The sequence below is a fragment of the Malaclemys terrapin genome, chromosome 22 (genome assembly GCF_027887155.1).
Source record: "Malaclemys terrapin pileata isolate rMalTer1 chromosome 22, rMalTer1.hap1, whole genome shotgun sequence".
Classification (NCBI taxonomy): Eukaryota; Metazoa; Chordata; order Testudines; family Emydidae; genus Malaclemys; species Malaclemys terrapin.
Genome location: NC_071526.1, coordinates 9,052,225 through 9,295,305, shown reverse-complemented (window position 1 = coordinate 9,295,305; position 243,081 = coordinate 9,052,225). Strand labels below are relative to the sequence as shown.

Sequence of the window (243,081 nt, the reverse complement as noted above, 5' to 3'; positions counted from 1 at the left end):
CACAGGGGCCGCTCTCTGCCGCAGGCTTGACTCCTGCCAGAAGGGAGGTCGCTGGGTCTTGGCCTCCGTTGGCCCAGCAGGCATAAATCGGTGTTCACTGCGCAGAGGGCAATGGCCCAGGCAAGCAGGGCCTAGGTTTAACCAGCGTGGCATTAACGAACAGTAAATGGGGGGTCTTTTTATTTCCTCGCTGGTGTTTGAGCGTTCCAGGGGAGAGAGTTAAAGATTTTTGCCAAAGTCTGGAGGGCTAGAAACTTATTTAAACAAATAATAATAATAAAGCAAGCGGCTGAGTGTCTCGCCTCTTCCCCTGACGGCAGGAGCTGGCAACGCCACTGGTGCAAGATCGATTTCCCCCCAAATTTCCCCCTGCGGCAAACGCAAAGCCCTCGGCTCAGAGGGGCAGCGGGGCAGGCAGAGGGTTCTGGCTGGGAGCACGGGAGCCCTGGTAGAGCGGCTAACCAGCCCCGCCAACCTGCCTGACAGTGCATGCATCATTGTGCACGCGTGTGGCTCCCGCCGTGTTAGGCAACTGCATGGAACATGCTCTACCACATTTGGGCCTGCTAGGAGCCATGGGGTCCAGCTGTTTGCAGTGCACGGGGCCGGCTTTTCCCTTCGCCAGCCCCCACCGCTCTCAGCTGGGGTGCTAGCCATTTGTATTCGAGCCTGAGAACCAGCCCCCTCTCGCCCCAGCAGCAAAGCCCAGCTGTCTGGGGCGCGAGGGGCTGGTGTTAGCCGCGGCTCCCTCGGAAGCGGCTCTGCACCAAATGGCCTCTCCACAGATGGTTTTTAGGGAGGATTTTAACACCCTGGCAGCTGGGGGAGGCGAGAGAAGTTTTAGGGCCTGCTCCTCTGAGTCACCAGCTGCCAGGCAGCAACCGCAGCCGGTGCCAGAGCGCAGCGGAGGAGATGGTGGCGGGAGCCGCCGCTAGGAGGGGAAAAGGCCGGGGGCTGGGACCACGTCGCTCCCAGCTTCCCTCTTACCGGTGCAGTGAATTGTGCCGTTCTGGGCGCAGAACCTCCTGCAAGCTGCTCCCTTACCCGAGGGGAACGGGCTGGCTGCTCCGGGCTTTGGGCGAGGGGACGGGGAGGCCGGGGCAGAGGGGGAGTTCAGACCCCCATTGCCACATCCCCAGCCTCTGCACTTCCAGCTGGGTCTGCACCTGCTTGGCTCTTCTGTCAATGTCCATGGGGCCTGCCAGCCAGCAGCCCTGGGCATCCCTCCCCAGCTCAGCCACTACCTCTCAACCAGGCCCCCCTGGCTCTCCTCACTCTTCCAGCCTGGAGCCTCCCTGGGGCGGGGGGGGGCTGGTTTAGGCCAGAATCCCTTTCCTGCAACACAACCTATTTTAATCTCTGACTTAACCGTGAGCCCCTAGAGCCGACAGCCCGGTCCTTTAACCCCTGCGGGCTCGGAGCTCCCCGCTCCAATCCCCAGCAGCGCCGTACACCCCCAGGGACCCCAGGGACCCACGCCATGCCCCACTTGTTAGAAAGGTTTATTTCTCTTTATTTACAGGATCAATTTTAAAAAAACATCGCAGCGGGGGCAGGGAGCCTCGAACGCTCTGTGCTGGAGCTGGGCGGCCGGAGAGCTGGGCCAAAGGCTGGCTCGGGGCCCCGTGGCCATCTCCCGCTCAAGGGCCAGAGCCGCCCCCGGCAGGGAGCGAGCCCCCCTCGGCTGGATGTCGTCAAAGGAGAATTAAAGTGAATGGTTATAAATTACGCCCTGGAATAAAGAGGGCTCCGGTACCACGGCGCCTGGCTCAGAGGGGCTCCACACCCTCTGGCCTCTCTGAGACTCAGGCCGAGCGGGTGGCACTTTCCCCCGCGCCAATCGCGTTCACATTCTGCTCCTGTCCCCCCAGCCCTCCATCGAGGCTGGTCCAGAGTGGAGCCTTAGCATGAGATGCAGGGGCTGGGGGGGAAATGACCTCCCTGCCCTGGAGTGCCTTCTGCTGGGAACAGGGCCTGGGATTCCCGGGGGGGGAGGGGGAAGAATACACACCTGCCCCCCACAGGGCTAAATCGGGGACACCCCAGCCCAGCCTTGGGGTTGTTCCCCCCAGTTTAAGAAGCATTTGGCACTGCCTGCTCCCCTCCCCTGGGCAGCAGTTTATGGCTTTAACAATTTGGCTCTGGCTAAGGAAAAGAAAAGAATTACAAGCGGGGACAGAGAGGAAAAACATAGAATATCCCCCCCCCCCCCCCCCGGGAGGAGGGCAAAGGGATTTGTTAGTCTTATAAATAAACAAACAGCTTGGGGGAAAGTTACATACAAAAGGGTGCAAGGCCCCGGGGGCACGCGGGCGGGAGAGGAGCGTCCCCTGCTGGTGCACTTGCTAGGGCAGAGCCACAGCGCAGGCCCCAGGGCCGCTCTGCTCAACTGGGGGCCACGCGTGGGGAATGGAGATGGGAGCATCTAGCTTCCCCCACCCCACCACCGTGCTAGGGCAGAGAAGACATGGGGCTTGGCTTCCATCTGTCAGCAGGGGACAGCCAGGGGGGCTGGGGAACATGCGAAGGGCCAAGCGTCTCGGCAAAGAAATCGGCAACTCGGTCACCCCTCCGCCCCGTCCTTCACCTGTGCTAGCCATCTGCCCCACAGGCCCCCTGGGCAGACGCACAGGACGGAGGCCACGCCCAGGTAGCCCTACATCCAGCCGCCCCAAAAGCCCAGAGTACGCCCCTGGCCTCCGGTACGCCAATGGCGGGGGGCGGGGTGGCACGTGCTAGTCCCTGCCCCAGGAGATGATTAGACGAGCCGGCGGGGGGTGCTGCCTCCACCCGGGAGACACTTCCTGACCCCCCGGCTTTGTAATGCTACTGAGGAGGCTTGAGGACTGGCTGGGGGAGTGGTCGGCAATGGGCTTCTGCCCCCACAGCATGTTAGGACTAGCAGCGAGGGGCACACAGTGGTGGCCCAGGCTGGGCAACAGCCGCCCCACGTGAGACATGGGCTCCTAGAGATGGAAAGCCCCCACCCCCCCCAAACCTGTCCCCCCCCTCCTGGGGGTCAGGGCACATGGCTGGGCTGCGAGAGGGAGGGGGGACTAGTTACCTTCCACCCATCCCCTCTCCCAGCCTCCATCCAGGCCTTGCATGGCCAGTGGAGAGCATCCCGTGGCCTGGGCACCCTACAGCCCCCCCATACTGAGTCAAAGACTCTCTCCTCCGCCCCAGGCACTTGGGGCAGATGACGGCACCAACTCCAGGAGGGGGGCACCAGCAGCCGGGTGGGGGGAGCGGGACGATGCTCAAGAGCAGGGGGGCCGGAGACGGGGCGCAACTGTCAGCCCCAGGAGACAACGGCCTGACGGACACGCTCCAAAGCTGCTGCAATCCAGTTGGGGGATGATGGGCCTGGCCCCGTCCAAGGCCACTGAGGTGCAGCGGGCCTGGTCACTGCCACCTCTGAAGCCCAGGGCACCCACATTGGCCCCCTGAGGTTGGAGAGACGCTCCTAGACGCTCCCTGCAGGCTGGGCTGGCCCCTGCAGGCAGCATGGCCTCATTGCTCCCCAGGGAAGAAAAAAAAAAAAAAAAAAACCACACCTCTCTCTCAGGTTAAGAGCTAGGTGTTGAAGGCAGTTGGAAAGGGGCAGGGAGGGGATTTCTCTATGTGGGACCAACAGGGGGGCTGCAGGGCAGCCTCACTCAGCACACTCCCCCCCTCCCCGAGAATGGCCCTGGGATAGGATCCTCATTAGAATAGGAGGCATTTGTGCAAAGCACCCCCCTCCAGGGCAGAGTGAGGGGAGCGCAGATGGCAGGAAAGTAACAAAACCCCCAAAAGGGGACTGTAAAAAAGGGATCTGGCCCAGATTGAACAAAGAGGGAAGTCCTGGCCCGGGGCCGGCTGGCATGGCAAGTCCTGGCCCAGTACCGCCTGGGAAGTCCTGGCCTGGTGCAGCCGCTGCAGGGAAGGGGCCCTGGGCACGGCCGGCCGGCTCAGAGAGCGGGGCTCACTGGTTGTCCCCCGGCTGGTACTGAGGCTCTGTGGCAGTGAAATAGTCTTCCAGGAAGGACTGGAGATATTCGAAAGTGGGGCGCTCCTCGGGTTCCTTCTTCCAGCACTGCACCATCAACTCGTGCAGGGATGAGGGACAGCTGCTGGGGCACTGCATACGGTACCCCCGCTCCACCTGCTCCAGCACCTCCCGGTTATTCATGCCTGCGCAACAAGGACAGCGGCTGAGTCGGGGCTGCGGCTAGGAGGTGCTTTGCGGGCATTAATGATGGGTATTTCCATGGGGAGGGAGGGACTTGCTATGGCCCCACCCTGCTGAGGCACGAGGGAAGTGGTCACATCAGTAGTGTCAGTGATGGGAAGAGAACCCAGGAGTCCTGACCGGCAGGCCCCACTGCTCTAACCGCTACTAATGCTGCCTAGTTCCTCTATAGAGCTTCTCATCAGTAGCTCTCCGGGCACTTCCCAACAGAGTCAGCAGCATTATCCCCGTTTTACAGATGGGGAAACTGAGGCACAGAGTGGGGCTGTGAGTTGCCCAAGGTCACCCCACAGGCCAGTGGCAGAGCCAGTCATAGACCCCAGTGCGCTACCTGCTAAACACCACTCCCCTCCCAGAGCTGGGAATAGACCCAACGCCTAGACTGCTGCTCTAACCCCTAGACCCTGCTCCCTCCCCTGGACCAGCACAAGCCCCAGCAGCCCCCACTAACGAACACAACCCCAACAGGAGGGGGGCAGAGCCAGCGGCTGCCTCTTGGTGCCAGACAGCTGTACCTGGGTAGGGCACGCGGCCCTTGGTGACGAGCTCCGTCAGGAGGATGCCGAAGGACCACACGTCTGACTTGATAGTAAACTTCCCATAGAGAGCAGCCTCCGGGGCCGTCCACTTGATGGGGAACTTGGCACCTGCGGGGAGACGAGGTAGATGAGATGGGGCAGGGGATGAGACCACCGCAGGGGGCAAGTTCCCCTGGGGCAGCATGCCCACCGCCAGCTAGGGCACAGGGCTCCTCAGGTCTGATGTCAGCGGGGGATCAGTGGCCCCTTTGCCTCCCCCAGTGTTGACACGTGGGTGCTGCGGGAGGATGGGGTTGGGGTTGGGGAGGTCACTCTGCCCCATGGTCCATCTGGGGCAAAGGAGAGCTCAGCAACTCCCAGCCCTGGGCACAGCCCGAGAGCCCAGGCCCACCTTGGCGTGCCGTGTACTCGTTGTCCTCGATGAGGCGGGCCAGGCCGAAGTCCGCGATCTTACACACCAGGTTGTCACCCACCAGGATGTTGGCGGCACGCAAGTCCCGGTGGATATAGTTCATCCGCTCGATGTAGGCCATGCCGGCCGAGATCTGTGGGCGGGGAGTGCGTGGTGAGAACGCCGGTGCCCTGGGCAAGCCCCCATCCCCTCTCCACCCCCTCCCCATGGCTGGCTGGGGTGCAGACCCTCCCTCACCTCCTGGGGGTTAGTTCCAGCCCCTCCCCACCCAGGACATGGCTGTGCTGGGCAGGTTGCAAGGAGCCCCCTCCCCCGGCCAGTTGTTGGCTCTCCGGCCCTGGCGATTCCTGCTTCCCGCCCCCTCCGGGACCCATCAGCCGGTACCTGGGCCGCCATGTCCACCAGCTGGGGCAGCTTCAAGAACCGGCCATCCCCGTCCTTCAGGAAATCCAGCAAGCTTCCTGGGGAGGGGAGAGGGAGCATCAGGACGTGAGCCTCCAGCCCTGCCCCCCACCCCCGGCTAGAAGTCGCTGTGTTCTCCAAGTCCCTTGTCCTGGTGCAGACACAGCTGGGTCAGGAAGCCAATCAGCCAACGACCCCCCCCCCCCCCGCCCCGGGGCTGCGCCCGGTTCTCACCTTGGCTCATGAACTCGGTGACGATGTAGATGGGCTCCTCCGACACCACGGCGTAGAGCTGCACCAGCTTGTCGTGCCGGAGCCGCTTCATGATCTGGGCCTCCTCCAGGAAGGCCTCCGGGGACATGGTGCCCGGCTTCAGCGTCTTCACCGCCACCTTGGTGGTGCCGTTCCACGTGCCTGGAGCCAGCGGGAAGGGGGACAGTGTCACGGCGCGCCCGCCCCGACCGGCAATGGCGATGCAGGTGGGGGGCAGTCAGTGCCAGCTCCAGGGAGGGCGGGGGGGGGAGGGGGAAATGCCTCCAGGATGAAGAGCCCAGTAGAGAAGCCCTTGTCACTCCCAGGGCAGGTAGCAGACCCTGAGTCACTCGCACCCCTTCCCTGCAGAGATCCCCAGGTCAGCCCCCGCTCCCCCATGGGATGGGCAAGGGATGCCTGTGTCTCACGCCCCCGCCCCCCACAGGACAAGCAATGGGTGCCCATGTCTCACCCCATTTCAGGGACAGGGATCTGAAAGTCCCCCCCCCCCGAGCTTCCCCCCAGTGTAGGAGCCCCACTTGGAATGGGGCGAATTCCCTTCCCACACTCCCATATGGGCTGGAAAACTTCAGAGAGGCTTCCCTGAGACCCCCTCCCCACATCTGACAGGCAGAGACCCTCAGTCCTGCCCCTATGTAAATAATCAGAACCTGTGGGTCTGGTGGGGACCAGATGGATCCACCCTCCCTCCCACCCCCCAGCCTCTCCCAGCCCTGCAATAATCAACCTCTGGCCCCGGCCCCATCCTCCCGCTGCACGGTGCCCGCCTTACCCATCCACACGTCTCCGAAACAGCCCATGCCAAGCTTCTTGTCCAAGCTTACGGACTCCCGCGTTATTTCCCAGGCGTCTTTAGACAGGCTCATAGTCTGGGGCTTCATATTGGGGCATACCCGGGTTAGTAGATGGCACAGACCGTCATTGAACTCTGCAGGGGATGGGATGATGGGGAGGAGGTGGAAGAGAGGGAGGGGGGAGTGGAGAATGGGATGAATTCGGCATGCACATGCACAAGGGCTGAGAGGCGGAGGAGGGGAGCCCAGGCTTGGATTGATCGCCTGCCTTGGCGCCAGCTGACTTGTCCACCAGCTGGCGCTGTTCACCTGCGTTCCCGGGATGCAACGGGTAGGATCATAGCAGAGGTGGGTTTGTCCTGCCAGGGCAGGGTTTCCCCGTGGGTACACGGGTCCGGCCTGGATCTGCCCTGCAGCCCCCACCTCCCCGACAAGAGGACGGGTCAGTTATGGCTGCCCAGACCCGCCCTCCAGACAGGTGCGCAGAGAGGAGTTACTGGCTGCCAGGTCTGGCTGCTTAGTGGGGCAGAACCAGGCGCAAATGGCAGTGCCATGCAGCCAGCTTGGAGGCCAGGCTGAGTCTGGATTAATTGATTGATTTGTTCCCTCCCTCCACAGATTCGCTGGCCCGGGCCCTAGAGCCAGCAGAGAGTGGTTAGACTCCGACAGAGCAACCCAGAGCAGGCGATCAGGAGCTCCCCACCACCAGGGGAGGGGTGGCACTAGGCTGGATCCAATGGCAACTCCCCTGCTGTGTAGAAGGAACAGGCCTGATGGCTTTCAGCAGCACGTTTCCTTGAGCCAATTCCCATGTGCGCGAGCGAGACGCTCGTGCTAGAGAGAGTCTGGGGAGGGAAGCCCCCCTCCTCCCCACGCATCCACAGCAAGGAAGTGGCCCCCCCGCACCCCCAGCCTGGCCAGCCCGAGGGGTAAGAAGTGACTTCAGTCCCCAGGGCTCAGTCAGTCCTGCTGAGATTGCTAACCAGGAGACCCTGCGGATGGCTCATGAAGTCTCCCGCCAATAACAAGCCCGGTCTCTTCCCGCCGCGTCCCTGGGATGCCCTGGATGGATCCAGTCGGTGGTGTGCCTCCCCTCGCCCTGGCTGGTCGCAGGGCCTGGGGTTCTCCCCTCCCCTCCTGGCTCAGCCCCCCCGCTCGCCTGAAGAGTCCTACCCATCCACACTTCCCCAAACTGCCCATTGCCCAGTTTCTTGATCAGCTGCAGCGACTCTCGCGGGATCTCCCACACGTCTTTGGTTTTGACAGACAGGTCTGCCAGCTTGGGCATCCCCTTGTGGCACGGCACGGCCAGGCGGCAGCACAGGCCCGCAGCTCGCTCTTGCGGACAGAGCCGAGGGAAGGAAGGAGCGAGAAGAAAAAGACAGATGAGAGCACAGACGGAGAGACGAGGCACTCGAGGGCAGGGAGAGAGAAAACACATCCCTGCCAGCCCCAGGGGGCAGCACAGCCACGCCTCTCACCTGCCCCACACAGGGGGCCACGTTGGGGCCCTGCTCACGGGGCAGCAGGCCTGTCCTGCAGGAGAAGCAGCGGCAGGTGGCAACGCTAGCCAAAGCGGAGGGCAGGAGCTGGGGGGCTCGTTGCAGGGGATCCCCTAAGGAGTCACGCCTGGTCTTTGCAATCGGGAGGATCGCGCGGGGGTTCAGCAGAGCTCTTTGGGTGCGAGTCGTGGGGAGGAGCCCGCCGGAGCTCTGTACCCGATGGGCCCCTTCTACCCGCCAGTGGGGCCTGCTAAGCTCGCGCTGCCCCAGTCTGAGCCCAGCCTGACTCCCTGGGCAGTCCAGCCCCAAGCAGCGGGTTTCCCAGCTGTCCTGGCCCTGGCCCGTTGGTCAGCACTGAACGGCGACTGTGGAGCTCGGCCGTCTCCCAGCCAGCGCGCGGTTGCTGGGGGGCCCTCACTGGTCTGACCCCCTTGGTCTGTGCATTGCTCCCACGGGCTGGCGTCTGATCGGTGCTGGGGTGGGGGGTGGGGTGGGCAGTGACCAAAGGAGCCACCCCACCCCCCGCTGCTTTGGCTGGTATAGGATGCCAGGAGGTGGGGGGTGCTGCTAGACGAGGAGGGAGGGACGGTGGGAGGAGAGGGGCTGCGGTGAGCCTGAGCTCCAGCCGGGGAGAGTTTCATTGCAGCACAAGGAATTCGCAGAGGCCCATCAACCCGGGCACAGGTTCCCCAAGGGCTCCTCCCGCGCAGGAAGGAGACGTCTCCCAGAGCCCCCGCTCTGGGGCATCCCCGCTCCGCTCCGAGCCAAAGCCCCTGCTTCTCTGGCTGCCACAGGCTGGGATCCCCCCAGCTCAGATTTGGGGGCTTCTCTCAAGGGCTGGGGATGGGCCGAAGGCGTCTCGGGAAGGCCAGGCTGGTGGATTTCATTGCAGCTTCTGGGCAGGGTGCAGAAAGGCCAACGGCATCTCCAAGACACGCAGCAGGCCCCCTCCAGCTCACCCACGTCCCTACTTCGGTCTGCACAGGCCAGCGCCACAACTGCCCCCCTCAACCTCCCTAGGGCCTGGGGGCTCCAAGACCCAATGGAGCCCTCTGGCTGAACCCATCTCCGCACGCCACGCTCCCTCCGGTGCCATCCCTGCCCAGCCCTGGCTCGCCCTCCCCTTACCTATGTAATGGTGGACCAGTTCCTGGATGGTCTCGAACTGGGCCCGCGTGGTGATGTAATAGCCACCGTTATCCAGCTTCCGGATCTTATAGTGCTTCACGTGGTCGCCCTTCATCTCGTCCCAGTCCCGGATGGACAGGGAGTAGGCACCTGGGGAGGGACAGCAAAGGGGTCGGGCCGGAGACAGACACAGGCAGGGAGTGGTGGGAGCAGCTAGTGGACACCAGCAGGGGGCACGGTGCTGCTGCATGGGAGAGCCACGGGGGATTCAGATGGGGGCTATTCCCCAGGCACGCGGGGCTGGGGGCAAAAGAAATCTCTGCTACTGCGTGCTGGGAAGCGCATCCCCTCAGCTGGCTGCCGGTGTGGAGAAGCATCCTGGCCCCTGCTGCCTCTCCCAGAGCACCCCCGCTCCATACACACACACCCCGGGTTGCTGAAGGGCGCGGCCGCTACCTTTGGTGGTCTCGCTCTCACGGATGAGGAAGGTCCCTCGGGGGTTGCCCTGACACAGCAGCTGCCTCTCAGCGTCCTTTCGCCCCATCTTCCCAAAGTACCACCTGGCGCGGAGGGCAAGGAGAGGGAGGGTTAGTAACGTGCCCGGGGGCACCTGGCAGCCACGGCTCACCTACGCCCCACCTGCGGGGATCCAGAACTCTCAAACGAAGACAGAGGGCCAGGGGAAGGATGTTACGGCCCAGCCGTGAGAGACTCAGAGAGCTGCGTCGGCTCCTGGCTTCCTGAGAGCACTTGGGAAGATCACCGACTCTCCCGGAGCCTCAGTCTCCCATCTGTAAAATGGGGAGAATGCAGCGTCTGTTCTCCCAGCCTGTGTCTCTCTGCAGCTTCTCTGGGGCGGGACGCTCTCTTACTTCAGTACATACAGCACCCTGCATAGTGGGGCCTTAATCTCGGCTGGGGCCTCTAGGTGCAATTGAAATAGACAGAATATGGTAGCTGGGCAGCTGATGTACACACATGCACAGGGAGGTACTGGGTGGGGCAGTATGTTTGAGACTTAGAACAAAAATCAGGGAGTCAGGACTCCTGGGTTCTATTCCTGGCTCCGCCCCTCAGAGTGACCTTAGGCAAGTTGCTGAGGCCAGATTTTTCAACCTTAGTCCCTGCCATTAAATAGGAGTTCAGGTGCCCGATCACAGGATGGAAGCCTTTTATCCTCTCTCTGCCTCAATTTTCCCTTCTACAAACTGGGGATAATAAACCTTACTTACCTTACCTACCTCCCAGCAGGGCTGTAGGGATGAATTTACTAATGGGTGCAATGTGCTTGGGGATCTGGGAGCAGAAGGTACTACAGCAATATTTATCTAGGTTAAGATAGGGGTAATCCACTATCATGCTTCAGGGCATCAGATGACATTACAGAGGTCAGGAAGGAAATTCCTCCCACTTGCCAGCAAGGTGCATCACGGGAGATTTCACCACCTGAAGCATCAGGCACTGCTGGAAGCAGGTTACCACCGTGTGACCCCGCTGGTTTGATATGGAGAGGCAACTCCTAGAGCTGGGGTGCCTTGGTACAGAGTGTGTGTGTGTGTGTGTGTCGGGGAGGGATTGGCTAGGTGTCTGCAATGCCCCAAGGGTGCTGGGGGGGAGGGGATGGAGCATCTCTTGGACGTCCCTGGGTCACTGGCTCCCTCCTCTGCCCCCAGCCAGTACACCGGGCTCTGGGGAACGGAACCCATTTGACCGCCAGTCAGCCCAGGGCTGTCCTACTCACTCTTCCGCCTGGATGGAGTCCACCGGGGCCACGTAGTTGCTGGGGACGTAGCCCGTGGCCCCTGTGTTCAGGGACCTCGCCTCCCACCAGTCGCCCTCGCTGTGGAACCAAAGAGACGGGGTGAGAGTCTGCGAGGAAGCCCCGCCCCTCAAAGGCAGGCATTCAGCCCATCTTGGAGACCCCGCTGAGCCCCTCTGTCCCGCTCCCACGTCATGTGGCATCCAGCATTCATGCCAGAGGACGAGCCACTCCTCAGCTGCTCCCAGCCTGCCCCACCAGGGCCAGCCAACTTAGACCTGGGAGCAAGGTCTTCCGCAGAAAGCAACAGGCTCAGGCCTGGGTTTGTCACCTCTGCCCCCTGCCCGGTCCCCAATGGGTTTAACTCGGCCTAGCTGGTTAGCTGGGCTTGTGGTGCAAACGCCAATGGGCTGTGAAATCCCCCAGCCAAGCTGCTGTCGGAGCAGGGCCGCGTGAGGCGGGGAGCCCCAGCCAACATCAGACCCGGGTGCGTTTGCACTTCGTTGTGGGCGAAGGGGGGACAGGGTTCCTGGAGGAGAGGGGCCCAGCCCCGAATGGGACACTCACGTATTGTTGATAATGTGGAATTTCTCCCCCTTCAGGAACGTCAGGTCATCCTCCGTCCGGGCTTCGTAATCGTACAAGGCAATGAAGAGGGTCACGCCCCCGCCTGCGAGACACAGGGACAGGGCAGTGAGGAATCTGCCATGGGCAGGAGAGCTTGGGCAGGCTGCTGTGAGCTGCCACCGTCACTCTGTGTATTACAGTCGTGGCTTGAGGTCACGTCGCACCAGGCACTGCCCCTGCCCCGAAGAGCTCACAGTCTGATAGATGCAGGGTGAGAGGGGAAACTGAGGCACGGGGCAGGGAAGTGATTGGGCCAGGTCACCCAGCAGGCCAGGGAATAGAAACCCAGCCCGGTGCTGCATCCACTTGAGCCCCACGGCAGGGGCACCACGGAGACTGACCTGTGATCCCCCCTCCACACAAGGTGCTGTTGGGATAGAGGCCGGGGCCCATGAAGGCGGGGGCGCCGGCGGGCGTGCTGTGGAAGTTGTTAAAGTCGGGGATGCGGGTGAAGCTGCTGGAGGGATTCTGCTGCGTCGGGTCGGGGCCGTAGCAGGATTTCGATGCCGAGCCGGTCGTGCCATCGATGTTCTCTGTCTGGCCTTTATTCGACTCCTTCTCCTTGCAATACACACAGCCCATTCTGGGCAAAGCCTGCAGGGGGAGGAGAGAGCGCGGGGTCAGCCACCGGGCAAAGAGACCATGCCCTTCCTCCAGGAACTCTGCTAGCACACGCCACAGACCGTGCACCGCTGCCCATCAGCGACTCTGGTGCGCTGCTGGACTAGAACGGACCCATCACCCGGAGCGGAACCACGATCCTCCCAGATGGAACTGGACTGCTCCCTCCCCCTGCACTGGCCAGCAGCCCGGTGAGTCCATCCCCCCAGCAGCCCACCCCACTGCTCCTCGCCAAAGCAAACCAATGCCCCCTTCCTGCCCCCCCCAGATGCACCCAGCCAGAGAGCCCCACCTTCCTGCTGCGCTGCTGCAGAGCAACGGTCCATGCAGCCGGTCCCCACCCGCCTCTTCCTTGCACATGGCTGCCCGTGCGGGCAACTTGGTGCCTCTCCCGCCTGGGAGTGCGTGTCTGGCTGCGTGTGACGGCACATGTGTGACCACACAGCTCCATGGGTGTGTGTGTGGGGGGGGGGGAGGGATATGGGGCGCTCACTGACTTCGCCCTCCTCCCCAGCTGTCAAACTCCGCTTCCTTCTCTCGCCATCTGCCACATGCTGGTTGCCTGGCAATAAGGTCAGTGGGTCAAGTTGTAGGAGGAGGGGGACAGAGGTGTGCCCAGCTGCCAGGGGTTAGGGAGGGCACAGGAGTCCGGCCAGCAGGGGCAGGGAGCTGGGCTGTGGGAGGCCAGGCTGGATGCCTTTAATCCATGAAGCTGGAGCTAAACACACAGAATGGCTGGTGCCCAGGTACTCTAGTGACGGGTCTGGCAGAGCGGGTAGAAATTCACTCCCCCCGCCCCCAGGCCAGCCCTGATGGAGCTGTGGCAAAGCAAGGCCGGGGATCCTGGTGGATTCCCAGGAAGGCTGGTGAGATCCCTGCTGCATCCAGGGTCCCTGATTGTCGCCGGTCCCTATTATTCACTCTCCCTTCTGCAGGGACTGCAGCCCGTGCCAGCTGCAGCGTTTCTCCCACATAGCGCGGGACTTTGCCCTGGAGCAGGCAAAGGGCAGAGATGGGCTGGTGTAGATCAGCACTGACGGCAGTTTGCACCAGCTGCGGATCCGGCCCAGGTCCCCAGCGGAGGCGTTCGAGAGGCTCAGCTCCCTCCCGCATAGGGCAGGAGCAGCAGGTCAGGCGTGGGCGGACTCATGCCTGGGGGAAGGAGAGGCGGTGGGTGCATTAGGAGAACTGTGCCAGGCCAGGACTGAGACCCGTGGGCAGAGGCAGGCATGGGGAGCCTGGGACGGGCAGAGAAGGGCGTCAAGGGGATGCTGGCCAGGAGCGAGGTGCATTGCTAGAACAACGCAGATACTGACTTGGTTTCTACAGCGTCTGCAGGCTCAGCTGAGCGCCCTCCCCTGCAGCCACGGAAACAGGAAGAACCCTGCGCAGCCGTGGTCAGGCTGCGGCTCCCAGCCTGCGTCTAGTCGGGGGCGTCTCTGCTGCTGGGTGGCTGCCCAGGGCCTGCTCGGTTGTAACCACACGTGCTGGGCTGAGCTCAGCACCGAGGCCTCGTCTACATGGGGGAGGTTTCTGGAAAGTCTCCCCAGAGTGGCTACCGCAGGCCCGGCTCCTAGCACAGACGGGCCCAGGTCTGGACTCTGCAGTGGGATTCTCTGCTGGCCAGATCAGCCGGAGAGCGGCTTCAGAGGCAGAGAGCTCCCTGCGCTAGTCGACACCCTGTGCCACGCAGGTAGCAATGCATGCCTCGGGCCGGGGCATGACACAGGGTCAGATCTAGAGACGCTGCCTGCCTGGGGACGCTCTGCCTTGCGGAACTCAGGAAGGGCTGGGCCATTCAACTTCAAAGAAAGCAGGACCCCGCCCTTCTCCTGCGTCCCGGCTGAGGTCTCCGGCTGTGGTGGCGCTGAAGGGGAAGCAGATGCTCATGCTGGCTGTACCCGATAGTGTGCAGCAGGCATCCTGGCCCCCGCTGTAGCCGGCACGGCCCATTCCCTCCCCAGCCTCTCCACATCCCCGTGCAAGAGCGTCACATCACATCCAGCCCATGTGCGGCCCAGCAACGAGATCGGCTGAAGTAGCATCGTCCTCCGAGCCCAGCGCCTTAGACCCACAGGCCCAGGAGGGACCCTGCTCAGTCCGTGTTTCATTCAACGTGCGACTCAGCTGCACTCGAGTGGGCTCCCGGGGAAGGAGACACCTCCCAGCCGCCGGGCCCCACTGCGGCCTGCCCTAGCTCGAGCCCCGGGCACGCTGGAGAAAGGCCCAGTGCTCCTGCCCAAGTGGCCAGTCTTAGGGCCTTGATGGCATGGCTGACGGGGACCTGGCAGGAGGGATCTCTTGGCAGGGGGGTAGGGGGTGCTGGCTGGAGGGTGGGCTCTGGGCATGCTTGTTATTTTCCCTGCTTTCGGGGGGAGGGGAGGAAAGTAAGAGGGAACATGGCTGCGTCTCCCCCCGCCCGCCCGTCAGTCCGAGAGCACAACTGCACTGTGTGCACGCGGGGAGCTCCGGAGGCAGAGCTGAGCAGCGGAGGCTGGTGCCCGGAGCGGTGGCGGCGGCAGGAGATTGGTGGATGCGGGGGGCGCGCAGGCTGGCGTCTCTTAATGCGGAGCGACAGAGCCATCCCAGACACCTGCCACTGGCAGCCCTGGGTTAGATGGACGGCAGAGAGAGTGGGGGAGGAGGAGGAGGAGGAGGAAATACCAAACCCCATTGAAGCCAGCGAGAGAGAAGAGACCCTCTGTGAAATCCTGCCCACGCACAGACTCAGGGCCGCAGCAGCAGCCCTTGCTGGCCATCTTCTGCCCTCTCAGCCATTGACCCACTGGCCGGGACATGCTGCAGCAGGCAGCCAGCGAGGGGGGTGAGAACTACCTCCTGCAGGGGCCGGAGGAGGCCGTGGGGTGGCTGGTGCGCTGTGCTGTAGGGGAGCGGGGGGGCTGTACCTTCAGAGCCTGTCTGGACTTTGGTGGTTCCATGCAGACGCAGAACATCGCAGGGAGCAACACACTGCGCTCTCCCTCTCGAAGGGGCTCTGCATTTGCTCTGCCCCTTAGTCACATAGGTTCTGCATGAGGGGCAAACAACTCCCAAGGTGCAAAACCTTTCCATTGACTCACCAATGTGACTGCCTGTCCCTCCCCCCCACCACACAGATTGACACTCACTGGGACGGCTCCTCAGGTCAGTTCAGCTGCTCCATGTTACCTGCCCGAGGAGAACCAACACCTGGAGGACACAAGAGAGATAGAGAGAGGTGGTGAGATCCCTTAGGACAACCCCCCCCTCCTCGCAGCCACCTGCGCGATCCAGCGGACGACAGGCCATCCCAGCAGGCCACCTCAGAGCAAGGCCTAACTCCGTGCCCTTCCCCAGCCCAGCCTTGCTCACGTGGGTCGTTCCCTTGCCATGTCCATAAAGCACACGCCGCTCCTCAGCGGAGTGGTGCTGCAGACAGCCGAGCCAGCCCTGCACTCTGACGGACACCCAACCCTCTCGCAAGCCAGTCCTGGGCAGGAGTGCCTCCCCGGGACACCCTATCAAAGGCTGGTCCTGCTGTCATGGGCTAGGCGCTGGGTAGAGACCGAGGGCGGAATTTTCAAAAGTCACCTAACGGGTGTGATGCACCCAACTCCCCTAGGCTGTGAGAGTTGGGAGCCTCAGCCCTATTGAAATGCTCACCTTAGAGCGGTGTTTGGGGAGGGTATGGAGGTGGGGGTGTCTCTTGGTGGCACTGGGGTAATTTGTGTTTAATAAAAGGTACAAAGTGGAATAAAGCGTATCCAACGGGTTAAAACCTTCGCAGGAAGTGGGGAAAGGCCAACAGAAATACATGCATGTACGTGCACACAGGGACACACACACACACACACACACTTTGTGGTGATCTGCTGGGGTTCCCAGAATTGTGACTGTCACTCCCTCAGTAGAGTTTTGCTACTGCTAAGCTGTGTGACAACCCCCTTCCCTGCGCTGGCTCGTCTGCCTTGCCAGCAAACTCACCAGGACCCAGCCAATCCAAACCTGGCCTTGCTGGTAACAAACGGCGAGCCCCAACTCCCGAGTTCCCCAGAGACACCCAGCCCCGCCTCCTGAACACTCCCAGAAGTGATTACCTATGTTGCTCCTTTAAAAAGAGACAATACCCTGTGGCCTGTTAACTGGGGTTCACATGCCCTGCCTTTCCATCACGGCACTGAATAGTAAAAGTAAAACAGATTTATTTAACAGCAGGACACAGGAACAAGTGATACCAAGTATAAGGAATAAAGACAGAAAGGGCTACAAGCAACCAACAGTAGAAAGTACACTTCTAAAGACTAAAATTTAACCAGCTCTAGTTCTTGTTCCAGATGGTTTCCTCACTTACAGCAGCTTCTCCAGTGTGACTGGTTCTTCCAGCCAGAAGCCACCCTTGCAGCATCCAAAGGCTGGTTTCTTTGATCACCCAAGAGATGGATGGCTTTTCCCTCTCACCTTCTCTTCCCTAAGGCCACTGACCCTCCATCAAAAGGCAGGAAGACTTCCTGGGGGTGCAGCATCCACCCCCCCACCCCCCCCAAGATTGTTATGTGGTCCCTTTTCGTCCACTTGCTCTCCTGAGGACTTTGTTTACCTTGCATGTAAATGTAACTTCATGATCTCTGCCTGACGGCCAGGCTGGCTGGACAAGCAAATACACATTCCTCAGTCTAGGGCAGGCTGGGTTATGCATTGCTTGTCAAAACACAAACAATTTTCTAGATCATATTTATAACTCTTCATACACACCCATACACACACAGTGCTTTCAGGACCAGCGTGTTATCACTTTGTATACAATACCTTACAGGAGACCTTGTGATCCAAGCCCATTGCCCCCCATCCCAGCAGCAGGGACATGACTACTGTCCTGTCCCCCCCAGACTCAGCAGCCGGGACAGAACACTCCTCCCAAGCCAGCATGTTAGTAGCCATCTGCCTCGGTGTCCTGACTGAATTCCAGCCAAACGGCCGTCTCCCCACATCCTCATCTCCTGCCGACTGGGCTGTGAAATGAGGGCGGCTGAGCACAATAGGAGCGAGAGACAATGGCCTCGGACATGCCCCAGCTCAAGGATGTGCCATGCCTTTCACGGCAACTCCAAGAGGGATGGGAAGCCTTTATTTGGGTCAGGACCAGCCAAGCCCCCCCGGCCCCCAGGGCTCTTTAACCCTTTACAAACTGGCCTTGCCCAGGCTGCCAGCCAACCAGATTCTTTAGCAGGTGGCCTGTGTCTCTGCAGCAACCAGCAGGTGGCACAGGGACACCTCAAGAGCCACAACACTGGGGACTGGGTGGATCAAAAGAGCCGCAAGAGAGAAGCGAAGCGGAGAGAGGTGGAGTTTCCCCAGGTGCAGTCTATGGGAGCAGGGTCCCTTTAGGGGCTGAAATACACAGGATCCACACCCTGTCTCCTGCTCCACAAAGACTCCAACACACACACACACACACACAGTGTGCAAATTCAGAGGGCGCAAAACAGAGTCTTCCCCCACCGAGCTACCCCTCAGTCAGAGACATTATTTGTCTACAGTCATAGTAACAACTGGAATCGGACATCCAAGCCAAGCCGCACTGGATTGGTTTTGATGCAATGAGGCAGCCCGTGTTTCTAAGGCACAAAGGGGGTCCTGGCGATGGTGCATTGGCCGCGGGTGATGCTGATCGTACCGCACGGGAGCCAAGCGTGAGGACGACGGGGTGTTAAGCACAGGGTACAGGCTTTGTGTACGCCAAGCAGTGGGGTTTCGTGGCCTGGGCGTGGGAGTGGGGGGTCAGGCGACCTGGTCCTCTTCCTGGCTCTGCCCTTGGCACATCACTTCCTCTCTCCGTGCCTCTGTTTCTCCTGCCCCCATCTTGTCCATGGAGAGCCTCTCTCGCCCTGTCTGTCTGTCCAGCGCCTAGCACAACGTGGCCGGGATTTGCTTGGGGCCGCCAGGTACTTGTGGGCTACGAACATTAAATACGCTTGAAATGGGCATCGTGCCTTAACACCGCAGGTCCTGAGTTCACTCCCCAGGACGACGGCCAGCGGAGTAGTCACCAGCAACACGAGCAGGTCAAGCTTCTCCCCCGGCCGCCCTGCCAACGTGCTCCAGCCTTGGCCAGGTCTCACCCGAGAGCAGCGGCCCAAACAACCCTCGGCCCAGCGCTGGAGCTGCCCACAAGGGAGAGCATCAGGTGGCGACAGGAAGAACCACGCTGGGTTCCACCAAACTCCCTGGACCCCGGCCACCAAACAGCCTTGGCTTTGGTGATCTAACTAGCCCAGCTGGGCGATGCCAGGGCTGAGGGTCCCCCATAGCCCATTCCAAGCCACCGAGCCACCCTCTTCACTGAAATCGGCGTCTCTGAATCCCTCACTGGCAGCAACAGCCAACTAAGAAGGGCAGAGGCATCCCCAGGCTGAGATCTCGGACTCTTGGGCATTAACCAGCCATCTCCTCACCTGGGTCCATGCATTAGCCGTCTGGTGAGGATCCGTTCCGAGGGGCCGGATGGATCCCTAGTGTCACTGCACCAAGGCTGGTGAAACAACACAGGAAGGGGCAGTGACCACGGGGGTGGCTCTCCCCTACTCACATGGAAAGTACACTTCTCCATTCCCCAGCCCTCCCCGCACGCTTTGCGTGTTCCCAAACTCTACAGAGAAGTCACCACCAATCAGCCTTACAGGAAGGAACCAGGAGCAACCCAGACTGTGCCCTGGGGAAAATCAGGGATTGCAACATGAAAGGAGAGTCACCACTCTGGTCCCACTTGCTGCCTACGTTGTGTAATGATCCCACGGCCCCTTTCACAAGACAGGGGCAGCCCTGGCGGAACCCCCGCAGAGCCGTTCCACGCTGCCGGGTCTGACCCTCACTTTCGTTTCCGGGCCTGAGTTGTTGCACAGCATTGCTGCATGTTAAACAACTGCCATGCTCCACCCTAGAGCTGGCTGCATTTCCACAATGGGTGAAGCAATCTCTTCCTGCTGCCCCATCCCCAATTCCAGCCCCTTGCACTCCACCCAAGCCAGCAACATATTCCAGGATGATCCCGCCCCGATACCCGGGCACGCCCTCCCACGCCACCCACTCCTCTGCAGCCAGAAAGCCTCTCCAACCTCTGCTTCCCCACTCTGCCAGGAACCCTCCCCAGTCCTTCCTCACACTACTGCTCTCCCAGCCCTTAGCATGGTCCACTCACAAGTGCCACCCCTGGGAAACAGGAACACCGGAAGCTCCCTAGAAGTGGGGTAGGAGGGGGCCACTGGCGCCCAGACCAAGGCCCCACCCCTGTTCTGCCTAAGGCCCCGCCCTCTTCCCCCGAGACCCCACCCACCACTCACTCCTCTCCACACCCCAGGCACTTGCCCTAAGGCAGGAAAAAAGGGGTGGGCAGAGCTTTCAAAAGCAATGGGACCATGGCCTCCCCCGCTGAGAACCCGTCCGGTGCTTACAGAAGCCGGCAGCTGAGGGTGAAGCAGGAGCAGCTGACACTACCCAGACTCTTATTCAAGCTTCTCCACTGTCCCTGAACACAAGGCATCTCCCTCTAAGCCTGACCCCTCCCCGGCTCACGCCAACACGCTGGCTCTGCACGGATCGTCCCTAGGGACGGCCGGCAATTAGGGTGACCAGACAGCAAATGTGAAAAATCGGGACAGGGGTTGGGGGGATAATAGGAGCCTATATAAGAAAAAGACCCCAAAATCGGGACTGTCCCTATAAAATCGGGACATCTGGTCACCCTACCGGCAACAGAAATACCCGCTCAGCCTACACGGACACCGTGTTGCCCTAGCGGCATCAACACCGACTACGCCGCTGGCGGAGGTGGAGTTAAGACAGCGGAGAGGGGCAGTTACGTCCGCGGAAGCGAAATTTAAGTGTAGACACCTGCAGAGTTAGGTCAGCGTCAGCCCACTCTGCAGCGCAGACCAGCCCTTGGGCTCGCTTGGTGGGGACTCTCCGGGCTCTGAGCTTTGGGCTGACGGGTGCCATAACATGCTCCCCCCGCCATAATACCCCACTACAAATCCAGGCTGCCTGGGTTACCAGCCAGCCTGCAGATCGCACTCTGTGGGTGGGGGGCACAGGGCAGGCTCCAGGACAGTTTCAGAGCGGTCCTCTCGCCAGTGATGGGGGATCAGCCCGAGGTTACCACGGCCCTGAGCTGGCCGGGTCTTCTGCTCTCAAAGGCAGCATGGGGTGGGTGCATGTGGAGTCAGGCCTCCAGGGGAGCGGCGTGGAGCCCTTTCTTCCTGCTGGGAGGAAGGCATCCTGCCAGGGGAGCCCCGGGGGTGCCAAAGGGAGCAGCTTCCCAGCAGCACCATGCCAACCACCCTCATCCTGGGACTCACCGCTGACCCCCGCCAGCGATCCCCCAAGGCCCAGCAGATCTTGGGCTGGTTCCTGCCGACCCTCTCATGGACCATCTCGCTTCTGAAGACCACAGCCCAACCATCTCCTGGGGAAAGGGAGGCAGATAACAGCAAGGGGCTTTCTGAACCCACCCGCTCTTCCCTGGCACTGCCCTCAGCTTACCTATGGCCCAGACGCATCCTAACCCAACTAGAAAGCAGGGAAGCCACCCCCTCAATAATCTGCCTCTGGCCCTACAGTGGAGAGTGAGGGGGACCAGGCCAGAACTGGGGAGCAGGAGGGAGAGGAAAGAGAAGCACAAGCATCAGATGATTTAGTTGGGGATTGGTCCTGCTTTGAGCAGGGGGTTGGACTAGATACCTCCTGAGGTCCCTTCCAACCCTGATATTCTAGGATCAGGGAGCACAAGAGACCCCATGAGAGGAAGGGAAGGGTCAGCGAGGGAGGGGGGAGGGCAGATCTGGCCATGGGGAGGGATTGCCAAGGGAGAGCATGCCCAGGGCATGAGCTCTGGCGAAGGGAAGGAGACTGGACACGTATGGGAAGAGGAGCAGGAGAGGGTGGCAGGGGGCAGGCTGGGGTGTCCTAGGCATGCGTTTTGGAGATAGTGGGGCAGGGGGTAGGCCCAAGGCACGGTCTCTGGGGCAGGGAGGAGCAGCCAGGTGTGAGCAGAGGGCTGAGAAAGGGGACGCAGGCCTTGGACATGGCCTCTGAGGGACCGGCCCATGTCGACATGCTGCACTGGGGGTGGGTATTTATTTCCCAGCTATGGCCCTGTAGTCATCGCTGTCTTCTTCCTCCCCAGGCTATTTTCTCGCCCCCCTCCTATGCCAGACAACAGAGAGGACCATGCAGGGCCAGCTGCAAAGCAGGGACACTTCAGAGCCGGGAGGCAAGGAAAACATTGCGGGGAAGAGGGGGAGCAGGGGTGCCAGCCATCAAAGCCCCTGCAGGATGCTTGTCTGGCTCCCCGCTTGGTTACTCATCCCCACCCTCGAAGCTGCTCCCTGCCTATCCAGCCTCCCCACCGCGGCGACCAGCAGCCGGGGAGGCTGTGGGACAAGCACTGGAATCTGTCACCAGTGCCGGCCAGGAGGGGGAAGCCTCGACCAAGCGGAAAGGCCTTGCCCTCAAGAGCAGAGGTGGGGGCACAGCTCAGCCCCCGCCCCCAGACTCTAGGCCACAAACTCTAAAGGCTGGGAACAGAGGAGAGGTACCTAGGCCAGGCCCTGCCACGCCCCTCTGGGCGCCTCTATCCTCAGGACACCCCTGTGAGGGAGGGGTTGTACTGATGGCACAGAGACTGAGTGACTTGTACAAGATCATGGTGGATCAGGGATTTGAACCTAGATCCTCCCAAACCCCAGGCTGCACCTCTAACCACTAGGCCATCTTCCCGCCCACAGTCTGGGAAGCAGACTTCTCCCTAACTGCAGCCGACTTCGGAATCTCAAGCTCCTGCTCCCAACAGAGAGCCTGCCCCCAACCCAGCGCAGCCAGGCCTCAGCTGACGTGACATGGCAAGGCAAGAGGAGGGTGGCCTTCCGCCTCTGCCGTCACTCATTCCCGCATTCAGGGGACGTAAAGCACCATCCCCCACGTAGGGGCCCAGCCAGAGCCAGCTCCACATGTGGACATACCACCCATTCCCCACGCCTAGAACATTTCAACAGCAGCCCCCGTCGTATGAGACAACGGCCACCTCTTAACGGAGTCCAGTCCGGCCCTCCTCGGCTAGGACAGGCAGCGTTGAGGGGGAACATGGTACGGCTGGACTCTGGCCTGAATCAAATGACCAGGATCCAAGAAACAAGCCATTGGAGCGGGTTCAGAGGAGAGCCCTGGGGAACCATTACAGCGATAGCCTTAAGGAGTTCAAGCTACGTCACTTAAAGAGACTGTTAAGGAGTAGGGAAAAAGTTTTGATAAGGGGCTCTCCTGTGTGCAGCCAAACCTCTGACAAGATAGAGCGGCTGGAAGTTGAAGCGAGCCGGATTCAGATGGGAAAGAAGGCGTACATGTTTTAACAGTGTGGGTATCTATCCGCTGGCTTGGCTTTCCAAGGGTGGATTCGCCATCGCTAGCCATTTTTAAACCAGGATGGGACCTCTGTCTAAAAGATCGGCTCTCATTCGAGCCGGAGTCCATTCAGGGCAGTCCTCCGGCTCGTGTTACGGAGGTGGTCAGAGTCCATGAGCCCAGGGCTCCGTTCCGGCCTTTGAGATCTGGGGGAATCCGGACACCCTGCACTGGTGAAAATGAAGGGGCCCATCCCCCCAAGCACAGAGCACATCCCTTGTGGTGGAGGAAGCAGCTAAACACACACAGCTGACCCGACAGGACTCACCTTGTGGCTGGGCTCGGGGCTAGCACCTCTCTGCACCTCAGCTCACTCATCTGAGGCAGGAGCTTTCCATGTCCCCATAGTGCAGCGGCGTCGGGAAGCCCCCAGAACTAACCGCCGGTTTATTCCGGCTCCCACTTCTGCACGCCCGGTGCGGCAGGCTGCCCAGCGGCTGTTCTCAGAATGGAAGAGGAAGGGGAGGCGCGGCTAATCGGCCTGATGCTGCGAGATACTGAACCTGCAGCAGGGGTTATGGGGAACCTGCTCCTCGCCCAGGGATGTTCCCAGGCAGGTGAAGCAGGAAGGGAGGTGCTGAAATTTCTTTCCCCTTTCTTCCCCATCAGAACACTCGCTGCATTGCTGCCTACAGAGGGGCTGGGGCTGCTTCTTGGGAGAAAGGGCCCTCTCGCAGGTTGGGTTGAACTTTTCTGGCCCGGTCTACATGAGACTTCCCTCCCCCACCGATAGCCCTACAGCACTCTGCAGTGTGGACACTCCCCCTCTCCATTATCATCGTGATCAAAGGCCTCCCTTCCACCACGTCTCATCCGGTGCAAAACCACCTGGGCTGGTTACTGGCTGGGAGGAGCCGCTACCTCACCAAGGGTGCTGGAAGCGAGCCCAGAGGCAAAGCGAGAAGGTGGCGAACAGCAACACGTGGGGCACGACTCTCCAATATCCTGGCACCTTGCCCTCCAGAGCATTACTATTAGCTGTATTACAGGAGTGCCTAGAGATGCCAACTGAGATCAGGGCCCCACCGCGCTAGGGCTGCACTGCATACATATTAAGAGACGGTCGCTGCCCTCAAGAGCTTATGGTCTAGACAGACAAGAGGTGAGGGGGGAAAACGGAGGCACACAGCAGGGTTGTGACTTGGCCAAGGTGACGCAGCAGGGCCATGGCAGAGCCGGGAAGAGAACCCAAGCCTCCTGGGTCCCAGTCCGATGCCTGATCCACGACGCTGTGAATAGTAGTTGTGAGACACGACATGTCTCTATTGCCCCAGGAACCCAGAACGGCTTTGCGGAGAATACACTGACAGGCCCACTGAAATGCAGCCCCTTCTGTGGTGGGGGATGGCAGCCACCTGCCCACAGTCCAGCACTGCCAGGAGGGAGAGGTCAGGTCAAGGGCACCATGCAAAGCCCCTACTGAGAAGGGCCAGGGGTCTTTAGCAGAGGGGGCCTGGGTTCCCAAGGGCTCATGCCAAGCACTGTTCACCCCCCCTGCAAGGAGGAAGGCCGAGTTACCTCTGAACCTGCCACCCAAGTAATCCCAGGCTCGATGCTACCCTGCCCCTCGCTGCTGCACCCCATGCAGAGAGGGTGTCTTGGTTCAGGGGACGCGAGCCTCAGCATCTTTGCCCCTTTAGCCTCATGCTCTCCAGCCGGCTCCCCAATAAGATGGGGGGAGACTCAGTCCCTCCTCTGTATATTACCCAACTTCTCCACAGCAGCAGCTTGGAGGGGGGGTTACTTTTTTGTGGGGGAGGCAAAAAAGACCAGGCAGCTCCCCAGCAAGCTATTCTCAGATGCAGCAATTACAGAGGCAGAAAGCGGGGGGGAGGGAGGGGGGGGGGGGGGAGACAGGAGAGGGAAGAAAGAGCTCCCCCCCCCCCCCCCCCCATCAGCCCACACCTCGGTCCCTAGCGTCTTGTCTAAGATGCAGGGAATTGTTATAGTAAAGGCCCATCCTGCGCTGGGGGAAAAGGCCTGTGCCCCCTGCCCACCCTGTGCCCCACCCCTGCCCTGTGCCCCCTGCCCACCCTGCCGCCTTGGGCCCCCTTCCCACAGGTAGTGAAAGTCCCCGCTGCCAAGGTGGCGCCCCCGCCCAGCCCGCCATGAATATGTAAGAGGGAGCTGGTCCCAGGAGCCGCACAAGGGCCGCTATTGAGCTGTGAAGATGCCGTCTGCCCTCATGTGCCCTCCCCCAGCTGTGCCAGTGCAGGGCTGGCCCGGTGCCAGACCCACTGCATAGGAGCACCCATTGTTGGGGAGGGCCCCTCTGGGGCAAGCCGGCTGGATCCCCCCCCTCAGCGTTCAGTTCCGGCAGCTGAGCCGGGGAGGGGAAGCTGGTCTCCCCACCTGCCAGGGGCACAGCGAGAGAACGGCTGAGAAGAGGAACAAGAAACCGGCTGTGGTTGGGCTGGGGAAACACGGGGGTAAGAGATCCTTGCATGGAGCATCCCTCCGAGCTACCTGAGCTAGGACAGGGCATTGCAAGCAGCAGCTCCAGTGCCCCAGGCCTTCCCCTCGCCCGCCCCCCCCCCAGCCCTCCCCCACCACACGAGCGCATCCAGAGCTAGACCTTCCCACTGCACCCCTCCCCTCCCCCCATCAGCATCCTCTCCTCAGGGGCTTCAGGCAGCCGGCTCCAGTCACTGGGCAGGAATGAGACCGGCGCCTGTGGTTCTGTGCCCGCTGCCGACGGCTGCCTGTCATGCCAGCCCTGGACCCGTCTGCTCCCCCACACCTAGCCAGCGGGGATCGCCTGAATGCCGTGGGCCTTTTATTGCAGTGCAGACATCGAACTCCTCCGTCTCCTTCTTGCTACAGCGGTGTCCACACGGGAGCCAGAGGCAGCCGTGCCAGCTCCACCAGACATACCCACGCTAGCTCTGAACGAGCCAGTGCGCTAAAAATAGCGGCGTAGCCACAGCAGGCTAGTACAGCCCCGTCTGAAACCCTGGGGACCTACTTGGGCTGCTAGCCCGGCCCGTCCCTCGTGTTGCCGTGGGCTAGTAGGGGTTCATGAGCTGGAAATTCCACCTCCACTGCAGACGTACCCAGCGTCTGTCCAGCGCGTAGCACGGCGGGCCCTGATCTCAGCTGGGGCGTGAGGGGTTACTGTCAGACAGATCACACCTCCCCCCAGCCTGCACCATCTTCAGCACTGTAGAGCCCACAGTCCCTACTCTGGTGTTTCTAAGGTGCCCACTCCCATAGGATCCAAATGACAGCCTTATTCCAGGGCAGAATTATGGGATGAAACATATACAACAGGGACTGGCCGTTTATACAGCCGGATGGATCCAAGCCTGCTTTGCAGGCAGTGGGGCAGACTCTGCTCTGTGTCCCCGGTAGGCCCCGGTTCCTACAGGGCTTTGCTCCCCCGCAGGTGAGCTACAGCCCTTCCTAGGTGAGCCACCTCCACCATCCTGTTCTAGTGACCTCACCCAATGGCGGGAAAGGGTAGAATTATTCCTCCACTTGGGCACTCAAGTAGTTACCGCCGCCCAGACGGGGCCAGGACTAGTGCCCATCTGTGGGGAAGGGGCCAGGAGCTTTTTCAACATATAGGACCTTTGTTTAGATCGGATCGGTATGACCCTGACTTGTAAGAGCAGAAGAGCATCCTACTCGGGCACTGGTCCAGGAAAGACCCGGGGGAGGAGAGGGGCGTGCTGTGGGCTGGGTCACCAACGCTTCCGAGATGACCTTGGGTTCCACTCCGAGACCTCCCAGCCCAGGGAGAACCAGCCCAACCCCAATTTAGCTCACGAGCTGCCAAAAGCGACCGCAACAAGCGGGTTAGTTGCAGTTCATCTGAGCCCCGATGCAGATGGCGCCCCCTTTGAAACCACCTCCGCACCTTTGGCGGCTTTCTCTGCGGCCGATCCCGCTTGCTCACATCTTTCCCTTTAAACCACGACTGCCCCCTTACCAGCTGTGCTCGCGCACCCTATCCCAATGCTCAGGGCCTCGGGTCAATCACCCCACCCACACAGCTCCTTACATGGAGAGTGGTACCCCCCCATGCCACATGCATTGCGAGGATCACGCCATTAGCCTCACGGTGCCAGGACTGGGAACTGACCGGGGAGTTTCCTGGACATTGGCCTGGAGCAAGCTCTGCCCAGTCGCTCTCACCTTTCTGGGCCAGAAGCATCTTGCTTGCCAGAGGATGTGGAGCAGGGGGGGACGCTGATGAAAGCATCTCAGTATGGCTGGTAAATAGCCCATCAAGGTTTCTTTTCCTGCCTGGGTTCAGGGGGATTTCAGGTTCTGATACCTGCCAAATCGCCAGGCTCAGAAACTCCTGCTGAGCCCTATAGGCCAGGCTGGGCCCGGTTCTTGCTAAGCAGCCCCCTGGCTCATGGTCCGGCCATCTCTGCTCTAGGGCACAAAGCTTTCGGACATAGTCGTGGGCGGGGCAGGGAAAACCCACCTCCCGGTTTGAAGGAGACACGCCGGCTGGCAAGTAAATGAGATCCTCTTCCCCCAGCCCCTGCTGCGAAAAGAGGAGAAGGGAGGGCCCTGCCGGCCTGTGGCATCGTGCTGACGGACGGGGATTGCTATGCACAGAGGATGCCGCGCTCCAGTCCTGCCGTGCCAGAGGAGAGAACACCCCGCAGAGGCACATCTTGCAGGGAGGCAGAAATCGTTCCTCGGACTCCGGCTCTGCCGAGCGCCGTGGCTGACAGCACATCCTGCCGTCATGGCCCCTCCACACGCTGCTAATCCCCCTGCCAGGGGCTGGGCTTGCCCAGTAATTAAGGTAACAGTAATTGGAATCCTATCGAAAGCACCAGAAGGCTTAAACTAGCCTATGGTTTGCACTGCAGCCATGATGGGAAGAGGGCCTGACTTCCATGTTCCCCTTCCCCCGCCTATCGCGCGCCCCTTTGAGAGATCCCACCAGGCCTGCTGTGCCCGGCGCGGGCTGCATAGCCACGGTATGTCATGGGCACTGCCTTGCACAATGGCTGGGGAAGGACTGCTCAGCCTAGGGGGTGAACTGGGTGCAGTAGCCACTAAGAGGCAGCCCGGGGCTGTGGCTAATCCTCATGCACCCAGCTCCCCCCCCCCCCCAGGGGCTTCCAGGCCAATGAGGACAAGGCTGGCGCTTTGCCTTCCTCCGCGTCCCAAGGGCGATGGCTCAAGGGACGGGAGGCAGAGCCTTTCAGCTCAGGGCCGCTGATTGAAATCCAATTCAGCGGTCGCTATAAGCGGGCGCCACTGGGTACCTGCTCAGTGGCATGAGAGAGAGGAGTCTCACTCCAGTGGAAGCCAGAGCCCCACGGGCAGGTGTGCCATCCTATCGAGCCACTGAGCAGAAGGCAGCTAAATCAGCACAAGCCATTGCCAACGTGACCTAGAGGGACAGCCCGTAGGGGTGAGCGCAGAGCATTCACCCTCCAGCCCATCCCGCTCTTGGCCTCGGGGCCACGCCTGCCACCTGCACCGTTTGTAGCACGCACATTGGCCATTTGTCCAGGGACTTGTGCGGAGACGCACCTGCCACAGCACCACCGCTGGCCTTGAACCAGTCAGGCGGCCATGAAAAGCCCTACGGAGTCCTTCGCCAGCCCAGGCCCACTGGTCTCTTGGCTTGGATTGTCTTATTCATTGGGAGAAGCGGTCCTGAGCCCCGCAGCGAAAAGGCAGAGCGCAGGGGAACTAAGCAGCTACAGTTCAATCAGAGAGGAGCGTTGATCTCTGGGGAAGAGACCCCGCTCCCACACACACTTTATGTACTACGCAGTGCGCTGCCCACAACACACCCGGCGATGTTCTGTCCTCGAGCCACTTCTTGGAATACAGCTTCAAACTAAACTCGACCCTTCCGCCTTATGTGGTCGATAACTTGAGTTCCCCGCATTGTATGGGGCTGTCTTTTGAATGAGATCTTTAAAAATTTATATATAGGTCTTGTCTGCCCTGCGTGGATTTTAAAATTCTGGTGTCCTGAATTGGATTTCTCCTCCACTTAGTACCACGCAACATTTAGCGGCTGTCCTCCACCCCAGAGATGGCTGCATGGTATGGATGCTGAATAGTTTGCGTAGTTCACGGCATGTTCAGAGATGAACAGCACTATCTTTATACATTTCAGCATAGCCACACGGTGTGGAGGGGAAAGAAGGACATTTTCTCTCTGTAATTTAAAAAAAGGGGGCACTGGTAGGCTAACAGTGTAATATAGCTTTTAAAAACCTCACATTTCAGCGGCTACATTACCAGTAATGACACCTCCCACAGTGAAAGTAGCCTAGTCACTTTCAGTTTTCTTTATAGTCAATTTCTGGTCAGTTTCCTTTTCCGGTTCTCATGCATTGGACTTGGGTTTGCATTACTACAAGATAAGGCTAAAGTATCCATTTAACTCCAAGGCCGATGCCCAACAAACACTTGGCAAAAAGAACAGCTTTGTTAAAGAATCATCCCCTCCCCTTCCTTCAATTAAGGTAGGAGAACTCGCCTCTGAAACCTCCAGGGTGTCCCGCCATTAAAGCAGGCCTGGTCACAGGTAACATTCCTAACGTATCAAAGGTAACATACAAGCAACAAACAACAAAAGCCTTAAAAGATGCGTGAACCTAAACTGCCTGACACAGTGTCTCTCTAACAGAGGATCAAGCCGTGATTTTTAGACCTTGACATGGTGCTGACTCCAAAAAAAAAAAAAAAAAAAAAAAAAAATTACAACCAGAAGTTGGGAACCCGCAATCAAGGCACCCGCAGATACTGTCAGAACAACTTGGCATAAGTGACTTCCTCAAATCAGTTGCAGAATTAGGACAAGAACTCAGGAGTCCGGATTCCCAGCCCCCCTGTCAAATTCCTGGAAGCACTAGAACAAATACTTGTCTCATCTGTGATGTTGGTCTAGGCACAGCGTGACGTCACCAAAAGTCAGTGGAGTGGCTTCAAATTGACACCAGTGGACTGGGTATTTCTGGGTTCTAATCCCAGCTCGGACGTGGACTTGCTAGGTGACACTGGACAGGTTACTGCAAATCCTTGCCTCAGTTTCCCCATCTGCCAGGTTAATGATGCTCTGGAGTGCTGTGAGCAGGAGTTAATGCTTGAGAGTACTAAGTGTTCTGGGGTCATGATTTGCAGAAGGTCAGAGGCCGTGTGCAACCGTGCAAGCAAATCTGGCATTTGCACATGCAAATTGTTATTTATCCACGCTTACAGTAATGCCTAGGATCCCAGGCATGGACCAGGGTCCCGTTGTGCTAGGTGCTGTACAAACACAGAGCAAAGAGATGGTCCCTGCTCCAAAGCGCTTACTCCAATGCGGAAGCTGACTGCGTGTTTGCAGGCAGACCCCTGGGCATTTTTGTGCAGAGCCCCAGGCACGTGACCTTTTTAAAATGGGACTTCTCCTCCTCAGACAGGAAGCTGCGGGCTCCCTGCAAGGCTTGCCTTCCAGCACTCGAATGCTGACCAGTGACACTTACCCACCCGCCGCCGCGGTGAGCGAAGCAGTCCGTTTCCTGCTGGGGGACGAAGGGGGCTGGCTGGCAGCTCCGATTCCAGGGCAGGGGGAAGGAGCTGGCTGAGCTCTCAGACAGGTGCGCGGCCAGCCAGCGAGGCAGCTCTCGGGAACCGCTCCAGCATCCTGAGCGGAGACGGCAGCTCGGGCTGCAATCTGTGCACGCAGGCGGCCTGCTCTGCAGAGAGCTGGCCGGGCGGGGAGCTGTCACAACTCCAGCAGGTCTCACCTCCCACAGTTGCACCCTGGCTCTGTGAGCCGAGTGTGAAGTCGAGAGCGTAGCGCTGTGAGAAAGGGAGGGTGCTGGCTGGGGGAGGAGGGTGCGGAGCCTTCCCAGAAGCTGCCGACTGAGTTTCGTCTCCTCCGTGCAAGAGGCTCACCAAGCTCCATTCTCTTTGGGGGAAGCGTCCGGACAATAATTCAAGGAGATGCTTCCCGCAGTGCCCCGTGACTTCAGGGCAGGGACCATTCCGGGGCTACTCAGGGTGCAGGAAGAGTACAAGTACAGGGTTAGAACAGGGGGCACTGAAAAGCACCAGGCTTCCCCCTCCATCCAGAATGCACCATTCTTGCCCCTTATGGGGCAGCCCATCGGCCCCTCAGCCACAGCGCACTGCCCCAGCACGTCATGCCGCGGCCACGACCCCAGAACGCACTGTGCTGCCCGAGGCCGCAGCAGGGCAGTGCTAGCCCTCAGTGACTCGCTGGTGATCCTGCTGGCTTACCCAGAAAGGGGTGAGGTTGGGGGGCAGAGGGACGCAGTGGAGAGTGGGGGAGCCCAGTGAGTCTGTGCGAACAGCGCTCCTTGCTTCGCAAGAGGAGAGCCACCCGGGAGCCGGAGCAGACGTGGGGGTGGGAAGGTTTTGGCCCATGAGCTGTGCCTCTGGGTACAGAGACAGCCCCCCTCTCTGGGACAGGGGCGCCCAGAGACACTAGGGCATTCCCCTCCACTCAGCCATGAGGACGGGTGACCCAGGGCGACCGGAAACGGCGCAAGGGCCCGTGTAGACAGGACCGAGCCGATTCCACGGCTGGCTCGAGAGGAGATGCTTGCGGGGGGGGGGGGGGGGGGTTTGTAGGCGAGGGGCCAGTTACCTCCCAGTGCAAAGAGGCACACGAAGTGAAAATGGGGGGGGGGGGGGGGCGCAAGTGCTATCGCTGCAGCACCATGGGACAGAGGAAGCCACACCATTCCGGTCCATGCTCAGCTCAGGGAGGAAGTTGGGTGGGAACCAGTAAGGGGGTGGGGGAGGGAAGGCTTCAGAGCCGCCCGCAGAGAGGAATCCCAGGGCTGCCTTGAGAGCCAAGCTCTGAAGGGGGGTGGGGAGAAGAGAGGTGCTTTAGGGGAGATCACAGCTTGGGTTGCGGCTGGAGAGCTGGACGTGGGGCCTCCTGGGCCAGAAAGCCCTTCCTCATAGCCTTTGGGGGAGCGACTCTCGGGGCGCCAAGAGGGCTCTGGGGTACACTTCTCCCCACTTGGCTGGTTCGTCTGTTTTCCAGGCACAAAAGCCGACACGCTCAGCGCCCATCTGCGCTGGGAACAGAGCCCCCCGCTACCTCTCCGCCAGCCACAGGGAGGCAGGAGCCGCCAATGGAGATGGGGCCAACAGCAGGGGAGCCCCACCCTGCACCCCTAGCAGTTCAGCTGGCCGAGTAGCTATGGGGCTTCCTGCCCAAAGGGGAGCGGGGGTAGGGAAGGGGATACATGGGGGGGGGGGCCACGAAGGGAAACCACACACAGAGAACTCACCGCCCCCAAAGCGCATCAGTTTGGCAGCCCAGGGGCTGGAGTCAGGGCCGGCTCCAGGCACCAGCCCAGCAAGCAGGTGCTTGGGGCGGCCAAGGGGAAGGGGCGGCACATCGGGCTCTTCTGCGGGTCCCTCTCGGAGGGAAGGACCTACCGCCGAATTGCCGCTGAATTAGAAAGCAGCACGGTGGAGCTGCCGCCGATCGCGGCTTTTCTCCCCCTCCCCCCTTTCTCTTTTCGCCGCTTGGGGCAGCAAAAACCCGGCCCTGGCTGGAGTCTGGCTATCATCAGCCCAGGTCTCGCGCTACCAGGGCAGATAGGGCCAAACACTGCTCTCAGTTACACCAGCGCAACCCCACCAAAAGTCAACACAAGAGCAGAAGGGATTGTGCCAAGCTTGGGGGATGGGGGGCATGCTGGCAGGACTGTCCCTCCCCCACAGCCCACTCCCCACACAGCCCGCACCGTTTGGATCTGGATGGGCGGCTGGTGCCCCCAGGTATGCCAGCACTACCGCAGGGCAGAGCGGGGAAGAGCTCATGCAATAAAACCCACAGGCTGAAATCAACATGCCGCACACATCTTACCCAATGTCCAGAGCACCCACACACACAACAAACAGCCCCATGATAGCGTTATCACCCCACACACACCCCACGCCTGCCTCGCCTCACGCAGTCACATCCGGGCCCAGAGGAACCGAGAACGCCGATGCATACGGGAGCCGTGTCACTGCTCAACTCAGAGTCCACCTGGCTCCCTACTGCCCCCCCGGCCGTGGAACAGAACCCATCACCCGGTTACCCTCCCCTTTCCAGGGCAGCTAGGAAAAATTATGGGGCTTTATGAATAGCTGTTAGGGTTTCCTTCCTGGCATCAAGGACCTGTTTCTCCAGGCTTCACAGCCCCCAGTGCCACGTTCAGGATACATTAGACAGCTGTCTGGGTGGGTGGACACAGCCACATGGAGAGTGAGTGTTATCTGAAATAGTTAGCGAGAGAAATGGACGGGCAGCGCCCTGTGCGCTCAGTACATGGGAGCCTGGTGCCCTAGACGATTCCAGCATATAGATCTGGCCAGTGGCTCAGGTCGCAAGGGCAGATACGTCCATCCCGTAACCAAGGGAGTTAGAGAACGGAGCAGCAGGCTGGAGGCCAGACCAGGTCCTTTCCTGCAGGGCCTGCACACCTCAACGGCAGGGGTGGGGGTGTCTCCTGCTGCCAAGTGTCCCAGTCTGAACCCAGCCTATAGCGATCAGACAGCCACGGTGGTCACGGGGTCTCCAGCTGGTCCCTCGTGGGCATGGGCCCCTATTGGATCCTTCAGCCTCTTGCTGAAAATCCCCAGCAGAAAGACCCAAGGGCTGGCTAGCCACAAAAGCTGCACTGCCCTCCCATTTCCCCGGCCTGCTGTGGAGGAGACATCTAGGGACAAACCATGGTTTTACCAGGGATTCCTTCTCATGGGCTGCTCTTCGTTCCCCAGGAGATGGAAATGCAACCTCCAGCCCCTGGAGGAGGTGATCACCTCTCTTCGTGTGCTGGGAACAGGGAGAAGAAAAGCTGGACCCACTCCCTGCCTCCCGCTTCCCCCTTGCTCCTAAACGGCCTGGCGAGGTCTATGAACGTGGCCCACCAGGGACGGCTGCAGGTTACGGTCACTGCGCTGCTGCGTTGCGTCAGGCCCTGCCGTTAAGCGCGGGCGTTAATGTAGCCGAGTGCGGTACAGATCCACAGACATGGCACAGGGGCCTGCTACCGCACCCAGCTATTGGCGTGGGCCCTTTAGCTCAAATACGAGAGGCCCGTGCTTTGGGGCCAGACGTCCCAGGTTCAGTCCCAGCCAGCAATGGAACCATAGGGTCGCTGCATAGAAACGAATGCCCCTTCAGAGCCTGCCTTGCTCTGCGTCTTGCCGAGCCCTGGCTGGCTGTTTGGGAAATGCCTAGGTGCGCACTGGGGGAGGCCATTCCCTGCTGGTGCGGGCAGGGACAATTGGTCACGGCCTCATTCCTAAAGACCCCGCTCAGCACGAGTCTCCGGGCTGGGAGTGGGCTGCTGGCCCGAGCTCTGAGTTCAGATCGACAGGTGGGTGGGACTCAGCATTTACCGATGAGGAAAAGGGGGAAATTGTCCCCAAAACATCAAGGAGGAAGCGGGGGGGGGGGGAAACCAGAGCTTGAGAAATAATGGTGTGTTTCTCTGAGTTTAAGACACTCAGGGAGTTTTACACAGGCCAGCCCTGGCTTTCTTATCCCTCTGTCCCAGCTAAACTGCATGGTAGATGCCTAGGACCCAGCACTGCACTCAGCGAGTTGTGTGCACACAGCTACTTCCGCTCCCCCCCTCCCCCATATAAATACAGTGCACTCGTGCGACAGACCGCAGCTCAGCAGAGCCCACAAATGCTTTTTCTGCTGCAGAACTCCCCAGCCCGCCCCCCGACTGACCCAACGCTCTCGCACCATCCCGGCTTGGGAACGGATTCTTAGTTTTAGCAGATCTGAGACAGCAGAGTTTGAATCCAGACCACCCCAAAGTCTGGGGTGTCCGTGTTGGGGACTCATCTAAGGAAGCCGATGGTTTCCCCGAAATGGGGAGGAAGCCATGGTCTTGCTAAAGCCCACTGCTCCTTTAAGGCAGGAGAACTGCTGGGCTTCCCATCACCTCACTGCCCTCAGGGTCTCATGCCACACCTGGGCCTGAGCACCCAGTCCAGGCTAAACTCCCCCCGAAGTCCAGAGGGACTGTGGCTGAGTACGAGGTGCGGGACAGAGGCCTTTACGTAGAAGGCAGCAATCCCTTCCTTAAGAAGGAGGAAGGCCTAGTGGTTAGGGCAGGAGACAGGGAGTCAGGACCCCTGGGTTGTGCTCCGACCTCTAACAGCAGCTCACTGGGTGACTTTAAGCAAATTACTCAGCTTCAGAGACTTGTTCCCCACCCCCCATGAAATGGATTCAATAATCCCTGCACACCCCGCTCCCAGAGGGGCCTGCATGGCTCCATCACCGAATGTCCATAAAGCACTTGAAGCTCCCTGCTCTCAGCAGGTGCTTTCCCACTCTGGTCCAAGTCAATGTGTGATTCTGTTCTATCTAGATCCTCGCACCATGCTCAGAATATCAGAATATCACAATTACCCCTTCCCTGGGGATCGAGCCGTGTGACCACCATGATTCATGCACCCGCCTTTGTTGTTAGCTTGTCCTTCCACCCTCTATTTAGTCACCTGTTGCATATTCACTAAACCCTAGATTGTGAGCTCTCTGGGGTGGGGACTGTCTTTTTTCTTATTTGTTTGCAACTGCTTAGCACACCAGGACCCTGATCCCTGACAGGGTCCTAAGCCCTTACTGCAAAAGCAACAACAAAAGAAATTATCAGCAAGGTAACAAAGTTCCACTTAAACCTTCGCCCTCCACTTGGTTGCTCCTGGAGTTCCTCCCTCTAGAGTGCTCAGCCCGCACCCTGGATCATCTCTGTAGCGAACCCCTTGGACAGGAAGTAGGACTTTGTGGTTAAGGCACTGGATTGGGACGCAGGAGATTTGGGGCCAGTTCCCTGCTCCACCAAGAACTTCATGCGTGACCCTGACCAAGTGAGGGAATCACTCTGGCCCTCAGCACCTGATCTGTAAAATGGGAAATGTTACCTTTCTTCCACTCTTGGCCCGTTTAGATGGTGGGCGCTTTGGAGTCTGTCTCTGTGCATCTGACACAAAGGGGGCTCAGTCTCCGATGGAGCCCCCCACGTGCTACCATCCCCCTTAGATCTGAATGCACGAATGAGGAATCTGCCCCAGTGAGTCTCCACTACCCACTTTGCCCTTCATCAGCCAGAAGGGCACCTGCTACCGGCGTGGGAGGTTTCAAGCAGACTCTGCCAGCCTGTTCCAGTCAGCAGGGAAGTACTAGCCACCCATCTATTAGTCCACAGACGCTCTGTTGTGGGCGTGGGGAAGGGGAAGATACCAGGCGGAACAGGGATAAGGATTTTTGAGCGAGGCAGGAGTTCATTCAAAACAGCAGCAAATCGAATGAGCAAGGGGGTCCAGTGAAAGGCGTGGGTGAAACCCGGGAAAGGAGGAGTTGGCCCAAAGAGGAGTGGAAAGAAGTTAGAGCTTTACTAATGGGCAGAGGGGCTCCCCACGGCCAGTAGTTCCCCTCCCAGCCCTGGCCTCGGGCTGTACCCCTCCGACCCAGCCGGCCGTCACCACCTGACAGCTGTTCCATGACCTCTGTAAGAAAGAAGGTGGCAGGTTCCACCCTTGGCCTGGCATCACCTGCAGCTCTTGTTCGCAGCCTGAGCAGAGCAAACGGGTCATAGGGACGTCCCCCTTGGCATCCTACTCAGGTCAGGGAGCCAGAAGCCCACCCTGTCCCTAAACAGTCAGGGAGCGGCTGCAGTGTAAACAGAGCAACTCCAGCGGAGTCAACGGGGCTACCCTAGCGTATCCAAGGGGCCGGAGGTCTCCTTCCATCCTGGACGCTGCCAGCAACTGTTCCCGGCATCGCAGCCCCGAGTCGCCACAAGCCCACTGGCTCCAAGGAGCGCCCTTTCTGCGGGAGAAGGGGACAAGTGCAGGATGGCGTCATCCCCAGGACCATGGCCCTCCCCCGGGGGACCGATCGGACGCACGCCAGCCTATGAGCGGAGCAGCCGCAAAAGAGACCAGCCTCAGCCGCCCAAGGTCAGCACCGGAGCCCCTGCCAACTTCGGCCCTTTGCTCTGAGCATCTGATCCGGGGCCATTAAAGGCAGCCCTATGACACAGAATAATCCACAGGCGCACACCCTTCCCACAAGAAAGAGGAAGTGCACTATTAGTAACGGCCTAAAGGAAAAGCACATTACAGGGGTAGCCATGGTAACCTCTTGCCACCACCGCCTCCCATCCCTAGCTCTCGCCTGCTGGCTGGGAAAAGCAGGATTTCCGCTGGAAGACGAGCAATTCCCGGATCTGAGGGGCTGCGAAGGAGGAGGAAATCAGGCTAGGGGAGCAGGGGACACACAAATACAACCCAGAACCGGGCCCAGAGCAGGGAGGGGAAGCGAGCCCCCTTCCCCACAGGCGGGGGGGGGGGGGACTTAGACAGGAAGCTGCAAGTTCCTGCTCCCAGCTGAGCCACGCCAGGAGTTAGCGCAGAGAAATCAACTCAGAACAAATGGGTCCAGGACTGGGCTGAAGGCCCCTTTCCCAGACACTGTCAGCATCCCTGCTGGGGGCCCTTGGGACAAGGCTCCCAGAGCTAATGCCCACCCCACACTCAGCCAGGGGACAGTGGTGCGTAGGGTTGGCTCCAAGGACCAGTCATCTCAGTGGCTGGGGATGGGTCACCATGCAAGCATTTTCCGGGGGGGCGGGGGGGGCTGGGTTGGAGATACAGCCCCCCCCCCCCGGAAAGGGCAAAATCATCTGAATTGCGAGGACTACAGGGGTGTCCCCTGCCCGCCCCCCCCCCCCCCGGACATAGCCAGAAATAACAGAACTGCCACCCGAATAATGTCTGGAAGGAAAGTGACACCTTCTTCTGCCACCCCCCAGGTCCAGACCAGGCAGGAAAACAAGCCGCTTGCTTGTGCAACATCCTTTTGTTGCTGCTGCCGATTAATGCCCAGCAAAGCGGAGCGGGGGCTTCGCTCCCCTCTGGGCCAACCGCGCCGGGGGGGGGGGGGTTACGCCGGATTGACACGGGGGGAGACGGGAATGGAGCGAGCCTCGTTTGTTTCACCCGGGGAGAGCCCCGGGTCGCCTTCCTTCCCCGCAGCCACGAGCGAGAGGGGCGCCTCGGTCAGAGGGGCGGCAGCCCCCCGGAGAAGGCGGAGACACCAGCCCCCCCACACCGCGATCCTCATCCCTCCATCCGCCCCGCGTCGCGCCGCAGCTCCCGGAGCGGGATGCCCAGAGGCAGAGGGGGATTCAGACAGATCATCCACGCCTTGTGCGGGGAACCAGAGCGACCCCATTCCCCAGCCGGCTGCATTCAAACACACGCAGCCCCCGCCGCCTCGGCCCTGCATCCCCTCCCCAGCGCCCCCGACCCCCGCCGCCAGGCGCGCACCTGCCCGCCCAGGACTTGCCTTACCTTGCGCGTCTTGCGCCCGGCTCCAGCCTGCGGGCACGGGGCTGAGCTGGCCTCTGGAGGGGAGGCGGGCGGGGCACAGCGCGCCGGTGGGTGCCTGCGTGTTTCCCTGTCTCTTCAGTTCTTCTTACTGGTGTACAGCCCTCAGCCGGCCCCCTTCTGCTCTTCCCCCCCCTTAGCAAGGTTTCATTGTGCGAGTGGGAGCCGGAGAGAGCTGGGCTGGGAGCTTACGCATCCCAGCAAATCCCCATCAGCTGGTGGAGACCCCGCCGCTAGGTTCCACCCAGTCATTGATTGCGGCCGCCTGGGGTCCTGTCAATCAGGAGCTCCTCCGGGAGGGGGGATTTGAAAGCCCTTCCTGGGCACACCCCACCCCAATCACACAATCAATCCCACAACATCGGGCTGCCCAGGCCAGGGGTAGATTGCAGAGCTACCAACCCCTTCCTCCCCCACATCTCCCCTGACCTGCAGCGGGTCACTAGGGTCCTGCAGACCTGGCCTGGTCGGTATCTTCTGAGGGAGAAGGGAATCCAGGCGACCTAGCTCTGGGCATTGGCCACAGCTAGTGGGGGCGGGGGGAGGGCCTGCCAATCAAACCATTCCAGGGTGTGGCTATATCAAAAATGAATCGGTCGGAGGGGGGCTGAGGAAATCCCTAGTACCACCTGTTAATGCGACCTCTGGGCACCCAGCTCCTCAAAGGGATCCAGACCCCTAACTCCCATTGATTTCAAACGCATTCAAAAATCTCACTGATTTCAATGGGTGTTAGGTGGGATCAGACTCTGAATAAATAAATCATAGAATCTCAGGGTTGGAAGGGACCTCAGATCATCTAGTCTAACCCCCTGCTCAAAGCAGGGCTAATCCCCAGACAGATCTTTGCCCCAGATCCCTAAACGGTCCCCTCAAGGATTGAACTCGCAACCTGAGGTTTAGTAGGCTAATGCTCAAACCACTGAGCTATTCCTCTCCCCCTCTTGCCTGTTGCTACTAGGAGCTCCAAGAAACCCCCAAATGAGCAACTGTGAAATAACCCACTCACAGGGTCCTTCCTAATGCCAGCTAGTTAGTGGCTGAGAGGTGACGTGACTCCCCTAAGATTGCAAGCAGGTCAGTGATCCCCATGATTCCCGATTCCATGCCCAACCCACCTGGCTTGACCCCTTGTGAGAGTACGGGCTGAAAGAGCTAAGGGGGCTGCCCCCTCCACTTCTTGCTAGAGGACACACCGCTGGCGCAGTTTTGAGGCACAAGAGCGGGGGCAGCACCTGGCGGGAGCTTGCCCAGGTGTGGTGCCCGTCCTGTAGAGAGCTGGGTAAATAACAGATCTCTCAGTTCACTTGCCATTCAAAAGATTATTTTTTTTTAAAGTTTCAGGTTGAATCAAAATCAAAAGTGTTGGAGATTTTCGGCAAATGGAGGAGTAGAAAAAAAATGTCAACTCAGGTCAAACCAAATGTTTTGTTGGACCCGAAATGAAACGTTTTGTTTGGATTTTGAGCATTTTCAACGATCAACCATAAAATGGAAGGACATTTCAAAGCACAAAGTCACCTTGACTCAAAATGTTTCGATATTTCCTGAATTTGGTTTTTGAATTATTTTTTTTCCCCCACCCAAAACAATTTGGCAAAACCGACCCAAATTCACGAAATGTTTTGGAGTCACCGAATCTGCATTTTTTGCCCCCTTAAAAAAGTTTCCCTAGAAACAGTTTGCTCAGCTCTAATTCTGCAGGTAACGAACTGTACTTCTGGAGCGGATTTCAGTCCAGCGTCTGTCATGAGCACTAAGGCCCAGATTTCAGGGGAAGCTAGGAGCCTAAATACCTTGGAGCATCTGGAGCTGAACTCATTAAAGCCAACCTGTCATAAATATAGGGGGAAGGGTAGCAACCTTTATGTATGCAGTACCATCAAATCCCTCCTCGGCAGCTGTACTGGTTCGGGGGGGGGGGGCGGGGAACCCCGATATGGTGTCAGCAGTGGGATTTTATGCTACTGCATATATAAAGATTGCTACCCTTCCCCCTATAGTTATGACACAACCCAAAGTCCATAACAACCAGTACGGACCACTCCCAAGCACTAATGCAATTCTTCCCCTCCCCCTCTGGAAATGGGGTATCTTCCCCCCAAAGAAATATGGGAGGTGGGGGGGGGAAGCAAACTGATTCAAAACTGAATGGAGGATGAAATTCTCTCCTCCCCTCCCCCCCGGAGAGAGGCTGTGCAACGCTTACTCACTGCTTAAGGGGACTTACAGGATGCAGATCCTTGGGCGGGTTCTTGGCACAGTGGGGGTGGGGCATGGAAAACGACCTTCGTTGCACAATACAACCATCACCAGTCAGTATCGCATCTTGCCTCCAGATAGGGTGACCAGACAGCAAATATGAAAAATTGGGACGGGGGTGGGGGGTAATAGGAGCCTATATAAGAAAAAGAACCAAAAATCGGGACTGTCCCTATAAAATTGGGACATCTGGTCACCCTACCTCCAGAAGAATCTCAAACCGCTTTGTCGGCGGCCTCCAAAGGAAGCCGTCGCCCATCTCTGCGCTGCAGCCACCTCTGGGGTGGAATGCAGCTGTTCTGTGTTAGCAGCCAGGCAATGGTTCTCTCTGGAGGGGAAGTCCAAAGAATTTCCTTAGCCAGGTCAGCAGTGGGAAGGCAGGTGGTTACCCAAACTCAGCTATAACCAGCTTCACACCTCTGCAGGAAGTGCCTCTGGGGTTTTGATGAGTGCAAGTGCCCCAGGAGCCTTTTTGCAAAGCTCTCTCCAAAAACCTCCAGCAGCACAGTTGCCCCTGGACAGTTCAGTACCTGCCCGGAGGGAAGGGCACCACCTGCTGAATTACCACCAGCGCTCCCCGCAGCACCAAGGTTCAACCTGGCACTTTCCCGGTCAGGCATTAACCAGGCCCAGCTCTGCTTAGCACCTGGGAGCTGGGACAGTCACACCCCACAGGGCTGACACCTGGATGCTGGAGAAAACCAGTGAAAACACTAAGGCTGGAGCCCAGAGCTTCACTGCAGCAAACAGCTCCCTTCCAGAAAGCCCCAAAACATGCCGACACCCTGACATAGACACGCCCCAACGACCCCAACGTTAGCAATGCCAGCCTCCAAAATAAGGAATGCAGATCTCCAGTGGCTCCCTCAACAGCCCCCCGTCTATCAAAAGGGTCTTAAAGCCCAATGCCAGACTCAGAGGAGAGACCCTGCTGGCTTTAGGGGAGCCACTCTTGAGTTGCAAGGAGAATCAGGCCATTAGAAAACCATCAGAGGCAGGTGTGACCCCCAATGCACTGGGTGTCAGGACACCCGGGTCCTATTCCCTGCTCTGCCATTGACTAGCTGTGTGACCTTGGGCAAGTCATGTTCCTCTTCTGTGCCTCGGTTTCCCTTCTTGCTCTTTCTCTATCTTGTCTATGAGATTGTCAGCTGTTTGGGGCAGGGACTCTTACTTTGGGAACGTTATCGCTGTAATGCTTAGGAGCGCCAGTCATGGACCAGGCCCCCATTGTGCCAGGTGCTGTACATTTTTGTTGCTCTTAGATGTATTATGGTAGCTCCCAGGCGTTCCCGTCATGAACCAAGACCCCATTTCACCAGGTGCTGCACAAAACACAGCTCAGAAAGAAGGGCCCTACCCCCAGGGTCTTACGCTCTAAGCAGTAAGAAACAAGGGCCCAGGGATGTGCATGGCGGGGCTCTCTGTACATAGCTCCCGTCTGCCTTTTGCTCCACTTCCCCCCCCTCCCTGTTTTTGCTCCGTGGCAGGGGGCCGTGGGTGGAGCCGGTGAGGTCCCCCCTCCACAACATTGCCCCATGACCTGGACCCGTGTAAAATTCCAGGCAGGTGGTCACACCGCTTGGAGCCGTGTTAACTCGAAGGCAGCCCGGCTCCGTTGTGAACTGCAGACCCAGGGAAGGGGCAGCTGTCCCACCCCAGACCCAAGGTTGCTCCAAACTCACAGTGCCTTGCGGGACAGTCCAGGGAAAAGTCTGGAAGGGGCTCTTTTAGGGGGAGGGGGCTAAGGGAAAGGGGGGCTTTCCCCTCGCAGCCCTGCAGCACGGTGAGATTCGAAATGCTTGTCTGGGATGGGTAACTGAAAGAGGTGGCTGGTATATGACCCCACAGCCGGACTCACCAGGCTCCCTCTTGGAAATAACTCTGGACTCTGCTGACAGCTGGGGGGGGCTTTGATCTCACAGATGAACACTGCCCACCTGGGGGAAAGGTGAACTCTGAGCAGGTGCCCTCACCTGCCTGCACCAGGAGCTCCTGGAAGGCCAGGTGCAGTTGCGGAGGGTGCCTGAGCCCTGGCGCTTCTCCCCTGTCCCAGCTGGGGGCTGTGTGTTTCATTCACTAATAGAATCAATGGGGGAGATAGAGTGGAGACACCTGTCTGACCCCTGCTGGCTTTAAGGGAGCCACCCCTGAGTTACAAGAGAATCAGAGGCAGTGTGACCCCACTGCACTGGGTGTCAGGACACCTGAGTCCTATTCCCTGCTACTGACTAACCTTGGACAAGTTACTTCTCTCTGTGCCTCGGTTTCCCCTCCTGCACTCTTTGTCTGTCTGGCCTATTTAGATTGTCAGCAGTTTGGAGCAGGGGTGATTACTATAGGCACATACAGTGCCTAGCACCCTGATCTATATTAAGTCCTTATCTGCTCCCTAATACTGCAGTAATGGGGGTACCTCAGCCACTTAAATATATTCAGCTTCACTACACCCTTGTGTGCTATTATCCTCAGGTCACAACTAGGGAAACTGAGGCATGGAGCAACTAAGTGACTTGCCCAAGGTCAGTGGCAAAGCTGGGAACTGAACCCAGGTCCCCAGCAATATCACTAACCACTGGGCCATCCTTTCTCCTGAATTCCGCTGGAGCCTCTTGATGGCTACAAATAATGACCGATGACACTAGCTCCTAACTCAACGTTCACAACAAAAAGCAACAGAGGGTCCTGTGGCACCTTTGAGACTAACAGAAGTGTATTTGTGCAAGTTTCTTCATGAGGTTGATAGATTTCCATTCCATACGGCTAAATGCAGTGCCTTGCATGGTGTCAAGTATCAGAGGGGTAGCCGTGCCCTTTGCAACCCAGGCACTCAGGAATCACCCCACATCACCCTGCGACACAGCACCTCACCCCTGAGAGATTTTTTAAACTCCCACTGTAGCAGAGGCAAAACGATGTCCAACCCCCTGTAGACCGTAAGGGGAGGGGATGACTGGCACAGCCCAGGAACATTATGGGGTGACGGGTGAGTTAGACTCCCTGAGGCCTCCTCTTACCCACATGCGGATGGGTAACGGACCTGACCGGCTGTGGACGCACTGGGAGAATAATCCGAATGCTCGTTCTGCCAGCACTGAGGTAATGGGGTCAGTGAGGTGCATTGCTTGGCCAGCAGCACGCTCCCGATGTCAGCCCATGTTCCGGTTCGGTCCATGGGGAAACACCCCCAAAGCTGGAGAATAACAGGGCTCAGCCCGAGAGCGTCAGTGCGTGTCTCGGGCCAGAGCAGAGGGGCAGCAGGGGGCTCAGGGCACGGCCCAGCGCTCTGCTACCCAGCAGAGCACGGTCCGGCGTGCGGCCGGAGCTGGGCTTCGAAAAGGAGCCTGCGCGTGGACCGGGAGCACGGAGACTTCGGAGGAGGAGATGTGCAAAGCTGCCCTCGGAAAAGGGCACTTTAGAAAGTGCCGAGTTGGAAGAGGCAGGGTAGGCTCGGGGCTAAGGCAGGGACTAGGCCTCCGGAGCAAGTCAGAGATCTCAGAACAGTTCTACTAGACAAGCTTCACGTGCTCAAATCAGCCTCCCAGAGCCAAGAGGCCAGGACTGAACGGGGCCCAGAGACCAAACTCTCTGTTTATCCCTAGAGGCGGCACCACCAGGGCCGGGCGGAGACCCACTGGCAGGACAACATGGGCAAAGCTGCGTGCCCTGCTCGGTCCAGCTGGTCCCTTCCAGATGTGCTAAACTCCCTGGGAACCATGGCGTCGGCATGGAAACCCAGGAAGATTGGCAGCTGGGCCAGGCTGTGAGCCTTTAGCTGTGCAGGAGAGGGCTTAGGCCTTGTGACTTGAAGGGGACAACAAGCAGGGGCCGCACACCCCAGTCCGGTCCTCCCTGCCCAGCACCCCAAGGCCGCTGGGAGGGAATGGGAGCGCGTGGAGGGAAATCATTGCAAAACAGATGTTTCCTGCAGTGTGAACAAACCAAGTCCCTGATTCTGTTTTTGGACGAGTTGGGGAGAGGAACCTGCTGCCGTTCAGCCCGAGGATGCTGCTAGCACTTACCACATTTCCAGCTTCAAAATAACTCCAGCCACCAGCGCTAGCTACGTCCCCTCCCCCAGCCCGATTCTGGCTGCTGTCTCCCTGCCTGCAGAGACATCCAGCCTCCGGGACCGGAGCACAAGGGGCCGAGGTATTTTCGGCACTAATCAGGTGCTATTTTTTGCACGCCGGGTGGTTATTTTTAGGGGTGCGTTTTAAAGACCTGTATGGCAAAGAGGCTGAGTGTAGCTGATGCCTCATGAGCTCACAGTGCGGGATTCTGAGACCGTCCCGTAGCCCTCCTGCCTATAGGGGCAGCTTAAGGTTCAGGCTGAGTCCCCACTTATGGACCATCAGCTTCTGCATTCGCCTCCCTGTTCTACTTCCTGTGTATCCGGCCCACTACCTCTGTGTCCTGCCCCTTGTTGTGCATGGCTGCCACTCTCCACCCCCGAGGTGGCTGCATTGCACATCTGTGTATACCAAGGGGCTGGGATTTGCAAAGGGCCCTGAGGCCAAGAATTTCAGAAGTGACTAGCGATTTTGGGGGGGGGGGTGCCTGAATTTTTGGGTCCCACCCTGAGTCACGGTAAAGGGACCTGGATTTCCAGAAAGCGCCGTCTGAAAAATCAGCCCCCTGGAAAGGGGCTCCAGTTGGGAGCCCAGAACCTGAGGCCCCTGAAGTTAGTCAAGGTTGAAAATCTTGGAGGTGCCTGATTCCCCTAGGCGCTTTAGCAAACCCCAAAATGCCGCATGCCCTGAAGCTCCAGTTGACTGCGGTAGGAGCTGCAGGGTGCTCAACACCTTTGCAAATCAGACCACTTACCCAGGGGCCTCAACAGGGATCAAGGAGCCTGGCTTTAGGCCTCTGGGGTTAAAAACCTTGGCCCGGATTGAGAAAGCACGTTGGGATTGGAAGGCCTGAGAATAAACGTAAGATGGACACGAGCGTGGCTAGAAGATCATATGGTCCGAGCTCTTGGATAGCAGCACGGGCCAGTTCATTCCACCCGCACACCCCTATTGGAGGAGACCAAGGTGCCACCGATGCCCGGCGGTGCATTGCATCTCTTTGCTCAGCAGCGGACCCGGGAGCCTCGGTGGAATGGATGGCAAGGCAGGACCGGCCTCAACGTAGCCCCCATGTTCAGCGGCTGGCGATGTTTGAGCAGGCCTGGTGCTCCGTAGTGGGTCGCAGGAGAGATCCCTTCTACCACATGTCACACAACAGGAAGGGGCTGGACCTTCATTCACACAGGAAGGCGCTTGTGTTGCAACTGAGTTAACAGCTGGGCTGCATTGCAACATCCACTTGCAGGCAGCCTGCGATCTGCTGTGGCAGGGAAGCCATGGGGAGGTGGAGGAGGGGGGCGGTCATTCAGGTGGGGAACAAGTCTTGCAGAAGGTTAGGCCTCGAGCCTGCAGCTGTGCAGTGGCTTGGCTCCTCACACAGCTGCTCCAGGCCTCGTACAAGTGGGTTGCAACACAGGGAGCCAGGATTTCACTCTGCTCTGGGTCAGACTGCTGCTGTCCACCGCACCCAGCGTGGATGAGACGCCACCGGCCTTGCAGGTGCACCGAGTCAGCCAGTTCTCCTAACTCCATCCCACACGCCGTGGCTGCCTCCCAAACCTCCCGGCGGCAGCCCAGGGCACTATGGGAGCGGCTCTGCTGCAGGAGCTGGGAGATCTCGCCAGACTGGGAACCTCATAGTGTGCACCATGGAAAGCATCTGGGTGCACGCCAGCTGGCGCTGGAATGCCCAGGGCCCTGAATCTTCACCGCCCTGCCCTTTGTGCCGGCATTTCCCACCTAGGCCAAGTAAATGCCAAAGGCTCCCAAGGCAGAGCTCACCACGCGCTCTCCCCCGGGGTGGTGCTTTACTCCCCCTGTGCACGGGCACTGGAGGCTCCACAACGGGCAGCGGTGAATCAGGCCCCACACTTATGGGTGGCAGGGAGCAATGCTGGCTGCAGGAAGGGGGTCCTGTGTTGGTGGAGGCGGTGGGATCGGAGAGTCCAGCTGATCCCAGCCCTTTGTCCGAGATGAATCCCTATGCTAATTTAGTCCCCAGTGGCATCACCCCCTCCCCAGTGCAGTTCTGAGGCCCTGTGTTTTCGATCAGCCCAGGCCCGGATTAGCTTTAACCCAAGCCAGGGGACGCGGCTGTGAGATGTCCCCCTTTGTGGCTGCAGCATGTCCCGGGAAGAGCCATGTGCCTTCACTCCAGTACCGCACCTGCAGCTGTCGCGTCGCTGGAGCTGAGACAGGCTGGGCTTGCATGGCAGTACCCCAAGGACGACCCACCCGGTGTTTGTGATTCAGCAGGTGCTACTCTCCTGTCCCCGTCAGCGCTGACCAGCGCCCCCAGCAGGCACTGAGCCGATTTGTGAAGGGCGTGGGAAGCGTCTGAGATGAAGAGGTGCAACTGTAGTCAGCAGATCCCTTCCCGCTGGCCTCTCCAGGCTCTGGCTGAGCTCCGGAGAGATTCCGGCTCTTCGGCGTTGGGAATAGCCCCTGGCTGGCTGCCCGTCCGGGAGCCGCACCACTCAGTGAGCCATGGAGGACCGCCTGGAAGACTGCCTGGCTGGGGTGGGGGGTGGGGAAGCATGCATTGAGCCGGAACCCAACTAACCACTTGCAACTTCTTATCAGTGACCCCGTCACCACGGGCTGCTCTGCACAAGATTGTGGAGAGGAGGCTGCAGTTCCACCTCAGACACTTGCATGAGACCCAGCGCCGAGGCTGGCCCGGCTTCCTCATTCGGCATCAGCTGCGGCGACAATCACCCTGCACCGGAGTGCTGACGGGCTGCAGTCTGGGTCAGGGTTAGCGTGTCAGCGAGGAGACAAAAGGCAAGAGCCCGTTGCACTAAGCGCCTCCCGGCGGAGTTCTGGCACCAGAGCCGTGGGGTCTGAAAGGTCTTTGGGAGTTCAACAGGGAGTCATGGGACCTATTGGGCGTGACACGTGGTGGCTTCGCGGGGTCACTCACAGCCAGCCTGGCACGCCCAGCGAGGGCTCACTCGGCCGTTCCATAGGGCAGCGGGGGATATGGCTCTCCCAGGTGGATCTGGGGATGTGGGTGCTGCAGGGGTCCCGACTCAGACCCAGACAGAAGGCTGGCACGTTCACCCAGGGGCATGGCGACCTTCAATGGCCACGAGCTGCTGGGGAGATGGTACCCAGTCGGCACTGCCAAAGGGGGGCGGCCCTCACTCCCACGCCTAGAGGCAGACAGCAGCGATTGGCTGCCATTCTGACATCACTGGAGGAATTGCCGTGTCCACCTGTAGCAAGGCGGAGCACTCGCTGCCGCGGCACCTCCTGCTGGTTGGTCTGGGAATGAGCTCTTCCAGCTTCGGAGCGCCTCCTCCTGGCCTGCTTCTCCCTTTTCTAGTACCACCCTTTAGTTCAGACCCCACATCCCTCCTGGCACCTCTGTGCCCCTTCAGTCGGGCACTGCCCCCTGGCAATACCCCACACTCAGGGGTCCTCCTCTCCCTGGGGACCCCAATTCCCTAAAGCCCATCTTGCCTCAGTGACCGACTGCCAGTCTTCATCTAGCCCCTTCCCTCAGGGGCAAACTGCCACTCAGCATTGCCCACGGGTTTGGACCTGCTGCCTTTTCCCGGCCTGGCAGCACCGCTGCAGCCTCATTACCCCCACAGGCCCTTTTAGCCCGGCCTCAGCCTGGGGACTCGCCTGGCCAGAGCTCCCTAGCTCTGCCTGTCCTTCCCCAGCACTGCTCTATTTGAGATACCCATCCCCAGCCAGATCCTTCCCCCTCCACCACTGCAGTGAGACTCCCCCTGCCTAGCTCCCAGCCCTTTTATCAGGACCAGCTGGACCCTAATTGGGTGTGGCCACCCCTGCAGCTGCCAACCAATCAGCTTCCCTCAGCTGCTTTCAGCCCTGCTACCCCACCCAATCAGAAGAGAGCAACTGGCCATTTGTCCCTACTGTGCCTCAGTTTCCCCTCCGGCTGGGCACAGGAATGTGAGCCCCGGGCCAGTGCATGTTGTGCGTGCCCCAGCCATAGAGGAGGCAGGCCTGGCTCTTTACTTCCAGCTGCAGTGACTCCTGCCGACCCTCCTTCAGTCCTGGCCCCCAGCCTTGGGGAGGGAGAAGCTCATTTGTGAAGCCAGGCCCCTTGCCCAGTTGACAACCGTCACGCAGCCCCCACACAGCTGCCATTCCAATGCCAGGCGCCCTCCTGGTTTATTAACACAAAGCAGCGTTAGGTCTTTTTCGTCCTTTCTGGCCCTTTCATGGACACACCCATCACCCTGATCTCGGGGCTGCAATGCCTCTCCCCACCCTGGCCCCCTGTGGGGCTGGGTCCTGCCCAGCTCTGCACAGGCCACCAGGCTCCCCTGGGCCTCTGCTCTTTCCCCTCTGCCAGGCTCTGGAGTGTCCATCCCTGGCCTCTCCTGCACAGAGCCAGACTCGATAGTCCTGCCTGATTCCTCAGTCATGGGTTCTCCCTGGTGCCTAAGATTCCCACCGGCTGCGTTCCCACAGCAGGCAGCCTAGACCCTGCACGCACGGGGAGGACAAGGGCCTTGTTGCAGGGTCATAAGGGGGAGCTGCCATTTCTGCTGAGAGCTCTATTCCCTCCTGGTCTTCCTTGGCACGCGGTGCAGCCCCCGGGACCCTTCCCTAGCCTGCCTGGTCTTGCCTTGGCCCACCAGCTGCGTGGGGTCCTTGTTCTGGGCCAGTCCCGTTGCCTTTAGTGGCCACATCAATCATCTAGGATCTCAACTAGGATCAACTAGTTTTACTTTGCAGTAAAGTCACCCCCCCGCATGAGTCGCGTCACCTTCCCCCAGACCCCAGAGTGGGGCTTGAACACCTGACGTGGCAGGTGAAATTCTGACCAGGGGGGTAGGGGGAGAAGACCTTCGTGACAGGTCCAAGCTGGCTGGAAAAGCAGCTTGAAGTGCCCAGGTGTGAGTCAGTCTGACCCAGGCTCTAGGGGCTGGGCCGGCTGGCTCTGAAGCCGATCGGCCCACGTGCCAAAAAGCCCGCTGTAAGAGACGCCTGGCTCAGCTCGGAGGCAGGAAAGGCTGCACGGGGCTGCAGGAGATGCCTGGAATTTTGGTCTTGAGTCACAGCCTCCTTGGCTTCCTCCCACCCCTCGCTCCTGCTCCGCAGCCCCCTGCTATTCCAGTCCTGGGCCCACACAGCTCTGCCAACGCCCCTCAGGCCTGACCTGCAGCCCCGCTCCACATGGGCACAACAGGGCTGCTAAGCCGAGTCAGCAAGTTCAATCTTGCAAACGCGTTGCCAGGCCTGTCTGTAGCAGGGCTGCCCCACCACCGAGGCCCCGACTAGCCCCCTCACCCCTGCTCTGACTCACCCTCCCACCCTTGCACCCACTGCCCCTTGCAGCACTGAGCACTCATGTCCTCTGCTCCCCTCCATGCCTCCGCTCTTCTTCCTGCCGGAGCTAGGATCCGCTCTCGCCCTTTCATTTCACCTCCCCACTCCTCCCTCTTTCGCCCGATCCACCCTTCCCAGCACTGGAGGCACCAGCAAATGAGCTGTTTGCAGACAGGCTCCTTCCCCTCCTCTGGGCAGGGCCTGGCCGTGGCCATTGGCTCCCTGAGTTCCTGGTCTTGCCAGCACCGTTTAAAGGGGGTGCTTGGAGCTGCTGCTCAGACGGCTGCAGCCCAGGGCAGGTTGAGCAGGGAGCTGCGAGGATGGGGGCGCTCCAGTGGGCTCTGCTCGTCGCACTGTGGAGCTCGGTCGCAGGTGAGTCTGTCTCTGCAACCAGCTAAGCTGGAGCTGGGGAGAGTGGAGCTGCCGCAGCCCCGAGGGATGATGTTACAGGGAGAACGTTTGCTCCCTGCCAATTGGGAGCAGGTGGAAGGCGACAGGTGATGGGAGCAGGGGAACCGGTAGGGCTACCTGAGTGCCTCTCCTCCGCCTGCTTGGGAGGAAGAATGTGGGGGTGCTGAGGGCATAGGGCTGAGACTGAGGCTTCCCCCGTGACCCTTGGGAAGTCACTTCCCCTTTCTGGACCTCAGTTTCCCCAGGAGAGAACCATACTGATCTTCCACGCCAGTGTGTGAGGCTACGCTCTGTGAAGCGCTTGGAGATCCTCACCTGGATGGTGCAGAGTATCTGGGACGCTTGGCTGTGCCCAGTGAAACTGGCAAAAGTGGCACAGAGCCACCTGCTTCTCCCCCCCCCCCCCCGGCCGCCCAGCATCACCGCCAGGGAGGGGCGTCAGGGGAAAGGCAGCTTCCTTCTTCGGGCTTTGCACACTCTAGCAGAGCCTGGATCCTGCGTGATGTGCTAGCCCCTAGGCACTGCTCTTACCCAGAGAAGCGGAGGGTAGGGTGACCAGATGTCCCAATTTTATAGGGACAGTCCCGATTTTGGGGTCTTTTTCTTATATAGGTTCCTATTACCCCCCACTCCCGTCCCGATTTTTCACATTTGCGGTCTGGTCACCCTAGCGGAGGGCCATGGGCCACCTTCTCTCTGTGCCACGTGCCAGCTGCCTTTCCTCTCGGCCCCCCAGCCTCATTTGGGGGACCAAAGGGTGGAGGGAGCAGAGGGCACCATGGGGTGCTCTGCAAATGGGGGGCGTTGCTTCCAGACAGGCTGCGGTTACCCCTCCAATTTAAGGACCTGTCCTCCTCCAAGGAAGATGCTGACATGAGGGAAAAGACGAGCTCCTTAAAACACAGGGTGTGTTGGCTTTTTAGCCTGCAGCTGATGAGTAAACCCCAGCCAAATTGTTGGGGAGCAGAGCTCCTGCCTGCACGCCCACGTCCCCTGGGGTAAAGGAGGGGAAGCATGTGATGTGTCTTAAACTGTGAGGATCAAATCCTGACCTATGCAACGCACAGGGCAACGGCGTAGGCCATGGGACCACACCTTCCCGGCCCCCCTAATGCAACCCGGTGCCGCCCAGCGTAGAGTGACCAGGTGTCCCGATTTTATAGGGACAGTCCCGATTTTTGGAGCTTTTTTCTTATATAGGCTCCTATTACCGCCCACCCCCTGTCCCAATTTTTCACACTTGCTGTCTGGTCACCCTAGCCCAGCGTGGCCAGTGGGAACTGGTGGGCACTCGTCACTTTTGAGACCCAAACCCTTTTACAGAGGTGCCTAAGTATGCATGTAGGAGCGTGGCATCAGGCACTCCCCTGTGGAAATCTTGGCCAAATCTTTTTTGGTCGGCCATGCAGTACGGAGAGAAGCTGGCGAGGATCCGGGGGCAAGCGAGGAAGCTGATGGAAGGGATGGAATAAGGCAGCGGATCAAAGGCTGAAGGAACGGGGCATGTTTAGTTTGGAAAAGAGGAGAGTAAAGGGGGGACATGAGAGCGGTCTTCAAATATTTGAAAGGCTGCCATGAAAATAGATGGAGGAAAGTTGTTCTCTCTTGCCACGGAGGGCAGGACAAGAGCCGACGGGTTCAAACTACAGCACAGCAGATTTAGATTAAAATCTCAGGCAAGACTTCCGAACGGTAAGGACAGCGGAACCGACGCCTCGGGCGGTTGTGGAAGTGCCTTCGCTGGAGGTTTTCCAAAGGCGGCTGGGTAGCCGTCTGCCTTGGGTGGTTTAGACACCACAAACCCAGCCTCTTGGCGTGGGGTTAGACTAGCTAACCCTGGCGGTCCCGTCTCACCTTGTGTGACTGACGGGGCCTCCCGCAAGGACATGCCATCTGCACACCGCCGGCGGACGCTAGCGTTGCCCAGCTGCAGTGAGTCGGCTGCAGACCCGGCAGCAGTCACCTGTTCCTAGGAGAGGGCAAGCGTGCGCAGACACAACACCGCTGCGGGGGGCAAGCGCCAGGTGTAGGGTTCTGGGGACATCCCCCCCCAGGTACCCAGCCTGCGTCCCAGTGTACTCTGGGACCAGACTTTGGGGGACTGCGTACTGATACCCATGCAGCGCAGACAGCTCACTTATGTACCTCACCTTTGCATCTCAGTGCCTTGATTTTAGGTTGCTCCCACCAGTACAGGACAGGGCCCAGGGCCTGCTGGCTTGTCACCACTATCTTACCCAGCCTCGCTGGAGTGAGTGCTCCATGCAAACCCCGACAGCGATTTCGAGAGCTGCAACTCCACTGAAGTCCATGGCACTGCACCCACCAGCCCCAGGTCTGAAACTGGCCCTCGGGTGTAACTGGAGCCCTCCAACAGGGGGAACACGGTGGCTATGTTAGCAGGCCAGGGCCAGCTCCATACCTCTGTCTTTCTTTTCTTTCAGGAGAACGCTGCAAAGTGTTAAGCAAAATCCCTGAATTTGGAGATATCTACCATGTCAAAGGTAACAGTCTCGCTGTACAACTCAGGGCCGGATGGGCACCAACCGTGCGTGCGTGTGTGTGTGACCAGACTGAAGTGTACCCCTCCCTGTAGCCAGAAGCCGGAGATAGGCCTCCTCCCAACCCGACAGAGTCACAGGTGTGCCCGGTGCAGTTATGCAAAGCTGTGTAGGGCTAATTGTTGCTGAGGTTAATTGACGCCTTAGATCTGATCTGCCCTTCCCAGGCAAAAAAAAACAGACGAACACAGGAGAGCTCGACCCAGGAACTCCATCAAGTCCCAGTTCTCCTAGCAAACAGAGCTTGGCACCCAGCCACGCTCCGGAGCACCGGGGCACACATCCTCAGAGGCATTTACGCTCCTAACTTCCAATGGACAGCAGGAACCTAAATACGTCTGAGGATCCGGGCCCGCGTTCCTCTCCTGCAGGGTTCCAGTTTGGCTGGTTTCCTCAGACTGGAAGGTCCTGGGGCAGGGATTGTGTTTTCCTGGCTGTGTGGGGCCTGCGCCCAGTACACTATGGGTGTGTTACCAACAAACAAAAGAATGAGAATGATTGTTCTAGACTCAAGGCAGAAGAATGTCTTGAGACCGGGCCTCTGCGGAGAGGCTGCGGCTTTCTCAATGGCGTGGCTTTTGGCAAGCCGGCTGCTTGGGCCGCACGTTGCCTGCACAAACCCTCTTCAACAACAAAGCTGCACTTTAATGTCTAGCTTCCTATGATTATCCCTCCAACAGCAGAGCTTGGCCTTTCGACACACACCGATCGCCCCCAGCGAGAGCCTCACACCGAGTGCTTGCTCTGGATAAATTCGCATGGCAATTACAAGCCCAAGAAACCAAGGGTGTGAGCTGGCAGCACTGGGGGGGGGCCTCTCTAATGTTCACTTAGCCTGGGTTCAAGGCATAATCCATGCCCAGGATTCTGTGTTGTGCTGGGCATGGAGGAACTTGAGTGACCTACAGAGCCCCCAGGAACCATCCATCGCTGGCGGGAATGAGCTCGACTCCATAGACAGCTTAGCCCAGGGGTGACCGTGACTCTGAACCCCAGGGAGTGAGAGCCGGCTCCAGAGCCGTCAGGAAATGCTCAGCCCCATAGCGTGGCATCTAGTCTCACTCCCAGGTTCCCAGAAATAAATAGGGTGACCAGATGTCCCGCTTTTATAGGGACAGTCCCAATTTTTGGGTCTTTTTCTTATATAGGCTCCTATTACCCCCCCACCCCCATCCCGATTTTTCACACTTGCTGTCTGGTCGCCCTAGAAATAAACCCGACTGAAGCGGGCACCTCCCCAGAGCTGCACACTCGGGGTAGCTAGCCCCTGCTGCGGCTGGGCTCTGGTTTCAGCGCACGAGGTCAGAGCTCGCCTGAGGATTTCTCCTCCAGTTCAAAGCGCAGCCATATTCCTGACGTGTTTGGAGCGTCGGAGCTTCCTCCGGGTGATCTGGCAAATCCACCCACCATAGCTTAGGGCAACGGTGCCCAAACTTTTCCTGTCGTGCCCTCCCTTACCAGTAATGGAATCTGTCCGCGCCCCCCGTCCCCTCATTACTGCATAGCCAAGGCTTCCTCAGCAGAGCAGTGGGGGCTGAAGGTGGAGTTGGGGGCAGAACTGGGGGTGGGAGGGGAGCTGGGGCTAGAGGTGGAGAGGGAATGAGGGAAGAGCTGGGCTGGAGGCGGAACAGAGTTGTGGCTGGTGTTGGAACTGGTCTGAGGCTCCCTCCCTGCCCCCCAGAGGGGCTGGCCTGGGCCCCGCCACATGCCCCCTGAACATTCCTCTGCGCACCCCCAGGCGGGTGCACCCGACACTTTGGGGCCCACTGGCTTAGGGCAGTGGGGACAGCTGGTCGGAGGCTTGCACTGATTTATGACAATTCTCAAGCACGTGCTCTGCACCTTGCAGAGCCCAGCACGTTCCGCTAAGCTCCCCCAGGCACCTCGTCCAGAGAGCAGCAAAGCGAGGTGCGCACGCACGCCTGTGCTTTCGAGCTGTACATCGGCGCGACAGGCTCACCCTTGTCACCCGTGTCGGCTAAAGGGGCCGGGTAGAAGTCTGCGTTCTCCCGGGGAATCTCCGCTAGCTACAGATGTGCCCTTGTCCCCCGACTCCAAGGAAAAGACACTGACTCATCTGTTCCTCGTGTGATGCAGGAGTCATCAGCCTGCCTTACGCCGAAATCGAGGAGCCCTTCGAAGCCTGGTACAACCTGAGCGGAGGAAAGAGCCGGATTCAGTACTACCACGGTAAGCTGCCGGGGTCCTTGCGGGAGGAGGACCAGAGAGAGTCTCCTGGGGGTCTGTAGAGCGGGATGTGCCGATGGGTGGTTCAGCCAAAGGGCAGAACTTGTCACGTGCCAAGTCTGGGGTGACACCATCTCCTGCTCATGCAAGGGGCTGGCTGGGTTAGCTCAGGAGTTGCGGCCGTGGGCGAAGAAGTCGAGGCTGAGAACCGTTGCAGATGGGCTGCTCAGTCCCGCTATCGGTCAGGCACGGGTTGCCTCTGCTTGGACGACTGGGTGGATTTGGACAGCAACGTGGACGTCACGTACCGAGGATGAAACAGTGGAAGTGCAGGGTCCTCGAGTGACATTTCCTATTGTCACCTGCATGCGGTGCCTGGCTCTCCCAGACCCAACGACCACGCCCGTGACTCAGGGCAGCGTGGCATCTCCTATCCTGGGGGGGAAGCAGGATCCCACCCCCTCAGTCGGTGCTCTGTGGGAGGAGGGTGGAGAACTCTTAAGAGCAGCCCTACGTAGAAACTGCCTGCCTCTATTTTCCCTTCCTGCCTTGCAGGGCAGGTGATAACTTACCAGTTGGGATCGGTGAAGCCGTACGGTACCAGCTACAAGATTACGCCGGAAACTACTGAGACGGAGGTGAACGTCTTGAAGTGCTTCCAGCTCAATGGCACGAAAGAGAAGCTGGTCAAGCCGCAGAGCGTCTTTCCCCACACACATGGCTTCAAGGTGAGCCCCTTCCGCCGGGGATCTGGGCGGGACGGGGGAGGAGCGCAGGACACCAGGCACTGGGCCAGACCCTCAGCCAGCGTGACTCAGACCCAGACTGACAGCAGCTTGGCCGGGTCACAGCCGCGATTGGGTTCACTGTAACTGAGAGAACCGTTAGCCCCATTCCGATCTCCAGCCCATGTGGCATTGTAGACAGCGCCTGACAGTTGGCCTGCCCACGCCTTGCATGCCTCCTCCTTACAGGTATGTGGGAAGCCGCAGACAGTTGTTCAATAGCTTATCGGTAAATGCCAAGTCTCTGTCTCCTTGCTTGAGTCCCTGTGTCTTTCAGTGTTCTTCCTGGCCTCTCCTGGCTGGTGAAGGTTCATGCATACACTTCACGTAGCTTCCCAGATCCCCGCTGTGGGGTGCAGCCGGGAAGGTGGCCTGTTACAGCTCCCCAATTCTCTCTCCCAATACTTGGAGCAGTTTAGAGCAGCCTCAGGGCTGCTCTAACCCTAGCTGAATATCCCTGGGGACATTCCAGGTAGAGATTGGTGGCATGTTTTACACTCGGCCCACTCCTCTCCATCCCCTGCTGAAAGCCAGGAAGCATAAGAGCTGGCAGAACCAGTTCCATGCCCTCTGGGGAAGCCCCGTGTCTAAGCAGCACAAAAACAGCACAGTAAGCCAAGGAGCCCAGTGTGGTTGTTAGCGGTGTCAGAAATGGATGGCCTCAATCAGAGCAGGGGGGTTGCCTGGCCAGCCAGACCCTGCAGAAGGAGGTGAGCCTGGGAAGTGCTGGCCGAGAATCTCTTCTCCCTTCCCAACCCTGGGAGATTTGTTGCAACTAGTCCTTACTGCAACGAGGTGGCAGCTTGGGCGAGCCCGGGTGGTGACTCAGCTGCCTGCTACCGAGAGCTTCCCGTTGTGGGCGTTGGGCAAAGTTGCTTTCACATGTCCCGGACTCTGAATGAAAACTGAAATCTGCTTCGCCCGGATGATCATTTGGCAATGGCTGTTTAAAAGGCCTGGGCGTATGGGGAAAATTCACGGATATACGGCTACTTGCTTAACGCAGCTCCCTGAGGAACGGGGCTGTGGAAAGATTCAAACTCGTACTCACAGACTCATAGACTTTAAGGTCAGAAGGGACCATTATGATCATCTAGTCTGACCTGCACAACGCAGGCCACAGAATCTCACCCACCCACTCCTGTAACAAACTCCTAACCTATGTCTGAGTTATTGAAGTCCTCAAATTGTGGTTTAAAGACCTCAAGGTGCAGAGAATCCTCCAGCAAGTGACCCGTGCCCCATGCTGCAGAGGAAGGCGAAAAACCTCCAGGGTCTCTGCCAATCTGCCCTGGAGGAAAATTCCTTCCCGACCCCAGATATGGCGATCAGCTAAACCCTGAGCATGTGGGCAAGACTCACCAGCCAGCACCCAGGAAAGAATTCTCTGTGGTAACTCAGATCCCACCTCATCTAACATCCCATCGGGCATATTTACCTGCTAATAATCAAAGTGAATTAATTGCCAAAATTAGGCTGTCCCATCATACCATCCTCTCCATAAACTTATCAAGCTTAGTCTTGAAGCCAGATCTGTCTTTTGCCCCCACTGCTCCCCTTGGAAGGCTGTTCCAGAACTTCACTCCTCTGATGGTTAGAAACCTTCATCTAATTTCAAGTCTAAACTTCCTGATGGCCAGTTTATGTCCATTTGTTCTTGTGTCCACATTGGTACTGAGCTTAAATAATTCCTCTCCCTCCCTGGTATTTATCCCTCTGATATATTTATAGAGAGCAATCATATCTCCCCTCAGCCTTCTTCTGGTTAGGCTAAACAAGCCAAGCTCTTTGAGTCTCCTTTCATAAGACATGATCCATTCCTCGGATCATCCTAGTCGCCCTTCTCTGCACCTGTCCTCAGACTGGGAGTTCTTTGGAGCGAGGCCCGTCTCCTTGTGATGCGTGTGGTGCAATGCCTACCACAGTGGGGCCTGAGGCTTGCCTGGAGCCACTGGGTGCTTCAGGAATACCAGGGCCAATAACACAGCTGCTCACTGTATCTAGTCAGAGGCCACGTTGAATGACCCAAAGCCACGTTCACGGCCCGCGAGCTCTGCAGAGCCAGCCCAGCTCTAGGAGAAGGAGCCGGATTCTGTTCTGTCTCGTGCATTGACAGCATTACTAACTAAATTCCAGGTTCCGCCTGTGCAATCCCCAGGGGGTCACCCAGATATTACTGGGGGCAGGAGCCTTATAATTGGGCTGATGCTGCAGAAGGAAAGGACTCAGCTTGACTCTCAGATCCCAGGGTTGGCAGTAAGAAATCGTCTGGTTTGCAAATGGTCTGAATTTGACAGGGGGGCACTGAGAGCCAGGGGACAGGGGACCCCCCCAATGCTAGCCTTTGCATCACTCAAGACTAGCGCTTCACTTGGAGGCAGGCCCATCAACACGCAGTCTGAAGAAGAACTTCATGCAGCTGGCCCTGCTAGCAGAGAGGACATGGGAGATGGCCGCCGAGACCATGGGAATGGAGGAGGCAGCTTGCGGAGGGCATAGCCAGAGGTAGACAAGGGAGGACTGGGTTGGAAGGGAGGATGGGGGAGGGGTCGCCCTGGGGATCTGGGAAGCCAGAAGGACTTTTCTGATGGTGGCTGAGGAGGTTTTAGCTCCATGAATGAAGGATGCGGGTGCAGGAAGCACGCTGGAAATTATTTATTATGTAGGATGGTAGCAGCTGACCTAGGAGCTCCAGTCACGGACCAGGCCCCAGCTGCGCTAGGCACTGGACAGACACCAAACAAGAGACAATCCCTGCCCCCAAGAGCCCAACTAAACATCCCTCTCCGGGGACAGGGCAAGGAGATGAGACAAGCCTGGGTCTGCAGCTAGTGCCTAGCCCTATGACCTCCGTGCACCGGGCGGCATCTCCTAAGGCAAGGCTCGGGGCTGGATTCGCACCAGCTGCCTCGTGGCGGGAAAGAGGTGCTGTGGGCAGTGTGGGTCAGTCCCACCAGCAGAGCGCTGGAAAGAGCCACCGGGCCTAACTCCGGCTCCCCTCCATTGCTTCCCCAGTTCCTGCGGGAGGAGTACTTCAAAGGGCAGTACTGCAGCGTGTGGCAGGATGTGACCGACTGGGGCAAGAAGAAGAACATCTACACCTTGTGGGTGACCAACACCAGCTGCGGCTCGTCCCCCGTCCACTATGAGATGCGGGGTTACAACAGCGTGCTGGGCTCCCACTACGACAAATACGAGATCGACTACAGCGACTTCACCAACAGCTACCCGGCCTCTGTCTTCGACCTCCCCATCAACAGTAAGGCGGGCCTGGCGGGTTCTCTCCATCCCTGGGCCAGCATTTATCCCTGCCCGAGACAAGCCTCTTCTCTGTACTGCAATAGCATTCAACTGGGAGCAGGTCCCTTCGCACTAGGGGCTGCACCAAGACGTGTGCAGACACCCGCCCGGCCCTGACGGGGACGTAGACAGAAGGGGAGGAAGGGATCCGAGCGGAGGATTAGGAACCGAGGCACAGCGAGAGAATGTGGCCTGCCCCAAATGTGGCAGAGTCAGGAATTGACCTCAAGAAGCCCAGGGCAGAGAGGAAGTGGTGGGCGGTGCCCTACGTCCTGTTGCCCTGGGAGAGCCTGATGTCAGATTCAGGAGGTGCCCAGAAGCAGCAGTGAAACTATTTCGACAGAGGCGCTCAGGGGCGGGGCAGGGAAACTAGCCCCCTCGCCCATCTCCGGCTCCAGACAGACATTGGGCAAGGGCAGTTCAGCCACGTGTCGGAGACAAACGGGCTGGGGGGCCGCTGCCCGCTCTCAGATGTTTCCACTGGTGGCTGGCTGGGGACCCAGCAGCTAAGCCAGTGCGGGTGATAAGGTTCGCAGCTGATCTGGGTCTCTCTGCGAGGTAGCCCGGTTCTGTGGGAGCCCTGCTGGCATAGCATGGCCCGTGGCATCTGGAAGGGCCAAGATCCGGTGCCGAGTGTCTTCTCTTTGCATCCAACCCTGAGGCCAGCCAGGGGAGAATGGGAGGTCGGGCAGGTCCATGAGAGGCCGAACCAGCATGTGGCTGTGACAGGCGTCTGCAGGCAGAAGATGGAGGCTGCCTGCTAGGAAAGTCGGGGTAGAGAGAGGAGGGGATCTCCCAGCTCCTCGGGGCGAGGCGGGGAGGGGATCTAATGATCACTGTAGAGCTCTGGCAGCAGGACGTTGCCCGCTCCCCACTGGGCCCTGAGCAGTGAACATGGCACTAGCATTGGTGAGAGGTGGGGGCCTGCAGCCTCGTCTGAGCCAGCCCTCGAAGGGAGTGAGGAGCAGTCCATGGGGAAAGCGTCCTGCAGAGAGGCAAAGCCCCGTGCAGCTTGGGCAGTTGGGAGAGCTTCGGTCCACCCGCCCCTGCAGGCATCAGAGCAATCACTGAAGCCTCTTGTACAGGTTGCGTCTAACGGGGCAGGGGGAGTCTTGGGGTGACGGCTGCCTGTGCTCGTGCCCTAGGAACGAAGTCCTGTGGGGAGCTCCCCGGGCTGGGAGCAGAGCGCTGGATCCTGGCCAACCCCATGCAGGACTTTGTGGGGCGGCAGGAGGACCGGTCCCACGAGGTGTTCCACCACTACCGGAAGTCATTCGAGAAGAGCTACGACAGCGAGCAGGAGATGGAGCACAGGCAGCACACCTTCACCCACAACATGAGGTACGGGGCTGCCCGGGGGCAGCGCGGGCCCCGGGGTCACGGAGGAGGAGAGAGCTGGTGCATCGTGCGCTGAAGGAAACGGCATCTCTGCTGGGTCAGGGAGGCCGGAGGGTCCCCCAGGGAGTTGGCTCTGCCTTGGTTGCTTGCAGAACGGACCATCCTGAGCTGGCCTTGAACGTGATGGAGAACGGCCTGTCCACATGGGCCTCAGTTGGCAGCACCTGGGCTAGCAGTGGAGTCTAGATGGTGGCTGGAGAATGGAGTCCAGGCTTCTCCCCCACAGGGCCTGGGGGCACGTCTCCACTGCTGGCAGCTCATGGGGACACCCCCAAGCTAAGCTCTCCTCCGGCTAGCTCAAAGCTAGCTCCAGCAGCGTCCAGCAGGGTGGTGAGACGCGCTGGCCGCTCAAGTGCGTGCCCAGTGTCCTCGCGGCCGGGGCTGCAGCCTGGAGGCCAGCGTGGGTCACCGCCCGTGCGCTGCGACTGTTCCTGGAGCTAGCTTTGATCTAGCTCCAGCAGCGCTCCCTTGGGTCTGCCTCCAGGAGCTGCAATCTCAACTCCTCGGGGTATGTCTACGTTGCAAGCGGGAGCTGGTCTGTTGGCTTCCTTTCAGGCTGGCATCACTTGGTTCCCCCTGTCCCCAACACACAGAGCCCTCCCGGGTTACAGCCTGCGTGCACTGGGCATCCCCCGAAGCCGCCTGGCTGCCCTTCGAGCCAGCACCAGAGCGCTAAGGGTTAATCTGCTTGTTGCGCAGGGGAGCACGCTGTGGGTGTGCCCAGTGGGTAGGGATTCCTTCGCCAGGGCTGTAGAGCGGCGGCAGGAGCTCTCTATGCCCGGTGGGCAGAGCAGTGCCCAGAAGCCAGAGCTGCCCAGCTCCCCCTCTCTTCACGGCATCCATCCCCTCCCAGGTTCGTCCACTCCAAGAATCGGGCCAACTTGTCCTACAAGCTGGCGCTGAACCACCTGGCTGACCGCACCCCGGAGGAGATGGCCGTGCTGCGGGGGCGACTAAAGAACGGGACTCCCAACAACGGGCAGCCGTTCCCATCGGAGTTGTACACTGGCCTCATCCTGCCCGAGATCCTGGACTGGAGGCTGTACGGTGAGTGGGTTGTTACGGGGCTGCTTCTGGGCACAAAGCTCCGTCCGGATGGAGCATCTCCTCCCGCCTCCCTTTCCCCACCCCATTGGCACAGGGACCCCACTGCTGCTCATAGGGCTCGAACCCTCGAGGGGCTGTGGACACTACCAAACTTTTGAGCAATTGGTTGCGTCCGTGTTTGGGTGCCCAATGTGGGACCTCGAAGGTCGATATGTCCGGGTGCGGAGCACCCCCGCGCCCCTCCCGCTGCTGGGGAAGTCAACGGGAGCTGGACTCGCACAGCACTGTCTGGAACTTGGCCTGATGGGTCGCGAGTTGAGACTCCAAAAATCAGAAAGAAAAAAACCAAACAGGGCGCTTCTGAGGGCGTCGGCCTTACGGGCTGGATTGGTTGGCGTCCCACTGTTACCCAGACATCCGTGCAGCGCTGTGCGGGCAAACCCCGTGAGAGACAAGCAGGCTGGCCCAGGGCGGGCACCAGACTGAATGCCTCAGGGAGGGATTAATGGGGAACGAATGATGCCAAAGCTGGTCTTACTGCAGTAGTGCTGCCATCCAGAAGCTGTAGCCCCATTAGCTGAACAGACGGGGGGTCATTTTTCAGCCTGGTGAGTGACCCTGTGATCCAGTCATAGAATCACAGACTATCAGGGTTGGAAGGGACCTCAGGAGGTATCTAGTCCAACCCCCTGCTCAAAGCAGGACCAATCCCCAACTCAATCATCCCACCCAGGGCTTTGTCAAGCCTGACCTTAAAAACCTCTAAGGAAGGAGATTCCACCACCTCCCTAGGTAACCCATTCCAGTGCTTCACCACCCTCCTAGTGAAAAAGTTTTTCCTAATATCCAACCTAGACCTCCCCCACTGCAACTTGAGACCATTACTCCTTGTTCTGTCATCTGCCACCACTGAGAACAGTCTAGATCCATCCTCTTTGGAAGCAGCTATCAAATCCCCCCTCATTCTTCTCTTCTGCAGACTAAACAATCCCAGTTCCCTCAGCCTCTCCTCGTAAGTCATGTGCTCCAGCCCCCTAATCATTTTTGTTGCCCTCAGCTGGACTCTTTCCAATTTTTCCACATCCTCCTTGTAGCGCGGAGCCCAAAACTGGACACAGTACTCCAGATGAGGCCTCACCAATGCCAAATAGAGGGGAATGATCACGTCCCTCAATCTGCTGGCAATGCTCCTACTTATACAGCCCAAAATGCTGTTAGTCTTCTTGGCAACAAGGGCACACTGTTGACTCATATTTAAGTCTCTCATAAATGAGCGGGAGCTTGGGGGCTTGTGGTTCACATAGGCAGCAAGTGACAAGGCTTCTGCTCCCATCACAGACTCCCCATGTGACGGTGGCAAGTCACCGAGGCTCTGCCTCAGTTTCCCTATCTGTAAAGTGGAGCTGGTGATACTTCCCTGCCACACAGGGCCATGCGAGACCTAATTCATGGCTGCTAGTTAGTGCGTGGAGATCCCTGGCAGGAGAGGAGGGCCTGTCAGCACCCAGGCCAGGGAAGCACCAGACCCAAGAAGCTAAAACTCCCGTCTCCAGCACTCTACGCCCTGCATTACAGGGGAACATTGGTAGCTCTTGGGCAGCGAAGGAGGGAGCCAGGCAGAGAGGGAACCAGGTGGATTAGAGCTCCCCAGATGGAGATTCCTGGAGGCACCTGGCCAATATGTCTCAGTCCCTGACCCCTCGCTCGCTCGCTCCCTCCCCAGGCGCGGTGACCCCAGTGAAGGACCAGGCCGTGTGCGGCTCCTGCTGGAGCTTTGCAGCCACCGGGGCGATGGAGGGCGCCCTGTTCCTCAAGGTGAGAGCCCGCCCGCCTCCCGGTGAGGAGATTGCCTGCTCTGCTGAGGGCACGAGCTGCGTGCCTACGTGTCACGGGCAGCCCCGCCGGCTCCCCAGCGGGACGGCGCGGCCACACCAGAGAATGCTGGGCAGCCCCGGAACAAGGGTGGGGAGGGGATTGGGGACGCTCCAGCAGCTGGAGGGGTGGGAACGGTCTTTGTGCTGAATTAGGAAGATCCAGGGATATTGTGGTGACCCCCCTGCATAGGCCCAGCCGTAGCTCCAGCCTGGCTGGAGGTGGGGATGGCGGAGCTGGGAACACCCCGCCTGGCCGTGGCTTTGCAGCTCAGGACCTGGGTTGCCTCCCTCCCCAGACCGGAGTGGTGACCCCGCTGTCCCAGCAAGTCCTGATCGACTGCTCCTGGGGCTTCGGGAACTACGGCTGCGACGGCGGCGAGGAGTGGAGTGCATACGAGTGGATCAAGAAGCACGGAGGCATCGCCAGCACCGATTCCTATGGCCCGTACAAAGGCCAGGTGAGCGCGGCGCCCTCCGGCTTGGCTGCCAGAGGTGCCCGTGGAGCAGCTCCATTGGCACGGGAGCTCTGGTCCCACTCAACCTCCCCGTGTGTTCCAGGTCTGGGAGCCAAAAACAGGTTGCCACGAAGGGGGAGATTCTGCCTCCAGCAGGGCCGAGACCTCTAGGGGCTTTGGGGCTCTATCCCATGGGGCCGCTCCAGCGACCCCGCTTAGAGTCAGTGACCAGGGTGCAGCATCCACATGGAAAGCAGCCATTGGGACTGCCAACAACATGCCCTTGCTGGCCCCAATTACAGTTGCATGGCCCTGGTAAAGCACTAGCCTGGGACTTGGAAGACCTGACAAGTCACTTTCCTTGTTCCGTGCCTCAGTTTCCCTGGCTGTGCAATGTGGGTGAGACTCCCTTGCCTGTTGGGGGAAGGCACTTGGGCACAGTGCTGATTGGGGTCACAGAAAGGAAATAGGGGCATTAATGCGTAGACTGGACACGCCAGCAGCCAGAGACGCTGATGGCTTCCTCCGAGCCCAGGGGCGTCCACACGTTGGTCTGACCAGCCAAGGCGCCCCCACCCCCCTGCTCCTGGGGCCGGCCTGGCTCGTGTGTGCAGGGGTGGAGAAGAGTGGCTGTCATCTCCTTCCATCTGTGTCGCAGAACGGCTTGTGCCACTACAACAAGTCCGAGCTGGTGGGCAAAATGAAAGGCTACGTCAACGTCACCTCGGGTAACATCACGGCCCTGAAAGCCGCCATCTACAAGAACGGCCCCGTGGCCGTCAGCATCGATGCCTCCAAGCGGTCCTTCTCCTTCTACTCCAACGGCGTCTACTATGAACCCAAGTGTGGTGAGTGTGGCTGTTCCCGGCCCGTCGGCTCCTGGGATGGCTTTGGCTGGCCCTGGGCAGTTGGCTTCTGGTGGCCAAGTCCAGCAGTCCTGGGACGCTACCACACAATGACTCCACCGGCAGTCTGGAGCCCCTGTGGCTTGACGAGGGCATTGCAGGGGATCTGACACTAGGGGGCAGCCACGTCTCCTTTCCCAGCTGCATACGTTCAGACCAGACAAACAAGCCAGTTCAGCAAGATGTGGAGGGTTCCCTTGGGGCGGGGGAGGCTTTGATGAAAGGAAACGAAACCAGAGGAACCCCCGGTTTCTAGTCCCAGCTCTGCTGTTCATTTGCTAGGTGATTTTGGGCTAGTTACGTAAACCCGGTGCCTCGGTTGACCTGGGGGGATAACAACACTTATCCACTGCTGCAAAGTGCTTTGAGACGTGCAGATGAGAAGCGAGGCCCTGGTTCTGTCACTAATGAGCTGGCTAGCGGGGCAGTGCCGTCAGCTCATATCTATTTTGGCCCCTCTAGGTAACCAGAGAGGTGACTTGGACCATGCGGTCTTGGCTGTCGGCTACGGTGTGCTCCAAGGGGAGCTGTACTGGCTGGTGAAGAACTCCTGGTCCACCTACTGGGGTAACGACGGCTACATCCTCATGTCCATGAAAGACAACAATTGCGGGGTAGCCACGGACGCCACCTACCCCATCCTGGAGTGACCCCCGGCGCCAAACCAGGCTGGGCTCACCTACACCATCCTCGTCCCACCCACAAGGGTCACCGGGCCTGGGCTGTTGCTTTGCAGGCCGGTGTGGATTTCATCCTAGCAGAGACACCCACTGGAGAAGCGAATGTATATGGTCCCCGTGCCTCGGCCCTCGTCAGGAGCAAATCGGTTCCTCGGAACCTCACGGCACTAAGCCCCTGAGTGAAAGGGAAAGCAGCCACTCAGGGGGAGGATGGTGGGAACATACCATAGCAATCAAGGTGGGGTGGTAATTTGGGGAGGGGGAGAGGTGTGAAAAAAGGGGCTGCCTGTACTGTCCCCCTAGGATGGCTGCCTGGCTACCAAGCAGCCCAAAGAAGCCCACAGGGACGCAGAGGAAGTTGCTCGCGTCGCTGCTGGCAATAAAGTCCCTGGGAAAGTGCTGTCTCTCTTTTAAACCAGCTGGGCGAATTAAAGTGCACTTGCTTCACAAGGCGGTTTGGCTTCACGCTGCTCTGTGCGCGCTCCTGACCACTGCCATCGGGGCAGGACACCCCGTGCACGCTGCCCCGGTGCCTCCCCCCAAAGCCATCAGGTCATATTCCTCTTCACCCCCAAAGCAAACCTCCTTCTCCCTCAGTACCTGGCAGCGGTGGCTCCCCTGCACTGCAGCTGCTCTCCTGGTGCTGGCATAGCCCCCGGGGGCACGCAGGGGTCCTCACTGCTGTAGGGGCGGCTTCCTGCCAGTGCTGGGAACCCCACTTGCTCTAAGAACGGCCAGGCCAGGGGCAGCTGCCTCCAGTTAGCAGCTGATCTTCATTTCCTCCCTGGGGCCAGCCAGCCAGTGAGCTCAGACCTTCTGCCCAGCCAGCCGGCGCTAAGGCCCCTCCCTGCCAGGCTCAGGTGGCGCTCACGGCTGGGCAGCATGGGTGCCCCTCCCTGCTGCCAAGCCACGGTGGGAAGTCTTCAAGTGCCACCCGTTCATACGGGGCCCAGCCCCACCAGCCTCCTCTAGGCTGGCAGCCGGGGTTTGAACGGAGCCTTTCCCCCGCGGAGAGAGGAGGGAGCGGGAGGCTCAAGTTGCCCTAGTGCATGTGGGGAGCAGCTGCCCCTTTCCCCAGAGCTGAGCTCCCATCCCAGGGCAGCTCCAACGAGGCCTCCCCAGCCTGGGGGGAGCAGACCCAGCTGTGGCCTTCGGCCTGGCAAACCGGCTTCATCCCTCCAAGGCTTAGAGGGAGGGTGTCCTAGGAGAACTGGGGACCGCTGCCTGCGGAGGGCAGATGTGGGACCATGTGACAGCCCCAACGCTGCCAGCGGAAGGGGAACCAAACCTCACGTTTCAGGGCTGGAGCCGGCTTCTAGGTGATCGAGGTCAGGGAGGGACCTACTGCGGGGAGCAGGTTCTCCCACAGCTGCTGCTCCGCGGTTCTTACACCTTCCTCTGAGGGGCTGGCCCCTGCCTGTGACCGAATCCTGGCCTGGGAGGGCCTAGAGGCTGATCCAGCAGGGTGGGTCCGCCAGGCCTCGCTAGGCCTGCAAACAGCCCCCGAGGCGCTGACCAGACTCTCAGGGCTCGTCTTCGCTGCCGTGTACGTGGGTGTCACCCCAACTCGAGTCCTGTCCACGCACGAGAGCCCACCCTCCGGGGGCATGGCTACAGCTCATGTTAGCACGACGCCCCAGCGGCTCGCACACGCGCGGCATGGCCGCGCTCTCTGGCTTAGGCTGACCCAGGAGGAGTCCACGTGAGCGTGGATTGCCTGAGTTCGCTCTGCGGTGGAGAGCTAGCCGCTAGCTTGCTGCTCGGGCACGCTAAGAGCTAGCGTTGCCCCGTGTCTGCAGGGGAACCTGGCCAGGGGCGTTTGCATAAGGACCAGGACGCAGTCAGGAGGAGGCGGCTGCACCCAGCCCATTGTACGGGCCCCAGCAGGCAGGGGACACGCCTTCAGCAAGCCTCAGGCCACAGCAAGGAGTGAGGTTCTGCTCCTGCATCAGTGCGGGAACCAAGGCTCCGGCACCGTGGGAGGCTCGGAACCGTAGGACTGGGGCTTCTTCTTCCATATGGAAAAACAGGCTCTCGATGGGTGTGGCGGGGCTGCAGCAGCGGGCGATTGCGTGAGCTCCACCCAGCCGTGTGCTGGCGTTGGCCTGGTGCGTTGCTCGCCTACCAACCGGGACTCTGCAGCCCAGTTCTGCGTTGCTGTGGGAGGTGTGTGGGGGGTCACACCAGGCAGCCGCAGCAGTCCCATTGCCGGAGCTGCGACAGTGGCTTGCAGGGATCGCATGAGACCATCAGAGCAAGAAGCCCAGGTGAGACCGGCCCAGGCCTGCGTGCTGCCTCCAGCGCTGAGCGGTGGCTCAATGCGGCTAGTGTAATAAAGCCCCGAGCCCAGCAGCTCCGGTACTACCATGGTGACAGAGGGTCGCTAAGTAACAGACACAGCAGGCACCGGGTCTTTGCCATTGCCGTGCTGGAGACTAGCGCGACACGCCCGGCGTGCTGACCCCGCGAGCGCTGGGTCAGAGCCAGCCAGCTGGAGCGGTGGCCGGACGTGGGATGTGAGCAGGAAGGCAGGACTTCTGGAAGTGGCTTCCCCCTGGCCAGAGTCACCTCCGTGGGGAAACGCGTGAGCTGGACAATGCTCGTGGGTTGCACCCTGGGGTTTGCAGTCCGTGCTGTGTAGGGTGCCAGGCTGAGAGCTTTGCACTCCTGCGAGTCACCCCAAGGACTGTGAGCGAGGTGGACTCCTCCAAACATCATCCCCTAGCCCCCTGCATCCCACTAGCCGAGGGAGCTGTGTCCAGCGAGGGATTCCTAGCAGAACCAGAACTGACCTCGCCTAGGACGTGATGCTGCTGCCGGACGGGGGATCCCAAAGCGTGGAAGGACCGTTCCCTAGGCTGGGCTCACAGCTGTGACTGCTCACTGGAAGGCTGCCAGGGGGAAACCGAGCAGAGAGAGACCACGGAGTTCGCTGGCCTGCACCAGGCAGCTAGCCAGGACCCACGGGGGAAAGGGGGTGGCTGCAGGGCGCCCAGCTCAGAAGAAAACAAGAGGCTGAATAGCTGAGGATGTGGAAAGCAGCCGAACTCCCAGGACCCACAGAAAGGACGGAGGTGCGCCGGGCTGGCAAACCCGTGTGCTGTGCCCCATCGCATCCCGCATTCTCAGCAGCAACTGGCTGAGTCAGTGCTTGGCTGGGAGACCGTCAAGGCCCACTCAGCCCACTGCAGGGGTGGGTGCTGGTCACTCCCTTCTCTGAGTCACGGTGGCATGTCACAGTTCAGGGCCACTGCACCTGGATTCCCAGTCCCTGGTCCCCTCATCCAGCCCCTGCACTGCTGGAAGAAGGAGGTTTCCTATCTCTGGAGGCTACACTGTCTCCCCTGGCAGCGACGTGTGCACCCTGACAGGACGCAGCGGCTAGCAGCCCCATGTCAGTGCTGACCCTCCCCTCAGACACAAAGAGCATGACCCCTCTGGGCAGCCTCCCTAGCTCATCACGGAGGAAGCCGGAGGTTTTGGCAACTGGGTCCGGAGCAGTTGGAGATTTCTGGCCCCCGGGGAGACGTAGGGGGACAGCTTGGGATCAAGGGGTAAGGCACATTAGCTGGACTCTTCGGCTCGGATGATCAGCAGGGAGATAAATAACAATGCTGATGTTTAAAGGAACATCACTAGGGTTCAGAGTTAACAACTAACTGAGAAGAACAGGGCAGTTCTCACACAACAGAACTCTCATTTCAGGCTCCCTGCAGACTCAGGAAGACGACGACGCAGCAGTTAGACTCTGTTTGCATCTACGATTTTCTTCACAACCACCGGGGCTGGCATGATCCTTCTCTCTTTTACGCAAGAGCGGAGGCTTGGGAGCAGAATCCCACAGCACAGAGGGGATCTGCAGCTGCGGGAATCCAGGTGGCCTGGCTTACAAGAGGGGTCATTTATGCTTTCCCTTGTGACCACACCGGCCTAGCTGGGTTCCCCACCCCACTCCATTGTTGGGGGAGCCCAGCAAACAGATAACCCTCCAAAGACCAGAATACTTTGTGCCTTTACCAGCGAGTTTATTGACAGGACCAGAATCAGTCGCATCAGCTGTTTCTCTTTGCCAGCTGCAGGCCTGGGAGTTGCCCTAGTTACTGTAACTCACCAGATTGCTAGCCAACTACAGGGAGAGAGGGGAAGAGGGGCCGGAGCACCATCCAGAGAACCCCTCCTTTCAGTTCCCAGCCGGAACGAGGGCTCCCCCCGACCCACAGCAGCTGGTCTGACTTCTCTGGTTCCATACCTAAAGCACTGCAAAGCTCCGCAAAGGGCTCTTCGCATGTGGGTGCTGCACTCAGGAGGCCACACCTGTAGGCAGAACCCAGTTAGCTTTGATTTAGCTAGATCAAAGCCAGCTTGAGTAACAGCAGCCGCGTGGGCGGCGGCACAGGCTAGCTGCTGGAGTCAGTACCCAGGAAGGGGACTCGGGAGGCTGCCGTGGTGACACTGGCTGTGCTACTCGAGCCAGCTTTGATCTCGCTAGATCAAGGCTCGCCGAGACTGCATCTAGCTAGATCCAGATTCGCTCGGGTCTGCCGACCTGGGCTTGCAGTCACACCTCGTATTGCAGCACACCCTGGGCTGGGCTGAAATCCGCCCCAGCGAGAGGAGACCCTAGTTGCCCTCAGCTCCCATTTGGCTTCCCTGGGATTTCAGGGCACTCAGCATGAACCGGCAAGTGCCTAGGCCATGCAGCATCAGGCATGGCCTAGCTTGGTCCCGTCCGGAGCACAAGCAAGCACAGATAACGCGCAGACGGCTAAGGACCAGCATCCCGAGGCCAGCGCGCTTCCCTCTGACCCAGGAGCGGCTGGAGATCACGCCAGGACGGGGTACGTTGCCGCGCTCGTCACCCCGCAGTTGTTGTCCTGCATGGACAGGAGGATGTAGCCGTCGTTACCCCAGAAGGTGGACCAGGAGTTTTTGATGAGCCAATAGCTCTCCTCTTGCAGGACCCCGTAGCCCACGGCCAGCACCGCGTGGTTCAAGCTCCTGCTGGTATTCCCTACGGCCGAGAGGAAAGGAGATTAGCAAAGGGGCTTCTCGTGCTGCTCTTAACCCCGCTGCGGTTACCCTCCCCCCCAGCATCTGGGCTCTTGCATTCCCAGGAGGCCAAAAGACAAGTCTCACGCAGAGAAACAGCGTCAGCCAGCCAGCCACAGCAACCCTGGAGTGATCCGCGGGGGCAGATCCATGGATACTAAGGCCCATAGAGACCATCACGCCCAACTAGTCTGACCTCCCGCCTAACCCAGCCCAGCGTGCCCCACTGAATCGTTTCTGCATCGGATGCCGCGGGTTGGGACTCTCCCGAGACGTAGCTTCCTCCCCGGTGTGAATCGAATGCCCTCCTGCAGGCAGCTTGGAGAGTTGTACAGTCAGGTCTATTTTGCATGGGGCTGTGCCAAGAGGGAAGGGCGGTATCAGCCGCCCGGCTAGCCTCGTTCTGCCAGGGAAGTTATTTGGGGCACCTAGGATGGACTGTGATTGCCCCCTGGTGGCGGAGCCTGGGCAAAGCTCTTGCAAAGCTCTTAGCACAGGGGGGTGGCGCATTGCATTGGAAGACCCCCGAGCATTGCTCCAGTTATCCGGGATTCGTCAAGCTGGAGAAGGCAACACCTTTCTAAGAGCTATCGTTGGGGGCTGGGGAGGTGCGTGATCGGAGGCAGAAGGGAGGCAGGAATGCTGGGGTGCCACCGTGACCGAAAGCACCGCTGTATTCCCCACCCGCCCCGACACACTGTTGTGATCGTCTTTATACCGGATATGCCTTGTGAGGTCTCATTTGAAAACTAACAACTTGCTGGTCAATAACACTCTGGTGAAAGATACGCAGCAACATTCTATGTAAAGTTATGAATTCCCCCTGCACGATGTTAGCGTACGGTCAAACCCCCACAGCCTCCCTAGGCAAGAGTTGTTAAGCAGGTCTGGCCTGAACAAAGCAACATGGGTTCACCTCCATTTACATGTAAGTAGTAAACAGGGCCCTGGGGCTGGAGACACAGCAAGTCTGCATTTCAGCATGCACCGGGGAGAAGGAGCCACCTTCACCAGCAGATCCCATGTCACCTTCTTTACTGTGTGAATAAATGTGGCTTTGAGGGGGAAATCTCAGAAGAATCTACTCCAAATGGTGAGTGGATTGCAAAAGTGAAGGGCAAAACTACCCAAGGGATCTCTCCCTCTCTCACACACATCTGAGATGACAAAGGAACCAGCCGGGGGAGATCCTGACCTGAGAATTTGGGCAGCATTGTTGCTGGGAACCTGTCGTGAGGATTTTACCTTGACCCAAGCCTCGCTGGTGAAGTTTTAGCTGCCAGAAAGTGTTTTAGCTTTATTTCTCTCTCAACCATGTCTGACTTCCATACCTTAGCCTTGCGCTCACTCAAAACCTCCCTCTTTGTAGTTAAATAAACGTGTTTTATTTTTAAACTAAACTAATCCAGGGCTGTGTTTAAACCAAACTGTTTGGTAACTCCGGTTAAAGTAGCCAATTGTTGAATATTGACCCCTTGGGGACTGGTAATAGCTGAACCGTCCAGGAAAGGGCTGGGCAGCGCAGAACACAGGTTTGGGGGAAAACCTCGGCCTGGGAGTGTGTTGGGGTCACCCCGTGAGCAGTAACCCAGGCTGGTGGAAGCCGGAGCATGGCTGGACCAGCGCTGCAGCCGTACACAGACACTCAGTCTGTTTGTCAGCAGCCCCGGTTGGGAGCTGCCACCCCAACGTTGCGGGGCAGGTGGTGACACAACCCCTCACGGGGCTGGATTGCACCCCTGAACGGGACGCCCAGCCCTTGGATTTCTAGGGTCTCTGCTGCCTCCCTTCAATACACCTTTGGAGTCCGTGGAAGTGATCAGGGGCCAGCCCGGCTCTGTGCTGCTTGGGTGCTCTTCAACCTGGGGAATGTCCTGCCATGCACAGAGGTGGCTCCGTACAGTTGCACTAGAAACCAGCACCCCCAGGCTGGCAGCCACGTGCGGCCCCCTGATGATTTTCCCGGTGGCACTGGGAGAGGAAGGGGGTGCCCGAGTACAGAGAGCAGCGTGATGCACTAGAGCCCACCCGGCCCGTGGTGCTGGAGCCAGCAGAGAAACCCTCAATGGAACAGAACAGCCTGGGACTCTCCTGGCCCATGGGGGTGCACGGCCACCCTGTCTCCTGAGCAATCCGGGATCCAGCAGCCCCTGGCAAAAGATCACCATGACACAGCCTCCCCTACTAGCCATGCAGTCTCGTCCCACCGGGAGCGCCACGCGGCTGGCAGGGCTGGACTCACCACACTGGGGATCGTAGTAGATGCCGTTGGAGTAAAAGATGAACGACTTGAGGGAGGCGTCGACGCTGACGGCCACGGGGCCGTTCTTGAAGATGGCGGCTCTCAGGGCAGTGACGTCGCCGGCCGGGACGTTGACATAGCCCGTGATGTTGGCGAGGAGCTCAGTAGAGTTGTAGTGGCAGTATCCGTTCTAGGAGGCAGGCGGGACACTGGAGTTTAACTGCGGTAGGGTTTGAGTGTCCCCGTCCAGCCAGAATGCTCACAGAGCAACCCCCATCCACCCCCTCACTGCAGCCAAGCCTGGATAAGAGCCAGAGGATGCCAGCTGATCCTTGACACGCCACCAGCTCAGACCCAGCCAGCCAGTAAACTCAGCCCTCTCCTGCCTGATCAGCCCAGGGAGAACCAGCAGCGGTTCTGGCCGCTGGGCCGGCCCATTAGTGGGACACTCCACGAGGCCAGGAGAAGGGTTCGGTGCATCTGTTAAGCTCTGGCAGAGCTGGGACATGGGTGGTCTGGCCTAGCAGGTAGGACCAGGAGGAAGGCTTGGTGGGAGTCAGGGCTCAAGCCCGGGGTCAGAGCCAGTCAGGAGTGTAGGCAGGGATTGCAGGCGGAGTTAAGGATCAGGAGCCAAGCCAGGCATCAGAGCCAAGGTCCAAATCAGGGACCAGAGCAGGGCTTGTGGTGGCAATACGCTGCACGGACAGCTTCCTGGAACGCCCTCCATGCTTAAATAGAGCCCGTGGACCAGTCAGAACTGCTGCAATCAGGTCTGCGCGGGCAGCACTTCCTGTGGTGCTTATTCTCCCAGGGTTTATTCATTGCAACGCTGCTGAGAGTCGCACCAATCCCCCGGCACTCTGCACACCTGGGTTCTAGCCTTCCGGAGCCTTACAAGTCCCCTCTCATCATTTAACAAAAACACCTCGGGGGCCAGGCGCTGCAGAGGGGCTGTACCGAGGGTTACGGCACTAAATGGGAACCGTGGAGAAGAAACACTCGTGGGACTCAGAGCCGAGTGGAGCAGGTAGGTTTGCTTGGATCTGAGATTTCTGTAACAGGGAAGAGAACTCTGAAGCGAGGGGAGATTTCAGGATCTTCAGATGCAATTGCCTGTCTATCCGTTCCTCCAAGAGTTTTATACCACTGCCCGTCGCTGTGGTATCAGAGCACCTGCCATGTAAAATCAAAGCCCCGGCGCATTGTCTAAAACTGGTTATAATGTCAAGGATCGGAGGTAGGAGAACATAGTAAGTTGCATCACGACGGAGTGGGGTCCCTGGAACGTTAGCCAGACTGGCCCTGCAGCCCCCCTCTCCTCCTGCAGCCCCAGCGCTGGGTGGCCCATCCACTCCACAGATACCTTCAGAATTCAGACCGCTAGTTCTGGACTACATCCTGCCTTCACTGAAATCAACGATAAATCTCCCGTTGGCTTCAGTGGTGCAGGATCCACAAGGAGCACCAGGAAATTCAGCCACCAGGAGTCCGTTCAAGCTAGATGTTGACTGGCCTCATCGCCTGCTATCCCAGTGCCCAGCCTGGGCTCTGGGCGCTGGTATCCGCTCAGAGGTATGAACCTCTGCCTGACCCCGCTAATATCTAGGGTATGCTGGAGACTCATCTCATGCCAGGGCCCTGCACAGTGCGTGGAGGGATGGATTTCGCCTCTTCTGGCCGCGTCAGAGCACTAGAGGCTGGCGAACGGAGGCTCACAATATCCATTGTCTGGGTCAGGGGAGGAGCCAGGACCATACCTGAGACTCACCAGCTACACAATAGACATGCTGTGGGGCGGGGGGGAGGGGGAATCAGCTGCTCCCAGGATCCCATCCCAGGCCACTTCCATCTTTGCTGGGCCCTGCACCAAGTTCTCCCGTCAGCAGCCCCAGCCCTTTGCCAAGGGAGCCCACAGGGTTCCCTGGGGCTCTCGGCGTCACATCCCCCCTCGGTCCAAGGTCACGCTGCACGAGCAGGTCAAACAAGTTCTCTCTGCGGCTCCCCAAGCAGGTGCCTAGAAGAGCAGCCCAACTCACCTGGCCCCTGTATGGCCCGTAGGCCTCAGCGCTTGGTATGCCACCATGCTTCTTGACCCATTTAAAGGCCCGCCAAGGGAGGCCGCCGTCGCAGCCGTGGTTCCCGAAGCCCCAGGAGCAGTCGATCAGGGCTTGCTGAGACAAGGGGGTCAGGCCTCCGGTCTGGGGAGGAGAGGAGGGCAGGGAAGGGCACAGAGAATTCAAACTTTAACTTCACCGTCCCCTTTACGTCAAGGCTGACACATCACACACAGGCTCACCAAGACCACGTCCAGGGAGATACTACACCCCCCTTCCATGCTCTGGGGACCGCTCTCCCTCCATCCCCGGGCTGGGACACATGGACCGCGGGAGCTGTGTCTCGGGTGAGCATCATCTGGTCAGCGATGCCGGTGTGGCCAGCCAGAACTGCTCGAACTGGGGAGCACCTGGGGCAGGACTCCAGGCAGAGTCACACCCGTGGGGCTGAGAGCAGGGACTCTCCAGTCAGTAGCTGAGACTAATCTGCTCTGGAGGCCGCGTCTTGTGGTTAAGGCACTGGCCGGGACCACAGGGGGTCTGGGTTTGATGTCTGGCTCATTGTGTGGCCCAGGAAGTCACTTCATCTCTCTGTATCCACTTCCCCATCTGTTCCATGAGGATAGCGGTACACACCTTCTCCTACCCTCTGCCTTGTCTCTGCAGAGCGTAAGCTGTTCCGGGCAGGGGCTGTCTCTGACTGTGTGTGCGTACAGCTCCCAGCACAAAGGGACCGTGATCTCAGCCACGGCATCTCGGGGCTACCACAATACATATGAGAGTTGAAAGACCCACAGTGGGGGGTGTCTTGGCTGCTCCACCCTGTGGTGTTATCCCTGCTCGTACAAGCTGTGGGTGTGACGAGGAGGCAGCCGGGTTGTTACCTTGAGGAACAGGGCACCTTCTAACCCTCCGGTAGCAGCAAAGCTCCAACAGGAGCCGCACAGAGCCTGGTCCTTCACCGGGGTCACCGCGCCTGGGGGAGAGAATAAGAAATGAGCCCCGTGCAGTAGAGAACTCAGATCTTCCACATTTCAGCTCTCTGATCTCCCTGGCCCCTGAACGCCTGGAGTCACCAGCCACGTGGCCTCTTTACCATGAGATGGCCGTTCTTCACCCCTCTTCCCCCTGGCAATTGCCACTCGCCCTGCTCCCCCGGCCCAGGTGCCTCGACACCCTGAAGAAATGCAACATGAAGAGCAAGCGGAAAACTTTTGGGTCATCTCGCCGGAGAGCAGAGGCCCAAGCACGTGAGCATGAAGGAGGAGTCCAGTTTCCATCACACTCCCGGTACCAAGCTATCACTCGCCCTGCAGGAGTCGGGATTATTCGAGTGGGAGGCCAAAGTCAGAGAGGAGTCTAAGCTGGTGTCGATTACACCTTCCGGCCCCCTCAGTGTGGGAGTGACGACTCGGGATACATCGACCCTGGAGCTGGAGGGGTCATTTCCACCTCCAGGAGACACACCCACGCTAGCTTGGATCCAGCTAACCTGCCATCTCTCCCCAGCCCAGCCAACGCTGGTTAGTCTGACGCCGTCATGGGAATGGACTGAAAGGGCCCCCAGCCTGTCTCTTCTCCCCACCGCGCTGACCTGGGAATTCGCCCTACTATTCCTCAGTGCTGGGAGCTGGGAGTGATGCTCGACACTGCCCCTGTCTGTCGAGTTACGGTAAAACAACTCGTGCCAGGAGGAGCCCTACACCAGGGTCACCATCTCCAGAGCAAAGGGCTCTCTGCATTAACTGACTCCCGGAGCCGAGCGCTGAGCACTGGCTCCCCATTTTGTGGGCTCTGATTTACTACCCTCGGGAGCCCCACAAGCCCCACCCTTCTTCTCCCCAGTCCTCCTCTCTGGGGCGGTGCTACAGCCTACAGCAGCTTCTCCTAGCTGGGCCCCTCTTTGCTTAGCCCAGGAGTTCTCAAACTGGGGGTCGTGACCCCTCAGGGGGTCGTGAGGTTATTTCGTGGAGGGTCACGAGCTGTCAGCCTCCCCCCCCCCCCCCGAACCCGGCTTTGCAGCCAGCATTTATAATAGTGTTAAATATATAAAAAGTGTTTTTAATTTATAAGGGGGGGGTCACACTCAGGGGCTTGCTGTGTGAAAGGGGGCACCAGTACAAAAGTGTGAGACCCACTGGCTTAGCCCTCTTCCTGCCTGGGCGGGGAGAGGTCAGCAGGCAGGCAGCCCTGCTTCCCCAAGCCGGTGTCTCTCTCTCCCGCTGGGAGACAGAGGAGGCAGCAGATATCCTGCCTTCCTTCCCAGGGCTCATCCGGGCTGGCTGCAAGAGGGGAACCCTGCCCATGTCCCTGCTTCCCTCCAAGGCTCTCTGGGTCCTGGGCCCTTAAAGAGACAGACTATTCCCCTGGGACCATCTTCCTCTCCTCCAGCACCTGCCTCGGCCTTTCCCTAGGGCTTCATCCACCCAAGGAGTCCCACGAACCCTAGAGGGACACGCCATGGAACAGGGCCCGATTGACCCCTAGCCCTTTGAAGGGGACAGTCCCCCTCTCCCAAGCTCCATCCAGGCCCCAGCTAACAGGATGGCAGCTGAAGTCTGAAGCAGGGAGCCGCCCAAGGCTCTGGCAGGCCTAAGAGCTGCATTTCAGCCTCGCCTGGAGGCCGAGGGTGTCCCCCACTTGTCAGGGGACTGCAGGAGAACAAGGACTTGGGGAGGGAAGGAGCCCCAGGGATGTGTGGACAATGCGGACGCAGGTGGCCTTCCTCACCGTACAGCCTCCAGTCCAGGCTCTCCGGCAGGATGAGGCCAGCGTACGGCGCCCGTGGGAACGGCTGCCCGTCGTCGGGACTTTGGTCCTGCAGCCGCCCCCGCAGCATGGCCATCTCCTCCGGGGTGCGGTCGGCCAGGTGGTTCAGCGCCAGCCTATAGGGCAGGTTGGCCCGATTCTTGGAGTGGATGTACCTGGGAGGGGATGGATGATGTGAAGAGAGGGGGAGCCGGTGGTGGGTAGCCCTAGGTGGACCCGGGCACATCCCTGCAGCAGCCCCTCACACACACGCACTCAAATAACCGCAGTTTGGAGATATCCCATCTCCTAGACCTGGAAGGGACCTTGAAAGGTCATCGAGTCCAGCCCCCTGCCTCCACTAGCAGGACCAAGTACTGGTTTTGCTCCAGATCCCTAAGTGGCCCTCTCAAGGATTGAACTCACAACCCTGGGTTGAGCAGGCCAATGCTCAAACCACTGAGCTATCCCTCCTAGGTCACATGACAGCCAGAGCACAGAGTAGTCATCTCCCAGGACATGCATCTCCTCCCCTCTCGCTAAGAAGCCTACAGCTGATTGATGGCTAGAGACTCAGGGCCTGATTCGCACTTACCCCCCATCTGCACTGCCAGAAGGGTGAATGGGGGGAGCCTTCATTCTAGTTAGGAGTGGGGAGCACGGGGCGGGGTGGAGGGCCCAGCTGTCTCTGGCCTTCTCAGTTCTCTGTGAGTTCTCAGAAGAAGCGACTCAGGGCAGAGGGGTGGAGTCCCGGAGAGCCGTCTTCTAACCCACCGAGGGCCGGGAGCAAGACGAGGTTTCCTGCGCTGGCATCGGCCCGACACTGACATTATGGGAAGGGGCCAGGATCAAATTCATCCCGTGTCGCTCGGGGCTGGGCCTGACTCTTCGGCACAGCCAGGCCGGGTCAGGGGAACAAGGCTAATCTGGCGTCGCCACCCCCCACCATTCCCCGCCCCCTCCCTGAAAACCAGCCCAGGAGCCCAGCCGCCTCGCCCCGACATCCGAGCTCCCGCACCTCATGTTGTGAATGAAGGTTTGTGCCCTGCGCTCGAGCTCCTTCTCACTGCCGTACTCCTTCCTGTACCCCCGCCAGGAGTGATGGAACATCTGATGGCCTCGATCCGCCTGCCTGCCCACGAAATCCCACATGGGGTTGGCGAGGATCCGATGCTCCACTCCGTCTCCCGGAGGAAACTTGCACTCCATGTCTAGGACAGAGCCGGAGGTTACGGCACATGCCGGAAAGCCATTGCTCACAGACACCCGCCGGCAATCCCCCTGTCTCTGTACCGCCCCCTGCAGATCCCACAACCCAGCTGCATCTTCACCAGGCCCCGTAGCTTCACCAGGCCCCATAGTCCACACCCCAGGATCCAGCCCCAAGGAACACCGCACCCCCAACGCCATGCACTGGTGTCTGATGAAAACGAGGACCCTACCCTGCTAGCACAGAGCCCTGCCCTGTTTCCCGCTGTAGTTTTTGCTAGCCAGGCTGTATCCCCTAGGCCAGGCACAGCACTGGCCTGCCCACCAGAGCCTTCCTGGCAGGGCTAGGACATTGGCAGCTGGGTGAAGTACGTGCCTCTCAGAGCTGGGAATGAGAGTAGCTGCATATTCGAGCCAGTGGCTGCTTTCCGTGTCCTAGACAGGTGCAGCCCCGGGCCAAGAATGCACGGAGCGCCACACGTCAGCCTGAAACAAACCCTTCGTTCCTGGCCCAGAGCGAGATCCACCAGAGAAGCACAGCATGCCAGCTTTAGCCTATGGGTCCGTGAGGACCGGTTCAGCCAACGCGTCTGCAGGGGGTCAACAAGTCACCGGGCCCCCTCTGTCCCAGGGCCCCGGGACATGCCAGTGTGAAGATCACTGCTCATCGGTGTGAATCCGGAACTCCCTGCCTGGGCCACATTTCAGGGTCTGTTTAACGGGAAACCTCCATCCGCTCTTGCCCCAACACACAGGGCCAAACCGGCACAAATCCAGAGTGACACCATCGTTCTAGTGGGACTCATCTGATCTCTGGGGTAAATGGACACAGCCCTGGACCAGGGGCCCGCCCTGCTCCCACCCAGGGCATCGCTGCATGGGGAAGGTGGGTGCTGGACTGAATGGCTCCTCAGGGGGCCTGGATCTGCTTGTACCAGCCTTAGCTGGGGCACAGGCCGTGAAAGGATTAACCAGCCGTATGTTTCCACGTCTCTGATCAGTGCAAACACCCGGCGATTTAGCAGCGTGGAGACTTGGCCACTCCTGATTGACTCACTACACTGCGATGGTTTCCCTCGGCCTGCAGGAGTGACGCGAGTGGGCTCATGTTCCCACCTCAGCTCCTGCCCATGTTTTGTGGCTTCTTCTGGCAGCGTCCTGGCTCGGAGATCCCGGCACTGGGTCCCCACCGGACTCAGGTCACGTCCCTCCCTGCCCAGGCCCAGGAGCTCCAGCTCCCTCCCTTAACCTGAGGGACAGTTAAGCATTTCCCCAGCATGGAGGGAGGAGGGGGAACGGCCACTCACCGCGTGGGAGGTCCAAGACCTCGGCTGGGTAGCTGCGGGCGAAGCCGCTGTAGTCGAGCTCGTACTTGTCGTAGTGGGAGCCCAGCAGGCTGTTGAAGCCCCGCATCTCGTAGTGGACGGGCACGGGGCCGTCGGCGGAGCTGGCCACCCATAAGGTGTAGACGTTCTTCTTCTGGCCCCAGTAGGACACGTTCTGCCACACGGTGCAGAGCTGCCCTCTGTAGGTCTCCTCCCGCACGGGCTGGGGAGGTGACATTACAGTTGCGTTTCTCAAACTGGGGGTCCTGACCCAAAAGGGGGTCACAAGGCTATTGTAGGGGGGTCGCGAGATCACAAAAAATACTGCGCTCGCCTTTAGATCCTTTGCTGGGGTTCCCACATTTCAAGTTCCCAACTAGAGGACACTGCTGGGGAGAGAGGGAGCTGGTGGGGGAGGGTGGATACCACAGCTGCAGCTCTCCAGCTGCCCAGCGCCGAAGGCAGCGCAGAAGTAAGGGTGGCAAAACCAAAGCACGCATTTGTTCATATTTCAAAAATGAAAACTGAATGTGCAGGACGATTTCAGGGCCTGCCTCAGTTTCCTGGAGCCACAAATGAAAAAAACGCTGTGCTTCCAAACAGCAGCACCTCTGGCAGTAAGTGTCCAGATACGTGTTTGTATATACCTGTGGATAAAGCCACAATCCTTGGACAATGTTATGATAATTGCCCCCAATCACTGGAAAAGGCTCCCAGCTCCCCAAGCTGTAGCCTGTTGTCTATTTTCTTTCAGAAAACGTGTTTTTTAAATGTCCCCGTATTTAGTCCCGAAAACTCTGGCTTGACGCTTTTTGAAAGTGCTGGGCCTTCAGTGCTGGGCACCTGACGAACAGAACTCTGGCTGCAACCGGGCATGGTGCACGGCTCTGCCAATGCACCTCCCGCCCGACCTGCAGCAGTTCTGGCCCTGGCTCCAACAGAGGCGCTCCCAGCCCCGCCCAGTTGTGGGATGGACATTGCAAAGGCACTGCCAGCTGTGCCCTCGGCTTCCAGGCCAGGCAGAACCGACCCTCCGGAGAGTGGCTAGCGTGGGTGGAATTTTATTTCACCAGCAGCTGCGGCGCTTGGGGGAAGGCGGTTCAGTCTCTCCCCCCCTGCCCCTGATTCGGGGCCATGCATTCCCTAAAGGAGCGGCAGCAGCAACGGAGAAACTGCTTTCCACCCAGGTGCGCTAGGGGAATGCCAGGCGTCAGCCCCTCCGCGCCTCTCCCTCCAGGCGGGACCGTGGCAAAGGACACTGGGAGCGCTGGCGTGACTAGACCCAGGCTTGTCCCCTGCATTCAGCTTCTTCTGAGCCCCCAGGGAATGGACACAGGAGAGGAGCGCGTATGGGGGGTGGCTGGGCTCCTTGTTCGGACTTATCCGGGTCTAGCAGGCTTGGGGAGACTCCACTTCCTACAAGCTGCCTTGGCGGGGTGGGGGGTGCCCAGCTGAACCAGCAAGACCCAGGCCAAAGGACTCCGTTCGCTGTGAGCCAAAGGACTCCGTTCGCTGTGAACCAAAGATCTGACCTGCCTTTTGCCAGGCCTCACCTTGAAGCCGTCCATCCTGGGGAAGACGCTCTGCGGATAGACGCGCTTCCAAGGTCTGCCGCTGATCCGGAAGCACTTCCGGACGTTCAGCTCCAGCTCCGTGGTCTCTGGGGTGATCTTGTACAGGGCACCAAACAGCTTCTCTGCCCCGTATTGGAAGGTGACCACTTGCCCTGGGAGGCAGGGAAGAGACGCGGGAAGGTCAAGACATTTCATGGGCCCAGCCTCAGGTGAGGGAAGGCGAGAAACCGCCGGGGTCTCCACCTCTCCCTGGGCAGGCTGAGAAGGGGGAACGGTACCGAGGCTCTAACTCTCAAGCTGAGGAGTGTCACTGTCCGTAGCTTTTCAGACCCACCTGGGGCAGATCCCGGGGAGGCGGGAGAGCAGCCCTCGGAGCTGGTGTGACACTGAGCTCCCTGCAGCCAGGCCATAGCCACGGCTGGCTTGGCTGCCCACCGGCACCCAGCCATGCCTGGCTAAAGAGCCGAGGGAAAGCGAGCACCAGGCCATGGAGAGCTGGGTGTTCCCCTGCCAGGGAGCGGCACCTAGCGCCTCCCCCCGGCTATCCCTGCTGTGCAGCAAGAGGGGAGAGTTAGGAGGGGAGACGACTGACAGGGAGCAGCAGAAGTGCTCTAAAAGTGTGGGGGAGGGCATAGGCGCCTGAACCATGGTCCTGCCCTTGCCCCCCCCCCCACAAGGCCCCACCCTCGCACCACCCATTCCCCTTCCAAGGCCCCGTTCCTGCGCCATCTCTTCCCCCCCCCCCGCTTGTTCCTTTTTGCCCCCTCCCCCTTATGGCCAGTAAAAAGGGGGAGGGGCATGGCCCTGTGCTCCCCTCCCCCGGGTCTGGCGCCCCTGCGACTGACCCACCTGGAGCAACTTACAGCCCTGTACCACCTAGGGTGCCTTGCACCCCCTCCAGCTGACGCCCATTTGCAGAGGTGGAGCATGCGCCCCCCCTTGCACTTGGCCCTCTGCCTGGGGGGGACTCCCGCTCACACCCCGAGGGGGCCAGGAGAAAGGGGAACCAAGGGAACACCAAGCGCAGTGAAGTAAATGGACGGGCTCCTGCTGGGCTCCGGATCAGGCCCCAAGTCGAATCAGGCTCCCCTCGTGCGTGGCTTGGGAGGCGGGGGCATGTCAGGCTGGGGGGCGGGGTTTTCCTGGGGCTCATTTGCAGCATTCAATACGTCACCTCTGAGTGTGGCCCCAACGGTGGGCCCTGGCCTGCCGCCCGGTGAGGAGCAGAGAGAGGCCAGGTGCCCAGCACACCTACCGTGGTAGTACTGGATCTGGCTCTTTCCTCCCGTCTGGTTGTACCAGGCTTCAAAGGGCTCCCGGATTTCAGCGAACGGCAGGTCGATAACCCCTGCAGGCCACCGGAACAGGAGCCAGGTTAGCCCGAGTCCGTGCCACAGAGACAGAGGGACGAGGCCCAGAGTCATCGTACAGACGCGCCCGATTCAAGCCACATGCGGTGCCGGGCGCTGGGCACACCAGGGTACTGGGGCCAGCTGCCCGTAATGGAAGTTAACCCAGGTCAGAATTCCCATTCTGCCCCATTTCACACCCAGAGGAGTCCGGCCTCCGTCAGCGAGAGCTCCCAGAGACGCAGATTTGTGCGCCCAGCTGCTCCCTGTGTCCTGAGCTACGGCTGGAGACCCAGACAGCTCCATGCGTCCCCCTCAGAAAATGCTGCATTGTAACACCGCAGCGAAAGCAGCCACCGAGCAGCCTGGCCTACCGGCGAGGAAATTAGGCCAAGCCACTTCACTCTCCGCGGCACTGCCGCTCCCTCCCATCTCAGAGCCCCTGGCCAGGAAGCTGCTCGCTGGAGATTTCCTCCTTGCGCTCTCCAGAGGCCGGGTTGTGTCCGGGACCCTGTTCGGACTCTGGCCAATTGGTGCCCGCATCAGAGAGAAGGGACAAGGGGGAAGTTTTACTCATGCCAGCGAGCCAGAGCCAGAGTGGTGCACAGTGACCCGAAAGCTGCCCCCCCCCCAAGGAGCAGCTGAGGATTCCCTGGGTGAGGGGGAACCCTGGACTGGCAGCCTCTTCTGGCTCCGCCACCCCCCATTCGGGCACAGGGCTGGTTGGGAGGAGGAAGAGAATGGGTGTAGAGCATGACATTCTCGCTGATTTCTGGTTGATGGGAGACAGTTCTAGCGGATGAAAGTCGCAGCAGCCACAGGGCTGCTCTAACTTGCACTGGGGGCCAATTCATCCCCCAGCTGGCTTAGAGGACGTGTACACACGCCAGCTTCGATCAGGCTCGTGTACTGAAAACAGCAGGGTCACCGCGGCAGCACGGGCTAGCTGCCCATGTGCCATCCTGGCCAGGATCCTAGGTACGTGAGGCAGCTCGCCCAAGCCACCATCCACGTCGCTATGGCTACCCGGCTTTTTTCGGGTGCTACCTCGACCACAGCTAGCGGGCGTGTTCCTAGAGACGCCCTGGCCAGCTCCCCCGGCCCCTCAGCCGTGCTTAGCGGGAGCTGCGCTCCGTCCCAGGGGAGAGGCCGGGACAGTGAAAGGGGAATGAAGGCAGGAGGGGAGGCTTCTGGGAAAGGCCGTTGCCGTGGCCATGTTAGTCTAGCCGGTTTGCTAAGGTCGAGATAAAGCCCCTTTTCTGGCTGGCCGTGACCGGGGCTGTTTTGGAACAAGGAGCCAGCAAACAGGTCCCAGCTGTCCCTCGGATTGTGTAAGCAACAGAACCAGCCTCTGGTCTCCTGACCTAGACCGCTCCAGTGGCGTACGGGGCTGCTTTTCTGAATCTCTCCCCCCTGTTCCTTCCCATTCTCTGCACTGATTGTATTTTTCCTCTTAACAAAAGACACCGGGCGCGTGGCAATACCCCCTGGAGCTCCAGTCTCACCCAGGAGCCTAGACCGGGCATACTGAACAGCGCCGGGTATGTGCCCGTTCCTGGGCAGTGTTTTAAATGAACAAAAGGACTTCCCAGTAATTGTAATATACAGTCATTGCCTCTCTCTAACAGGGAGGCAGCATTGCCTAATGGCTAAAGCACAAGCGTAGGACTCAGGAAACCTGGCTTCTATTCCCGGCTGTGCCACTGATGGGTGACTTTGGGCAAATCATGCCCCCTCTGTGCCTCAGTTTCCTGTCAGATGGGGACAATGATCCTGATTCTCCTTTGTAAAGCACTTTGAGATCGGATGATGAGAGCTAGGTATTAATTAACTATTAACTGCCTGGCACTGCTGCAGAATGGACACCAGTGGGTCTGAGGAGCTAGCTAGACAGGCCAGTCCTGCCATCGCCTGTAGCTATCGCTTAGGCTGATGGTGGCATGGGGGTGACAGCTTGACAGACAGACTCATTAAGACAGTCCCTGCCCTGCGGAGGAGTTGGGGACTCAGTCGGGGGCCAGACCCTTGCGTCCGAGGGGCTCTGTGTGGACACACGGGTCCGGCGGCACAGATCCAGCTGTAGGCCTGAAGCCCCAGAGCTCAGTGTTGCAAACACAGCGAGCAGTGCCCATGGGGGACTCAGGCGTGACAGGCACTGGGAGACAGCAGGCAGAGGGTTGGTTTGTTAACTTGCTTACTAGGGGATGAGGCTTTCCTGCGTCCTTTCCCTTCCCATACGCTGGCTGGCTGGCTGGCTTTGTCTGAGAATGGTGGGAAAGGATCTGATCCTATCTAGATATTGACATGGCCCCTGCCCCATAGAATCTCAACTAAAAACAGCAATGGATTCAGCCTCACAACCCCCCTGGAAAGTACCATCATCCCCGTTTCACAGATGGGGAAACCGAGGCACAGAGCGACGCAGCGACTTGGCCAAGATCACATGGGGAGAGCCACAATTGAACCCATGACTCTTGAGTCCCGGCTCAGGGCATTAAGCACAAGACCCGTCCTCCCACTATGGCGGAAGAAGAGTTTCAGTGCTAAGAGGTGACCGGCTGGTCTCTGTTAAGTACAACCGTGATGGTCCAAAACATTCCCCTTGGGCCAGAGCAGTGCTGCTGGATCTGGGGGGAGGGGAGATTGCTGGAGGACACTAGCTGTGTTTATAAGGAAGTGGGCTGTAGTCCACGAAAGCTTATGCTCTAATAAATTTGTTAGTCTCTAAGGTGCCACAAGTACTCCTGTTCTTCTTTTTGTGTTTATAAGGGGTGTTTTCAATCTCTCTGGGTAACATTAAGGCCTGTTGGGCCCCAAGAAGGCTCCAAGCCGTGGGGCCCGCACATTTGTGGCACTGCACAAACCATCACTTCTGGGGCTCAATTTCCCCATCTGCTAAGTGGGGACAAGCCTGGCTCCCTACTTACCAGAGCAGCTGAGCAGTTTAATTCAGCAAGTGCAGCACGGATCAGAGGTGCCAGATCAGGGGTCAGGATTACCCTGAGTGGTTCCTACCAGAGGGCAGGGCAGCGCTGTTTCCGTGGTCGAGGCATCACCATGAGATGCACACACCACAGCCATCTGCCGGAGGGAGAGCAGGCTGCGATCCCCAGACCCCGACCACAGAGTACCTGGCCCACTCACCTGAGACGTGGTAGACGTTGCCAAAATCAGGGACCGTCCATCCAGATGTACCCCCGGCTCCTGTAAAACAACGATCAGCATCGGACATTTCCCTCCCCAAACCCAGCCGGAGGGGCTAGGAGTCAGGGAACCTTTCCAGACTAGAGTGCATTGCAATCAGCTACCCACCTCCCTAGAGTTCAGCAAGGCACTTAAGGAAGAGCTGGTCTTTAATTACACGATCGCACGGAGGGTATTCGGGTGCTTAATGTCAGGCATGTGCTTAAACGCCTTGCTGAATCGGGGTCCTACCAGGGATGGGGAAGAGGAGTTGTGCCAACCCAAGATGGGTTTGGTTACACTCAGAGCCCTTTGTTATTAGCATTTGCTGATTTCCCCCCTAAAACTCCCATGGTTTTGAAAAAGCCACAATTCGGGTTCTACTGATTTTCATCCACATTTTGGCTTTTTGGGGACCAGGGAATTTTTCGCTGGGGAAGTGGCTGGGGCCACGCCGAAGGGCCAACAGAGTCAGGCAGGGCCGGCTCTAGGCACCAGCGCTCCAAGCATGTGCTTGGGGCGGCACTTTCCAAGGGGCGGCACTCCGGCTCCTTTTTTATTTTTTTTTATTTTTATTTTTTGCCTGGGGCTCAAAAAGCCAGGAGCTGGCCCTGAGTGGAGGTGAGCTGCAGCGGTGGGTGGTGTGGGAAGGGCCACAGGAAGTAACCCGGAGGGGAGGGCGGCAGAGGAACCGCCCCCCCCCAGCTCACCTCCGCTCCACTGCCGTCTGCTCCCCCGAGCGCGCCGCCACTCCGCTTCTCCCTCCCTCCCTCCCAGACTTGCCTGGGAGGGAGGGGTAGGAAGGGAAATGCGGCGTGCCCGGGGGAGGAGGTGGGGCCGGGGATTTGAGGAAGGGGTTGGGAAGGGGCGGAGTTGGGGCGGGGCCAGGGAGGCACAGGAAAATATTTTTGCTTGGGGCGGCAAAAAACTTGGAGCTGGCCCTGGAGTCAGGAGAGGCCGCATCCCCTGCTGGCACCTTCAGCGCAGCCCCACGGCACAGAGCCCTGTCTGCTTCCCCTGTCCGGACCCTTCAACGCAGCCCCGTCCCCTTCCCCTGCACACTGGGAGAGCGAGATGGGCTGGCAGCTGTCCAACTGCTACATCATGAGTAACTCCCCCCCGCAGCTCCCACCCCCGTCAGTACCAAGCACCCCTGCCCCCGCTCCCCACCTCCTGCCCTTCCTTTTCAATTTTTCACCAATTTTCACCCGTTATTTACATTTAGGAAGAAACACTCCCAGGCGATTTCAAACCAAATAAACCCCGAAAATGAGGGGCTTAGGGATACCCCCCATAAACCCATCCCAGCTCCTGGGCTAGCATCACACCATTGTGGATGCAGCAACACCGATCTGGCAGGGGTAGCGCTTTGCAGTGCGGATGCTCCGCGCAGGCGAGGCTAGTCCAGGATAACTCTGCAATAACAAGAGGGGTGATCTTAACTGGGGCTAAAAGCGCAGTGCGGACACAGCCACTCGGGTTTTAACTCGAGTTCAAGTCCAGGTTGACCTAGCGGCTTTCACTGGAGCTGCTAACCTGAGCGGCTACTATTTTAACCCAACTTAGCGCAGTCCCGTTAAGAACATGCCTTTTGTTTTGCGGCGAAGACCGGCTCTGAGATGCTCTGGACAAAAGCTCCTGGGGATGGCAGGTGTGTGTGTGTGCGTACATTATACTCACCGCTCAATAGGCAAAGGGCAGGCAACAGAAGAGAGGCCATTTTCTTCCAGAAGAGAGTTTCCATCAGGTCTAGAAGTGGGGAAAAGGGACAGGAATTAATCACATGAATCATCTCTCTGGGGAAGCGCATCTGGCCACCGGATCTGCTGCATCTTCTCTAGCCGGCATCACGACCAGGTATTCTACTCCTAGGGCCCTTTATAAAGCATTTTCTAAGCCAGGAAGGGAACACAGCTCAGCGGACTTGCCTGACAGAGCAAGGAGCGGTTGCATTTCCATCCCAGCATGCTTTGCAGGCCGCTTGTGCGTGGTTATGCCCTCACAGGTGAAATGCAGCCACCTCTGGGCGGGGCATGCCGGCTGCTTGACAGCTTGTAGCAACATGGATGGCAGTTTCAGGGCAGAACCAGAGGAAGGAACCTGTGTGGAGCTGACATTGCCAGGGGATTTAGGGAGGCGGAAGGGAATTAACCACATTGGGTGTGACTGGGACTCTAGGGACATCCTGACTGCTTGGGAAAGAGCCACCGGGGTATGACAGCCACAAGGGGGCAGTGTTCTCATTCAGTGTCTCAGCTAGAAACAGCAAAGTACCACACATAAGGGGAGAGCACCCGCTACTGAGCCCCCTGCCCTGCTCGCTTCAGCACAGCGCCCCCTAGTGCCATGCTGGGGCATTGGGACCACTCTGCCTACAAGGGGAAGACCCCATACTGAGTTCCTGTCCCCACTCCCCACCCCCTAGTGCCACATTGGGACAAACAGACTGTGAGTGGAAAGCGCCCCCTACTGAGCCCCCAGCCCACTCTTTGCAGCACAGTACCCCCTAAGGCCCTTTCTACACTAGGACCACTTTGACAGAGTAGCTATACTACAGGGGCAAAGTGCTCCTAGTGGATGGAGCTTATACTGGCAAAACTGCACGTTGTACTTGTATACCTTATTCCAGCCTCCCTAAGTGAAACAAGTGTGGTGCATTGAAACTGGGTAAAAACAACAAGCTATCACTTTAACAGGAAGGGGTTTCCTGGTCCTGCTTGCAAGCTAGGGGTCTCTGTAGGGAAGTGTGCGATCTAGGGCTTCAGCATTCAGTCTGCAAAGGGTCAGCCTAGAGCAAAGTGGGGTAAGTTGTGTTTCTCTGCTTCAGGACTGCTTTCAGGCTAACTGGCCTGGAGTCACTCAGGTCATACAGCTTGCATTTTTTGAATATTGGCACAACATTAATACTCCTACAGTCTTCCGAAATTTCTGGGGAACAAAGGTCTCCTTAGCCAACTCTTTTAGGATTCCTGGTCCAAGTTATTAGGGCCTGCTGATGAGCTGGAAGAAGGTAGTTCGTCAATCCTCATGGTATGAATACATCATCCTGCTTCTTCCCAAATACAAAAGAGAAATATTTACTGAACCCTTCCTGCATTATTATTAACAATTCTACTATCTCCATCTAGTAATATGCCTATACTCTATACCATTGCTGGGATTTTTTAGTTCCGAATATTCTTTTAAAACTCCTTATTTTCCTTATTCCTACCAGATATGGATTTTCCATGATGTTTTTAGCTTCCCTTATCAATTTTCTACACATCATAACTTCTAATTTACATTGATTGCTATGTCGCCTTTCTTCCGTATATCATATGTTGTTGTTTTTTTTAATTTCTAAACGCTGCCTCTACTTCAGCACTGAACCAGAATGGACTTTTGACCAAAGTTGTCCTCTTTCTTGATTTGGTAGCATGGCTTTTTTGTCCATCTAATAAAATCTTCTTAAAGAAGTCCCAATTTTCATTCACATTTTTCTTTCTAATTTTTTCTCCCAATCAATTTCACTCAAAATGCTGCTCATCTTTGAGAGATCAGCCCTTTTGAAGCACCAAATGTATATATTACTGGTTGGGCCTGCCCTCTGTGTGTCCATAGTGAAATAATCAGCTCACGATCACTGGTCCCTAGACAACCACCACCATCCAGTTCTGCAACTCATTAATCTTGATCTGTCATAATGAGGACCAACATAGTTACCTCATGTTGGGTGCAATACTTCCTGCAAGCAATACAAATCTATCATTTTAAATACCTGGAATGATGTTTTATCACCAGCTGCATGAGACCTCCAGCGTATGTCTCCCAAATTGAACTGCCCCATTATAGCACCATTTCTGCCAACATATTAAACACCCATCTGTAAGGAGTAACTCATCCTGTTCTCTGGTTTGATTCGCTGACCTGTAATATCAAATATATAATTTTTTCCTCATCAATGAGAATTTTTAATTCCTCCTACTTGTTACCCAAACTCCTAGCATTGGTATGGAAGCAATTGAAAATCTCTTCACGTTTTTGCCACATCAGTTCAAGATGGTCGGGACATCTTGAGTTTGAGTTTTGTACTGCATTTGCCTTCTTAGCACCCTCCCCGTTGCACTGGTGGTTTATGCCCTCAGAGCAGCTCCAGCTAGTCTCCAACAGAGAAGATTAGTCCCCCTAGTTGTGAGATGCAGACCATCCTGTTTGTACAGCCCTCTTTCCCACTGGAATGTGGCCCAGTGTTCCACAAAACCAAAACCTTCAGCCTCACACTGGTCATACAGCCAACAGTTCACCTCCAGCATTTTCTGCCTTCCCTCAGAGAAGATCATTTGGCTTTTTCTTTTCTTCTGCTCCCTTCCAAGTGCTTGAGGTCTTCTATAATCTGTGTAGTTCTATGTGATGCCATATCATCATCAGTGGAGACAACTTCATAACCCCATCCAATGCTGGGGTTACCGCTCGTATCTTCACTGCGTGAAGATAGCACACCGCCCTACCATCCTTGTGTCCATCACTGAATTCTCCTTCTTCTCTTCTTAATACGGCGTCACCAATTGTTTACATTCTTAGGAAGGTAGAAGAACCTGGCTTGGTTGCTGCTTATTTCAAACCGCAATAATACCCTTCAGGTATGTCTCCTGTAGCTTTCCTCCAGAGACACATTCTTCCGTAGTTGACTTGTTGAGTATCTGAAGATGTTCTGATACTTCTACTCAGGTTGAATGCCTCCTGGCTTTCTTTCCCCTCTTGGTCACAAACAGCCTGTCCACCTCTTTGGTTCCTTCTATATCCAATTCCTTTATCACTGATCCTTCCCCTTGTGGCATCTGTGAAAATGATTTCCAGCTCTGGTTGTCCAAGAAGTCTTTGTTTTTTTGCAATTTATGCTTCCAGACCATGTGTCTTCTCCTCCAGTACAGCCACTAGCTTGCACTTCATATCCCAGGTATCTATTCTGTCTTCTGGCAGAAAGGAAAACATAGCACTTCCAAGGTAGGTCCCAGCATTTGTTCTCTCCTCATCTATATCTGCTGCCTGGTGGAGAGCCATACTTAAAACAGTAATCACACTCCCTCTGAAATTCGCACTGTTTGCTCCTCCGATTCACGTCAACTGACTTATACACTAAACATCAGGGCTCAGCACCCTCCCTCGCCAACAGGAGCGAATAACTACTCAGACTCCCAACACGGCTCAAAGCCAGAGATCCCAGGGACAAGGCCCTCACTGAAACACAAACAGACCTTTGCACCAGGCTAGTTCAGGGGCTTGGAGCCCATCCACAGAACCTCCACGGAGAACAACCAGCCAACACATGGGACGAACACAACACTCGCCAAGTCCCTCCCGCTGCAGACATAGGCTCCTTCACCCCCTGAAATATCCAGATTTGCTGCTCCTGTGACCCCGCTAAAGGGAAGGGCTGGTGGCATGGGCCACAATTTTTCACAAATAAAAGGTTCCAAGCCAGGGAGGTCCATGTTTCAGCTACATGAGAAGAGCTTAACAGTCATGGGGACACATCACCAAGCCTTGTTTTGTCACGTACCAGCCAGTCAAAACCCTGTTCCTTTTTCAAACTCCCAACACAAAATGGAAGAGAGAGAGAGAGAGAGTGTGTGTGTGTGTATGTGACATTTTGCAGCATATTACTCAAGAACAAAGCTTCAGGGCAGCGAGTGGCAATTCCCAGCTCCTTCGGAAGAGCTTGATGGCCACAGGGATGTCTCCTTTGGGGTGACTTGCGCTTTATTTTGTCACGGACAAGCCACAAAAACCCAGCGTTTTACTTGAGTACGTCATTCATAAATAATTAAGTAATTAGTCATCTAAATGTTTATCTCATTCAACCATATGGTTTGATGAAATGTCTAGAAATGTTATCTTACGCGGTTGTATTTGTAAATCGTTTGGGCCTGTGACTAAGGAACTGGGAACCATGAGTAAGGAGCTGGTACCACAAAAAAAGAGCTGGTGCCACGAATAAGGAACCATCTTCAGCCTTCTTGCAGACGTCTGTAACATAGACCAGGCCTAAGGCTTCCTCTGCTCCTTTTGCACCCATAACCAGATTGTTTATCTGGGTCTCTATTTCCGTCCACACCCTGATTACAGCCAGTGAGCCAATATCTGATGTAATCACACCATTCTGAGCACATTATTTCAGGGCAATGGGGAACTAGCCAGCAAGGCTTTTATGGTCAGGGTATGTCTGAAAATAAATTTGCCCTCCCAAATCCATGAATAGAACCCAGGAGTCCTGATTCCCTGCTCCTACAGACAAGGCTAGATCCCAAGAGTCCTGACTCCTAACCCCTACCACTCTAACCAACTAGACCCCCACCCCTCTCCTAGAACAAGGAATAGAACCCAGGGGTCCTGACTCCCAGATCCCTCTGCTCTAATTAAAACACCATGCTCCCTCTCTACACAGTCATTTAATCAAACATGTTCTGAATCTATCCTATAGGACCTCATATCACTTGACAACCTCCTATTGGTTGATCATTTCAATCAGTAGAGAACTGCAGCCATCTCAGGGGTGGGGCACGCCAGCTGTTTAACTGCTCAGCAAGATGTTCCCCTGCAGTTTGCAGTCCCCATACCCATAATTTACACGGGGATTCTTTTGGGCAGAGGCTGTCTCACGCTGTGTTTGGGAAGCCCGCAGTGTATGATCACTGCTAGCACAAGTTATTATGAGACAGTGTGGTCCCGTGGCTAAACCACTGCACTGCACTGGGACTCCTGGATCTGTCCTAGACTGGCTGTAAGAGAGTGGGCACATTGTGTTCCCTCTCTGTGCCTCAGTTTCCCCTTCCACCTTATGTCTACTTCAATTTTAAGCTCTTTAGGGTAGGGACCGTCTCTCACGGTGTGTCTGGGCAGAGCCTGGCAAAACAGGGCCCTGGTCTCAGATGGGGCAGGGACTGGCCCAATGGGGCCCTGATCTCAATCTCGGAGCTGCACGCCCAATAACTTAGCACCATTTCACCTACTTTTGGTGATTTAGGGAATCGAAGAATCATTGTCCCCAGACATGGTTTTTGCCCCCAAATAAAGATGAGTGGCTCTTACCTGGGCCCTGGGTCTGCGTTAGCAGTTGGCAATGTGGTCTGATCCCACCGCTGACACTAACCAGCGGGACAGTGCAGTTAAGGCGGATAACAAGTAATTATATTAATCTCTATCTGTGGCAATAGCCTCAGCACTGTGAGTGGCTGGTGGCTCAGGAGAGGAAAGGGAACCATGATAGAAACTTCCGGACTCTTAACGGCAACATACTTGCTGTTTAGATGGCAATAAGGTTCAACAGTTAGAATGACTGGGAGTCAGGACTCCTGGGTTCTATCCGCAGCTCAGAGAGGGGAGTGGGGTAGAGCGGGGGGGAGGGGGGAAGCTGGGAGTTACGACTCCCCCATTCTCTTTTGTTCTGCCACTTTTCTCCATCCCTGCCGGGGGACAGGAACCCGCCTCTCCCCCGGGGGGGTTTAGAAGCTCAGATGCATTGAGATCCCAGGTGGATGGTGCTAAAACAGGACAAAGCCTCATCCCTTCCCCAGGGTCTCTCAGAGCCACCAGCTGTAATAGTCCTCTTAGCTCCCGACCAGGGGGCCCATTTGGCCCGTGGCAAAGGGGTTGCTGGGAATGAAAGGGTTAATGGGAACAGGCACCCCACCCCTCAACCCCCACGTCATTATAATCAGCCCGAGGGCCCGGCCTTCTCAGCTTCCAGGGAAAGTGGAAGGTTTTTGGCTGAGGCCAGAGAACAAAGCAAAACAACCCCCCAAGGAGAACTGTGGGCAAAGCCAGGAAGAGAACATGAGAGCCCTGCATCCCACTGCTCGAACCCATTCGCCTCCCAGAGCCATGGATAGAACCCAGGCGTCCTGACTCTCAGCGCGAGGAGCAATTCACCTGCCAGCGACTGAGGTTTGGGGGCTCTCTGCTCAGATCCCACAGGCCAGGCTGTAATGTAATGGCCAGAGACTGACTGATGGTACCCTCTAGTGGCCACTCCATAGGGGGAATTTGGGACCTGTTAAGAGCAGCCTCCCACATCTCCTGTAGCTTAGAGGGCTGGAGAATTTGGACTGGAGAACCACTGCTCTTACTCCAGCTCCGCCTGCATGTGGGGTGTTCCCAGTGCCTGTTCCTTACAGCGCCTGAATTTCATTGCAACGGGTCCCTGGCAACGTGGGTCTCTCGGCTCCCTCCTGTGAGGTTGAGGAATCCTGCAAGGACCAGGGCTGAACTGGGCTGGCTAAGGCCTGCATGAGCCCCAGAGGGCCTGGAAGACCCTGGATTCCTGGTGCTCTACCACACAACCCCCTGCCCGTAGCCCCTGCTTTGCTACACACGCCCCTGGTGTTTTTAACAGACCTTTGTTACTGAGTAAACGATAAGGAAATTCTCAGACAAAAAACTTTGTTCAGCCAGAGTTTGGGATAGGAAATGATCAGTCACTTCAAGACAAAGAAACGGCGCTTTAGAAACCCAAACACCAGATAGGCTAGAACATCACAGCTAAGGTGAAATGCAAACAAGCCCAAGCATCTGAAAGTCTAACACTTGACAATATAAGTCGCGCAGCCAGAATCTCCCATATACTGGGCAAAATCCTCAACTGGCGTAAATCGATGCAGCCGCATTTATTTAATCCACCTAATCTAATGTATACCAATCGGGGATCGGGTCCCATTGATTCCAGTGGAGCTGCGGCCGATTCACACCAGCTGGGATCTGGCCCCATTCACTCCAATGGAGCTACGGCCGATTCACACCAGCTGGGCATCTGGCCCCATTCACTCCAGTGGAACTACAGCCGATTCACACCAGCTGGGATCTGGCCCCATTCACTCCAATGGAGCTACAGCCGATTCACACTAGCTGGGATCTGGCCCCATTCACTCCAATGGAGCTACAGCCGATTCACACCAGCTGGGCATCTGGCCCCATTCACTCCAGTGGAGCTGCGGCCGATTCACACCAGCTGGGGATCTGGCCCCATTCACTCCAGTGGAGCTGCGGCCGATTCACACCAGCTGGGCATCTGGCCCCATTCACTCCAGTGGAGCTGCGGCCGATTCACACCAGCTGGGATCTGGCCCCATTCACTCCAATGGAGCTGCGGCCGATTCACACCAGCTGGGATCTGGCCCCATTCACTCCAATGGAGCTACAGCCGATTCACACCAGCTGGGATCTGGCCCCATTCACTCCAATGGAGCTACAGCCGATTCACACCAGCTGGGATCTGGCCCCATTCACTCCAGTGGAGCTACGGCCGATTCACACCAGCTGGGATCTGGCCCCATTCACTCCAATGGAACTACAGCCGATTCACACCAGCTGGGCATCTGGCCCCATTCATCCAATGGAGCTACGGCCGATTCACACCAGCTGGGATCTGGCCCCATTCACTCCAATGGAACTACAGCCGATTCACACCAGCTGGGCATCTGGCCCCATTCATCCAATGGAGCTACGGCCGATTCACACCAGCTGGGATCTGGCCCCATTCACTCCAATGGAGCTGCGGCCGATTCACACCAGCTGGGATCTGGCCCCATTCACTCCAATGGAGCTACAGCCGATTCACACCAGCTGGGATCTGGCCCCATTCACTCCAGTGGAGCTACGGCCGATTCACACCAGCTGGGATCTGGCCCCATTCACTCCAATGGAACTACAGCCGATTCACACCAGCTGGGCATCTGGCCCCATTCATCCAATGGAGCTACGGCCGATTCACACCAGCTGGGATCTGGCCCCATTCACTCCAATGGAGCTACAGCCGATTCACACCAGCTGGGCATCTGGCCCCATTCACTCCAATGGAGCTACAGCCGATTCACACCAGCTGGGATCTGGCCCCATTCACTCCAGTGGAGCTGCGGCCGATTCACACCAGCTGGGATCTGGCCCCATTCACTCCAATGGAGCTACGGCCGATTCACACCAGCTGGGCATCTGGCCCCATTCACTCCAGTGGAGCTACGGCCGATTCACACCAGCTGGGATCTGGCCCCATTCACTCCAGTGGAGCTGCGGCCGATTCACACCAGCTGGGATCTGGCCCCATTCACTCCAGTGGAGCTACAGCCGATTCACACCAGCTGGGATCTGGCCCCATTCACTCCAATGGAGCTACAGCCGATTCACACCAGCTGGGCATCTGGCCCCATTCATCCAATGGAGCTACGGCCAATTCACACCAGCTGGGATCTGGCCCCATTCACTCCAATGGAGCTACAGCCGATTCACACCAGCTGGGATCTGGCCCCATTCACTCCAATGGAGCTACAGCCGATTCACACCAGCTGGGCATCTGGCCCCATTCACTCCAATGGAGCTACAGCCGATTCACACCAGCTGGGCATCTGGCCCCATTCACTCCAGTGGAACTACAGCCGATTCACACCAGCTGGGATCTGGCCCCATTCACTCCAATGGAGCTACAGCCGATTCACACCAGCTGGGATCTGGCCCCATTCACTCCAATGGAGCTACAGCCGATTCACACCAGCTGGGCATCTGGCCCCATTCACTCCAGTGGAGCTGCGGCCGATTCACACCAGCTGGGGATCTGGCCCCATTCACTCCAGTGGAGCTGCGGCCGATTCACACCAGCTGGGCATCTGGCCCCATTCACTCCAGTGGAGCTGCGGCCGATTCACACCAGCTGGGCATCTGGCCCCATTCACTCCAGTGGAGCTGCGGCCGATTCACACCAGCTGGGGATCTGGCCCCATTCACTCCAGTGGAGCTGCGGCCGATTCACACCAGCTGGGCATCTGGCCCCATTCACTCCAGTGGAGCTGCGGCCGATTCACACCAGCTGGGATCTGGCCCCATTCACTCCAATGGAGCTACAGCCGATTCACACCAGCTGGGATCTGGCCCCATTCACTCCAATGGAGCTACAGCCGATTCACACCAGCTGGGATCTGGCCCCATTCACTCCAATGGAGCTACAGCCGATTCACACCAGCTGGGATCTGGCCCCATTCACTCCAGTGGAGCTACGGCCGATTCACACCAGCTGGGATCTGGCCCCATTCACTCCAATGGAACTACAGCCGATTCACACCAGCTGGGCATCTGGCCCCATTCATCCAATGGAGCTACGGCCGATTCACACCAGCTGGGATCTGGCCCCATTCACTCCAATGGAACTACAGCCGATTCACACCAGCTGGGCATCTGGCCCCATTCATCCAATGGAGCTACGGCCGATTCACACCAGCTGGGATCTGGCCCCATTCACTCCAATGGAGCTGCGGCCGATTCACACCAGCTGGGATCTGGCCCCATTCACTCCAATGGAGCTACAGCCGATTCACACCAGCTGGGCATCTGGCCCCATTCACTCCAATGGAGCTACAGCCGATTCACACCAGCTGGGATCTGGCCCCATTCACTCCAGTGGAGCTACGGCCGATTCACACCAGCTGGGATCTGGCCCCATTCACTCCAATGGAACTACAGCCGATTCACACCAGCTGGGCATCTGGCCCCATTCATCCAATGGAGCTACGGCCGATTCACACCAGCTGGGATCTGGCCCCATTCACTCCAATGGAGCTGCGGCCGTTTCACACCAGCTGGGATCTGGCCCCATTCACTCCAATGGAGCTACAGCCGATTCACACCAGCTGGGCATCTGGCCCCATTCACTCCAATGGAGCTACAGCCGATTCACACCAGCTGGGATCTGGCCCCATTCACTCCAGTGGAGCTGCGGCCGATTCACACCAGCTGGGATCTGGCCCCATTCACTCCAATGGAGCTACGGCCGATTCACACCAGCTGGGCATCTGGCCCCATTCACTCCAGTGGAGCTACAGCCGATTCACACCAGCTGGGATCTGGCCCCATTCACTCCAGTGGAGCTGCGGCCGATTCACACCAGCTGGGATCTGGCCCCATTCACTCCAGTGGAGCTACAGCCGATTCACACCAGCTGGGATCTGGCCCCATTCACTCCAATGGAGCTACAGCCGATTCACACCAGCTGGGCATCTGGCCCCATTCATCCAATGGAGCTATGGCCAATTCACACCAGCTGGGATCTGGCCCCATTCACTCCAATGGAGCTACAGCCGATTCACACCAGCTGGGATCTGGCCCCATTCACTCCAATGGAGCTACAGCCGATTCACACCAGCTGGGCATCTGGCCCCATTCACTCCAATGGAGCTACAGCCGATTCACACCAGCTGGGCATCTGGCCCCATTCACTCCAGTGGAACTACAGCCGATTCACACCAGCTGGGATCTGGCCCCATTCACTCCAATGGAGCTACAGCCGATTCACACTAGCTGGGATCTGGCCCCATTCACTCCAATGGAGCTACAGCCGATTCACACCAGCTGGGCATCTGGCCCCATTCACTCCAGTGGAGCTGCGGCCGATTCACACCAGCTGGGGATCTGGCCCCATTCACTCCAGTGGAGCTGCGGCCGATTCACACCAGCTGGGCATCTGGCCCCATTCACTCCAGTGGAGCTGCGGCCGATTCACACCAGCTGGGATCTGGCCCCATTCACTCCAGTGGAGCTGCGGCCGATTCACACCAGCTGGGCATCTGGCCCCATTCATCCAATGGAGCTACGGCCGATTCACACCAGCTCGGATCTGGCCCCATTCACTCCAATGGAGCTGCGGCCGATTCACACCAGCTGGGATCTGGCCCCATTCACTCCAATGGAGCTGCGGCCGTTTCACACCAGCTGGGATCTGGCCCCATTCACTCCAATGGAGCTACAGCCGATTCACACCAGCTGGGCATCTGGCCCCATTCACTCCAATGGAGCTACAGCCGATTCACACCAGCTGGGATCTGGCCCCATTCACTCCAGTGGAGCTGCGGCCGATTCACACCAGCTGGGATCTGGCCCCATTCACTCCAATGGAGCTACGGCCGATTCACACCAGCTGGGCATCTGGCCCCATTCACTCCAGTGGAGCTACAGCCGATTCACACCAGCTGGGATCTGGCCCCATTCACTCCAGTGGAGCTGCGGCCGATTCACACCAGCTGGGATCTGGCCCCATTCACTCCAGTGGAGCTACAGCCGATTCACACCAGCTGGGATCTGGCCCCATTCACTCCAATGGAGCTACAGCCGATTCACACCAGCTGGGCATCTGGCCCCATTCATCCAATGGAGCTATGGCCAATTCACACCAGCTGGGATCTGGCCCCATTCACTCCAATGGAGCTACAGCCGATTCACACCAGCTGGGATCTGGCCCCATTCACTCCAATGGAGCTACAGCCGATTCACACCAGCTGGGCATCTGGCCCCATTCACTCCAATGGAGCTACAGCCGATTCACACCAGCTGGGCATCTGGCCCCATTCACTCCAGTGGAACTACAGCCGATTCACACCAGCTGGGATCTGGCCCCATTCACTCCAATGGAGCTACAGCCGATTCACACTAGCTGGGATCTGGCCCCATTCACTCCAATGGAGCTACAGCCGATTCACACCAGCTGGGCATCTGGCCCCATTCACTCCAGTGGAGCTGCGGCCGATTCACACCAGCTGGGGATCTGGCCCCATTCACTCCAGTGGAGCTGCGGCCGATTCACACCAGCTGGGCATCTGGCCCCATTCACTCCAGTGGAGCTGCGGCCGATTCACACCAGCTGGGGATCTGGCCCCATTCACTCCAGTGGAGCTGCGGCCGATTCACACCAGCTGGGGATCTGGCAGACTGAGCGATGGGTCCTCTTTCTGTTTAGGGTAGCAGCAGCACAGTGGGGACCCCAGATGGTTGGGATCTCAGGAGAGCTCAGTGGGAACTGGCTCAGTGATTCTCCACGTGGCTGTAGAGTTCCTGTAGGCCCAAACAGAGGGTCTGTGTGATTCCTGCCCAAATGGGAAGGGGCGTGGGGGGGGTATCATGAGGGGTAGATGGGGGCTGGCATCACCAGTGTCGTGCCAGTGGCCCCCAGCACAGTGTGTGGGACTCAGCCTGGCCTCCATGGGGCCTGACGGGATCAGCACCTGTGGCCTGAGAGTTTGGGGGTGTCCAGCCACCCGCTCTGGGACTCCAAGGCCCCTCACCCTGGGCACTTACCCAGGACAGAGATGGTGATGGAGGAGAGGCAGGCTGTCCCAGCCGTGCCCTGAACCTTGCCGTGATATTCCCCAGAATGCTTTGCTGCGATGCTCTCAAACACCAGCTCCCGCCGGAACGGCCCCAAACTAGTGTTATCTTTGTACCAGACACAGGTGGCATTAGGAAGGATGCTGTGGGTTGAATGGCACATCAAGTTCACAGATTCGCCTTTACACATGTTAGTCCCTGGCATGGTCACGATGCTAACTCCTTTAGGGGCATCTGGAAACAGAGAAACGATCCATAAAAAGGAAGAGAAAAATTGGGTTTGTACCGTATTCTATTCCGTGGTTGTGTATGGGAGTGGGGTAGCGTCACTTTAAATAGTCAGTGAGCCCTCTGGGGTGCTCACCACATTCTGTGGTTCAGAAAGCAACCAGAGCAGCTCGGCCTGTCACGTAGCGCTTAGTTAGTAAACATGGTTATTTGCACCCCACCAGCCTGTGTGGTCTCTTCATCTGATGACTGTTATTTAAAAGGCAAAAGACACAGCATTAGAACCAGTGTGTGTGTGTGTGTGTGTGTGTGTGTGTGTGTGTGTGTGTGTGTGTGTGTGTGTGTGTGTGTGTGTGTGTGTGTGTGTGTGTGTGTGTGTGTAAATTTGACTTTTCGGCAAAACATTGAAAACCAAAATATTTCAATTCACCGCCTGTAGAGCCCATTATCAAATATTGGTTCCCCATGTAGTTCCTTCTAGACTGGGATCAAGTCTTAACCTTCTCTTTGTTCAGATAAACAGATTGAGCTCCTTGAATCTAGCCCTGTAAGGCCTGTTTTCCAATTCTTTAATCATTCCCATGGCTCTTCTATGACCCCTCTCCAACTGATCGACATCCTCCTTGAACTGTGGGCACCAGAACCAGACACAGGATTCCAGCAGCGATCGCACCAATGCCAAATACAGAAGTAAAATAACCTCTCACCTGTATATCCATCCCAGGATCCCAATAGCGCTTTTGGCCACAACATCGCACTGGGAGCTCATGGTCAGCTGATTATCCACCCCGACCCCCAAGATGACTCTTCCCAGGCTGTTCGTATGGTACAAAGACACAGCCGCAACCCGGTTCCCCTCCATGGCAAGTCTCCCTGACCAGGTCCCCAGCACTTACGCCAGCCGGAGATGTACCTGGCCTCGCAGCACAGAGTACTGGGATTGCCTTCACGTATAGCTCTCTTCCCAGCCTTGATGCTTGGCACTTTCGGGGTAACAGACAGTGAGAGCTGGGGTAGCATTCATCAAGAGAGCCCCGTCCCGGGACAGAACAAAAGGGTAGATCCCTCCCTGCCCATCCTCTGGGATAATAATATTTCCTAGAGCCAACTGACAATTTTTCAAGCAAAAAGAACCCAGGAGTCCTGACTCCCAGACCCCCCTGCTCTAACCTTTACACCCTATGTCCATCCCAGAGCCAGAAAAAAAACCCACAAATACTAGCCGCTGTCCCGATTTTATAGGGACAGTCCCCATTTTGGGGTCTTTTTCTTATATAGGCTCCTATTACCCCCCACCCCCGACCCGATTATTCACATTTGCTGTCTGGTCACCCTAGCTGCAGCCCCCCTGTTCCAACTATCAGACGAGCTGTGTCTAGACACAGAGCTCGCCAAGCTCACCTCACTGAGGGCTGGGATTGGCCAGAGCCGCACCCATCCCTGTATCTATCCAGCCGGCATCTCAGCGCCGCGCCATGGTCCTGCCAGGACGGGGATATTCACAGTTTGGTGTTCACAGCCTGGTTCGAGGTTTGCTCTGGGTTCCATGTGCCATTTCAGTCATACTAGGAGGCAGGATGTGGGCACCTGGGCCCTACGGAGCAGGTGAAGAGAGGTCCTGGTTCCTGTCCAATGAGGGGATTCCCACGTGGATGGGCTGTGAAGACAGGAGGAATCTGGAGTCCTTTAACCCTGCCGGGGCCCAGGGGAGCAGCAATCTCAGGAACCCGAAGCCTGGCTGCCAAGGCTGGAGCAGGCCCCAGGATGCTGAGTGCCTCCCAGCCTGTGGGTTTGCCTGGCCTGGGGAATGAGGTCTCATGGGAAACTAAGGGGAGCAGCTAATGTTACTTAGAGACCCTGGGGAAGAGCTGGGAATGCCCAGAGGGACTCAGACGCCACGTGTGGGGCTGGGGGAAACATTGGAGCAGGGCTTTAAAGTCCCATCAATCTGATTACCCTCTTGCCTGCCTCTCTACAATATGCCTCGGAAGGGTCAGATGCTTTGCTCCCGGCACTTCCTCAGCAGAGGCAAAGGGTTCAAGAGACTGCCAGTAGCCAGGAACCTGACAAAACCACCTAGAAGTTCTGACCCACGAGTGCTCCCCTGCTCTAATCACCGGACCCCCTTTCTCTCTTAGCGAACAGGGCAAAAATGGGGGCGCACTGCCCCCTTCTGGAGAGGATGAACCCTGCAGAGAGAGAGAGAGAGAGCGTGTGTGTATGTGTAGCCTTCTCTAAGGTGATTCAAGTGTCCTGCATTGAACCGACCGTGCTGGAAAGGAGCTGGTCCATCCAGAAAAGGGGCCTGCTGGGAATGTCTCTTCCCAGTCCTGACAGTAGACACCTGTAAGGGAAACAAATCATTCTGGATCATATGCCACCCGGCCCTGTCTGGTGGAATCGTCCCACGGGCTGGGCCGCTGAGCAAATTGCTGCCCGGAGCCACCACGGAGGGGTGGATCCAGTGCCCAGAGAATTGCACCCAGGGGAATTAGGAGCCAGAGTGTCATGTTCCAGTGTGACTTAGGAGCCTACCTCTGCTTGACCCTCAGTGGGACTCCGGGCTCCTGGGTGACTTTTGAAAACTAGACTTAGGCTCGAGAGTTAGCCCGGACTCTGCTCCCGGGGTTGCCCCATCCTCCATTCCATCCGCACCGAAGAGCCTCTCACCCAGGCTGGAGGGGCTTTCAGCCCAGGCCGGCAGGGACAGCTGAGGGCGGAGCTCTGGTAACCCACCTGCTTCACTAGTGCTAACCTCCAGGGATCAAAAATCCTGACGTTGGCCCAAACGAGCATGGGATTTTTAAAGATGATATTGTGGGGGGTTTGGTGGTTCCAATTTTCCCTGAGGACAATTAGTGTCACTAAACTTACCGGGGAAGGGAATTTCAGCCTCCGTTGCAGGAGCTCTCAGCCCCACATCTGTCCACCCCCTGCCCAACAATTAATCCTGTCCTCAACCTCCACCTCAATCTATCCCCCAGTCCCCCATCTGTTCAGCCCATTCCCCTCCCCCAGACCGGGCCAGCCCCTCCCTCAGCCCAGCCATCCCCTCATTTCAGCCCCCATTGCCCCCTCCCCCAAGTTCAACTACCCCCTCCCTCCCTCACTTCAGCTCCTCTCACTCCCCCCTCAGTCCGAAATGGATACCTCTGCTCTGGGGAAATCTTTGGGCAGCAAAACTTTTCAAACTAGACTGAATAATGTGCTAGAAAATAAACTTTAAGGAAGAGGCCTGGGCCAGAGGGTTGCCTGGGGACCTAAAAGGTCTTTTCTTTCTCTGTCTTCTAGGAGCTGGAGCTGTGAGTGGACAAAAACGATCCGGAATGAATTTTGCTGAGGCTCATTAACGCACCATGTGGAAGAAGACTCCAACCTCTGGCCTATATTCCCGTTGAGCATCCGACACTGGACTCTGGCAATTGTGTTGTGACTACAGAATCCCCGGCTGGCCGCTGCAGTAGTGACAACCCGTGCCAGTTGCACAGATAGGGGCTGCCTTTCAGCGAGGCCGGCGTCACCTTCGGCCCCGTTCTCCCCTGCATCCATCTCTTGCCTTGCGAGCTCCACGCACACACCACTGCCGGGGGCAGCTCCTTCTCTTCCTCTGCCCTTGACTTTGCACAGCCCTGCAGAACGGCTCCTGGTGAGACACCACTAGCGTAGGACTTTGCCGGAAATGCTCTGAGGGTTTATTGCTATGAGGCTGAGCAGATATTTCAGCCCTTCCAATTAATGAACGGAAGAGCCTGATTCTGCCTCCTCCATCGGCGCCCGTCCTCTTGAGCAGCCCTGACAAACCCCTTCTTGGGAAATGGCCTGCGTGTGCAGTGTGCTAATGCAATGAGTCCCTGCAGCTTCCTGGCTGCCAGAGACAAGGTGACCTGGACTCAGATCCCGTGTCTAGCCGGTGGCTGGTGTGAGAGGCTTCATGGCATCAAATCAGTTACTGGAGAATCTGGGGGTCTATTCCCCCTCTCGGCTCGTTGTCTCCTGCCTTAAACTTAGATCCTAAGCTCTTTGGGAAATGAACTCTCTTTATGGGTGTGTACAGCTCCTAGCACAACGGGGCCAGGTTGATGCCCAGATGCTCCCACAATACAAATATATCAGTGTTAATTCCTGCGGATGCTCTTAAAATCAACAGCTCAAATTTCTGCTTGCTATAAAGCCCGAGTAACTCCATGGACCTCAGCGAAATCACACCAGCTTTACACCTGGGAAACAGAGCAGAACTTGGCCTGAATGACTTATGAGCATAAGCATGAGCCGGGGGGATCTGGTAGAAAGAGCAGAGTTCTTATCTTCTTTGTTTGGGGTTCCGAGGGACATACTGACTCAGCTGGCAGAGGACGTGTTTGCCGGTGGCCTTGGGATGGAAACCAACTGTAGCAAGTGGAGGGAGTGAAGGCTACCTGAGAATTAGTTACTAAGCATTTTCCTTTTTCTGCATTCTTTATTAGAATTAGACCAGCTGTTGCCACGGACTGAAAGCTCAGGGATGAGTCAGACACAAAGCGTTCAGCATCTCTCCAAGATCGGGGTTCATGGGGCGTGGGGATCAACCTGGATGCTTCTACAGAGATTCTTAGCATCCTACGTTGGACCCCACATACAGCACCGAGCCAAATTGCCAAAGGGAGCCACCAATTTTGGGTGCCCCCACGTTGACTTCAGATGCCCAGCATCTCAGAAAACCTATGGGGTCTCAAGTTGGCCCCCTCACCCCAACTGATATCCCCAAAAATGTCTGCTCTTAATGCTTAGAGAAATGGTAAGGCCAGGCTGCAGAAAGACAAATCGCGTTCTCCTCGACTGCTGGTTCCAACAGCAGATGGAAACAAATTGTGTGGAAGAGAGAAATGAGGTGGGGGTCTTGAAGGAGCAATAGCCTGGGGTGACACCACAATCTATTTGTCTCTGACGCTGTGACGAAGTGGGAATATTCTTAATGTTTTCTCTGAATACTGTGTGGGTGCCTCAGTTTCCCCTATGCAGTTCTTAAGAATCTAGGTGGTGGGATAAGGGGATGTGATTGTCGCAGAGTCCTAGAGGGCCAGTGTAATGCTGTCTGCACAGAGAATGGCCGACGCCCTGTCTCCTGGCAACTGGTGGCCTGGGCCCCTCCCCTGCAAAGGTGCCAACTGAAGGTGTTGGAGACCAAAGAGATCAGGTGACCTCCTGGCCCGGGAAAGAGACAAAGGCAGAGGAAGGACTGGAGAGTTTCAGTTTGGAGCTGGCTGGGGAAATGGAGGGGGGGGGGGACAGACAGGACTCTGGCCTCCCTGGCCCCAAGATGGACCTGACTAAGGGGTCCTGTTCTCTGTATCTACAAGCTCTGTTTTGGACCGTGTTCCTGTCGTCTAGTAAACCTCCTGTTTCACTGGCTGGCTGAGAGTCACGTCTGAGTGCGGAATTGGGGTGCCGGGCCCACTGGCTTCCCCAGGACCCCGCCTGTGCAGACTCGCTGGGGGAAGCGCACGGTGTGAGAAGGGGATGCTGACTGCTCCGAGGTCAGACCCAGGAAGGTCGAAGCTGTGTAAGCTTCTTGTCCTGGAGACAGTCTGCTCCGAGAGAGGAGGCTCCCCTAGAGTCCTGACTGGCTTCGTAGGGAGTAGTTCCAGAGCATCGCCCCGTGACTCTGTGACAGACGCCCATCACTGTGGTACCGAAACACCGGGCAAGTGAGATCTGCACGGTGAGATCCAGAACTGGCGTCGCAGCGTGCAGAGACTCAAGCACGGCCAACTTCTAGAGCCTGTTCATCCCCGCGAATGGACGTTTCCAAGGCCTTCGAGTCGCCAATCCCCACACACACCACTCCCCAGCCCAGGGACGGCTTCTTTCGGCCTTGATCTGTCCTACAATGATTGTCTTTCCATGGGCACGTGCTGAGCGGCTGCTTCAAACCCTGGACCTGCAGCAGCCAATAGGCTGGGTGCAAAGAAATGACCAGGCCCTGCCCCTTCTCTATTCTTGAATTCAGTAGCATTTCTTTAACCCACGCACGGGGCAGGGCCGACGTTCCCCATTGGTTGACAGAGGGCCGGTGATTTACATCCAGCCTCTTTTTTAGGGGGCTTCTGGGAGGTTTGGCTTGCAAAGCGGGAGCGCCTGGCTGCATGTGCTGCACCCATGGCGAGCTTCAGGTGGATGCCGATTCTTCTGTTGTGGAGCTGTTGCTCGGGTGAGTTTATTTCCCTGCTAATCCTGCCCCCCCCCCCAACCCCTGCTTATATTGGAGGCTACTGAAAATGCACCTTTGCTGCCCTGCGGTGAGTGCGGTACTGGGCTATCTAGCCTGACCCCAGGGTGCTTGGTCCAAGAAACCGGGGAGGTGGTGAATGTTGCATGGTTCACGGTGCTTGCTGTCCTTTCCGTGACTCCAGAGGCCAGGCCCCGACTGAGGGAGGCAGCGTGGCGGCTGCATCCGACTGTCAGTCTGGCAGGTAGTGGCTGAGAGTCCCACGGGGGCTGTCTGCCTCCAGCAGCCTCCATGCCCACCAAGTTCTGTCTCTTCTCTGCCCCGAGGGCCAGGGCCTGCCCTGGAGCCAGTGGCACTTGGGGTGTGGTGGGAGTTTTCCCCAGCCGAAAGTGGGGGGGGAGCGCAGGAGGGAGCAGGGGGTAGGAACTGGAACTCCAGGGAGTCTCTGGGGCCTCCCTCGTTCTGGCCTGGGCAGGGATATTACCGTCCACGGTAGGTACATTGCTTGCTGGGACAGTGAGTGCTGGCATGAAGCAGCCTCTACCCACCAAGGGTAGCCAAGGACTGAGCCCACACCCCAGACACTCACTGGACTCTCTGGGAGTTGCGGGCGCGTGAGATCAGCGGGACCGGTCCCATTGGGCCCTCAGACTTGGTCTGGGGGAGTGGGACCAGGAGGCATGTGAATTAGGCATGGTGTGTAAAGTAGTTACGGTAATTCTGGGGTATAGCCCCGGCGCTGCTTTGGGGGGAGGGAGTTGGGGGGAGGGAGTGCCCCTACAGCACTCTAGCACCCTGGCCAGGCCATGCTCATCTTCTCTTCCCTTGTCTGCGTGCATAGGTGCTGGAACTGGCTTGAAGTAGTCATAACAACCCAAATCCCTGGCTTCTGCCTTCAGCACTCCCACTATAAAACTTGTTCCGGCCTGCGTGTGAGCCCCAGGCATCTGGGCATCGTTTCAGGGGGTCACATCCCCAGCTTGGGATTCTCAGGGGGTCAAGAGCTTGTTAACGGGTCACCCCAGGTGATGAGCCGGCGGAGTTTCCTTCCCACTCAGCTGTCCAACTCCCTGCCAGCTGGACTGCTCTTTGCACCAGGCTGGGATAGACACTGCACGGCCCCCGCAAAGCTGTGAAGGCTTCGCGTCCTTTCAGCTTCCCTGGGCTGGTCTTGGTGGGGAATGAAGTGGCTGCCAGTGCGGGGAATAAGAGGACCCTTCTCTTCCAGGAGCCAAGGGCAACCTGCAGCCAGTCCCCAAGTTCGGAGATGTCTATCACGTTACAGGTAATGCTCCAGGAATGGGCTTAATCCCGTGTGTATTGGGGGCTGTCCCAGGGAGGTGGTGTCTTAAAGATGGGAGTTCTGAGGCTTAATAAGCATTTGCAAAGTGCTTGGAGATCCTGGCTGGAAGGTGCTGTAGAATCTCACAGGGACAGATTTGCACAGGTATTTAATGCAAGTAGGGGCCTAGTGGGATTTCCAAAAACGCTGCCGTAGATTGGGTACTGGAAATCAAGGGGAGCTGGTTAGGTGCTTATCTGCAGCTGTAGGCACCTAAATACCTTTGAAAATGTGGCCCAAAGTACTTTGGCAGGGCAGGAGTGGTGCTCGGCTCCAAGTCAAGTTTAAGCTGGCGTCTGGGTACAAGGGTTGGGTGGGGAGGGGGTCAGCTCTTCTCTTGAGATGTCAGACACATCTGGCTTGAGAAATCAGTCTCCTCCAGGTCTGGGAGGTGTTCCAGCCACCAAAGCTGCATAGCTGGGTCTCGGCTTCAAATCAGACCGCCCCCTCCCCCAGCCACGCAATGCAAAGGAGTGCAGATATAGGGCCCTGATCCCCCCCTGTTAGAATACTGTTGTCCAGGTTTGTTCCCTCTGTATATTTTGAAAGATGCTTGCACCTCCTCTATTGACAGGGGCCCGGCCGCGGTCTGCGTTTGAATGCCACACTCCCGTGTAAGAGTCCAAAGAGTAGGGAGGAAAGTAATTCTGTAGAAGCCGTGATATCACCCTGCACAATCAGAGCTGCAGGCTCCAGTGGACTGCTAACATTATGCACTGCAGCACAGTTCTTTGGTGGCGGGGGGGGGGAGGGGGGGAGGAACCTGCCGCTCCCATTTCTCAGTGCACAAGGAAGGAGGTGCACATAGTCTTGTTCAAGCACATCTTGAAACAACCTTAGATCCCCCCGTCCCCACCTCTAGCTCCTTTTGGACCCTGGCAAACGAGCTTTGCCGCCTCGGAAGTGGTTTGGATCGGACCCCTATTGAGACGAACTTACAATCTCCTCCTAGCTGGGCAAGTGCCCTGGGCCCCCTGCCGACGAGCTCTCACTAGAAGGGATGTCTCTGGCGACTGAAATTTACCTCTGTGCTGCCCCATCCCCCCCAACCCCCCTCTGTCGTGAATTCGCAGCCCTTAACAAGGATTTGCGGTGCAATTGCTGAACCATGAAACCAGGTTAGAGAACACTGGGGCTTTTCTACCCTCCCACTGGCTTCAGGGAGAGTTCGCTTGGGTACAGGGTGAGCCGGGGATCAGGATTAGGCTCCTGCGTTTAAAATCGGCTGGTAGGTTGCTCTTAGCTGCCCCTGCATGGGCCCTGCAGCTGGGGAGTGTGGTCTGACTGCATGGGCGGGGCACACCGTCCCTAAAGCAATTAACTGTATCTATGACCTGGTCCCTCGGTCTCTATGGGACAGGCTAACCTGGCTCCTGTCACCTCGTGTCTTGCAGGGGTTATCAGCCTGCCCTATGCTGAAATCAAGGAGCCCTTCGAAGCCTGGTACAACCTGACCGGAGGCCAGAGCCGTATCCAGTACTACCACGGTAGGGCACCTGGATACTGTTGGGATTGCGGTCCACGGAGGCAGCGTCCCTTCCCCCTAATGCACTTTGAATGGATTGCCCGCGTCTGGCTGCCCGGCCAGACCCTCTCCTCTGAGTGCATCTAGTGCTGCGGGTGGGTCTCTGTCATAGCACGCCTGGAGAAGCAGGCTAAGAATAGATCAGTTTAAGTTCTGTGGTGCAGATAAACTGAGCTTCTAGCGCTTGCTCTGGGGTGCAGCTAGGAGCTTAGGATCTGGCCCCAGGATGGTACCAGAGCTGCGGGTCTGACGCAGGCAGCCCCCCAGTGGAAGCCGGGGGTGTCAGAGAGGGAAATCCAAGCCAGGACACTCGGGATTAGACCCACAGCTCTAGTTTATTCCGTGATTCTTTGCTAGAACACGGTTAATGGCTTCAGGTCACAGCTGCTGCAACTAAACTGGCCACCCTCCCCGTCCAGCAAGCCTGCTTCTCTCCGCTCCTGCCAGCGGCACGCCAGGGCAGCTCCACTGGCGAACGAGTGCCGAGCAGGAGGGGAGCACCAGTGAACACCCCATTTACTCCTACTTAGCAGCTCGGGGGAGTCCCACATCCCACTGCAGTGAGTGCCGGGGCTACCTCTAGCCCTCGGTATGGCCCGTGTCTCCCAACCCCCCGTCGCTCAGCACAGAGTGACGGTCGCCTCTGTTACGTTTCCCCTTGCCCTCGGGGAGGGCGTGAGCGCCCGCAGCACTGTTGTAGCCCTCTGTGATAACTGCTTGCCCTGGGTGCGTCCCTGCAGGCCAAGTGATCACGTATCAGCTTGGCTCTCTGGAGCCATTCGGCGCCAGTTTCAAGGTGACCCCAGAAACCACAGAAACCGAGTTGAACGTTCGGAAGTGCTTCCAGGTGAATGGCACGGCCGGGGATCTCATCAGCCCGCAGAGCGTCTTCCCCCACCTGGACGGCTTCAAGGTGAGCCTGTGTCTCACGGGACCTGCCAAAGACGGGCCCCGGATGCCAGGCATCCTGCTTGGCGAATGGGTTCTCCGTCCCCTTAGCTACCTCGCCCTGCTCCATACCACAGGGCCAATGGCCTGACAAAGCACACGCGCCATGGGGCTCTGCGGCAGACTAGTGCATGATGGGTAATTGCGCCAGCACACCCCTTCCCCTAACAGCGACGTGACAAGCACAGGGCCAGATCCAGCCCTGCCCTTAGAAAGGTGCATTGCCACTCAAGTCAGATGAGCTTGTGCCAGGGCTGGCTGGGGAGTCAAACCGTCCCTCCCAGGGGTGCACAAGTGGAAAGGGGTCCGGGGAAGCCTGCCCCATCCCCCTTGTACACCCTGAGCACGGGCCAGGGGTAATCAGCTGAAGGGGGATGGGGACTCCCCCTTTGTGCACCCCGGGGGAGAATGTCCCCCAAGAGGGGAGGACTGGCCCGCGTCTAGACTTCCAGCCCCGAGGCGCGAGCTTAGCCCAACTGCTGCACAGCGAGCCTTCGTCCTGTGGCTCAGAGCGCGCACAGCTGCTGGCCAGGACGCTGCGGGCAGCGCTTCGTGTTTGCACCGCGTAGGATCTCTCTTGCTCCGGCAGTTAGCTGTCCCACCTCATTCGGAAACACTGCCCCTAACGCCCGCTGCCTCCCCAGCCCGTGCGGGAGGAGTTCTACAAAGGGCAGCTCTGCACCGTGCTGCAGAACGTGTCCTACTGGGGCCGGAAGAAGAACGTCTACACCCTGTGGGTGGCCAGCTCCGCCGACGGCCCCGTGCCCGTCCACTATGAGATGCGGGGCTTCAACAGCCTGCTGGGCTCCCACTACGACAAGTATGAGATCGACTACAGCGGCTTCGCCCGCAGCTACCCAGCCGAGGTCTTCAGCCTCCCACACGGTAAGCGCCCTGCTGCCCTGGTGTGACAATGCGGTTCTGGCGGAACCCAACTGAGAGTGCCAACTCAGGACAAATTGCTCAAACAGGGCAGTTACAGCTCAAGGCTGGGGTTCTTCCATCTCTAAGGCAAACCAAACCAGCCAGACTAAGAGAACTTCGGTCTCATCCCCCTGGCTAACCGCAAGTCTCACAAGCAATCTCCTTAGATACTCCAGTTTCCCAGTATCACCACCAGTGCCACTCGTTATGGGGACAAATGGTTATGAAAACCAATACCCCAGTAAAAGAAAAAGGTTCTCCTGATCCCAAAGGACCAAGTCCCAGACCCAGGTCAATATACAAGTCAGATCTTGCCCACAAATCACGCTGTTGCCAATCCTTTAGAATCTAAGATCTAAAGGTTTATTCATAAAAGGAAAAAGATAGAGATGAGAGATAGAATTGGTTAAATGGAATCAATTACATACAGTAATGGCAAAGTTCTTGGTTCAGGCTTGCAGCAGCGATGGAATAAACTGCAGGTTCAAGTCAAGTCTCTGGAATACATCCCCCGCTGGGATGGGTCCTCAGTCCTTTGTTCAGAGCTTCAGTGTAGCAAAGTTCCTCCAGAGGTAAGAAGCAGGATTGAAGACAAGATGGAGATGAGGCATCAGCCTTATATAGTCTTTTCCAGGTGTAAGAACACCTCTTTGTTCTTACTGTGGAAAATGACAGCAAAATGGAGTCTGGAGTCACATGGGCAAGTTCCTGCATACTTTGCTGAGTCTGAAGGCATATTTGCCTTCTCTCAATGGGTCCATTGTATAGCTGATGGTCCTTAATGGGCCATCAAGCAGGCTAGGCAGAGCTAATCTCAGCTTGTCTGGGATGTCACCCAGAAGCATAGCATAAGTTTGCCATACAGACAGTATAGAGCCAATATTCATAACTTCAACTACAAAATTGATACACACATATAGACAGCATAATCATAACCAGTAAACCATAACCTTGTCTTAGACACCCCATTTGACCCCCTTTATACAAGATTTGGGTGCCACTACAGGACCTTGGTTGCAACAATGATCTATATGGTCCCAGTTTATGTCAATAACGTCACACCTGGTCTATAGGGCTTCTGCCACCACACCCAACACGGCAGCAAGGGACCGTAGATCCAGGTGAGACACCACCCATCCCCTCCATACCCTGCAAGCGCTTCTGGCTACAGCAATACCTGGCCACGCCGCAGGCAAACGGGTTGGTGAATCAAGGGACTTGAAACCAGATCAGTGCCTGTGTAGATGGCGCTGGTGTCCTCACGGAGCACAGTCTGTTGGTGAAGCTGTACAGACTGAACGGAGAGCCCGTGCTATGCAGATCCTGGTTGGCAAACGCTAGATGTGAACATACTGGCGCTGGCAAACCTTGCACTGGGCAGAGACGTGTCCGCTTTCCATACGGCCCCTCAGCTGGTGTGAAGCAGCGTAGTTCTGCTGAAGTCTGTTTACAACAGTGACAGCCATGTGGTCCTCCAGAGCCAGGCTGGCTAACCCACTAACTGATGCCAGGCTCCATGTGCCTCTACTTTTCTGACGCCCTTCTGCTGAACTGAACTGGAGAGGTCACACTGGCCTGGTGTCAGGCCATGGTGTGGGGTAGGTGCCGTTAGCACAGGCAGTGCCGCTGGCTTGCATGGGGGAGGGTTTTGAGAATAAACCAAGCCCTGAGAATTTCTGAGATGATAAAGATGCTCCCTCTAACCAAACCTCCCCCTGCTCGACTGTAGGGTTTGAAAACGTAACTGGACCAAGGTCCTAGAAAAGAGCTCTCCATCCCTTACTGAACCTAGCCTGGGACATGGGGAGGGCCCTCTGCAAGTGCCTAATGCAGTGAACAACCGGTGCAGGGCCAGATTCTGCTCTGACCCTGGATTTACACTGATGTAACCCTCCCCTCCCCCAACTCAAAGGGAATTACTCCAGATTAACAGCCATGTACCAGCACAATCTGGCCTACTCCCTACCTATAGGCCAACCACAACTTTCTACTGCAGCAAGAAGTGAACTGGTGAAGATGCAGCTTGATTTATGATTGATTGATAGAGAGAGAGAGTCCAGCGGAGGGCAACAGAAATGATTAGGGGGCTGGAGCACATGATTTATGAGGAGAGGCTCAGGGAACTGGGGTTATTTAGTCTGCAGAAGAGAAGAATGAGGGGGGATTTGATAGCTGCTTTCAACTACCTGAAGGGGGGTTCCAAAGAGGATGGAGTTCGGCTGTTTTCAGTGGTGGCAGATGACAGAACAAGGAATAATGGTCTCAAGTTGCAGTGGGGGAGATCTAGGTTGGATATCAGGAAACACTATTTCACTAAGAGGGTGGTGAAGCACTGGAATGGGTTACCTAGGGAGGTGGTGGAATCTCCTTCCTTAGAAGTTTTTAAGGCCCGGCTTGACAAAGCCCTGGTTGGGATGATTTAGTTGGTGTAGAAAGGAACAGAGGGTCCTGTGGCACCTTTAAGACTAACAGAAGTATTGGGAGCATAAGCTTTCGTGGGTAAGAACCTCACTTCTTCAGATGCAAGAAGTGAGGTTCTTACCCACGAAAGCTTATGCTCCCAATACTTCTGTTAGTCTTAAAGGTGCCACAGGACCCTCTGTTGCTTTTTACAGATTCAGACTAACACGGCTACCCCTCTGATACTTAGTTGGTGTAGATCCTGCTTTGAGCAGGAGGTTGGACTTAGATACCTCCTGAGGTCTCTTCCAACCCTAATCTTCTATGATTCTATGATCAGATAGTCAGTCCTGCTCTTGATAACCTTTGCCCTGCCAGTCTGCTCCAGGAATAATCTGTGCCTGCCACAAACTTGTCCATGACCGTTGCTTCTGCCTCTATCCTTTCTAGGTCTAAAATGCGAGCACTGGCCTGGCGCAGGGCCGGAGCACCAGATCCTGGCCAATCCAATGCAGGAATTCGTCGGGAGAATTAGAGAAACAGACAGAGTCCATCACCGGCTGTTCCACCACTACAAGGAGAAGTTCAGGAAGACATACAGCACCGAGAAGGAGATGGAACACAGGAAACGCACCTTCATCCACAACATGAGGTACGGGGCTATCTGGGAACGGAAAGGAGGAACGAGAGGGTTTGTTTAAGTATCTCAAGGAATGATCCAAGGGACCAGCAAAAAAATGGTTGCTTGATAGAGGCGTCTTCTAATAACGATGGAAGAGACTCCTGCCCAGCCTGTGTGGGGCTGTGCTGGGGTAATCTCTTGAGAAGAGAGGATGCCTGGTCAACATGCCCTCACGTCGTATGCCTGGAACGAACCCAGGACACAGCGTGAGTGTGATTTTTGGTTGCTGTTCTTTGGGTGTGCAGCTCGAGCGTTCAGGACTCTCGGTCCAGACTGAAAATCCGGCCCCAAGCATCTCCAGCTGGGCACCCAAAAAATCCAGGGGTTGGGGCTGGGAAGTTTGGGTGCAAACCCCTGGCCTCTCCCACCACACGTGGGGCAGCCCCAAGCTGAGGGAACTCCCCAGACCGCTAGAAGTGATGCAGGCTGAGTCTCTTGCATGACATTCCCTCCCCAAAGAGCAGCTTAGAGGGTAAGTGCTAAGGGACGACTGCTCTGCGTCACGGCCCATGGAACCTGACCCAGATACTGTCCCAGGCCCTTCCCTCTCATTACAGGGCTGAGCTTCTGCGGCCTCCAGCCTAGGTGGGAGGAGGAGGTGGTTTCTTCTGGGATTGCTTCTCCCATGTGCCCTGGCATGGCTAGGCTCCTCCCATGCCGGTTATGATTGTTTGTTTTTTTGGGGTTACTGGCTGCAGGGAGGGTGGCCACAAGCCAGTGCTGCCTGCTGCCTGGCTCCCCCGTCTTCACATCATCCATCCCCTCCCAGGTACGTCCACTCCAAGAATCGGGCCAACCTGCCCTACAAGCTGGTGCTGAACCACCTGGCCGACCGCACCCCGGAGGAGATGGCCGTGCTGCGGGGGCGGCTAAAGAGCGGTGCCCCCAACAACGGGCAGCCGTTCCCGTCCGAGGGGTACAAGAGCCTCGTCCTACCGGAGAGCCTGGACTGGAGGCTGTACGGTGAGTGAGACATGCCGGGCTCTGCCTCCCATTCTAACCTGCCAATGGTGCAGCGGGGAGTCTAAGCCCTGCCCAGGGGGCTCTCTTCTGGAGCCGCTACATATGACAGCCTGAGAAGGGAAACAGATCCCAGAGAAAACTAGCTCCGATGCACTGCACACTCCAGGCACTGAGAGTGCCCTACCTCCTCCTGACCAGAGATAGAGTAACCCAGACTAAGGGGCCGGGCCTATGTCCCTCTCTAGAGACCGGGCCGTAGGGTTCCCTACCTCCTCCTGACCAGAGCTAGCGTAACCCAGACTAAGGGACTGGGCCTATGTCCCTCTCTAGCGACCGGGCCATAGGGTTCCCCACCTCCTCCTGACCAGAGCTAGCGTAACCCAGACTAAGGGACTGGGCCTATGTCCCTCTCTAGCGACCGGGCCATAGGGTTCCCCACCTCCTCCTGACCAGAGCTAGCGTAACCCAGACTAAGGGACCGGGCCATAGGGTTCCCTATCTTCTCCTGACCAGAGCTAGCGTAACCCAGACTAAGGGACTGGGCCTATGTCCCTCTCTAGTGGCCGGGCCATAGAAGGGGTTTGAGTCTCACACGGCCTCCACCTAATGGAGCATGTCTTTTAGCTCAGGAAGCAGCAGTGGCTGTTTTAAGCTCTGAGGGTCCCAGGTTCAAGCCCCACAAAGGGCTGAAGTGGGGTCCGTTACTCTCTGCGAAAAGGAACTTTTCTGCAAAGTGGCCACTTTCCCATGGAAGAATGTGGGAGATGTTAAACCCCCCAAATTATCTCACTGCAAACCCTCCTGTCCTGTAACCCCTCCCTCCCCAGGCGCGGTGACCCCAGTGAAGGACCAGGCCGTGTGCGGCTCCTGCTGGAGCTTTGCTACCACCGGGGCGATGGAGGGCGCCCTGTTCCTCAAGGTGAGAGCCCTGCTGCCTTGCGTGTCTAGGGAGGGAGCAGTGCAGAGTTTCCGAGGCAGGCTGGGGCATCTGGAGCCCACACCCACTTGTCAGGCTCCTGCCACTAGCTGCACGGCCGAGCTGCCCGGGACTGGGAGTTAAGGTCGGAGCCCTGAAGGAGAACATGGCCTTGCTCCACGCCACGGGGGACCTCTGGCTGGTGATCAAGAGTAGCTATGAGATGTGGAGCATGGTGTGTCTGGTCCTGCTAGACACAACATGCCTGGGAGGCGGAGGCCACCCCTTACTGGGGAGAGGAAGCAATTGTGGGGGGGAGGGGGGGGGAGATCATCCTTGAATGGGACAGTGGGCAGTCGGGCACACTCCAGTGACCCCCCTGTGCGCAGGCCCAGGGTGGAGGCAGTGCCCAGAGGGAACCTTTGGTGCTTTCGGCTGGAGGAGGGAGACACCTGACCCCCCCTGAGCCGGGGGGAAGCCCCAACCCCCCTCTCCTCTGGGCTTAGTGCATTACCCGGGACTCTGGAGCTCTCGGCTGGGACCCTGACTTTCTCCCGGCTGCCCCCCAGACCGGAGTGCTGACCCCGCTGTCCCAGCAAGTCCTGATCGACTGCTCCTGGGGCTTCGGGAACCACGCCTGCGACGGCGGCGAGGAGTGGCAGGCGTACGAGTGGATCAAGAAGCACGGCGGCATCGCCAGCACCGAGTCCTATGGGCCGTACATGGGCCAGGTGAGCGCTGGGCCAGCGGCCGAGGAGAGCACGGAGCCATTCGGGGGGAGATTCTGGGAGGGCCTTCGGGGTGCTGGGCACCCTCGTGTCTGCTGTCTCCATGGGGGTTGAGGGTGCTTCGTACCCTATCTGGGGCATGCACAGGCCACTTCAGATACTGCCAGGCCTGTCAGAGGCAAGACGGCCTTGTGGTTACAGCAGTGGATGGCGACCTGGGTTCAATCAGGTTCCCTCTGTGAGCACAGGCAGCTCGCCCCCAGGCGGACTGAGCAGGGCCGGATTCCAATGAGGCACAGTAGGCCCGTGCCTAGGGACGCCCTGCTGCTCTAAAACCGTGGGCAACACAAAGGGCCGCAGTAGGCAGGGGGAGGGGGACTGAAGATGCTGTGCCTAGGGGTGCGTAAGGTGTAAATCCAGCCCTGGTGCTGAACAGCTGCAGCGCCCACTGCCATCCAGTGCAGATGGGGGTGCTGAGCACCCCCGGAAAGCAGAACCGCCGCCCTCCTTCCCTGCCTCAGCTCTGCGGCCGTAAAACGGACTCAGCCCTGCCCTGCGTCCCAGGCTGGCTGAGATGGGACAGCGTCGGGACCCAGACAGGAGAGCGGCGAGGCTGGCGCTCCCACCCCACAGCCCCTCGTGCGGGAGCGGGACTTCTCACACGTGAGCCGCTCCATTGAAATCAAGGAGATGATGGCTGTGCACGAGGGCCTGCACGACCGCTGTCACTAACTCATCCTAACCCTGGCGGTGGCTGGAGGGGGCCTGCGTAGAGCCAAACCCTGACGCAGGATCGGGGAGATTTGGGTTGAGGGTTTCTCCAACAGGACCAGTGACACTTCCTCCTTAGCCAGGGGGAGCATTAACAGACTGGTCAGCCCAGCGTTGACTGGCTGCACTGGGCCAGCGCCTGCCTTGTCTGCTCTGCCGTGGTATCCAGATGGTGCCATGCAAGAATCTGGCTGAGGGGCAGGGCTCTGGATTTGCCACCCAGTTCTTGCACCGGTCTCTCCCCTCCAGAACGGGTACTGCCACTACAACCAGTCTGAGCTCATAGCCAAGGTCGCTGGCTACATCAACGTAGACCCCGGGAACGTCACCGCCCTGAAAGCGGCGCTCTACAAGCACGGCCCGGTGGCTGTGAACATTGACGCCTCCCCCAAGACCTTTGCCTTCTATGCCAACGGCGTCTACTACGAACCTGCCTGCGGTGAGTCTGGGGCTGGGGGAGGACTTTGCTTGTCTCGAATTGGACAAAGCCAGGTTCCCTGCGGGCAGAAGCAGCCGCATTGACTCCTGCCACAGCTCGATCAGACCCATGGTGCATCTCGTCTAGGATCGTGTTAATTAATCATAACATCACACAGCCTTGTTCTCGTGATTGTGTTATTTCCCTTGGCCTCCGTGTGTTCCTATGAGCTCCAGATCTAACAGACGTTACTCTGCTGAACTTGAGACTGGAGCCGCCAGAGCCTCGAGGGTGCAATATAACATCACTAAAACTAACTTTAAATAAAAATAAAGGCTACAGTCCCAGCCCCCCAACTGCTTCAGAGGAAGGTGCAAGAAACTCCTAATAGAACAACCTACCCATGGGGGGAGATTTTACCCTAGCCCCATACAGAGCGTGACTGCCTAATGCCCTAAAGCAGGAGGATTCATAACTCTTATCTTTTATCCTACCTAACTTAACTGTGGATCTCCAGTCCGCTAACTCTTACTAAACTCGAGGCCTCCGTGATATCCTGTGGCAATGAGTTCCGCAGGCTAATTAGGCATTGCTTTAAAAAGTAGGTTTTAAAATGTTGCCTTTTTTAATTCATTGGGCATCCCCTTGTTCTTGGGTGGCATTGACCTTCCCTGCCACTCATTATCTTGCACCCCTTTTTATAGCCCCCTCTTATTTATTCCCCTCTACACTAACTCCCATAAGGCAGTGACACGATGAATATAGGAAGACATCTAGGGTGGTTCCTCTGCACAGGGCATGGCCTGCTGGCCTCCTGCGTGCGGAAACCCACAGCCCAGTCTCTCACCTCCCAGTAGAGGGAGACTAAATCTCCTCTCCTTTCTCCTAGGAAACAAGAGCACAGAGCTGGACCACGCGGTGCTGGCCGTGGGCTACGGGGTCCTGCAAGAGGAGAGCTATTGGCTCATCAAAAACTCCTGGTCCACCTACTGGGGTAATGACGGCTACATCCTCATGTCCATGCGGGACAACAACTGCGGGGTGACGACGGCGGCAACGTACCCCGTCCTGGCCTGAGCGCGGACGCTGTGTGCAGGGCCTGTTCCCCCAGCCTTGCCCGAGAGACCAGCTAGCCCTGGGGAGAGAGACCCACTTAGCTGCCTCTGGCTGAGTTCCCAGTAGACTCCAGTTACGTGAACCGGTTGGAAGCCTGACAGCAACTCTCTGACTGGGGCAGGTCACTCCTGAAGTGTTGCTTTAATACCCACCACAACGGGGCTGGTTCCCGCAAGGCCCTGTGAGATGCTGGGTGGTCTCCAAGCTGGGGGCCCCCTGCACCTCGCACCAGCTCGGAACAGAAGCGCCGCAAGGCGGGGGCCATGCTGATGTGTCTCTACGCATCACGCACACCTGCCACTGTCACTGTGCTTATAGCGTGTCAAGCAGTGAGTGGGGGGGTGGCGAGCCACAGCCGGGGGGGCAGAGGGAGAGCTAGGCCCTGCCGCTGCTGAGTGATGGGTGTAGAAGCCTGCACAGCGAGGGTCTCTGCTACACTGCACAGCAGAAGGCTGCTGATTGTATGGAGAGCGCCAGGACAATAAACTTTAGGGGAGAAGTTTTCCGTGTCTGTGTGTTTGGGGGTGGGGGGGAGCAGGGTTTGGCTGGGCCTTGCCCTCGCTGCTGCCTGACACTGCCCCAGGGAATGGAGCAGGGCACCCCTCCTGCGGGGGGCAGTCCCAAGGCAGGACACGTAGCGCCTCTCAAACTCAGCATTCCTACAACCCTGCGGGAGCCTGGCCATGGGAGGGGCAAGGGGAAAGGTCTGGCAGCGCTGGGCTCCTCAAACCAATGCTACCCTCGTCCCAGGCTCATCCAGCCCGGCTCCTGCTACCAGCCAGACTCACTCCACGGGGAGGGGTCGCTCTAGTTCAGTGGAGAGTCCGAACAGCTGCACGCTCCAGGCTGGCATGAGGCAGGAGAGCTCCAGTGCCAGCAGCGGAACTGTCAGGGTTCCCTCCCCACTCTGAACTCTGGGGTACAGATGTGGGGACCTGCATGAAAGACCCCCTAAGCTTATAGTTCACCAGCTTAGGTTAAAAACTTCCCCAAGGCACAAATTCCTTGCCCTGGAATGGAATCGCTGCCACCACCAAATAAGTTAGACAAAGATTCAGGAAAAGGACCACTTGGAGTTCCTGTTTCCCCAAAATGTCCCCCTAAGCCCCTTCACCCCCTTTCCTGGGGAGGCTGGAGAATAAACCAACTAAATAGGTAACCAAGGTGAGCACAGACCAGACCCTTGGGTTTTTAGGACACTAAAAACCCAATCAGATTCTTGAAAACAGAACTTTATAATAAAGAAAAAAGTAAAAGAAGCACCTCTGTAAAATCAGGATGGAAGGTAATTTTACAGTGTAATAAGATTTAAAACACAGAGGATTTCCCTCTAGGCAAAACTTTAACGTTACAAAAAAATAGGAATAAACCTCCCTCTTAGCACAGGGAAAATTCACAAGCTAAAACAAAAGATAATCTAACATTTCCTTGCTATTACTTGCTATTTCTGTAATGTTAGATGTATCATTTCAGTGGGAGCCGGATTACTTGCTTGATCTCTCTCTCTGTCTCAGAGAGAACAACAATACAGAGCCCAAAGCAAAAACCTTCCCCCACAGATTTGAAAGTATCTTCTTCCCTTATTGGTCCTTTCGTTTGGGTGCCAACCAGGTTATTTGAGCTTCTTAACCCTTTACAGGTAAAGGAGGGATTTTAGGCTACCCTTAGCTGTATGTTCATGACAGGAGCTATGCCAGTTTATACCCACTGAGGTTCGGTCCCTGTGCCACAGGGTTCACTCACCCGTGGGGCGCCTCTTTGTGGCTGCGTCTGGGGATTAGCTCCACTCCAGTCTGATGCCCCCTTCTTCGCACCGTGCCCCCCACCCCAGAAGCCAGGGTGCTCCCTCTTCGTGGTTCAGCCCTCTGGCCGGGTCACTATCATCCTCCCCTTCCACGATACCAAAGTCCCCCTGATCAGCTGTCCTCACGCCACTCCAGATAGTCTGGTGGGGGAATCTGGGCCAGCCCATTGCTCCGGGTCCAGGCCCTATGTCTGCTTGCTCCCAGACCCTGTTGCCACCTATCAGGTTAATTGTGCTAACAACTGTTCTGCCTTGGGTGGGGTGGGCCTGCCATCACCCCCTGGGTATAGGCACTGCCTCACTCGGGGTTCTCCTTCCCTCCAGGGAACCCCTTGGACACAGTCTGGAGGGACACCTGCATCCAGGGGTGGAATGGCCAGTGGGGGGCTGAACAGACACGGTCTGTGATTTTGGGTTTAAGGAAACTTTCCAGATTTAAGAGGACTTCCTGTGCTGGGGCTGAAGGAGAGAGCTGGGTGGATCAGGTGTCCTCAACAATAGTGCAAGCAAAGAGCAACGCTCCCAGGAACGCACCGGCAGAGCAGGTACAGCCCGGGTTCACCTTAAGGAAAGCCCACCAGTTATCAATCCAAGGCGCGACAGAATAAACGTCACAAGAACATTCCGGTTCTACCAACACTACTCCTGCCCCGGCTCTACCTGCCCCAGGGTCTGGTGTGTGGCGCCACTGGTGTGATGAACATCACCCAAACCTCAGCCCACCAGTGGCTGGCTTATACCTGATCTGGGACTGACCAGAACTTTGCATCCAGCTCCCATAACAAGCACTGCAGCCAACCTCCCCCAAAAGGGAAGAAAAACAATTCCCCTTCCAGTCTCCACTGGCCTGCCCTGGCTCAGGACACGTAGATTTCTGTTTGCTCCCAGCAACTGAACTTTGCCCCAGTCCTACTTTGCCTGGCAGCATTGCTGACATATTTCCAGTAACAAAGGAACAGCGTGAGCACAGGCTGTAGCGGTCTGTGACGGGAGCGAGAAAACCAGCGAGCTGCAGCGAGGAGTCCACCCCAGAGCCCCTCCCACCCCCCCGTCCCCAAAATGCCCTGACTGATGTTAAGGCTGGTGCATAGACAGGTGAGCAAAACAAAAGGCAGCCAGGCTGTGGGCCAATTGCTGCTGCTCTTGGAAAAACAGAGAAATTCAATGTTTGTTCAGTGGGAACTGACAGTCAGGAATCCTCCCCCAGCCCAGCGGTACAGGGGTGTTGCAATCAGTGGAGTAAAATGAGAACAAAACAGCAAGAAGCACCTAGAAGGAGGAAGTGGGGATTGCATGGGGTTTTCTCAGTGCATCAGTGGGCAGTTCACAGCTTAGCACCAGTGACAGCTGTTGTACATTGGTAACGGGACAGGCGCTTGTGCCTCAGGACTCCTGGGTTCTACTTCCGCCTCTGCCACTGACTCATGCCAGGACTCAGCGTAAACCACATCAGCACCCCAGGCCTCAGTTTACCCATCTGTAAATTGGAGCTTACCGCTGATGAGATTTCTCAGGCTTGGTTAATGTTCCCCGTGGGGCTCTCTGGCTGGAGGAGTAGATATTGTGCTGGCTTGGAGGAGAAGTAGCTGCAGTGGGAGCCAGCTGCGTTTAATTTCAGACCCTCCAGCAGGGCGTGAAGGGGCAGCAGGGGGAGTTTGATCCCTGTGGGGGGCGGTGATGCTTTTCCCAGGCCAGAAGCCGCTTTGAGACGCACTTCCATTTTCTTCGGAGAGGCTGCTTGTGAGCAGGCGCCCTCGAGTCACTGTCGCTTTCCCTGGACCGAAAGCGAACAGGCCCAGCAGACCGTTCGCCTCTGCTGCAGGTGAGCCCTGGGGAGAAGGGCAGTTCTACCCATGGCGACTAGACAAGCTTCTCCTACCTTCTCTGACACCTCGAGGAAGGGGACGGCACCGTAACCTTGGAAGGAGGCTGCCCCTGTGGGCCTGATTCTGATCCCCCTTGCATGGGCTTAGCACCGGAGTCATTCCAGGGACTTTAATGGAGCGGCTCATGATTTACGCTGCTGGGACCAAGAGCAAGATCAAAGCCTGCTCCCCTGCGGCCCCAGAAGGGGCTGCTGCCTCGGTTGTGCCAGAGGGCAGCTGAAGACCCCTCCGCACTGTGAGCGAAGGCACCCCCACACCCGATTCCCCACCAACTGGCTGGTACCAGTTGCTCCCCGGCAGCTCCTCCTCTCCCCTCCCTCTGTTCTGGAAGCTCAGTCCTGGTCCAGCATCAATAACGCCCCGACCCCCGCAGCGCAGCACAACTCCGCAGGGAGGGGAGTGATCCCTGAAGCTGAAGGGCTCCTTACCCTCCCGCCGCTATCACTGGAGAGCTGTGAACCCGAAGCCACGTCCCTTCAGGCTGGGAGCTCGGCTGAGTGTTTGTACAGCTCCTAGCGCATCCCTGGTGGGTCCGTAGGCGCCTCAATAAACACATAACCTCGCCAAAGCCAAGCAGGGGCAGGCTGTGTCAGCGCTTGACCAGACTTCGAGGAAACCCAGGTGCTGCAAGCAGGGTGGGGTTAGCGGTGTCGTGGTTGCTGCTCTTCCCTTTGCCTCGGTGCTGAGCCAGTCCCCTGGGGTCCTGGATCTGCGTGGTCGTTCCGGGTCCCATGGCACTTTCTGCAGGGATAGGGGTGTTAACCCTGGTGTTCTGACCCATTTCCAGTTTGCTCCCCTAAACTATTCCTTGGCCATGAGATTTCCTTCACTTCCTGTCCTAAACTGCCCTGTTGATTGTTCTGCGCTGTTAAACAGCCACCACGTTCCACCCCAGAGGTGGCTGCATGAAGGGACGCCTGTCTATGTGGTTTGCCAAGGCCAAGGCTGTAGTGAAGGTTCTTTACAAGTTCCAGATGTTAGATAGACAGATGCTGTCCTTGGGAATGAAAGGCACCATAGAAATGTAATACTAACACCCCCCCCCGGCGAACCGTCCTTTTCACAGCAGCTTGGGGGGGGGGGGGGGGGGAGGAAAGCATGTGTTACCCATTTCGCAAATGGGGAAAGAGACACGCCCAAGGCCTCTGAGTGGGTCAATAGCAGAGCCAAGATTAGCATTCAGGTGTTCTGGGGCACTCAGTCCTGACCTCATTCCCCCGAGCCAGGCTGCCTTTCAAACAGGAATGAACTTACCAGCCACCAGAATGAAGCCAATTCTGGGGTGGAGCGCAGCAGCTGTTTAACAGCGTGATCAATGCCACATCATAGCTCAGGACAGGAAGTTCAGAAGAAGCAGCAGAGGGGATTTAGTTGGGCCGAAAGTGCAAACAGAGGATGACTGACAGCGAGATATCGCATTCCGCCATATCCGTAGCTAGCGGAACCTCTGAGCCCAACTCTTGCGCCACACGCTCATTGAGAAAGGCTGGCCTCCCAGCAGAACAGGCATTACACAATACGGGTGTTTGGCTGCCGGGAAAGTCAGCAGGGTATAAGAGACAGAGCAGTCAGGCAGCCCGAGGGGTAACGGCGTGGGGGCAGCAGGGCAAGATGAAGTCTTCCACGGGCCTTCTCCTCGCCCTGGCATTCCTGATGGCTGCTACTGGCCCTAGAGCAGGCCTTGCCCAGGAGACAGAGTCCAGCTGCTGTGCACGTGAGTAGCTGAATCCAGGGCAGAGCTGAGAGCTCCCATTGAAGTCAGCAGGTGTTGGGGGTACTCAGCACCCTTGGGGATCCCTTTGTGGCGTTTTGTTCTACAAACTGGGGGCCAAACGCAGTCCAACACTCATGGGCTCCAGCAGGGAGCAGGCTCTGAAGAGGAGCCGCAACGGGACATTGCTGGGGCAGCCGCATCTCTGAGGAGCTCCCCGCCGGACAGGCAGGATGCTCCCTGTCACAGAGTGTGGGGGAGTCAGGGCCTTGCACCCCCAATTCCCGCGATTCACCGGGACTCTCAGCCAGCCAGTAAAGCGGAAGGTTTATTAGACGACAGGAACACAGTCCCAAACAGAGCTTGTAGAACAACCAGGACCCTTCAATCAAGTCCCAGGGGGGTGGGGAGCTTATCCCTCAGCTTTGGGGTTCCCTCCATTTCCCCAGCCAGCTCCAAACTAAAACCCCTCCAGCAGTCTCCTCCAGCCACCTCCCCCAGCCAGGGCCGCCGAGAGCGGGTTCGGGCCCTGGTGAAAAAAATTTTTTGGGCCCTCCAGCCAGGGTGGACCAACTAAACAGGGCCGACGAGGGGGGGGGGAAGCCAGGCCCAGAATTTTTTCAGGCCCCCCAGCAAGGGCGGGCCGAAGGGGGAAGCCGGGCCCCCTTCCGGACTGCCAGGCCTCAGTAATTTGTACCGGCTTCCCCCCACCTCTCGTCAGCCCTGCCCGCAGCCCTCGTCCAGCTTCCCGGGCCAAAGGTGTCACCTGGCCCCAACCCCCATCCTGGGCTCAGGTTACATGCTCAGATAGCCTCACCCTGGTATCCCAGCCCCACTGCAGACAGTCTCAATACAACTCCCACACAATATTCCCAGGTCAGTCCGCCCCACTCCCCGCCCCTGAAAGGCAAGGCAAAGCCCCTTGGAGTCCATGGAAAGGACCTGACCGGAGAGGGGTTTGGATCAGAATAATGGTAAGGAGGTGGGGAGACACCCACAGCCCCATGGGTGGGGGAAGGTGGGGAGAGACACCCACACCCCCAGGGATTTGTTTAAGCAATCCCACCTGTAGCTGGAGCAGAGGTTCATGCATGGCTGGGTTTAGCCGTGCTCACCTCCGCGTCAGGCTGTCAGCCTCCCCCAGCCGGCAACTAACACCGTGGGCTGGGCTCCCTGTTGCTGGTGCCGAGAAGCTAGGAGACCCTGAGGGATGGGCTCTGTCTGGGGAGACACTGCCCAGGAAGTCACTCCTTGGAGCCATGCGTGGGGGACGTTTTGCACTTGAGAGCAAGGAACTGAGGAGTGAATCCAGAGGTTGTGTCCCGTCTAGAGAGGATCAGCTGTGGTCTAACAGGCAGAGGATGAAGCAGGGCATCAGGACCATTCCAGCTCTAGCCTCTGACTGTGTGGCCCTGGACAAGTCACTGAATCATTCTGTGCCTCAGTTTCCCCATCTGCCAAACGTGGCTAATGTTACTTCTCTCCCTGAAGTCAGACACCAGTCTCATCCTTTCTCCCTCCTCCTCAACACTTGCCCATCCCCACCACCACACAGATCCAAGGAGCACAGGTATATTGATCGTGTAACCAGGTGACAGCACTCCAGCCATGTTTGTCCTGCCTCTCCCTCCCTCCCCCACCCACCCCCCTTAGTCTGGTTAGGCCCCTCACCTGTTCTATACTCTTAAATCTTGCTTGGGAACCTGCTGGGGCAGGGAAAGTCTCATTACTCGGTTGGAGAGGTGCCTAGAACGTCTTTGGGGGCTCAGAAAATAGCCAGCGACGTTGTGATGAGCCCATCCCCACCTTCCAGCGAGCTCCAGCTCTCTCCCCTCCCCCAATACAGGTTTTAATTATTACTTTAAACTTCCCAACATTTAAAATGGGCAAATTGTCTCCCGAGTTGGGAGATCGGTCGACGCTCACAGGCAGGGATTGATCCCCAGCTGAAATCTGACACAGGGCCCCACCCCTCCCCTGCTTCTCAACACTACTGTCCATATCGGGTGAGCAGGGTGATATCTAGGGGTGAAAGCACAGGCTGGGAGTCAGGAGAACTAGGATCGATTCCTGGCTCCACCGCCCGTTTGCTGTGTCATCTGGTGCCAGGCACTTAGCCTCCGTGTGCCTCAGTTTCCCCAATCTGCACCCTGGGGATTCAGGTTTAATTTATCCACATTTGCCAAGTGCTTTGTGAGCCTCCAGTGGAGTGATGTTTAATTCTAGTCTTACTGGGGTGGGGAGGGAGAGGGAATCTCACCCTTGGCCTCCTGATCAAGTTGCTTCCTTCCAGTCACCATGGCCAACTACGCCCCTAAGCCAACGAGGGCAGAGGTCTGGGCAGACTTCCCAGCCCTGACTGTTCAGGTTGGCCCTTCACGCTTCCTGCCAAATCCCAGTGTCACATACTCCTTGTACATGGGAGGCCGCAGGGCTGCTGCTAGCAGGTCAGGCTGCTATGATATGGACAGGCAGCGGGCTACAGAGAGACAAGAGATGTGTTCCCTGTAAGATACTTGACTACGCGCCCAGGTCTGCCTGGTACCAGCCCAGGTGACACCTAGTGACTAAACGTGATCCTGCAGTTTCAGCATCTCCCCAGGTACATGAGCCTTTCCCCTGGTCACTTCCTGGCCCCGTGCGGTGCGGCTACCGCTACCTTCAGGACACCACCGCACTGCGCGCCTGCTCTCCTCACTCCAGCCTGCTTCTCCGCCTCTTTCAGAGCTGAAGGAATTATCCCAGTGCGGAGCAGACAAGAAGAGCTTTTTCCAGGGCCAGCCAGGGATCCCAGGAATGCCGGGCATGCCGGGGACAAACGGCCTCCCCGGGGCTAAAGGAGATCCAGGTCCTCAAGGGCCCCCAGGTGAGAGGATGCTGTCAGGACTCAGCAATCACAGTCTCGATATAAAGCAGGCCAGACAGACATCCGTACCCAGGCAAGACAAAGGGACGGGCAGACTCCATGTGAATGCTCGGCACTAATGCACCCGACAGGCATGGCACGCGCTCACAGAGTCTTTGGAGCAGGTTGCCAAGGAGGAGAATGGAGAGCAGGAGATCAGCTCATGGGAGGCAGCAGGACACTGCTTTGAGGAAGCTCACAGCCCTAGCCCTCTGCACCAGAACACAGAGCTCCTCAGGGACACACACTGGGGAGTGGGAGTGGGAGCGGCTGGACTGAGGAGCCTATCAGGCCTGGCCAGGGAAAGCAGCTTTTAGATTCGGGTTATAGTTCGGCGTGGGCAGGGAACGCTTCAGACAGGTTGGCAGAATCCAGGTTTGAGTTCTGCAGGGCCGTCTGCACTCTCAGGCTTGCGTTACTATTAACACTGATCATGTGGATTACAATAGGTCAGAGCCAGGAGGGGGCTGGGTGCTGTCCAGACAGCCCCTGCCCCGAAGGGCTTACACTGTGAATGGACCAGAGAGGCAGTGGGGACAGGATAAGGCGCAGCAGAAATGTCAAAGGGCTGGCGAGGAGTCTGTGCCCAGCAGATCTTGGCTAGTCGTCTCTGCCACTAAAACACTGGCACAACATCCCTTCCGTGAGCGAGTGAACCACGTACACAGAGACTAGCCGGCACCTTGGCCTGCCCAATCCTTGACCTCTGCTATTTTTTCTAGCACGGACACCCCTGTCCACCAGGAATTGGACTGAGCCGCTCATTCATTTCACCCGAGCCAATAAATTGTACCCACCGGGGCTGGATTTGAACCCATGACCTAGAAGCAAAAGGCTCTGTGTCCCCTTAGAAATCCCCATCCAGTCTGCTCCCCACCCCCAGCTCCCCGGCCGCATCGCCTGGCTCTTATAGGCTGTTGTCAGGTAGCGCTAAAGGCACAATAAAGGGAACCCGGTCCATGCCTCTGCTCTCTTTCTTCAGGCGAGAAGGGTTCCCCTGGAGCAATGGGGAAGGCTGGACCCAAAGGAGACAAAGGTAACTTCGATGGGACTCTTTGGGGGAGGACGGGATGCAGGACTGGGCCTCTCGGGAAGTCTCACCGCTCTATCCCCCGGCTGCACCCTGGGAACTCTCTTGCCATGTCTGGACTCTTGCCTGCAAACTGGTCTGAGGGCTGCATTCCCAGAGCTAATCGCCTGCCCCGCCTCTGCTCTGGAGAAGAGACATTGTCACTACCCTGCACGGGGAGAAGGACTTAGCGGCTGGGGGTGAAAGCCTGGCCTCACAGAGGTCCACACTGCTGCCAGCACCCCCTGCAAGGCCCTTTCACCACCCTGAGGTGACATTTGAGAGCCACCCTTCTCCAGAGCATGCGGCAACCTTGCCCTCCCCTCACTGCCCAGCTGTTGCATGCCCCGTCTTACCAATGGCTGTCTCTCTCTTCCCTCAGGAGAAGCCAGCAGTTCTGCCAGCTCTCAGCAGCAAGGTACACGCCTTCCTCAGCCTCAAACCCTACCCTCGTGCACCAACACAGCTGCGAACCCACAGATGCCACAGGCCGTCCATGGGGATCGAACCTGGGACCTCCCACACCAAAAGCACAGGCTGCTACCACCCCAGCTAAGGGAGTAACTCCATTAGCTGCAATTTAATAGCATGAAGTAAAGCCACCGAGTGAGAGTCCGGCCTCCCCCAAACAATGTCCCAAGGCCCCACCAAACACAACTGCCCCATCTAAGCCCATTTTCTTTCCTTTTCTCTAGCATCAGTTTACTCCTCCAGAGACCCAGAACACCATCAAACCCCAGTTAAGGCCCCTCAAATGCATCTACCATCAGCTCCAGCATGAAACAGCCGGGTAGCCGCTAGTTCATTCCTCACCACCTGCAGTTCTGATTTCACCCTCAGGTGTTTATTCAGTCCAGCTGGAGAGACCCCTCCCAGCTACTGTATATCCCAGCCCCGCACAGCCAGGGACCAGCTCCGAGTTACAGCTGGGCGACCGCCTTTTCTGTGAAAAACGCAGCTTCCGGGACACCAATGTTTCCAGAATTGTTGCTTTTGCCAAATTGTTTCAGTCAAAAACACAACCCCCCCCCCCCACACACACACACACCACATGTCATCTTGACCCTTTCTAAATGAACGCTTGGATCTTTCGGTTCACGCCGCCGTTTTTGTTTCCAGATTTCCTTTCATTTTAGTCAGAACAGCCAAACGTTTCCAAATGGTGAAACTCTAAACACGGGACCACCACGGCCTCAGCAACGCGGCAGCAAATCCAAACAAACCGAACATTTCTTTGCCTTTTTGATTTGCCAAAAAGTTTCTGACATTTTTCATTGTCAGCCAGTGTACAGAAAAATTAGTTGCCCCGTACTGAGAGTCCCTGACCGGGGTGTGTTTATCAGTGAGCCAGCAGATGGCTGTGAAAGCCAATGTCATTCATTCTTCCCGCTGCCCAGGGGTAGGCAGAAGGCACTACATAAGATCCTTCAGTGGAGAGAGACAGCCGTTTGCTGTTCACTGAGATCTGAAGGAGGGACATTGGACTCACTAGAAATCCCCCCACAGCTCCAGCGGCAGGATTGGGTCCTGCCCAGCTCCCCGGGTCATCCAAGACAGAGTGGTTTGTGCTCTGGGACCCCCATCCCCATCCCAACCCCTGTGTTGGATTGAACATTGCTAACTGCCCTGGCCATAATGAACTCACCCAGCTGGTGTTTCCCCCGAGGAGCAGGTGCCAGGAACTGCAAGGAGCTACTGGAGCAGGGAGAGGGGCTGAGCGGCTGGTACACCATCCACCCCGAACCGGGGAGAACGCTGACCGTCTTCTGTGACATGGAAACGGATGGCGGGGGCTGGCTGGTGAGTCCTTCTAGCCCTCAAGCAGGCCAGGGAGCAGGGGATACAGGAGGAAATACACCTCCCCACACATGCCTCCACCTACTTGGTGTTACCCCCCCATTGCACAGAGTGGGTCTGTGGCCCCTCTCGTGGCCAGTCCACATACCAGTTTCTGCTGCCGGTCCCGGTTAGGGGCAATGTTCAGAAGAGCTGGTCTCTCATGCAGGCACCAGGTAGCCGGTCTTGCCAAAGAGCTCAGCACCTTGGCTGAGACTTCCCAGAATCCCCACCAGAGCCCAGGCCACATTCTTTATAACATCCTCCCGCTGTTTGTAGCGCAGGAGGGGCTCTCCAGACAGAACAAGGGAGGGCCTTTTCTCTCTCTTTCCCTTGCCAGGGAGGGGAATCCGAGAGCCTGTCTCTTCAGCAGTCTTTCTGCAGCCAGCCCTTTGGGGCTTGGCTTATCAGCTGTCTTTAGTTAGGGTCTCATTCCAGCCTGGGGCACTGGTCCATGCAAATGCAGGGGCAGTGAGGCCAGAGGCTGTCTCCCGCTTGGCTGATCTGTCTGCGTGGTCAGCGCTCTCGGGGGCATAGCAGTCCTCGCCCTGTTCACTGCCCCTTCCAGGGCCTGTTTTCCCTGTCTAAGCTCCCACCCGCCCCCTCCAGGCAGAGCAAACCTTACAGATGTGCCTCGTTAAGAGCTGAACCAGCCCAGGAGAGCTCATTAATCTCCTCTCCTCCAGAGCAAGGCTGTGCTCCCTGGCCCCCGTCCCAGCTACTCAGTGCTTTGAAACTCTGGCTGCCAGCGATGATATAGGAGCCGCTGGGTGCTAGTCCTTTGCCTCCAGCCACGGAGCCCTGTGCCTGTAGTGAGGGAGGTCTAGGGGCCAAACCCTGCTGGTGCCCCTTGGCGGTAGGCGCCACATAAGATCCTGCAGTGTGGAGACAGCTGTTTACTGAGATCTGAAGGATGGACATTGGGCTCACTGGGAGATTCCCCCCCACCGTTTCAGCAGCAGGATTGGGTACTGCCCAGCTCCCCGGCGCTCGCTGAGTTTGGGCGTGACCTGCCCCTTGCCTTCCAGGTGTTCCAGCGGCGGCAGGATGGGTCGGTGGATTTCTATCGGGGCTGGGAGGCCTACAAAAGAGGGTTTGGAAACCAAGCATCGGAGTTCTGGCTGGGCAACGACAACATCCACCTTCTCACCAGCACCGGTAAGGAGACTTCTCGCCACCCAGCTGAGAAGGGAGCAGTCACAGGGAGAGAGCAGGGGAAGGCTGGACTGAGGCGTAAAATCACTGACGTTAAGAGAGCTACCCCAGATCTACCCAAGCATAGCAGGGATCAGGATCTGGGCGTGCCCCTCCTCCTGGGACCAGGCCGCTACCAAATCTCCCTCTGGAAAGAAGAGAAGGCCAGGCTGGAGCAGCTTGTCTGCCCCAGAGTTTAAAGGGCCAGCTAGCCGCAATGCATGCTGGGGAGGGTTCCTAGAAAGGTTTAACCCCCAACAGAGCTTGGTGGTAGCTAGTGAGCTCCAAAAGGAGACGGCTCAGAGCTGGTGTGATCAGGAAAATCCAGACCCCTTTCAGACATCAGGTGCTTCCTCGGCTTAGTTCCCCACCATGGCATCACAGCCCCTAGCCCCTCCTGTACAGGCACCGGCCCAGGGGAGACTCCCACCTCCATTTCCTCCGGGGTTTCCCATCCTTGTGTCCCCAGGCTGCCCCAACCCGCAGGGGGACTGCATCTTCCCACAGTGAATGTAGCTCCTGCTCCCGCGGCGTGGGAGGAAAAGGCGTTGGTCTCGGGCCACGGCCGCTCTCTCCAGCAATGCTGGGACTTTGATGCCTTGCTGTCCTTTCGGCCTCAGGGACCTACCAGCTGCGGATTGATGCCAGGGACTTCAATGAGTCCAGCACGTTTGCCAAGTACAGCAGCTTCAAGATGCTGAGCGAAAGGGAAAACTACACGCTTGCCTTGGGCTCCTACTTGGCTGGCAGCATGGGTGAGTTACCGAGCGACTTCCACTCAGGCCTGCTGCTGCAGGGTGAGCGGGGGCCAGTTAGCGGCACCCCCTCCTTGCTATTACACGCCTCGGCCCCTCCTGAGCAGAACCTGGCATCTGTGCCGCAGTGTTTCAGCTCGCTCTGGTGGCTTTGCCCTCTAATGCAGGGTGCCAGTGGCCTCTCTGGTGGCGGAGCCCAGATCTTCAGACGGGGAAGGCTTAGTTGCATGAGGCTAGCTCGTCACCAGGGGGCAGCCTTTCCCTGGCGTAAAAGACTGGAGTGAGGGCTGCTGAGGATCTGTCCCCGAGCCTGCAGTCTCCCCATGACACTCTGTCAGAGCATTAAGGACAAGGGTAACCGAGCATGTCACAGACAAATCAATAGCGGCCACCCCACCAGACCGTGGGAGAGGAGCAGTAACAGCTGTCAGGCAGAAGGGACTGCTACAGGACTGAGGTGCATTTGCGGGGCTGGAGGGGGGGGTATGTGCAGGTCAGGATCCCATTAGCAAAGCTGGGTGGGGGAACCACTGTCTCTGGTTCCTGTCCGTGCCCTCCCTGCCCCTCGCCTCCGTGACCGTTAGCGAAACTCGACGAGGTGGAGGAAGCAGCGTTGGTTTCTCACGGTTACGGAGGGAACGCCTACACTGCGGGTGCGAATCCCCGCTCGGGAGGCTGTACGGGCGCTAGCGCCGCTCAAGTTAGCGCACTGGAAACTGCCGTGTGGCCGCAGCTGCTGGGGCTGGCCTCCCAATATGACCCCGCTGGGGGTCCTGGGGACGTACTCGGTGTGTGCCCTGAGCGACTGGCTGGGCTGCCGTGAGCCACCCGGCTACTTCTAGCGTGCGCCCTCGAGCAAAGCTAGCGTGCACCTGCCTGCGCCGGGAATCCCAGTGCCCAGCTGCCGTGCAGACGTCCCCTAAGAGTTTGCAAGCTACCGACTGGATTTCTCGATCACGAGGATAATGGGCGGGGCCCAGCACCTTCCCCACCTAGCTGGGGGAGACGCCTTGAGTGGGGATTGGCTGCTGGAGTTGTCACATAGGAAAGCCACCACTGGTGGTTCCCAAGGATGAAATACCAGCTGGGCGAGGCGGGGAGGCCGGGCTAGGATCCCTCAGCCCTCCATTGTGACTGTCTTAGCACTGGTGAAGAGCCCCAGCCTGCCCCCACCACGCACCAGGTCCAGCCGGGGCGGTGTCTGTAGGAGCACCCCCCCCTGCATGTCCACAGGGCCTCAGCCCAGCCCTGGAGGGACCAGCTCTAGGAGTGGGAAGGCAGCCCAGTGTCTGCAGGCCGCTCAGGCCTTGGCTTCTCTGCCGAGAGTTTCCAGCTAGAACTGGTGGAGGAAGGGGAATTTCTAGGCGACTTTATCTGGATAACGTAGCAAAATTCATCTAGTAAATGTTATGGGGCCAGTGCTAGCTCCAGCCAGGGTGTGAGTGAGGCTGGGGGCTCCAGTGGTGGATGGGCACCGCCTGTCTCCTGTGACCCACCAAACTCATTTCACACCAGCCAGCAGACAGCCAGGGGAAGGACTACAGGACTAGGGCCTTATTCTCTATGGTCCCTGCACTTTGGGTCAGCATTTACACCCAAATGCTGCCAGATCAGACCAGTGTGAGTCTTTGCACAAGTGTAAATGACCGTGCAAATCCGGGCCCCATGCGGGATGCTTCCTACTAATGAATAATAATATGCAAAGAGACAGGGGCTGGATTTGAACCGGTGACCTAGAGGCAAGGCTCTTTGTTATGACTCCAGCTGGGGAAAGCCTTTGCCCTCATGCGAAGGCCGTGAGTTTGGCATGGAATGAAGATGCCGCAGGCCAAGCCGTGTGTGTATTTGCCTTCTGCCCCTTGCAGGAGATTCTCTCTCTGGACACAACAATCTGGGGTTCTCCACGCGGGACAAAGACCACGACACCTTTGGGGGCAGCTGTGCCATCCTCTACAAAGGCAGCTGGTGGTATGGGCAGTGCCACTCCTCCAACCTCAACGGGCTGTACCTCAAAGGTGAACACACCTCCTATGCCGACGGGATCAACTGGTCCACCGGGAAGGGGTACCACTACTCTTACAAATACGTGGACATGAAAATAAGGCCCCAGTAGCCAGCCTCTCTCTCTGGGGACTCTACTGACGCTGGGGGGACCTACGGACTGCAAACAGCCCTTCTGCGGGGCTAGTAAACCGGGAACTTGCCCTTAGCTGGGATCTCGCGTGCTACTGGGGTACTGCAGCCTGCAATTCAGTCTCATTTCCAGGCGCTAGCCCTGCAGGCAGTGTCCCCCCACGGGTTAAAGCAGGAGAGCACCCCCACACACACAGACAGCTCCTTCTTTTCCTTGGATGGACCAGTGAGAGCTCTACCTGCTTAGACCCCTGCTTGTCCTGCTGTAGGAAAGATGAGGTGGGAGTCAGGACTTCTGGACTCTTTTCCCACTGACCTTCTGCCCCTCTCTCTGCCTCAGTTTCCCCCTGCTGTAAAATGCAGATGAGACTATTGGCCCATCTCACAGCTCAATATCCTTTGCAAAGGGCTCTGAGATCCTAGGGTGGGGGTTGCTACAGAAATGCAATGTGTTACTTTATTAAACATCGCCCATGCAGCGAAGTAATTCCCTCTGAATCGGGCTGTACTCTGTCTGAATGCCAAGCTACCACAGCGAAGGCCCTTTTGATGACCCAAGGCTGGTATTTTACCATCTCCATTAGCCAGTTTTCAGCAGGGCTCGGCCTCCACCCTTGGGGTCAGATTTTCAAGAGGCCTCCGTGCAAAGTCAGGCCATAAGGATCGTAAAGGGAGCGGCTGAGATCTCAAGGGTCTGGCCTTCGTGGAGGGTGGTGAGCGCTTGAAAATCTAGCCCAAGCAGTCTGCATCCGATGGCAGTTTGCAGATAGGTTGGTATTTCTCTTCTCTTTTTCTTTGTGAGTAATAAAGCGCCTATGATGTTTAGAACACGTTTTCACCCAAAGCTTTATTCAGTCCTTCTGCACAAGATTTGGGGATTGAGACTCAGCCTGGTTTACATGATGTAAGCCAGCATGTCTCTATGCGGCACTGCTCAGGCCAGGAGAAAAAAGGAGAGCCGGGAAAGTCTTTTTCCAGCCTCGCTGGTTTCTAGGGTCCCTGATAGCTTTCTTTGATAGGATAACGAGCCTTGTGGATAAGGGAGAAGCTGTGGATGTGGTATACCTGGACTTTAGTAAGGCATTTGATACGGTCTCGCATGATATTCTTATCGATAAACTAGGCAAATACAATTTAGATGGGGCTACTATAAGGTGGATGCATAACTGGCTGGATAACCATACTCAGAGAGTTGTTATTAATGGTTCCCAATCCTGCTGGAAAGGCATAACGAGTGGGGTACCGCAGGGGTCTGTTTTAGGACCGGGTCTGTTCAATATCTTCATTAACGACTTAGATATTGGCATAGAAAGTACGCTTATTAAGTTTGCGGATGATACCAAACTGGGAGGGATTGCAACTGCTTTGGAGGACAGGGTCATAATTCAAAATGATCTGGACAAATTGGAGAAATGGTCTGAGGTAAACAGGATGAAGTTTAACAAAGACAAATGCAAAGTGCTCCACTTAGGAAGAAAAAATCAGTTTCACACATACAGAATGGGAAGAGACTGTCTAGGAAGGAGTACGGCAGAAAGGGATCTAGAGGTTATAGTGGACCACAAGCTAAATATGAGTCAACAATGTGATGCTGTTGGAAAAAAAGCAAACATGATTCTGGGATGTATTAACAGGTGTGTTGTGAGCAACACACGAGAAGTCATTCTTCCGCTCTACTCTGCTCTGGTTAGGCCTCAGCTGGAGTATTGTGTCCAGTTCTGGGCACCGCATTTCAAAAAAGATGTGGAGAAATTGGAGAGGGTCCAGAGAAGAGCAACAAGAATGATTAAAGGTCTTGAGAACATGACCTATGAAGGAAGGCTGAAAGAATTGGGTTTGTTTAGTTTGGAAAAGAGAAGACTGAGAGGGGACATGATAGCAGTTTTCAGGTATCTAAAAGGGTGTCATAAGGAGGAGGGAGAAAACTTGTTCACCTTAGCCTCTAAGGATAGAACCAGAAGCAATGGGTTTAAACTGCAGCAAGGGAGGTCTAGGTTGGACATTAGGAAAAAGTTCCTAACTGTCAGGGTGGTTAAACACTGGAATAAATTGCCTAGGGAGGTTGTGGAATCTCCATCTCTGGAGATATTTAAGAGTAGGTTAGATAAATGTCTATCCGGGATGGTCTAGACAGTATTTGGTCCTGCCATGCGGGCAGGAGACTGGACTCGATGACCTCTCGAGGTCCCTTCCAGTCCTAGAACCTATGAACGCAGAACACGCGAGGAATCTCCCTAGAGAAACTCTTGCTATAAGCACCCTCAATGCACACGCAGAATAAGAACGAAAGGATGAAGTCTATCGAACTGGCTCTGTCTTAAACCCCAACCTCACCTCAGATCATTTTACGGGAGAAAATGTTTGACTGCAACCCGCAGGTGTCACATCATTCGTTGTAGCATCTGCAAACCCTAGCCATGTGCCATGACCCTGTTGTGCCAGGCGCTGTACAAACAACAAAAAGACCGTGCCTGTCCTCTGGGGTTTACAATCTAAGTTTAAGACAAGAGACAACAGATGGGAGAGTAGGTATGAGTAAACAACGAGGCACTATCGATCATTAAGATTGTGGAGACTTTGGAGGGTCCATTGGACAGCATTCACATACTGGAGGCTAGCTGCTTTTCTGACAACTGGTATAAACAGGGGGCCAGATTCTCATCTGCTAGAATGGTGTAACACTTGAGTTACAGCAGCGCAAATGACAGCAGTCTTGCCCACAATCCCTACGCGTGGAAGTTCATCATTTGAAAGGAGAGGGATAGAGGATGGGGGAGGTGCAACAAAAAAAGGCAGCTGATGGAGCAGTGATGTTTAGCGTCTCTTAGTAGCTCATCTAATTAAACAAGCTACGCTACATAGGTCACAATCTTGGGCGGTGGGGGGGGGGAGATTGAGCTTCGTACTCGTCATGGGAATCACTGTCCATTTTCTATGGAAACCGAAGGAGTATTAAGGACCTTTGGACCATTCACCTCTGTAGCAGTTCTGCCCCATCTCGCACAGGGCCTTTGGCAATCACTAGAACTGAGTACCTTGCAGGGAGTCGTACCGTAAACTCCAGCCTTCCCCAGCTGGCAGAGCTCCTACAGTGCTCAGATTGTGTGCAAAAGCAGGTGGGGCACTGCAGAACAAAGGCGATACAGTCTCATCACAGACAGAAGACCCTGGAGAACTCCTAAGATGCTGGGGTTGCTGGAGCTTGCAGGTGAATGATTCATTTCTCTATCTAAATTGCACTCTGGTTTCTAAAGGGGAGTCATCAGCAGGATTTATCTGGTGGGCGCTCCCTTCCCCCGTCCCTCGCAAAAGGGGGTGGGGGCTGCTGTTGCATTCATTGGCTGCAGTGAGACGCCTCGGCTGAAGGAGGGTGGCCCACATGAGGGCTGCAGGAGTGGGCTCCTGATCGCCGGCGCCCTTTGGCTGCTGAAGGGTCAGGCCATGAGCAGGTCATTGGCCAGGCCAGAGAACAGGCACTCATGCAGGACCTAAGGGCCACCACTCCTGTTATGTGGAGTGGGTCCACACGGTCTTGCACTGAAACTCATATAAGACCCTGTGCATGTCTAGGGGCTGTAGGCACCCGAGGGAAGGACTATTAGCCACTCCAGTGCTAGCGACAGACAGGCAGGGAACAGATCCTGCCCTGGAGTAGCTACAAACAAAATTGAATCACCTTAAGTGCTGCATTGGTGCCCTCAATAAGGGCCCAGGCCCATAGGTAGAGAGTACTGGGAGGGGTAGTAAGTGCGGCAGGGGGGAGATAGGTAAACTATACAAGGCCAAGGCAGTTGCCTCCTACTTCCTCCCCGTGGAGGAACATAGGGAGAGGTGATGCCAGGAGCTCTCTGCCTGCGGTGCTTGTCAGTTTCATCATATGGGCTGGGTACTGATCCGCAGGCACAAGGCATCTGGGGAAGAAATTGCTACCCCCTCCCCCAACCCTCTTGGGGGGCACAGAGGAACTTGGGGGAAGGCATGAGCGGCTGACACAGGGCGCTTACCTGTGCTGGTCAGTTTCCCCTACATGGGCGGGGCCTTGTTGAAGGGGAGAACAGAAGAGCAGTGACCAGTCCTCTTCAGTGAGGAGAGGAGAGCCCGGCAGAGCGGGTGAGTGGGGGTGGGGGAGAGAGAGTTGCTGCTGTGCTGGGAGGTGGGGGGGCTCTGAAGTAGGTTGTACTCCAGGGGAAGAAACCTGGCACATGGCGCATACCTTATGACAGTGCAGTCACTGTCTAGAGCACTACAGGAACCATGTGAGGCAGGAAGCCCCAGGGAACTTCCGCTCAATTCACGCTGCTGCCGGCCAGGTGAATGATGGACATACACCGTGTGGTCAATCAACACGACTATCCAGATTCCTGGCTGCAAACGTTTTTTTATTTTTTATTTTTCCTCTGCAGCCTCTTGTAGGTTGCTGGCCGGTCTCCCACTCCCCAGCCCAGAAAGGATTAAACCCCATAGCCACAGTCTGTTCAGTCGCTTTCTTTGGGGGAACCATTTAACGGTTGCACCAACCACCTTTGGCAACCCCCTCCCTCCAAAGCTGCTTCCCCACCCCCCACTACCTGCCCCCGATCGCTCCTCAGCCACGGGGGGCGGAAAGGGGAGGAGGGGTCACTGTGCAGGGAGCTGCCCTCCCCCGGTCCACCCAACCCCCCATGCATTCAGATGCCCCCCTGCACCCAGACCCACCCTGCTGTGCCCCAACCACCTTCACCTGGACCCCCCTCCCCACAGTGTCCCATTCCCCCTGCACCTGGAATCCCCCAACAAGCCCCTCTGCATCCAGATCTCTCCTGCATCCAGACACCCCACCAAGCTGCCCACACCCAGATTGCCCGGGGGGCTGGTATAGCTTTGTTGCTCAGGCGTGTGGATTTTTCACACCTGAGTGACGTAGTTATACCACAGTACATGGGTAGGGTAGACCTGGCCAAACACACCTATTGATTTCAGTAGGAATTAGAGCAAATCCCTGGAGAATTGCATCAAACCCCTTCCCCCAAATACAGAAGTCAAACTACGCCTATGCCCAGGCTCGGTATGGCGAGCCCAGAGGCAGCTTTCCCGACAGCCGGCGAGAGGAGAGCTGCAGGGGGAGGGGGATTACTGCTTCTTGGACTTCTGCTTCTTGCCGCAGATGAAGTTCTGGTGGACGGTGTAGCCCAGCTTGGAGCCGACCGACCCCCAGGCCACGCTGCCTGCTTGAGCTCCTGGAAGGAACACAGAACAAAGGCTAGTGAATAGTCAGCGCAGACCCCAGTCAATCCGGCGGCGGATGGGGAACAGATCCAATGCCCGCACTGTCCAGGCGAGAAGCCAGCCTGGACTCGGTCGCTATATTAGGGAGAGTCACACGGTCCCAATCTGACCTCAACTGTTTCACGAGCAGGCGTCATGACTCCTTGCTTCTGTTCTTGGCTCCACTGTACAGGACCTGGGCAAGTGACTGCCACTGTCTCTGCTGCCCCCCACCCTCTGCCCTGGCTAGTTAGAACGGTAACTCCCCAGGGCAGGGGCTCTCTCACCATACCGATCAAGAGGGGCGTTTGGTCTCACTAGCACTAAAAGCCCCCCAAGTGCCACGATTCCCAGCCCCCTGCTCTTCTTACAAAACACCCCCCTTCCTAGCGATCCTGAGTGAAAGGCAAACGAAAGGGGAATAAGCTCTTTAAAAGCCAGGCTGGGTTTGAAGTGTTCCTTGCACGGGGCATGTCCCACCTACCGAGGCTCTGGAGCGTGGCCACGACTCCCCCTGCAGGCACACCGCCTCCCGAACTTATGGCAGACCAGCTCATCAGCCAGGAACCCACGGAGTTGGCTGCTATGCCGGTGGCCTGGAACCCCAGCGTAGCCAGCACGGCTGGTCCCGCGTACATCAGAGCAGCTGGAGCAGAGAGAGACAGACTAGATCAGAGGAGTTTCTGTTTCAGCCCCCTTTCGAAGCCCAAACCACTCAGCCCGAGCGAGGCGTTCACCGCAGAGGAGGAAGGCCCTGTTTGGTTTACAGGGGGTCATATAGCATGTTAAGGGCTGTCTGCAGTATTAGACTTCAGCTGCTCTCCCCTCCCATCCCAGCCTTGTGCTGTGAGGAGAACTAACAAACTCAGCACACACACACACACACACTCACCTGCTACAAAACCATCTACTATTACCCTGGGCTGTATGGATAGGACTGCTCCAGTATCATGCACCTTTTCCTCTGCCCCCTCCCTCCCCCACTCCCGGCCTCCATTGGGGAGGGGCATTAATAACCCACCTCCTCCCACGACCACGTACGGGAGAGCATCTATTAATGTGCAGCTATCCTCTTCATCATCTAAAGAGAATGACAGAAAAACAGTTTGAGTGTTACTGGGGCTTCTGGGTTAGAGAGGGCACGTGGGGGAGCATGTGTGTTTTAATGTTTGCTTATTTTTGCACATCCAAAATAAGAAGGGATTCTGGCAGGGGGAGAGAGGCTTGTTTAGGCCACAATCCTGCAGTCGGATCCATGCACGGGAACACCGACACTCATGCAGAGCCCCCGGTGACTTCTCTGGGTGCAGAGGGTAGCGTCTTAGATTATAAACTATAAGAGGCAGGGGTCTCGTCTCCGTGTTTTCCTCATAGACTCATAGACTTTAAGGTCAGAAGGGACCATTATGATCATCTAGTCTGACCCCCTGCATGCTGCAGGCCATAAAACCGTCCCTACCCCTTCCCTGGACTCTGCTGTTGAAGTCCCCAATCCTGTTTTAGGTGACTTCAATCGGCAGAGACCCTCCTGCTAGAGATCCCTGCCCCATGCTGCGGAGGAAGGCGAAAAACCTCCAGAGGCTCGGCCAATCTGCCCTGGAGGAAAATTCCTTCCCGACCCCAAAAATGGCGATCAGTCAGACCCCGAGCATATAGGCAAGAGTCACCAGCCTGACCCCTGTCAGCCATTATACGATTTACCTACCATTGTTTGGTTTTCCTTGACTACTATGTTTTACCATTAAACCATTCCCTCCATAAATTTATCTAACTTAATCTTAAAACCAGACAGGTCCGTCGCCCCCACCGTTTCCCTCGGAAGGCCGTTCCAATATTTCACCCCTCTGACGGTCAAAAACCTTCGTCTAATTTCAAGCCTGAACTTCCCCACGGCCAGTTTATATCCATTCGTTCTCGTATCCACATTAGTACTAAGCTGGAATAATTCTTCTCCCTCCCTTGTATTAATCCCTCTAATATATTTAAAGATAGCAATCATATCCCCCCTCAGCCTTCGCTTTGTCAGACTAAACAACCCAAGCTCCTCTAGTCTCTTTTCATACGACAGGTTTTCCATTCCTCTGATCATCCTAGTGGCCCTTCTCTGCACCCGTTCCAGTTTGAGTTGATCTTTTTTAAACATGGGAGACCAGAACTGCACACAGTACTCCAAGTGAGGTCTCACCAGCGCCTTGTACAACGGGAGCAGGACCTCCTTATCCCTACTAGATATACCTCACCTAATGCATCCCAAGACAGCATTGGCCTTTTTCACCGCCACGTCGCATTGTCGACTCATAGTCATCCTGCGGTCTACGAGGACCCCTAGGTCCTTCTCCTCTTCCGTTACTTCTAACCAATGCGTCCCCATCTTGTAACTAAAATTGTTATTAGTCATCCCCAAATGCATTACCTTACACTTTTTACTATTAAATTTCATCCTATTTCTGATACTCCAATTCACAAGCTCATTCAAGTCTCCCTGCAGGATATCCCTATCCTCCTCCGAATTTACAACGCCTCCCACCTTCGTATCATCCGCAAACTTTATCAGCCCACTCCTGCAATCGGTCCCGAGGTCAGTTATAAATAGATTAAATAAAATGGGTCCCAAAACCGAACCTTGAGGCACTCCACTAGTAACCTCCCTCCAACCCGACAGTTCACCCTTTAATACGACCCGCTGCATTCTCCCCAGTAACCAATTCCTTATCCACCTCTGGATTTTCATATCGATCCCCATGTTTTTCAGTTTAACCAATAATTCCTCATGGGGTACAGTATCAAACGCTTTACTGAAATCCAGGTATATTAGGTCCACCGCATTTCCCTTATCTAATAAATCCGTTACTTTCTCAAAGAAGGAGATCAGATTCGTTTGGCACGATCTGCCCTTCGTAAAACCATGTTGTAATTTATCGCAATTGCCACTAACCTCCAGGTCCTCCACTAGTTTCTCTTTCAGAATTTTCTCTAACACCTTGCACACTACAGATGTTAAACTAACAGGCCTGTAGTTACCCGGATCACTTTTTTTCCCTTTCTTGAAAATAGGAACCACATTAGCTATTCTCCAGTCTAACGGGACCACCCCCGAGTTTACAGATTCATTAAATATTATCGCTAACGGGCCTGCTATTTCCCGCGCCAATTCCTTCAATATTCTCGGATGAAGATCGTCCGGTCCTCCCGACTTAGCCCCATTAAGGCAATCAAGTTTTGTTTCTACCTCGAATACGGTAATCCCCCATCCCGAATGCCCCTCTGTAGTGGTGCTAGTATCCCTAATACCTTCATTGGCCTCATTAAACACCGATGCAAAATATTCATTGAGATATTGCGCCATGCCTAGATTGTCTTTAATCTCCTCTCCGGCAATAGTCTTCAGCGGTCCCACTTCTTCTTTCTTTGCTTTCTTCCTATTTATGTGGCTGTAAAACCTCTTACTATTGCTTTTAATTCCCCTCGCTAGGTCCAACTCTACACGGCCTTTGGCCTTTCTCACTCTATCTCTACATTCTCGGACTTCACTAAGGTAAGTTTCTTTACTAATCCCTCCCCTCTTCCACTCTTTGTACGCTTTCTGTTTTTTCCTAATCACCCCTTTGAGTCGGTCGCTCATCCAGCTCGGTCTAAATCTCCTGCTTTGTAATCTTTTTCCCTTTTTTGGAATGCAGGCCTCCGACAGCTCATGCATCTTTAACTTGAAGTAATCCCAGGCTTCTTCTGCCTTTAGATCCCTTAATACGTTTGCCCAATCCACTTCCCTTACCAGTCCCCTTAATTTGTTAAAATTGGCCTTTTTAAAATTATAAACCCTAGTCTTTGACTTAATTCTGTTACTCCTCCCATGTATTTTAAACCGAATTAGCTCATGATCACTGGAGCCCAAATTGTCCCCCACTAGCACTTCCTCAACGAGGTCCTCACTGCTTACCAGAATCAAATCTAAAGTGGCCTCCCCCCTCGTCGGTTCAGCTACCACTTGATGAAGGAATTGATCAGCAAGCACATCTAGGAACATCTGAGCCCTATTATTACTACTAGCGTTTGTGCCCCAATCTATATCCGGGAAGTTAAAGTCCCCCATAATTACACAGTTTCTATTAGTAATTACTTCTCTAAACACATTAAATAGTTCCTTATCCATATCCTGGGTCGATCCCGGCGGTCTATAGCACACTCCAAGCACTATCCCCGGAGAGGCTCTAGTAGTCCTATTACCCAGTGTGAGTATTGCCCAGACGGACTCTGTGTTATCTAATCCATCCACTATTATTTCTTTACAGCTTATTTCACTGTTGACATACAATGCCACCCCCCCACCTTTACCTTTGTTCCGGTCTTTCCTAAACAGCGTATACCCCTCCATACCTGTGTTCCAGTCGTGACCGTCATTCCACCACGTTTCTGTTATTCCTACGATATCCGGTTTCAGCTCTTGGACCAAGAGCTCCAATTCCTCCATTTTATTACCTAGGCTTCTCGCATTGGTGTATAAACACCCTAATGTATGTCGTTTAGCCTGTCTCCCATTAGTAGCACTATATGTTGCGGGCCTCCTTGCGCCCGTCCCCCCTGTCCTTCCTATGTCCAATCTCGTCTCCCCGGCTATGTCTCCTCTCATTTTACTCACCTTTTCCATACTGGAATCTGGCGTGGAGATTAACTGTGCATCTCCCAACCTTCTCCCCAAACTTCCTAGTTTAAAGCTCTTTTGATAAGATGAGCCAGCCTCCCTCCCAGAAGTCTATTTCCTTCCCTACTCAGGTGAAGCCCATCCCGCGAGAACAGGTGTCTGTCCCCAAAAGCCTCCCAGTGGCCATACATCCCAAAGCCCTCCTTATAGCACCACTCCCTTAGCCAAGTATTTATTCTCACAATCCTATCAGCCCTTTGCTGCCCTTCCCTCGGAACGGGCAGAATCCCACTAAAGATAATCTGAGCCTCTATCTCCTTGAGCGTCTTCCCCAGCCTGGCATAATCTCCCTTGATTCTCTCTAACGAGAACCTAGCCGTGTCATTCGTTCCTACATGAAGGATTATCAAGGGGTTCTTACCTGCTCCTTTTAGGATCCTTTTCAACCGCAGGTCCACATCGCGTATCTTTGCGCCCGGGAGACAGCACACCCTTCTGTTCTCCGGGTCCGCCCTGGTCACAGGCCTGTCCAATCTCCTCAGTAATGAGTCTCCAATTACATACACCTGCCTTCGCCTGGCAACAGTGCCATCTAGTAATCTAGTCTCTAATCCCTCTAGTCCTGACCTGAGCCTGTTCCTATCTTCCCTAATGCTCCCCCTTATGCCTTCCTGAATCCTCCCGGGGCCCAGAATTGGTGCTGTCTCCATCAACTCCTCCCCTCTCTCTCTCGGACTAGCCGCTCTTCTCTTCTTCCTCACTCTCCCACCTTCAGCCGCCACCTGCTGCCCCTCCACCTCGCTATCCAAACACTCGAACCTATTCCTGAGTTCTATTCCCCCCTCACTGGCCCTTCTTTTCCTTGGCCTGCTTCTGACAGTCACATGGTTCCACCTCCCATGCTCTCCCCCTTCCATTCCCCTATCACCCTCCTCTGCCTCTACCTGCGCCGCAGGGCATTCTCCTTCAGCCCCTCCTTGCCTGTCCTCCATCAGCTGCTCAAACCCCCGCCTAAACTCCACCAGGGTATCTACCTGCATCTCTAGCCCCTTAATCTTTTCCTCCAGTAACACTATCAGGCGACACTTCATACACACATACCTGTGTTCCGGCTCCCCTGCTAGGACCATATACATACCACAGCTTCCACATGCAGCCATCTGCATTCTGTCTGCTGCTGCTGCTTGGCTCATGCCTGCTGGGCTCCCTGCCCACGGCGCCTGTGGACTCAGAGCACACACCACACCTTGCCCTCCGGCCTCCCCCCTTACCTCCCCCTGCAAACTCCCTCTCAAACTCCCCTGTTAGCCGCCCTGTTTGCTGCCTCCGGTGCCGCTGCTTCCTGGGTGAAGCAGTGATCTGGGTGCTGACCCATCGGGCCTTCCAGCCAGAAAAGGCTACAGTTAAAGTTGGGCTCAGAACCTGTAACTCTTGTGCGTATTTATCACAACACAGCCTTTAATACCACAAATAACACGGTATTGTACGACTCCCCTGGCCCCTTCCCAACCTTATCTGTGTGCTCATCTCTGCTCATGTTTCTGTACTTGCCACACTGGTCCAATCAAAGCCAGGTTTCTCTGGACCACCCAGAGGTGCATCTAAGCGAGGGCTAGTTCCACACCCAGGGCCTGATCCAGCGCGAGGATCCATGTGGGTGCAGCGACCCACTGGCAAGATCAGGTCCCAGAGCTCAGCATTTTATGCCCTGGGTTTCACGTATGGCACTGCTCTACAGAAAGGTCACAAGAGTATTTTCCCCACCCCTCTTCTTGTGCTCAGAAGGAGATGAGCTGTGATTCGTCACCAACGAAAGACCATTTAAAAAAACCAAAACACACATTTTTGGGCAGAGGCCAGGTCTGGAACGTCTCAGGAAGCTCCCGAGAAGAAGAGCCGTCATGCAGCCTTAACTAGAGACCTTAGTGCAGAGGTTCCCAAAGTGGGTGATACCGCCCCCTGGGGGGCGCTGGAACGATCCAGGGGGGCAGTAGTAGCCTCGGGTGCAATTGGGGGGCGTTGAATAAAAATAAGGGGGCGGTGGAAGCATAAAGAAAGAATATAAGAAAATTTTGAAAAACCGTTCGTACATGTTTCATCTGTTGTGTAACATAGAGTTAAAGTTGTAGTGATTACTTTATTTTCCAAATAAATTCACAAATTATAACCAATCAGGTTTCAAGTCCGCCAACAGCTCTTAACAAGCAAGTGTTGGCAGGCGAGCGTGTCGCGCATTGTCGGGAAGTCCAGCATGCATCGGCAGGAATATGTGCGTGTAATGACTTGTTTACAATACGATACTATAAATAGGCGACATGTATGAAATCTAATTTAGATTGTTTCTTAATTGTGTAAAAAGCAGTTAACAATAGTTCAATATTTAAAATTTTTATTCATATTCGATACCTTCGATCTTTACGGATCACATACAAAGCAAATTGTATTATTGTTGTTTCAATAAAACAGCAATTTACACGTGAGTATTTTTATACATTTTCTTACATATCTACCGTACGTTTCTATGTCTCTAGTGCTTACTAATAAAATCGTAGCAGGCTTGTGGCGGTACAGTACTATTTGAAGTGTACATTCAATATATTTGTCATATTTTTTATTACAATATTAACGAAAACGGGAATGAAATCGTAAAAAAAACTGTTAACTATTAACATGTATTTATATCTATCGAATCATCTGTGTTAATTGGTAAATAAGGCGTGTGTTAATAAGGAACAATTATTTAAATAAGGGCAAACTAAATTAAAACTATTAACTGATTTTTAATTGCATATTGATTATTTTTAATTAATTATTTCTTGATCAATTTAGTTTGATATTTGACAGTTTAATATCAAATACATATATCTAATGCTGAGCAAAGAACAAAACCCAGTTTATTAGTTTCATTAGTATTTTAGTTTGGTTGTCTTTTGCCATCTTACGCAAAAACCACTGTATACCTGATGTCGTGGGCGATATTCTAATAACACATCTTTCTTTACTATATTGTAGGACGTTGGTAGAAATATAGATACATAAAAGAACACAAATTTGTCACTGCATCTTTCTGTTTGTTCGCTTAAAGAAGGTAGATTTCCAGGGGGGCGCTGAGTAATTTTTTTTCTGAAAAGGGGGCGGTAGGCCAAATAAGTTTGGGAACCTCTGCCTTAGTGCTACGAGGCCACTTCTAAGACACCATGCAAGCCTATGATGCTATAGCATGACAGTGGCTATCACACAAGCATCCATCGCGCACACGTGGGAGTTTAGGGGTCTGCAGGGAAGGGAGCAAGGACAGCACAGGCCATGGGGACTCACTTCCAGGGTGGGGCGATGGCAGAGCTGACTCTGTGCAAACAATGCCGTTGCCCACGGCAAGGAGAAAGCAGAAGCGCGCAGTCCCCAGCGCTGTCTGTCCACGTAGCACCCCGGCCCTCGCACCAAGCGGATTTTGATTTTGGGGAGCAATGGAAATAAGCAAAACTAAACGGACCTGTAAACTTGTCAGCAGAGCCGCTGGACAGAACCAGACACAGCAGGAAGAGAAGCTGAGATTGCCGCCACATGGCGCCCGAGGGGGGTTGTCTTCCTCAGAGGCACCTGCAGGTACAAAAGTGACACCAGCCCTCCGCCCTGTTACCATTCCACTGCCTGCCAGTCAATTGGGGGAGGGAGGTGTGTGCGCACCACTGCCCTCTGCTGGAGATGACCAGTAAACGCTAACCTCCCCCAAAGGTATCAGAGGGGTAGCCGTGTTAGTCTGAATCTGTAAAAAGCAACAGAGGGTCCTGTGGCACCTTTAAGACTAACTTCAGAGTAACAGCCGTGTTAGTCTGTATCCGCAAAAAGAAGAACAGGAGTACTTGTGGCACCTTAGAGACTAACAAATTTATTAGAGCATAAGCTTTCGTGGACTACAGCCCACTTCTTCGGATGCATAGAATGGAACATATAATGAGGAGATATATATATATACACACATACAGAGAGAGCATAAACAGGTGGGAGTTGTCTTACCAACTCTGAGAGGCCAATTAATTAAGAAAAAAAAAAAAAAAAAAAAAAAAAAAAAAACTTTTGAAGTGATAATCAAGCTAGCCGAGTACAGACAGTGTGATAAGAAGTGTGAGAGTACTTACAAGGGGAGATAGTCAACGTTTGTAATGGCTCAGCCATTCCCAGTCTGAGTCAATAAGGACTGGGAATGGCTGAGCCATTACAAACGTTGACTATCTCCCCTTGTAAGTACTCTCACACTTCTTATCACACTGTCTGTACTCGGCTAGCTTGATTATCACTTCAAAAGTTTTTTTTTTTTTTTTTTTTTTTTTTCTTAATTAATTGGCCTCTCAGAGTTGGTAAGACAACTCCCACCTGTTTATGCTCTCTCTGTATGTGTGTATATATATCTCCTCATTATATGTTCCATTCTATATGCATCCGAAGAAGTGGGCTGTAGTCCACGAAAGCTTATGCTCTAATAAATTTGTTAGTCTCTAAGGTGCCACAAGTACTCCTGTTCTTCTTTTTAAGACTAACAGAAGTATTGGGAGCATAAGCTTTCATGGGTAAGAAGCTCACTTCTTCAGATGCAAGAAGTGAGGTTCTTACCCACGAACGCTTATGCTCCCAATACTTCTGTTAGTCTTAAAGGTGCCACAGGACCCTCTGTTGCTTCCCCAAAGGGTTCTCAAGCTCTCACCTCTTCCACGAACACACTGGAAGAACAAGCAGTCTATTCCCCAGGATTTGGGGCTGGGCATTATGAGCCAGGCTCATGTCTCATAGTCTTTAAGGTCAGAAGGGACCATCGTGATCAGCTAGTCCAGTGGAGCTCAACCTTTCCAGACTCCTGTGCCCCTTTTAGGGGGCGGATTTGTCTTGTGCACCCCACTTTTCACCTCCACTTAAAAACTATTTGCTTGTAAAATCAGACATAAAAAGACAGAAGCGTCACAGCCACACTGTTACTGACACATTGCCGACTTTCATTTTTACCATACAATTGTAAAATAAACCGATTGGGATAGAAATATTGTACGTACATTTCAGGGTGATATTTGAGCCTGTTTGTCACGCCTGAGCCTTGTCGGAAGCCTGTGCCCCAGGCAGGGGGCTGAAGCATGTAACTTAGCTTCACGGGGTCCCCTGTGGCATGGAACACGGGACAACTGCCCTGCTTGCCACCCCCTAATGCCAGCCCTGAACTTGCAACTCCCCCAAACCTGTCCCGTGACCCCCCCAGCTCAGGGGTGGGCAAACTACAGCCCACGGGTGAGATCCGGCCCCTCAGCACTTTGGTTCCAGCCCATGGGTTTGCCCCCTATGGTGCTGCGGGCCCCACGCCGCTCTCAGAAGTGGCCCCCGGGCGGGGGGGGGGGGCAGAGGGCTCTGTGCGTTGCCTTTGCCTCCAGGCACCGCCCCCCCTCCCCCCGCAGCTCCCATTGGCCAGGAACGGGGAACCGCGGCCAATGGGAGCTTCAGGGGAGGTACCTGGAGGCGCGGCAAGGACAGCGCACATGGAGCTCTTCACCCCCCCAATGCCCTGAGGGACTGCAACGCTTCCTGGAGCAGCGTGGGGCAGGGGACAGGACAGGCATGCAGGTAACCTGCCCTGGCCCCGGTGCATGCCGCTGCCACGCCAGAGCCGCTTGAGGTAAGTTGGCCAGAGCCTGAACCCCTCCTGCACCCCACCCCCCCCAACTCCCTGCCATAAGCCCCCTGCCTGCACTTCACACCCCTCCTGCACCCCAACCCCCTGCCCTAAGCCCCCTCCCACAGTCTGTACCCCTCTTGCACCCCAACCCTGTTCCCTGAGCCCCCTCATACACCCTGCACCCCAACCCCCTGCCCTGAGCCACCTGCTGCACCCTACATCCCTCCTGCACCCCAACCCCCCTTCCCTGAGCCCCCTGCCTGCACCTCACACCCCTCCAGCACCCCAACCCCCTTCCCTGAGCCCCCTCATACGCCCTGCACCCCTCCTCTGCTCCAATCCCTGAGCCCCTTCTGGCACACCACACCCCCTCCCACATCCCACACTCCCTCACGCACACCACCCCCCTGCCCCAGCCCTGCATACAATTTCCCCACCCAGATGTGGCCCTCAACACAAAAAGTTTGCCCACCCCTGCCCTGGGGGGCTGCATCCCTCCAGTTGAGAAACATTGATCTAGATGATTGAGTGCCCCCTGGAATACCTCGAGCACCCATACCCCTATTTGAGAACCACTGATCTGGTCTGACCTCCAGCACGTTGCAGGTGACAGAACCTCACCCACCCACTCCTGTAATGGACCAGATCCTCCAACCTCTGGCTGGGTTATTGAAGTGCTCCAATCATGATTTAAAAACTACAAGTTACAGAGAAGCCACCATTTATGCAAGTTTGAACCTGCAAGTGACCCATGCTGCAGAGGAAGGGGGGGAAAAAAAAAAAAAAAACCCAGGGTCTCTGCCAACCTGACCCAGGGGAAAATTCCTTCTCAACCCCAAACGTCACTCCTACGAGTTTAAAATCCTAAATTCCCTGCTCAAGCCGGAGTGTCTCTCTCTCTCCAGCTCAATGCAATGACCTTGCATTTACCCCGTTACGGAGCAGACACCTTGCGCCTCCTTTTTACCTTGCACAGCTGTACCCAGTGGAGCCGAGGACAAGCAGCCTCCCTGCAGATCAGGATGTAGCTGCTACAGGACCCAACCCATCCAACTGCCCCTTTTTATCCCCATCCCTTTGTCTCCACCCCTTCACCCAAGCTCATCCCCTGCTGCTGTTCGTTTAATCTCTCCCAGTTTCGTTTCTCTTGTCGACAGGCTCTTCACTTTCCGCTAGAAGGAAATAAATGAGTCCAGGAAACTGAAACTTAGGCTTAAAGGGACCTCACCCATTTAAAAGGCACCCGTCTACTTACAAACATTTCCCCTCCTATGGTACAAGCCACAGTCACTAGCACTGGGAGAAAACATCTCCTCCCTACCCCCATTACTTCCAGTTTGTTCCCTTTGTACCTGGCAGCATTTGGGTACTTCCACTTCCCCCTTTTGCACCTGATCCTGCAAACTTTTACCCTCCCACATCAGTACATTTGCTCCCATGACAGTCCATCCCCCTGTCCTCCCCCCAGAGCCGGACACCCTAACAACAGTGGGGGTGGGGGCTCCACAAACGGGTGCAAAAGCTGCCTCCCCACTCAGCAGTGGGAGCTGCCCCTCCAGCCCCAGTGTTGGCAGCTGAGAGCCTCCCTTCTCCAAAACAGCAGCAGTATTTGCCTGTCTCTGCAGACAAACTTCTGGGGGAACCTGCAGTTTGGGGGGGGGGAATCATTGTGATACTTGTAAACAGCGTAAGGTGACCAGACAGCAAATGTAAAAAATCGGGACAGGAGGTGGGGGGTAATAGGAGCCTATATAAGAAAAAGACCCAAAAATCTGGACTGTCCCTATAAAATCGGGACATGTAGTCACCCTATAACAGCATCTCCGTGATACGGAGTCGCTGCGATGATGATGCACAGGCAGCCCATCATGCTATCGCTGCAGGCTACGTTCCCTCCAAGGTGCGCAGCCGTGCACACTGCACTCAGGGGCGTGGGGTGAGAGGCAAGCTTGGGGCGTGCCGAGCTTCTGCGACTGTAGATAAATCTCTGATAATTTTCATATGACTTTACATTGTGCCTCTTCATATAACCTTGTGGTGGGTCTACCCACATGTGACCTCTGTTTTCATGGGACTTTGTATCAAAGCCTCATTTAGAAACTTTGCATTGCCCTTGGTATAATATTGTAGCCCCTGAGGATAGAATGAGATAGAGGAAGAATTTCTTTTTGCTAGCAGTGGAACAAGAGCTCTCCCCCCCCCCCCCCTTGATCAATTGCCCTGTTGAATGAATGAGGTGTGAATGAGCAAGGCATAGAAGGCAGCACCTTCAGACAGCCTCAACTGTTGGAGAGGGGCTGGGAGCCAGACCCAAGGACAATAAAACGTGTCAAGTGGGCTCATCAAAGACAAGCAGACATACCTCGGGGGTTAGAAGCAAGCACCTTCTTTTGGAAACACCCTCTTTGCAGCATTGGGACAACACTCAAAAGAAAGCAGCACAAAGGACCAATGGACACAGATACAGAGTTTGAATCTGGTATAGATTTGCATAAGAGGGAAGCTGCTATAAAAGTGAGGTGTCCTGCAGAGGACCCCGGGTCTCGTCTTGTCAACATGGGAGCATCGATCCGGATCGGCAGAAGCCCGGCTCCACCCCCTCCCCCATCTAACTCACCTGGCCAGTGAAGTTAAGGGGAGCAACTAATTGGTAACAACAAGACGGAGTGTGTTTGTGTGTGTGTGTGAGTGTAAGTGTAATATATTATATGCATATAATACAGTGTTAATGAATACATGTATTACTAATAAATGTGGCGTTTTGCCTTATTCCCCCTGAAAAGATCCTGTGCAGTACTTTGAGTACAACACGACTCCCCCAGCCCCGGGGCAGCAGCAGCGCAGAGAGGAGAGACGCCTCTCCCCTGGGGCTCCTGCAGCTGGGGAGAGGGCTGGAGGGGGTCCTCTCTCTCCACTGCAGCCCTGGGCACCGGCACCCCAAACCCCTCATTCCCAGCCCCACACCAGAGCCTGCACCCCTAGCCAGAGTCCTTACCCCCCCCTGCATCCCAGCCCTCTGCCCCAGCCCTAAGCCTCCTCCCACACCCCAAACCGCTCAGCCCTACCCCCACTACACATCACCTCCATGTTGGTGCACATAACCTTCATTCCGCACATAGATGGGAAAAATTAGAGGGAACATTGGCTGCAGGGTCACTTTCACTAATGGCTTTTCTTTTCCACAGGCATCAGATGACATTATTGACACAGGTGCCTTTTGTCCACCGTGGAGCTGGAGAAGAAAGACAAGGCGGGGGGCAGGGACGGAACATCTTTTATTGGACTTGACTGGCTATTGGTGAGAGAGACCAGCTTTCCAGCTTACTCAGAACTCTGGGAAAGGTACTCAGGCTGTGTCAGCTAAATACAAGGCGGAACAGATTGTTTAGCAGAAGTAGCTAACTCCTATTTCAAGGGACCAGTCAAGGGGAAGTGGCCAGTTAACACCTCTACAGTCATAGGACAACATTATGAATTGAAGCTCCCATTCATAACTTCGCTAGCCATTAAAAATCACGGATTCAAAGTCACTGGATTTATGGTTTATTACAACAATCGTTAATCCACTAACCCCCCTTTTTGTCCGATGACTGGAGACTAGACATAGAGCTGTGCTGAAGTAAGCTCTCTCAGGGTGGCTAAGCACTGGAGTAAATTGCCTAGAGAGGTTGTGGAGTCTCCATCATTGGAGGTTTTTAAGAACAGGTTAGACAAACACCTGTCAGGGATGGTCTAGTTATTACATAGTGCTTCCTTGAGTGCAGGAGACTGGATCTGATGACCTATTGATGTCCCTTCCAGTCCTACACGGTCATCTATGATTCTCTCCTGACCCTGGATCCCAGCTCTTTTCCACCTGGCTTCATTGCACCTGCGGGCTGTAAGAGCCGGAGACATGGAGGCACGTGGTGGGCTCCACACAACCATCCCAAGACAACTTCAAACCAGACAGACAGCCAGATAGAGTGACCAGAGGGCAAGTGTGAAAAATCAGGACAGGGGGTGGGGGGTAACAGGTGCCTATATAAGAAAAGGCCCCCAAAATAGGGACTGTCCCTATAAAATTGGGACATCTGGTCACCCTACAGCCAGGTCCAGATTCAGCTGGTCTGGGAAGGACACGTAGTGCTCGTGCGCGCCCATGGCCTGATTTGACAGATACTATGGGCACATGGAATCATCAAAATCTATTGCATCAACTTGATGTTACATGTATCTTTATTGGCTAGCGATTAGATTCCTGATTCAGTGGGGGAGTTACAAGGTTTCCCTGGGGGGCCATGGAAGAATAATGCCAAACCCTAAGGCAAGTTACAAGTCTGGAGAAGTTTGGTCCTCACAAAGTTGCATAGATTTGCTCAAGTGGCCTGGCAAACAAAGAACTGAAAACGGTATAAAACCACCACCCTGACGCAGACAGAGGGGGGACTCTTAGATTTGAGCTAAGGACCAACATGAAACTGTGATCAAGAGAGACAGACCCTGCAGAAAGGGTCTGAAGTATTTTAATCCCAATGGGGAAGATGTGTCACTGCCTGGTAAGCTAGACCTGCAAATAAATGCTTGGTTTCCTGGTATGTTTTCTCTGAAATCATCATCTACTTTCTCTGAAATGCTTCTGAATCAACAGTACTTTGTTCTAGGAGAGCTGGCTGGTCCCTGGCTGACCTTGTCACTGCCCCTGAGAGAACGGGACTGCAGGGGCTGAATTAAAGTCAGGCCTGTTGAGGTGATTACAGTGAATTGCAGGTTTCCGCAGCCTACATGCTCCATCTGGAGGGAGTGGATTGTGGGATCACACCTGGAAAAAGGTGATGGCTAGAGGCCTGAGGACTAAATGGGACACCCTTGTCACGCTGTCTCGAGTGGCTCACAACTGAGAGTGCCGACCTTAGGGCAGACTGTCAAAAAACGGGGCAGACACCCTTACCTGGCGGTGTCTTCTATAATCAGATTTCACCAAACCAGTAACAAATGTGAGCTCCTGGATCACTATCCCAGTCTTAGCATGGAGTCACAGACTGTCCCCTTGATTGTCCAGCCTCTCTGGTCACCCAGACAAACCAAACTTAGTGATAATGGTCACTTAAACCAAAATTCACACCACATCAAGTTGCTCTGAGTCCCAAGAGAACGGTCACTTACCCTAGAACAATTGGTACTGTACTCAGATCATACACCAAAGACAACGCTAATAGTCAATTCTGTAGTAAACTAACTAAAGATTTATTAGCTAAGAAAAAGAAATGAGCGTTATTGAGATGTTAAAGCAGGTAAAATATATGTACAGGTGAATCACCGTTTGTAATTCCAAATGATGGCAGTGATGTAATAAACTGCCAGTTTCTCAAAAGTCTGGTCGGGGTACCCAGACTCTCTCAGGGGATCTCCGCCTTTTATCTGGTACACTTCCCTGTAAGAGTCCATACGGTCCAGAGCTGAAGGATCTTTCCCAGAATCCATCTTTCAAGCTTTTTCTCACAGAAAACAAGCTGACAGCGACACTACTCATGTGGCTTTTCCTTTGATAAAGGTGAGTGAGGAACGGCCACTTGCTTTGAAATTAGCCTTTCCTTCATTTGCATTCCACAAAGCTTCATTTGCAGTTGATGGGTTATTTAGTTACAGGGGTATACACATGGTAAATGTTATTGCATTGCAACAGGATACAAATAAGTGGAAACAATGCAAGTAACATTCCATTCGTTTTCATGAAGTTTAAAGTCCCTATAAACATTTAACAATCACTTTGATCTATACTAATACAAATATGAATTGGCCTCAATACCCTCTGACATGACCTGGTCTGCCAGCATCACAGCCCTCAAGGAGGCCACAAAGGGGTCAGAAGTAGATTACATTTTCAATGAATAGTAAATACACCAAAATATACATTTTTAGGACACTGAAACTCATCACAAATTCAGGTTGAATTCAGCAAATAGTTTTGGCCGGAAAAGAGCTGAAAACATCTAAATGGTTTATTTCTGCCATTTTAAAACTAAATGCAACTTTTAATTTCAAAACAGCGCTTCATTTTGAAATTCAGATTAAATAAAAAAATTTTTTTTAAAGGGTGAAAAACACCCTAAATGAAAAAGGTTCAAAGCAAACCAAACTTTTTTTTTCACACCTGGATTTTTGGGTTCAAACCCCAAACTAAAAAAAGTTTCAGAGTAACTAAAAAAAATCAGTTATCTGCTCTGTTCCAGTCACAGGTTCAGTTATCTCAGGAACTGTGACAGCTGACTCCTTTCCTCTTCTTCATGGAGAAAGACCTGCCTTTCTTCTGGCGTTAATCTCTGGATGGAGGTATCCCAGCCCCTTGTCTCCATCAAGAACCCTGAACTAGCTCTCATCTGCTGGTTAGTCCATAACCTGTCCTGTGTCCTCCTGGACACCAGACCAAATGGCCCCAGAGAAAGACTAAGGCCTGGTCTAAACAGTTTTTGTATTTCCCTAGTTAGAGATATGTTTTTTAACTGATCGTTCTATCAGTACAACCTCTAATGTAGAAGCAGACATAAGTGTATTTCTACCAGAAAAGTATTCCTCTTCCTGAAGAGGAATAAACTCAACTAGTATAAAACACCTTTATGCTGGTATAACTGCATCCACACTGGAGGTGAGCATGGATTATATCATTTGAACTGCATTGGTATAGTACAATTTGTGCACTGACAAGGCCTATGTGACCTTCTATTTTTACCAGCTTTAAGAATTTTCATGTAGCTCAAGGAGTAGAGGGCTGTCATTTAGAGCTGACGACACCAGGGTCATTCCTCAGCCCATCTTCCTCCTTTAAAGAACAGGCCTTCACCACTTGAGAGATGGATCCGCCCAGCAGAGGGCAGCATAGCATTTCCTTGCCTTGTTTCACTCGCTGTTAGACCGCTTTCCGTTATTTTACCATTTGCTGGGATGATTCTGAAATGAGCTCTTTCCTCATTCACAGCAGGATGCCAGCTTGAATTCATGTTCTACAGAGAGCAATGATGGCTCTGCAGGAACAATGCAGAGTGCAGGCTGTATTTGCAAAGTATGCTGGGAACCCAGATTTCCAGGGCTTTTAGTCCCTTGACTGCAGTCACTAAAAAACAATTTTGGCTTTTAGAGGATCATGAATCTCGACCCTTCTTTGAACGTATGAGTTTTATATTTGACACGGGTGAGTTGACAAGTTTTGCGGATTTTTTTCTTTTTCATAGCAAACATTTTCCCCAGATCTAGTAATTTTGGCATATTATAGAAGAAACTGAAGACTTATAGACTTTAAGGTCAGAAGGGACCATTATGATCATCTAATCTGACCTCCTGCACAACGCAGGCCACAGAATCTCACCCACCCACTCCTGTAACAAATCCCTAAACTATGCCTGAGTTACTGAAGTCCTCAGATCGTGGTTTAAAGACCTCAAGGTGCAAAGAATCCTCCAGCAAGTGACCCGTGCCCCATGCTGCAGAGGAAGGCGAAAAACTTCCAGGGCCTCTGCCAATCTGCCCTGGAGGAAAATTCCTTCCCGACCCCAAATATGGCGATCAGCTAAACCCTGAGCATGTGGGCAAGACTCACCAGCCAGCACCCAGGAAAGAATTCTCTGTAGTAACTCAGATCCCACCCCATCTAACATCCCATCACAGACCATTGGGCATATTTACCTGCTAATAATCAAAGATGAATTAATTGCCAAAATTAGGCTATCCCATCATACCATCCCCTCCATAAACTTATCAAGCTTAGTCTTGAAGCCAGATATGACTTTTGCCTCCACTGCTCCCCTTGGAAGGCTGTTCCAGAACTTCACTCCTCTGATGGTTAGAAACCTTCGTCTAATTTCAAGTCTAAACTTCCTAATGGCCAGTTTATATCCATTTGTTCTTGTGTCCGCATTGGTACTAAGCTTGAATAATTCCTCTCCCTCCCTCATATTTATCCCTTTGATATATTTATAAAGAAGAGATCCAAAGGTAAGTAGCTAAGGAATTGTTTTGGAGGTCTGGACACTCAATCAGTTTATAAAAGATATAGGCTGTTTAGATTACAGAGGAGACAAATAAGAGGGGATATATCTGAAAAGATACGCATCTCCGGAGTCAATACAGATTTACATCTGGGTAGCGGATCAAAATCTGTACCTAACCATTTTGACTTAACTGGAGTTACTCCATATTTACCCCAGTGTAACTGAGATCAGAATCTGCTCCTTACTCTGCTAGGTTCAATGGAGTCACTTCAGATTTACCCTAGCATAACAGACTAGAATCTCTCCCTAAAATTTGGAAATTTCTAGGTTATCCTTTGGAAAGGAGACATTTTCTATAGGTTCTACATTAAACACACAAACCTGTTCAAAAGTCCCTATACAACTGACAGACTGTGACGCCAAGGCTAGTATTTTGGAGGAGTTTAAGGAAATTAAGTGCCCAACTCCCAGTGAAGTTCAATGGGATTTGGCACCTAACTCTCTTAGGTTCCTTTAAACCTCGCAGCCCAAATACATCTGTGGCATACACTCCATGGAGTGTGCTATTTGCCCAGTAATTAGTAAATGCACCTGTACAGACATGTATGAGAAGCAGAATTTATTGAGACCGATGGCTGTTATTCATGGAGGGGTCCCATTTATGAATTGGCTCTATCAGATGGTAAATCCAGGTAAATCAACAGCAACCAGCCAGCCTAGCTTCCGTGGTCCCTGCTAGGACTTTCTATGGGTAGATCACAGTGGTAGTTTGGGTAAACTGGAAAGTCCAGCTGCAAGTGGTGACCACGAACTTGTTTGGTTTTGTTCTGTTGATGCCCGTGGTGCTGTTACTGAGGCGTTTAAGTCCTGGGAGGGAGTTCCCCGAGACCATTTTCATAGGGCCTGACCTCCTCCTCTTCAGCCATCCAGTTGGACTCAGCCAGGAGAAGGCCAGCTGACATTTCTCCATCACCTTCTTCTTGGCCTGCAAGGTGAAGTAGTTAAGGATATCTTCCGAGGTCCGCTTCACGCTGAAAGCGCAGGACTGAAGGTAGTTCTTGGTGGCCAATTTCCATTTCTGTGCCCTGTCCTCAGCTCGATATTTCTCAGCCTCCGCCGCTAACTTCTGTATCTCCTCTCTGCTCAGTCGCCCCTTGTTGGCATCCACAGCGATGGGGTTGGCATTGCCGGCGACTTTGTCCACGGCAAACACAGTCAGGATGCCATCTGCGTTAATATAGAAGGTCGCTTCCACCAAGACCATACCACGGGGGGCAGGGGAAATGTCCTTCAAAAGGAAAGAGCCAAGCAGATGGTTCTCCTTGGCAATAGTTCTCTCCCCCTCATAGGCCCGGATGAGCAGGTCAGGCTGATGGTCATCGAAGGTGGTGAAGGTCCGAGTTACCACCGCAGGGATGGCAGTGTTGCGTCTGATCAGGGTGTGCATCTTCCCTGCATCCGTCTCAATCCCCAGAGACATGGACACCACATCCAGGGCGAGCAGGCCCCTCGTGACCTCTGACCTCTCTCCGATCAGGATGGCGGCTTGAACAGCTGCCCCATAGGCGACAGCTTCATCCGGGTTGAGGCTTTTGTTCAGCTGCCGGCCACCAAAGAAATCCTGCAGCAGTTCCTGGATCTTGGGGATGCGGGTGGAGGCGCCCACCAGAACAACATCATGGATCTGAGCTTGGCTCAGCTTTGCATCCTGCAGCGCCCTCTCCACGGGCTTCAGGGTCCCTCGGAAGAGGTCAGCACACAGCTCCTCGAACTGGGCCCGGGTGATGTCTGCGTGGAAATCGATCCCTTTGTACAGGCAGTACAAGTCGATACTGGCTTTGATGTTGGAGGACAGGGTGCGTTTGGCTGCCTCGCAAGCCCTCCTGAGCCTCCACACGGCCCTCCTGTCCTTGCTGATGTCCTCCTGATGTTTCTTTAGGAATTCGTCTATGAAGAAGCTCACCAGGCAATTGTCAAAATCATCCCCTCCCAGATGGGTGTCCCCAGAGGTGGCCTTCACCTCGAGGATGCCCTCATCCATGGTGAGGACGGAGACATTGAAGGTTCCTCCGCCCAGGTCAAAGATAAGCACGTTGTGTTCTCCATTGCTAGGGTTGTCTAGGCTGTAGGCCAGGGCGGCAGCTGTAGTTTCACTGAGGATCCTCAACACCTTGAGGCCGGCGATCGCCCCAGCGTCTTTGGTGGCCTGGCGCTGGGAGTCATTGAAGTGGGCTGGCACAGTAACAATGGCATGGGTGATGGGGTGGCCCAGGTAGTCCTCAGCCATCTCCTTCAAGTTGCCCAGCACCATGGCAGAAATCTCCTCTGGGTAGAAAACCTTCTCCTTTCCCTTGTAGGACACCTGCACCTGGGGCTTTCCTTCAGCTTTCACTATCTGGAAGGGCCAGAACGCCGCATCTGCCTGCACAACAGGGTCTTCAGACGTTCGGCCAATCAAGCGCTTGGCACTGAATATGATGTTAGGAGAGTTGAGGGCTGCCTGGTTCTTTGCCTCATCCCCTATCAACCTCCCCGTCTCAGTGAAGGCCACACAGCTGGGCGTGGTGCGGATGCCCTGGTTGTTGCCAATTATTTCCACCTTGCCGTCTCGGAAGAGGCCCACGCAGGATTTAGTGGTGCCCAAGTCGATACCAATTGCTGGGTGTTTCAGTGCAGGCTTGGGTGAATTCTTCTCCATGATGTTACACTCTGCCCAAGAGGGATTCTCTTCATAGGCTGGTAACCTCTCATAAAATTCCCCTCAGCAGAGCTGGTGGTAAGCCCTTCTTTGATGCAGGTTTCCCTCAACAGGGTGAGTAACGTCATCGGTGCATCAAGTTCTCAGCAGGGCTGGTGGTACCCCATTCCCTGGGTCCCCCTCACTCAGCTGGGCTGGAAGTGGCAGCTGTTCCTCCTGCTGCCTCTCTTAATCAATGCACTCTGCAGCCCCTGCATACATCTTGATGACCTCACAACAGACATGTCACAATACAGTTGAAGGCCTTCAGCCAATAACAGCAGAAGCTATGTCCACTTTACTCACCGTGGAGTGTTCTCTTGATTATCTCAACCATCCCATCATGGGGGTTGCCATATGATCATGATGAGGTGGGAAAGTGGGTTGCTCAAGTCCCTAAATCCTAACTCAATGCCTTAACAGCAAGATCAGCTTTCTAGAAAACATCCAGAAATAAATCCAGACTAGCCCCCAGATTGGAATGTGTAGATCGGGGGTAGGCAACCTATGGCACGCGTGCCGACCCCTGACGTAGATCAAAGAATCACATCATAACCAGGTGGCTCAGCACTTTCTGAAAACCACGCCCCTTTAAGGTTCCTCAAGTTGGGCATCTCATTGGTCGATTCTGAAAGTCTTGATCTAGGGTTTTAATGCTCATACTCTTCGGGGAAATGCCATGGCATCTTTTGAACCAGACACATTCCAGTCTGGAGGTCAGAGTATTAGGATGATGGAGTTTGCTAATGTGTCTAGCCCAAACCAGCTAACTCCATTCTGTCTCCCTAGATTTCAACTGGATTGGGTTTTCTGCTTGCACTAAACTGTTGCACACCATGCCATGCCCCACCCCAGAGACAGGTGCACTTTTGCTGGATGAGTGATCTTTGTGCAGCTTTGCTGTGTGGTTGTTAACAGCTACCATGCTTCAGCCCAGAGATGGCTGCATTTCAGCACTGGATGATGATCTCTGGGACACATTTTTTATGACTTGCAAAAAGCAAGTTAATTATTCACAGAGCACTGGACACAAGGAGAGTCAGAAACTGGAAATATCTGTTCATAAAACGTACAGAAGCAACTGACGGGCTATTGAAAAACCCTACAACGTGAAAGGGAATGGAAGCTGACTCAAGTTTTCTTTGGCAACTTGTACTCCCCGATCCTCCAAACTATTTACTCTCCAAGCTGTTGGTCATAAACTTCCAAAAACAGACTCTATGGAATGGGATACAGGGTTATTACAAGACCAGTTCCAATCTGGCCCCAGTTTAGGAGGGCTGGCTGGCTGGCTTGTGGGCGGTTGAGGTAAATGAATTACAGAGCCTTTCACTTTTAGGTTGATATTGGTTCCAATCCAGTTCCAGGTGAGCCGGGGGGATCTCCACCATAACAACATTTTTCATACGTCGTTGGAGCCATCCACTCAGCAATTTTGGCTCCCATAAGGACCAAACAGTTCTTTCATCCAGCTTCCAAGCCATCCGCTGCTGCAAAGCTGGCCGCCCCGGGGGAGATCTGAAACAAGCCTACCAGGTTTTGCAAGATAATAAACGAGCCTGAATATTCTCCTTGTGGAGTTGTACTGGGAGACCCGTGAAGCACAGGCACCTTTGAATGCTTCTTACTGACTTTCCTGCAGCAGCATAACACCTTTGTGAACACTGCCATTCAGCTGATCAAACATTTTTCCATAGTGATTATAGCAGCTGTGACACAGGCTGATGCTCAAAGAGCTCGGCAAAGAAAAGGACACCCCTTTCCTTAGCCAGGTCATGAGGTTTGGCAGACCTCATTCTGTACTGCCATCAGCTTTTCTAGTCAAGTCCTTTATTCCTTGCATCAAGCCAGTTTTAGTCTTTACATTTTTGCAGGTAGTGCCATGTTCCTGCAAGCTGCACAGTCATGGTCCCCTACATCTACATGAACCCCTGCTCCCTACATGGAGTCACTGTTTGGGGGGAGATATAGCTCAGTGGTTTGAGCATTGGCCTGCTAAACCCAGGGTTCTGAGCTCAATCCTTGAGGGGGCCATTTAGGGATCTGGGGCAAAATCAGTACTTGGTCCTGCTAGTGAAGGCAGGGGGCTGGACTTGATGACCTTTCAAGGTCCCTTGCAGTTCTATGAAATAGGTATATCTCCATATGTTATCATTCTCTGTAAAGCAACAAGTTTCACATCTTTCATTATTACTCCTCCACACTGCATACTTATCTGGTAGTTAAACTAGCCATTGAGATAGTTAAATACAGCAGGGCCTCCCTAATCTGCACACCCATTTCCCACAGAGAGTATGTCAACACTACCCACATGCACAGCCACAGCCGCACTGTGATGTGGGCAGCGTAGACACGCTTTATCGCTGGGGAGAGCTCTCACAGCAATAAAAAACCCCCACCCCAAACGAGCGGTGGTAGCTTTACCTGAACGACAAAAGTTTTAGCGCTGAAAGTGGCAGTGTAGACACAGCCTAAATCACAACAGTTTCTCCCCACCCCTTCATAGGTAAGATTCAAGACCAGAGTATTGCAGTGAGGCCCTCAAATTTCATTTTCACTTCTTCCATAAAATATGCTAAAGAACATTTACTAGTATTTTATAAAGTGTAGTGAAACCTCAACTCTCCAAAAGTTTCAGGTATCCCTGGATCACTGGAGCAGAGAGCAGTAGGAAATTATGCAATTATGTGCAAACTTGAAATATGGCACCCAAGAATCAGACAAAAGTATTGTGCGTTCTTTGTCAACATGATCATGTCATTTTCTTTACAGATGTTACTCATAATACTTTAGATCCTCAAAGAATTTTTAAAACCTAACCAGCATGGCACTTTGGTATTTACATTTCTGTCAGGAAGGGCAATGATAATCAATTAAACCAGTTTCACTTTCAGATTATTAAATGGTGCAAAATTTTAGTTTTCAAACACTAAAGGGAATGTCTATTAGTTTAAAAAATGCTTTCTTTGAAGTCTTAAAATGAGAAACTTGTCTATTGTTCTTTCAGCTTTATAAAAGCTTTCTTTTGAAAAAAAATATATTTGGGTCCAAATTTAAATTCACAATACCTGATCTACATACATCAAGATTGCAGCTTCTTGCTGGTTAATTTTTATTATTAAATTAAAAGCATTTATGCATTGTAATGATTTGTCCTTGTATTGCTCCAGCAGTTAGAATTTCTAAGGCCTCACTATATTAGAAATATGTCCTGATTCCCCAGCAACTGATGAAGCTACGCCCTGTGCAAACTTTTAGTGCAGAGGAAGAAAGCTGCAATTTGCAACGCTGGGCCTTCTTACCCAGACTTCACACCAGTGGCAAATGCAGTTTGCTTTGTCTATGTTTCAGGCTGGCAGATGTGCAGCTACTTTGGCAGCCAGCCATCAAGGGCTGGAATTTCCATCACAAAGAAAGCCAAAGACTCAGGAGTTTTCGCTTGCAGAATCCTGCCTCTCTTTCTCCCTTCTCTTTTTCTCAGACCCACTTTCCTCCCGCCTTTGATGTATCTACACCCATCAACTTCCTCTCCTCTGCCCCCAGGTCTCCGTCCACACTGCCTCTCACACAGCTCTCCCCATCACGTCTGCTCCCCCGGCTCCAGTGGTACTGCCTGCATTACGGTAGCACTTCAAAACCCACCTTGTGTGTCTCCTCCCCCCATTTACCCCCCAAATCCACCTCCCCCATCTACCCCCACCTCCTCCTTCCCCATCTGCTCCTTTCTTCCTCCCCCATCTGCCCTCCCCCTCTTCTCCTCCTCCCCCATATGCCCACCCCCACCCATCAACCCTCCCCCACATCTACCCCCTCCATCTGTTTCCCCCCACCTGCCCCCCCACTCCCATCTACCCTCCCCCTCTTCCTCCCCCCACATCTGACCCCTTCCCCATCTACCCTCCCCCCACATCTATCCCCTCCATCTGTTTCCCCCCACCTGCCCTCCCACTCCAATTTGCTCCCCTCTTCCTCCCCATCTACCCACCCCCTCTTCCTCCCCCCACATCTGGCCCCTTCCCCCCCAGCCCCTTCCCCATCTACCCCCCCCCACATCTACCCCCTCCATCTGTTCCCTCCCCGATCCTTCGCCCCCCCCCCGGAAGCCTGCAGACCCAGCTGAGCAGCCCTCATTCATTCATTCTAACTGATCTTCCCCACTACGGCTCCCGGTCGCCATCGCGCGCGCGGGGGCTTCTGGGACACTTCCGCCTCTGCGAGGCCTCCTCCCCTCGCGTGAGCGGCCGGCTGCTGCAGGGAGCCCCCGGGACGCGCCAGGGGTGACGTCACCGCGCCGTCCCCACCCCGGATGGGAGAACTCGCCGGGGACGTAAACACTCCCGCTCTACCCAACCCGAAGGCCCTCGACGTGCCCCGCCCCCTCACACAGGAGTGGCACTCCGGAGAACCAATGGGCGCCGCGAGACGGCGTCGGACCGCGCGCCGCGCCCGATGAGCGGCGTTACCGAGAGCCAATGGCGGCGACGGGTGTGGCAGCCCCGCCTCGCGGCTGCCCGACCGCCCGTCCCGGGTTAGGCTGCGCCTGTCAGTGAGGGCGGCGGGATGGCGGCGCTTTACGCTTGTACCAAGTGCCACCAGCGCTTCTCCTTCGAGGCGCTGAGCCAGGGGCAGCAGCTCTGCAAGGTCCGGGGGCGGGGCCTGGGGGACTCGGGGGTCTGGGAGGAGTGGAGGGGATGGGGGCCCGGGGAGCAGTGGGGGCACCGGGGGGGGCGGCACCTGGGGCCCTGGGAGGAGTGGGGGGGCCTGGGGGGACCCCGGGGAGGAGTGGGGGCACCTGGGGGGGTTCTGGGTGGAGTGGGGGGGCACCTGGGGGGATGGGGGGGCCTGGGAGGAGTGGGGGGGCCTGGGGGGACCCCGGGGAGGAGTGGGGGCACCTGGGGGGGTTCTGGGTGGAGTGGGGGGGCGGCTGGGGGGGCCTGGGAGGAGTGGGGGATGGGGGGACCCCAGGGAGGAGTGGGGGGCACCTGGGGGGATGGGGGGCCCTGGGAGGAGTGCGGGGGCCTGGGGGGGCCCTGGGAGGAGTGATTGCAGGATGACTGGTCCATGGCCATTGCTGTGAAGAATACCTCTGCTTTGTCCAAGCTGTTCTGTTGTTGTGTTGGGGGTGGGGGGGATTGTTGAGTCTTTGGGAAGCGTGTGTGGTAGAAGCACTAACTCTACTTTTTGCTGCAGGAGTGTCGAATTGCGCATCCCATTGTCAAATGCACTTACTGTAGGACCGAATTCCAACAGGAAAGGTAAATCTCTGCAAAGCTTAAACACTGGACAATAAAAAATAGTTGGTATCTGCTTCTTTAATACATATCCAAAATGGTCCCACTTCAGCATCTGGATTCTCTCAACAAGGTCCCCTTTTCTATATGTGAATTTAGCATTTATTGACAGCTCTGGAAACTGAAATTTTCCATAGAACAGGTACAGCAGAAGCAGTACCGGTACAAGCTTCACACACACTGGCCCACTAAAGTAACTTCACCCTGATCTTTAGGTATCAGCCCGGAAAGACTAAGGAGATAGTTTGGTGGCCTTGAGAGTTCTGCTGAGAAAGTGAACTTGGTATGTTAGTGCCAATTGGGACAGGGCATGTAATGTGGGAACAAGACTGAGAGCCACCAAACTAATTTCACATAAGCCAATGAGCAACCATCAGTTGGTAATAGCTTTGGGCAACTAGTGGCCTATGCTGTTTATGAACTGGCAACCTAAAGGTGAAAGGCTTCATATCCTGTTACCTAAAGCCCTGAGCCATCCTTTCTCTCCGCTCCCATTTTCTGTTGTAAAATGTTTCTGAAACTAAATTCCTGTCCTCCTCTCCTTCCACTGGTGATTCTTTGTGTCCATAACCCATAGGCCAATTGGTTACAGCAGCCCATTCCTTGAAATCCTCATTATGACCCTGGTGTTCTGCCTTCAATGATCCAACATTCTGTCCTACGTCATCTGAGTGCTTGTAGGGGCCAGTATTGTGCCCTTTGATGAGGCTCTAATCATAGGCCCAATCGCTGTCAGGCAGACACATTCTGTGCTCTTGATTTTGCAGCATGGTGTGTGGCATTTCTTCCTGGGTGGTGCTTGGCTGTATCTTTCAGTGACGTGCCTGGGTGCTCCTGGAAGCTGTTCACCTTCTGTGTTTTGGCATGCAAAAATTATTCTTATTATCTGTGCTGTAGCGTAAATACCTGTCTTGTCCTTCTGCATTTGCAGCAGTAAACATGGTTTTCTGCTTGGTTTTAATTTCATTTTTGTGAATATATGAAGAAGAGGGACCAACGATCCCGTTGAGCATATTTCATACAGGCACTGTGCAAGGTGGTTCCCTGTTTTCTATCCTGCATATAGGGGTCCTGATCTGCATCAATCCTGCTATTCTAGTGCTTGCCCTCTCCGGTACAGAGATTATCACTAGTGCTAGGTCATGTGGTTTAATGCTGGGTAAATGTCCACAGCAGATTAGTTGGTGACCAACTAACTCGTTTTGTTGGTGACCAGAATCCCAAGTGAGCAAATACGTGCTGAAATGAAAGGCTGAGGCCTTAATTAAATTAAAGGGGCTGCCTTATGAAAATGCTGTCTTTCAAGAATACCTCACTCTGGTAGATTATCATCACCAGGCAGGGATAGCAAATACATTTGATATAAAAGCCACTAGTGAACGTGAATACAAATATCCTGTCAGGAGAGCTGTATGGTTAGGGGAAACTTAGCTCTCAAGCGCAAAGGGCTTAATCTATACCCAGATATTGCTGATAAAGTTATACTTCATTCTTGCTTTTTCTTAATCTTTTGTTTTAATAGTAAAACCAACACAATATGCAAGAAATGTGCTCAGAACGTGAAGCTCTATGGAACGGTAAGTGCCGGGGACTCTCCCATCCACCTCGTAATTATAAGGCTGTTTCCATTGTCTTTCATCCGAAAATGTGTTACAGCCTGGCTGCATAGGGGTTACCTCACCCACTACTGAAATGCAGTGTCCTTTTGGGTGAAACATAAGACACTCTTTTTATGGTGAATGGCAGGACAGCAAGTGACCTATCCCATATCCAGTTGAAACTAAATGGGGGATTTAGAGAAGTCAGAATGTGATCACCTAAATTGAAATTTGACCAGGAAACTGGAAGAAACGTTTCTTCTCTTTAGGATGAGGTTTGAAGCTTAGGTCCTGACCACTTGTCATTAAAGATCCCATGACACCTTATGCAGAAGTCGGTATAAGTTCAGGTATCCTGGCCAATCACATATACTGCAATTAGTTTGGATGCCTGATCACTAGCTTATCTAGATGCATGTACAATTCTTGGGTCACTATGAAGATGAGTGTTTGAGTGATAGAAAAATGCACATGTGCCATGTATTTACAAAGCATTGCTAACCTGTACAGTATCGGTCCTTCTTTTTAAAGCCAAAACCATGCCAGTACTGCAACATAATAGCAGCATTTATTGGCAACAAGTGCCAGCGCTGTACGAACTCAGAGAAGAAGTATGGGCCACCCCTCTCCTGTGAACAGTGCAAGCAACAGTGTGCATTCGACAGGAAGGATGATAGAAAGAAGGTGAGTTTCTATGTAAAATGGGGACGGAAAAGGTGAAAAAGCTAACCACAGTAATAGCCTGTTCATCTTCTGCACAGAGTCACAGGATCTCAGCAACAGTAACATGTCAGCTATAAAGTATTTTCTGGCCAGCTCAAGAATTTACATTTGCAATGAGAGATGTTAAAACACTAAGTTCATTGGATTACTTTATATTTTCAGCACTGTGGTTCCTTGATCAGGTCTTATTCTGAACGGGACTGAGTGTAGATGCTCACACAAGTGAAAAGGGACCCCACTCCAAAACGGGTGGTAGAGATAAAGGGAACTTTACATACTGTGAATTGTCCCAAAGTTAAGCATATGCATAAGTCTTTGTGGATTTCACATGAGCCCCAGGCCTGCAGTTTTGGATGCTATATAAATAGTTCCCACCATCTTGATAAAGCCCCTTTAGAGCAATAGTTTTCAACTTGTGGTCTGTGGACCTGTTGGTGTCGGCAGACTGTGTCTAATCCTTAAGGGATCCACAAAAGGTTGTTGTTACCATAGGACAGTGGTTCTCAACCTGTGGTCTGCAGACCCCTGGGGGTCCACAGACTATATCTAAGATTTCCAAAGGGATCCACACCTCCATTCAAAATTTTTTAGGGGTCCACAAATGAAAAAAAGTTGAAAACCACTGGCATAGAGTATTAGTGTTCGGGTTCCCAAAGCATGTGCCTTGGAGGTCCAGGTGTTGAGCTTTGTGTTTATAAAAACCCAAATTGCACCGGATGTGATTTCTTACTCTACAATGTCATGGGGAACATGCGATATAAACAAGCCAGGAAGTGTCAGCTCAGAACAGATGGTAGCTGTGCCAAGTTTTTATCACTGTGACTGTGCTGGTTGCACTGGCAGTGCTGAATGAGTCAACACCCTTTCTAACCACATCAGGGACCCCTCGAGTCACTGCCTGTGTGTTGTTTGAGACTGCATATCTTGTGTCTGTAAATCCTGAGGGTGGTCGATCTGAAGTTGCCATCAGGCTACGTGTCTACTTCGTGCTTGGGATGTGGGGAGGAAGCAAGATAAAATCCTCTGACTCCTACCTTGCCTTTCAGGTGGACGGGAAGCTGCTGTGCTGGCTGTGTACATTGTCCTACAAACGGGTCCTACAGAAGACCAAAGAGCAACGCAAACATCTAAGCAGCTCTTCACGGACGAGCCTGCAAGAGAAGGAGCAGTTCAGCAGGCTCAGCGGTGGCAGCCACTACAACAGGTAACTGGGGGGGGAGGGATAGCTCAGTGGTTTGAGCATTGGCCTGCTCAACCCAGGGTTGTGAGTTCAATCCTTGAAGGGGCCACTTAGGGATCTGAGGCAAAATCAGTACTTGGTCCTGCTAGTGAAGGCAGGGGGCTGGACTCGATGACCTTTCAAAGGTCCCTTGCAGTTCTAGGAGATAGGATATCTCCATTAATTTATTTTAATTTAATTTCTTTTAACTTGCATGTAAATGCCGCATAGATGCTCCGTTCTAGCACTTTCCTCCCGCTGGAGGGCTGACTGCTTCAAACTCATCAGCCCCACTTCCAACAAAAGTGGGAGAAGTGTCTTGGACCTCACTACTGCGTAGCTGTGGTGACTTTTAACATCGTTGTACATCTTTTTTCGTAAAGCCTGGATAATTCTGACTTCATGAATATGCAAACCCAGTAGTTCTGACCTAAACTCCTAATCGTGCGACAACTCTATAGTGAGATCTGTTTTACAGAATGTTTACTGATATTATGCTGTTTTCTCAAATAATTAAAGCTAAACTGCATTTGTCAAATTAATGACAGAAGTGCATTAACTCATTCAGTAGCCTTGCTCTTCCGGGTGACTGAAACTGGGGTACAAAAAGGGAAATGACTTGTCCCAGATGACACGGCAAGTCAGTTGGCAGAGCTAGGACTCCTGACTCGACCACTAGACATGTTTCCCCAGCATTCAAAATTGACTGATTCAGATTAAACACTGCAGCTGAGATCACCTAGGAGACTCTTGGTGATGTTCCCTAGTTTGAACATCTGGGGGCTGCTGCTGTGGTATTCTCAGTGGGGTGAGCTGATTGGGGAAGGTACCCTTTTCTGTGCATTGCGGAGTGTATTACAGTTCTTGTTGATATTGGGTCAACTTAGATTTATTTTAAAATACACGGTTTTGAACATTGAATGATCATGAGCCTAGAGGTTTGATTGGCACATTGTATAAAATAAACTCTAGTTTCTCTTTAAGGAATGATCTTGTATCTGGTCATCGCTATGCTTGGAGCTCTCTTCTCTCTAAGCTTGTTGTGGGTGTGTTTTAGTGGGAGGTGATAGTTATCTGTGCCCCTTTCTTGTTTCCAGATAGTCTCTGATTCGCAGGCCTTTTAGGTTCTGACATGTATCTTCATTGTTTTTCCTTCATAGCCAGAAAACCTTATCCACCTCCTCTATTCAGAACGAAATTCCAAAGAAGAAACCCAAGTTTGAAGCCATATCAGCCAATGGTGACAGGTGAGCCAGTTGGTTGGGGAAGATGCCAGTGGGTGCTCTCGTTTAAGTTTGTGTAAGAGAGAATTCAGTGCAACTAGCAGGATGCTTATATGATAGAATGGGGCTCTCAAACATTGGGACTGCAAGGGCTGCATTAGCAGCTTTCTGGGACCCCACAGGCCAAGCCTACCTGGCACCTAAATGTACGCTTGAAAATCAAAAGATGCCCTATGTTTGTACCTACTAGAAACTGCTTGTTGGTTGAGTTCACCAGCAATTACAACCTGCAGCCTAGATCAGCTTTATCCTCACCCTGCAGTGACAGGGGAAGCGTGGCCACAGGCTGCATGATGGGGCTGTGGTCTGCAGTTTGGGCTCTCCCGGGCTAGAACCTTATCTATTAGAATAAAAGCTAGGCTGCAGTCAGAATAAAGAATAGAATGCAGGGAGACAATCATTAGATGAGAGACTATAGATAGAAATCTTATCTCCCCCGTGTCCTGGGGGAGGGAAAGTGATAAACAGCTTCCTCTGAACACGGTGGATCCGATTCTGCCACTGCTATATGCATGCAGCTCCCATTGACATCAGAGCTTGCATGAAGCAGAAACAGCAGAACGGACCTCACTAGCTGTATAAGGAGAGAATGAGATGGATATTTTTTTTTTACACTCTTGTACATGCATATTTTCATTCCTCCCTTTCCTCTCTGATTCTCAGCGTTCCTTCCTCTCCCGAGATGCTTTGCCCCCCTACCCAGAGTGCCCCGTCCGTGTTGGTGCAGTGGGCTGCTTCCCAACAGAGTCCCGGTGCCCATCATTATCCTGTTTCTCAAGGCACTGACGTCCTGAAGTGAGATCACCTATCGTTTTCTCCCACCCCCGGTTGCCCTCCTGCCCTGGGAATTGTCTCACATATGGAAACTGTCCCTATCGATGGCTCTTCTTCCAAACTGCATTGAATTGGGAACATAGAGCACAGCGTAGGCTCATTAGTGCCGGAGAGTCTTATTAAGTCTGTTGAAGTCACTGGTAAAGCGCTCACCGTCCATCTCAATTGTTCATCATTTAACTCCAAATCACCTCTGTCCTAAGGACACCTGTTAGCCCATTGTCTGTGGCTATTGATGTAAGAAATGCCAAAGTATGAAACTGAGTTTAAAGAATTCTTTTAGCGGTTGCACAGTTCTTTAAACTGAGCGTAATGCTGATTGACTGGAGATTGAACGCCACCTCCCCCTGGCCAGAGCAGGTACAGCACAGGCAGTAGCGCTGCAAGCTACCCTCTACCAGTACACCTCAACCTTGCTGTGTCTGCCAACCGTGTTGTAGGACAGTGCCACCTGTGATGGTAGAACTTTTAAAATACCTGCTCGCTAGGAACTGGAGTGAGCCTCTTTAATTCATTTCACATAAACTATCTAGCAGCCATTAGCCGGTAACAAAGCTTGCTCACAAGTTACCTGGAAGCAAAAAGGCTCCATGTCCTAATCCATTTAAAAAAAAAAATGTAGCAAATGATAAATAATTCAAATGACTTCATTTCAGTTTACTCTTGTACCGTATCTTGTTCTCACTTTAAAGCCTTGCTAGGCTGTGATCCTCACCACAAACTTACTCTAGTCTTAGGGAAATCCCATTAATAAGTTATACCTAATTATAACTACTGCTCCTAAGCTCCAACAGCGGGCTCTGTGTTGTCCAAGACATAAGTTGCAGCCATTTTAAATATGACTCTGTTGCTGTAGGCCAACAGTAGCACTTAGTGGCTAGTGTAGTTTAATCCTGGGGCTGTAATTCCTTGTTGATATTCCAAACAATAGTTAAGTTCTATGATGCAGCTGCCCCTATCTTTAACTCAGAGGTATGGCTCACAGAGACTGCTTCTACATGGGTGACTCCTCTGTGTTAGAGCTGAGGGCAGCTGCGTCTTTATGCAGAATAAGTGCTGGCCTTGGGCTCTAGGCAAACTTTGTGTGTTCTTGGGCTCAGTGAATTGGTAGTAACCCCTTCGTGGTCCAGCTTATCTCTACTCTTCCCTTTTGGGGGCTTTCCATCCTGGTGGATGCAGGTGGGAACTCCTCTGTTGCGTTTAGCTGCTGAACTCTCTCTGTGGGCTTTGTAGGTTTGTGTTTAGTATCTCTGAGTTGATGATGATCATGTTCTATCACACGTGTATTGGGGATTGTTGAGGGACATTTGAGTTATTTATTTTAAAAAGTCTCATCCTGGAGTTTTGATGGTTAACTTGGGGGGTGAATTCTACTGTGCGGGGAGCGGCAAGGCTGAGCGTGGCACAGGCTGAAGTTAGGTATCGTCACCACCCAGCTCTGTCAGTGCAACTCAACACTGCCTTGCAGCAAATCCAACCTTACCGAGTCCCACAACTCTGACAGAGGCCCTCACTCAGTTCACTGCTCTTCCACTCCCAAAGACTCTGATGGTGTGTTCCCCACCTTGACTTGAGCACCTGTTGCTAGTCCAATCCTGAGCCACCTCAAAAAGGTGTGCCAGAGCACCTCAATCCCGGCCCACTGCACCCAGCCCATAGCTTCCCAAATGTGTCATGGTTCCGGTCAATTACACCTGTATTCCCCCTCCATGGTTCCTTAAGAGCACCTACTGTAGGCTCCCAACTCCACAGCTGTCACCTCTCTTGGGCAGAGACCCATGTCTTTCTCCTTCCTGAGTGGGTTTTGCCAGGCTGCACAGTTCTCTGCCTTCACTGTGATATCCCCAGCAAGCCAGACTGCCTAACCAGGTCAGCATCTGCATTTTGCTCGAAGGTGAAAACATTACAGAGAAAACACATTAAGAACAATAAAAGAACCTACATGCATGCTAATAAGCTTACCATAGATCACTCCCCAACTCCAGCAGAGTTTCTGGTAGGAGTTTTCCCCGTGGTTACAAGTTGATAACAGCCTTAGCTCAGAACTAGCACACAAGTGAATAGTTTAGTCTATCCTTTCCTTGGGCCTTTGATCTTGAGACTCTGGGAAAAGGTGATCAGCAGACAGTAGTTCTCTGCTGGAGCCTAGCTTTAAAAGGCTGGGCTTTTGCATTGCAGTGGTGGGGAATTTGCATTCATCTCCCGCTAGAGATTCCCCTGGCAAACCACTTGACACTTTGTCCCAAAAGTCCTTGTCAAGGCCATTGTTCAGTACAGTCCTTTGAAGTTCATAACATTCCCAGGGTTCACATCATCTCTTTCCCCAAGAGAGGTTACATGCAGTCTCAGCCCATGATAATACATAATCATTGCATTTAATACAATGGACTCCCAAGTTACTTAAACTTAATACAATGGACTCCCAAGTTACTTAAACTTAATTCAATAAGGTTTTTCAAGGATATTGCATGAAATTGCCATATCTGTCTCAATGTGGTCTTACGATATAGACAAATGTTCACAGTGGATTAGATTAAAACACCAATACTCCTTTCACTTGTGACCACTGACAGAGTCCAATTCCAAGACGTGAAAAGCTAGTATGCTGACTCACTATACCCCTGGGCCATGTCTTTAGCACAGAAAGATCATAAAACCATCTATCTGATCCTTGTAGGTGAGCCCTAAGAGAGACATATTTCACCCATATTGTCCTGAGGGAATACTGAGCAGCAAATGCTATTAAATAAAAATATTCCCATATGCACAAAATTTCTGTGCTTATACGTAAAGTACTCAGTTTGAAGACACGGAGAGGGTGGTTTGGGGTGAACTGCTTCTGCCTTGATGTAGTTAGTTCAACCTTAGGCCAAGCTACTATTTCCGTTTAGAAAATACTTGTTTAGGCAGATTTTTCATAGTTGGGAGGAAATTTCTAAGTTATTTTTAGTGTAATTTGAATGCTGACCCTTTAAACCAGCCTGACTTTAGTAGCAATGTCTCCAAACAACTGAAACATCATCCCTGAGAAAGGCATTGGTTATAGGAAAGGTGTGTCAACCCCAGAATTGGGCCTTCCCTAAAGTGTGCAGGGATCATTGTACCACAGTTTGTATATGTCAGGGGTATATTTTGGTTGGACTTCTTAAGAGGCACTTTTTTTACAAAAAAGTATTTGTTTGTTTTTCAGTTTTATTTCTAATTTTGTAGCTAACTTTGTAGCTTCCACTCCTAACTTGAAGTTAGGTTTGAGATTCACTCAAGACAGGGAAAAGAAACCCTTCTCTTATTGACATGATTTTAAAAAAGTACCCTCTGTTTTTTTTTCACCTTGAAGTAATTGCAGAGGCATGTTACAGCAGTTGGACCTCTGAGTACCTGATTGTGCACACAGATCAGATAGGCAGATGCCTGGCCACTCTGAAATATACTCACAGTTTGCACCTGCATAATTACCCCCCCCCCCCCCTGTCTGTTTCTAGGCACCAAACTCAAGGGTGAGTTGAGGCTCTTTTTCAGTTTGGGGCCTCCGTCTTTACCTGTGACTTGCCAATATTTGTTAATGATGCAATAGGATGAGAACCTCTCTTTAAAACAGTCTCAAGATCTCTCCCTTTTGTTCTCTGCTGAGGAGAGCAGATGGGTCTTTCTTCCAGTCTCCTCTTCTGCCTTAATAAGTACTCTTGCCCAGGAGCAAACCAGGGAGTGCAGAATTTCCTGAGTGGGTGGCCATGGGAAGTCTGAATCTCTTGGCAATGTTTATTATCTTGGGATACAGCAGGATTCATGAAGCAAACTTGGAACCGTTAGTGATTATCTTTAAGAACTCCTGGAGGACAGATGAGGTCCCAGAGGACTGGAGAAGGGCAAACATAGAACCTATCTTTAAAAAGGGGAACAAAGACCAGGGAATTATAGACTGGTCAACCTAACTTCAATATCTGAAAAGATACCGCAACGAATTATTAAACAATCAATTTGCAAGCTCCTAGAGGATAATAGGTCGATAAGGAGCAGCCAGCGTGGATTTGTCAAGAGAAAATCATGCCATATCAACCACATTTCCTTCTTTGACAGAGTTACTGGCTTAGTGGATGGAGGGAAGCAGTAGATGTGATATATCTTGATTTTAGTGAGGCTTTTGACATCACACACCAACTAGGCAAATGTGGTCTAGATGTAGTTACTATAAGGTGGTTACACAGTTGGTTGAAAGGCTGTACTCAAAGAGTAGTTATAAGTGGTTCACTATCAAACTGGGAGGATGTATTTAGTGGGATCCTGCAAGGGTCTGTCCTTGGTCTGGTACTAGTCAATATTTTCATTAATGACTTGGAAAATATAGTGGAGATTATACTTATAAAATTTACAGATGGCACTAAACTGGGAGAGGTTGTAAGCACTTTGGAGGACTGGATTAGAATTCAAAATTTGACAAGTTGGAGAATTGGTCTGAAATCAACAAGATGAAATTCCATAAAGACCAGCGCAAAGTACTACTCTGAGGAAGAAAAAATGAGATGCACAATTACAAAATGGGAAATAACTGGGTTGGTGGTAGTACTGCTGAAAAGGATTCAGCAATTATAGTGGATCACAAAATGAATGAGTCAACAATGTGATGCGGCTGTGAAAAATGCTAATATCATTCTGGGGTATATTAACAGGAGTGTTGTATGTAAGACAGGGGAGGTAATTGTCCCACTCTACCCAGCTGGTGAGACCTCAGCTGGAGGACTCTGTCCATTTCTAGGTGCCACACTTTAGGAAAGATGGGGACAAACTGGAGAGAGTCCAGAGGAGAGAAACAAAAATGATAAGAGGTTTAGAAAACCTGATCTGTGAGAAAAGGTTAAAAATATTGGGCATGTTTAGTCTTGAGAAAAGAAGACTAAAGGGGGACCTGATAACAGTCTTCAAATATGTTAAGGGCTGTTATAAAAATTGTTCTCCAGGTCCACTGAAGGTAGGACAAAAAGTAATGGGCTTAATCCCCAGCAAGGGAAATTGAAGTGAGATATTAGGAAAAACTTTGTAATTATAAGGATAGTTAAGCACTGGACTAGGCTTCTAAAGGAGGTTGTGGAATCCCTGTCATTGGAAGTTTTAGAGGTCAGGTTGGATCTTTTGGGATGGTTAATGTTTCCTTGCTCCTGCCTCAGAACCGGGGGCTGCACTTGATGACCTCTCAAGGTCCCTTCAAGTCCCGCTTTTCTATGATTCCGTGAGCCCTTCGTGGCCAAGAAATGGAATAAGATAGGCAAGGACTTACTTGTAAACAGACAATTCAGGGAAGAAACTTGGCTCTCCCTCCACAGAGAGTATCTTAGTTTTTGCTGTCCTCTGCTCTCTCTCTCCCCCAGCACGTCTATGTGGTGTGTGGAAGCCTGAAGCTCTTGTTCAGAGAGTGGAGATGCTCAGAGTGACATTCCTGCATTGTGTATAAAGGTGCTGGAGGCTGCTTTGCTTCCCTCACTCCAATCTGGTCCCTGCATGTCCCATTGCAGAGAAGTAGCCCGTTACAATGTTATGGGGTGCAGGCTCTCGTTGGGGATGGCTGCCTACGACGGTCGATAGGCGAGCAGTTTTAAGAACAGGTAGTCTCCTCTACTGCATGTGCAAGAGCCGTGTCTACGCTCAGAAATTACGTTGTGCTGGAACACGTATTAACTAACACAATGTTAAAGGCTCAGTATAGACAAAGACTGGCTATGTATAACATTAGGGGTTCCACCATAGGGTTAACCCCAGCCAGCTGACATGCAGTTAAATACATCTCCTTGTCTATACCAAGCATTCAACATCATGTTAGTTAACATGTTCTATGACAATAAGACTCTCTAATGCAGATAAACCCCCACAGACCTGCAGTATTCAGCTTCCCTTTCCTCCCTGGCCAGGACTTCTTTCCCATCCCAGCAAGGCTGTCCTGTTACTTTTATGACCTGCACAACTCCCTTCATTGAATTTCTCCCCTTGGATTCCCAATAGGGATCCTTCTCCACCACACCACATAAGGGAGGAAAAGCCTTTCTCCATCACATCCCAGAGACCCTGTCCCATCATTCAAACTATGTCCAATTAGATTCTGTCTTTTCATAGTACTGCAGAAACTCCCTTGGGAGGCAGGCAGCAGATATTCTTATTCCCATTTTACAGATGGGGAAACCGAGGCACAGGTGGTGTAACTTGTCTCAGGCCACAGACTGAGTCAGTAACAGTTACATTTATAGTCTAGTGATCCTTGGCCTTCAGTATACCAGGCCACACTGCATTTGCCTTAGACTCTATCAATACTTGGGCCGAATGCACAGTCCAAATATATAGTCCAGGTGAGACACTTGCATTATTTATTATTAATTTTCAAATAATGTATACAGTAACAATAGCATGTAATATTGGGAAACGCTATTCCTTAGCACCAAAGGGTAACTATTAGACATATTGTAAAGACAGACTAAACAGTACAGAAGGTGGTGGCTAGGTAGATACTTGTGGCAGGGACCATCTCTTTGTTCTGTGTTTGTACAGCGCCTAGCACAATGGGGGGTCTGGTCCACAACTGGGGCTCCCAGGCATTATTGCAATACACACAATAATAAACTTAGCTGCAGAGAACATTGGTAGTTCATAGAGAGACTTCCTGCTTTATCAGAGATGGGGAGTGTGTGCCTCTCACCCAAACAAGCTGTCAGCCAGCCAGCTAGATTCATAATGTCTGAGGGTGTGTGAGTGGTATCCCAGAAGGATGTGTATATCTTCCCTTCACTCCTTCTCTCTTCCTGAATAGTCCTTTGATGTGGTAATGAAGCTTTTCCCCAAATCATTGTGCCATGGCTGGAATCAAAATACAAAAAGCCCAGTGCATCTCTTCCTGTTTCCCCCTGAGATAACTTTGGCTGTAACCTCTGTGTGCGCTTTCTATTGTTTGTTTACGTTAGGGGGTTAATTTGTTTCTTTTTCTTGTTCCATTGTTTACCAGGGCCCCGATTTGCATTTAGTGAAAGGTTTTCTCCCACTGCCCTGGATTCCCTGTGACCTAAATAAGGGTTCCTAGGTGATTGCAGCATAAAGTTTCATTAACTCATTGATTGCTTTTCCACACCTCTTGGTTTGAAAATGGATCATTTCCATGCAAGTAAAGGTAGTCTCAGACAGTGGCTAGTGGTTGAAAACATCCCTAACAGTCCCCCGTCCTTTCTTACTGAACACTTAATATTAAACTTGTCAAGATACAAATTGTATTGCATATCAGGACATCAGCCATCATGCCATGCAACTATCTCTGAATTCCCATGGTGTCTGGTTACGAGGTCGTAGGTACCTTATGCATCCTTCGAATGGATGAGGTTATTCAGATGTCACTATCTGCGATGTCATCTGTGAAAGGGCTTCCATGTACTGGTGAGTAGAAGGGTGTGTGATGAGATTCTTTCCCTTCTCTCTCTTGCAGCTTTTCTCCAGACCTTGCCCTGGACTCCCCTGGCACGGACCATTTCGTTATTATCGCCCAGCTAAAGGAAGAAGTGGCCACTCTGAAAAAGATGCTGCACCAGAAAGATCAGATGATCTTGGAGAAAGAGAAGAAGGTACAGCCCTGGACCGCTTCCACACACAAACTGCAGAGGGAATTATGGACAACTTACTTAAAGGTCTTTACCTTGCACGTGTGTACAGTGTCTGTCTTGTTAGCCTTGTGAAAACCAGCTAACTCCTAAGTGGGTGTTGTCTGCAAGCTGGTTAATTTCCAGGGTTAAAGAGCCAGGCACTGTGGCAGGAAGGAAGGTGGCTTTCTGGCTGTTTGGAGGTGGGTGGGCCAGGATTGCAGAGAGTATCAAATTCTGCCCATCCACTGCCACGCAATGAACATTACCCCTTTTTCCTTTGCCTTGTGCTCCCAGTGTGCCCAGCCTTATGTGCTGCCAGGGCCTGACCACTGCTGCAGTCCAAGAAATGGCAGTAGGCAGGTAGGTTGCATGTGGGGTTGAGTCCAAGAAAGCCCATAGGTGCTCTGTTTGCATAGGGAGAGCAGGCAAGGCTCAGACAAGCCTTACTCCCCACTTGTGGTACCCTCTGCTTTGGCAGTCCTGAGTCCTAGGCAGCTCTCCTGATGCACCTCAGCTCTGGCTGCTTTCACAGCATGGTGTGAGAATCATCTTTCTGACTCAAAGTATTCCTAATAACAGTCATACCTTACTTAGCACGCGACAAATGGTAATTAATCCACTCCCACAAACCCCGTGCTCAGGTGGGTAAGTATCATTATCTCCATTTGACAGAGAGAGAAACTGAGGCACAGAATGGTTAGTGGCCTGTTGGTGCTCAGCAGGGCAAAAATGAATAAGAGCTATCAGAGGGGTCAGCCCCTCTGAAAATCAGGCCGCAGATTAATTGCCCAGAGTCACAGATTGCACTGGGGTTACTAAGGATGCACCCATGCTGGGACCCTGCCTGGGTCCCACCTTTGGTGTCAGCCTCAGCTCTTGGTGCAAATCCTCTGGCCTGTAGTTGGGCAGTAAATGTTCTGAACCCTCCTTGGCCTACAGGAGCTCAGTGTTAACCCACATGGTGTCTCTCTGAACATGTTCCTTTCTCCAAGGTGGCTTCTACAGAGACATTTTCCAGGGCAGGGCATCTGTTCAGGTTGAAGGAATCTGGAGACGTCCCTTTTCTCCTCACTCATCCAAAAGCTGTTTGCTTGTTTCTCCTTAGATCACAGAGCTAAAGGCCGACCTGCAGTACCAGGAATCCCAGATGAGGGCAAAAATGAACCAAATGGAGAAGACACACAAGGAAGTCATGGAGCAGTTACAGGTGATGGCATTTCTATACTAATTTGCTGAGTTGTGATCTTTGCTGGAGCGACTGAGAACACTACCTAGATCAGACACTTCTCAGCCTTCCACCCACACAACTCTGCTAATGCCTTTCAATCCTGACCTGAAATACTGCCTGTTAGAATAGGACTCTCCCCCCCCCTCCCCCCAGTGCTCTGCAGAGCACCTGAATCCTTAAAGTCCCCCTTGCTATTCTCGTCCTGGGCTCAGTTTTTTTGTTCTCGGCTCTTTGAGCTAAGATGAAAGTATAGTTGTATCCTCTGCAAACTGGATGGGAACCATGAAACACATTTTACTTATTACCAAAGTCAAGCTTGAATCTAGGTGTCAAGACTGTAAGGCCTATTTGTCCACCCATTGCACCACCGAGCTCCTGATTTGATTTATTAGCTCAGTAGCCAAGGAGAACAAAGCCTAACAAACAAAGAGTAGTGCTTTTTGTTGGACTAAATAGATATCATTGTAAAGAAGTCCGTGAGCTTATAGGAAATGTCCATTTTTAAAACAAAAAATTTGTTTTTTGGTCAGGCCATGAAAACAGTGTATATCAGCGGGGTAGATTCTGGTCTGCAGTAGATCAACAGGGAATTGGTTAAAAGAAAGAAATCGTATATGGGGTGCAAAGTTCATCTCCTTAATTACTGTGTCTGGAGTTTACAATCAGCTAAAGCTCTAGCAATGAAGGGAAAAAAAACAAAGGTGCGGATAAGACACAGCAGAAAATGTTCTTTCCCCATCACCACACACCCAAGTTAATTATTAGGGTAGGACAGGTTTTTGTAGATTACAGTTGCTGTCAGAAATCTATCCGTGCTTGTGAGTTCCTGTCCACTATGCAACTTCTTAATTTGTCTAAGACTATCCCAGGCTTTGAGCAGTCATGTTATGGATAGGTTGAGACACCTTCTTTTAGAAATGAAAAATTAGGAGACCGGATGGCTTGTGGGGCTGGTAATGGGAGTTAGAGCCCGCGACCTCTTACGTTGTCTGCTTGAATCTTCCAAAGTGACCCAAATTGTTCCCCTTTGCAGGCTGTTAGGTGGCCTGTGTAGAGTGAGTTGATATTCTCATTCCAGTTCCTTGTAGACAAATGTTCACGTTACATTTTGCCACAAACTGGTTGCCTTTGTTGGAAGTCTCAGCAGAGAAGCCAAGGACACCGAGCTTCCTTTTATCTCTTGAGACGGTCCCTCCAGATCAGGGCAGAAGCACATCTGTTGGGCACCGTGTGGGGAAACTGGCACTGCCTCAGCTTGTACTGTACGTGTTCTGTGTCTGAAGAGAGGACTTCAGTCTCCAAAGCTGTCAAAAGAATCCAATAACTGAACTGGCTTGTCCGCGTACACCTGTCATTCCTGGGTGGAGAGGTGTGTTATACTTAGCTCTAAATGAGACAGCCCAGAACTTTTGTCTTTCCAGTGTCTGAGTGTAAAACTTCAGCTAACATTGGCAGAGGTTTTGGAAACAATTTTTCTCCAATGATTCCAAAATAAACATTCAGATGGTGGCAGTGTATAGCAGGCATCTGGAAGCGTTCACTCTTTTAAGATTTTTTTTATTTGTTTTAATGTCCTGTTTTTTGTGGGGGAGCTCAGGTTTGTGTGGGTCCCACTGTTCTTAAAAGCTGAAGGAGGCAGAGGAAATTCCTTTCCACTCTAGCCCTGCATACCTGTAGCCTCCATTCTCTTGTTTGTGATGCATCTGCCCAGGGCAGCTGGAGACTTGGCTCTCACAAGTTCTCAACTGTAGGCAAGGGTCATTCTAGCACCCTGCATGCCCACTCAATGCAGTTTGCAAACTGAACCAGAACAGCCATATCTGGCTTTGCATGCAGAAACCTATCATTAGCTTGTGCTGTATCAACAAGATAAGCAGAAGGCCAGAGAGTTTGGAGAGCAGTGGGGTCAGAGGCGGCGTAGTAATACAATGGAGCCTTTCCCTTCTAGTTGCCTGGTTTGAATCCAGTCTAAGTTAGTCGTGACTGAAAGTTGTTACCCACTGGCTGTTTGGTGATTGATGAGAAATCATCGGTCTCGTCTCTTGTTCACTGAGACCTGGATTCGTGTCACAGAAATCACCAATGCAGTAATGCTTCCTGGTAACATTGGCAGCCTTGCTAAAAAGGCCGAGAACGAAACCAGCCAGGAATACCAATCGAGCCACTCACCCCTAGAGTTGGTCAGAGTTGAAGAGGATTGGGGGTTCAGTGTGGGGGGAACTTGCACTGCCACTACCCATCCTGCACCTTGTTCTGTGGACTTTGGTCTCCAGTGCTGTTAATTCAGCACTTCTCACAAATAAAAAATGAAAGGGGATGGGGGAAGGAAAGGGAAGCTTCTCAGGCAACTTCCCGTGGAATTGAAAGGTCCCTCCCTATCTTGTCTAATGAAAAATCACCGTAATCTGTTGTGCTTTGTGATGGAAGCTGATTGCCTGCAGCACTCGGGAAGGAATTCCCCCCTCCTCCCGTTTAGTTTGGTCAGGTACATTGGCATTTGCCTGCCTCTGCAGCGTCAGGGGTTGCCAGCTGGTGGAAACGGAATACTGGACTTGCTGGTTTGATCCAGTACAGCAACTTCTACATCCCTTTTGGTCTGCATCCAGGAAGCCAGCTGTGCCTGTCCAGGTAGTTCTTGGGTAACAATGATCCATGCCATTAAAATACCCATTTTCACTGTGTTTCCAGGCCAAGAACAGAGAACTCCTGAAGCAAGCAGCTGCCCTATCCAAGGGCAAAAAGCCTGAGAAGTCAGGAGCAATAACCTCCCCTTAAAACAAACTGGGAGCTTCCCCAGCATTAACCCAGGAGGCCTGTCTGTTTGGCTGGAATCCAAACCTCAGTCTTGTTACTTTCCTATCGCTATGGACTCGATGGAACGCCTGGTGTCTGTTGCCTTTCGACAGCATGTTTGAGTGTGTCTGGTTTCAATATCTGTTGAATACTGTTATATAGCACAGTGATCCACGGGGAGCGGTGTACCCGCACATCTTGCTGTCCCCAGGCCCTGGAACTACTGGTCTCCAGAAGACACCTGTTTGGAAAACAGGTATTACCACTGCCACGTCATACTTTAGAAAACAGGGATCCTGTTATGTTGGAGACCCGTCTCTGCAGTTTAAAATCTGCTGCGCTGAGGCACAATCCGTTGTTGGCTGTTTTTCAGGCTTGCCAAGAGCTTTGGGGGCACGGTGAGAGCTTTATTTTCAAGTGTTTTGTTCCTCCTTTCAAGGGAAGCTCTGAAATTGCCTTCCCCAGAGAGCGAGCAGGGGGCAGCACGCTGATCTGCCTGGAGCAGTTAAGCGATCTTTCAAAAACTGTTCCAAAATCCGGGCTAGAGATTTTTTTGAAATATTGGCTTGGCAAACCTAACTGCCTGTTTTGATCACTTTTGACCACCGTATGGTGGCCCTGTGGGGCTCTGGTTAGTGGCTTGGGCTAATCGAACTTCTCTGGCTTTGCAGTAAAGGCAGAAGGAGAGCTTGAGGCTGTCTTAGACATGCTCTCCCCTCCCCAGTCCCGGATCCAGTTGATCCTTTTACATCGTCTCCTCTCCACCCCACTTCACTGACGTCACATGCAGGATGAGGCTGATTTCAAGAAGTGAGTTCAGTCAGGTCAGTAATGACACAAAGGAGGAAGTGCTTCTTGGGTGCTGGGCAGAGAAGCCCCCAACCTCCATTCCCAACAAAAGCCGGCAGGATAAAGAGCTGAGAAGGTTCTCTGCTTTTCTGAAACAGTCTGACTTCAGAAGCAAAGAGACCATAAACGGCTCCAGAAAGGTCAGCTGGAATGTGTACTCCCAACCCACCCTCATTAGAGGAGAGCTGAGCTCTGCAGCTGTCTGAGCCCTGCCCTCAGGGCATCTCTTAGAGGGGGATAAAAAGCACTCTGCCATTAGGGGGAAATGTGCAGATGGGCTCTCAAGTCTGCAGGTTCCAGGCCAGGTTACTCCATGGAATCCCGGAGGCCAGCCCTGTTCACACAAGGTGGAGAGAGCGCTCAGGGGTTGGAGACCCTACCTCAGGGGAGTAGGGGAAGGAAACGACCTTAATGTAGACAGGCACCAAATGGAAAGAGATGAGACACTGACCCTTTGAGACAGGGCTAGCTGCTCCAGCTGGGTTTTTATGAATCTTTTTAAGTAGAGAGTTGCAATTTTTTTTTATTAAGATGAATTTATTCAATGGCACTTTTCAGACGTTGTTAGCTTTGAGCGTGGAAGAGCACATTGAAGCATCCGATACTGTCGCGTGGTTTTGGGTTTGGTTTTCAAAAAGACTTCAGGATGCTAAGAAATCATTGCACTCTGCCAGAGTGTGACAGCCAGAAAAAAAAAAAAAAAAACCATCTAATTTTATACTTCACATATTTTTAGAAAAAGTCTGAAATGTATCAATAGGATTTTTTTTTTTTAAATGAGGGCTTTGCTTCTTAGCTTCCCTCAGGACACAGAAATAATAATAGAAGGAGAAGGGCCTTGTATATACAATGTTGGGTTTTTTTAATTGTGACACATTGATCATGCAACTGAGTAGCTGATGTTTTGTAGTAATAACGTCGTTTCTTTGTATGTTTGTAATAATGGAGATTTTAAAGGGATGCTTTGATTTGTACAAAACTCCGACAAACGTTAAAAGTGTTTTAAACAAAATCCTCTTGATCTGTGTGATATTTTCTGTTTGCCTTTTTTGGGCTGAATCCCTAAAAGGCATCTGACCGGGCACTGATTTGTCTGCTGAATCCTGGCTGTGCACTTGAAGCACAATGGTCTGGTGGTGCTAGTCGTGGGTGTGGTGTGTGTGGAGAACTGAGCAGCATTTTCTTTATTTCGGCTTTCTTGTATTTTTCCTTCTATCTTTTAAGTTCTCATAGTCAAGACTGTTGCAAGAATCATTGTCACTTAACCAGTTACATCCACACGCTTCAAATTTACCCCGGATGTGCCAGACAAGAAGATCCTCGTTCATTTTGCTTCTCCAACCAGAATTGCTTCATGAACCAAAACTAAACAGGGAACAGCACTCGATAGGAAAAAAAGACTAAAGGGTAGATTTTTCAAGGTACAATGGCAGATGCTTAACGGCCATTTGTGCCTCTCCCCTAGATCATCTGTTAGTAGGGCTGGTCAAAAAAATAGGTTTTTAGTCAGGGGAAATTCCAATTCCACAAAATTTAATCTGACAACTGAACATTTTCAATTTGGAAATGCTGTCATAGTGCATCATGGGAGTTGTTGTGTGGGCGTCCCATGCGTGTATTCTCCTCTATAGACTGGACATCCATGATGGGTGATAGCCTACTCTTAGAGAGGGAAGGCAGTGCACATGGGAGGTGTAGTCTGGCCACAGAGCCTAGCCTGTGGAGAATGGGGACATGAAGCAATCAAACTACTGTTTGCCTTAAGCCATCCCGACAACATTTCCAAATCAAATATTTTAGGGTTTGGATTTTGTTTTTTCAAAGAAAAATCCTTTTTTTTTTTCTCTCTCTCTCTGCAGAAAGCAGGAATGTTAAGTGTAATGTTTCATTGAAGTTAAAATCCAATTTTCTGTCAAAACAGTTTTAATGAAAACTTTTGACCAGCCCTGGCTTTTAGGAGGTAAGTGCAAAAGAGTCTGATGAAAAGAGATATTGACCATATGAATTTAAATATATTTAAAAATAAATTGGAGGTGGGTTGGTCCAAAGCACCACAGCCTGGTCTAATGTTATTGTTCAGAAACAGTTGCCATCACAGCTTCTGAACCTCAGAATGGGCAACAATGATTACATCCTAAAGTCCTTGGCTGTGGTCCACCAACCTTAGTGAAAGGAAAACGTGTGTGTTTTCTGTATGGCAGCTGTCAGGTCTCAAAGCCCTTTTCAAACATTAGTGTGACTTGCTGGTGGGGGAGGGGGAGAAACTGGACACATGCTCTGTTTTCCCCTCTTATATGTTTATAGAAGTCCTGAAGGGGTTGGGTTTCTTCTTTAAACTTGTGTGTTTTTCAACTGAAAAATATCAAAATTGTTGTATCTTGTTTTGCTGGCGCTCCAGTGCTCTAAACTGGCTGAAGCTCCCTTTAAATCTGGAGAGAGAAGGTAGTTTATGCTCAGGGACTAATTGTTGGGTGGTTCCCTATTAAGGATGACACAAGCAAAAGAAAACCACAATACAGCAAGAACACTTACCATTTATATGGTGCTTTCTGAGTTCTGTGTAAACATTATTTTATCCCTGTCTGCACCCAAATTATCCCCACTTTACAGCAGCTAGGAAAATCGGTAGGTGAATTCATTTGCTCAAAGCTACATGGAAAGTCAGTGGCAGAGTTGGAAATAGAATGCAGGACTCCTGAGTTCCGATCCATTGCTCTGATCCCTAGACAAGCAGTCCTCCCTTTCAAAATGGCCATCGTGCCTTTCAGCCTATAAAGACATAGGGCTTGTAAACACTAGCACTTACGTTGGTTTAACTTATGTTGCTCAGGGGTGTAAAAAAGCCACCCCACTGAGCGACGTAAGTCACACCGACCTACGCGCCGGTGTGTACAGCACTATTGCAGAGGTGGATTTAGTATGCTGACAGGAGAACTCTCTCCTGTTGGCATAGAGCATCAGCACTAGCAACGCTGCAGCGGCATCTGGGCCACTGCTCCCTGTAGTGACTTTGGTGTCGACTATCCCACAGAGTGGGAATTTCTTGGGACTTATCCGCCAAAGTCTTTGGCGCTTCTGAAATTTCCACCCACAGATTGAATAAGAATTTAATAGCTCCTGGCTACTAGCCCATACTTCCGTCTCCAAAACTATGTAATCACTAGTCAAACAGATTTAGGGTTCATAATTACACCTTATAGCACGAGTTGGTTTTATTTCAAAGCTTTATGAAAAGATTCTTTAATTTTTTTTTTTGGTAGAAAATTACAAGCATTTGCAAACAATTGTCCCTTCCTCCCCTAAAAACAAAATTAAAAAACTCACAACCAGAGTTACCCTCTCCAGAAACAAATAAGGAAAGAGAGAAGAGCGGACTCCGTCTGTAATAACCAAGCAAGAGAGGGCGCTGCTATCACCATTAATGGGTGTATTGCATTGCTTTGTATATGATGCAAAGTCCTTCAATCAAAAGTCCCACTGCAATTGTATATAGATGTATAAGGGAGGTAGTCAAGTATCAGAGGGGGAGCCGTGTTAGCCTGGATCTGTAAAAAGTGACAGAGTCCTGTGGCACCTTACAGACTAACAGACGTATTGGAGCATAAGCTTTCGTGGGTGAATACCTACTTCATCAGATGCAAGGGAGGTAGTATAGCTTAGTGGATAGAGCACTGGACTAGGACTCTGGAGACATTGGTTCTACTCCTGGCTCTGCTATTACCCTTCTGCATGACAAGTCACACTGCCTACCCACCAGTGCCTCAGTTTTCCCATCTGTAAGACAGGGATAATGATATTTTCCTCTTTTATATAGCACTTTGAGATCATCTGGTGAACTATGCTAGATTATTATTTATTTACATTTAAATACAAAATGTCCTGGCCATAGCTCCGGGCAACCTGGCAATTAGGTGGAACCGCAGCCTGCACACGTGAATAACCACCTAGCAGCATAACAGCCTTTGCTCACAGTAAAAGTAAATTAGCTCCATCAGCTGGTAATTTCAAGCAGAAAACAAAACCCCTCCCATTCCTGGAGCACTGCCTAAAAGCCCAAGCAAACAGATGGATTTTGCAACTTGCCCTGAAGGTCAATGGGTTTGGGCTACTTTGCCTTTTTAACCTAGGATCTCAGAATATTTTACAAGCTTCAGTTAATTACGCTTTATAACTCATCCAGGAGGTAGGTAAGCATTATCTTCATTTTGCAGGTTGGGAAAGGGAAGGACAGAGAGGTGAAGAGATTTGCCCAAGGCTTGCAGAATGAAACTTTAGAGTCCTGGTTCCCAATCCCATCTACTCACCAGATGTCTTGATGTCCATTCCTGCCTTTTGAGCTGTAAGTCACTTTCTAGTAGTATGCCATCAGTCAATAATGAGACCTACCGCTCTGTGGGTGCCTTACCCTTCCAGTGACATGAGGGAACCTTCCTTGCTGACCCCCAGCTATTTCTTAGCCAAGACGCCTTTTCTCAAAGGAAATCTCTTACTTCAGAAGGTCCATGCAAAAGGTGCACGGTCTGCAGCATCAGGAATACCTTCCATTGTGCTTGCCAACATAAGGACCAGCAGTTACACCTCAAGAGCACATGGTCAGTCTTTCTCTAGCTGCTGCTTAAAGCTCCAACACAAGCCTTATCTTAGGGATTTTTCACCAGTGTAAACCCCCTCTTACATCTGTAGACTGTCTGCACTAGGGGTTCCTGCTGGCGCAGCTACATTAGTGTAGTTACACCCGTGTGAAATCCCTAATATTGCTAAGCCCAAGCGTCTGATTTTCAAATGTGCCGAGCTTCTGCAGCTCCATTGGACTCCAGTTTGAAATGTAAGCGCCTGGCATGTCTGAAAAACAGGGTAATTGGTATTAACTCATGCCTAAGCGTGTTGTGCAGCCTCGGGTACATTTTGTGCTTCTGTAAATCTGCCTCGTTTCATGTGCCTCTTTTAAGGGCTCCATCAACACTCCACATGTTCTCCAACCCTCAGATCATTTTTCTGGCTCTTCACTGCACCCGTGTCAATCCGTTTTAAACTGTGGTCACCAGAACTCTGTGCAGTATTCCAGTACGAGTCTCACCAGTGCCATAGACAGGGTAAAATCCCAATGCTGGACTGACTCACTAGTCCCCTGTTTATACAGCCAAGGGTTGCATTAGCCCTGTTTGCTTTGAGGCATGACTGATTGCTGAGGAAGAGGGGAGACATCACCCTGAGAGCGAGTGTCTCCCCACCACGGCATCTGTTGATGTTGAGGATGCTGGAACGTCTTCTTCCCCACTCTATGAATGTGCTGGACAAAGAGAACTACAAGTCCCAGAAGGCACCTGCACTGTAACTCCAGGGACTCCTTTTACCTGTGCAGCTGCAGTTTTGGCTCCGATCAACTTACCAGATGGACAGGCGGAGTGATAAGATTGCATCAGCCGGAGATGCTTTCGCAGCCTGCCCAGGCATAGCTTGACTCGGGTCTGTCTGTCTGTTTGCTTTGCAGAGCGCACGACACACCTCTTGCAGAGCTGAGGAAGGACTGTGTCTCCTTGGCCGTGGCCTCCTAACCCGCTGGCTGATGTGTTGAGCAAAGGGCAGCTGGACAGGCTTGGTCTGTTATAAGGAAGTGGGACCGAGAGCTGCAGATTTGGAAACTCCTTGCGGGGGTGGAGGAAAGGCCACTGGAGAACTAGCACGGGCTGACTCTAGGGGTGTCAAGCACCCAAGTGGCAGAGGAGCTACTTTGTATCTTCCCTGTGCCTTGGTCTCTTTAAGATCCCGTTTGCTTCCCCGTGGTGATGGTCGTGTGCCACCATGGCAGACGCTGATGTGCTGCCTGCTAGAGATGCTGTGGAAGGTGCCGCCGCTGAGCCCAATGCCCCACCCCTTAGGAAAGCAGGAAGTGGTGGCACCAAAGGATTTGTGGATATTGGAAGATGGGTGGGGCTGTGCAGCAGAGGAGAGGGGACCAGACAAGAAGCAGTGGATGCCCCGGGTGCCCTGCTGAACTGCATTCAAAGTGCCTGCCCTCTCCAGAACGGACCAGTGAAGGGGGAGCCGGAAGCACCATCGGGTCTCCACCAGGTGTTGGTGCTGCTCCTTCAGGCTCTCTAAGAGCTGCGTGTTTAGCAAGGTCACCGAGAGGCTCCCAGATGCTGCAGACTGCCCAAGTAAGGGGCCAGGCAGGCAGGGTCCAGTGGAGCTGCAGTACTGGATTGGAGATCATCTTCTACGCCATGGGAAAGAATGCCAAACCGGCAGCCGAGTCAGGGTTATACACACCACCCACAAAGGGGACCAGGGCTAAGCGGCCCATGCGCAAAGATTCCCATTCCTAGTGGACATGTCCATGTCCCACTGCCAAGCCCACCCCCATGGTTGGCCCCGTCCTGTCAGCCTCAGCAAGGAAGCCAGCAACTGTGTCGACATGGAGAATAAACCGCCCTGCCACCCCTCATCCAGAGGAAGCCAGCGTCTTGGGATTGCCCTTGTCATTGTTTGTCCCTTTCTGTGAGTGCCCGTCTGGTGCTGTACAGCAGAGGGCAAAGCAGACGGGCAGCCAGGTGAAAGGCAGGGGGGCGGCACACAGCATGCATGTAAAGGGCTCGGGGCAGTAGCAGGACAGGGACTCGTGAGGTCTTGCATCTTAATCCCAGCTCGAGCAGCGACTTGCAGCCGTTTGCCTTAGTGTCTCCCTCTGTAGCATGGGGTAATGATGCCAGAGAGAGGGGGTTGGGTGGGGATGAATGAGTCAATGCTTTAGTGATCGAAGGGGCCCAGTATTGCTGCCCTGTGGGTCTCCATCCTGAGCACCAGAACGTGCAGCCCGCATATTAGAGGCTGTGGGTCTCTGTTACTGGCTGGCAAGGGAGGTTGGCTCGGGCCTTTGCCAAGCTTGTCAGCATTGCTGTAAAGCAAAGAGCAAACTGAGTGAGTCAGGCAAAGCTGCTGACAGCCCAGAGCAGCTGGTAAATGGGAGGAAGCAACACAAACAGCCCGGGAAAAGTGCTGAGATTGCAGGTGACTGATTTTATGCCTCTAATTGGCTGTGGATGGATCACCAGAGGCTAAGGAGCGGTGGGGGTGTCTGGTGCCACTCCTTACTGCTGAGTTTATTGCTCACATGTGCTACAGACCGGCCTTGCTCAATCTGTCCTGCCTCTCTGCTAATCGGGAGGAGGGGCGGTTTGTGTTTTGGCTCTTGTGTAATAAGCTCTTCTCTGTAGGCAATTGCATGCATGCAGCCTGTCTTTTCAGGACTATTGTAGGCTCTGAGCAGCTGCCTCAAACAAGGCCGGGGCTAGATATTTTTGTCTCAGATATCTTGTGTTGTCTGCAAGCGTCTCTGCTGAATTAAATCACCAGTGTTGACCTTTGCTTCCTGTCCTAAACGGTTGCATAATGTTTTTGTACGCTGTTAAACAGCTGGTGCGTTCTGCCCCCGAGGTGGTTGCACTTCACTGCTGGGTGAAATGAATTCTGGAACTCTAGAATGTGTTTCAGTATTCATCAGGATAAAAGAAGTTTTGTAAATGGGATATGTTATTAAGTGATGGGTCCATTGAACTAGTGAATCAGGCACAAAGACACTTGGCTTATTTTCCTGGGCTGACCACTGACCTATTCTGTCTTTATGGGCAAGTCACGTCCCCTTTCTGTGCCTCAGTTTCCCTTCCCATCCTTTTCCTGTCTTGTCTAATTAGATTGTAAGCTCTTCAGGAGAGAGACTTGGTATAGCACAGAGGAGGCCAGATCTTGGCAGATGCTTGCACTATTCTAACAATGAATGACAGTTTCACTTCCGTGGGGTTGAGTTTTGTAAACGCTTATGTATCAGGCAAACAAATCAGTTTCACGCTGGAATGGGGATGCATTTTCTGGATTTCAGGGTGCATGGGAATGGGCTGTTTGCTGCCACATGTCAATGCGTATTATTTCCAGGGCTGTCAATTAATCGCAGTTAACTCACGCGATTAACTCAAAAAAATTAATCGCGATTAATCTCACTTATAACAATAGAATACCAGTTGAAATGTATTAAATATTTTTGGATTTTTTCTACATTTTCAATATTGATTTCAATTATAACACAGAATACAAAGTGCACAGTGCTCTTTATTATTTTTGATTACAAATATTTGCACTGTAAAAATGATAAACAAAAGAAATAGTATTTTTCAGTTCACCTCATACAAGTACTGAAGTGCAATCTCCATCGTGAAAGTGCAACTTACAAATGTAGATTTTTTTTTTTTTTGGTTACGTAACTGCACTCAAAAACAAAATAGTGTAAAACAGGAGTCGGCACCCTTTCAGAAATGGTGTGCCGAGTCTTCATTTAGTCACTCTAATTTAAGGTTTCGTGTGCCAGTCGTACATTTTAATGTTTTTAGAAGGTCTCTTTCTATAAGTCTATAATATAGAACTAAACTATTGTTGTATGTAAAGTAAATAAGGTTTTGAAAATGTTTAAGAAGCTTCATTTAAAATTAAATAAAAACGCAGAGCCCCCCGGACCGGTGGCCAGGACCCGGGCAGTGTGAGTGCCACTGAAAATCAGCTCGCGTGCTGCCTTTGGCAACGTGCCGTAGGTTGCCTACCCCTGGTGTAAAACTTTAGAGTCTACAAGTCCACTCAGTCCTCCATCTTATTCTGCCAATCAAGACAAACATGTTTGTTTACATTGACGGGAGATACTGCCACCTGCTGCTTATTTACAGTGTCACCTGAAAGTGAGAACAGGTGTTCGCATGGCGCTTTTGTAGCCAGCGTTGCAAGTTATTTACATGCCAGATATGCTAAACATTTGTACGCCCTTTCATGCTTCGGCCAGCATTTCAGAGGACATGCTTCCATGCTACTGATGCTCATTTAAAAAAAAAAAATGCATCAATTACATTTGTGACTATACTCCTTGGGGGGAGAATTGTATGTCTCCTGCTCTTTTTTACCCACATTCTGCATATATTTCATGTTATAGCAGTCTCGGATGATGACCCAACACATGTCCATTTTCAGAACACTTTCACAGCAGATTTGACAAAATGCAAAGAAGGTACTGATGTGAGATTTCTAAAATTAGCTACAGCACTCGACCCAAGGTTTAAGAATCTCAAGTGCCTTCCAAAATCTGAGAGGGACGAGGTGTGGAGCCTGCTTTCAGAAGTTTTAGAAGAGCAACACTCTGATGCAGAAACTACAGAATCCAAACCACCAAAAAAGAAAATCAACCTTCTGCTGGTGGCATCTGACTCAGATAATGAAAATGAACATGCGTCGGTCCGCACTGCTTTGGATCATTATCAGGCAAAACCCGTCATCAGCATGGACGCATGTCCTCTGGAATGGTGGTTGAAGCATGAAGGGACATCTGAATCTTTAGCGCATCTGGCACGTAAATATCTTACAACGCCAGTTACAACAGTGCCATGCGAACGCCTGTTCTCACTTTCAAGTGACATTCTAAACAAGAAGCAGGAAGCATTATCTCCTGCAAATTGTAACCAATCTTGTTTGTCTGATTGGCTGACCAAGAAGTAGGACTGAGTGGACTTGTAGGCTCTAAAGTTTTACATTGTTTTATTTTTGAATGCAGGTTTTTTTGTACATAATTCTACATTTGTAAGTTCAACTTTCATGATAAAGAGATCGCACTACAGTACTTGTATGAAGTGAATTGAAAAACAATTTTTTTTGTTTTTTTTACAGTGCAACTATTTGTAATCAAAATATAAAGTGAGCACTGTACACTTCGTATTCTGTGTTGTAACTGAAATTAATATATTTGCAAATGTAGTAAACATCCAAAAATATTTAAAATAAACGATATTCAATTGTTGTTTAACAGTGCGATTAATTTTTTTAGGTTTCAGAGTAGCAGCCGTGTTAGTCTGTATCCACAAAAAGAACAGGAGGACTTGTGGCACCTTAGAGACTAACAAATTTATTAGAGCATAAGCTTTCGTGGACTGCAGCCCACTTATGCATCCGAAGAAGTGGGCTGTAGCCCACGAAAGCTTATGCTCTAATAAATTTGTTAGTCTCTAAGGTGCCACAAGTCCTCCTGTTAATTTTTTAATCGCTTGACAGCCGTGATTATTTCACACTGTCACTCAGTAAGGCATAGCCTGAGCCGGTAACTGAGCCAATCCCCTGAAATCAACCACTAGTCCCCTGTGTCCCCAGGCACATCGGAGCTGCAGCACAGACCATCCTCCCCATGTGATATTTGCCTGCCTGGGCACTGCACCCGCAGTGAGAACACTTATGTCCTCCCCTCGCCACCTTGATGAGAGAGCTGGGCCCACTCTGTCCCTCTGCAGCCAAGAATCCCTTCACCCACCATGGAAGTGCAGCCAGCTCTGGGGTGAAAAGCCACAGCCAGAGCACAGAAAAATGGCAGGGTAAAATTCTGGCCAAAACTCCCTGAGGAAACCTCCCTGCTCTGATCAGAAACCTCACAGGATCTATATTGTCCAGATGGGTGGGAGGTGGGACTAGGGTGACCAGACAGCAAGTGTTAAAAATTGGGGCAGGGGTGGGGGGTAAATGGCGCCTATATAAGAAAAAGCCCCAAATATCGGGACTGTCCCTATAAAATCAGGACATCTGGTCACCCTAGGTGGGACTTGGGTTTAAAGGCAGCACCTGGAAAATCCCACTCGCGCAGTGAACTCTGCATGACTCCACTTATCAGCCTTTACCAGATGAAAGGCTGAGTCGACCCCGGTGGCATTGTTTGAACCCGTGGTTCCAGCGAATCTAGATGGCCCATACCTGATGCTCAGGGAATAGCCACCCTGGTGGCCTGTTAGCTAATGACCCCCGGGCTCCATAAAGCAGTGCAAAACATACCACACATCAAAAATTCTCTTCCCCTGAAAGGGTGGCTTAGCAAACGGTCGTTAATTATTACTCCTATTGTATTACACTTCCCACATGTCTACACTCCGTGCCTGGACTCCCTCAGCAACTGGGAGCACAGGAGAGCCAATGACAGAGCTGGCAAGAGTCTGTTGGATCCTTCAGTGTATCCATACAAACCTCTCTCTCTCTCTGTCAGACACCAAGCGATGGTCAATGTTGAGCTATGTAGTGAGACATGGTCTCAGGGTGGGACGGAACCGCACAGGGGTGCTCTGAAAGGCAGGTGCAGAGGCTGGTCCCAGGCTGTCTGCCAAGCAGAGCAGGACACAGCGCATCGCTGAGTCCGGTTCTGAGTGCGAGGCACCACCACGCTTTGACCCACTGATAGGAGGTAAAATGGCTGTCGGCCACAGCAGCCTGAGTCAATCAACCAAAGCAGGGAGGTTGAGAGGCCTCTTGTAGGGATCTCAGGCTGCCTCTTCTGCCTCCTGGCTGGATTTTTGTGCCTGTCTCAACAGAAGCCCTAGTGGGGGAATGAAACAAGAACCTGTGTCATCATCTTCTGGAAAGCATTTGCAGGCAATCTTGCCTGGCCGCCCACAAACCAAGGCCTGCTCTCCTGCACGCGCTGTGCGATTCCTCAGCCAAGCCTGCAGGCTGCAGCCCTGTATCAGGTGGTGGCTTGGGATGGAATGAACCTGCGGGATCTGCCCTGCTTCTCCTGCTGAATTTGCTACTGGCGTGGGGGCAGGGAGTCGGACTGGGCAGGGCCAGCTTGTCATTTCTCCATCTGCATGCCCCTTCCCAAGAGAAGGAGCTGGACAGCACTGCACCTCCCCAGTGGTCAGGAGGAGCCCGTGCAGGAGGTGATGATGCTGAATTATAATTTGTATGGTGGTAGTACCTGGAGGCCCCAGCCCCAGTGCGCTAGGTGCTGTACGCACACATAACAAAAATGGTCCCTGCCCCCAAACTGCTTACAGTCTAACAGGTGGCTGCAATAAACAAGCAGGGACAGTAGAAGGTAACAGTGGGAGGGTTATGATCAGCTGGAGGGCTGCAGCTAAGAGTGCACATGCAGATTGGAAGCAGCTTCTGGGACTTGCCTGTGTACTGGGTCCTAAAGCCAATAAGAGATGGATAAAGAAGGGGGTAGGAATAGACAAGGAGCCAGAGATCAATATTATAGGGGCCACAGAGATGCCTGAGCGATGGGAAGGAAAGAAACCTTTTCAAACAAGATGCAGTGTTCTAGGCAGCTGCAGTTGCAGAGGAGAAGGCTCTCGAACCCAGGTGATCAGCGTATGAAACGTTGGAGGTGTGTGAGAAACACGGGGAGGAGAGCAGGCAGGCTTCAGGCCCACAGAGGGAGCACAGAGTAAAGGGAGACCAAGATCCTGATTCGGATCCTTCCGTTCTGTTTACACTGGGCTAACTCCATTGATTTCAGTGGAGTTACTCCTGGTTTACACCGGCGTAAGTGAGAGCAGAGTTAGGCTCAAGGCCGACTGGTTAAATTAGAGCAAATCCATGGTTTGTGGCCTTGGATAACAGCAGCCCTTGCATTTGCAGGTAGGCATGGCAACATATCTCCTCTTGATCTTCAGGTGGCATGCAGGTCTGTGCGTTTCCAGGCACAGGTTAAAGCCAGCAGCAATTGGCCTATCTCCTTCCACCTCTGCACTTAGTGTACTGCGAGGGGTGGGGTGGCTTAGCAGCCTAAGCCTCAGGCTTGAAATACCCAGACTCCTTGGAGCCAGAGGTTCAAATCTCAAGTGGGTCAAATCAGCCTGATCATGCTTGTATGGCAGATGTGGGTGGATGGGTATTTGCAGTGAATTGTCAAAATGCAATGTCTTGTCTGCTCTGTGAGGATGTTAATGATCCTGGCTCTCTTTCCATAGGAGGAGAGGGGTTTCCGACGTGCCAGAACATCCCCTCATGTTGCTGTTGGCTAGCATAGCTTTACTAGCATGTGATTTGTGTGCTTTGGGACCCTGCCTGAGGAAAGAGCACATCATGACAACATGCTGCCCTCCTATAGCACCCTCCACCAGAGGCTCTGTGCTTTGCAAGCATTCATGAATGAGGCTTCACAGCCCACCCTGCTCTGTGCGGCAAAGGGTTACCACCCCATTTCATAGATGGGGAAGCTAGTCACAGAAAGGCAAGTGACTTGTGCAAGGCCATACAGCAATTCAGTAGCAGAGTCAGGAATGGAACCCAAGAGTCCTGTCCTCTAGTCACTAGACCACACGTAGGATCATGGAAGAGTAGGGTTAGAAGAGACCTCAGGAGGTCATCTAGTCTAATCCCCTGCTCAAAGCAGGACCAACACTAACTAAATCATCCCAGCCAGGCCTTTGTCAAGCTGGGCCTTAAAAACCTGTAAGGATGGAGATTCCACCACCTCCCTAGGTAACCCATTCCAGCACTTCACCACCCTCCTAGTGAAATAGTGTTTCCAAATATCCAAGTTAGATCTCCCCCACTGCAACTTGAGACCCTTGCTTCTTGTTCTGTCATCTGCCACCACTGAGAACAGCCAAGCTCCATCCTTTTTGGAACCCCCCTTCAGGTAGTTGAAGGCTGTTATCAAATCCCCCCTCACTCTTCTCTTCTGCAGACTAAATAACCCCAATTCCCTCAGCCTCTCCCCGTAAGTCATGTGCCCCAGCCCCCTAATCATTTTCATTGCCCTCCGCTGGACTCTCTCCAATTTGTCCACATCCCTTCTGTAGTGGGGGGACCAAAACTGGACACAGTACTCCAGGTGTGGCCTCACCAGTGCCGAATAGAGGGGAATAATCACTTCCCTCGATCTGCTGGCAATGCTACTACTAATACAGCCCAATGTGCTGTTGACCTTCTTGGCAACAAGGGCACACTGTTGACTCATATCCAGCTTCTCGTCCACTGTAATCCCCAGGTCCTTTTCTGCAGAACTGCCACTTAGCTAGTCAATCCCCAGCCTGTAGCAGTGCATGGGATTCTTCCTTCCTAAGTGCAGGACTCTGCACTTGTCCTTGTTGAACCTCATCAGATTTCTTTTGGCCCAATCCTCCAATTTGTCTAGGTCACTCTGGACCCTATCTCTACCCTCCAGCATATCTACCTCTCCCCCGAGTTTAGTGTCATCTGCGAACTTTCTGAGGGTGCAATCCATCCCATCACCCAGATCATTAATAAATATGTTGAACAAACCGATCCCTGAGGCACTCCACTTGATACCAGCTGCCAACTAGACATCGAGCCGTTGATCACTACCAGTTGAGCCCGACCATCTAGCCAGCTTTCTATCCACCTTATAGTCCATTCATCCAATGTATACTTCTTTAACTTGCTGCCAAGAATACTGTGGGAGACCGTATCACAAGCTTTGCTAAAGTCAAGATATATCACATCTACTGCTTTCCCCATATCCACAGAGCCAGTTATCTCATCATAGAAGGCAATCAGGTTGGTCAGGCATGACTTGCCCTTGGTGAATCCATGTTGACTGTTCCTGATCACCTTCCTCTCCTCCAAGTGCTTCAAAATGGATTCCTTGAGGACCTGCTCCATGATTTTGCCAGGGACTGAAGTGAGGCTGACCGGTCCTGTAGATCCCCGGGTTCTCTTTCTTCCCTTTTTAAAATATGGGCACTATATTTGCCTTTTTCCAACATCCTCTCTCTTGGGCTTGTTGGTAGCTGGGCTGGGAAGTTACTGAGGGTGGGTGTATTGGGAGGAGAGGGTTAGGGGGTGTGCTCTGTTTGCTAGGGGAGATGATGTGTCACAGGGACACGGTCGCAGACAAGCGTGTTAGTGGGCTGCTTGGGGGAGAGAGAGGGCTTTGAGAGCCAGCCAATCAAAGGGGAGACCAGCCCTTTTCCCCCCTTGGTAACAGCTTCTGGGGCCCAGGAGGGAGTGCTGGGATAATAATGGAGATGCATGCTCTCATTAACCAGGCTAAAAGGAGAAGCAGCTCGGGGAGCAGGCTGCATCCCGACCTGCTGCTGCTCGGGGCTTTGTCCAAGTCACCGGGTATACAAGAGTCCCTAGCGCTCAGTCCCGGTGCTAATTGCCTCAGCGTCCCCCAAAGCCCAGCTGCTGCTCAAGGCATCTGTCACTCCTGGGCTCCTGACAAACAGCCGAGCTGGTCACACAAGCCATGCAAGGCTCCTCCTCTCTGACCCCGCGCTGGGGTTAATGAACCTGGGAGAAGCTGCTCCATCCCTTTGCGTTTGCTGCACATACATACAGCCTTGTAGCGTGGTGGAGGGGGTGAATCGCTGTGAGCCGGTGGTCAGGCTTCAAGGGGAAAGAACTGTTTTAGAGCTGGTGGTACCCTCTCCTCTCACCCACCGATGCTGTCCAGGCTTAGCAGGGGCTGGTTAGGAAACAGTACAGGAGAGCTACCGGGGTACAGGATCTGTAGAGCATAGTGTGTTGAGATGGTTCTGATCTCCCTTGCGCCAACATCACCCTGCTGACTCCTGACCTACCCTGGTATGAGGGAAGCTGATTTCCTGCCTTGCCACCTCATATTGCCATTCAACCTGTGAAAAGTGAGTGTGCAACAGCACCATTGGTGTGAATGAGTGGTGAACTTTACACCCTCTCTGTCCAGGAGTAAATTACAAGGCAGGATGTGAAGCAGGGGAGAAACAGTTTCTGCATGTGTAATTTGCTCACGGATCGATGATTTGCCTCTGCTGGGTGCATTGCTGCCTGGAGAAATGGGGGCTGCACTGTGGAGTTTGCCTTTGAATTCCAGGATCGAATCAAATTTTGCCAAGAACTCAGAGATAAGTCCAAGATGAGAGATCTGAAGGCCTGGTTCTGGTTTGGAACCATTATAGGGACAGGCCCAGCCTTCCCCAGAGTTCAGGAGGATTTGGGTCTGGGTCTTGGACTTGTCTTCATCTCAAGTCACATGCAATTAAAAAAAGCAAGTTAAAAAGGCCCCACTGTTTGGCCTCTCCAGAGTTTTAAACCCTAGAGTAACATGGGAGGAGTTGGACCGGATGGATTTACAAGAGAGAGAAGAATCCGGCCTCCCTGACTCAAGTGGTCAAGGATGCTAAACCTTGCTACAATGATTTCAGCTGCAGCGTGCACAGGTCTGAAGGGAATGGAGGGCAAACTGGGGTCTCTTTGCACAAAAAGCTGGTTAAAAGGCACAGAACACTGTCAAGCCGGAGTTTTGCAGTAAAGCTGCAATTGCAAAACGCTGCTAAAAATAACACTAGTTGCGTGTGGGGCTTTATCAGCCAGAGGGAAAAAATCAGTTTGACTGTATAAGCTGCAACTGCAGGCTTCCTCTTTTCCCTTTGTTGTGCTCCTTGCAGGGACTGGCTGAGCGGCCTGCAGTCTCAGCCAACCACGCTCTGCCGTCCCCTTCTTGAGCTGCCTATCCATTGGCTGTGCTTGGAAGTACCACTCAGCCAAGGTGCAAAGACATTTTCACCTAACTGGCAGGCGTTCTGGATTGGAGCAGGAGGAGGCTGTTGCCAGGCAAATACAGACCTGTTTGCGCAGCTACTTCTGTTGTCTGGACTTTCCCATGTGTGGCTCTTGACGCCGAGGCAGATTGTTCTCGGCACTGTTGTCTGGGGCTCTTTCTTTTGCAGAAATTTGGTGATTGTTATTCAAATCAACGGGGGTGGAAATCAATAGGGGCTGCGCCAGAGTTGCTGAGAGCAGAATTTGGGACTGCGCTTTCCGATGGATTGTTCGATGAAATGATGGACCAAGTTCATCTCCGGCGTAGCTCCATTAATAACGCTGCCAGTTGTTTGGCCTTGTGTGTTGCTTACCCAAATCTGTGCCCTAATGTAGGGATGATAAGCCATGTCTAAGACAGATATAAAGGACCAGGAATGGGGTGATCCCCACCCAGTCTCGAGTGGATACATCAAAAAACCATACAACTCAATATGAATGGGACATAGGATAGCAGGGGAAGCTATAGGGAAGGGCTATGTGGCGACGGGAACCCAGGACTCTGACTTGCAGCTCCCCTTTTTATTCCAATCCTGGTTCCCCTCCTCCTCTCTGCTACTACCCCATAATCCTTATTTGTTGTCCTCTCCACATTGTGCCATTACCTCCGTGAACAGCATCAATTGTGTTGACAAAGCAGCACTATTCTGTCAGTGTAGCTGCTCCTACCCTGGGCATGTTGTCAGCACAAGTGTGTCGCTAGGAGGTGTGGGTTTTTTCACACCCCTGACTGACAAAGCTATGCCCTAGAAGTGTTAAGCGTAGATGAGGCCTTAGTCTACGCTGGTGTAAACTGATGTGAGAGGAGAATCAGGCCCGGTATGTGTGAATGTTAATCTCCTTGTGGGCCTTGAGTTCCTTTTCATATATAACGGGCCTGATTCGCCATTGCCCTACACCTGGTGTTGCCATATACACGCGTGCAAAAGTGAGTGGAAACGCAATTGTTCTAATTTTGTAGCATTTTACATCCACTTTGCAGCACAAGGGCAATGGCGAATGGGCGCAGGACACCTATGTGCTGATTTCTTCTCTGCACATTCAGAAATCCCTTAGGCCGGAGGAGTTTGTGATCCAGGGTCAGCCCTCTGAATCTGCAGGGAACAAATGTTCTTTAAAGAGAGCTAATCTTTGAACCCCCGTCATCACCTCTCTTTAGCCCTGTGTTGTTTTTCTCCTGATTGGTGGTTTTGCACCATCCAAGAAAAATGTACCATTGAAAAAAATTTGTTGATCAAGCTATTTTGTGTCCCCACCTAAAGGCCAGTCAGGCCTTCAGACTAGGAACCTGGCTTGTTTGTGACTTCCACAAAATTGCTGACCCTAAATGTGGCTGAATTACACCCGTGCATTGGAGAGAGGAGTTGGGCCCTTAATGTTTGTTTAAAGTTGTTTCCTTTATTTATTTAGAGTTTGTTTTGATTTTTGTCTCTGTGGTTGGCAGGTTTATTTGGCTAAGGCTCAGATTTCGTGTATTAGCCTTTAACATGTAGATTCAGATTGTGTTTTGCCAGAAACTGGGAATGGGCGACAGGGGCTGGATCACTTGATGATTCCCTGTTCTGTTCATTCCCTCTGGGGCACCTGCATGGGCGATGGGTAGGGGAGACTGTGCCTCCCCAAACAGCCAGGCATGGCCCCGCCCACACTTCACCCCCAGGGCGCCACTTTGGTGGTGCCACTGGCCTTCCCGAGGCTAGGGGGCTGCAGCGCTCACCCTCCTGGCCCTCCAGGGCTGGGGGGGACTGCGGGCACTAGCCAACCTGGGGCAGGGGCCGGTGGCTGCGGTAGAGGGGCTCTGGGTTCCAGGGGGTGTAGAAAGGGCGGGACCTTGGGTGGAAGAGGAAGGGCTGAGGGCTAGCTTCCCCCAGCCAGCAGTTCATGCGCCCCCCATGGGCACCTGGCATTGGCCCCTGTTGGAGGACAGGATACTGGGCTAGATGAACCTCTGGTCTGACCCAGTCTGGCCGTTCGTATGTGTTATCTTTAGATAGCTCCATCAATCTTAGAGGGGGGATGTGGTGGATGCTCAAAACGCGGGGACGGTTACAAGGGGTCACAGATCAGGCCAAAAAAAATCTTTAAAAATCAATTCAGGTCACATCAAGCAGTTTTACCAACACTGCTTATGACACCCCTCCCACACACACTTTTTTTCAAACCACTTTAAGCTCTGTACAGAGGCAGGTGGCTAGATTTTGATCTCAGGAACATGGATGCACCTTGCGATAGGGACCTTTTATAAATACTTTCAGTGGTAAGGGCTTTTTCCCCTTCCTTGTTCCTCTCGAACCTCTCATCCACTCCAACCCCCTCCCCCCCCCCAGGAGGATCAAGATTTATCTCAGTATACTTCTCCAAAGAAAACTAAGAAATCCCGTGATGAGGGCGGTACAACCCCACGCGTGTCTTTGTTGCATTCAAATGGCAGCGTTCAGCCCTCACTACCCGCAACACTTGCACCCACTTCTCAGCCACGGAGGTCTGCTCTGCCCCAAAGCAGTAAACAGCGGTTGAAACTAGCATTCCCAAAATCCCACGCGGCTCTGTCCTTTCCTATTGGAGGAGAAGTTTAGGGGGCTGAGTCATGGCTCCTCCTCCTGTAAAGCGATTGGGCCCGTGGGCCGCCGTTCCGCCCGCCTATAGCTTTATGAGAGAGCAGCTGGGGGGGCGCGCCCGAGCCGCGGGTCAGTACTACGTGCGCTCCCGCGGGTTCTGCTGGGCTGGTCCGGTGGGTTGCTGAGCCCCGGGGCGCTCTAGAACGCTGGTGCGCCCGGACGTTCCAGAACCCTGCAGCGTTCGGACGTTCGACCGTAGAACCCCGGGACACCGACCCGCTGTTGTTGCCGCCGCCGTGAAACTGACGCCTCCGCGGGCTGCCCGATCCGCTATGCACCTTCACCCTCCGGACAGATAACCAGAGCCGCGGAGCGAGCCCCGAGCGCAGCGCGTCTCCCCCCACCCCGCCGAGTGCCGCCACCCCGAACAGCACCATGATTGTTGCAGGCTCCGATTGCTGCGGCGGCGGCACGGGCATCAAGGGCTATTTACCCTGCGAGCAATGTGGTGATTTGAGGAATAAGGAGGTAATGGAAGGGGGAATACCCCGTCTTTTCTTTCTTCTTTTTTTTTTTTCCGGGAGCGGGGGAGGGCCTTCGCGATCACTTTCCAGTGTCGTCCTCTCTTCTGCTGCCCTGAGCTGTAACTTAGGAGCTGTTTACTTTTCCAGTCTTCGTGATTTGGGGAGGGGGGCGCTCCAGATCCAGCCTGGTTGCGTAAGGGATTCGGTAACGATTCTGACATGGTTTTAGCCCAGTTGCATCAGCTAGTGGACTGGGGATGCAAGAGGGGCGTGAGGTTGCCATACCAGTGACGAATATGAGCGCGCTACCTGCCGTGATGAATCCTAGATCCGATGGGCAAACAGCTTTGCAGTGTCTTGCCTGTGTAGCGAGCTGAGGTCTGTGTCTCTCTCTCGACATCTCTCGTTCTTTGGAGGCAAATCAAAGTTTCCATTTGACTTGTTGTTTGGCGAAGAGGGCGCAAGTACAGACATGCCCCAAAGGGGCTAACCAAGAAGTCTCATGTTAGGAGGGTCGGGGAATGGGTGGTTAGCCAATGTGGCAACAGATCAGGGGGATTGAGACCACTTTTAAGAATCGCTCTTCCTGACTTCTGAGAGTAGAAGCAGAATTAAAAAGCAACTAACTAACTATACCTTCCCTTCCCAAAGAAGTTTTCCCGACCCCAGTTCCATGTTTTATTATTTTATTTGTATTCTTTTGAATGTCCTGGCTTTAATACACCTGGGTCACTTTGAAAAACCTGGCAGGGCTCATTAAGGTTTTCTTTAGCCTCCAGCCTTAACTCCAGTTTAAGAAAAGGATCTCCCTCCCTTCCTCCCTCCCCCATCGTTTTCCCCTCCTTCAAAGATGTGAAGGAGATGAGTAATCTCCTCTGGGTTACAGAAACCTCCTTTGACTCTAAATGGTTAAATTCTAAATCGGGATTCTCAACCTCCTTGGGTTCCAAATGGCCCTTTCATAATATTTACCCACTTGGCTCTTGGGCAGGGAATTTTATGATCTTAAGGCACAGCTGCCATCTTCAGTGTCCACATTCAGTGGGCCCAAGTGCATGCAGGCAGAGCCCTCCACATGCACTTCGCTCCCTTTTGCTAAGGCCGTGGGGACCGCCTGTTTGGAAGTGCTCCCAAGAAGTTAAAATGTGGCTTGTGCCTTGCGGGGTGCTGAGGACCATACAGTAACTAAAAGCTTTCTTGAGGAGGGGGTGGGGTTGGGTTTGAGGGCCCTGAGAAACTTCGGGTGGGTGAAAAGGGGGGGGACCAGCTCTCTATTGTCTGAGGAGAGAAGTACATTAAAATAATCTTTTGTTACATGGGGAAGAGGCAGGTGCAGATAAGAAGGGCAAACAGAATAGAACCGGTTGATGGGCCCTGTGCAGTTTCTCGACTTGGTTTCCATGCACTCTTCACTGTTTTGGCCCCATCTGGGCACCTTGGGGGCTCAGTAGTTTGAGACAAGCTCTGCGTGCAGGAATAATAGCCTAAAAAGATGACAGAAGCTGGGAGGGGAAACTGAGGCATAGAAAGGGGTAGCGGTTTAACCAAAGCTGCCCAGCAGGTTGGTGCCAGAGTAGGGAATAGATGGCACAATATCCAAGTTTCCCAAGTGCCCGTCCAGTGATTCTTGGCACACTAGTAAGGTCCAGTAGTTACATAGAGACCTTGGTTATTTTCAGGCACTGTGCTTGTTTTTGAAGAGGGCAGAACTGAATCCTCTTGTGAACAGAACTTCATTGTGCAGAAAACGTTTGTGTCTCATGTAGACCTGGATGGGGGTGGGCAAGAATACAAACTTTCTCTTCCCTGACCTCTGCTAGGGAGTATTCAAAATAGATTGGAGGCGCTTGGAATTTGGTGCTAGTCCACAAATGGGTTTGGGACTTGGGAGTGGCATAGAGGAGCAATCACTGTGTCAGAGCCTGAAGTGCTCTGTAGTTGGTGCTTCTAAGATTTTATTATTAATCCTGTTAATTGTGCAGTGCCTAAGGATCAGCCATTGTGCTAGGCGCTGTACAGAGTTGCAGACAGTCCTTCTCCGGAAGCATTTCCAGTGTAAATATACTAGACAGACCCAGGGTGGGGGGAAGAGGTAGACACACAAGCAGAGCGAACAATGTCATGGCAGCAAATTGTATGTTAATTCCATGAGTTTTGTTTTTTAAGCTAGGTTAGGTAGGAGGGGGATGAGCTAAGTGGGAAGAAAAGTGAAGAGAGAGGGGACATTAATGGAAAAGGGGGTGGGGTCAGGGGTTGCAAAGTGCTTTAGAAACACCAGAGAGACAAGCGGCAAAGAGTCCTGTGGCACCTTATTGACTAACAGACCTATTGGAGCATGAGCTTTATGAGAGAGACAAGGTGGGTGAGATAATATCTTTTACTGGACCAACTTCTGTTGGTGAGAGAGACAAGCTTTCAAACTTATACAGAGCTCTTCTTCAGGTCTGGTCAGTATCACAGCTAAATGCAAGATAGCACAGATTGTTTAGCAGAAGTAGTTTGCACATATTGTAAGGGACCATTCAATTTAGAGTGGTCCATTAACACCTCTGCAGTCATAGGAAAAAAGAGGGGGGTTAGAGGGTTACAGATTGTTGTAATAAGCCATAAATCCAGAGTTTACCATGAATGGTTCCTTGGAATGTGTGTTAACTACTTACACTAAACAATCTGTTCCATCTCGCATTTAGCTGTGACACTTGGAATACCTTTCCCAGACCTGAAGAAGAGCTGTATGGCTTGAAAGCTCTCGCCAACAGAAGTTGGTCCTATAAAAGAGATTCTCTCACCCAGCTGGTCTCGCTAATATCTTGGAACCCACAAGGCTACAACTACACTACAGAGGGGTTCTCAAACTGGGTGTCATGACCCCTCAGGGGGTCACAGAGGGTATTACGTGGGGGGTCGTGAGCTGAGCAAGCTGGTGACAGAGGCAGGAATGGAACCCAGGAGTCTGTATGTTCAGGCATGTGGTTTAATTACTAGAGGATGCTTCATCTTAACAATACTAATGCAACTCTGAATCTGCCAGTCCCATGGGTGGCCCATCACATCCCTTCTCCTCTAGAGTCTAGCATCTTCCTTGCCTGAAGGCCAGTGCGCCAACACTAGAGCCGTTCAAAACTGTGGAAATTCCAAAGCTTCAGCAAAAACCTTGCCACGTTTTCTCGGTCTTTCAACCAAATACATGACATGACGGGCTGAAATCTTTCGAATTTCAGAATGTTGACCATTTAAATGGGGGGGGAAAATATTATTTTATAAAAAATAAGGACACTTTCCTCTGGATATTTTTGCATTTCCCCCACCCCAATCAGCTCTACTCCAGACATAGAGGAATTGGGGCTCCCACTCAGAAGCTGTGGCGTTTTGTCCCCAAATTAATACACTGTAGCTTTTAAGTAATAAGTAGAGGTTGATCCTAGAAAGGGAATGCAGCTGGAAACCTCTGGGCGGCAATGAAGAACCTATATTAAAAAAAAAAAATCCCACATGATGTGAGGACGCAAGATAGGAAAAGCTGTCTAGGAATGTTTAAATAATGAATACTTAGCAATGAATGAGACGCAGTGAAACTGTTAGTGTAACGCTGATCTCTGCAGGCGGGGATCAGAACTGCTTAGCTGTCTGTCTTAGGCCATGCACTGCTCACCCAAAAGAGATACCCTTTCATCTCAACTGTTAAGCGTAGGAGGGGTTGAGTTCTGTGCTTCCTCAAATACGGTGAAGCCATCATGAAATTCTTTAGTCCCAATACAATGATCTGCACTTTTAGAGAACCTTTCATTTTGAGAAGTGCATTGAGATTCATGGACAGGAACTAGGCTGCCCAAACATGCTGGCGTAGTGGGTACAGGATCTGTAGGGTTTCACTTCACCCACCATGGAGATGCAGCCAGCTCTGGGTTGCACACTGATGTTGGGTAGTGGTTCAGGCCTACAACTGAAGAATACTGTAACCAGTTGAAATGGCAAGTGGGGCATTTTTAGGGAGGCGGAGTGCAATAACCAGAGCTGGGATACAGCAAGGACACTTCCTCACCCCTTCACAAAAAGGGTCAAGAGATTGTCTAATGTTCCATCCAATTCATCACTATGTCTGAGGCTAGGTCTATCACTGACCTCGGTATAACTTGCATTGCTCAGGGGTGTGAATAAGCTCCCCCCTGAGAGACATAAGTTACACCCACCTAAGCACCGGTTTGGATGGGAGAGCTCACCCACTAACATAGCTTGTGGAGGTGGATTTATTATGCCAACGGGGGAGCTCCTTCCTGTCAGCAGAGTGTCTTCACCACATGTGCTACAGCAGCTGCATGGATGTAGCATTTCTAGTGTAGATTAGGCCTGACTTTCCTATCGCTGCTCCCTCCCTGCTCCTCTCCAGTTTCCATTCATTTGCCTGTATAGATGGTAGTTGGCTTTGAAACATGTTGGGATCCTTTTTTGTATAAACAGACCATCGATAATAAACTGGTTTTCTGGTACAGGCAGTAATTCTGTTTGCTTAATCTTTTGGTGTCCTTCTCAGGCACGCTCCTTGCCAGGACCTCGCTAAGCTTTGGCAGGGCTGACACCCCACAGTTCACCAGGTGGCACCAGAGTTTCCATGCCCAGTCAGACCATTAGCGCTTGTTTGCTGGGTGTCCTGTCTGCCGGAGCAGCTGACGCCAGATCTTTCAGTGGAGGATGGAACTCATCTGTGCCCCCAAGTAGTTAAAGCACAGGCCTCTGGAAATCAGGAGACCTGGCATAAGCTGTTGTGGCCTCAGGCGAATCAGGAAGGTGGCACCATGCCTCCGCTTCCCTTTTTGTTGAACGGGGTAATGCATTAGAGGGTGATGGAGCATTAACTGGCCAAAGGGAACCATAATGCACCAAATTAATAAACACAAGATCCACAGTGAAACGAACAAATCTCCATGCTCAGCATGTCTGAACAATGACTACAATGCAACATCACAGGTGACTAATAAAGGGGGGAGGGTAGAAGAGAATTGTGCTGACATCACTGGTGGAGAGTAGCTAAAATAAGTACAGCTGATTACCCATTGGTTCTTCAAGGTATTTTGTTTCATGCTATCAGAATGTTCTCCTTTTGAAGAGCCATCTGGCACCTCTGACTGGGTGTCAACACCTCCTGGGGTGAAACATGCAGGGTGAATTGCATCACAGGAAACCTGCTCGTTTGTTTGTAACACACAGCAGCCAGGTGCAGAAGCAGCCTTGTAAATAGGGAAGGAAGAAGGGACAGGCAGCCCAGAGGGGAACTGCTGTTGAAGGGAGTATCAGGACTGAATTGGGGGTCTGCAAAGGGGGGGTGTGGCGGAGGAGATGGCGAATTGGGTAGTCTGGCTGGCTGGGCCGCAGGAGGGAGTTGGGAATATAGTAAAGGTGATTTTGGAAGATGGGGTCTTAAGCAGCAAAGGAAACATTAGCTGCCTAGGACAGGTTGGTCATCAATGGGTGATGCCAAAGTGTATTTAGTGGGATGCTTCTTGGAGGTGGGGTCACTGGAGCAGATCTACTGTATATAAAGGCTTTTGACCTACAGCTGAGGAATACATCCAGAGTGGATTGCTTCTGGGCAGGGGAAAGGGGGTGCACAGAGCGTCTCTGCTGGGCTGTTGGGTGACTACAGTGGGGATTAATACTTCCTCAGGGTGTCCTTTGCTCTTTCTCCTTCTCTTTTTGCCTGAGTGAGTTGGTTTTGGGGATCGTGCTGGGAAGGGCAGGGGCTTGCTGTGTGTTTCTGTTTTTGCTGGGATTTTCCATGGGAACCTTGGGGATCAGGTGCCCAACTCCCCTGGAATTCAGTGGGATTTGGAGGCCTGACTAACTCCCTTTGGTTGCCTTTGACCAGCTCAGTTGTCCTTTGGACCATAGAGACACTGATCACCCCTCTTCCCCCATTGCCCTTCTTAACTTGTCTGTCTCCAGCTGCTGATGTGCAGCTAGTGGTGCTCCGGGCCTTCAGAAAACTGCCAACATTCCTTCCTGCGAGGAGAGTGAGACATGCCAGCCCGACCATGTAACTTCCTGTTTGTCAAGGAAGTGCTGTAATTTGATTGGCACTCTTGCTTTGCTGCAAACATGAGCTCCTGCCAGACTCCTCCTTGGGCATGTGGCAACCCATACCCTGGAATGGACTGGTGTAAACCTGGCCTCCTTGGATTCTTGAAGAACCAGGATTGGCAGAGATCACTAGGTGGCATCTGTTTCCCTTTTTGCCAGAAGCTGGGAATGGGCGACAGGGGATGGATCACTCGATGATTCCCTGTTCTGTTCATTCTCCCTGGGGCACCTGGCATTGGCCATTGTCAGAAGACAGGATACTGGTCTAGATGGACCTTTGATCTGACCCAGTATGGCCGTTCTTATGTTCTAATCTCCCAGAACTATTCAGTCATACTGGCCACGTTGGATCAGAACTATGCTAACTACAACCACCTTGCACCTGCGTGTTGCTACCAGGCTTAGTTTCCATGACCAAAGTGGACAGGGTTTTTTTTGTTCTTTAAAAGAGCTAGTCTGTCGGACATCTGTCCATGAGAAATATCTAATGCACCTGTCACTGTGGTACATAGCTATTGATCAACAAAAGATCAGAAGAGGCATTGAGGGGTTGTAGATAGCTGAGAAATTGATATTCTAGGTTCCTCCTGAGTCCAGATGATTGGAGAGGAGATATGGGTAGAGTACTTCAGCCAGCTACAGTTTATAAGCATAATCTGTTTGAGGATGTGGGGCAGATCGGAACTAAGACCTTAGTTTCAGTGAAGCACTTGAGCGTGCATTTAACTTTAAATCCCGAAGCAGTCCACGGAAATCAACAGGTCTATTAACCTGTTCAAAGTTCTGCATGGGATTATGTACTTTGCTGAATTCAGGCAAAGGGAAAGAAGGGATAACTTAAGGACTTGTTTGCACTGGGACTTTTGCACCGGTGTAACTGCCCAGGTTGGGCGAGACTGGTGTGACTTATACTGGGGTGGCTTATGCTGTTACAGCGACACCAGTGCAGAAATCCCCAGTATCAGCCCCTCCCTTGGAGGAAATGGTGTAAGAAAAGTAAAGGAGTTCTGAAAGGTCTGAAGAATGGTGAGTGAGCTTACAGGTGAGCTGGAGGAACTGAGTGTAATGAACTTCAGCAGAAATTGGGTGACTACATGGAAAGAAATGTAAATTGACAGGAATACATGGTTGAATGATAAACATGAAGGGCTGGATAATAATCACACGTAGCTCTTCAGTAGTGCTTTTCATCAGTCAATCTTGAAGTGCTTTACAAAGGTCAGTGTCCTCATCCCCATTTTAAAGATGGGGAAACTGAGGCACAAGGGTGAAGTGACTTGCCCGAGGGCACCCAGCAGGACTGTGGCAGAGCCCTCTTGGGACACGCAGTCTGCCTCCCAAACAGGCTCAAGCCCTTCATGAGATCCTGTGCTTCCTCTAGAAATAAACACAAAGCTGGCCAAGCAGTGCTTGGGAGCAACCCTTGCTCTTCGGTGGAGGGCAGGAGAGACTCTTGCTGATTGGCATTTGCAGTAGTGGGGTTTATTGCCCAGGGCGTGTTTACACCCTTGCTTCGTTCTGCTCGCTTTGTCTAAAGGTGCCTGACTGGGGTGGTGTGTGACTAATGGTTTTTTCTGTGTGCAGTTTGCCATAGAAATATCAGAATTGGCCAGTGTTGCTGCAGAGGTGGGTGCGTGCATGTGTGTGTGTGTGAGCAGAGGAGTTTTGTGAACTGTCCCCTTTAGAGAACAGGCAGGGATGTTGAATCTTTACCAGATAGCCTTTTTCCCAAATGTTCCCTGGGCATTGGAGTTACCCAGTGGTGGGGGTTCCGACTTACCTATGCCCTCTCCTCGCATTTTAATCATTTCTGAATAAAATCTTATCTTCTGCTCCCACGGCACAAGGGACTGAAAGCTGGGGAACTCCATGAGTTCTCTGGTCCCATAGAACCTCGAGGGTAGACGAGAGGTGAATTTCCAATGTGGGGAAAAATGAGCAGGATTTATTTTTCTCTTGCAGTGTGTCCACTATAAAGGAAAAAAGCAAACCAGTCCAGTTCCCCTCTCTTCCACCTTCCCCTACACTTCCGCGGGGAGTCTTTTAAAGCTGGCTCTAGCTATCCCAAGTCCCTGTGTGATGTGGCCCTTTACCCCTCCAGCCCATACCCTTGGCTAATGCAGGTTCTCCAGTCTTGGGTTTTAATCCTAGAGTCTGCTAGGCAAGATTGCTGCCCGCAGCAGGTAACATCACCATGAACTTTAGTAACCCTGGTAGGCTGGGGTGACAGCCTGGTGTGATTGGCTGACTTGAATGTCTGGTGAAAACCAGCAACCTGGTTCAGTTAGGGGTCACAATGTGGGCTAGTTCCCTCTTGACCCGGCTTGTCTGCTTCCTCCTCTAGATGCTCTATGCCTGCTCTTGTCATTGGACTTGGCTGAGAAACTGCCCTGAGTCCCTCTGAGCTGTTACTTGTGAGGGAGGGCAAAGGTTAGCCTGCAAAAGCACCTGGCATGTGTCTCTCGGCCAGGGCTTGGCTTGGGTCCGTCCTGTGCAGTGTCCACTAGCAGTCCGCCTGTGTCTGGGGGTGGAAGCTCATGAACCCTTTGATTCTGTCGCATCCCCCTTCTAGCTAGGCCTGGTGTGTCGCTCTCACATGGTCTTAACAAGTAGGAAATGTCATGTGCGTGGCCCACGTGCATTTGAACTGTTTGGAGGGAGGGAGGGGGGGGGGGCGGCTATGTTCCGTGTGTTGATAGGACCTGATTGGGGGTTAGATTCGTGGCCCTTAGGGTCCCTTCTAATTCTATGATCCTTTGCGCCTGTTCTCCACTGAGCGTGTTGTCTGCCGATCACGCTCTGCTGTACGGATTGTTCAGTGCAGGAGCAGGTTACCTAGGGAGGTTGTGGAATCCCCATCCTTCAGGACAGGTTGGACAAGCACCTGATCGATCCTTGGCCCTGCATCAGCGTGGGGCGGGATGGACTCCTCCAGCCCAACATTTCTGTGATTTCTAATGTGTTTGTTTTAATGCCCTTGCCTTAAAGCAGTTTTACCTTTTAGAGGCTGAAGATAGAGATTTGAAGCTGTGGTTCCAAAGGCAACATGGAGCGGTAGGAATTTGGGGTGACTTTACCATGGAGCGGATCAATTCCTTGCTAAGTGCTATGCCGACTCCTGGTACAAGGCAGTTCCCTCCTCAGGGAACTCACAGTCAAAGTTTGGGTTTAAAGAAAAATATTTCTCTGTTGGTTAAGGCTCTGGGAATCCAGAGTTTGTGGACAGTCTCTTCACTGATCAGTTCCTCACCTGTAAAATATTCCCCATCTCATGCAGATAATAATACCCCCTTTCCTCCATCCTCTTAGACTGTGAGCACTTTGGGGTAGGGGCTATCCCTCACCTGGTCTGGAGCTCTGATTTCGGCTGGTACCTCCAGGCGCTATTGTGATCCAAGCAATGCGTTTCCCCCTAGGTTTTGAAAAATGGTACACGAATAAGATGCTCTTGTGTGAAAGTGAAATGAGCAAGTCTAGTGAACTGGGTGAAATACAAAAGAGAGAAGCATGGGAACAGAAGTACCGTAGCGCAGAGAGTTAGTCAGCATGTTACGAGTGAGGCAGCTTTAAATGAGCCCTTCTCCTCAACATCTCTAGGTCTTTGCTTCTCTCTCGCCCTTTCCCAGTGCCCTTGCTCTCCTCCAGCTTCAGAAAACTGTCTTTTACATTTTAAATCCCCTCCCAACCGCAGCTGGCCTGCTGTCACCGTGAGTTCAACCCAGGGGCACAAGTGGCTGCAATCCGGTGGAGCTTTACACCAAATGGAGAAGTTTGTGGCTTAATTCTGGAGCGAGTGCACCAAGCCTTTGGAACGGCTCTGTGCAACAAGGTGGGGACAGTCCCCCTATGTGCCCGGGATGCGTTCCCCTTGGTAGAGAGCCTTGAGCCGCAGTTTCAGATCTCTGGGACTTTGCCCTCCAAAAGAAACAATTGGGTACAGTGCAGTTGACTGTGTGAGGGAAGAGACCTGAACCTGAGTTTCTGTCCGCTTGAAATCGGGGCTTAAAGATCTTTGCAAAAGTTGAAGGGCTTTGCCCAAGAGTTTTTGCTCAAGGTTTGTTTGTTCTCCCTTTCTTCCCCGTGCTCTGTGTGGCATACTGTCCTCCACCCCAGAAGTGGCTGCATTTGAGAGGTGATGTCTGTGTACAGTTTGGGACCTTGTGGAGTGAGTGTCACTCCAGTAGCCACTAGGCGCTGAATGGCCCATCCTGATCCTGCTCTCAAACACCTACCCCTCCCACACACACCCCTGGAGGGCAAAGGCAGCGGTCCCCGGAGCATTTACCTGGAGGGATCCCCTCCTGAAAAGCAGCTTTAGGGACTGAGGAGAAGCATTTGTTTGGAATATACCAGTGCCCTCTGCAGCTATGCATCCCACCCTCTTCCTCCTTGCTCCTCCCCCTGCAAAAGCATTCACACCCGTGGTTCTTGAATACCTAAAGCATCCCCCAAAACAACAAGGAGTCTGGTGGCACCTTAAAGACTAACAGATTTATTTGGGCATAAGCACCATTCAAAGCTAGCTGCCTGGGCATTGTCTGTGAGAGCCCTGTGGCCTCAGAGTATGGCCCCAGGGTGACCTTCAGGGCATTAGGGTGGGGAATTTGGGCTTCTGCATTGCCTGGCTTGAGGTTGTTGGCTGTCTCACTCTAACTGTTCTTCGATTATGTTTGGGGGGATTCATTTTCTGGTATGTTCCTTGTTACATCAAGGGCTTCTAGCCCATTTGGATGGGGAATCTATATTCATGTGCATTTGCTCACTCCCAAACCCTCCTCCAAACAACTTAAACCACCCTCACTCTCGCTGAGTGAGACATGCTTCCCTAAGCCCCGGCCCACATAATTCACAAGCAACATACGTGTGTTCTCCCCGCTTGTTGGCAAAGATTGATGGCGAAACTCGCCAGGCACAGATCCCGCCATCAATGGCAGGTGCCAAACCTGAGTGGTGTTGTGACCCCGCGTGCCAGGTCGCAGTGCCACCCGCTGCCAGCCCAGACATGAGCAGTTCTGTGGGTGCGTTTGAACCCATGTTAAAGCTGTCTATGCTATCATGTCTCAGTGCCTTGATTTCCCTCCCCCCACCCTCCGCAGGGTGCTCCAGGTAACGTAAGACCCAACACCACATAAATAATTAAAACCACTGGACATCTCAAGTGAGCAAAGGGCCTCTTGTAATGCCATTCTGCTCTTTTAATTTGCGTACTCATGGGTCCCATAACGTGGCCCTAAACCTCCAGCCCCCAGCTGAACTGGCCCTTCCACCTTTACATTCCCTTTTGTGTATCCGAAAATCGGGGGAGGGGGGTTTAAACCCAGCTTAAAAAAAACCAACCCTCCAGTTCACTGGAAAGTGAAATGCAATAGAAGCTGTCCTGATGTCAGACTAGCTGTGTGAAGCAAAGCTTTCTATGTAACAGAGCCATGCTATTTCATCAGGCAGCACAAGTGCCTGTTAGACGCCCCAGCCCTGCTAAGGGATATCCCTTGAAGCAATTCTGTCACATTTAAAAGGTTATCTTCCGCCTCCTGGCCAGAGGCATCATGTGGGCGGGTGGCTGGTAAGTTGCAGCACCTCTGCTGGGGCTGCTGGCTCATATGGAGGTGTGCCTGATGCAAACCCACTTGAGGAATTGCTGCAGGCTTGTTTGGAGGAGGGTGCACAGACAGAGCAGCTCCGGATACCTGGCTACTTTGGGGACTTGTCTGATGAGGTAACTGCATGAGTCACCCCTTCCTGTCCCACTGCCTTCACCTGGCGGGAGGCGTGACACCAGCTCTGATTTGTCCCTCCTCTGGAGAGAAGGCAAGCAGCTCTCACCCTGGCAGGATTGGGACGGCCCCGATTTCTTTCAGCGCCACACTGGGCAATGTCTTAAAGTCGATTCCTTTTTTTTTTCTTTCCTAGGACAGAGGAATAAAAATCCCCCGGCAGCTGGGAAGAGGCCCAAGTTCCTTCATCCCCGTGGAGGAGGTAGGATATGGGGGCAAATTGATTTCTTTCTGAGGCTCCTGGGGGCAGATGTGTTCCCGACTCTCTGGGGCTGGGGCCGTGGGGGAGGCTGGGGGTCTGATTTCCAGCTCCTGTTTGCCAGGGTGGGAGAGCTATGGTGATAGCGAACTGTCTGACTACTTAGTGTGTGGGGGAGGATCTCTGTTTGATCCACCTCGGCGCCCCAACCAGCTGAGCAGCCTGGAAGAGGGATGGGAAGGAGTGTGTCCTTGTGGATCAGTGCCAGTGGGAATACCCGGCTGCCCCATAGATTGGAATGGGAGCCGTTGCGGGGAGGTGGTATGAGATTCCCCTTCATTCGCTTTCTGCCCACCCGTCCCACCATGGCCTGTCGCGCTCAGGAGCGAGCTGCTCCAGCACGTGGGATGGCGAGAGTCGGGTACAGGTGGTGAGGAAGCAGCAAGGCACAGGCCTGGTGCATGGCACAAGAGGGCCCCTTGTGACAGCAAACCCTGGGCAGGCCGGGAGGAAGAGGTTCTTGCTTGCCACCTGCCTGGGGATAGAGGTCTGGCTGTGTGCTCGGAGCGGAAGAGTGCTGGCCTCCGTGGCCTCTGGCTCTCAGCAGGCTGCACGGGGCTTCTCCAAAAAGATGGAGACCTGCCTAGGTTCCTGTGCCCGGGAAGAAAGATTTCTTCTCTCCCCGGCCCCCCATGTGGGGAGGCCACAGGACGGGGGATCTTGGTCAGAAACGTCCAGGGGAAACGCCACAGTCTAGTGGCTGGGCAGGGGTCTGAGTTGTGACCCGGATTTGTCTCGTGGCCTCCCCCTGCATTCACTGCTCCTCTGAGCCTCGTGTGGAAACAGGGCAGTGTCCCTTGATCCCCAGATGGCAGGTGCAGCGAGGCGTCGCTCCAGTCAGGTGACTCTGTGCCCAGTTGGGGGGTGGGGGACTTGTCGATATCCTCTTGGCCAGGGGTTCTCAACCTCTTTCTTTCTGAGGCCCCCCCAGTATGTTCTAAAAACTCCACGGCCCAGCTGTGCCCCAACATCTGCTTTTCTGCATTTAAAAGCCAGGGCTGGTGTTAGGGGGTAGCAAGCAGAGCAGTTGCCCAGGGCCCCATTCCACAGGGCCCCCCACAAAGCTACATTGCTCAGGCTTCAGGTGGGGAGGCTCAGGGCCCCGGGCTTCAGCCCCATGTGGTGGAGCTTTGGCTTTCTGCCCTAAGCCCCAGCGAGTCTAATGCTGGCCCTGCTTGGAGGCCCCCCTGAAACCTGCTCAAGACCCCCTAGGGGCCCCCAGTTGAGAACTACTGCTGTAGGCAAAGGGGCTGCCTGGCCCCTGGGTGCACTCGCGGGCCCTTCGGAAGAGCTGGGCGCTTGCTTCCCTTGGCTCCGTGCAGCAAGACAGGGGCTTTCCATATCACTCTGCTGTCGTCATCGCTTGATTTGTCCAGCGACCTTCACCGCACTGCTCACAAACAATGAGCTAATTGCAGCCCATCCGATTGCATCATCCGCCTTTCTAGTCCGGGGCGGGGGCCCAAGGACGGTGATTAAACAACTCCTAATCGCCCTGCTATGAGACTGAGAATTGCTCTGGTTCTGATGCCCTCTGGGCAGGTAGCCACCTCCTCCTGATTCAACACTGGCACCTCCCAGCAGACCTGTCGAGCCTTGGCTGGCCAGCAGCCATATCGCTGTGTTCCTTCCCGGGCTGGCTGCACGGACAGTTTCTTCTACCACTGACGTCAGGGTGCGGAGCTGGGCACCCGCCACTCCTTATCAGGGCTCTCTTGTTGTTGTAACCCATTGTAACCCGGCGGGCCGTGTGCTGGGGGGTGTGGCGGGGGAGGAGACGGCATGCGGAGGGTAGCTCGAACAAACAGATCTGTTGCATCAGCTGGCGGGGCGCCAGGCCTGCTGCAGGAAACAGATCGAGCCCTTCTCGAGCTGGGTTTCTATTGGTTCCTCCCCAAAGCCCTGGGGAGCCTGGAGAGGTGGGGCAATCGCGCTGTTAACGATCGAGCGCAGCCAGTGCTGACAGCCCTAGGAAGATAAGATGGGCTCTGCAGGGCGTTCGCTGCGCCAGGGACTGCAGAGAGGCGAGCTGGGCAACAGGCTTGCTCCAGGGCGCACAGCATGGGTGCCTGAGCTCGGCAGTTCCCGGGGCCTGGCTCTGCCCTCGGCCTCGGCTGCGTTTGGCTATAATTAGTCCATGTTTGTATTGAACCTAGAAACCACAGCCCTGGACCAGGCCCTCGTTACACTAGGTGCGGTACAAACATACCAAGAGTCCGTGCCCCAGGGAGCTTGCAATAGAAGGGTATTAGTTCCTCCCGGCTTTATAGGGTCTCTTCCCAGCACTGCCACGGCTGACTCGGCAGGACTCTAGGCACTTAGCTTACCCTCTTGTCTAAAACTGGGGTGACTGGTCCTGACCTCCTGGGGGGCTTTGTGGCCTGATGACTGTAACGTGCCTCTAGGCCTGTAGATAAAAGGAGCTGCCTATGTAATCCCTAGCGCTCTCTAAGAGCTAAGTGGTATTACTGTGTGCAGAGCATTGTTCTCCATGCTTGTTACTGAAGAGCCCCAAAACAAAGCCATTGTTCCCTGTAGCCCAGACCTCCCGAACTCCTGCCCCTGCCGGCAGTGGGGCGGCTGGAGGGTTAGGGGGCAATCGGTGTGTTGAAATGACCCTGATGCAAGTGGTGACCTCGGGGGACGGGCCTGGATGGTTAGCTGGGAAGCTTGTGCTGTTAGCACTTGGGTCGGGGCAGTTGCCTGCCTGACCCCCATTGTGTCCCACGATAAATGGGGATGGGAGCCTCCTGGGGCAGCTGCATTCTCAGCGTGTCTCTCTCTCCCCGCAGATCCTGCAGGAGGGCACGGAGCGGGCCCAGCGGCAGCTCTTCATTGAGGCCTTCGTCTCTGCTGGGAGGGTGGATAACATCACCATGGTGATGGGGCTGCACCCGGAGTACCTGGCCAGCTTCTGGAAGACACAGTACCTGCTGCTGCACCTGGATGGGCCCTTGCCTTACCACAAGCGCCACTACATCGCCATCATGGTAAGCGCCTCTGGTGGGAGGCAGGCGCTCGGGTCCTGTGGGCCAGGGTGCCGTGGGGGAGGGTTGGGAACGGGTGAGTATCTGCCTGTAGGAGCACAGTTCATAGCGCTTTAGGGCGTGGAATTGGGAGTAGGGGGGTAGAACTGAGCAGCGGTAAATCTGGGGCTGCATATCAGGAACAACTTGCTAAGAGTGAGATCAATCGGGCCCCGGCTGGGGTCTCCTGGGCTGGGGAAAGAGACCAGGGAAGCATCAGAACTGCCCTGGCTTAAGTCCATGTAAAGACTCCACTGGCCAAAGCGCTCGTGCGTCGTTCCCAAATCCCTGAAAGCTGAGCCCGGCCTCAGGAAAACAAATTCCATTCTCCCTGCAGCCCCGTCCTGTTGCTAAAGGCCTCTCCATGGTAACGGATACACCTACCCACCCCAGCCCCTGGATAGCCCTTGAGGAACAACCCTTGCTCAGGACAACACTGGTGGGGATCTTCCTAATCTGATCTGTCCTGCTTTGAGCACTCCCATCGTTAACGGTGTTGGCATGCAAAGTAGTGTGGGCATCCGAGTTGGCACCCAGTGAAAAGAACGGGGCAGTTCGTACCTCAGCGCTGTCCTTTCAGGCTCTCGGCAGATGCCCCTGGATCAGTTACACTTGGATCACGTTTGGAAGGTTTTCTAAAGCAGAGCAGCTAGAGACCAACTTTTCCTCTCATTAGAAAGACAGCTGAGAAGCTGGAGAACAACTGAGGTGTGTCCGTGTCCCCCAATCCATCCCACATCCCAGGCTTGGGGGCACGCGGCCCTGGAGACTGTGCAGAAGGGAAATGCCCTGGGTGACCTGGGTCGGGGGAGAACCCGCTAGGTGATGTGCTCTCTCCCATCTCAAAGGTCCTTACCATAGTCGCTGTCTCCTCTGCCCTCACCCCCAGGCAGCGGCCAGGCACCAGTGTTCCTACCTGGTTGGCTTCCACGTGGCGGAGTTCCTGAAGGTGGGTGGGAACCCGGGCTGGCTACAAGGCCTGCACTGTGCCCCCCAGAAACTGAGGAACCTCAACGAAATCAACAAGATCCTGGCTCACCGGCCCTGGCTCATCACCAAGGAGCACATAGAGGTGAGTGCGAGGGGAGCTGTGGTGTATGCCCAGCAATAAGCAACCTGAGGGGCTGCTTGTCCCTCTTCTGTGGCCCAGCAGTGAAGGGGGGAAAGGGGAGCTTGGTGTCGTGCTCGTACCTGGGATGCGCCACCCTGAACTGAAGGATGCAGAGCAGTGCGGGAGGGGAGCCTATGGCTCTGGGCTCTCCTTCAGCTGAGCGAGCAGCTGCGTTTCCTGGCTTGTGGGGAGGAATGAGGGGGGGGCACCACCCTTCTGAAGGCCCTTCCTATTGCCCTCCTTCCTCCTCCCCTTTGTGATTCTGCGACCAGAGGTGCTGACACAGGCATGGGGCACAAGGGGGCTGAGGATCGGCAGTGGTCTCTGCCCTGCTCCCCTCTACCTGCCCCGCACTGGGTCTGTTGGGGGAGGGGGATATACTCGCCGCATGCGTCCCCTCTGGGGAAGAGCTGACCAGGGAACGTGTGCGCGCGCATTTCAGGCCCTCCTGAAGACGGGCGAGAACAGCTGGTCCCTGGCAGAGCTCATCCAGGCCCTGGTGCTCCTCACGCACTACCACTCGCTCGCCTCCTTCGTGTTCGGCTGCGGCATCAACCTGGAGACCGACCAGGAGGGGGGGCATGCCTTCCAGCTGCCTTCACCACGCAGCTGCGACAGCAGCCCAGCCTCAGAGGACGGAGTGAGCGGCTCCAGCGTAAGTCGGGGGCCCTCGAGCTTCCCTCCTGTCCATGCATAGCTGGTGTCCGGTAGAGCCACCCACCCAGCCGTGGAAGAGCTGGGATGGAGGTTGCAGAACGCTAGGGGTTAGGGAAGGGGTCTGTCTTCTCTCCTCCCACCCCTCCCCGATCTCAGCACGCCGGTCTGGAGCTTGACATCCTGGGAATTGCTCTGGGTTCTTCCATTCGGTAACACGCTGTTCATTGCCTCCAGGCCACTGAAACAGTGGGACTGGTCCAGGCAGTTATGACATGAAAAATCGGGAAGGGTTTCCTGGTGCTGCCTGGTGGTCCCGTCATGGGATGGATGGGTTAGGAGCTCGGCCAGTCAGCTCCCAGGCTTTCCATGTGCTGGTCACGGCAGTTAGTTCCGGAGCCTGGTGCGAAGGACTACCGGGGAGGGGGTTATATCTGCAGCGCTGCAAACCCTTCCCCAACCAAACCCCAGGAGAGCAGGTGCACCCCCATTCCTGCTGAGATTGCAGCAGGCTAACGCCCAAACTGCCTCTGACCCAGCTGCAGTGCCTGCTCTGCGGATGTGGCTTCTTTATGGCCTCTTACAGCCCCAAGGAGCATCCAAGGGCTGCCATCCACCGTGCCTTCCTCACAGACCCCAGTGTAGGGGTGGATTGGGAGCGGGGCTTAGTGAGAAGATGGAGAAGTGGCTGGAACCTTTTGCATTGCAGCTATTCAGGGTGGTTCAGCAACCCATAGGCAGCATGGGGAGGCAAACCATACATTAGAGCAGCCCTGAGGCTGCTCTAAGTGACACTGGCGGCTGCACCAGGCCCTGGAGTCAAATCTGGGAGGTGTAAAGGTGACTTACCCCTTCCCTTGGGCTGAGCCTTCTCTGCAGTGTCTCCTTAGGGGTGTAGCACAGAATCTAGCCCACAGTAGATAGAGGCACAGGGCCCCGGGTCGTACCTGAATAGTGTTGGGCACAGTGCCAGCTTGGCATCACACCATAGGGATGAACGAAGCCCCAGAGAATGTCCCATTGCCAGCAGCCGATTGCTCTGGATAACAGGCATGTGGTCCCTCCAAGGGCTCCTCTCTGCACCTCAATAAAGGGGGTGTTTTGTGCTTGGAATGAAGTTGGCTGCATCCCTCTCCCAGCCGCTGTTGGTGCTGACCCTGCCTGCTCGCTCTCTCCCCGTGCCCAGGGCAAAGATGCCATGCAAGAGGTGGAGGTGCTGATGGCGAGGATGAAGCTGCTTCAGGAGTGCCAGCTGGAGGAGGAGGGGGTCACACAGGAGGAGATGGAAACCCGCTTCGAGCTGGAGAAGACGGAGAGCTTGCTTGTGGCCCCTTCGGGTGAGGAGGGAGGACGGGGCAGGCGAGAGGCAGAGGCACACGTCCCAGCCAGGTCCAAAGGGGCTCGGTGGCTCTTCTGCATGGGCCATAGCCTGTCACTGGCTTAGCTTGGGGGGTGGGAAGGACAAGGCCTCTCTGCCATGGTGCTGCTGCATGATGCTCAGATGCTGTCAGGAGAGGGGGGAGAAATCGTCCCTGGGGGGACTGCCAGCAGCTCCCTCCACACTGGCTCGGCTCCGCTCCCTGAGCGGGGAAGGGCTGTCACAGATTCCTGCTGTCGGATGTAATTATCTCCGGGGTAATCAGTGAACAGTGCGGTGTGCGTTAATTGCACCTCCCATTAGGGCAGATCACGGCAGCAGGTTTGCTCTGCAGAGGACTGTGCCGGTGACTCAAAGCTGAGGAGTAACGTGGGAGGTGGCTCTGGGGTTTCTTGGGTGGCTCTTTGCTGCGGGGCAGCGATAGGCACTAACGTCCCTGTGGGCTTTTGTGTCCCATCCAGTCGACATTGCTGAGCACGCTCTGCCTCCCAACGTCCTGTGCTTCGTGGAGGATCCGGAGTTTGGATACAAGGATTTCACTAGGAAAGGAGAGCAGGCCCCACCCACCTTCCGAGCTCAGGTACCTCCTGCGGGCCGCGCTCCCCTGATACAGCCACCCGGCGGCCGCGGGGAGGGGAGAGACATGGAGCAGCAGGACAGTCTGAGGGGCCTCTGATCCCGTTGAGGACTGTGGGGCCATACTTGGGGCTGGCAACGGTCTGTGGGCCTGGCCCTGGGTTAGCCATCGCCAGCCGGTCCCTTTCCGGGGAGCTGTGTCCTATGCCCCAAGCTCATGTTTTCTCTGGAGGCCCGACCCCAAGCCCACGGAGAGACTCCCACTCCTGTGGATGGGGTACTGGGCCAGGCCCTTTGCTCCTGTCGGGGTCTTGGAGCCTCTGTCCCAGCATCCTTCTCCTGGCAGGATTACACCTGGGAAGACCACGGCTACTCGCTGATTAACCGCCTGTACCCTGACATGGGGCAGCTGCTGGACGAGAAGTTCCAGGTCGTCTATAACCTGACCTACAACACCATTGCCATGCACAGCGGGGTGGACACCACCATGCTCCGCAGGGCCATCTGGAATTACATTCACTGCGTCTTCGGCATCAGGTAGGGAACTGGGGAGCCGCTGAGCCCATGGTGCCTTCAGACACACCCACTTCTCCTCTCCCCTCTTTTCTTGGTTGCCCCAGGCCTGTTGTCTAGATACTCCAGCTGAGCTGTTATCAGAGGGTCCCTGGGAACAGGCTTTGGGGCCAGGTTCGAATCCAGCCAATGGGCAGCCGTGACCAAAGCCCTGCCCATCTGCAGTAAGCTGGTGGTCTTGGTCCAGTTACTCTGGGCACAGTTGTGTGTGGATGGCCTGCTGGGGTCATCTCGCTCCTAGGCCCTGTCCCTGCGGTCGGGACGCAGACCCGTTGTGATGGGGAGGGGAGTTCAGACGCCAGGGCTGCCGGAGGGGGAGGGAAGGAAGGGAGGAGGAGCTGGGCTTAGACCCTGTGGCCCTGGTCTCCTCTCAGGGTAATGTGGATTCTCCCCTCCCCTCCTAGATACGACGACTATGACTACGGGGAGGTGAACCAGCTCCTGGAGCGCAGCTTGAAAGTCTACATCAAAACTGTGGCCTGCTACCCAGAGAAAGCCACCAGGCGGATGTACACCCACTTCTGGAGACACTTCAAGCACTCCGAGAAGGTGCGTCCCCTCGCCGCCCCGGCGTGGGGGCAACCCTGACACCAGGAGCAGGGCTAGGCACTGAGGTGGTCTCTTAATGAGGGGAGTGAATGAGCAAAGCGGAGCAGCTTGTCACAGCCACGCTGGTCCCAGGCAGGGCCAGCGCTCAGCAATTGCTAGGGCCCCAAGCAGCTCAGTGGGGGCCCCCTGTTAATTATTAGTCGGGGGGGACCCTGAAACGATTCCTGCTTGGAGCCCCCAGTGGGCTAGCGCTGGCCCAGGCCCCTGTGCTCATCCTACCCTCACTGTTGTGGCACTGGCATGGGGGGTTGTCCCTTCTGGAAGATCTCCCCAGATCCTGGCAGTGATCCCTCTGTCCAGTCAGTGCCCAGCCTGACCCAGTCAGGGCCGGCTCCAGGGTTTTGGCCGCCCCAAGCAGCCAAACAAAAACAAAACCAAAAAAGCCGCGATCGTGATCTGCGGCAGCAATTCAGCGGGAGCTCCTTCGCTCCGAGCGGGAGTGAGGGACCGTCCGCCAAATTGCCGCCGAACAGCTGGACGTGCCGCCCCTCTCCAAAGTGGCCACCCCAAGCACCTGCTTGGTAAGCTGGTGCCTGGAGCAGGCCCTGGACCCAGTGGCTGCTGCCTGCGGCTTTGGGGGAAGGTGTGCGGGGAGAACCCAGAATCCACCAGGACCATTGTGCAGCCCTACACGGGGGGGGGAGAGGGGATCCTCCATCCGTTTGCTGTCCTAGGCTCTCCCCGGGCCCTGATGGATCCCGACTTCCCCTCGCGTTCCCGTTTCGTGGCAGGAAGGGGAGGTGGCAGGCCGCAATGTCACTGCACGTCTCCCCCTGAGCACCGTCTCCTTCTGTTCCAGGTGCACGTGAACCTGCTCCTGCTGGAGGCCCGGATGCAGGCGGCCCTGCTGTACGCGCTGAGAGCCATCACCCGCTACATGACCTGACAGGGCTGCGCTCCCCACGCCTTGCCAGGGACGCGACGCGCTGCGGGGGAGCCTGACTTCACCGACGTGGGTTTGGGATCCGTCGGGAAATACTCTGGGCCCCTTGGAGCGATGGGCCCGGGGGGCTCCTCCCCCCACTCTCCCTGGGGCTGTTAGACACCGAACTGCTCAGCCCCTTCCCCGTGTAACGAAGAACCGCCTCCACCATGCCCAGTGTTCCCATGGATACTGCCCGGCAGGAGCCGTCCTGGGGCCTGTCAGCCGGGCCGCCGGCCGGGGCCGGACTCCACAGCAGGACTCTTGTGCTGCCGTGAAGCGGACGTGCCTTTATAGTGTTAGCGTGTAACGAAATCAGACTGAGCTCCCTCCCTCCCTCGCTGGCTGCTGCCCCCTCTGTGCCGCGCACGCCCGTCCTGAGCCTGGTGACTAGTGCAATGGACAGCAGAGAACTGAGCTGCCGGGCCTGGGGCTGCTGAGGGGAAGGGCAGGGCCTTGCCTCGTACCAAAGGGCGCTTTGCCGGCGGGCTTACCCGGCTCCCACGAACGTGCGTCTCTCTTCTCCCTGCCCCCATGGCCCGGCGTGGCCTCTCCGCGTGTGTTGATGTAAGGCTGAGAGCCGTCCCGCCGGGCACTGGCCATCTCCCACGGGGCCCAGTGGGGAGGGCCAAGGGCACAAATTCCCCCAGCCCCATGCTGCTGCCACGGCCACCACACTACATTTCTTCTTGGCCAAGTGCCCCCTGCTTCTGCTCTCCAGAGCTCTGCTGCACTGAATGCCTTTGGGCTGGGGATGGAGGGAGATCGGGGCACGGGTGGGATGCCCCTGTCTGTGGGGCTGTTCTGCGCAGCCCCTGCCTCAAAGGGCGGGCAGGTGCTTGTCCGGGTAGGGTAACCTGAAGCCCACAGCCTCTTGTGCAGTACTCAGCCCTGCAGACATGCCCCAGTCGGGCCGTGCGCTGGGTGTGAGCGTCTCTGCCCGGGCAGTAGAGTTTGGGCCGGAAGCTCCTGCTGTCAGGGCCTGGGGGAGAGCCCCTGTGGACGTGATCCCCTGCACTGCTGACAGGGGTCTCCAGTTCAGGGCTTGGAAGTGCCCAGTAGAAGCAGGTCTTGTCTGGGGGTGGCAGGCTGCAGCAACCTGGGCGCGTTTGTCTTGCACATATCCTGTGCCCTCATGGTTCATGGCGTGTGCAACTCTGGCTCCCCTTCTTCTGCTCAGCGCGGGGTGGGGGGGTCTGTGCCATGTGTGCAGAGAGCTAAAGGGTGAAACCTCCCCAGAACGTGTGTCCCTCCCACTCCTGGCACCAGGCCGCCCTAGCCACGCACGGAGGTTCGAAACTGTGAAGCAAACTTGGAGGCTGCTCTCTTCATCTCTTGCTACTTGTACCTGGCTTCATCCTGAAACCAGCCTCATCCGCTCACCCCACCCACCTCCGTCCCCTCTCTCAAGTGTCTCGCGTTTCAGCCCCCTAGTTACCTACGTCCCTCCCATGTCAGGCACCCTGTCCTCTGTGCTGCTGAAAAGTCTTGTCTCCGAAATAGCCCTTGCTCTGAGGTCCTAGGTTGCAGGCGGTGTGTGCTGGAGGTGGGGAGCATACACTGTGTGATGCTTTCTGAACGAGGCCTTTTTCTTTGTGCCTGTGGTTTTGGGTCCGTTTTACACAGTGTCCCATGTCTGTTCTTGGTAGGTCGAGAGGCCCTGAGGGTAAATTCGCCCTCAGCGAGGCCTATGTCCCGCTTACCGCCCTCTGTTCTGAAGCGGGACGTAGGTGGTGCATCAGCCTAATGCTAGAACCTCTGCACATGGGTGAGTTTCCCTCCTCTTGCCAAAGACAGAGGGACCATTTGCCTCTTGAGTCCACCCAGGAGGTGCTGTGAGCAGCTCCACTGTGGACTCCACACCAGAACCAAGCATTCATTGCAGGAGTCAAACTGGGTGGAGATTTTCAGGGTCTTTCTTAATTGTTGTCAATATTTCAATTAGCTAGAAACACAAACGAAATCAGCCTGACTTGCCGGCTGCTGCAAGAGAGACTGCAAAGGGGGCAAATGCTTCTGGGGTGATGTCCACTTAGAACCAGGCATAGAGCAATTGAAACTTACGACTCACTTTTTCTGCCCGGGGGCAGATCTTCTCTGGTCACGTTCCTTTTTTTTGGAAAGCATTACACGGTGCAGGATATGGTGTGTTCTACATGCTGCATTGTAAAGCAAGGACTATGTACACGCACCCTTGGGGTACAATGCACGTGTGTAATACGTATGTGTATAATATATACACTCCATTGTAAAGCAAGGTTTGTGTACAAACAGCCCTATGTTTGTGTATCTTTTATTTTATTTTTTACACACACACACACACACGTCCCTTGCTCTGGCAATGCAGAGTGTTGTGGGTGTCTCCTTTTCTCTGGCTAGAGGCAATCCCTTTTCACAAGCATGGGACCTCTCTTCCCCCACTGTAGCACTGCACATTCTGGCAGCTGATGAACTCAAGACGGTTAGCACTGTTTGAGATGGGCTGCCCCTGCTCCTTCAAGCCAGCTTCTCTCCCACGCCCGTGTGCGAGGTGACATGTGCTTGCCCTGCTGGAAGGCTTGCACAGGGTAAGCTCTGGACAGCAGTATCCATTTGGGTTTGAAGTTGGCCAGACCCCGTATGCCAGTAGGGAGGGATGGGAGACTGGAGTGTGTGAGACTTTGGAGGGGTGGGGGGAGGGGTGAAGCAGATGTCTGTAGCTTTATCCAGATGTGCCACAACATTTCACACTCGTGCAGGTCACTGTGAAATGCCCACTGTCTGAGCTTTGCCGGTCGGCAGCCGTTCCCTCCTTCCCACTCTTGCTTTCCCTGGAGTGACTAGTGTGTGGAGCTGACAGCCCCGCCTGTCGCTGTGGTGAAGGACCGGTCGCAGAGCCGTCATTCTGTGTAAGTTATTGTTTTTGGATGGGTTTCCTCCCAAGTGGGGGTGAAAATGCTGATTGTTGTGACTTTGTTGCCAATTCTGTTTTGATGAGAAATAAAGTTGACTTTTTTTTTCCCAAATGCCTGTTAATTTCCTTCCCCGGGCGCTCTGCTTCGAATCACACGCCTGCGTCCGAAACTAGCTAGAGCAATGGGTCTGCTCTGCCTTCCTGGAGAGTGAAACTCCCCCCAGGGCAGAGAGCCCCCACTAGGCCTCGGCTCCACGTGACCCTTGTTCAGTGCACGCTGGAAAATCTGGCCGCTTGTGAAGGTACCTAAAACAGGAGCTGAGCTCTCGGGTCCGTCGCGTCCCAAGTGCAGGGGATGTGTGTCAGCCGCGTGCCAGCCCTCTGCCGACGGCTGCGTGTCCGCCATCACGAACTTCGGCAGAGCAAAGCAAAAGCCGTTCCATGATTAGCACTGTGGCAGCTGAAAGCAGGATCGGGGCCTATTGTACTGAGGCACAGCCCCTGCCCTAAAGAGCCCACCGCCTAACAAGACAGGAGCGTTCCTGGGGATTTTAAGTGTTTGTTTCACTCCGGTTCCTACTGCCTTTTGAATTTTGTCTCCATCACTGGCCTGAGTGCTCAGTCACAGCAGCTTTCAAAGTCCTGGGCTTAACCCATTTGCAGGAGCCAAATTTGAAATGTACCTGTGCCTGTGCACTCATCTGGGGCAGGAGGGACCGGGTGGCAATGCCATACATCTGATCAAAAGTGAATAAGCCCCCGCTCCCACGCCTCAAGCCGTCTGAGTCAAGGGGATCTGCCCAAGGCCCCACAGAGCGAAAGAGACCAGCTCTGTTAAGCATGTGGTCTTTGTATGGGGTAAGGATGCGACGTTCATCAAGGAGGTACGGCGATGGGGCAGAAAATGGTATTTCTCCTCGTGGTTGCAAGATTCACAAGCCCCCAAAAGCCAACTTGCCTCGTAACCGGTCAGGCCGTGCTCCCAGCACTGCCTGGGATTGGGAGGGGCTCCGGCTAGAGCAGCATCCCCTTCTCGGAGCGTCCCTCCTGGTGAGGGCGAGATCTGTGCCGACCCCCTTCAACCCACTGCGTAAGGAAGCGGGTATCTGTGGAGGGTGGCAAAGGCTTGGCACTAGGGAATGGGCTGAAAGAACCAAGCTGCTGCGACTTGCCTGCCGCTGAGGGAGGCGCTGGATTCCTGCAGCTCCTGGGCTGAGGGGCCGTTTGCTGACCGGGACTTTGCCAGCATCTTTAGGATAACCGCTTTTATCGGCAGTGAGCAGCGTGCCCCCGGCTGTATGCAAGGGCTCGGCTGCCAGCCGCTGATAAGAGCAGGGCGGGATGCTGGGCCTGACCCCATCACCCCCTGCAAGCTGTTGTGTGACTCCAGCCCCTCTGAGGGTGGGGGGCCTTCAGGACCCGTGCAGCACCCTCTTCCCCTCCGCAAAGGCCGAGGCGACACGTGGCCACTGATGAACGGGGCACAGTGGCGCCAGGCAGGGTGGGACGTGAAGAAGCTAATTTGGAAGTGCAAGAGGAAGTTAGGGAGGTGGAATATGCAGCCCTAACCGCCTTGGGACCTGCCTTTCTCCCTGCATCAGTGAGGGGTTTGCTGGAGCCTTTCCGAGGTGCAGATACTCCCCCCACCCAAGCTTGGACTCTTTTGACATTCCAGGTTTGCTGCAAAGCCAGTTGGTCTGAGCTGCCAGGGGGGAGGGCTGTGGGGAGGGGTCCTAAGCTGCCGTATTATGTGACCGAGGATCAGCTGGGTGGGGGAGACAGTCTGGCAGTGCTGGGGTCTCAGATGGTTTTGTGTCTGGGATCCATGTTGGTGCTGTGGTTTTTAAATGCACGGTCAGGGCCCCAGAGCCTGTCATCAGGGAGGTTTATTAAATATCATTAGCCTCCTGGTAACAGTTAGAGGCCCTAGCTGTGAGCGGGACCCAGGGTGCCCGGTGCTGGATGCGCACAGAATACGCAGCGGCTGCCCCAACGTGATCCCAATCTAAACAGCCGAAGGGTGGGTGGGGAAATGGAGGCAGGTGAAGTGACTTGCCTATGGTCATACAATCCATCACTGGCAGAGCTGGGAACAAATCCAGGTCTCCGGAGTCCCAGGGTGGTTCTCTGCCTTCTCGACCACGCTGCCTCTGTCAATAAATACTTCAGCCTAATGACCTGGCTTAATTGCAACCAGGTAAAACCTGGCTCCTGGGGACAAGCGTCACCCCCGGCTTCTAGCCACGAGAACTGAGCAGGACTGGGGTTTTGGTCAGGGATTTCTGACAAGTTGAGACCAAAACTTTCCATGGGGCAGGGTTTGTCTGGACAAAACTTGTGTTGGGAAGGGTTCTCCGGTCCAGGATGGAGTTTCTGGTAGAGGGGAGAGAGCAGGACCCCAGAGCAGCTACTCTACCCTAACCACGGGGCTCCTGGCTGCTCTGGGGCTGTTCTCTCTCTCCACACACCGTCGAAGGGTCTCGGTTTCCTCCTCATGGAGAATGGGAACGGTGTGGGGGATGGGAAAGCTGGTTCCTGCCCCACTCCACTCCTGAGCTCTGAGACTCAGGACTTTGCTACGGCATCTCCTCCACCTTGCTGGGACTCCCCCTCCCCCTGCATTGTCCCCTCCGAGACCCCGGCCCTGTCAGGGCGAGGGACCCTTCATCCCGCTGCTCAGCTCAGGGGTGAGGGTCGCTGGGACCGACCAGGGCAGCAGCACTGCAGGGTGGTGGGGCTAACCACGGAGCTGTGCCCTCCGCGTAGGCTCTGGTGAGCCGGACCCATGGGTGGGGCCATGCTGAACTAGCTGAAGTGCCTGGGGCCAGGCTCTGAGCCAGTTCCCCTAGCCGGCCGGCCAGCTGGGTGGGGACTGGACTGCTTGTTTATTCCAGGCGAGAGCTCAAGGCCACCTTGGCTGCCTCTTCTCCCTGCCTCTCCCCCTCCTGGCATGATAACCGCTCCCGGCGAAGGACAGTTTGCACAGAGTTATCTGCAGTGGCTTCTCCTCCATCTTTGCACGGAGGGCCTGGCCGGGGCACTGCCCGGCATGCGCTGAGCCTCGGCTCCCAGCTGGCGCTTTGGTTTAACAGCTTTTCCCTCCAGGTGAGAGCCAAGGTTGGCTTAAAGTGGGGGTGGGGCACAGGAGGGTGTCTCTCAACCCCCCCTTTCCTGGATGGCTGGGAACCCCAATCCCCCCTGCACCCCGACAAACCAATCTGAATGCCTGAGCCCACCTTTGGGGCAGCAGGGTGGCCTGAGCACAGGTGGGGGAGTTTGACTTCAGATCCCAGCTCTGCCACTGCTGATGCGCTTGGCCCAGATCCACAGAGGTATTGCAGTACCTAAATCCTACTGGTTTCAATGGGAGTTAGGTGCCTGGAAGCCTTTGGGGATGTGAGACTTGGCTCCCATGTGCCCTCTGATGATGGGTGCCTCTGTCTGTCTGTCCAACTAGAGCAGTGGTTCTCAACCTGTGACCTGGGGGTCACTTGCAGCCCAATCCGCACACAGCTGTGGCCCATGTGACATCTTCAGGGCCATCCAGGGAGTGTGTATATTGTGTGGTTGTGTCCCACATAGAGAGCTGCCCATGTGACCCACCCATAGTAAATGGGTTGCGAACCACTGAACTAGAAGCTCTTTGGGGGCTGGTGTTCAGAGAGGCAGGGCACCCGCAGTGGTAGCTGGAGTCAGGGGCAGATGCCCACTGCCACTGAAAATCAGGCCCCAGGTGTGTCAGGAGGGGCACCCTAAACTGGAGGCTCCTCTTCCATGCCTGCAGCTGCCCCAGTGCCCTCCTGAAATGGGCTAAGTGTATTGACCTCCCTCTCCGGGGTTTTAACCAAGCTCATGGGCGAGCGTCAGCGCTCTGGGGCCTGGGTGCTGCTCTACAGGAGGGCAGAGCGTGGGCACTGGCCAGCTGGCTTAGCAAGCCTGAGCCCTGCTCTACCCAGCTGGACGTCAGCCAGGGGCGGACCGGGAGTCCTGCATCGGGGCTAGAAACCGCCATGGAGCATCGTGCTGGCCTTGCTCCTCAGCCCGAGATGGCAGCAGTTCCTTGGCTGCAGCACGTGAACCTGCACCTGGCTGGAGTCAGCACCAACTTCAGTGGGGTCTGGCCAGGGCTGGCTTCAGGCCGACGTGCCAGAAGTCAGGGTCCCGGTGGGTCCTGGGGTCTCTACAGGGGTTGGCAAAAAAGGAAGGCGCCTTTTGCAGGAGAATCATGTGGCACCAACTACACCGGGCAGGCTGCTGATCTCTCTCCATCCACGTTCTCCGACCAGGCCCAGCGCTGTGGCATCTGGCCAGCTGAGATCGCAATTCTTCCCATGCTGCAGTAGCTGCTGCCTTTGCAGGCCTGGCTCCTCGGAGGCCGAGGCGAAAGTGCCACTGCCGCTTTATCTGCAGAGATAAGTTTAATCGCTCCGGGGGCTGCGGGCTAAACCAACTGCCCGCTCGGCAGCAGAGGAGGGAGGCAGGGTCTTGGATTTACTGATTCTCTGCTTAGGAACGGTGCAGCTGGGCAGCCCCAAGGTCGACTTGGATGGATGCTCGTCGCAGGGCGGGATAAAGGAGCAGCCCCAGAGCCCACGGTAAAGCAGGAAAGACAATCGTAAGTGGGAGAGAGAGCCCAGGAGAAGTGTTAGTAACAGGAACCGATTAGCCCGGGGCCGAAGAGCACAGAGGCAGTTGGCATCCGTTCGAAGGGCTTTGGGGGCTCTACCCTCCTGGCTGACAGGGTAATCCCCCCAGCCTGCCTCCATCACCCAGCACCAATTAAAGATTGATCTGGAGATCCTGTACTCAGTGATTTGCTTGGCCCTACCCAGTACAGGGGAGAGGGAGAGGGCAAGGAAAGGTCCTGCCCTGCTTGTGAAAGGCAGGCGAAACGCAGGCCTCCCTCCATCTCCCTGCATCCTAGGCCCAGCGTCCTGCAGGAGGCCTGACTAGATACTCTAGATCTCTCTGATCTTCTAGGTCAGACTAGACAGAAGATCAGAGAGATCTAGACTAGATAGAAGGTCCCTCCTGGCCTTGGAATCTGAGTCTACCGCTGGGACGGAGCGGGGGCACCATAGGGTGATTTTCACCCCTCCGGGCTTATTCTCCTCCCCAGGGGGTACGCGTAGCTAAGCGTCAAGCCATGGAGCTGCCAGGCAGGTCCCATAGCCTGATGGCTCAAGCTCTTCGCTGCACTGCAGGAGAGCTAGGTTCGAATTTTGAAAGTGCCTTCGCTCCCTAGATCAGCAGGGGATGGGGAGGGGGCATGTTCAGCCCTTACTGGGGGCGGAGAGCCACGCTGCTGGGGTCTCGGAAGGGTCGGAAGAATGGTCAGAGAGCAAGGCTAGGGTCAGCCAAGCCATGTCGTCCTGCTACAGTCCCCCCCCCCCCCCCCGGCCCATTCCCATACCGCAGAACCCAGCACCTCGGCTGCTGTTGGCTCATTCCCCGCCAGGGCTGGGGCAGCGGAGGGGCCACGGATTGAGCTGGCAGGGGAAGTCCAATCCCTGCTTTACCCTAAAGTGAAAACAGTCTCTGGTCATCTTGTGAAGCTGATTTGTAGGTTGCCTTCCGAGCTCATGATTGTACAGCAGGCCTGGGATGTCCCAGTCCAGCTGGAGAAGCTGCAGATCCGTGTTCTGGCAGAACTGGCCAGGCCAATCCTTGATGGCAGGGGTCCCCCTCCCACCCCCCCACCCCCCCATCTTTTCGCTGGGGGCTCTGGGCTCCACTCATGAGCACCACTGAAAACTTTGCCCACGCAGGACGGCAAACGCCACAGTTGCTGGTAGTTCCCATCGACCCTCCAGGGAATCGGTGCTACCTGGGAGCAGCTCGGGAGATGCTGCTTCCCAGCAAGGGGCTGATGCGTTGGCCAGGGCTCTAATCTAACCCTTTGAGCCAGCCGTGTAGCTTTCAAGGGCACCGTCTGCAAGGCCCTGGGCACCCCAGCGACTTCTCCTCACTAGACAATGAGGTCATGTTAGAACACGACCTTGAGGAGTCATGTTAACAGTGCGGACAGGGACAAGTCAGGTTTAACATCATGCCATCTGCTCAGGGGTTCCCCCCTGGTTCTGGTAGGGTTCCCCCATGACCAGCTGCTATAACATTAAACACACAACTTGCCCCTATCTACACTGGCTGCTTCCTTACTTCCAAGCAGACAAACCAGGCTGGGGGCAGATGCTTCTCGGGCTGCAGGGGGGGAACGTGAGCATGGCTGGCTCGGGGGGTGGGATGGTAGCATGGGCCATTGGAGACCCGGATTCACGTCCCTGCTCTGCCAAAGGCTCCCTGTGTGACCTGGAGTGACTCACTGAGGCCCAGGTACACCAAGGCATTGAGGTTCCTAACGTCTGTTGAAATCCACAGGAATCAGGACCCTAAATCCCTTTGCAGATCTGAGCCTTAAGCTCTCTGGGCCCCCGTTCCCGATCTGCAAAACGGGGCTAGCAGCACTGCCCTCCCTGCCGGGATCCAGACGTGCTCAGAGACTAGGGTACCGGGGTCAGGCTATCACAGACAGAGAGAAACCTAGTTACTACCCGACTGCCACCTGAGTGGTTAAAACCCAGCCCCTCTCAGTGCAGATGGGTCCTCCCGTGGGGCTGGACTGAACCTCTGAGCTGTGAGAGCCCAGCTCTGTCTCAGCCCCAGTGCAGGGGGTGCTCTATGCTAGGGGTGCAACTGGGCTGCACCCAGGCTGCGAAAGGCCCGGGTAAAGCCAAATCTAGGTGAGCCAGGCAACCCTGACAGCACCTTCCTGGGGAAAGCCAGAGACAGCCACGTGGTGCAGGGCAATGCAGCTGTCCTGCCTTGTTCCCCTCACTATTATTACAATTAATGAAATACCTGTATTTATTACTACGTGTCTCTGTTTGGTGCCCATCCCCACGGCATCTGGGCGACATCCTAGACTTTTGAGACCACTCACGCCACGCGGTGTTACCAGCCACCAAGGAAGCCTGGGGCTGGGCGGGAGCCCTGCTGTCTTCCTGTTCTCAAGTGTTTCCTCACCTGGGGAGAATCTGGCCAGACTTGAAGTACTAGCTCTGATTGCAGCTGGCTTAGAGCAGGGACCCCGCCTGCCATGGGAGGAGCTGCAGCACGACCCCCACCCGCCTGCCCCTGGGGCTAGATGCAGCCGGAGACTGGGTTTTTGCGCTTGTTTCCACTGCAGGAAGCCGGGCCTTTGGGAGGCTCGGCAGCAGATAAGAAATTGCATGGCTCGGCTAACTGGAGAATCCAAGGTGCCGCTGTGTTGAAGCCGGGAGAGGGGCCAGCGGCGCTTGCCAAGGCCAAAGTCTAGAGCACGGCGATTATACCTCCGTTGAGCAAGGCCCTGCCTGGCGCTAGCGCCCGCCATTCGGCTCTTAAAGTGTCACCGTCGCTGTCTGTAGAGCGGGGACCCGGGGCTGGTGGGTTTGTCTTGCACCGGAAACGAGGGGGGTCTATGGCCGCGCAGGGCCCCGTGTACTCCGAGGCAAAGGAGACCAGCCCAGGCCTTGGGGCAGGCGGAGCTGAAGGTCACACTCCGGTGACTGGCCAGTGCTGTCGTTTCCATCTGCAGGGGTGGAACCGCCCACGTGTGCCCCCTTCCTGGTGCCCAGCGCTGGTGGAGCTGCACCCTGGGGTCATGACCCCTACCAGGGTTTTGGGGGTTGCTATTGCCCTGTCCTTGTCATATTGCTAAATAGAAGCCGGGGTCCCAGCTGGCCGGGGGGTGGATCCCAGCGGGTGGCAACACGGGAAAGGTAGAGAAACCCTGGTCTGACGCACCAGCGTAAGAACTTACTGCTTCTGGTGGCCTTTGCCTGTCTCTGCTCAGACGACACCTCAGCAGCTGGGAGAGACGCAGCCCTGGGTGGACTGAGGACAGGGTGCTGGCTGGTGAATCTTGCCCACATGCTCAGGGTTTAGCTGATCGCCATATTTGGGGTCAGGAAGGAATTTTCCTCCAGGGCAGATTGGCAGAGGCCCTGGAAGTTTTTCGCCTTCCTCTGCAGCGTGGGGCAGGAGTCACTTGCTGGAGGATTCTCTGCACCTTGAGGTCTTTAAACCACGATCTGAGGACTTCAGTAACTCAGGCATAGGTTAGGGGGTTGTTACAGGAGTGGGTGGGTGAGATTCTGTGGCCTGCGTTGTGCAGGAGGTCAGACTAGATGATCATAATGGTCCCTTCTGACCTTAAAGTCTATGCGTCTATGACAGGGCGCCGCATGGGATCACCTGACTCAGCAGGAAATAATTATTTATTTACGGGACAGGACCAGGCCGTGATGGGCTGAAGGCCACGTCCTTGTGAGTGCTCCGAGAGCCCTGGGTGAAAGGTGGCTGAACAGAAATCGAAAGCGTTTCTTTTCCTCTTTGTCACTAGGTACTGCGGGACGAGGGCTCCGATGGGTCGGCGGGCCGGCTGGTAACGCTCTCCTCCAACGTCTCGAAGCCACACGCGTGACTTTTGAAGCCAATGGGGTCATTTTTGATTGATGCCGTTTGAACACTTGGTGTTGGCAACGCTGCGGATATTAACTCTCCACCCCAAGGCTTTCTCTAAGTGGAAGGTGGTGAGACGTGGGGACAGATTCCTCACTGCCCTTAACTCTCTGGTGTTACTTACCCCATGTGCAGAATGTGGGGGAGACGCAGGGGACAAGGAGCTAGGGAGAGGCCGCTCAGGGCCAGGGGGTCATGTTCAGTCCTGGGGTAAGCAGCTGCAGCTTCTTAACATACACATGTGCCCCCTCCCCACCTGCGAATTGGAATTCGGCCTGTGGGCCCAGCCCCTCAATGGTATTTAGGTGTCTTTGAGGATCTCGGCCTTGGTCTATACATTCCCACAGTGACTGAACAAGCATAAATGGGTTCTTCTCTCCTATCGCCCTGCCTGCAGAACGTGGTCTCCTAGCAATCATCTCTGCCTTGCCTCCAGGCTGCTGGGCTAACCCCCCCTCTCCCTCCGCCCGTTCATTACACCACAACGAGGAGTTCCCCAGGAGGACCTTGTGAAAAAGGGAGGCGTGTTGTGCTGCTGTGTGGCTATGACATCCCACCCCGGAGGTGGCTGCATTTCCGAGCTGGGTGAAAGGATTCCTGGATATAGCCTGTCAAGTGCACTGGGAACCTTCACGATGCAAAAGCTGTGGCCGGCTGAGAGTATGACCTGGGGGCTCAGCGTTGCTTCCCACGCTTCACCTTTTGGAGGTGCGGCAAGCTCTCTCCCCGGCACCATCCCTGCACTGCCAGCCGATGCAGAATGGGGCAGGGCCTTTGCCACTCGCAGGGTGGAGGGGCCCGTGGTGCCAGAATGTCCCACAGGTAGAGGAAGCGCCAGGGTTCTCACTGTCCTCTGTCCAAGTGTCCAAAGCGCTCCAGAGTGCTCTCCCCACTCCGGACCCACCCTGTGGGGGACTGGACTCCTTCAGCAGCCGCCAGTGCCCAGCGAACTGTCACGTTCAGGCTAGGAGGCATCCAGGGCGCAGCCCACGGAAGAGCAGAGATCGTACTAGGCTGAGTCACAGCCCCCAAGGATTTCCCAACCTGTTTTGCTAACTCGGCTCAGCCAAACATACCTTAATAGCTGCTTGGAGCAGGAGGGCTAGACAGAGACCTTTGCTTGTGCCCCAGCAGGGAGAGAGAACGCCCAGCGATAAATCACTTCATTGCTCCGATTGTACTTGATAGCACTGAGCCAGCGAGCAGATAACAGAACACCCAGACCTACACTTACAAATATAAATGGGAGCGGTGAGGGCAGATTGTTTAAGATGATCTGAGTTTGAATGGGTTAGGTGGCGCTTACTCTACAATGGGCATGATAAGGGATGCTTTCGACTGTCCATAGTCTCTCTTTCTTCATCACTCTGATGAGCCGTCACCTACAAAGCACTGGGTTTGTGCCTGATTTTATTAATAATGATCATCTCCCTAATAGGTCATTCTTACCTAGCAGGTCGCATCTGTAAACTGCAGGAACTTCATCAAGAGAGTAAATAGCATCCCCCCTGGCAACCCTGACAGCACCTTCCTGGGGAAAGCCAGAGACAGGCACATGGTGCATCCCCCCCCTGCTTTACAAATGGCCCGGAGACGGGAAATTATTTGTCCAAGTCTGTTTTTCTTCTTTATGATGTATAAAAATTCCCCATCCCTCCCCCCACAATCCCCTGTACGTTATGGAGGTACAGTTCTGGAACCTAAAGGGTTTTTTTTTCTCTTGCTTGTTAATTACCTTAGAAATATTAATATTGTCAGACCTCATCTCCCCTGGATTCATGGGAGGGCTTTTTGGTCTGCCGTGGAGAAATGTATTGTAACCTCTCCCACCTCAGTTAAAGGGGGTGGGGATTTTGAGTCTTTAACCAGGACATCCTGTTGCCTAAGGCGCTAACAGAAAGGGGTACCGAGGGTTTCAAAAGTGACTACGTGAGGTTGGGGGCGCTTCCACTTTTGGAGGCCCAACGTGGGACGCCTTAAAGGGGTTGGCAGAAGCGGCTGAGCACCTGCCCTCTGAAAATCAGGCTCTTTTTAAAGGCGCTTCGGTTGGGCCCCGGACTCACTAGCACTTTTGAAAGTCTTGGCCAAAGGGTTGTAAACAGGCTGACTACAATTTCCTTCCAGTCCCAGCTGTTGGTCTCTTATCGCTTGTGACATCATCCCCTCCTACCGAAATCCACCCCAACAAGCGGCGCTTGCCACCGTCACATTGATCAGCGGTGTGTTCCATGGCTGTCTCCTGTCTGGCTTTAGACTATTAACGCTTTGGAGCAGGGTCTGCTACTGGCCTGTGTCTGTTTAGCGGCTGGTTCCTAGCCACTACAGTAAGAAACACAATCACTGAACTAGTTTCCCAGGCCCCACAGAGGCGTCCAGCATTTTAGTGGTGCTTTTGGTCCCTGCTGTCTCTAGCATTGGTTCAAGTCAGTCTTGGCCCTTTCCTGGTTTCCACCAGTGGCAAATAGACCAGAGCTTTACACAAACAAACCTTTGCGAACAGACCACAACACCCAATGAAACCTGGGAGCCGCTGCCACCCAGTGGACAATAGAGACGACACACTGCCAGGCTGGAAAGCCAAGAACCCACAACAGCTGACGCCCTGGGAGCTTTAATCCTCCAGCATGTGTGTGTAATATGTTAGCTATTGTGTCCAAGTGCGCAGGGGGACGCTCCCGCCTCGTACACGAGATGGATCTTCAGAGGCCCTGGGGAGCAAAACAAATGAGTACATAACATCCTCTTCGAGTCAGGCCGTCTTTCGACATCTTTGTTCTCCTGCAGGATTATAGCGATTAAGTAGTTTGCATGGTTTGTTTTGGTGCATGGTAATCTCCTTCGGTCGGCATGGAAACTAGGTGTCAGACAGGCAGGCCTCGATGACTTAGAAGATCAGGAGTAGGTCACGTGCCCCCCCCCTTTACCTGGTGCCCCCCCTTTATGTCCCTCCTACATGTTGCCTATGGTAGGCTCTATAGCCGGGATCGGCAACCTTTGGCCCGCGGCCCGCCAGGGTTTGTTTACCTGCCGCGTTCACAGGTTTGGCCAGTCGTGGCTCCCACTGGCTGTGGTTCCCCGCTCCAGGCCAATGGGGGCTGCAGGAAGTGGCGTGGGCTGAGGGATGTGCTGGCCGCGGCGAACCGCAGCCCCCATTGGCCTGAAGCGGCGAACCGCAGCCACTGGGAGCCGCAATTGGCTGAACCTGCGGTAAACAAACCGCGGGCCAAAGGTGGCTGATCCCTGATCTATAGTTTTTCTCCGTTCGGGTGGTTTAAAATACGTGGATTGAAAGTGCCCACTCTGGGGTTCTGCAGAGTATGTGAACTGAGGCCGGCATTCTCCGTCTCGGTGCTAGTGAACAGGTGTCCAATCTGGCCACGGTAAAAAATCTGGCATTCAAAGATGGTCAGAGTAGATGCCCACTGTGACCAACTGGGAAATAGCCCTGTTATTGTTTAAAGAATGTGGGCGGGCCTCTGTGCGTTTGGCCAGGCAGGATGGAGTTAAATCAAAGGAGGCTGTAAATGCGGAAACCTGCAGGCCAGGAGCGATGGCGAAGATAAGACAGCCTCCAGACAGGCTCCCCTGAGTTCCTAAACCCAAGGCCAGGCCTCAATCAAAGGAGACCTAAAGGCCTTGAAAAAGGGAGAGGAGGAGTGTGATAGGGAGGGAGGAGGAGAAGCTACCAAGGGTGTGTCAGAGAAAAGCTGAGGGTCTGACTGCTACCCAGAGGAACAGGGAGACACAGAGACTTGTAAACAGGCCAGAGATGGACTCAGCTGGGCTGAGGGGAACTTGCAAAGGTTATTGCCTTAGTTGGCACATTGCTCTCATGCATTGTCCCTTTGAGAAATGAACAAACGGGCTGTTTTGGAGACACCGGCTCTGGGTCGCCGCAAATGGAAGCAGTCCCAGGCTCTCGAAGGGAAACTCCTAGTGGAGCCCAAACTAGACTGTGTCATCAATACAATGGGAGCCAGAGATCCAGGCTGACAGTGGTTCTACCCAAAGTGAGGGAGGAAACAGGCCTGTCATATAAGGGGTGCACGCGGGAGGGACTGAAAGGGGCCCCAGGCACAGTTTGCCCAGTAACTGACACTTTATAAATTAAAACAAAACAAAACTTGAATCCATCATAATTTATACTATTTATGCCCCTTCTTGACAAAGCAGACAGGCCATGGGCTGAAAGGGCCTCTCTCATGCATAGGAGGTGTCTCTCCAGGTGAAGTCTGAGGCTCTTGGCATGTGGAGGGAGCTTGCATTGTGGATAGAAAACTTCATTCTTGTGGTGTATTGATAACTTTAAAAATGGCAAATGGTCACTTCAAAGCCTAAGGGATTTTTTACTCATCCTGCTTACAGGGTAGCGGACTCTATAGGGAATCATGTGATCAGAGTCAATTCTTCAGCTAGCCAGCCTAGAGTAAAGTGGGACGAGTTGTGGCTCTCTATTTTTGGGGAGCAGCCTGTTTTGTCTCTCTCTGATTTGGGGTTCTTGTGTGTTATTGTTCAGAATGCTAAGATATAAAGCAGTGTTTCATTGCAACCTTTCAGCAAGAGTATTTTTGTTTTTATTTAACTTCTCTGTACGTATACCAAGAACATACCAATGCGGCACTTTGCTATTTTGTTTTGTTTGCCTGCCTAGCTACCACATCGCTATGGGCCAGAATAATGGTTTGATGGCACATCTTGCTGCAACGTTGCTGCTGAGGAACTGGTTTTGGCCCCTGAAAAGTTTAATGACATTAAATAATGAATCCAGTGACAGGATTCACTGAGCAGCTGAACCCTTTAGTTCCCTTGGAGAAAAACACCACCAACAGGCTAACGTGAATAATGCTGCTAGAACCTTGCTGTGTTTCAGAGACTGATTTCAAATAACTGAACTCTGGTTCTGCAGGAGGCATCTCGGATGGAGATCAAACTCCGTGTCCTTTTTGTGTCTTGTCTTGTGACTGCAGTAATTCACAGTTGGATCATTTGTCCTGAACTGAATAAAGGGGACCCGGTCAGCTGAAAGGACCGTTATCAGCTTGAAATAGTTGACGGGGACAAATTTATAACCCTTCAGGTTTTTGATTGAGCCTCCTTTAAGTAGCATGTATGGAAATATACATTGTCAGTTTATTTTGTTCCCCTGCTGATATTTACAAAGGTCTTTCCAGCAGGGGAGAGTGGATGGTCCCAAGATCAAAGCCATGCTTGGACCCCGGCCAGTCCCCCTTCTCTCAATGCCTGTGCCTCCCCTGCCTGTCAGTTGCATCTTTACTGCTGCTCTTGCTGGCAAGATCCCTCTTGCAAGGCCTGGGGGAAAGCATGCATGTGAACTTCCGCCAGCAATGCTGAGTGGTGTCCTCATGCTAATCAAATCGGCACTCCTATGGACACCAACAAAGCAATGGAATTGACTGACCACCGGCTGCTGTAAAAGAGAAAGAAATCTCTCTTTTCTCTCTGTTTTCAATTGCAGTGAATTATTTGTAACCATTTCAGGGACAATTTGTCAGGGGGAAATAAAGGGTTATTTCCCCAAGCATCTCTTTAAAAAAATCAGATGATAAAAGCAGATGTCCTTAGTTCTGTTACTAATGAAACCTGAGATTTTTTTTTTAATCAGAAAGAGCTTTGAAGATGTCATTTTATTTTTTACTGGTATTGCTGGCTGCTTACTGCCTGCATTTCACTGAACTTGGACCATAAACATAGTCTAGACTTTCCGGCTCTTGCATACTAGGTTAATGCAATAGCATTCAGGCCGTGGATGACATTTAAAAAAAAATGTTTTCAGTGGCATTTAACAAAACGAACCACAGAAACATTTCTATTGATCTCAAACTTTGCAAAATCTCAGCATGAGAAATTATAAATACCTAGATTTTCGCCCTCAATTCACTGCAGATTTAAAATAAATACATTGATAAAAGTTAAGCACCTTGTGTCACGGAGTTGGGGAAGGCAAGACCCTGCACCCCTGGCTTCCTGCGATTTACTATGACCCTCAGCCAGCCAGTAAAACAGAAGGTTTATTTAGACGACAGGAACACAGTCCAAGATAGGTCTTGCAGGTACAGACAACAGGACCCCCCTCAGTCAGGTCCATCTTGGGGAGCTAGGGGAGGCCAGGAGATCTGTCTGGCCTCCCCTCCATTTTCCCCGCCAGCTCCAAACTGCAACTCTCCAGCCCCTCCTCTGCCTTTGTTCCTTTCCCCGGGCCAAGAGGTCACCTGATCTCTTTGTTCTCCAACACCTTCAGTTGGCACCTTTGTAGAGGAGGGGCCCAGGCCATTAGTTGCCAGGAGACAGAGTGTCGGCCATTCTCTGTGCAGACCGTATCACAGGGGCCCTCTTGGGCTCTGCAACAATCACACACCCTGTTCCCCCCACCTAGATACCTAAGAAATGCATAGGGGAAACTGAGGCACCCACACAGTATTCAGAGAAAACATTAAGAACATTCCCACTTTGTCACACCTTGATGTTGCCTGACTATATCATACTCTGTTGGCTCCTGTGTCTTCTGCTGATGTTAAATGATATAGTGGAACACAACAGATGGCCGCTGGGAGTTCTTCAGCATGCCTTGCTTCCCTTTGTCTTCCAGTTTTGTGCTGGATAGCACTGGAGCATCAAACAGCTTGGAACTGAGCAAGTACCACTGCAGTCTTCTAACTGACTGCTCAGATCATTTTGTTTAGCTTAGTTCCTCTCTTTCTTCAAACGTCCATAATTATACATTAATAAACGCCTCGTCCCAAGATCTGCAATTAGTATAAACGTGTATAAGTTAGTAACAGTTTTCATTGTCTCTCTCACACCACAATGAGAGCTAATGACCTCCCTGCTCTGGGGCTGTTCGTTATATGATTTAAATGAAGGGTGAAAATTAGTTACACTTGTCCTTCCTTCCTTTAAAAAGAAAATGTTAATGGTGTTAAATTCTAGTGTGTCTCAGAGTGTCAGTAATGCCAGTAGGAATGGTACTAATAGATTAAATT

At 54.5% G+C, this 243,081-nt stretch overlaps 9 protein-coding genes across 17 annotated transcripts; 5 read left to right on the top strand and 4 right to left on the bottom strand.

Moving 5' to 3' along the window:
- Window positions 1-1,484: 1,484 nt before the first annotated feature.
- On the bottom strand, window positions 1,485-38,575 carry FGR (FGR proto-oncogene, Src family tyrosine kinase). 2 transcript variants are annotated; one of them, XM_054011986.1, is made up of 13 exons: window positions 38,047-38,575; window positions 15,420-15,480; window positions 12,012-12,264; window positions 11,611-11,713; window positions 11,026-11,124; window positions 9,741-9,844; window positions 9,285-9,434; window positions 7,828-7,992; window positions 5,822-6,001; window positions 5,570-5,646; window positions 5,165-5,318; window positions 4,750-4,881; window positions 1,485-4,176 (listed from the first exon to the last, which is right to left on the bottom strand). In XM_054011986.1, the coding sequence occupies exons 3-13, from the start codon at window positions 12,250-12,252 to the stop codon at window positions 3,968-3,970; spliced, it is 1,614 nt and encodes a 537-aa protein (XP_053867961.1). In that variant the 5' UTR covers window positions 12,253-12,264; window positions 15,420-15,480; window positions 38,047-38,575; the 3' UTR covers window positions 1,485-3,967. The 2 variants fall into 2 exon arrangements, with proteins under 2 accessions (XP_053867961.1, XP_053867962.1); XM_054011987.1 differs by lacking the exon at window positions 7,828-7,992 and adding an exon at window positions 6,633-6,788.
- Window positions 38,576-49,975: 11,400 nt separating this feature from the next.
- LOC128827750 (digestive cysteine proteinase 2-like) lies at window positions 49,976-65,786 on the top strand. Its single transcript, XM_054011837.1, has 11 exons — window positions 49,976-50,102; window positions 52,586-52,645; window positions 54,800-54,892; window positions 55,445-55,617; window positions 58,690-58,933; window positions 60,120-60,315; window positions 61,226-61,419; window positions 63,143-63,234; window positions 63,590-63,751; window positions 64,407-64,596; window positions 65,116-65,786. The coding sequence occupies exons 1-11, from the start codon at window positions 50,051-50,053 to the stop codon at window positions 65,301-65,303; spliced, it is 1,644 nt and encodes a 547-aa protein (XP_053867812.1). The 5' UTR covers window positions 49,976-50,050; the 3' UTR covers window positions 65,304-65,786.
- Window positions 65,787-69,646: 3,860 nt separating this feature from the next.
- LOC128827619 (digestive cysteine proteinase 1-like) lies at window positions 69,647-91,136 on the bottom strand. Its single transcript, XM_054011559.1, has 11 exons — window positions 87,747-91,136; window positions 86,028-86,087; window positions 82,790-82,882; window positions 81,514-81,686; window positions 79,943-80,183; window positions 78,445-78,637; window positions 77,409-77,602; window positions 75,563-75,654; window positions 74,661-74,822; window positions 72,625-72,814; window positions 69,647-70,344 (listed from the first exon to the last, which is right to left on the bottom strand). Exons 1-11 carry the CDS (start codon window positions 87,874-87,876, stop codon window positions 70,157-70,159), a joined length of 1,716 nt encoding a protein of 571 aa, XP_053867534.1. The 5' UTR covers window positions 87,877-91,136; the 3' UTR covers window positions 69,647-70,156.
- A 15,408-nt stretch (window positions 91,137-106,544) lies between these two features.
- LOC128827915 (digestive cysteine proteinase 2-like) lies at window positions 106,545-119,834 on the top strand. Its single transcript, XM_054012132.1, has 11 exons — window positions 106,545-106,596; window positions 107,843-107,899; window positions 109,351-109,443; window positions 110,222-110,394; window positions 111,074-111,314; window positions 114,204-114,405; window positions 115,205-115,398; window positions 116,226-116,317; window positions 116,884-117,045; window positions 118,063-118,252; window positions 119,121-119,834. The coding sequence occupies exons 1-11, from the start codon at window positions 106,545-106,547 to the stop codon at window positions 119,306-119,308; spliced, it is 1,644 nt and encodes a 547-aa protein (XP_053868107.1). The 3' UTR covers window positions 119,309-119,834.
- A 2,386-nt stretch (window positions 119,835-122,220) lies between these two features.
- Window positions 122,221-135,470, top strand: LOC128827860 (ryncolin-1-like). 5 transcript variants are annotated; one of them, XM_054012046.1, is made up of 8 exons: window positions 122,221-122,246; window positions 127,474-127,614; window positions 128,636-128,689; window positions 129,105-129,140; window positions 130,389-130,522; window positions 131,587-131,716; window positions 132,373-132,507; window positions 134,373-135,470. In XM_054012046.1, the coding sequence occupies exons 2-8, from the start codon at window positions 127,545-127,547 to the stop codon at window positions 134,618-134,620; spliced, it is 807 nt and encodes a 268-aa protein (XP_053868021.1). In that variant the 5' UTR covers window positions 122,221-122,246; window positions 127,474-127,544; the 3' UTR covers window positions 134,621-135,470. The 5 variants fall into 5 exon arrangements, with proteins under 5 accessions (XP_053868021.1, XP_053868016.1, XP_053868018.1 ...); XM_054012041.1 differs by lacking the exon at window positions 122,221-122,246 and adding an exon at window positions 124,463-124,751; XM_054012043.1 differs by lacking the exon at window positions 122,221-122,246 and adding an exon at window positions 124,466-124,751 and having other exon boundaries at window positions 130,392-130,522.
- A 3,528-nt stretch (window positions 135,471-138,998) lies between these two features.
- Window positions 138,999-151,249, bottom strand: IFI6 (interferon alpha inducible protein 6). Its single transcript, XM_054011609.1, has 5 exons — window positions 151,147-151,249; window positions 148,017-148,123; window positions 140,906-140,965; window positions 140,369-140,530; window positions 138,999-139,856 (listed from the first exon to the last, which is right to left on the bottom strand). Exons 2-5 carry the CDS (start codon window positions 148,087-148,089, stop codon window positions 139,750-139,752), a joined length of 402 nt encoding a protein of 133 aa, XP_053867584.1. The 5' UTR covers window positions 148,090-148,123; window positions 151,147-151,249; the 3' UTR covers window positions 138,999-139,749.
- Window positions 151,250-158,809: 7,560 nt separating this feature from the next.
- On the bottom strand, window positions 158,810-160,841 carry LOC128827647 (heat shock 70 kDa protein II-like). Its single transcript, XM_054011604.1, has one exon. It carries the CDS (start codon window positions 160,839-160,841, stop codon window positions 158,889-158,891), a length of 1,953 nt encoding a protein of 650 aa, XP_053867579.1. The 3' UTR covers window positions 158,810-158,888.
- A 4,514-nt stretch (window positions 160,842-165,355) lies between these two features.
- FAM76A (family with sequence similarity 76 member A) lies at window positions 165,356-185,317 on the top strand. Of its 4 annotated transcripts, none has more exons than XM_054011605.1 (10): window positions 165,356-165,521; window positions 166,071-166,135; window positions 167,694-167,748; window positions 168,301-168,453; window positions 169,539-169,696; window positions 170,872-170,958; window positions 171,658-171,789; window positions 179,282-179,480; window positions 180,541-180,642; window positions 183,352-185,317. In XM_054011605.1, exons 1-10 carry the CDS (start codon window positions 165,441-165,443, stop codon window positions 183,436-183,438), a joined length of 1,119 nt encoding a protein of 372 aa, XP_053867580.1. In that variant the 5' UTR covers window positions 165,356-165,440; the 3' UTR covers window positions 183,439-185,317. The 4 variants fall into 4 exon arrangements, with proteins under 4 accessions (XP_053867580.1, XP_053867582.1, XP_053867581.1 ...); XM_054011606.1 differs by having other exon boundaries at window positions 165,368-165,521; window positions 179,282-179,417; XM_054011607.1 differs by lacking the exon at window positions 171,658-171,789 and having other exon boundaries at window positions 165,358-165,521.
- A 17,698-nt stretch (window positions 185,318-203,015) lies between these two features.
- Window positions 203,016-227,690, top strand: SESN2 (sestrin 2). Its single transcript, XM_054011932.1, has 10 exons — window positions 203,016-203,732; window positions 215,714-215,779; window positions 218,629-218,826; window positions 219,752-219,934; window positions 220,416-220,628; window positions 221,814-221,964; window positions 222,467-222,585; window positions 222,928-223,118; window positions 223,559-223,703; window positions 224,563-227,690. Exons 1-10 carry the CDS (start codon window positions 203,640-203,642, stop codon window positions 224,647-224,649), a joined length of 1,446 nt encoding a protein of 481 aa, XP_053867907.1. The 5' UTR covers window positions 203,016-203,639; the 3' UTR covers window positions 224,650-227,690.
- Window positions 227,691-243,081: the final 15,391 nt, after the last annotated feature.

What these genes read in the sequence shown, in the direction of transcription:
- LOC128827860 (XM_054012041.1), top strand. Translation starts at nt 124,649, where the DNA reads ATGAAGTCTTCCACGGGCCTTCTCCTCGCCCTGGCATTCCTGATGGCT. An exon ending in CGGATGGCGGGGGCTGGCTG is followed by an intron (nt 130,523 to 131,586) that starts GTGAGTCCTTCT and finishes CTTGCCTTCCAG; the next exon opens with GTGTTCCAGCGGCGGCAGGA. An exon ending in CTACTTGGCTGGCAGCATGG is followed by an intron (nt 132,508 to 134,372) that starts GTGAGTTACCGA and finishes TGCCCCTTGCAG; the next exon opens with GAGATTCTCTCTCTGGACAC.
- FAM76A (XM_054011605.1), top strand. Translation starts at nt 165,441, where the DNA reads ATGGCGGCGCTTTACGCTTGTACCAAGTGCCACCAGCGCTTCTCCTTC. An exon ending in AGGGGCAGCAGCTCTGCAAG is followed by an intron (nt 165,522 to 166,070) that starts GTCCGGGGGCGG and finishes TTTTTGCTGCAG; the next exon opens with GAGTGTCGAATTGCGCATCC. An exon ending in ACCGAATTCCAACAGGAAAG is followed by an intron (nt 166,136 to 167,693) that starts GTAAATCTCTGC and finishes TTGTTTTAATAG; the next exon opens with TAAAACCAACACAATATGCA.
- FGR (XM_054011986.1), bottom strand. Translation starts at nt 12,252, where the DNA reads ATGGGCTGTGTGTATTGCAAGGAGAAGGAGTCGAATAAAGGCCAGACA. An exon ending in CACCGAGTTCATGAGCCAAG is followed by an intron (nt 5,647 to 5,821) that starts GTGAGAACCGGG and finishes TCCCCTCCCCAG; the next exon opens with GAAGCTTGCTGGATTTCCTG. An exon ending in CGAGTACACGGCACGCCAAG is followed by an intron (nt 4,882 to 5,164) that starts GTGGGCCTGGGC and finishes GTCTCCCCGCAG; the next exon opens with GTGCCAAGTTCCCCATCAAG.
- LOC128827647 (XM_054011604.1), bottom strand. Translation starts at nt 160,841, where the DNA reads ATGGAGAAGAATTCACCCAAGCCTGCACTGAAACACCCAGCAATTGGT.
- LOC128827750 (XM_054011837.1), top strand. Translation starts at nt 50,051, where the DNA reads ATGGGGGCGCTCCAGTGGGCTCTGCTCGTCGCACTGTGGAGCTCGGTC. An exon ending in CCCACACACATGGCTTCAAG is followed by an intron (nt 55,618 to 58,689) that starts GTGAGCCCCTTC and finishes TTGCTTCCCCAG; the next exon opens with TTCCTGCGGGAGGAGTACTT. An exon ending in CCTGGACTGGAGGCTGTACG is followed by an intron (nt 61,420 to 63,142) that starts GTGAGTGGGTTG and finishes CTCCCTCCCCAG; the next exon opens with GCGCGGTGACCCCAGTGAAG.
- IFI6 (XM_054011609.1), bottom strand. Translation starts at nt 148,089, where the DNA reads ATGTGGCGGCAATCTCAGCTTCTCTTCCTGCTGTGTCTGGTTCTGTCC. An exon ending in GTACGTGGTCGTGGGAGGAG is followed by an intron (nt 140,531 to 140,905) that starts GTGGGTTATTAA and finishes TCTCTGCTCCAG; the next exon opens with CTGCTCTGATGTACGCGGGA. An exon ending in GGCCACGCTCCAGAGCCTCG is followed by an intron (nt 139,857 to 140,368) that starts GTAGGTGGGACA and finishes TGTTCCTTCCAG; the next exon opens with GAGCTCAAGCAGGCAGCGTG.
- LOC128827619 (XM_054011559.1), bottom strand. Translation starts at nt 87,876, where the DNA reads ATGCGCTTCCCCAGAGAGATGATTCATGTGATTAATTCCTGTCCCTTT. An exon ending in CAACGTCTACCACGTCTCAG is followed by an intron (nt 82,883 to 86,027) that starts GTGAGTGGGCCA and finishes GGTGGCCTGCAG; the next exon opens with GGGTTATCGACCTGCCGTTC. An exon ending in CCAGATCCAGTACTACCACG is followed by an intron (nt 81,687 to 82,789) that starts GTAGGTGTGCTG and finishes CCTGCCTCCCAG; the next exon opens with GGCAAGTGGTCACCTTCCAA.
- LOC128827915 (XM_054012132.1), top strand. Translation starts at nt 106,545, where the DNA reads ATGGCGAGCTTCAGGTGGATGCCGATTCTTCTGTTGTGGAGCTGTTGC. An exon ending in AGATGTCTATCACGTTACAG is followed by an intron (nt 107,900 to 109,350) that starts GTAATGCTCCAG and finishes CGTGTCTTGCAG; the next exon opens with GGGTTATCAGCCTGCCCTAT. An exon ending in CTACTACGAACCTGCCTGCG is followed by an intron (nt 118,253 to 119,120) that starts GTGAGTCTGGGG and finishes CCTTTCTCCTAG; the next exon opens with GAAACAAGAGCACAGAGCTG.
- SESN2 (XM_054011932.1), top strand. Translation starts at nt 203,640, where the DNA reads ATGATTGTTGCAGGCTCCGATTGCTGCGGCGGCGGCACGGGCATCAAG. An exon ending in GCCACTACATCGCCATCATG is followed by an intron (nt 218,827 to 219,751) that starts GTAAGCGCCTCT and finishes CCTCACCCCCAG; the next exon opens with GCAGCGGCCAGGCACCAGTG. An exon ending in TCACCAAGGAGCACATAGAG is followed by an intron (nt 219,935 to 220,415) that starts GTGAGTGCGAGG and finishes CGCGCATTTCAG; the next exon opens with GCCCTCCTGAAGACGGGCGA.